The sequence below is a fragment of the Desmodus rotundus genome, chromosome X, assembly GCF_022682495.2.
Source record: "Desmodus rotundus isolate HL8 chromosome X, HLdesRot8A.1, whole genome shotgun sequence".
In the NCBI taxonomy this organism is placed as follows: Eukaryota; Metazoa; Chordata; class Mammalia; order Chiroptera; family Phyllostomidae; genus Desmodus; species Desmodus rotundus.
The window spans coordinates 99,488,241-99,776,598 of record NC_071400.1 but is presented as its reverse complement, the minus strand read 5'-3'; the positions used below and the strand labels follow the sequence as shown (position 1 = coordinate 99,776,598).

Genomic DNA, 288,358 nt, shown 5'->3' with positions numbered 1-288,358 from the left:
GTGTTCTGAGTTAGAGACACGTCAGTCACCCGGGTTCGTGCCTGCACTTCCATCGGAGTGGTTTCTGTTGTTTCGACGAAAGGGAAGGATTAGACGGTGTTGACCGTCTGTTGGGGTTGGATGAGATGTACGGTGTCATGGAGGGAAAATGAAAATATCCTAAATTCAGAGGCGAAAAAGAGGGCTGGTAGTAAACAGAGGAATAGAGCAGCTTGTGTGGGAGAGTTTCTGTGCTCCTGCTGAGCTTCAGCCGCAGTCAGAGAGAGGTTATCATCCGCACACCGGGGCCCCCAGCCGCCTTTCTGCGCAGCCGTGGGGGGGCACCATGGCCGAACGCTGCGTCCGATAATGCTGCCCGAAATGGGCTTTCCGTGGCCTGTGTCACCGCCCACTGTGTTCTGAAAGGTGTAAGAATCATAAAGTGATGTAATTAAATGTAGCGGGGTGACGCTGGTTAATAAAATTATACAGGTTTCAGGTGCACAAGTCCACAACACACCTGCTGTACATTGCATTGTGTGTGCACCGCCCCAAGTCAGGTCCCCTCCCATCCCCATTGACCCCTGTTTACTCTCCTCTGCCTCCTCCTCTTGAAAAAGTAAAACACTACACATATACGCCCCGGGAAAAGGTGGTTAGTGGTTTGATACATCTGTTTCTATTTGTTGAATATACTCAATGACACACACACACAGTTCATCCTGTTACATAATTGGAAGTATCGTGGGCGATATGTATTTTTGAAAAGAACTTTACAGTTTATCTTCCAATTACAGTTGACATTCCACGTGATGTTATATTAATTCCAGCCGTCAGCATACTGGGTGGTCACACAATCGTATATATTTTACAAAGTGTTCCCTTTTGGCGTTTCCAGTCCCAGACACAGTTATCGTGATGTCATTGATTATATTCTCCAAGCCACTGGACATGAGGAGGGTGTTGCCACTATTTAACAAGTACCTGTGGAGAAGCTACAGATTTCCATAAAAGTAGTGTGTGTGTGTGTGTGTGTGTGCGTGTGTCTGTGTGCGCAAGTGGACGCGGACATGGGAACACTCGTCTTCTGAAATTGCCGCGTTGGAGTTGGTGTCCCCATTCAGCTTTGCGGCACGTCAGCAAAGGATTTGCCAGAGCTGCTGAACCATCACCAGTATTTGAACAATCAGTCATTCTAGTTGTCCCCAGAGATGCGCATCTCCTGTCTGTATTTTATTGTAGTCAGTTTAGTTGGGGGTCAGCGTTACCTTACTCTGATTTAATTTTGATTGTGTATGATGTTCACACGCAGTTGTTGGAAATTTGTATATCTTGTTCTGGGAAGTGCCTTTTCAGTCTGTTCTGCAATCATTGTGTTGGAGTATTATATTCCTGCTGCTTTGTAAGAATTCTTCATTCCCCTGAATGCGAATCCTGTATTACATTTAGAGTAGAAGATGTATTTTGAAAAAGTGTAGATATCATAAATGTACCCTTCTATTCTCTGACTTCTATTTTCACTCTTTCAATGGTGGGCTTGCTGGATGATTTTTTGTTACAACACGGTCTAATTTATCTGTCTTTTCTTTATGGTTCTTTTCTGGACACTTTCATAAGCCTTTCCTGTGTGCCCACAAAACTTTATTTATTAAAAAAAAAAAGCGGTGGGCCACTTTTGGGCCAGAATTGATGCGTGGGCCAGAGCTTGCTAACCCTTGCTCTGGTCCAGGAAGAAAACTTTCTGAACATAAGATCGTAAACACCATTTCCTGTCTTAACTCCTAGTCTGATTGTTTTACTTTTGAAATCCGCACGTACAGTCTGTGCAGAGTAGAAGACATCTGTGGTGTAAGGTAGAGACCTTCTCTCCCCCGACACAGTTACCCGATGGAGAAGCACCATACACCCAGAAGACCGCCCAGCAACGGCGCACAGGGAGGGCTGGTATCAAAACGGAGCATCCTTGCTCACGCGGGTACAGGTCGAGTCTCTATTCTGTTCCTTTAATGCATTTATCGAATCTTGTTCTACCACGACTTTTGTCTTAACTATGGTAGCTACACAGTAAATCTTAATATCGGAAAATGTGGGCCACCCCCACGGTGCCCTCTCCCTTCCGCATGTCCAGGCTCACCTGGATTTTTTCATTGCCACATGCCTTTTATTGAATAGTGCCCTTCCACAAACTGATGTCCTAATCACCAACTGCCAATATATTTATATACGATCTATAGTTTTCACATTGATCTCGTATCTAATCGCCTAGCAAAAGGGAAATGTTATGTCCAGTGTCTCACTTTTTCTAGTCATGTAATGATTGACATGAATTTGCCACATTGAACCAATCTCGTATTTGCACACTGGTGCTACACTTTTGGTTTCTGTATGTTTGTATCTCTGAATTGCATTTGTAGTATTTGGTTTAGGATTTCGGATCTGGTTTGGCAAAGGCGATAGACTTGCAACGTGTCTTTCTTGCATTGGCTTTAGTCTTCGGGTCTTGGTGTGAAGGAGCAACCTTAGAGCCTGCATTTCTAGCAAGTTCCAGGGTGACTGTCCTGTTGCTTTTCCACAGGCTGCTTTGAAGACTGCAGAGAAGCTTGGTCCTGCAATTCACCCAAGACGTGGTTCTCCCTGGCGATGGGGCTTTCTCTTCAAGGTGGAAAAGGACGAACTAGCAAGCGCGAGTAGCCTGGTGTTTGGCTCTCCTCACACGGGGACCATGGTTTTCATGGCGAGACAGTGGACACGTATCACGGATCTTCGTGGGTCACAGTGGAGCCGGCCGGTGACCTAGAAGATTGCTGCTCCCCCGCCTGCCCCAGGCCGGCCAGCGCCTAGGTTGGGTCTCTTTGTGCTGCGTTCACTCTTCCATGGACGTCTTATTTATTAGTAAGAGTCGCTTTGGTTTCAAGCAATAGACATGTAGTACGGCTCGCTCGGGTGGACAAAGGAAACCCACAGGAGGCATATGGCTGTCATCTGCCGTGGCCAGAGGAGGCGTTTCACTGAGAAACTCTGACAAAGAGAACCCACCAAGAGAACTCTGACCAAGAGCTGTCAAGGCCAGTCCCCGCCCCCCAACACTCTCCCGGCACTCTTGGCCTCGTCAGCCTGCAGAGGCGCAGGAAGTAAGACGTAGTCAGCGACCCTCGCTTCCGAGGCCCACTCGCGGACGCTGAGGCCATTCCTGGGGGTCTTACTAGAAAAAAAACACAAGTATACATTCTGAACCCCGAAAGGTGAAGGCGGGGAAAGGAGGAGCATTTAAACAATTTCTAAAAGACATGATGTGTAGGGAACCCAACAAAAACGCAGGGGTGCAAAATGCGAGCCAAGTGTTGGGAAAATCACATCTCCTCCTCATTCACGCCAAACGGGGTGGTGAGGACACTGGGGCGGACACAGGTGGCTGAGATTCCGTTCGTGTCCGTTAGTCTTTTGAGCTGTTGAGTTGTACAGACAGCAGGGGTGGCCCCGTGCTGCGTATGAAGAGACAGCGGGCTGTGAAATCGCCTTCACTCCTGGGCATTCCACTGATGGACGCAAATGTGCGCACCGCCCTTCCCTCATGGTTAGAGTCCAGCATCAATCGGGGTGAAGGGTTCCCTGTGCTAAAAACACGCCTCCCTGTTGGAGAGCTTCGCTGTTCACATCTGAAGTACCCATCCCTATGTGCCAATCACGAGTCCAGGCATGCCTGCACCATTGGTCAGTTATCACACTCCCACTCACCCAGGGCCAAAACGCCCCAGTACACACACACCTTCCTATGTTTCTGTCCCCATAAACACCAGCTCGACATTTCAGAACGCATGGAGTTCTGGGTTTGTCTCCCTGGATAAAGTCCCGTAGCCCGGAAACGTAGCTCTTAACGAGAATTTAGGCAAATGTCCAGTCTTTCGGCCCTCACATAATATTATCGTAAGCCAGGTGGTAGAATGCGGGCATCTGAGACACATGTGAAGTACTCTACGCATATGTACGTCTTTGCTAGATGAAATCACTGACCGTTTATTCCAAAAACAACTTTCCATAGTAACGCGATGTTTTTTTTTTTTTTTAATGCAGGGACCCATCTAGTGATAAGTTCTCAGTCATCACTTGGCAGCTGGCCTTGGGGAGCTAAAAATAAAGCTGGTATTTGGGCAAAATATCTCAATCTAAGCCTATTACGTTTTTACAAAAATGTGGTTTGGAAACAGGTGATTTCATGATATCCTTATTACTAAAAATGCTTCAAATCCGTCATATATTCGAGACAGAGTCATTCTGGGTTTTCAAAAAGTACCTACGTCTTGAAGATTCTGTCGTTCTAGCACCACTGTGGACCCCCATAAATTTCCATTTGCTGTGGTTTGCAGGGTCAATTTCAGATGGATTGTGGTGCCACTGGGGGTTGCCAATTTCCTTTCCTGCTTCTTAAGTGTCTTCTTCCATTTTCTCATCTTATTTTCATCATTCCAGCTGACAGTCTGGGGCACGACTTCTGTAGCCCCAAGCCTGGCGAGAACAGCTCCATTTCACTAGAGGGAAATTGGGGAGGGTTTGGATTGCCTGGGATTGCATACTTCCAAAGCACTTGGGGAAGGCATCGTATCGGCTGCTTCTGCTTAAAAAGCTCCATTCTTTAGGATGTGAGGGTACAGATGTGGGTGGCTTCTAGGTTCTTCTGTGGCACTTCCAGTAAGTCTGTTGCTATAACATTCTCGAGTGTAGCTTTTAAACCAATCACTATAGATTTTTGGACTTTTCTATGCCCCTACTCAGCGGCCATCTAGAAGCACATCTATACATGGGTTGGGATACTACCTAATGCTTCGTATGTTTTTAGAAAGTGTCCTTTTTTAGCAAAGTGGCAGTGAAGGTCTTGCATACTCTCTAATGAGAAGAAGATATCTCTCCATACTTTCGATAGGAATATGATTTTAGAAATACAATATACTGTGTGTTTGGAGCTATGAGAAACAAAAATAAGTAAATAAGTTTAAAATTCTTTAACCCAGCTGAAATCTTGGGGAGGGGGTGTGGATCACTGTTGTTTCAACAAAGAAGGAATAGAAACATCAAACTAAGTGAATTTCTCAAATGAGAAGCACAACCTATGAAGATTTCCAATTTAAATGGCTTATCAGCTAGACTTTTTAATAGAGCAGATTAATCACTTTAAAGGTCTGCATGGGTATAACCGTGTAGGGATACTTTCACTGTAAGCATCTGCCGTGTGACGGTCCTTTCACAGCATGGGTGAGTACCGAAAGCCATTTAATAAGGTGAAAACTGCATTAGGTAACTGAATGATCTAGTATCTAAAGGTCCATGAAGGGGGTTCCTTTTCGCCTTGGTCCTGTTCATGCGGGAGGGTGGTCGCAGGTTGCCTGGGGAGGGCACAGGTGAAAATTCACATATCACCATAGCTACAGGTGAGTCAGCTACAAGATCTTTCCTGAAGAACGCCCAGCCCCTGCTACGTACCTCCTGCATCTGTGAACCTCCGCAAGTCTATTTAACACATGATGATTCCCCCTATACGGACGGCAGTTATGTGTTTGCCAAGCGGATCAATGAAAAACTTCCTCCTTCATGGGTCAAGCGGTATCTAATAAACTATTTCATTTTCTGGCCTCCAGCGATCCATAACCACTGTTGGACTCTGCATCTCAAGATTCCTGATGACCCCATTGCGAGGTATAGTTTCTCCGCCATATCAGATGGAGAGGTGGACTTCAGGCTCCGCTCACCAGGAGCCCCTGACTCAGAGACCAAAGACTGGGCGTGTGTCTGGTCGTTGCCAGAGAAAAATCGTAACAGCGAAATCTGCAAAGATCAGAGTGATTTCCGGTCACTTAGCTGGGTCCCAGAACAAATTCCAAGGATATTCATAGAAATGTTGGTTACTGAGACACACACAAGCAAACAAACAAAACAATCAGCCTGGAAATCTACGCCATGCAAACGTATCTTTCCAGAAAAAGGAAATAAAAGAAAATGTTGCAAACGTACACAAATTAGAAACAGGTTATTTTTAGAAGCAAACCCGCAGTGCAAGAAATTTCAGGCAGAAGGAAACTCGACCAGTTGGAAAGATGGTCCTAATGCAAGTAACTAAAAACCACAGTGATGAATGTAGAGGTAAGTGTGTAAGAATTCTTCTCATTACTCAATCTCGTTAAGAGACAACTGAATATTTAAACGAAAATAAAACCATAGTTTGCGGTTTATACAGCACATGTAACCTACAATGCATGAGAACAGAGGATGAAGATGAGGAGGTTACGGAATGTAACCACGGTAAGAGAATCGAAGAACATGATTCCAAGGCCGTTACATTATTTATGAAATAATTCATCATCGCTTGAAGGTAAACTGTGACAAGCTAAACCTGTACACTGTAAACACTAAAGATTAATGTAACAAAGAGAGAATTATAGCTCATCGGATGACTAACGAGACATAATTTTTATCAAAAAAGAGGAAAGAACTGATAAAGAGAATAGAGGAAATTAGCTATTCTTTGCTCGTGGAGTTTTGGCAAAGCATGGAATGAGATGAAGATACATGTAGCAACTGTCTGCTGGCTGGTAATAACTAAGTGGCAGAGTTGAGACAAAATAACTCGCACAATAGTACCACACACAGACTGAAATAGTGATTGCGTTCCAGCTATGAAGTCCTGTCATTCTAACAAACAATAAAAAGGATGAGAGGGATTGGTCCCCCCAAAAGACGGGATAAATAATGTACATTTTGAAAAGCACGAAAGATGGAAAACAGATCATCGAAGCTGACAAGAAATGCAAAAGGAAGGGTTTCTTTGCAACAGTTCACTCCTCTGAGTTTTCAGGTTCTTTTTCTTCACAGACCTCGAAATATACTCCGAGATACAGTGTGTACTTTCCTCACTTCCAAATTAACAAACTTTATCTCCTGTGAAACACTTAGCGTAATCCAGCAACAGAAGGCAGACTTTATTCTGCAGAGCCATTTATAGCTGAAAAGTAATTAAATCGTTTTTTTAAATAACCACATTTGAATTCAGCGCTGGCATCTTCTTCATGGTACTGTCCGCGGAACGACTTGAAATGTGAGCTCGGGAGCAGTGTTTTTCGATTCAGATTTATCCCTTAAAGGCCTGAGAATGTCCACAAAACGATCAATGTCAGCTGGGTATGTGAAGGAGCAAACCAGTGTCTCAAATTATGTAGGGACACATCCCATCTCCGAGTTCACTATTGAGACAGCTTTGTCAGATGCGACCCTCAAAAGCCTGAGAGCTTATGAAGGTGTTTGAAAGACAAAAACTTGGTTCTGCTTTATCCTGTTTGTACTGGTTTTCTGCCGTCCTCTCTAAGTCCTCATTAGTACTGTTTCCTCTAGTTTTTCCTCGTTTACCAACCTGTGTTGTGGTAAAACCACAGCTGACTTTGAGAATCCGGCCTCGTTCGTGGTCTGGGGCAAGCAGAGAGAGTCGGTTCAGGATTGTGAAGCTTTTCATCCGTGACAGGGACAGTCTGGTGGCCCTGCCCACAAATGCATATCTGTCACAAAGAATCTTTGCACCGAGCGCGGTGAGCGTGAAATGCCATACTGCTCACTGGGAGCCAATCTCTGCAGGCGTCCGTCAGAAGTTCAAGTCTATGTGTAAGGACGCGGGTCCGTGCAGGACACTCTCCAACCTCACGCCGCTTATCCAGCCCCACCTTACAGACTGGGCTTCACTGCGCCTTCCGTGTCTGCCTGTGAAAGCTGCGGGTTCAGCGATCACAGTGTACAATAAAAAGAGAGAGAGAGCGAGAGACAGCGAGAGAGAGAGAGAGAGAGAGAGAGAGAGAGAATAACATAAATGAAAAGAAACCAAAAAGAATGCTTAAAAACAACCTGTTCAAATGATGATATTTCCTAGCAACAGTGACATTCACCTTAGTGGAAACAATGTAATTTCAACTTGTATTGTAAACCTAGAAAAAAGAAATAGAATGTAAAACTAAACAAAAAAAGAAAGAAAGAATGCGAAAATAAAAGATCATTATTATGCTCTGTGAAATAAGGCCGTCAGAGAAAGACAAATACCATATGATTTTACTCATACGGGGAACCTGATAAAGAAGATAAAGATACGTGGAAAGCAGAGACAGACTCACAGACACGGAGAACAGACAGACAGCTGTCAGAGGGGAGGGGGTGGGGGCTGGGTGGAAAAAGCGAGGGGATTAAGCAAAACAAAACAAAACTGGTAGACACGCCGTTTAAAATAGGAGTTGAAATGCATGTCCAAGAAGACTGGTGGGAAGGAGACCTCGGGACAGCTGACAACCATTCAGGGCGACGGTCAATAAAAAGCACAAGGACGGGGTGCTGGTGTCTGCTGTTCCCACGGCAGCCTTTGCTACCCGTTTCCACGCACGCGAGCTTGTGCGAGGGCCTTATACTCACAGCCAGTCACGGCATCAATTCCATCGCATGAGGCCATCAGTCTCCGTAGCAGGCTCATCGAACCACAAGTCCATATTATGGTCCAGAATCCCATGGCCTTAGCAAATAATTGATATTTCACCGTTTTTTCTTCATCGCTAGTTTCTATGTATTGGTTACTCGACCTACAAGTTCTTTTTTTTTCTTTTTTCTTTTTTTATTCATGTGTTTTGTTTTTAAGCCAAGGTAACACTCTTATTCTTACCCCTCACGCCTGGACCCCAGAGCCTCTGTGGGATGGAGAAGTTTCCGCTGTCTGGTGAAGGAGTCCCATAGCAACATTCTTTTTTTTCTTGCAAAATCCTGCCTGTGTGCACTTTTCTTATTTGAATCAATTGCTCGTGAACTTAAATAGACTCTATTTTTAGGATGTAAGGAATAGTTCCATGAAACTGTTTCCACGTTCTTTTGTATCGGGAGCCAAGCAATGATAAAAAGGCTTCTGTATTGAAAGGTATTGAAAGATCTGTAACAGGCTAATGACATTCCTTCACGGAACACAGGAGAATCACTTGGTCGTGATACTAACTTTGCTTCTGTTGTCCTCGTTCCGAGGATGCATGAGGCAGAACCTAGACGGGCGCACTTGATTATACGCTGGTGCCAAAATATCGAACCTCCTATTTCTGAAAAATTAAGCCTTTTTTGACTTTTTATTCTTGACAGCAGAATAGACCTTAGGCATGGGACACAGGAAATGACAGTCTATTCAAATAGCCTTAGGAAAATCTCTGAGACTTTCTTCCGACTTGAAGAGAATTATGAATTAATAATAGAATTGTTCACCAAAAGGCAATTATTCTTTTTCTTCAGTCTCATTTTTCCAGACTTAGAAATGTTGCAATTCCTGTAACTTCCTGTTGGTTCATGTAGCCTAATTTTCTCATCTAAACGAATGTTGAAGCTTGTGGTTGACAACTACTGTTTTTATTATTTCTTTAGTAAATTTTTTCTAGCTATAAAAGGTGAGTCCCTTGCCATCAAACCCATAAATGAATCAACCCTATATGATATGAGCTACTTTACAAATATTAAATATTCTATGAAACACAGCCTGCTATTTTTCTGCTGCCAAGTCCAATTCTGTCTGGCTCCCTCTCTGCCCCTGATTTTTCTCTCTTTGGCAAACAGAAAATCATTATTTCCCGTATCTGGCAGCCCTTGTAACTGTTTTGACAGCCACCTGCTGTCCTTACAATGCCCTGACCTTACAGGAAAGAGGAGACTCATTGAAGAGAAACAAAATAACACAGAGTTGCAGAGTGTCCCTGAATATGATTTATCACCTCCTGGTGGAAACTTTGTAGCATATCTGAGCGTATAAAGTTTCCCAAAAGGGTCTCAGAAACATCCCGTGTATGTTGCTAAGTAGGTGCAGGCCACCGACCCAGGGATGCAGCTCAGTTCAGGAAATTCCTACCGTTCAGGAAGGAATCAGAAACCAAGTTGCTTTGGAATGTGTAACCCATGGCTTTGTTCCTGGAATAACATCCTCAGAGCCGATAAGGGTTAAGGGCTTAGCCTTTTCACAGCTCTGAGGGCAGACCTCACTGCATGAACTCCTAGTGTGTTTCTGCTCGCTTTCAACGCTTGGCGATAAATTAGGCCGAACAGGATCCTTCCTGAGCAGCCCTCTAGGTTTTTTTTTTTTTCTTTTTCTTTTTCTTTTTTTTTTCCAGCTTGCTTTGCAAATTTTTTATCACAAGCCAAGCTCACAGCATTCATGGACAAAATCAGACGGCACCATTTTAAGCTCAGCTGGTAACGTCAGGCTTATTCCCTAACCCCAAGACCCCGCCATTCATCACCAATGAAACAATGTTTTCATGTTATTTCTTTCATCAAATGTCACCAAATAGAGGATCACCTTTAAAAGTCACTCATGCCGTAAATGTACAAAATATTTTATTCATAGGAACAGTTGCAACGGTGGAGGGGCGCTTGGTTTTTATTTGACGGCGTGAGAGACCTTCTGAATTTTAAATCGGTTTGGGAAGGCTCCTCTCCGCAGCGAGCAAGCTCTGGAGGGAATAGAAGAGGCGATGCATCAGCTAGAAATGAGAGTCTCTAAATTCGTTGCTGGCGTACATCTGGCATTTATGAAGATGTGGATGAAGACAGGGACAGGGGATAATGCGAAATTCTTCAGAAATGATACTCCCTGCAGCCAGGTACCAGTGGGGCTTACGGACCGGCCACGTGTGAAGCGGAGCTGGAGGGGGAAATGAAATGTAAATATTCACGCCCTGGATTTTGTAGGCACTGACGCTGTTACCGCTCCTGAGGGATCAGGAGCAGGAGAGGGGAACTGGATACTATTTCCAACTGGGAAAAGTAAAGGGAGTGGGAGGGGGAGAGGGGGGTAAAGGTACAGAGAATAAGTAGCATAGATGATAGGTGGAAAATAGACAGGGGGAGGGTAAAAATAGTGTAGGAAATGTAGAAGCCAAAGAACTTATAAGTATGACCCATGGACATGAACTATGGGGGGGGAATGTGGGAGGGAGGGGGTTGGGCAGGATGGAGTGGAGTGGGGGGGGAAATGGGACAACTGTAATAGCATAATCAATAAATATATTAAAAAAAAAAAGATAACCAAAACAAAAAAAAAAAAAAAAAAAAGACAATTACTCAAGCACGTACGCGCTCTCTCCACCCCTGCCAATGTAAGGAATAATTACTGTGCCATCTGATTTGAAACGATATGTTTTCATAATAAGAAAAAAACCTTTTTTTCCTTCATATCCTTGTTGTGGAGGAAATGGACTCTTCATTTTGTGATTGCATGGAATGTGTTCACTATACCACATCTGAAATTTTATACATTTTTTGACAGTCTAATGAATTATCAGAAATATTCATGGCATTTTTTTTGTCATTGATGAATTTCCTACAGAGTTACAGAAATGTTAGTGTAGTGATACATACTTTAAGGAAAATTAAGGTAACTGTAAAAAAGAGTGTTGCACCTGAAGGCATGGAATACATTCAAGAAAAATCACTCAGTTAAATTTAATAATAAGTTACAACCATAGTAGACCCATCCATGTCGTCGAAAATGGCGGTATTTCATCTTTTCCGATGGTTGAGTCACATCCCACTGCGTGTATGCTCCACCCCTTCTCTGTCCACTCATCTATCGAGGGGTTTCCCGTGTCCAGGCTGCGGTGAATAATACTGCAAAAAACCTAGGGTGCAAACTCCTTTGAGAATAGATGTTTCCAGATTTGAGGGGTACACAATGCAGACTCCAAGCCCGTGTCATTGTACTAACCAGTGCCACCCCGATACATTCACAGTCCTTTGCAGGTTAGTGGGTCTTTTATTAAACATACATATTTAATATGAACTCTCAGTAATATTTTCTGCAGTAACATCTTTGGGGTATTGTACATGTATTCTGAAAAACAGACATTTGAGGAAAATAGGTAATGTTTTGTGTAATTCAGACCTTAGATGGCAAACTAGTCAAGTCTCTTTTTTTTAATTTTGACTTTATCTTTTTACCAGAGCAGATAAAGTGATTCGTAAGTTATTTTCTGTTGCTTAAATGTCCTGTCCATATTTATGTGATTTTAATTTGGGGAATAATTTTAAATAATGTTAACTATTTAAATATTCCATCTGTTCATGAAAATATACTGACATGTTAAATAAATATGGACAATGTTTTTAAAATTTGGCAGTGTGTAAATCCATGCTTGTAAAAATGTATCTTCTACAAATGCACATATACGCATGTGTCAATATAAACTACATATTGTATTAATTTGCTAATTGCATAATTACTTCCCTTTAAGAACTATACTTGACCATATGCAATTTACAAGAACGTTTTCGTGAGCAAAAATAACGGGGCTACATGAATAAATAGGTCAACAGAGAATAAGAAGATAAAGCTAATATAACTGCCAGCGTCCCCTTGAAAACACGTATTTGAAAGTGTTCACACAAACTAGGGAGGGTCAAAAACATATTTTTAAAATGTACGCTGCCCAGCACCTCTGAACGGTGTCTCAGATCGAAGAAGCTCTGGAGGTCTCATGAAGCCACCTGCCTGGAAGTGTCAGTTTGCTGCTTTGGGCTCCCTTCCCTAAAGCATCGGTTAAACGGGCATACCCGGGAGGACCCTGATTTTCGGTTCCTGGGTGTTTCTGAGCACAAGGACATCTGTGAATCTACGTGGCCCGTGAATTTTGCTGAGATGACACGCCCAAGTTGCAATTATGCAGCCACCAGAGTGTTCTTTGTTTTTAAATATTTGGGTTTGTCCTTCTTGTGAATGTAATTCAATGCCCCGTTGAGGCTCTCAAAGTATTTCTCAATGAAATGCAACAATTAACACCATAAGCTTCACCGAGTCACTGTACTGGGAAGGATTATAGGCTGTGAAAAAAAAAAAACCTGTGGAAATAAAAAAAAATTAGTACTATTTGACAGACTACCCTCAAGTCCTACCTATGGCTAAGGATGTTTTCACGAGCTCACCTGTTTTAAATGTTCTCTTTCCTCATTTCCTCGAGGCTTCTCCATGTGAAGGCGGTCCAGTGGGGCTGACAGTATTCCATCCCATAGACAAGCCAGCTGAAAGCTGACTATTTTAATTATAGTCACTTGTGCTTTTCTCCTCCCTCCCGCTGCCCCACTTGCCGACAGAGTGGTGGTCAGGCCATCGGGTAGCATTTCAGTAGGTCTCAGGCTGATTAGATTTCGAGGTGTCTGAATTTGTGTCATTCTCCTTAAACCTCTCACATGTTCCCCTGCATAAAAGGCAAGAAATAACTGGAAATTTTTTTTTGTTAGCCCACCGTGGAATCGGAATATTTTCAGTGATGATTCGATGCCCCTGTGTGTACCTGTTTATAGAGCAAGGAATGGATCCTTTGAAAGCTAAACTGTTATCGAGTAAACTGGGTTATCCTAACGTGGATGGAAATAGTTGAAACATAACTTAAATGGGTGAATGAGTACATTAACATACCCAGAGCTATGGAACATGCAGAAAGAACACAATGATGGAATTCACGCGATAGAAACAGACTTGCGGACACAGAGGACAGACTGCCTGTTGCCGGAAGGGAGAGGGCTGGGGGGCTGGGTGAAAAAGGGGAAGGGATTGAGGACTACAGATTGGTAGTTAAAAATTAGTGATGGGGTGTAAAGCTCCCTCAGCACAGGGAATACAGGCAATGATTTTATAACGACTCTGCATGGGGCCAAACGGGTACTGGAAATATCGGGGGGACCACTTTCTAAAGTATGTGATTGTCTGACCTGTGGGCTGCACAGCTGGAACTAATCCAAAATCATGGTCATGCCAACTGTAATTCAAACATAAAATTTTTAAATAAAAAAATAAATCAACGATATTATGCTTCCTTCTATCGTTGGGCTAAAATGCACAATATCAATATGTCGTTTCTGTGTATCGAGACCTTTAGATCTTTCTGCTTCGGTCAATTAATATAATGGCTAGGTTCTTCAGGTTTTCTGTCTTCAGCTGTCGCTGATCGTGGTATATACCTTGACCCAAGTTCTTGGTGGAGATGCTGGAGGGGACAGAGACCAGCACCTCACTCGCCAGGCTAATCCCTCCAATGTGATGTGGTTCCATCAGTCGGTCTGTGCGCCGATGTCTCACACCCTTGCCTTCAGGTCACCGCACAGGCAGGACTGGCCCGTGGCAACGCTTGTCTAGGGGCCAGAGTCCCCGCGCTCGCCCTAGGAATTCAAATCACCTACGGCCCTTTCAAATCCGCAGGTAAATGTGCTACTAGGTGAAGTCACGGCCAGGGATCACACCTGCGCACCTCGGGTTCCTACTCCTCGTTTGTAGCTTTCTGCAAAGCAATAAAAAGTAGTGGCTCTTTTATAGATCCTTAACACAGTGTCTAGGTGTGCGCAGTCAACCAAAGCACAAATGAGGTACACATATCCATGCCTTTGGAATGTGGAGGTCATGGCATTTTTAAGGAATTTGTGTATATTAGAATGAGAAAAAGATCGATTAGCTTTCAGGTAGTGAAAGGAAAGGGATCTTTATATTCTTAATTTGCAAGTGCAATTAGATATTTTTTAAGTTTTTAATTTCTTTAACAGTGACTTGGGGAAGAGTTGAATAAAATGCATATATTTGAGTACGCTTATTTAAGAATACAAATATATACCCTATAATCCTTAACAAAGTTAAATCTCAACGGGCATGAATACATATACCAAACTTCTTCACGCACAAACATTTTTATAGTTATTATAAAATAATCATACACTTAAAAATAAAAGATTCTCTTTCTTCGGAACCACTTTTTTTAAATACAAAAAAAAAAGAGGAATATTCCACCCGTGAAAAGCCTGCTGTTACCTGTCACTTACGGGAAATCAATCCTTGTACAGGTGCTAGGACTATGAAAATATTTCCCGAATCTGTGTCTAATAAGCTAACTGAATCGTCAGATGAAAATTCACAGCTGCTAAACCTGTCACCGTCCTTATGAATTACAGGTATTGAGTCCTGCCATCGTTATTATAATTAAATCCCAGTAATCAGCATGGACTGACTTTCATCGGCCATATGGTCAGCTACCATTTCCTTATATTCCCGAAACCACCCGAAACAGAAGAGAAAAATCCAAAACTTCCCAAACAGAGACTTTTCCACACCTCCTGATGATACATAACATTTCGTAAGAGGGAAGTGCTGGTGTTAAAACGTTTCGTACCATTGTTTAAATAGCGAGAGAGAGGGAAACAGAAAAAAAAAGACTAAGGGAGAGGGTTGAAAAATTCTCCACGTGCAGACCAGCAGAGTCCATTCTGATGTGGACCTCGAAACTGGTCGAGCCCGGGTCTGGGGTGCGTCATCCTGGTTTTCGTCAACCTGGCCCCCTGGTGAAAACTCAGCAATTCTCCTGGACTCAAATGCCTGGAGTTTTGCGTCTGTAGTTTTCGAAGTTAGTCCCTAGGATTCTTGCACAAACATGCTGCTTACCGACAAGCTACCTAGTAGTCAGAGTCGGCCGTTACAGAAACAAGGTCACAAGCAGGGCGGGGTGGGTTCCAGTTCCCCACGGTTCCAATCCCCCCTGCCACACAGGTAACTTATGACAACTGCCCTGTTCTGTAGTCATGTGATCAGATACCTTCATTTCACCTGCAAGCTTAATGCTCCTGCAGCATGTAACATAATTGATGCACAGGTTCCAGGAATTCAGATACTAGTCTCTTCAAGAAACAATATCTTTTCATCTAACATCTAGGCATCTCTTGGTCCCCACAGGAAGCCACTGCCTCTCCTCTACTAAGACGGAATGTCACCCACTGGCCAATGGAAGGACTCGCATCCGACTCCCTGAGTCTCCCCATCAGAGTTCGTTAATGCCAATCACCTCTTCCCACACTGCGTGCTCAGAGTTAAGCTTCTTCCGGGATAGATGCATGGGGAACTCGGGGCTGTGAAATCTTTTAGGGTTTGAAAGGTCGCTTGAACGGACACCTGGTACTTTTGCTAACAAGTCGAACCAGAGTAACATGGGCTTCGAGTTGTCTTAAGCTTTCTGATCTCCCTGTTTGCTAAGAAACGCATAGCGGTTGCTTAACTTGGATGCAGCCATTGATTAGCTTGGAAGGCAGGCTTGCATTCAGCATGGCCCAAGGGGACTAATGTCTCTCAGAGGAAAAGGGAAAGAGAGAAGCACTGGTTTGTTGTTCCACATACTGATGATTCATTGGCTGACGATGCATGTGCCCTGACCGGGAATCAAACTCACAACCTTGGCCTAGTAGGACCACACTCTAGCCAACTGAGCCACTCAGCCAGGGCCGTTCTTAGCTTTTTGAACATCTGCAAGTTAAAATTGAAATACTTATACCAACATGGAAAATGAAACTTTGAGACACAGGTTGATAGTATAATTTTATCTAAACCTCAAAATCATTTGCAAATCAAATGAATGTTCAGAGGCTGGACTTGGTGAATAAACTTCACGTGGCTTAAAACATTGAGAATAAAGCCAGCACTTGGACTTAAAATTCCCCTATTTCGCAGTTCCCAAAATATATGTTGCATTTCAACATTTGCCTCATAAGTGAAGGCAGAGAATTTTATACGTAGCACACACTGCTAAATCGCTTGTCAGTCTTCCACGGAGCTAACGGCATCCCAGGATCACTAGCGGAATAACATAATAACATGCAAAATCCACCATCAGCATTGCAAAGCCCCAGATAAAAACAGGCGATGTCAACACTGCAAAACGTAAGTGAGAATTTGCAAAAAAGCAAGCGAAGATTTGCACAGTGGATGTCTTAGGGGAATGCCGCATTACACAGGGCCAATTAAAATGCGCTAATGTGTGTGTGTATATATACACATATATGCTCTATACGCTGCAAATTAATAAACATTTTAGTTACACCTTGACAGTGTTACTATGTTTAACATTCGAGATGAGTTAGCTATATATGGAGCACCACTAATTTGCATGTTTTTTTTCTCTCAGCCTTCACCTACAAAGCCAACTTTGGCATCTATGAATGTCCCTAAACTTAATCATAAAACCAAGCATCAAATGTTTATTATATTGAATTATAATTATACAAACATATATTTACTATGCATACTACAGTATAACTATATGTAGCATATGTATTACTATGTATACTGTAGTATAATTATACATAGTACGTATATATTATTTTGTGTCTAACTATATTATAAATAATACTCTATGTTATATCATATACATAAATGTATACAGTAATACCAATGGAAAACACATTTTTAGATAAATTAAAACAATTGTCTATTTTTAGATAAAATGATATCTATAGACTCAATTTTCACATTTATTTTTTTATTTTATATATATATTTTTTAATTAATTAATTTATTTTTATTCAGTTACAATTGTCTGCATTTTCTCCCCATCCCTCCACCCCACCCCAGCCAGTCCCACCTCCCTCCCCCACCTCCACCCTCCCCCTTGATTTTGTCCGTGTGTCCTTTATAGTAGCTCCTATAGACCACTCTCCCCCCTGTCCCCTCCCCACTCCCCTCTGGCTATTGTTACATTGTTCTTAATTGCAAGTCTCTGGTTATATTTTGTTTGCTTTTTGCTTTTGTTGATCAATTTTCACATTTAGACAGTATAATCATCAGTGAAATGGAAATGTGATAAACAGATATAGCACACATGATAATTGGACAATCTGAGGAAAAAAGTATTTTGCTCCATTAGTTGCTACATCCTTGAAGTATTTTTAAAAATGCTTAAAACCTTCTCCACAGCTCTCTTACAAAGGTTGTCTTCCGCATCAAATTTTCCTAAAAGAATTGTAAATCTTCTCTGATGTGGGTAACCTTGGGAAATGAGCTACGGGGAGATGGAGACGGATTCGTGCCGAGGCGTGGGGAGGGTGGGATTTGAACACTAGTCACGTGATTGGGAGGGAGGTTTCTGCTGGGTGCCCTGCGGGTGACTGCATGCCCTTCCACGCAGACACGTCCGGGAGGCGGCTTACAAATCCACGTTCGCATGGCATCTGTGCACATCATCTGTCGTGAGAGGAAGAACCACACATCGAGGCCCACCTAGAAGACAAACACAGTAAGGAAGAGAAATCTCACGGGGGAGTGGGTGGTGAGGAACTCTTCCCTGGGTTTTCGGTGGCCCAGGTGAGTAGCCCGGATGGGGAAAGGAGGAACATAGCCTTCTAGGACGGTTCCCCTCTGGACCTCACGCTGGGAAAGAACATACCCTGGAAAATAATACATCCTGGAGGTTAGGGGCAGGTGGTTCACGGTTCAGTAATGGCTCTGTTCATTAGTAACTTTATAATACTGGCGAAAATATCAATTATTTTTTTGCTCCATTACTCCAGGTCTTTATCTCCTGGTCTGTGAATTGGGGGTGTTAGATATGGGGTACTGTTGTGACTTAGAAGCAGTAATACGCGTCAAATTGTGGGTGAAGACACAGTAGACTCCTGCTGATCCATTATGTCCAAATAGCTCTCCATCCACTTCCCCTCGTCGCTCTGGGTAGAGTCGGAGGAGAACGTGAACAGCACAGCATCTGCTGGTGCGGCCTGATCGTTTGGCTTTGTGACTTCACCTGACCTGCTGCAGGAGCCTCGCTATGAGATGTGTGCTCTCTGCCACAAAACAAGGAAGCCACGTGGAGCTGTGCACCTGTGGGCAGAGGAAGACGGTGCCCCTGGGGGAATTCCACGAAAGGCTCCCTCTGACTTCCGAGCTACCCGATTGCCGGTTGCGTGCTGCTGTGGGGATGTCCATGCAGAACAACGCAGCACGGGGTGAAGGCCAAAAACGGCGTCCCGCTGACTCTCCCTCCCCCTGTCCATTCAAATAAATAAATACCGGAGGCAGCTGGAATGAATAACAGTGTGCACGGAGCAAGAGGCCCAAAAACCCAGAGTCCTGATTTTAATGGATGACTTTGGTTTACTCTGTAGCTGCATTGGCTCCGCTCATTTCCTTCCCAGCCTGCCCTGCAAACCTCAGCTCTTGTGTTTATGAATTAATAACCCTCAGCCGGAAACAATAGCCAGGCCCCGAATAAGGGCCACAAGCCGTGGGGCGGATGGCCCCTTAGCTGGTGCCCCATGAACCCTGAAGCGGACCTCAGGCCCCAGAGTCAATATTTGCTGCCTCACTTCCCTTTTTACCAAAATGCAAGCAAGGCCCAGGGGGCGAGGCCCTTACACCTGATGACTTGTCATTGTCACTCTACAGAGTCTCTGGTGTGTGATCCATCAGGAGGGTTGGGGCTTTCAACATTAGCTTCCATGTCTTCTGGGTGGTGCCATTCATACTAAAATACCTGATTTATAGAGATGCTGCTGGACAGGGGCCTGGCCTGGAGCGGCTGTGTCTCAGGCCGGCTTGTAGTGTGTGCGGTGTTGGCTTCTTGCAGGAAAGATGTCACAGCATGAGTCCCGGTGACTATGTGAGGACACATGCAGGAAAGCTGGGGACAGGGAAATAAGGAAGGGCTTAAGGTAGGAGACCACAGGAGAGCCCAGGCTGGGCTGCCTGAGCTCACTGGGAAGGCGGACAACAGGGGGCCTTGGGGACAGGTTCTGGGGGTCGGCTGGGACAAACTGCTGGTGCCCGTGGTCGTAGTTAGAGTTGCAGAAATGCATGCTGTGTGGGAAGAAGCAGGGGGAGAGGAAGGGAAGGGAAGGGTGGGGGCTTCCCCCAGAGGGTGAGCCCATGCTGGGCTCTTTGTCCTGAGCCTTTTTTCTCTGTCGCAGGTGGAATCTTAGGGGAAGTTGAAGGGCAAGGTTTCAGTGGAATATTGATCAGTTCTGCAGGTGAGCTCTCTCAGAGTCTTTGTTGTTCTGTAGCTGAGGAAGCTAAGAAAGGACCGGGGGACAGAAAGTTCCAATTACGGGCTTTTCTTTGAGGCAGGCCACTGAGATGGGGCAGGCTGAGTCCGAGCAGTAGGGTTTTTAAGGGTGTGCAGCAGGCAGCGGGGATGGTGGGTCACCCTGCTGATCTGCCCCAGGTGTCCTCCCTACAAGTGTTTGCAAGACAACGTCCTCTGATCTGGGATGACTGATATGGCGACAGAAAGTCTCGGAGATGTATGGGCCCTTTCTGGGAAAAGCCAGAGGGTGAGGGGAGGGGCAGTGAGGATTCCAGCTGTTTCCATGAGGATGCCGGTGGCTATGCCTCAGTTGCTTCTGCTAACAGGGAATGCCGTGGCCAGGTGTTCAGCTGGTGCCACACACCTCTGGTTTAGGTCTTCCAAGTGCCAGTACATTCTAACACTGGTCTCCACTGATTGGTCAGGGAGGGCAGGGCGTCGTCAGCCAGTGCAGTGGGTTCTGGCCTCGGGCCCCTGGTGTTGCTGCTGTTCTGGGCCTCGGGCTGAAATGCAACCCAGGCCTGGATGTCATCTCCAGGGAGGTGACCTTCTGCCCCTGGCGGTAAATTGCTCGGTCATTTTCTTCAGCTCTCTGTCTCGGTGTCCCTATTCCACTTGCTCAGGAATTTTTCTAGCTTCTTCCTATCTTGTCTCAGACAGTGAGAAAGAGAGACAGAGAGAGAGAGAGAGAGAGACACGCACACACACACAGAGAGAACACAATTACCGCTAACGGAAAGAGGAATGTTACTTAGTAAAGACAGAACACCATGATACACGGGAGTCTTGTGAAGAAAATTATAACAATACATTGTGCAACTTTGATGCAATGCACAAATGCCTTCAAATATACAAACTAGCAGGACTCACTCAGGAAGTAACACATAACCAATATGCCAAGTTAAAGGGGAAAAAAAAAGAAAAAGGACAGACCCAAAACGGTGTTTCTTGGGCTCAAAGGCCAGGATGCCAAACCGAGATCTAACACCTGAACTACTTACCCTTTCAGTCTCTCCCAGAAACGTCATTTTAATCAACCCATTTTTAAGTAATTTCTTCACGATAGAATCCCACAGTGGGTGCCTATCGCTACACGAAGAAATTGAGCTACAGGAATTTTACATTTTGGCCCTAATGAGTCCATACATGTGACCCTACTTTTGTGAGCTCTCTTTCCTTCTTTTTTTCCCCCTTTTTATTACAATTACTGAGGTCTCCCTGGGCAGGCCAGGGGTATGTACAACCCCGGACAGAGGCGGGGAAGCCTTGAGAAGCTTCAACATAACTGGCCCCAGAGGGGAATTGGATTGCTAATTGCTGTCAGACGCCCCGACAGAAAGGCAGACCTCAGCCAAGTACGATGCATTTCCATCCTATCTTCAGTCCACATGGCCGGAGGGATTTCCCCCGTTTCTCAGTTTATATCCGTGGTTCAACTCTGAACACAGAAACACCGAAGAAAAATGGATGCACAGAAGAAACTGTGTCGGAAGCATCCAGTGTCTCCTAAAAACAACAACAACAACAAAAACCAAACAAACAGCGCAACCAAATGTGATACATTGTTACAGAGCATCCTTGACTTGGATTTGAAACAGGAAGTTCAGCAGGAAGCACGCAGCCTGCAGCTGGAGGCAGAGACCCAGACGTGGAAGCGGACACCTTCACTGTGCGCAGCCTCTCCGGTAATTGTTACAACTAGGTTATAAGATGCCGCGTTGACTTCAGCTCAGTGCAGCCTTTTCACTCCGTGTGTTCCCCAGGATTATCTGCGTCTCCCCTCCTTTTTCCACACGGCGCATTCACATATTAGCTCCAATGGTTGTCTGGGGGTACCGTGACCATTTCAAAATACTTTTGGGATTAATAGAAGATAATATTTTTAAGTTGGTTTGCATTTCATTAATGTCATCATGCACCCAAAATGACAAACAATGTCCCCCCTCCCAAATATTTTTCTTGGTGTAACTGAGGATAAGATTTAACTATGTTTCTGACATTCAGAACAGCCTACCAAACATTAAAAAAAAATTGTATACATTAGAAATGTAAAAAGTGCCAAACTCATGTTTCGTTTTCCCTCAAACTATTTATAAAATTCTTTTTATAAAAAATATTTTATTTCTTTTTAGAGAGAGGGATAGGGAGGGAGAAAGAGAGGGAAAGAAACATCAATGTGTGGTTGCCTCTCTGGCTCCCCCTACGGGTCACCTGGCCCGCAACCCAGGCATGTGGCCTGACTGGGAATCGAACCAGCAACTCTTTGGTTCACAGGCCGGTGCTCCATCCATTGAGCCACACCAGCCTGGGCCTCATTCAACCTATTTAAATATCACATGTGTATTTCCTAATAATAAATAATGAATAATTTCCTTACCTATCTAAGAATAGCCAATGTCTTCCTTTGGATATAAAATACTTTAAAGATTTACTGAAATCTATGAAATATAAGCTGATGTTTAAAGGGCTTTACTTGAACAACAATGAAAATGATTCACAAAACAAAAGAAAGAAAAAGGGCTTTGAAAGGGGGAGAATTATTTTAAGTAAAGGAGACACAAGGAGGCATTCACGTCAGGTATTGTCCCACCACACCGCCTGATATTGTGGACACTCTTACTGTCCCGAGTTCAGGGATGAATTGACTAGGTCTTCTCGCACCGGACCTGTAAATTTGCACGTGTGGGTTTCTGGTTGTGTCCCCACGCTGTCATTTTTCTGCTACTCCCACCTGCTCGCTCTGTAGGAGTCCAAAGCCAGCGTCAGATAGGAAACATGAGAGCCTTTCAGGGTCGCTGACCTGCTGTGAGCAGCAGGGGGCAGGTGCCACCTCGGGTCTGTGGGACGGTGCCTGGCCTCACGTGCCACGTAAACCACTCAAAACATGATCGACGACGGCTTGGACGGACCGGCTTGTAGCTGAGTAAAATCGTCTGACACAACAAACAATTTGAGCGATAGGATCAAATTAATGATGCCTATTGTAAGTTCTTTTCAAATGCACACTGAACATCCCAAGCAAAACGTAATTCTCATTGTGAGAAACAGTCGAAAACACACGGTCCGTGTGCGTTTAAGCTCATGAAGCGCTTCCTTGCATGTGATTTTTAAAAATTCACTCAGAATGTGAACATGAGCCTATTTTATGTCCGTCATCTAGGTGGATTTGAACTTCTGGATGTTAATTCTTTGTTTCACCGTTCTGTTTGATTTTCACCGGCTTTGTGGTAGGGACAGGACTCAATGAACCAAACTGCCCAAATTTCCCGAATCTACTTTACAGAAAACGATTGAAAAGATTCTAATGGATCAAAAGCGTTTTCAATGTGCTATTAAATTCATCGCTCAACTAATTTAATTTTCATTGGCCTCATAATGTCAGAGTCCCCTTTAAAAATTGTATTCGTGAACAAGAAAATGCATGAAGAAAGACCGTATACAGTAAAAGGAAGAGTCAGATCTACTGCATAAAGCAAATAGTTAACGGGCCCGTTCAAAACTAGGGTACTGAAAACTGGGGTGTTGAAAATAAAAACCGGTTTATTAACTATTATCATCCATGAAAAAGCTTTTCTTTACTCAGATGCTGAATGCTTTTGGAGACGTCATACTTCCCAGAGATGCTGGTGGCAGAACTAAGGAGTTTTGAAATTACAGACGCTTTCGACTTGGGGAATTTAAGTGAATTCCAAAGGGATTTTTCCATAAAACTGCTTCGTTTTCTCCTTGGTTCTTGGATGGCTGCTTATTCCATGCGTTATCAGCAATATCAAATTTCCTAACTTTAACAAAGTTACTGAGCGCCTAACAGAATTATAAAAATTGTCCTTATATTCATTCAGCCGCGTCTGCATATTGAATAAACTGGGACGCCCTCAGCTAGGGAGTGTTTTGTCCTTTAGAAAAAGTTCCGTCTAGTTCTTGTCCTTCACATCTCTTAGCATATTCTGACTTGAAAGATTTTTAAAAAGATGAGTGACGTGGCCCATATTTTTCCATAATATTCGCTGTTCAAACCCAAATGGTTTAATGGATGCAGACCATTTTCTTGACACGGAAAATTGCTTGCAAAGAAAAATTTGTCCCTCACCACCTGGCTTATTTCACTTAGCATAATGTTCTCCAGTTCCATCCATGCTGTTGCAAAGGGTATAAGCTCCTTCTTTCTCTCTGCTGCGTAGAATTCCGTTGTGTAAATATACCATAGCTTTTGGGTGGGGTGGAGGGATGGGGAGAAAAGGTATACAACTGTAATTGAATAACAATAAAAACTTAAAAAATAAATAAATAAAAGGAAAAAAAGAAAAAAGAAAAAGAGCCGTTTTTGCCAAGCTCAAAATGGGCGTAGATTCCCGGGAAATGTTCGCCTCACTTACAGCCCCGAAAATTATTATCTGCTGGCGTACCAAGAGGTGAGCAAGACAACCCTGTTACACATTGAAGATACAATGTAATACACTTTCATACATGTGTGATACATGTTAAGTGTGTTTTCACAGTGCCACAGGACAGCCCGCATTCAGGGGGAGCTCTGATTTCAATGTTAAAAAGAGATAGCCATCTTTATTCTTCTACCTATTGCTACGAATCCCTTCCTCCTCCACATTTTCCAACACAGGTCCCTGCAAACTGAAACCTCCTCAGAACAGAAAAATAGACAGAGTTTAGAGAATTTTCTGGGGGGGTTGGTTTGCATCATCCATGTGAGCTGATTTATTTTCATTTTGGTTGTATTGATTTGTTTTGGGGTAAAATAAAAATTACTTCCAAGTTATGAAGGGGAAGGGTTTTTTTATTAAAAATATTCTTTTCAGCTATGAGCATTGTTTCTTTTAACTCGAGGTTTTAAATCTAATTCTGTGGTGTTGCTGTTGGTTTTACTTGGCTATTATTACCAATAGGTTCGCACTATGTTTCTGCTTTAATGTTTTTGTGACAGTTCTTTCACCTGTAACACCGAAATACATCATGAATATGCAGTCTTTGTAATTTCATGGATGTGCTGGGAAGTGGGAATTTTAATTACAAGTAAAGGAGTACAAAGCATGAATGGTATTGTCTTTTTTTAGAGCCACACATCTGCATATTTTCACGTGTCAGTGAGAAGCCAATTTCCCACTCAAATACGGCAAATAGCTATTTAACTTCTGCTTGCCAATCTCGCTCACTATTTTGATTTCCATTTAATTAAATGGCAAGATAGCATTGCTTTTGTGAATCGCTATCTCAAAGTTCTAAACAACACAACTGACGAGGGCTTTTAAAGTGAGTGTACCCCTAAAATGCAGGGATGGGGGAATTCATGCTGCATGAAAGTAAAACACATTTGTTTGAACGGAATGACATAAAATCCCAATGATGCCTATGGTGAAGCCACCCAGGTTTTGCAAAACTAACATTGCTTCCAGTTTGGAGAGTCGAATTCAACACAATCCACACGGAGAGGGTTACACAAGTGTGGGTGTTGGGTTAGGCTATGCGCTCTTGAAAGGGAAAATCGTGCACAGGTTTGTACAACTGGGGAGCTCTTCCTGGGCTGCCTGCTTGAGATTCAGCGTCCGAATCGGGTAGATGAATCCTTTGTACCAAATCCTTGACGTATTTGCAGAATCGGATGCCGCTCGGGAGGGAATACCACAGCTCACGGACATTCTGAGCCGCCGTCTTCCTGGCCATGGATTTCTGCCAGCTCCTTGGTCTCCATTCCCCCCATGCCCGAGCCTTTTCTCAACGCTGGAAGTAGGTTATAGCCTTGTTCCTCAATAGTTCCCAGCAGTTCCCCAATTTTCTCAGCATGCTGGCCTTAAATAGGTAGCCCGTCCTTCTACTGAGTCCGTATCTTTTCTTTGTCGTGTCCCGGCCTCCCGCCAGGTACCTGGGAGGGAGCCACACCTGTGTAGCTCGCTCTCTCGCCGCTTCCAAGTGTTGCTTCAAGGACTGGCCGGTTCATGAGATTTTCCTCTCCGACCTCTCGACCTTGGTCCAAACTGCGGCCCACAACCCCCGTTTCCACTCCCTGGTTCTCCTCCTCTACATCAACTGCTTCCTTAACATTCACTCTTCTCGTCTATCTTGGAAATTACTGGTTTGTTTATTTATGACAGTCTTTCTTGCCTCTGTCTTCTACTAAGATAGAGAATCCTCAGGAATAAGACTATTTGTTGGGCTCATCACCAAAGTATCCTCAGCACCCTGCCAGGAAAAGTTGCTCATCGAAAAACAGATATTGAATAAATGAATAAAAATACGGACCCGTGCACACTACTTCTACGGTTTCTCTTAGAACTAAATTAACTCAATAGTGCATAATGTTTATAAGGGAGAACTGCAAACTTCTTTTTGGCGTGCCGCCTGGTGACTACAGAAGCTGTCACCAAGGATGGCAACACGACACGCCCTTTTACGTCCTTGCAAAACTGCCTTGGCAATTACTCTGGTTGAGTCGCAGTAGGTGGTCAGCTTACTGAGGGAAGGGAATGCATTTCAGGAAAGCAAAACATAGTGTGAATGCAAAAAGTAGGCACGTGCTGGAGAAAGACATGAAACCAAGCATCAAAATGTACTACAAATGACTACTTATCGGGGAATGAATTTAAAAAAAAATCAGCTCTGGCTGGTGTGGCTCAGTGGATTGAGCACCAGCCTGCGAACCAAAGGGTCGCCAGTTCGATTCCCAGTCAGGGCACATGCCTGGATTATGGGCCAGGTCCCCAGTAGGGGGCGTGCGAGAGGCAAACACACATGGCTCTTTCTCTCCCTCTCTTTCTCCTTCCCTTCCCTTCTCTAAAAGTAAATAAATAAAATATTTAAAAATATCTGCTTGCAAATAAGTATCACAAATTAAATGATTATTAAGAAAAACAGGTTCACGTGTCAGGAAAGATGCAAAAAAAAAAAAAACCCCATAAGGCTGATTCATAGGTTGAATATTTATTGACCACTAATGCACGATATTCATCCTTCTGCATGCACACTCTCCCTCCCTGGCGGGCTCAGCCTTTGGCAAACCCTTCGTTCATTGCCAAGCCAAACAGTGAATCCCGTTTCAAGAGAAGCACATTCGTTCAATATAGTTTCCTCATTTCTCCTGAGGACTGCACATTCCAAAAACGTCAGAGAGCCCCCCAAACAAGTGTATATTTAAAAAGAACACTATCGCAATCACCTACGGCCCTGAATTTCCACTACAATATGGAATCAGTAATGGACCCTCTTTGTGACATGCTACATACACAAGGGAGAGGGTATTTTTCATTTGACTTCATGTTGCAGAGATATTAAATAGGACCGAAATTCAGCAATGCCAACAATGGGAAAACGGGCCCCATTTTTCATCGTGCCACGGATTATATTCATTTTTTCTGATAAGTGGTTTTATGGAAAGACGTCTGAAGGGTCCAACATATTTAATCAAGAACTTAATAAAAGGAATAATTATAATATCCAGAACTTTACTGTGTAGGTCCTCATGGGAGAAAATTAATTATACTCTAGTTTTTTGTAAGCATAATGATAAATTTATAAGACCCCCCACTGTGTTGTGATAAGTAGCCATTGGTGATCAACAGGGGGTGGGAGAATTCCCTTAGTTCTGAGAAACTGGGAGGCAGCCCTAAATCGTTATTCAGTGAGGTTTATTGGGAAGTTAGAGTTCCCTTAGGGGATGATGGGCTATTCTTAGTGTCAAGAAATCACAGGTGTCAAATATAAAGAGGCATAATTTTGACAAGCCCATTTCACTTTGAAATACTGTCAAGAAGTATTACTTCGGGAACTGTTCAAAACACCAGAATCAGTTCTGAAGCAGACGAGTGTGGGTCTCTATTTCTTTCATCTTGTAAATACACCAAACATCGTAATGTTTCTGTGCTAGATATTCTTTATTTTGCCAGATTTACATACAAATTTAAAGGAGCCGATATATACATATAAAATAACGAAGCAGGACTTTGGATCTTTATTGGTATCAATACTGTACATATTATTTTATTAAATAAAAACATTGTACGGAAGCCGACAGCTACCGTGCAGGAGCAGAGCGAAAGGGGGTGGGGGAGGTAGAGGAGGGTAAAGGGGGACGAATGCTGGTGGAAGCAGACGTGACTTGGGGTGCTGAACACACAGCACAATATACAGATGTTGTGGAATTGTACACCTGAAGCCTATATAATTGTATTAACCAATGTCACTCCGATACAGTCACTAAAAATAAGTAAATCTGTGACATGTAGCTCTAAGCGATGAGTCGGCTTTGCGTTCCCTGAGGTGCCGTGCACGGGGGCCTGGACTGAATGCTGCCTTGCCTAACCAAACACTGGAGCTTATGGGACCTCTTCCAGGTCAGAAGATCAAGATGTGACTTCCTCAGTGGAAGACAACAGGATGTCTCCTGAGTTCAGGGTGGTTTTTAAGTCTCAATTCCACCCCCTTCCTGCCTATCAGGAGATCGCCGAATGTGGAAAAACTCGTGGTGCCTCCAACTCCGCACTAAGTCGCTTTCCGGGATTGGACCCCGCCTTCTCACCGTGCCGGCCAATGTCGTCTTGGTCACCCTCGTCATCCTCAAGCTGTTCCTCTTGAAAACACAGCTCTGTCTACCTTCACATCTAACACACCATATTAATCAAAACTGATTCCTTATTTTAGCTGTTTCAAGAACTTTTTTTCCCACCATTAAATTTACCGGGGTGACATTGATTAATAAGATCACGCAGGCTTTCATTTTCCTGATACATCATCTGTGTATTACATTGTGAGCCCTCCATGCAAAGTCAAATTGCCTTTCCTCCCCACATATTCGGCTCCTTTTTCCCTTCAGCCCCCCCACGCCCTTCCCTCAGCTCTGCCCCTTACTGTTGTCTGCCTGTGTCCATGAGTTTTGGCAGCTCGCCTCTCTCCACCACTAGGCAGGAACTTCTGTAAATGCAGTGTCACATTTTAAATTCATATTTATTCTCTCCGAAGAGTCCGTGTTAGCTGGACCACGGAGGGCGCGGATAAAGTAACCTCAATCCTGAACACACGGAGATATCCAATCTTGCCAATTAGAGAGGTTTAAAATGAAATGCATGGCATCCGAATGTATGAACATTCGGGGAATTAGAGGAAATGAGGAACTCCCTAATGAAGCAGCAGGCATGGAAATGCAGTGTGAAATATCTTCATCTCGGCGCATAGCTTTCTCTGCTCTGCAGTTCACGACAAAATTGTATGCACAGGTGCCGGTACATTTTTTAAACCATGCCTTCTTCCAGAAGGGAATAACCCAGCACGGTGTCCCCGGAGCCTCACACCCACTTCCGTCCGAGGGACTGGAGGGCGAGCCGGTTTTCCACCCTGCCTGTGGCCGTCGCCGGAAATTCTGTGGCGGGGCTCGCACGCTTGTTTCCCAGCCACGAGCACTTTGTTTTTCTGTTCTGCGGATGTGTGTGCAAAGGTTATGCCTGCCGAGAAAACATTCACGAACGCTTTTCGACCGTAAATGCATTTGAAATGTGTTATGGTGACTTGCACGTTTTGATGCCCTCCAGGAAAAATATTAAGGGCTGAATTAGTTATTAGTGTGTGTGTGTAGAACATGGTATACATTAGTATATTTGTACTAAAGAGTATATAGTAGCATATATGTGGTACACAATATCTATTACTGTATACGTGCATACAGTATATATCAGTGGCATGTATATTTAGTATACAGTGTATGTATACATAGTATATACAAATAATATATCAGCATGTATGGATACACACTGCTTAATATATATAAGTATGTATTTTTATGTACTCATACGAATATATTTGTACATATTATATAGTGGCTGTAGAGTAAATATACATGCATACTCGTGTGCATGTAACTACATGTTAGTAATGTGTATTAGTTATGTATAATACAAACAAGTTAGTAATTAGTAACGATGATATCTGACATAGTATACACTTTGTATATGTATACACTGTATCTATTTATAGTGTATATACTATGTGGTTAGCATACAGTGAATGTACCTACATACTCATGTATATAACTACATGTTAGTAATATAATCAGATGCCTGAGATAATGATGTACATGATTATATATAATATGTATTCTGTAAATACAAACTATATAATTATACCTAATACATGTTCGTTATTAATACTCACATAGTTTTCCTGAGAGATTCATCGCAGGCTTGCGTGCCTTCTTCAGGTGTTACATGAATATTCAAGATGAAGGAAAAAAGACATGCATTTCATGTCTTGTCCATTTCTGGGGGACCGGGACAGCCGTCTGTTAACTGTGGGTCGCCTCTGTGGCTTCCCTCGCTGTGGGTTAAAGAGCCACCCCAGGCCAGGTTAGAAACCCCCAGTGCACCTTGCTGGACCCCACATCCCTCGTGCCTGATGCCCCGGGTCTCCGGTGCCACTCAGCAGCACCCTCCCTGTCCAGGAGGGGAAGACGGAGGAGGGATGGCGGAGAGAGCCTGCCCACGTCCTGTGTCCCTCTGCGCCCAGGGCAAGCTGTGCGATCGATCGATGGCTTCGCTCAGGCACGCTGGCCTCCAAGCCCGTGGGAAGCGCAGTTTTGAAAATCTGTGTCCGAGGCAGCATCCTACCAGTTTTATTGTGGAGCTCAGTATTGGCTTTCCTACTCAGAATTGTTTTCCCCCCTCCGGACGGGCTCACGACCCACAGCAGTCAGTCTGCTTGATTAGAATTGTATTGACCTCGGGGCTCCTGGCGTTGGCTCTGAAAGCAGAACCGCTTTGGGAGAGTCGGACCCACCGGCAGCTCCCCGGGACGGGTTTGGGTGAGGAATGGAGCGTCCACACAGGGCTTTTCTGCAAATGCAAACCTTGAAGTGACTCCATAATGTTTCTCAAAGGAATTTCTCTGAACATCGTGGCCACCCCTATCTGCGCTCAAGAAGGAGAAGCAGGTACGTGTCTTGGGGGCCAGGCCCAGGACGCCACGTGACAATGGACGTTCATGATTGTGCAATTTAGCCTGAAAATCTTCCCGTCTTCTCTTGTCCTGCAAAGAGATCTTATAACGTGGGCTTTGGAGAGTTTTAAGGAAAATCTTAAAATGTACACTTTTCAAATAATCTATAATATTTAAACCGTAAGGGACGTAATCACAGTCACGGCGTTTAGGGCTAAGTCACCAGTATTCCGAAAATAGACTATGTGAAGGAGGCAGTCCTGTGGAGGTCAGGTTCCTGGTTTCCTTTCTTGGTACATATTGCGTTCTCTCTGGCCCTGGTGGCCTCACAGAAACGGGTGGTACCCCCAAAGCGCAGGAGGATCTGATGTAATGGTGTCCAAAATGGGTGCCAACGTATTATCATTCCCTGCTGCCTGGCTTCCCCTTTAAAATCTTTATTTAAATACCAACATTAAGCACAGCGTTGACAAATTATGCTGCAAGTATGTACTATACTAGATCTGAGTGTCCCGTGCCATAACAGAGTTCTTATCAGTCTCGACGTTTAGGGCCACACAGTTAAGTAGAACAAGAGGCTGCCTTCATCCGGGCCGTGTTTCCCTCGTGCATTAACGTGGAAAGAGTGACATAGCTCTGCAGCGAGCCGGGCTCAGCCCGTGACACTGACTTACGGATTCTACCGCTCACCTTGGACGTGCGCAAAGCCATTCCTGTTTGCCCAGGACACCTTTAGGCTGAGCAGGAATTTTCGCAGCGGGAGGCCAACAGGAACCCTAGTCCCCAGGTTTCCGCGGACCCAGGCTGACTTCTGTTGTTCAAAATAAGCTTGTGATCGTGGGCTAATCTTTAGAGTTGCAGAGAATTAGGGAGGACAGGGGAAGAGTTGCCAGGCCTGGGTTACCTCCCTCCAGCTCTCCCTACGCACAAATTAGCATCCTGCGTCCTGATAGCGCTTCGGGCAAGGCCGAGGCACACAGGTCGGTACCACCCCATTCCTGGGACTCCGGTTTTATGGTTCAAATGCCACTGTCTTCCCCGATACAGGAGGACGTGTCAGGCCCCCGTAATACGTCAGGATGGCGCTGTGGGCCTGTTTTCTAAATAAACCCTGGAGGTAGCAGGCACCCACGATGAACCAGAGGCTATTAGAAGTGCGCTGGGTGCCTCAAGGTCGGGGGCTTGCAATGGGGGGACAACCTAGCTAAAGAAAGGAGGAGCACGGCATGAGGCTCTCCGGGCCTAATGTCTCCAGTGCGCGGGCTTTTGTTTTCTTCTGCTGCTGAATCGTTACTTTGTCACTGACGTTGCGATTGAAGCCAGTTATAGCTTCCATGGGAACTGTCGCAACCAACCAAGGGCCTCGCCTACCCACACTGCCAAGACGGAACAGCTCAGACTTTAACAGCACGGCGTTTGTCTGTGATGTTTATTCGCTCCAGGGAAGCAAGCGTACGTTCTAGGGCAAGGTTAAGAGACAGGAGAAGTGACTGGATGGATGGCACAATTGAAGGCGTTTCTGGAGAATCTGAATGTGCCTGAAAGTCCCTGGGAGTGGGGCTCTCTGTGAGGTAGATTCTCACGGCTGTGCTGGGTGTTTGTGTGACCATGTGTTCCGCGCGGGTTCTCCAGGGGTCTTCATAACCCGTAAGCGCAGTGTGAAATCCCACTCCCAGACGGCAGAAAGGGCCTACTTCAGTAAGCGGGATCTTCGCAGGTGTTGTTTCTGTCGGACGATAATGTTTTTTCGGTAAATGTTAAGTTTCTCATCGCCAACATGGGCACACAGTTATCCAGACGCAGGAACGGAGTTTTGTAAAGGTCACTCGATACCGTAAGCGTGAAAATTCGTGGTTCAGGGTAAATCCGACGGCCACCTCCTAATACTGACAGTGATGGAATCTCCAAATTCTTTATTAAATCCCACTAACCAATTCTTGGTGTTAAGTGAAAAGTGTATCATTTCTAGAGCGGCAGTTTGGTCTCTGACAAAACACGGCTCTCTAGTTCAGTATGATGCACCCAAACCATAATCGCTTTTCACGATGAGAGACTTCCCTTCTGCTGTGCGTTTTCCAACGATACCGCTGGGTGGGTGAGGAGCCTGAAGAAATACCCGCACAGAAAGCAAAGAAGCAAAGGCTGTGTTTTCAGGGTCCTTTACTGGGTTTTGAGGCAGGTCCTTGAGTTCTGCTGATCTCTCTGTTTTCATATTTATTCTGTTTTTATTACATAATAGCTCCTTACATAATGGCAATAGGATCTCAAACAAACCATACCTATTGTATGTGATTGCAATACCGATTTTTAGGTTGCCTGCAGAAACAGCTGTGGAAAGCACAGTTAAAAATCTGTTTTGAGCCCTGGCTGGCATGGCTCAGTGGATTGAGCGCCAGCCTGCAAACCAAAGGGTCGCTGGTTTGATTCCCAGTCAGGCCATGGGCCTGGGTTGCAGGCCAGGTCCCCAGTGGGGGGTGCACAAGGGGCAACCACACATGGATGTTTCTCTCCTTCTCTCTCTCCTTTCCCTTCTCTCTAAAAATAAATAAATAAAATGTTTTTTTTTAAATCTGTTTTGGCCATTTTTTTTAGAAAGAAAATTCTGATTTTTTTTTTTAGGTAGATGTTTGTGTACTTTCAACTCACAGGAGAGAAGGGTAGTTGCTTTTCAACTCCTAAAGAACCCTAGCGGCGAAATCTTGGGAAGACTCAGAGCCTTTGCTGATGATATCCCTCCCTGCTGGCAGAAGCTGGGTTGGTGCATCTCAGCAAAAGTCCCGCCCAAGCGCGGAATCAGCCCTCATTGTCAAAATGCACCCAAAGTATCTCTCTCTGGAGTCGTCAGCCTGCCTCTGTGGCCCGCTACACACACGGTGACAACCACCTCTTTGATGATTTCGGAATTCACATCGAGTGTGACAGCTGTACTAACAGAATTAGGGCTTCCTGATTCTTGCTTTTTTTTGGCCACGCCCCTTCGACGCAAGTTCATTCCCTGATTCCCGCCCTGAGGCCAGATTATTGGGGACTGGTCTCGGGGACCAGTCCCGAGTCACGGCATAAACGAGTCTCGATAACCGAGCTTGCAAGATTTCGCTCTCCCAATCAATGTGCAAGATTCATGTTTTAACATAAAATTGTTCAGTGTCAGACATTAAATTATACAATAAGAAAATTATCGTGTCCTTGAAAAAAATCAGTTAAAATGTCCCTGTGTTGGTTTTAAAAATGGTAAAACATTACAGAGTTTCACTAATGAGGTAAGTCCTGGGATGTGAGCTACAGTGTGTTGAGTGTAGTTAAATTAACTACAGTGATTATACCTCCACTAATTATACTGCAGTGTGTATTGGAAAGTGGATAAGAGGGTCAACTTTAATAGTCTTCCTCACGAGAAAAAAGTTTTGTAACTGTTGGTGGTGATGCAATAAACCCATATGTTTGCATCATTCCGTTGTACGTTGGAAACAGATACAATGTTACACGTCAATTGTATCTCAATAAAAATAAATAGTAACAACATAAACATAAAAACGATATGGTGTATATTTCTCTCTTTCCACCTAGTTCATCAGTTCGAACATTTTGACGTATGTTAAGATGTGTTTACTTGGCTTATTGAAAATATTCAAGAAAGGTTACAGACTTGAGTTTTAGAAAGTTTACCCCGGTAGGGCACTGGCATATTACAAAATCAAATTTGAGTTTCGAGACAAATAAAATGATTTACAAGTACAGTGTTACTTCAAAGGACAGCTTAAGCAATATAAGCTATTCACATCATTAACAATTAAGTGAGTTTTAACCAGCTGGGGGGTTTCATGTGTGCGTATGAATGTGCAAACGTGGGAACATTCGTACTAATTTCAAATAAATGCCTCTTGAGGGAAGACGAACGGCATCTTCTTGGTCTTTTTCTTAGCTCAAAAAGTGTCACACGCAATACTGAGTCACAAATGCTTACTTTCTCCGCTCCCCTCCCGTACATTGGGGAATTGCATTTTTTGTTAGGGCTGATACTGAAGATTAACAGTAACACGTTATGTAGATTTTCTTTTAAAACTGAACCAAAAAAAGCACTATTTTTAAACCTTCAAAAATGCCATGAAGTTTTCACTTGCTCCAACACTCTCACAGAGTCACCTGCTTTGGGGCCTGTCCTGTTCTGCCTAATCCGCCCCCTTAACGTGGAGAAATGCCTGACCCACTGGCCCTCAACCACCCAAATTAAAAAATGGGTGAAGACCATCAGCCAAAGGGCCTCTACAGCCCTGTTCAGTGCAGGGGACAGTTTCCGGCATGTCAGTTGACATGGAAACAAAGCATTAAGATGCCACGGAAGACAGGTGTGAAACGGGAAATTCCATGTCAGGCTCAGGCCTTTGTTACACTTTCATAGAAAAGTAACTTCAGATACTTCTTAAGTGCACTGTTGGGACAGGGAGCAGCCAGGGCTCCCCCCCAAACAGGGATTTGTAACGGGGTCCAGCACTCAGGGTGTCCAGGAAATATTAAAAATGTACCGGATGTCCTCACCCCCCCACAAGCCTGAGCTGGGGGAAGGGACACAGGGAGCAGGGCCACTGAGTTATTTTGCATAGCAACAGTTTTGCAAATAACTGCAGAAACATTAAATTTAACATATCTACGACTTTCGGCTGGTTTCATAGATATGTTCAGTAGCTGTGGCCATGCTTTGAGCCAGGGGGATGGGAGTGACGTCCACCCAGGATGTAACTGGGAGGCAACTCCCCCTGGTTATAGCACGTGAGTGAGAGCTTGGAGATGGTTGGCTCCACACCACCGTGCCACACCTGCCTGGACTCACTGTGGCAGCCCAGTCAAGCTGGAAGAATACGGAATGCTGGCAGGTGTAACTGATTGTGGGAAGAGTCAGAAATGGGGCTGCAGAGGAAGACTGGCGCTGGGATTTAAACCCAGGCACAGCAGCGATGCTAGGTGGGGACCACGTGGCTTTGGGGTGCTCCCTTTGCCACGCAGCTTCAGAAGCAGGAGAGACCTTGCAGGGAAGGGAAGGGGAGAAAGGACTCTTGCTGGTGGGCCAGGACAAGGTGCCATGTGGGTTTGGATTGAGAACTGGAGATCCCGGGCACATAGCTGATGGTGCTGGGAACCGTGGGAGGCCGGCCAGCCGAGCATGGATTACTGGGAAGAACCAGGGGCTGCCTGAGCCACGGACTTCTATTTCTTTCCCTGAGATACAGTACCCCAGACTGGGCAAAGGGGGGCAGAAAGGAGTGTGTGCCTTTGTGGGTGTTTTGAGGGACTTTGGGATTTTAATGAAGACATTAAGTCGTTATAACTTCCGAATACATAGTTCCTTTCCTTTTCACCAAACTCTGGCATTGAGAGCTATAATTCTCTGGAGGCAGCAAGGCGAACCTAGTAAAGAGGGACCCTGGGAGAGGGGGGTTCCATGCGATAACAGTATCTTGTCATCTCCCCCACCTCTGATGGGTCCTTCTGGAACACTGTAATACTTTCAGGTGCTTATTAACTGTGCCCAGAGATTCTTTTAAGAAGGAAAATGCTTCCTGAATTCTTCTTCAGCAATTTCTCCTTCACAGTACTGCTCATTTTTATCGCCACCAATCCATTGTATGCATAACTTTTGTCGTTTATTATATATAAACATGTATACGATGTCATGATTATTTTTTTAGATAAAAATCTGTGTTCTAGGAGTTTATCTATTTTTTTTTCTTTGATCTGCAACTATGCAGGTTTGTGGGCGCTGTCTCTTCGGAAACCTGACTCCACAGTGAGACGCTGGGTCTTCCCGGAAAGGTTTCCTGGCCTGGGGCGGCCTGTGGAGCCATCTGTTCAGATACAAAGTTACTCCATCATTGTTCCAGTTTACCGGAGTCACGGCAACATTGAGGTTGACTTGGGGTTCAACTGTTTCCAGCGGGCGTTTATCCCAGCTGGGCTCTCACTGATGGTTTCCAGTTCCTTCGAGCTCTGGACGGAGGGGCTCTTCATTGTAAATAATGCTGCAAAAACAAACACAAACACATACACAAAAAACCCGTACAGGTGCAGATATCCATTCAAATCAGTGTTTTGGGTTTTTTCTGATACACACCCAGAAGTGGGTCAAAAGTTCCATGGTTAGTTTTTGAGGAAATTCCACACTGTTTTCCACAGTGGCTGCACCCTCTCTCTAAAACTAAAAATGAATAAAATCTTTAACACAAACTTTAAAACTTAACAAAATATGTATATGTGTGTTTGTTAGCCCTAGCCAGGTAGATTAATTGGGTGGAACAACAGCCCATACACCAAAGGGTCGTGAGTTCGATTGCCACTCAGGGCACACACCTGGGTTGGGGGTTAAATCACACCAGTGAGCATGCGTATGGGAGACCGCCGGTCCCTGTGGCTCTCTCCCATCTCTCCCCCTCCCTCTCTCTAAAATCAGAAAGCACACCCTCGGGCAAGGATAAGAAACGAAAGCTGTCAGCCCTGTACTGCAGACACAGGAGGACAGGAGGTGACCAGCGAGCACGAAGCCTCCACACAATCATTAATCCGGGCATTGGTTTTTTAGAAGTTTACTGCAGATCAAATCCAGTTAAAAAAGGAGGCAACAGCTCAGGGCCTCAAGAAAAAAAAAACGAAAAGAAAAGCTAAATATATTGCCTGCTGAAGAGAGCTCTGGTTATAGGTGGAAGGGCCTTTGAAACAAATACATTGCTGCTATTATCCCATATTTGGGAACTGCCAAGGTCATTTCTGGCAAACTTTCGGAATAGAATTTTTATGGGGTGAGTGAACTTAATGTGGAAGCATAGCTTTTGGTGCTGTTCACCTAAAAATAAAGGGCCTCTTTCAGTGATGGGCAACCGCATTTATTGAGATCCGTAAGAACAGCTACTGGGGAAGGGCCGACACAGGCAGGAGCCCACACAGGGTCCCCTTGATAAGCTGACACAGGGGAGGCACTTAGGAGAAGGGGGAGGGGATAGGGACACCCACAGCAGGGAGGCGTGGCTGTGGGCGCAGATGACATGACGTCGTGATGCTGATTCTCAACAGCGTGTTTCATTCTCAGTCCTGTGCTCAATTCTCCTTTGTACATGTGATACCCCTGTCTTATCATATGCCACACAAAACAGCATTCTGCAAACATCATGTAAACACTCTTCTAACAGGCAGAGCCTTAAATACGCATATATATTCTAATTCAGCCATTTTTACACTCACCTACCTGCTAAGGATTTTGGTGTTCCTACTCAAGATGAATGCAAGAATTGATGTAGAAGAGACTAAACAAAAATATTGTAGTTGCATAAATGAATAGACAACATCAACGGCGGGGAGGGAGTATCATTTTGCTGTCTTCTATGTGGCTTGGATTCTCATGTGTAGCTTCCATGTCCAGGTCTCTCAGAGCAATTGCGAGCTCCCTTAGCAACTGATTTTTTTTTTTATGGTCCCTTGGTGCAGAGAGATGACCTTTACAGCCAGTACACACTCATTGCCGTCATTGTCACCGTCAGTAGTTGGTTAATTATTAATAAGAAAAGGGGCAAAGGAAGATGCACATGGAGGTTCATACATTGGGAAGCATGAGCCTGTTGGCTCCAACAGGAAGCTACAGCTTGAGACAGCAGGAGATCATACAGTTTCTCCACCGAGGGGATGCACACCCCTTCCTCTCCCCTCTGGTGTGGGATTGTGGGGGCACAGGGGGAGGGATGACCAAACAGGCCTGTCTGTCTGACTCAGAGAGGGACCCATCTCAAAGCCCGCAGAAGCTTGGGAAGTTGATTGATTCGTTTGAACCACGGCGGGTCCATCCGAAACCCGGGCTGACACAATCCCAGGGGAACGAACACATGCTCCCTCTCTCTGTCCCTCTCACTGAACCTGTGTCTCTGTCTCACCTGGATCGTGGGACCACGTGACTGTAGTGGCCCTGGCACCCACAGCAGACTGTGTGGGCTCCAAAGGGTATGAAGCAGAAACTCTTTTGCTTTCACCCACTTGAAGGTATGGGCGGACTTTTCCCGTGGCAGGACGGACAGAAGGAGATAGGACAGACCCAGGGGCAGCTCCTATTTGCCCCTGAATAAAGCCCACCAGAATCCCCCATGTGTGGCTCCTTGGAACGTTTTCCTCACGATCCGTGGAAGAGCCGCATTTCCACTGACAGCACTGCGAGGGGCTGCTGTGTACACCTGCCCGTTTCTCCCAGGGCTGCGTTTCTCTCAGGGGTGCTGGGGATTCATTCACCTGTGCTGCAAAGGTTTCCTTCCATTGGCCCATCCGTAACTCACAATACTAGAAGAAGCTCAACCTCTTGCCTCAGGGAGAACGGAGTCTGCACGGCCATCCATACTCCTGAGCTTCCCAGGGGGTGAAGGTGGAGCCCACGGCCACTCACCTGTCTGTTCTGCTGCCGTCTCCCCCTGGCTGACTCTCCTCACACCACACGTTCTGCAGATTGCGGGCTTGTCTATCAAGTCCCATCTCAGCTTCAGCTGCTGGGAGGCCTGGCCAGAATGTCACAAACACTGGGGCGACTCCCCTGTGCTTGTCCAATAGCTCCCTGAGTCACCATGAACGGTCAGCCGTTCACCCTGGCCAGTGTGGCTCAGGTGGTTGGAGCATCACCCCATGAACTGAAAGGTCACAGGTTTAGTTCCCGGTCAGGGCACATACCTAGGCTGTGGGTTCCATCCCTGGTGGGGCTCCTATGGGAAGGCAGCCAATCAATGTTTCTTTCTCACATCACTGTTTCTCTCTCTTTCCCTCCTTCTCTCTCTAGAAGGAATGAAGTTGCCCAGTTCCCATCTCCTATTCTGCAATGTTTGCCTGGAACTAGGCTTGCCCTTGGTCCTCATTGCCCAGTCTCCTGCAACCTTCATACTCACGAGCTAGTGTACGAACCCTTGGGGACCTCTCTTCAGCATTGAGAGACAGAGACGCAACACTCCAGCCCACACGCATGCCCATCGTTCAGGACATCCTTTAATGGCTCGTTAATACACACAAGACCACGTATCGGGACATTTTATAAAGGAAGCATGCTTTAAGAATCTCGAGCAGAACACAAAATATTAGGAAAGAAAGCGTTTGTAATCAAAATGAATCAACCAGGGAGTGTGCTGTTTCCTAGCTGTAGGTAAATCGGGGTCACACACTTCCTGCACGTTTTCCCAAGGGTTTTAAGATACAAGTCAACTGCGGACACAAAGTAACACCCAGATTCCTGACATTGAGCCCCCAAACATGGTGCGTTCTCCTGGAGAGAGTGTAATGCCCTGCGGGGTGTCTGAGAGAGCGAAGCCCCCCCGAGACGAACGGGATTCATTGACGGCTGGCTCTCGGCATGCTCTCCACATGGCCTGACGTCACAGTTCAACAGAACAAGATGAACAAATGAAAGGGCCCAGAAACCAAACTTGGGTGGGACTGCTTTTCTACAGATCCTTCTTTTCCAGGTTATCTTCTAGAATGGTGGGGCCAACAAGGATGTCCACACAGACACACAGACACACACACACACCTGGAAATCCGGAAATGTGCTTTCTGAGAGGGGCCGCGTACGAAACCTGGCGAGCTTCAGGGGACCCCCGCGTGGTGGCCTTACAAACTCAGATACCCAAGTAACCACATGGGTGGCCTGAACTTAAAACTTCCTAGCGAAAAAGGCACGTGGTCCTGCCGTAGGCTAGAACCTTCCCTGACAAACGTCAGTCTTTCCCATAAGTGAGGCTGTCTATTGTCATTGTGTATCTGTGATGATAACACACCTTTGGAAGGTCAGCTAGTGAACCTTTTTGCCAAACCCCTGGGGTACAAGCTGAGACCACAAATACCATAGTCGATTATGTTAACTTTTACCGCTAAGTATCCTGTGCCCACCTGTGTAGAAGAAGTGCGTTTATCATTTTATCTTTCATCCAATCCCAGGGGGTTTCCTGTGCTTTCGTTTCTCTTGCCTCCCTAATCAATCCCCCCATGGATTCCATGGACCCCCACTCCACCTCCTCCTTTGATTCCAATGCATAAAATAAGGTGCTAAACCGTCCATTTCTGCAGCGTTTTCTCAATTTGTTGAGATTCCATATTCTGGCCTGAATGAGCACTGGGAATATGTTATCAACGACACCTGGCGATGCGTGTGAGGTCTCCATCCTCTGAGAAACCTCCCATGTTATCGGTGTCCGCGCTGCAGCTACACTGGGATATTCGCTCTCCTCTGGGAGAAATTAGCGTTTTTCTCGACTGGTGAGAATGCATAGCTCGTTCTAAGCTAAATGAGCTTCCTGATGTCCACCTGCATCACTGGGCGGTCTCACTGAACGCATAGCATTACGTCCTACGCCAAAAAATTATCCAGAGCCCGTGTCTCTGTTCTGCGTATCGGCCATGGGGTATGCATGTGCGGGCTTGTTTTCGCGAAGCTCAACACAAGCCTCAAAGATTATAAACAAACATGTTTCAGAGACGTGGGACCATGGAAGCATGTACATGTGGGGCCTGGCATCACGCGTGATGGAAGATGCCAAGGCTATAGCAAATACATGTTACAAGTACCAGAAAGGTGTGTGAACAGCATATATATGTGTCATTAAAACCACTTCTATGGGGCGTTCTAATTACCCTAAAGAAACCAATGTACTCATTTTATGACTAAGTAAAGAGTGCCTGCCCATTTCCCTACGTAGTCAAGCAAAACTGAGAATTTTAAGTGTTTTATTTTGTCAACATGAGGAACTACAAAATTTCATGTCTGTATTTATTTGCTTTTTCTCCGATTACTAGCATCACTAAGCATTTGTCGTATGTGGTTAAGCCATGTAAGGGTTTCCTGTGAACACATTTTTCATGTTACAATTATTCTGGTGGTCTCCTTATCTTATTAGCATTTATATTTTTTACCAACGTGAAGCACCCTTTCTTTGAAATTTTATTCTTTAATTATATTTATCGGGGTGACATTGGTTAATAATATTATACAGGTTGCAAGTATACTCTTTTTAAAAATACTAGAATTGGTGTATTTCTCCTCCTATGTGTTTTACAATTTTTTTAAGATGATGTAAGACTTTTCAACATCGTTTCGTTCTGCAGGCGGGTACTTCCATTTACACGCCCCCCACGCCACAGTAGCCAAACACCCCCCCATCGTTAATGAACCTGACTCACTAAAGTCTTCTCATATACGACACATGTATATCAATTTGGTTAAACCACATCATGCTTATAAGATGGATGGAGCCCTGGCGGGGTAGCTCACTGTGTTACAGCATTGTCTGGATGCTCCAAAGTTGCGGGTTCGATCCCCGGTCACTGCACATACCAAAATCAACCAATGATGCATCAGTAAGTAGAACAACAAATCAGTGTGTGTGTCTCTCCGTCTCTCTTCCCCCTTACTCTGTCTCTCTAAAAAATCAATAAATAATTTTTTAAAAATGAATAGGCATCTTATTCTCAGCATTCCAAAGTCATAAGAAAGAAAAAAATGTACCACCTTGAAATACTAAAAATCCCCAAAGCGTGTGGTCTGAGCACATTATTCCCTTTTCCTGTAGAAGATTCTCCGGGCTGGGCTGTTTTCCTGAATTATTTGTGAGCCGTGGATGCTTGGAGTATTCTGATCAGTGTGGCCTCCCACGGGACGCTGCTGGTTCCTACCAGACCTAAGCCTGGGAGCGTTAGGAGCTGATCTTGCACGAAGGAGTGCCCTGCATTCATTGACTTCTGGAAACAGCTGGTGAGGCAGGTGGCCAAGGAGAACGTGTGGCACGGTGCAAAGTACAAACTCAGATGCTTCCGAAACAAAACAACTGCTAGTAGCTGCTGCAATCCCTAGCTCTCCTGGTTTAGAGAGACCGCTGAAAAGTATGACCAAGGCATGTTCTGGTGTAACATGCCTTTAAAGCTGATGTTGTCCCGTTATCTGTATCCGCTTCAACACGCACCACGATTCATTTCTCTTCAGCACGCCCAAGATAAACAAAAATAAACAAATGGAAATTTGGGGGCGGAAAGCACAAATTTAAATTTGCATGTGACTGAGAACCAGGTCTCTGGGTGGTTGGTTTTTTTTTCCCCCTTTAATCTAGTGCACTTTGTTACCGGAAACAAAGACGTGATGGGTAAATAATGAAATGAAAGTAGCACATCTCGGCAATAGTTTGCTTTTCATCTACAGAGAAGCTTTCATCCACTTTCAGAAAAATTATTTTGTGAGATGTGAGATGTAATTGCCTCTGATTTCCCTGTAAAAACTGTGTCTGTGCTGTAAACACACGCGCGAGAAGAGACAAAACTCACAATTACGCTGGCACACTTCCAGCATAAATTCTCCCCAGTTGCACATTTCGCTGTTGGGTGTTAATAATACTGTCAATTATTGAGCGTTGATAAAGAGACGGGTAATGAGTAATTTGTGTTTGTTTTATTTGCCACAACGTGTTTTTCTCAATGTCGAATGAAGACGACAAAACCGGGAACTCAGTTTGTGGATAATTTTTAAGTGGCACAGAAATTTAAGCAAAAGCTCCCTTCTATGGATTTCTACAGACCTCGAAACTAGGGAGGGACTCGTATTTTTGTTATTAGATTGCTGACGTCAGAGTGATTCAAAACTCCACACAGCGGGCCTGCTCTAGAATATTCTGTGACCTCTAAGGACACCCTCCTCTCATCTCATGTCGTCACCGGGTCCCTCAGCTGCTTCTCACACACGTTTACCTTCCAGAGCCAATTACTCCAAGGTGCATCGAGGCACAGGAAAGCGCACCACAGCCGTGGGAGGGGCGGGTTAGCTCCGGATGCACCGTGAATGCAGCAATGGCACACGGCCCTTCTGGGTGTACAATGTCCTCACAAATCCCCCGTTCTCTTCCCCGCTCTATTCTTCTCCTCCCACTTTGCCCTGCTCATCAAACGCAGGGTTTTAATAAAGCTGTTCTCCATCTTTGCTTTAGGCCAGTGTCCCCTCCCCACACCTTTTCCCGGGTCAGTGAGGCTACCGTTGGGTGAAGACGAATTTGGAAACAAGAGGAGCTACCATGGTGAGGAGAATACAGAAAGCTGGATTTGCTGTGAAGCCAGAAAAGGGCCACGGGGAATACAACCCCTCCTACTGCACACAGCTGTGCCGTGGGAAACTGGGAAATATGAAATCAATTCATTCCACTGGAAAAATAAGACTTTCCCGTCTTATCCTGAAAGGGGTTTGCGATATGCCCCCTTCATTGTTCTGCCTACGTGTGTCCCACAACATATTCCTTAAACGAACGTGAGATCTTCGTTTTTAGTCTTAATTTTTTGTCTTGTTTTGTTTTGGGGCGAAGAGAAAGATCTCAGATGCAAAACACCCCTCCATGAAGGAGGAGCAAATATAATTGTAGGCCACTTTAATTAAGGGTTCCATAATTTTTACAATAAAAATGTAAACCATATAGTCCCGTGGCTCTCAGTCACATCGAGCACCTGTGGAGAAAATCCAGAATTTGTCTATTGAATCCGTCTCTACAATTCTCATTCTATTTGAGGAGGCCCCCTTGGCATGGAGTAGGACAGGTTTCAGACAAGTTGTGCCCTGGTCTCCAATTCCATCTTCATCTTCTTCAGGCTGTTATTTTCTCCGTGGGGAGGTTTGTTCTTCCTAGAGACACACACACGCGTGAGCGGAGCATGAAGGCAATTAGCATCAATTACACGATTCTTAGCCGTTGAGGGGCGGTGAATTCTTCACTTCACGGAAGCGCCAGGAGTTTGAAGGTTAATAAAACTGACAATACGTGTGAGCAATTGCCCATCAATGAGAATTATAGTGTAGGTCAAGGCAATATTTTTTAAAAAGTATTTTATAATCCTTATCAGATCCTAAATAAATGATATGCTGTCAGGCCTTTGAAGCTTACATTATTCTGCAGAAGAGTGTCTGAGATAATGATTGAGGTGTGCATATATTTGTGGTCCCTACCCCTCAATGCCTCCATCCCTCTCTCTGTTCTCTCTGTCTTTTATGCCAAGGTAGTTGGGGCGCTTTAGGACTAAACAACATTGATGCAAAACATTATACATTTTTTACACGCTATACCCTATGTGGAGACTGTAGAAAAATTACAAAGCAGAAATATACAAATCTGTAACTAGCACAAAACTCGCCTCTGGTCTCATGAGTCAGGACCATCCGTGCTTAGTGAGCTGAGGTGTAGCCTTATACTCCGCACGGCTTTAAATGCTCACAGAAGTTTGTGTTTAGAACTCTGGGTTCTACGGGGCATGTTATTTTGAGGATGTTTTGCTTTCCTTTCAGCCTTTTAGGTTGGACCTTTTGTCACGTGAACATAAATCCACTGATGAGGTCTTTTCCCACAGTTCCAGAGTGTAGTTGTTCACCAGCGTGGCTGTGGCTGGCGCCCAGGACGTTCCCACACACCTCGGTGGCCACACACCTGGAGGCTGTGGGACCCACATGCTGAACTGAGCCCTCCTACCAGGGACACCTTCTTAGCTGATATATCTAGAAATCCTAGGAAGTGAGGGAACGTTCACAGGTACACGGAATCGACAAAATTCCCGGTAGAGAAAACTGAATCAGATTAAAGAAAAAATCAAACTCTAAGAGCATAATCGGAATTCTGTTTGAAAATGTGACAAAATACCGAGTCTCTAAAAAATTAGGTTTCAAGAAGAGTCAAACCCCGACTCCTTGAGGTCTGCCTGGAAAAAGCCCAGCCATAGTTAATATAACGACGACGGTCTGCACGGCATTGATGGGACCTGGCAGCCAAGGGGAGAGGACGGGAATGCACATGTGTGAACAATGACGACTTCACTGTACTAGTCAGTGGGGGCGGTAGACGCCGTTGAGTGAGCATGTGTACTGTGTGGCTGTTGCATTCAAAATGACTGAGTGAGCAGAGCAATGAACTTGCATCTAATTTTGCATGAAGCTTGAACATTCGTCCATGGACACCATTCAGATGACTCAGAAGGCCGCGGCTGTGGGCAACTTCAGCTTCGTCACGACAACGCACCTGCTCCTACATCACGTCTCGTGCAGAGTTTTTGGTGAAACAGCACATCGCCCAGGTGACTCAGCCCCCCTACAGCCCAGATTGGGTGCCCTGCGACTTCTGGCTTTTCCCAAAACAAAAATCACCTTTGAAAGCGAAGAGATTTCAGACCATGAATGAAATTCAGGAAAATACAATGGGGCAGCTGATGGCGATTGAGAGAACTGTGTGAGGTCCCCAGGTGCCTCCTCTGAAAGGGACTGAGGTGTCCTTGTCCTGTGTTCAGTGTTTATTGTAGCTTATATCTTCTTCAAAAGAATGTCTCTATTTTTCATTTTACATGGCTAGATACTTTCTGGACAATATGTTGTCCAGTATATATGTATATATATATATATATATATATATATATATAAAATTTACATACAGGGTGTTACAAAAGTAGGTTAACAGTTGTTTGTATTGAAAAGAATACAATGATAAATAAATAAACAATAAAGAATAAAGTCTGTTCCACATGCTCACAACTGTAAACCTACCTCTCCCCCACTGTGCATGTAGATACCTGTACGTGTACCTCCCCATGCTGTGTGCACACGTACACAGCTGGCCCTCTATCTGCATGTGTACCTGCATCCGTATCCATAATTTAATGTTGCCCAGCCCGAAAAGAAGTCGTGAGGGACGTTATGAGAAAGTAGTTGCTCAACAGCCAAGTTGATAGTAATTAATATCGGTCGCCGGTTTACTGTGTTGGGCATTTTTCATATATTAGAGGCTCTAATACTTCTGAAAAGACAACAAGGCACAGTTATACCCCCGTTCCTTCCCCATAGGGTCAAGGAGACAGAGGTGGGATGGAAGGTGAGTGTGTGCAGGGCTCGGGGCGTGGCCGATTGTAGCTGCGGCTCAGCCTCGCTGCCAAATCCATGCTCAGACCCACGATCTTGTCCACGAGACAAGCCGAGAAGTGGTGATACCACCGGAGCTTCCACTCAGCTCAAGGTGCGCCTGCCCGTATTTTCGTGTTGCACCAGGGCCAAAGATTTGCGAGAGTAACACGTAGTGGAAATGTAATATCAGCCCGATCCCGTATGATGCACAAATACGCACCTCCAGCAGCCTCACTGGACGAAGCGGGTTCCCTACCCGTCCTGAGCATTCTGCACTTTGTGGTACTACAGGTCGTGTTTTGAGATGTAACATGTATTTTCCTCTCTAGACATTTGGTTCTGGCAAACTTGACCTAAATCCAATCTAAAGTGGGGGATTCTCGTAAGTAATGAAGACTGGCACGCTTCTGCTAAGTTTTGTAATGATTTTATAACAGAGGAGGGATCCCTTTGCTAAGGGACTCCATGATCATGTCCAAGCACCTTGGAAATCCGATGACAGGAAGCGATGTGTGCCGAGAGGAAGTGGTGACCCTCCCCAGATTCCTCCAAGAAGCCATCGACATTTTGCTCGGCCATGGCATCTTGTCCGCCTGCCAGGCACCCCCTCCCCTCCTGCCTCTGGACTCCTGCCCACCCTGGGGGGGGGCAAGGCCCTCCCCTCCTTGGCTAGGACAGCTGCAACAGAAAAAGAAACCTCATCTTCATCAAAATAGGCTTTGACGCCCCTCTGTGGATAAACACTCTTCATTTATTAACGACTTAATCCCTGAATCAAAGCTCACTGTGTTCAGCGGCTGCGCTTGCCGAAGCAGATAGCTGCGTGAGTCCACTGGAGACACCGGGCAGCAGGAGACGGCCGAAATGAGTTTCCCAGGCCTCTGCGCCTACCGGGGATGGGAGCAGCCTTACAGAATGCTTTGTCTTGAGTTACCTTGCCTGATACCTGACTCTCCCTTTGCGGCCCCCTCTGAATTTGAGATATGTGTTATGCCATTGTTCGTTCTTGAATAACACATCAACATTAGGGTTCTTTTCTTGCCCTGGGAAGCCGCGGACGAGTGGGAATAGATAAGTGGGACTGGCAGGAAGCGACGCAAACACCCATTGGATGGGGGCCCTCGAATGGGGCTTCGCTGGAAACGGTGCTTCTGGGGGTGAAAGAGAATTCACAATTGATGAGCTGGTTCTTCTCAAGGGCAATTCCAGGAGATGGGGAATAAAGCGGAGGCCGGAGTGCACTCCGAGATGAAGCAAAGCAGCGAAAGTAAGAGAATGAATGACACCATTCAGGGAAGGGGGCAAAGAGGAAGTGACCATCTCGGTGTCGGTGAAACTGATGTGGCACCAGCGAGCAGGTCGAGGGGCACCACACTCAGATGACACACAAATGAAAGTTTCAAGTTGCTTTTTATAAACATAGGTAGACAAATGGAACTCAAAGAGAAAGCTGACGCATTTTAAATTAAAAATGCAGATGAATGTGTTGAATCTAGTGAACAAAATGAACCGACAAGGAAAATAGAAACAGACTCGTAGATACAGAGACAGGCCGACAGCTGTCAGAGGGGAGGGGGGAGGGGGCTGGGGGAGAAAGCTGGAGGATTAAGGAAAACAATACTCGGAGACACAGACAAGAGGATGGTGAGTAGCAGAAGGAAGGGGGTAGGGGAGGTAGAAGGGGATAAAGTGGGATAAATGTTGATGGACGACGGAGACTTGACTTGGGGAGGTGAACACACAATACAACACGCAGGTGATGTGTTATAGAATGTACACCTGAAACCTGTGTAATTTTATTAACCATTGTCACCCCAATAACTTCAAGAAAATGTAAACTAATACCTAAATACATGACAAAGAAAAAATAAGGATTGAAAAGAGGGACGATCCATCAGCTGCCAGCCAAAATGGACTGAGAGGGAGCTACAGACCAGCATTGTTGACGTAGTGAGGAATGGAAGTGCAGAGGAAAAGACAGCTGTGAAGACAGGGACGGAGGACCCAGGTGCAGAGGCGGCTGCTCTTCTCACCAGCTGCCCCGGGAGACCTGGAGGAACATGGGGCGCTGGGTGGGTTGCAGAGGAAGGCTTTGCCTTAGTGACAACACACAGCCGTTGCCTGAGAAACACTCTCGTCCAGTCTAACAAATCATAACAGCAACATGTGAACGAGTCAGAGTGTGGCCGTGTAATTTACACGTGTCACAGAACACATGTCAAGGATATTTATAGGGAGGAAGGAAAGAAGGAAGGGGGGAAAGAAGGGAGGGAGGGAAGGAGGGGGGAGAGAAAGAAAGAAAGAAAGAAAGAGAAAGAAAGAGAGGAAAAGAAGGAAGGAAGGAAGGAAGGAAGGAGGAAAGGAGGAAAGGAGGAAGGAAAGAAGAAAGGAAGGAAGGAAGGAAAGAAAGAAAGAAAGAAAGAAAGAAAGAAAGAAAGAAAGAAAGAAAGACAGAAAGAAAGAGAAAGAAAGAAAAGAAAGAGAGAGAGAAAGAAAGAAAGAAAGAAAGAAAGAAAGACAGAAAGAAAGAAAGAAAGAGAAAGAAAGAAAAGAAAGAGAGAGAGAAAGAAAGAAAGAAAGAAAGAAAGAAAGAAAGAAAGAAGGAAAGGAAAGAAAGAAGGAATGAGAGAAGGAAAGAAAGATTCAACAGCCAACATGGCCAAATTCACAATGCCCATGAAACCTATCCTGGAAAGACATATGCAGGTGTGAAAAATTGCTCCCGTGGCTGTTTCTGTGCAATCCAAAGTTCTTAGGTAGCTGCAAATTTCTGCCTTCCACTTGAAAGAAAGAAAGAGCCAAACAAACACTAATTTTGGTGTTTATTATTTGAGCCTGGGATTCTCAGACTTTGAATTGCGTGGGTCCAGGAATCAAAGGCAGGTGCCATGATTGATGACAGGTGTCTGTTGCTATTTTGGGTGTGAGTGTGTGTGTGTGTGTGTGTGAAGGGATGGGGAGTGTGTGGGGGGAGCACCCAATGAGGGAAGGCATTGGTCGAAATTCTGCATCTGACTTGGAAAGGGTACCCACTATATATATTGACCTGTCTCTCTCTCTCTGTATATATAAAATACATATTAAAAATAAATATATATTAAATATATTTTTAAAATAAATACATATTTAAAATAAATATATATTTATTAAATATATATTATAACGTGTATATTTATATATTTTATGTACTTTAAAGTAAATACATACTTTCATATATGTGTTAAAAAGCAAGACCCTTCTCTTGCCGCTAATATTTTTTTTGTCTCTTCCACTTGGCAGGCAGTCCTCCCAACAGGACGTAGAGACTCAAATGTTTTGGGGATGTTCCTCTCCGTCCCCGAAAACCCCCGCAGCCCATCAGTGAATCCGTAGCAGAGGCACGGAGAAGCGGAGCCCGCCCTCCAGACGGGCCGATCCCATGCCGACCCACGGCCCGCCGCGCTGGGGGCGGGCATCTGGGTGCGCCGCTGTAATGCGCCCCTGGGCCGCACTGCCTTGGAGATTCTGGAAACAGATCACCCATCCGTTGCGTCTCCCACGTGCGCTCTCCTGCTGGCCCACCACGTGGGCTGTGGGCTCGTTGTGCGCCCATGAGGTGTTCGCACAGAGCTGTGCCTTGTGCTGCCTTAGCGCTGCGCCCCCTCTGACGCCCCTGCATAGAAACCATCCCATTGGCGGCACCCGGTCCTCCAGAGGAAGACTTCCTGCGAAGTCTCCATGCATTTCTGCCTCCTCCCCCTCAGCACCCCCAGGGCCTGAACCACGGCACCCTGCTAGTCCTGGGATGGGAATCCTTCCACACCAGGAATGACAGACTCGCCCCTCACTGCAAAGCTCCCCAAGCATTGAAGCCACTCAAAGTGTCTTTGTTTAATTATTATTGTAGCAAGAGAGAGAGAGAATGAGAATCGATTTGTTTGGTTCCACTTGCTGATGCGTCACTGGTTGATTCTTGCACGTGCTGTGGTTGGGATCGAACCCACAACCTTAGTGTATCGGGGATGATGCTCTAAGCAGCTGAGCTTCCTGCATCATTTTTACCATTTTTATACTAGAGGCGACTGTAGGTAATTAACAGAGAGAGATAGTCAGATGGACGGATGAGGGTATTGACCCGCCGTTCTTGTGTGACCCCGCCTGTCTGTTAGTAACCAAGGATTCTGAGGGTGCTACTTTCCCCATACACAGAGCGAGAAGCGGGCCATCAGACTAAGAAGCGAACATGACAAGATAAAAGAAATTAAAAGCAGAGAATGTCGGCTGGGAGTTTGGGAGACGGGCATTGGAACTGGACAGAGCTAGAAGAAAACAAGTCACACAAGAGCTCAAGCCAGAATCTGGGTCTCGCTGGACCTTCTCCTGGAGAAAGAGGGTCTCAGATTTCAGTGTCAAAACAGCTTCCTGGCCGAGGTCTGGGAGAGGCAGTTTGCAGTGGGCGGATAACATCATTTATAACAATCACTCCCGGGGATACCAGCAAGTCACTGGGAGCGTGAATGAGGTTTGTGAACCGCATTTGCATAAAAAACGGAAGGAGAGAGAGGAGGGAAAACCGAAGGAAAGGTCACTTCACATTTCATCACTACTATACAATTACATTTTGGACCAACAGGTTTTTTTTAAAAAAAATGAGCTAAAACGGTACAAAATAAAAATGAGGATGGTTGCTAAGGATTCGCTGGTGCACGGACAGAATGCACCATGGAACACATGTGTTGCGGCATAAACACGGGTTATTCCACATGCTCCCCCCAAAGCTCAGCGTGCCAAATAAAACACGAATTTCAGAATGCTGAGCGTTTTAAGAAGTGGCTTGCTAAAATGGAATGGCAGACCTATTTCAATAAGCTGTGTCCTTCAAAATAAAGGTTTTATGAAGCTTTCTTGAAAACGGTCTTCCTTTTGTTCGAGTAAATAATCATTGGTAGCATTCGGAGAACACAGGCAATTCAATGATTTCACAAAAAGGCACTTCTTAGGGAAATGTGGATGTGTCCCTGGAAATACATCTTCATAATTTTTTCCCCATAACTTTTTGTATCCTTCTTAGTTCCCAAGGGTGTTGATGGAAAAGGCAGTTAAAACGTGTTTCCAAAACTCTACCAAAGGAATAAGTGGGGGGTGGCTCTCTAGGAAAAATAGCAGAGTAAGAGTGAGCAAACAGTATTTTCATTTTATTCCGTTTTCGGGGGCTGGTGACAACCCTTTGGGGACCCGTCCACGGGTCCCCAGCCCTAGATGCTGAAGTAGTTTGTTGATTTGGGGATGGCTAGCCCTTATTAGAAATGCATGAAAAACGGCCACTTATCGCTGAAAGATAGCTCCAATTTTCTGTGTGAAATGTGATCCTTTCCCTTGAAAATCAAGCCCATGGAACCCACAAACTCAGTTAGTTCTGAAATATGAAGTTAGACCCTAGAAACCAATAACCGAGCTATTGACTGCCCTGGCGTACTGCCTGCTAGCGCTTTAATAAATGCCTTCCAGGGCCCCCTTAATGACACGTTATTGAGTTTTAAGGAGAAAAATAACAAGATAGCCATCGCTTTTCACTCTGCATTAAAGTGACGAAGGGAGAAATAATAAAAGGCACAACCTGGTAATGCCCCCCCCCCCCGAACTTCCCCGGCGTGCAAAGGTCATCTTTGGGGCACGTTTGCTAGATCCAAATGAAGTTTCTCCAAATACAGGACGGCTGTTTCAAAATTGACTGGCAAAAAGCAAAGGTACTGCTTCTCAGATAAAAATTATATATATTGATCTTAGTTCAACTCTATTCCCATGGGTATTTTACAAGCTGTTGTCATTCTTTAAACATCAGTAGAGAGTCGAATTTCAAAAGTGCCTTTTAAAATAAGTGTTTTTCTGCTTTCGAAAGTTTGTCGCAGTATTTAATAAGTATCCATGATTTGCCTTCTGGAAACATCATTTCTTCTGTCTGGCTGCGTCCTTTGCGGCAGCGCTTGGGAATAGAACTTTGCAGAAAGATGAAAATGCCCTGTTCCTGAGCTGTATATAACGTAGGACCCACCAGCCACGCTTGGTTATAAACCGTCAGTGTTCACATGTGTAGCCGAGAATAAGTAGTCAAGGACTGGGGTCCACGTGTAAAAGTCTCCATTTCCAATCTCACGAAATACAGTACTTGAAACATCGTTTAAAACCACCTCATTGGGCCCTGGCTGGTGTAGCTCTGTGGATTGAGCGCTGGTCTGTGAACCAAAAGGTTTCCGGTTCGATTCCCAGGCAGGGCACAAGCCTGGGTTGCAGGGCACATCCCCTCATCTCCACTAGGGGGCGCACGAGAGGCAACCTCATGTTGATGTTTCTCTCCCTCCCTTTGCCTCCCTCTAAAAATAAGTACATTAAAAAACAAGAACAAAAAAGACCTCCTTGGATTTCAGTGTTGTGTTGCAAGAATTCTATGTACTTATGGGATCATTCCCAGAATTTTGTGAGCACACTGGACTTCCTCCTTTTTGATCTCTTTCGTCCTCATTTTCAAGGTCACTTGGACGTTGTGCCAAATGTAGCACCTTTGGAAGATGTACTGTCTCATTATGAACTCTGTCTCAGCGATACAATGTAACTTCCCTCGGACATGAGGCCCTTATACTGTTGTCTGAGATGATAGAATACATTGCTACAGTTACCCCGATTATTAGGCTCACTGTGCTTTTTTTCCTGCCCATATGAAGTCGCAGGTGATGGTCTTTAAGTGAAACCTCAGCGTCAGCTGATGTCGTTACTGGCTCACACACACTCTGCATTGTCAGTACTTCCTGTAGAGGTATTTTCTTTACCTTGACCTCTTCAGGGCCCCTCGGTGCATAAGTGTTTGTGAACACATCTATTTCCTTATCTTGGGTGAAATAGAATTTCCCGAGGTCAACGTTCCTCTTTGTGGATTCTCATGGAGTTCAGTGGGCGCGCCAAGATTTTAGCGTGACTCAGAGACCGAAGATCGTAAATCTGAACTAAACTCCGAACAGAAACGGTGTTCTCGTTTTCTCAGGAAAGCCTTCGCCTCCACGTGGTGCTAACACCAGCTGCCCTTGTCATTTTTTAGTGCGCTTTGTGTATTTTACTGAAATTTCTCTTGCCCTTTCTTCCCTATTTCCCCGTAGATTCCCCGATGCCAATGGCATAAGCGTACCCATTTGTCACAAAGTCTGGAAATGGATACGGCTTCTTATAAGCTGGGGAGAAAATGAACCAGCCCCTTGGACGCATGGGTCAAGTCGAGCCTGCGTGGAAAGATCTATATTTTATGCCTAGCTCCTTCTCTCCACCCACGTCAGAGAAACAATATGTTCACGTTTCATCGGGCCAAAGAAATGCCAAGAAAGTCTTCTTCAGGATGTGCGTGGATGGACCTAGTGTTGCGTGGATGGACCTTTGCGTGGCAAACCCCAGGCTCACCGTAGGCACCGTGCCGGGTGGGGTCCCCAGCTGATGGACATAATTCCTTGCCGGTCTGGTAGGCTCTCGGAGTGGGAAGAAAATTATGTTCCCACTTTGCACAACGCGGTGATCTGTGCGTACAGATTTGTCCTGAGGTTTACAGGACGTGAGATGAGGGCAGAAACAGTACAAGACGTCACATTCCCCACTAAGCCAGGAAAGGGAATTTTAAGCCTCCAGGTCAGCGGGCGTGGAACCACAGTAAAAAGCTACTATGTATGTTTGTATAGACAAAATTAAGCTTCTCGATCGGTCTGTAGATGTATATGTTAAAACCAGAAAATATGTACAAAATGTTAAGTTCTCCATGGCAAATTGGGGCAACAGTTTGGGGATTTCACGATGGCCTCGTGTGGTATAAATGAGGATGTTCTTTTGCAGACATTTCCACGTCGTGCCCAACAGCCCAGCGAGGACATGCCAATAGGAGTCAGGGTCACCCCTAGATTATAAGGCAAAGGCGGAACAGCAGCCTCAGTGCCCCACACTCTTGCTCTGTGCCCTCTTTGTAGCTTCACTCCCCGCCTCGACAGGGAGGGGTCAAGAGGGTGAAGCAATCAGACACAGAGAAGAAAAGGGGCCAGGAAGGCAATGAATTGGAGCTGCAAATACAAGATAAAGTTGCAGCCGTCACAGCCAGGCATCAGGCCGCTCTAACAAACGGTCACCAGCCAGGGCTCCCAGCAACGGGGCTGCGTCCGTTGGCCGTCCTGCAGTCTGGGAGTCTGACAGCGAGGTGTTGGCGGGGACAAGCACCCTCGGAAGCCTCTTTCTCTCTCCGGGCTGTCTTCCTCATCCTTCGCCTTGGAACTGCATCACTCCAATCAATGCCTGCCCCGTCACAGGGGCCTCCCTGGGAGTCTCACTTTCTTTTAAGGAGACAGAGGGGAAGGGAGGGAGAAAGGGAGGGAGAGAGACATCCACGTGTGGTTGTGTCTCATGCGCCCCCTACTGGGGACCTGGCTTGCAACACGGGCACGTGTCCTGACTGGGAATGGAACTGGTTACCCTTTGCTTTGCAGTCTGGCGCTCAATCCACCGAGCCACACCAGCCAGGGCTCTTCTTCTCTTCTTAACACACTAGTCGTATTTTATTGGGTCCAACCTGCTCCTGTATGACCTCGTTTTAACTCATGTCTTCATTCCACCTGCCCAGGCTCTATTTCTCAATAATGTTCTAGGTACGAGTGTTGAGCACACCAGCTTTCTAGGTAGGAGAATCTAGAGAAGGATGTAAAAAACAAGTTTTAGAGATAACAAAAGAGAGAGACATGCAGACGTGACATTTTTGCAGAGGGAAGCCAGGCAGAAAGTCGCACCCTGAATGAAGTGTTTGTAAGAAAACTCTGACATCAAGTATAAAAACGTCACACCAAAACAAAATTCCGTGTTGTCTACCTCGATGGTAAAATGTCCTCGTGAAATGACTTTTTAAAAATTTATTCTACAGAAACCACTCAAAATGGCATTGGATTCTCTTCGACACACATCGTTCCTCTTGCAGCTCCTGCTGCTCCCACGAAGGTAGATGCATGGCTAGCTTCCTCCACGACACAGAGGTCCTAACTCTGCTCCTTGCTTTATTCTCCTCAACGTTTCATCGCGGTTCGGGGGCAGTTTATCCAGACAGCTCAGGCATCCTAGTTACACTTGTCAGCAAGTTACGATGAGCACATCGAAGACCGCAGGAACGTTCATGTCACCCCCAGCTCTCACCAGGATAGAAGATGTAGAATTCAGCCCAGTGTGTGCAACACAATTCGTGTGCGCTCCAACAGAATCCGTATGCGCGTGTGTTAGTTTAAAGAATATAAATAAATAAATAAATAAATAAACAAATAAAATAAAAATAAAGAAAACGAGAGGTTGTACAGCTTTATTTTTCTTTGAAGGTCTGAGAAAGCATGTAAAAAACAGAATTCGCCGAATCCGGCCCGGGAAAAGGCTGAAATCCACGCAGACATAGAGAATCCAGAAAATAGGTCCCAACCGGGACAAAGTCCCTTTCTGCCTCCTGAGGCAAGCGTGCCAGAACTCAAATCTTTTTAAGCGGTGGGATTCATGGGGTGTCGGTGGGACAGCTAGAACAAAGGTAGGCAGTCAAGCGAACCCCCACTGTGGCACCCACTCTCATAATCCCATCTCCCATCTCCAAGGACGGTCCACTGACCTTCTGTGTGTTTTTAAAATTTCTGCTTCAGCGCCATCCCCTCCGCTCACAGCACAGATACGCCACCCGAAGTGGACCGAGTTCTGATGACATAGAAACATTCGCTGAGGCCAAACCCTTATCTGCTTCTCTGTGGTCACTTCCAAAAGGGCAAACTTTCCCAGTGCAACACGGCGTGGGTCCGGTTCTGGGACACTGGTCTCAGGTGAGGCCAGCGGTGAGAGCAGCACTATTGTCATCATGCCGCCTGCTGCTGCTGTTGGTGGCAGGTACCTTCCATCCCCACTCTCCCTTCCGTTCCAGGCGTGTGCAGCGCAGGGGAAAAGCAGGAGGAAGCAGCTGACCTGCGGTGCTGAGGATGAGAAATGAGCAGCCGTGGACGAGGAAGACGACGATGGCTTCCCTGAAATGAGTCTCCTTAGAGGGAAAGCAGATCCACAAGCCGCGTGCGATCGGGTTTCATTCCTCTTTGGTTGTGCCGCCCGACTCAGATCTGGGAATAAATACGCACAGTGAACCCCGCTGGTCCCTGGAGGCATTTTGGAAGAACTGAAAGGAAAATTGAAAAACCCTGCTTATTTTCAAACACTCCCTAGGGGGGGAATATGCCCAACGGAAAGGTCCATTGTGATGCTTCTTGTGGCTAATAACGTACGTTTTACCGTAAGAATCGTGTGTACCGTTAGCGGTTGCCTGTTCTAGGAAATGTTTCCATAAAGCAGCCACTATCGGAGAGCGTGCAGCCACCAGTGTATAAGCATCATCAAGAATAAGAGCAATCACTCAAACATTTACATCCCAAAGCCTCGGGAAAGAAAGCTGTTTTTTAAAACAGTTCACATGTGTTGAAAAATCAGTACGTTCTCCCAAATTTGAATCGAGAATAAGCAATTAAATATTCCAAAGATGGTACATGCTTGGTCCCGACACAGGAAAGTTTTTTAAATGCTGTTCTTGCGGAATGAATTTAAAATAGTATATTAACTAACGTGAAAAGGTCAGGTCTCCATAAACGCGTGGTGAGTGGCGGTACGGCTTTGGAAGTTTCATTTTGCGTGGAAATAGTGTGTTAGGAGGGCGATTGTCTACATTGTGAGTCTTAAACACAACAAGATACTCTTTGGCATATACATTTGTGTCATCAAATGATTTCAGGTGCACTTATTCTCAACCGAAGAGCAAGTGCCTCTTTATTTCCACAAAGGTGGTTTAACCTGCACGGGCAGGTGGGCCTCCCCCCAACCCCCGCCCTCAGCGTATGGCTGAGAGCCCCCAAAACAGTGTCCGTTCTCTGATTGCGGGAGAGAAACAATTGTCGAAGATTTGTTTCATTAAAGGTCATTTCTGCAGAAAGCCTTTCCCACCTGAGTAGATCTTGCAGATTTGTATTCAACCCACAGGCCAGAAGGACTACAGGAAACTCGGTCGCTCGTTTCTAATTAAAGGGGAAACAAATTCTATGACTTTTAGGAGCAGCCTGGGTTCTAGGCAGAGGCCAGCTGCCCTTCGTAGAAAGAACTACTGTATCTGAGCTTTCAGGTGAGGCAGGAAAATACCTGCAGAAATGCCGCCTTTCGTCCTCACAATGCTGCAGAACTCACGGAATGCTTGCTATGCACTTTTCTTTTCCTTTTTATTCTCGCAGTGAAAATACATTGAGGGAGGATAAGCATTATTAGCTCAGTTTAGAGAGAAGGAACTACAGGCCCACACTATTAGGTGAATTGGATGGTTCCTATCAGCTAAAAAGCTGTGCATAGAGCTGAGCCCAGGTTTTCTTAAGAAGTTATTTTTCCTGCTAATCTGGCCCCACCAATAAAACAGTCAAGTGTCTTCCCCGTGGTGCAGTCACTTTTAGGCTGAAGTTGGGGATTTAAACCCTGATTTGCCATTTATTACCTGATGTTGGGTGAACATTCCCACTGGCAAAAATGTATAACTTTTAAAAAATTAAATTTATTGGGGTGACGTTGGTTAAGCAGGTGATATAGGTTTCAAGTGTCTACTTCTATGATACGTCATCTGTATGGCCACCACCCACAGTCGAATCCCCTTCTGCCACCATCCCCGTATAGCTGACCCTCTCTACTCTCTTCATGCCCCCCAATACTCTCTTCCTCCCCCAACCCTCTCTTCATTCCCCCAATACTCTCTTCATCCCCCAATACTCTCTTCATCCCCCAATACTCTCTTCACCCCCCAATACTCTCTTCATCTCCATCCCCCGCCCCACCATGCCTCTTCTCATCTGGTAACCAGCAAAGTATTTTCCATGTCTATGAGTTTTTATTTGTTTGTTTTTCTTGTTGGTTCATTTGTCACTTTCAGTTTTATATCCCACGTATGAGTGACATCATGTGGTTCTTGACTTTTTCCATCTGACATTTTGCTCGGCCTGATCTCTCAAGGTCCGTCCACGTTGCCACAAACGGCAGTATTTCAACTCCTCTGGGGACTGAGTAGTCTTCTGTAGTATGAACGGACCACAGCTTGTGTACCCAATCACCTGCGGAAGGACACAGGTGATTCCTGAGGCTTCCGTGTCATGCCGCAAACGGGTACAAGGCTGTATGTATCCTGTGAATCAATGTTTTCACGTGTTTCAGGCAGAAGCGCAGAATAGGGGTTGCTGTATCACACGGTAGCTCCGTTCTTAATTTTCGGAGCAACCTCCCTACCGTTTGCTGCCGTGGCTGCCCCGGTCTGCATTCCCACCAGCAGTGCGTGAGGGTTCCCTCTTCTCAGCATCCTCTCCGACACTTGGTACTTCTTTTCTCGTTGATAATAGCCAGTCTCACAAGTGTTCGCGAGCATGTGTGATGTTGGGACGGCTCCATGGGCCTGCTAGAACACTGCACGTGGAGAGCTAAGCCCGGGGAGGTGAGAACAGAACAGGCGTCCCAGAATGACTGCAGGAGAGGGCAGGCGACCCTGCTTGGTGGATGTAAACACAGGTCAGTCACATCCCTTGGGCTCCCAGGGCCAATGCGGGTGGATTGAAAATAATTGTAGCATGAAAAAATCACAGAAAAAAATCAGAGGGCTTATCACTATAGGACTTTTCAAAGTGCTGAAATAAGGAGTGTAAAGGTTCGAACCCTGAGACATGCATGGGAGAACACAGGAAGTTGTAACTCCTAACGCCCAGCTCTTCATACCACTGACTGGCACTGAGAAGAGCTTTTGCTCAGAGATACATCTAATTTTACAAAAATGGATGAGTTTTTTAATCAACCACGAATTTTTTTTTTAAGACAGAGACACTTTTCCCCAACTAGAGGGTGTGTGAAAAGACAGCATAGAAAGATTACATCGGAAAGGAGAAATTTGAATACTATTTAAAAAAAAAAGCACCAAAGGCAACCAAATTTTCTTTCTTTTCTTTGGGGTGTTTAAAACGACTCTTTGAGGTCAGGATTCCGAAGGTCGAGTGAAACAGAGTCAGGTGAGACGCAGGAGGGTGTGTGAGGCCTCACAGAGGTTGAACGTTGGCTCCCAGTCCCTTCAGCCAGCAATAGCTAGAAGCAGTGGAGAAAACAGAACCTAAAAGGACCAAGCTGCCTGGACAATGGTTATCCCTGTATTTCCCAATGCGGTCCAAGGTCGACGACCAGCGGGATTCCAACCGATGTTTTGCGCCCAAACCATCTAGATTTGAGTTGAAGTGGGTTTAAAGAAATTAAAGGTGTGTCATAGTTTCTACAGGAAAACAAGAACAACGCTTTGTCCCCATTAATGCGACTCAGTGGATATTATGTTAGAAGAGGGGCAATGAGAGTTTTAGACAAACTCATTAAAAAAAAAAAACGGACTGGAAGTAACCTAAATCATGGTAGAGAATGTGGAAATAACGTTATAGTTTATAGATCCTTAACAGAAGCGATATTTTGCACCCTTGAACAACGGATGTTTCCAGGAAGGGATCCCGTGTAGAAAAGGATATGAAGGGGAAGGGAAGGTAGGGACCTCCAAACAATTGATTTTTGAGCCCCTGGAAAAGAAATATTGTATTCACACACACAATCTAACTCCTAGGACTCCGGGCTATTTATAGGGATGGCGATCAGTCCCTGAAATGGGGAGCAAATCGTGTGTTCTCAGACGGCCGCTGGTCCTATCTGAACCCCAAAGAGCTTGTATGAGACCGGAGCTGCAAATTTTCTTGGCTTTACAAGGAAAGGTATTTCCTTTCCCTTCTTTCTTTTGCACGTGTCAGGAATTACTGCTGACCCAAGGCTTCTTTCTCTGTGGGTAACTCTTGTTAATTACCTAGTTATTGGTAATAAATGAAAAATCTTTGATCATAACCGCGGGCAGCCTTGTCCGGGATTCCAAATACTGATCAATGTAAATGAGCCCATTTCCCCGTCTCTCTCTCTCTCTCCTTGTCTCTCTCGCTCTCTCATTAACCAGCAAGATCTATACACATGGATTTATGGTTTGTTTTCAAGCCTGAGACAGAAATAGCTTCCTTGAAACACAGAGATGATAGAACAATGGTAATAAGAGGGTTTCATTCCCTAACTGTTTAAAAATGCAGGCACGCTCCGACAAGCTATTCTTTTTCTATTATTTTTTTTTTTGCATTGACAGTCTCTTGGGCATTTTTCTCCTTATTAGCACTTGCAGCGGAAGGAAGGCAACGGGGGAGGAACTGGAGCGTGTCAACGGGAGGCACAGACTCTTACATTTGGCCCATCACCACCTCAAAGTGCTCCCTCCGCCGGGAGCGTCCTCAGACCCAGCGGCCCTGAAAAGTCTGCGTTTGCACAAAATAGGGGAGCATTCCCGCACGTGTAGCCCAGCCTGCCTACTTTTCTGTGTAATTACTGCATTTCACACTTCCCCCGGATGCAGGCTCGGAGACAGTCATCCCCGCTGGGTTCCAAGGGGAATGTGACAGAGACAATTATTTGCTCGTACAAAAATTGTGTTCCAGACATTAAGAATGGACTGATGTATTTATTTCATATGGCTTGGAACGTAAACAATCGTGCGGGCATTTATGTTTGTCTTTGCTGATGACGGTCGGAGACCGTGAAAGAAACAGTGTAAGTCAGTATGGATTGGTTCCTGCTTGGGATAACTTGTGGGAATATTACACCCATTGCTTTTCTTCACCCAATCAAATGTTTAGTGATTCCCTCCTATGTCAGGACTTGTAGTAAACACAGAAGCATGACCACTTCAAACAGGCATCTAAATACACATTCAGCTGTGGCTGCTGTGGTGCAGTGGATGGAGTGCTGACCTGTGAACCAAAGGGTCGCCGGTTCGATGCCCAGTCAGGGCACATGCCTGGGTTGTGGGCCAGGTCTCCAGTAGGGGGCGTGCGAGAGGCAACCACACTTTGATGTTTCTTTTCCTCTCTTTCTCCCTCCCTTCCCCTCTCTCTAAAAATAAGTAAAATCTTAAAAGACCCAGCAGTTCCAATTCCTCTTCTGAAACACACACATATATATACATATATGATCCAGCCATAGAATTAGAAGGTAACAGCAAGAACATGCGTGGGGCTTCACGACATTGTGGGACAGTGGACGTTGCGCGAACTCCAACACTCTCACCATCTCACACCATCTCATCACGGCACAAGGCGGGCACGTATCCAACCCCAGGTATCCTGCCCCTTCAACTTTCACAGACGTGTGTGGCAATTATAGCTCAAAACACCTGAAAAAGGAAAACAAAATGAAAGATGGGCATCTCAGGTGCCTGGGCTGAATGGTCCTGTTGGAACAGGGTGCAGCGAGGGGGCCCCCAAAGAGGGATTTGTGACAGGGTCCAGAACTCAGGGTGTCCAGGAGATATTAAAATATACAGGATGCCCTCACCGCCCCCCCACCCCAAGTATGAACTGGGGGATGGGACGCAGGGAGCAGGCCCACTGAGAGTTGTTTTGAATAGCAACAGTGTTGCAGATAATGTCTAGGATGGTCATTTAACACATCTGTAACCTTTAACTGGTTTCATAGATATGTTAAACAGCATGCTTTAGGCCAGGGGGATGGGAGCCACTTCCACCCAGGATGGAACTGGGAGGCAACTCCCCCTGGTTACAGCGCCTGTGTGAGAGCTTGGAGAGGATTGGCTCCACACCAAGGGGCCACACCTGCCCCAACTTACTACGGCAGCCCAGAAAGACTGGAAAAATACGGGAAGGCTGCCAGGTGTAGCTGATTGTGGGAGGAGTCCGAAATGGGGGTGCAGAGGAAGACTGGTGTTGGGATTTTTAACCGAGGAGCGGCAGGTATGCAAGGGAGGACCCTATGGCTTTGGGGCTCCCTTTGCCACGCAGCTTAGGAAACCAGAAAGCAAGATGTAGCGGCAATGCAGAGCTCTCTCCTAGCAGTTCGGAAGAATGCAGGAGAGGCACTGCGGGAAGGAAAGGGGAGAAGGGACTCTTGCTGGTGGGCCAGGAGAAGGTGCCAGGTGGGTCTGGATTGAGAAGTAGAGATCCCGGGCACACAGCCGGTTCCTGGGAACCGCGGGAGGCCGGCCAGCTGAGCACGGATTACTGGGAAGAACCGGGGGCCACCTGAGCCACGGACTTTATATGTTTTCCCGAGATACGGTACCCAGGACTGGGCAAAGCGGGGAAGGAAGGACTGTGTGCCTTTGTGGTGTTTCAAAGGACTTTGGGATTTTAACGAAGACATTAAGACCTTACTCTAATTCTATATAACTTCTGAATAAATAGTTCCTTTCCTTTTCACCAATCTCTGGCATTGAGAGCTATAAATTCCTGGCAGTGGGCAAGGCGGACCTAGCACAGGAGGACCCCACGAGACGAGAGGGTCCATTCGATAATAGTATATCGTCCCCCCCACCCTGTCCATTCGCTAACCCTGTGACCCAAATTTGCACGGAGTCGTTTTGTGTATTTAACAAGCAAATGAAGCCAACTCAAAAAAACTCGTTTTGTGAGTGAGAGTTCAATCAGTTCCTTTGACAAGTTTCTGTTAAATACAAACCCAATACTGTGTTCAATTTCCCTAAAGCACCTAAATTCCGTACGGCACCGGTTTAATCTCTATTCCAAGGCTCCCAGTGAGGGGGAGGTTCAGCTCTGAGACATTGTTCACTATTGCTAAGGTGGGTAGTTAGACTTCTTCCCTGGTAAGTATTTCAGACACGCATTTGGGAACCAGCTAGTACGCATCCATCTTCAAGTGGCAAAAGTTAAGTTTGCAGTTGCAAGCAAAGGATAGGGTAACAGCCTTCACGGCAGCACCAAAATTGGACTTGTGTTAGTGGAATGAAGCAGGCCTACCCCAAAATTCAGCAAAAAAGCTATATTTGAAATACTAGGCAGGTCTTACAATTCATTGGGTTAATAGAAGTTCTCTCTCTCTCTCTCTCTCTCTTTCTCTCTCTCTCTCTCTCTCTCTCTGGGTGTGTTTCCATGTAAGTAGAAAGCCCAGCCTCAGTTCCCTATAGAATCATTCAAACCCAGAAGAAGAAGAAGAAGAAAAAAAGCAGCTTTGGTGAACTGATGATGTCATCCTGGGCAAACTCCGAAGAGATAATACGTTAGGATTTTTAATAAAATATCGTTGTGTGGGTACCACTACTGTAAGCGGTGAACAGCGTGTGCGGTTCAACAACCCTGGCTTCCTCACGGTTTTGGAAAACAATACCGTGCTCAAGTTTCTCAAGGAACAGAAATCTTGCCCTGATGCTTGCTGGTAGGACCCTGCGCTATTTCCTCGGAGTCACACTGGATCCACTTTTCAGCGCGGTCCATGCCTAAGTGGGTATGACGTTATACATAGTAACACTTCAGAGTGTTGCGGCCAAGAGTATTGGAGCCATAAAGCCAGTAATTTACTTAGTTATTTAACGCCAGCACACGTGACAGGCCCGTTGCGGACAGGCTCTGAGGGAAGCATTGTAATGATACATTGTATTTTCCAAGCAAAGCCCAAACTTCAGCAGCAGAGACGCAGAGGCCCCTGTGGGCATTGGAGAGGAATTTATACAAATTAAAAGCCGACGGGAGATACAAAAGAATACAAGTTAATGGACATTTCTAGTGTTGGTTCCTTGGTAAACTAAAAACTATACGATGCACTGCTGAACATGGTGAGCATCGTAGGAGAAGAGAAAGCCCAAATGGATAATAAGTAACCAGTCACAGGAGAAAAATCGCAGCTAGAAAGGAAGCGGTGGAATCCAAGGAACTTGTTGGAGCCTTTCCTGGGGAAGGCACTTGAAAACTCAGAGGAAGTGGACGCTGAGTGTAGGGACACCATTGTCCTCCCCCCATCCCCGCCCCCTGCCCCTAAGGAAATGACAACTAGGAAGTGTCTAATTACATAACCCAGAGAGACCCAAATTCACTGCCTGCCTCGGCAGCACCCCTGCGGATACAGCGGTTCCAGGCGGCCCCGCAGTTTTATGTCTCTTTCCAAACAAGGTCAACCCGCTGACTTGTGCCCTGGTTTCCAACGTGGGAAAGGAGAGAGGTTTCCAAATTTTGATGCTGAAGCCACGAGGGCACCGACATGAAATCCAAGACACACAGCAGAAATGACAAGTGAGCAGAAGTATTTTCAATAACAGGCACATAGAATCCAGCTGATGTTTAAAGAAAGAGCTACTGGCATGAAGTGAGGTCTCCTGCAAGAATGGACGTAAATGTTTCTGTTAGTGCATTTACTAAAATGTATCTATAGAATCGCAATATACACTGTGATCAGCATAACAGAAAGAAGGCATTAAATATGACAACTCTCATTGTTAATTTTTTTAAAAAATGAATAGAAATAGATGTATATTATGTTTACATATACATGATGTTAAGCTATGTATCTCACTAACATATGTTATAAGATGTGTTATGAAAACTGTATATCACATAAAGGTATAATATAAATGCATATAATATGAAAGATACTAGTTAACACTGTTGAAAAATGAAACAGGTAACATCCTAAAAGGCATACATTTTGGAAGGAGGGACGGAATTTTTATTAGGATTTGCACAGTTTTGATGGCAGGGGTGGGAAATCCAAGGATGTGAACAACAACAGAAAAAAGAGCAAATTGCAAGGTTAATAAGTTAGAAGAATGAGGAGAATAGATTTTCTAGAAATCAAAAAAAAGGTACAAGATATAATTCAACACAGAAGTTGTAGCAGCCATGAAACCATATCAATTGGGTTAATAATGTTCTTAAACCCGAACAAAGATAATACAAGGCAGGAAATTAGAGTCCCATCTTTCAATAATCTTTCTTATTGATGCCAAACTTATAAAGTTATAGATGGTTATGTACGCAGTACACTGATGTTCCTATCCTGCGGTATAATGAATATTCATGTAGATGTATGTGTATTCCAGTGATAAGTTCAAGAAAATGCATGTAATATACCTTTTTCAAGTAGGATTTATTTTAGGAATGCAAAGTACAAGAGTGGTTAAAATGTGAAAAATCATTTGGAGTGAAATGTGACATTAAGAAAAAAAGACATAGATGATAGGTGGAAAATAGACGGGGGGGGGGGGTAAGAATAGTGTAGGAAATGTAGAAGCCAAAGAACTTATAAGTATGACCCGTGGACATGAACTATAGGGGGGAATGTGGGAGGGAGGGGGTGGGCAGGATGGAGTGGAGTGGGGGGGGAATGGGACAACTGTAATAGCATAATCAATAAATATATTTTTTAAAAAAAAGGAAAACACACCTGTGGCATGCCCATACTTACAGAACAATAGGTTTTGAAAGAACAGTACATTCTAACTATGGTTAATAAACTGTATTCCCAACATGGGACAGAAGGAATTCTACCTTTAAAAAATACAGCGAGAAACATGTTTTGGGGTGAAATTGTCAAAGCAAACACTGGATTTGAACAGAGACCTGCATATAATGAGGGAAATTCTGGGCACTACATTATTTAAAAAAAATAAATAAACATGTCTTAAATATGGAAAATGTGTCCCCATTTCCTCCAGTGCCTCCTGGGGTTCACGCCAGGGGACACGGAAAGGTGGGTTTTCTTTTCTCCCTGAGGTGTTTGTGAGTCGGTGTCCCGGAAAGGCAGCGAGGAAGCAATGGATTAATTAATTAACACTGCGGGGAAGTGTTCTTTCCTGTTCAGTAAACTGTGCCGCTTCCTAAAAAATGCTCCTCGTGTGCCGGGTGGTTCCAAGGTGGATGGCATTTTGTGACACACAAGAAATGGAATAGAAATTATAACGCAAATGTCACTTTTACTTATCGTATACATGGTTTAGTACCTTTTACTCTGGGCCTCTATGAATTTACTGCCACTGGGAAAAATGCTAGTATTTCAAGCTGAAACAGGAAAAACCAAGGAAAGAAATATCGCTTACATTTTTTTTGGTAGGAACCAACGGCCTCCCAGAAATATGAACAGAGACATTCACAATCCCGTGATAGATACATTTCATTATGGTGATACCTATCTCTCTCGTGAAATATGATACATTGTCATATTGATAATGATACATATGATACATTCAAAAGTGGCAAATCCATGTAAAGTGATTCTAAAGGGTAAATAATGTCACTGGTTCAAATTGATCGATGTCACTGTCCTAGAATTTCATTAAGGAAAGATTAAAGCGTTCTCCAGGTCAGGTAGGAAACAAGAAATGACAAGTTGGAAGGATTTCAGGGGAAAAAAAAAATCAAGACTTCCCACAAAGCCATGATGTCTAAGGAACTATATACGGAAGACATGAGTCCTGGTCTTTCCAAATAGTTTGGGAAGGCTAGGGGACTTCAACCATTGACTCGGGAATGAGAAAGCAGCAAACAGGAAAAACCTGAGGTCCAGTCTCCGTGAACTCAGTTCGATGACTCATTTTCTATAGTTTCCCTGAAATAATTGAAAAAATAGAAAAAGGAGGCACTTGGTGAACTTCCTTTTTTTCATAGCGATGCACTTGAAGTGAAGATTTCCCATTTACAAGTAAAAGTAGCAAAGCCTTGTCAGTTCAGATAATTGCTGAATTTTGCCCACGTCTTAGCAAACGTGGGGGAGGGGGGACCAGATCCATTATTAATGGGGTGAACTTCTTTAGATGCCACACAGTTCTGATGAACAGAAGCGAGCTCAACTGGAGCTCGTTTTGACAGGAATAAAGAAGAAAAATAAGCTATGCGCGTTGTCCTTCACATTTTTTTGGTCTAATACTTATTTTGTCTTTGCAGAAATGGAGATGAGAGGAATAGCAAATACAATATACAGAACTGTATCCCTGAAATCTATATAATTGTATTAACCAATGTCACCCCAATAAGTTCAATTAAAGTGCATAAATAAATTCTACTATATTAAAAAAAGAAGGAGTAGAGACAGCTGCAGATGCTGAGATTGATTTTGTTTTTAGAAGAAGAAGAAATTGTAAAAATGTATGATGGAAAGTAGAACACAGTTCATTTTGAACCATCTGCCTCACCAAATATTGTATTTTTTTATAGAGTCTGCCTCTTACCCATGTACCCCGTTATATTTGAGTGTGCCGAATCAACTTTTATCACTCAATTTATGTAACAGGATCCCGGGCTCATAGAACCTTTGGAAAGTTGTTCTCAGAGACCTATCGGGCTGGTGTGGAATCCCAGGACCCAAATGAGGGTCCATAAAATCCCTCCGACTTTGGAGAAGGGCACTCAGAGGTCAAGAAGGCGGGAGGTGGGCTGACTCTGCAGGTTTGGTACAAGAGAGCTGACTTAATTCTAATGAATCCTACTCAAATAAGAATTGGACAGAACCTGTGAACGTGAGGCCTTGAGACAACGGGAAACCCGTAAAACGCGGGCGTCTAGAATTCCCTGCATGCACGTGGTCCTTTGCAAAATAAACTCAGCAACGGGTCTTTGTCCAGCATAAAAAATGCAGTTTTTGAGATAACTAGCTTGAATTTCAGCTCGTGTATTTGCTCATCTGTCGCTGATGTTTATCCTCACGGAGCAGAGGAAAAGGGGTTGGAGATTGTTCGGGGGGTTTTCATGGATCGACAACTGTCCTCTTATAAAAATGCGTAGCAACTGCCGTTTTTCTCCCTTCGCCTTCCTCACTTTTCTCCTCTCCCCCGACACGAAACTTCCACAGAGTAACATCTCAGTGCACAGTGCTGGGGCTCTGCACCGTTGCACAGTGTCCTTTCTGAGGTCAGCACCCGGCTCCTGTTGCAGGGGCCGGCCCGTGCACTTGGGCCGTGGCCAAGACCCAACGCGGACCACAGAGAAAGCACACGGAGGTGTCAGGCGCAGGAAGAACGGTACCTTATCCAGGCGGGGCGATGTCCAAGCCTGGGGGCAGCAGAGTGAGGGACAGAAACGGAAACTCGAACTGAGGAAACACTATAAAGGTATCTGCGTACCCAATTAGGGTATTGTGTCAACTCATTTTGTCCAAGAGAACACAGAGAGTGGGGCTTTCTAAAATATTGTCCGAATGCTGTTGACATAGTCGTCTTGGTATGATAATTATCAGTGTAATAATTGAGGGTGTTTTTTTTTCCAACAAGCAGATGAAAATATAAAATGAAACAGTATAAAATAAACCAGGAGAGCAGACATTTATGGAACTTTGGGGGCTCATTTCCCTCCCTCAATCCTCCCAAGAAAGCTGTGATGGAGGAATTTTGCCTTCCCCTTCATGCCCGGCGGTATCAGCTCTGGAAATTCAGCTCTCGTGATTTATGCACAGAAAGCGTTACAAAACGGAATTCCTTGCTAATTTCAGCTGCGTATAATTACCCGTCTGTGTAGTGCGGAGAAAAAAAAGATAGGTTTCTCCAGCCATGATTGTATCTGAGAACTATAAATCAGAGAACACGGTGTGCGAACTTCCATTTGAAAACGACTCCCCCTTTCTATTCCCTCCAAACAGATGTTCAGAATAAGTCCGTTTACACTTCTTCATGTGGAAAATGATGCAGCAACGAGTTCAGAAGAATGCACGAATAAAGTCCTAGTTTGACATGCGCACAATCGTCAGCCTCCTTTGCCCCGCCCTCTGGGTCTAGGTGCAACTTTGGCTTCGAAAATACGCTGCGTGAAATTTGACGCTTTCACGTCAAATTTGATTGCAAATTTTCATGAAAAAATTCATGAAATTTGATTGCAACCTAACCGTTGCAATCTTTAAAATTAAATAATGCTGTGGCAAAGGCTCCACATTGACTGAGGAGCCCTTGGGCTGTCTGCAGGTCTCAGCTATCGCAAATGGTGCTGCCGCGAACACACAGGTGCGTCTATCATTTCAAATCAGTGTCTCGGGTTCGTGCGGATGAAGCCCCAGAAGTGGAATCGCTGGGGGGTATAAGGCAGTTCCAGGTTTCGCACGATAGAATCACAAACGGAATCGCGGGGCGGTTCCTTTGAGACCGAGTTGGCTTGGGAACTCCTCTCCTGAAGAACCCCAGCAATAATGACCTCGGTTTCCCTGGTAACCAAGGGCAGACAAAGGAGACCGGTCGTGACCCCGTTTTCTGGAGCCTGAGGTCAATATGCACAAGCTTTGATGCACTAGGACGCTGCCCGTTTGGGAAGCAATGCCACAGCCAGGCAGTGGTTTCCAGCCACCTTCTGGCAGCCTGTCCTAGGGAAGCTCGGATGTGGGAAGTCAGAAGCTTCCTGTGCAACAGCCAAGGCCAAAGGACTAGACGCAGAAGCTTCAGTGACCCCTGAAGGTCACATTGCTTTGGGAAGGCAACACACGAGAACGTGCTCACAAGCCCTGATTTGGGGACACGTTGGGGTGAGCCTCAGATCTCTCCCCACCCCGTTTACACAGCAAAAATGGTGAGCTGATACCTGCTCAAAAATCACCTACCCCTCAGGTATTACTTTCTCTAGTTCCAACGGAATGCCATGCGTGGGTCAAACCTGAGGGTCTGACGCGCGGCTAAGGAACAGGGGGTCTCTGAGCAACGATCTGGAAGAGCAAAGATTGTACCTGGGCTGTCTCTGGTCTGACAGAAGCCACCCACGACGGACCGTTCAAACGCTCCTTGTGCCTGACAGAACCGTTCAAACGCACTCACTCCGTCACAAGTCCGTTCCAGGGTCATCCTTAATTTTTGTCAACTCATTATACGGATTTCTTCATATGGAACACCCAATTGTACCAGAAAGGAAAACATTAAAACTCGGTGGTGGGACTTTAAGATAACCTTCCTTCAAAAAGCGTGACTGGAAAACATTAGTCAACACAGGATTTCAGGAAGGACATTGACAACATGTATCCATGTCCATATCAAACATGGAAACATATAAAGAAATCTGTATGTTTGGAAACATAACATACAGATCTATATGGATGTATATGGAAACATATAAAGAAATCTGTATTTCTGTAGCCCGTAAAGCCACATTGCAGCTGCTTTTTGAGACCTTTCTGTGAATTTTTATCTTTTTACGCGCACAGGGTTTCAGGACACCTTGAGTAACTACGCTTCCGCTTTTCACACATTTAAAAGCAGATGGCGACCTTGGGGAGAAGCTCCTTGTGCGTGCCCCCCGCGTGTGTACGGAGGACAGAATTAGAGCCTGATTGGTGAACCACTGCACGGTGTGTCCCATGATGCCTCACTCCGAGATGGCAGGCTTCTTAATCACCCCAGTGCTAAATTAGTGTCGTGTTGGAAGCAAGCCTGCCCATACGGAGGGGAGAAAGCAGCACCGTGTCTCAGCTCAAATGTGTTTACCAGTGAGCTCTCATGCAAGGCGCTCGTTCGTGTCTCGGAGGTGGAGAACGGTGATGCAGGTAGAGGTAGTGGAGACTCTCTCTCAACCTCCATCCCCTTGCAGATCCCACATCGAGGTGTATTCCTGAGAAGGGGAGACCCCGGTTCAAGTGCAAATCAGGAAATGAGCCTTGGACCTGACTGCTTCAGCCTCATCAGCTACATCCATGCAGGAGAGAAGACAGACAAGACCCAACTGCCTAGTCATCACCTCTGACGTTAATTAGGTCAGCCCTGCTGGGGCGTCTCAACCTGCTAACGCACAGGTGGCAAACACAAGGCCCACGGGCCGAATCCGGCCCTCCACCTTGTTTTATCCAGCCCGGCACCTTGTTTCCACCTGGCGGCAGCACCAAGCTCGCCCCTAAAATTACACTCGGCCCTTTGAAGGCAACCGTGAGGTTGACGTGGCCCCCAGTGAAAATGAGTTTGACACCAGTGACTAAAGAATACATACCGACTTCTGTGTGCATGGGAATTTCTGGGCTCTCTTAATCTTGGAGCATAGTGGGGCATAAAAACTGCATAAATTCACACCAAATGCCACATGCTTCCCAACACAACCTACGTCAGATACCTCCTTGGAAAAGAGAAACACGGATTCTCTTATTGACTGGGCCATCCTGGATGAGCTATTTCCGATTCACAGATTAGGTTCTTGTCTTTGGACACTTTAGTTTTCTTGGCGTTTTTGCTTTAGTGTATCCACCGTGACGTACTCAGTTGTGTGTGACTTTCGCGTTCTTTTCCTTTATATTTTATATAAATCTGAGCAACTCTTTGCCGTTCCTGGGCATGGCTGACTTCAAACACCTTCCCGTGCTGGGTTTTTTCAAACTGGCATTTCTCACCATGATGTGTCTAGAAGCCTACATTGGATGCTTAAGTAAAGAAACCAAGTAGAAAAAGCCATTTTTGGACAAAACCGGGGAAATTCAGATGCCAGGAAGCATGCAATGATAACAAGCAACAGTTGCCTTTCTTTAGATGTGTTTACGTTGTTTGAGTTCTCTTGGGAATACCGTACAGGAGGCCGCAACTGGTGGCTTAAAATGACCGTTTTTTAAATAAAGATTTTACTTATTTATTTTTAGAAAGGGAGAAAGGATGGAGAAAGATAGGGAGAGAAACGTCAATTGGTTGCTTCTCACACACAGTCCAACCGGGGATTGAACCCACAACCCAGGCACATGCCCTGACTGGGAATCGAACCGGCGACTCTTCGCTTTGCAGGAAGACACCCGACTGACTGAGCCACACTGGTCAGGGCTCAGGGCCCAGTGTTTAATCCAGGAACATCTGACCTCAAGATCATTAATCACATCTGCAAAGACTTTTATCCCAAATAAGGTCTCATTTCGAGGTTTCAGGTGGACTTATCTTTGGTGGACCCCGTTTGCACAACTGAGAGTAGCATCCTGTTCAGAATGTGTTCAAGCACATTCTGAAACAGTTAATGGTTCAATGTTACGTTGTGTGAACGTGAGCTAACCAAGTACATGTATTTCAACAGGCAACACAACCTAGCATATTTCATTTTCCGTCCTAGCCTAGCCCAAACTGGCTGACGTTTATTCAATTTTTATTGCTTCTGACGGCAGCATGCAAGAATCTTTTAAGCGCTAGGATTTATTCATGTCTACATGCTTTCTCCACTAAGCTGTATAAAAAGAATAGTATAATCGATTTTTTTTTTTTGAAACTGCAACCTACACAGTTCTTCCTCTTCTGCCCGTCCTGACCTTCTCCTAACATTCCCAAGCCTGGCGCTCACCCGCAGCTTTTAACGAGGCAAACAGCGAAAATGTAAGAGAAAATATCCTTAAAATTGGGCGTTCTCTCCTCTTTAAGGCACGAGCCAGGATTTTGTGGCAATAAGCAAGTTTCTTCAGACCTCACGGGCCAGTGGGTACAAATAGAACCCGTACGAAAAGTCGTGAGAAGCTAAGTTGTGTGCGGCTTCGCCTGCACTGTCAGGGGCGCTGGTGGGGGGACAGAGGTACAGAAAATGGGGATGGACAAACGCACGTGTCATCACCAGCAAGGCCTACTTAGCAGGACAGTGTCCCGTCACTAAACAAGGGTCACTAACTAACTTCCCTCTTCAGCTCCTGCTGTCTCTTACGCGAAGGACAGGCTGTCGAAGTTCAAAGACAAAAGAAAATGGTTTGTCCGTGAAAGCCCCCAGAAGGAATGCGGTCCTACTGGGAAGCTTGACTTCCGCCCACGGAATGCCACTCCTGAGTCTGGCCCTCCAGCATGACCACACGTGGCTGTAAAGTTATAATTTGTGTGGGGTGGAGGCACCCGGTTCACGGTAGTTTGTAATAGCAACACGGGAAACAGACACACGTGTAAATACACATCTTTTTAAAATTAGCCCCGGCTGGTGGGGCTCAGTGGATTGAGTGCCGGCCTGCGAACCAAAGGGTCACCGGTTCGATTCGCAGTCAGGGCACATGGCTGGGTTGCAGGGCCAGGTCTCCAGTAGGGGGAGCAGGAGAGGCAGCCACAGATTGATGTTTCTCTCCCTCTCTTTCTCCCTCCCTTCTCCTCTCTCTACAATGAAGTAAATAATGTCTTTAAAATGATCCCAACTTGAGTATCAGCTGGCCTGAATAAACTCACAGATAAAAATAGATGAGGTATTGAATGGGAACCTTTTTTCCCACTACTAGAATGCACGTCCTATGCACTGAGAGTCGTGTCATTCAATGCCTGCTTCTTGTCCCCCGCAGTCAGCAGCCTGCGAGATGACATCGGCCTTCTGACCACCTGTGGTGACATAGTTATTGGTGCATGTCGAGTCGTCCCCAAGGGGGACGCCGAGATGGAGCGTCGTGTGAGGTGTGCGGGGATGTAAGGCAGATGGGCGGAACGGGATGGAGAAGAAGGAAAAGGGAAGCTGGGAGCTGGTTTATTAGAGTGCCTGCCGCCCCAGGGGAGCCCTGCCATGGCTGAGGCCCTGCAGGGGAGGGGGGAGTGGACCCTTCTGAGTGCGTCCCCACCACCGAGCTGACCACGGACTTGCTATCGCTGGCTTGGTGACAAGTCCTTTCCTAAAACGGGCAGGCAAGGGCTCTTGACTGTGTCCTCTTACAAGAGAAAGGGTTCTTCCAAAACGAGGAGATTCACGCAGTGTGATGATGCCGACACCTCCCTTAGAGCCTTTGGAAGAGCTGAGACCTGCAGAGTCCGTGATGTCAGCCTTCTGGTCTCCAAAACGGGGAGACAGTATGTCAGGGTTTAAGACTCCCTGTTCGCAGTTGGGGGTCATGGCAGCTTAACACGGACCATCCTTTCAGAACTGAGCATCCACCCCTGTCTGTGGGGAAGCTGCAGGAAGCTTTCCCTCGACACGCCCCACCTCACCCGCCAGTCCTGGGCGTTGCTTCCAGGAAAGGAACACATTCTAGGGTGTGTTTGCAGAGCGGCCGCTGTGGCCGCCTCTCCCGACACACAGCAAGCAGCATAGCTTCTGTCTGGGTTCTTCCCCATGTCCCCTCTGTGCTGAGCTTCTCAAGGTTGACATGCCTGGTATGGTAGTGTTTTCCTGCACCGTGGGCGCATCCTGGGGGCGGGGCTGGACACTCAGTCGGGGCTGCCTGGGTTGTTCTGAATAAGGGAAACTCGCTCAGCTCGGTAACCAACAGCATCATTCCTACCACCACCAGAGGAGTCCTACCATCATCTCTTTTTGCACAGACACAGTTTTAAAAATCAGGAAATATTGAGTCATAGCCACACGAAATCATTGGAGGTGACAGGGTTTTCAATGTTCAAACTGGGGGCTATTTCATCTCGCTCCACTGAGCACCCCGTTCTTCCCGCAATAATGTGAGACCCGGCCTTCGAGGATGATCGGCGGGGCTCTGCTGTTTCTCGAGTTCACGGAGCAGTCAGGAAAACAAGTGCCCGGCATTGCAGGGCGCTTCCGTAAGTAAGTAACGACCACCCCTTTCCCCACGCCCGGAGCGCTGAAGGACCTGGGTCAGAGCTATGGCCCCGTGAATATTGCTTCTAACCATCCCACCCGCCAGGTGTGCATTGTTCCTCAGCTCATCGATTGCAGTGCAGGTGTGCACCGTTTAAATGCAAATAAAGATCCCCTTCGCAATGTCTATGAACATTAAATCCCACCGCAAATAAAAACTCAAAGCCCAAGCACCGTTTAGTTCCTAAGGCTGTATTTGCAATGCGGTCGAAGTTGAGCAAGGGACTGACAATTGGTGCTCAGATTCCGGCCTGAATGTTTCGTCAGCATGTTCCCTCTGCAGCGTGAGAACCAGTAGGCGCCCGCCCCGTCTGAGCTCCGAGCCGGGAATGCATTTGCGGTGGGCAAAATAACCCCGAAGGAGGCCCACTTGCCGGGCCCTGGGTCCGGTGCGTGCAGGACCTGACCTCGCCAAAAGGGGCTTTGCGGATGGGATCAGGTTACGGAGGTCGAGATGTGGAGACGGCCCCGGGTTATCCAGGGGAGCATGCCGTTACCCAAAGGGCTCGAGGGAGCGTCATTGTCAGGCAAGGACATGTGACTGTGGAAGCCAGGGTCACAGTGCTGATGTACTATCAGGACACAGGAAGGAGTCTTGAGTCAAGAAGCCCAGCTGGATGGATCAATTGGTTGAAATGCTGTCTTTTGCTCCAAAAAGTTGTGGGTTCAATGCCCAGTCGAGGCACGTACGGGAGGCAGCCTATTGACGTTTCTCTCTCACCTCAGTGTTTCTCCCTCTCTTTTCCTTTCTCTCTCTCTCTAAAACCAATAAACATTTCCCCGGGGGAGGGTCTAAAAAAAATACAGGAGCCTCTAGAAGCTGGAAAAGGCCAGGATACGGACTCTATCTGCCCTGGAGGGAACGCAGCCCTGCCAGCAGCTGGATTTCAGCCCCGGGGCGGTGGCGGGGCGGGGGGGGCGGGGTGGGGGGGGGTGGGGAGGGGGGAACGCACTTTGGACCCCTGGCCTCCAGAACAGAAATACGACACATTAGTGTTGTTCCAGGCTGGTACATTGGTGTCAGTTGGTCACAGCAGCCCTAACAACCTCCTCAACCCAACCCCAGAGGGTCTGCGTCTCCGTGCCTCCTTGCCGAGATAACATCACTCCGCAGATGACCCAAGAACACGACCAAGGAGCAAAAGTTCTCACGCCACCTTTCAGCCACAGAGCCACGTCGGTGGGTGGAGGCACAACCTCCCAGTAGGTGGCTAGGACCCTGTGAAGCTCTGTAACTGGGCAAAGAGGAAAACAGAAGCGCAAGGCATGAGAGCAAAGAGACGCCCGTTGCACGGTGTTCTCTGGGTTTGAAGCCTCGCACACAGAGATATCCTCTGTTGCACGTCATCGACTGCCAAGCGCCTTCTGATGACAGGCAGACGGTGGCGGACGGGCACCTGCCGCCCTGGACGTGTGCACAGTGCCCCATTCGCAACAGAAACGTGGGGAGGGATATTTCTTCATTTCTGCACAAGCTGCAGGATCCCAGCCTGACGACTGGTCGGCTCCGGCCAGCCCAAGGCAATTCCGTCCCCGGGCCACCTGCTGCGGTGTCACTGCAGTGCTGATGAAGACAGATTGCGTTCCCGTGTTTGCCAGGGAGCGCGGCGGTGTCGGGCCACGGAAGCTTCTCCTCGCTCGGAAGCCAAAGGCAGGTGTACGTTGTGAGTGCTGGGTCTTGAGGCAGCTGGCTGCAGGCTCCCCGCAAAGACTAAATCCCTGGGACACTTGGCCACTCCCGAGACGGCTCCTAATGGCAAAGGGGTTGTCTTTGAGGTGCGCTGCGGGGGTAGGAAAAGCTCAGAGGCACAGCTGCTGCACCCCGCAATGAGAATCTGCGCCCACAAAACGTATTTGAAATGATGACCAGTGACCGGTTCTTACTGTCTCCCACCTCCAAGGTCTGTTCTTGGAAGGGAAGCGCAGCGTTCACAGTGAAGAGATTAACGCTAAATCCTGGCTGTAAAGGAAAGAACCAACATTCAGGACGTGACGTTTGTTTGTTTGTTTTCTCTCCCTCAAAGGGGAAACCATAGCAAAATAATGCATTTCTACATGTATGAAGCATGCAAAATAAGGCATACGTAGGCTCCTGTATCTTTTCTGGTGGCATTTGTTAAAAGGCTGGGGGTTGGGAGGAAAAATAGGGATTTTATTACAGACTTGGAGCATCATGTCTACATGACCCTGAGCCTGTCAGCTACATATGTCAGCTAAAACAATGCTAAACTCTCACATTCTAGTATTCCTATTTTTAAACCAGGGGGGTGGAAGTTAAAATGGAAAGTTCTGTTGTTTATGCAAACTCGATACAACCCCTCGACTGCACGGAGAAATATATGTATTGTGTGAATATATTACATATACATATTATGTATACTTGCATACATATTTATATAATGATATCATATATTCAATACATGAACATTTATATTATATAATATTTTATGAATATTCATTCACATAAAAAATTTGCATTCATAAGATATAGTGTAATATGTAATAAAATTTTACATTGTATCATGGGTATATAATACATTCTGTTATTTTTTATTTATTTATATATTTTTTATTGTTGTTCAAGTACTGCTGTCTCCCACAATGTGCATGTATTCTTGAATTTCACTGGATTTTCCCATGAACGCAAGGGGCCGGCGTTGTTTATCCCAAGTTTACGGATGACGAAACGGAGGCCCGGAGAGTCAGCGTAACTCTCCAGGCGGATGAACCTGAAAGCCCAGAACTGAGAAATACACGTGAGATGGGGCACAGCGGGGCGCCCTTCCGTCACCTGCCTCCTGGGATCCTCGCTCACCCACAGGTGTCCTGGCCTCGCCCCAGACCCGTAGCATCAGAAGTACCAGGCAGGGACAGGAGCCACAGCTTTAATACATCTCACACGCGATTCCCAAGCGCGCAGACATCCGCAAATCCCTGATTTCCTAATGAAATTGGTTTCAGAACCTTTCTCTGCTTTACATGTGAGCGGCATTGGGTATTCGTGGGCCATTTTGCCATCTTTGCCGACTTGTTTGGCTAATCGTACCCTACATTTTTCGTAGACAGACTGATAAATGTGGATATTAACCCTCTTGAAAACTACCACAGGAAAGGTAAACAATAAGAAAATCATCACAGGTTTGCCTTGATATATTGGTAAAAGGAACACAAAAGCAAAAAGGGACAATAGAAATTCTCTCTCAGTTTCTCTGTACTGAGCAACTTGTATTTCTTTTTTTTTTAAGATTTTATTTATTTATGTTTAGAGAGAAGAGAAGGGAAGAAGAAAGAGATGGAGAGCAATATCGATGTGTGGTTGCCTCTCACTGGCCCCCTACCGGAGGAGACCTGGGTCACAACCCTGGCTTGTGCCCTGACTGGGAATCGAACCAGCAACCCTTTGGTTCACAAGCCCGCACCCAATCCACTGAGCTGCACCAGCCAGGGAACAACTTGTGCTTCTTAATCAGACACTAAATGAGTCATTACTATGCAGGTCCAGTATGCTGTGAATGACTGTGTTAGTCTGCTAAGGCTGCTATATGCGGCAAAAAGAGAATGAAAAAAAGAGGGGGGATAAAAAAGAAAAGAAAGGAGAAAAAAGGAAAAGAAATAATCTCTCACTTCTGGAGATCAGAAGTCTGAAATCCAGGGGTTCGCCAGACCACGCTCTCGGGGGGGAAACCGTCCTGTCTCTGCCAGATTCTCATGTTCTCAGCTGCATCAGCCCAATCCTGCCTCGAGGTTCACACGCCTGTCTCCCGGCGCTGTGCCACCACCCGAATTTCTGTCTTTTCATGACTCCCATCACTGGATGAGGGCCCATCCTGACCCAGGGTGACCTCTTAGCTCCGTGACATTGCACAGGCCCTGTCTCCAAACTGGAGTCCTCGGAAGGCTGTAGGAAGGCACGGGGTTTGAGGGTCACGCCACTCAACCCAGAGTTTTGACCTCCCGGATGAAAAGCAACAGCTGAACGACATGCATGATGGGAGATTTTTGCATAGCAGTAACCACCCTCGAAGACACGCGTCCCTGGTTCTGCAGACGGACCACGCAGCCTAGCTTTGTGGAATGTATGCCCCACGAAAAACATAACGCCACACCTCCGGTTGTGTTCTTTCTCATTGATACGGTTTTTAATTTGAAATCTTTCTCAGTGGCACTTGACGTAAAATACTCCACTCGCTTTGGGTGTCCAACGTAGGGGCTAGACATTTCTAGAACTTACCAAGGGAGTATCCTCCTCACGAGTTGTGTGTTTAACACACACACAACAAAACTAAAAATGGAGGGCAGGAAGGAGACACGTTTGGAGGTCATGGGCACGTCTGTTACCCTGAATAAGGAGGATGGTTTGCGGTCCGTGCGTATGTTCCAAACCAATCTGATGGGGTATGTGGGCTGTGTGTCTTGTTTTTGTATGTTGACGACACCCCAGTTAAGCTGATTCAAAACAGAAGAGCATGCATAGCCCCGTGGGTCAGAGGTAAAGCTTCGAGACGGAATAAGTCGGGAGTAGGGACCGCGTGGGTCTGTGCACACCGGACTCGTGGACGCGGATGGCACGCGGGCTGGTGCTCACTCTAGGGCATCACCTGAAACGTTTCGCCGGCTGCTGCGTGGCCTTTGGATAAACCTGGCGTGCTCACGTTCCCACCCACCCACCCTTCTTTCTACATGGTATTTGTGGACGGAAGGCATGAAATCTATTAGAGCAAGTTCACTGAAACCTTTTACTGAAGGGACATTTCCTCCTTTCCGTGTGCAAGGGGACAGCATCGTCCCTCTGAGCATGAACAGGCCCCATGGCCGAGGCTCCTTCTCGAAGGTTGATGGCGTAACAGGGTCCACTGACGACATGTAATTTTCCAATCCCCATACCTCCCGGAGGTGAGAGTACACAGCTCTGCTTTCCTTTTCATGGAATATTTACTTTCGAATGCATGTGATCCTTTGGTTTAATTGGTTTTATCACGGGAACTAATGTGTTGTTCAATAAGTTAGAGACACACTGCCCTCACCGTCTACCTCAAAAATGGATTCTCCGAGGGTGGCATTAAAATGTCACATGAATGTCAAACTTTTAACAACAGGTTGACATTCTTTGTGGCACCTTCCTCCCAACGCCACACACAGCGTCTTCCCTTATACTGGGGTTAAAACTCATGACGAACTTCTGCGTTGGGCTGACAATATCCTTCTTTGTTTCCCAGGAGAAAAGCAACTCTACACACAGTAAATGAAGCTCGTATGCCAGGTGCTGAAGTGGGTTTTGTTCCCAGAACTAGTGCTTTGGGATCTCGATTTATTTTTGCGATGATGGGAGCAAGGCACGTTCAGGGTGTTCACGGGAGAGCGGTACGTTCCTGAGAGGGTGGGAAGGAAAAAGGTCCCTAAGACCGGGCATCACACAGCTTGATGAAGCCTGATATGAACCATAGGGAGGTCAATGTCACCTGCAAGTGGGCACAGAGGCCAAGATGATCCCCCATCGAGGGTCTCAGTGTTCCCCTTGCTCCAGGCACTGAAGTCTGTCTGGTCCGCTGACTCACCAATGCAGGTCCTGGCTCTTTTATTATTTTTTAACTTTATTTATTTATTTCCAGACAGAGCAGGAGGGAAGGAGAAAGACAGGGAGAGATACATCCATGTGTGGTTGCCTCTTGTACACCCCTGACTGGGGACCTGGCCCCGCAACCCAGGCACGCGCCCTGACTGGGAGCCGAAGCGGTGACCATTTAGTTTGCAAATGGGTGCTCAGTCCACTGAGCCACACCAGCCAGGGCGCAGGTCCTGGCTTTTAAAGGGAATTGGGAGGAGAGAGCAGATAGCCCAATTCCCAAACGCCCATTTTGAAGCATTTCACAGAGAGCTGGAAGGGACCCCTCCTCAAATACTCATTCACGGATGCGGAAGGAAGGTGGAAGATTTGGGGATTCTGAAGGCGTCTTTCACCCAGGAGAGCCAGGTTTTTGGCTTGGAAAAAGTTATCTCATAATTCTGATTTCCAGCGTCTATATCTTGTGCAATCATAGATACAAGGATAGAATGTGTATCCAACACTATTTTATGTAGTTAAATAACTTACGTAGCAATCTAAGAGCAGCGGGAATAGAATACCATCAACTGGGGCTCCATGTTTTTTTATTTTAAAGATTCTTTCACAGTTGCCTTTGAAGTGTCTGCAACATTCTCGTCCTTCTCTCCACAGTGAACAATTATGTCAATTAAAATGGTAACCATTTAGCGGGGTGGGGCGGGGAGAGAACAGGCGACCAAGTGTTAAAATGTGTAATTAGCATTCCTTATGTTTAGGGAGGTAAAGTAATTCTGATTTATTTTTCTTTTTGGACATGCTCAGCATTTTGAAAGTGTTCCCCTTTTAACTTACAAAACAAAAGACGCGTTTTTGCCTCCAACAAGCTCTTTGTCTTCACCCGGTCCATGCAAACATATTGTCACATCATGATCATTTGCAATTGATACAGTTTCCTCTTGAATTCCCTACAGCATTAGCCTGGACGCCCAGAGAAAATGGCAAACCCTTGTTCCGCATGTGTTACAACAAACTGCCTTCTTTTTTTTTTTACATAAATTCTCCTTTGTCGTTAGTTCCAGTACATCTCGCAAAAGGCCATGTCTTCTGCTTCTTTGAGAGTGTGTGTGGGAATATTAACACAGAGAACCAGCCTTCCTGGCATGAAATTACAGTTTTAATTACAATAAAAGTGCTTCTAACGCACACATCCCTGTTTCCGTGCTCCAGACACGAAACATCACGAAGACTTTGTCTTTTCCAAACTTATGCAGTGAAGGCGACAAGGAGAGAGAGAAGTGTGAGTAATATTTACAAATATGACAAAAATTCGGATGCCAACACGTCGCAGAGGGAATTCAGAATAGCAGCAAAACAAGTAGTTTGGTGGTAAAAAAAAAATAATGAGAAAATCCACACAGACTTTTTTTTTTTTTTTTTTTTTTTTTTTGCTTGTAGCAACCTCCAGCTTCATTTCACGACACACAACAGGGATCAGTTTTTCTATAAGGGGACGGAGAGCGAACAGTTTTGGAATTAACACCAGGTGGTGAACTCTGACTTCTTCGCAGACAAGCAGGCTGTGGCGTTCTGCAAATGCCCGGGATGGTCAGGTTCCAAAAGTTTCAGCAGTGTGTCTGCCTGTTCAGCTCGTCAACCTCTGGCATAGCATTTAGCTGAGAAAGGTGAAAATGTTACAGAACAGACCCACAGGGGGCTGGACAAGACACTGTTACCACATGGAACCCCCCTCTCCCGGGGTCCCCCTGTACTGGGTTCACCTTGCCCACCGCCACGGACTCGGGGCTCTCAGTGCTGGAGTTTGGTGAAAAGGAAAGGAACTGTGTATTCAGAAGGTACACAGACTTAGAGTAATCACTTAATGTCTTCATTCAAATCCCAAAGTCCCTCAAAACACCCACAAAGGCACAGAGTCCTTCCTTACCCCTTTGCCCAGTTTGGGGTACTGTATCTCAGGAAAAGAGATAAAGTTCATGGCTCAGGTAGCCCCCGGTTCTTCCCAGTAATCCGTGCTCAGCTGGCCGGCCTCCCGCGGTTCCCAGCACCATCCGCTGTGTGCCTGGGATCTCCAGTTCTCAATCCAGACCCACCTGGCACCTTCTCCTGGCCCACCAGCAAGAGACCTTTCTCCCCTTCCCTTCCCTGCAAGGTCTCTCCTGAATTCTTCTGAACTGCTAAGACAGAGCTCTGCATTGCTGCTACATCTTGCTTTCTGGTTTCCTAAGCTGCATGGCAAAGGGATCCCCCAAATCATGTGGTTCCCCCAAAACCACATGGTTCCACGCCTCACCAAAAACCAGGTGTTTCGCTCAACCTGTAGACTGCTTCCGACCCCCATGGCTGCCGTGCCTGGGTTTTAAATGCCGACAGGAATCTTCCTCTGCACCTCCATTTCCGACTCCTCCCACAATCGGCTACACCTGCCGGCATTCCCGTATTCTTCCAGCTTTTCTGGGATGCCACAATGAGTCCGGGCAGGTGTGGCCCTGTGGTATGCAGCCAGCCCTCTCCAAGCTTTCAGGCAGGGACTGAAATCAGGGGGAGTTGCCTCCCAGTTGCGTCCTGGGTGGAAGTCACTCCCATCCCCCTGGCTCAAAGCATGGCCACAGCTGTTTAACATACCCATGAAACCAGTTAAAAGTTATAGATATGTTAAATACCGTTCTAGAGGTTATTTGCAAAACTGTTGCTATGCCAACTAACTCCCCATGGCCCTGCTCCATGCATCCCATCCCCCGGTTCAGACTTGTGGGGGGTGAGGACATCCTGTATATTTTAAATATTTCCTGGACACCCGAGTTCTGGACCCCATTGCAAATCCCTCTTTGGGAGGAGCCCTGGCTGCTCCCTGTTCCAAAAGTACATGTGTCCTCATTAATGCAATGCCAAGGCTTAAATGAAACACAATAAACAAGAGCAAAAAACTGAAAACTCTAAAATAGGCTGTGCAGAAATTCTGTCCCTCTGCAGAGCAGCACGGGGGGTGACGGTCATCGCCCACCACGTCCCCATGTGAGCTTCTGTTTTCCTGCATTTACGGCGAGGGTGCGCATCCCAGGCGGTCCCGGGCACCAGGGTGCACAGTGGCATCAGCCTCCCCGTCTATCCTGAGATAAACTTTACTCCACATATAACCATGTGCAGGCAGCGAAAAAGACCCCTGGTGTTTCTGCATGCTCTCCATCTGGGAGTAACGTTAACATTTTCAAAATCTATGTCAGTTCAGCTCCGAAAAGCAGGGCAACAGACTGAGGGTGTGGGAGGAAGCGGGAGGCAGGCAGGGCACCCTGGGCCGATGCCGCCTGGTGCAGAGGGGGGTCCGAGACTGTGCCCTCGGCTCCGGCTGGGAGAGGCTGTGCAGCCAGGAGCTCCGGGGCCTGCCTCCCCCCACCTGCAGACAGCTCTCACCTTGTTCACGGCAAGTAAGGGGAACGCTCACGCAAAGAAATACAGAACCAAAATACGGGCACTGCATGCAAGGCTTGCAAACAGGAAAACACACCTACAGCAAATGACAGCCGCACAGGGGTGGGGGGTGGGGGTGGGGAGGGATGGAGCAAAGAGGAAAAAGGACACACGGACATGGACAACAGGTGGTGATTGCTGGGAGGAGGCGGGTATAAGGGGGCTATATGGTAAGGGAACACATACAATAAAGATTAAGTTTTTTTAAAAAAAAAAACGCATTTTGGCCAGGATTCTGCATGTCTAAACTAAATTTAAAATATATGTTCCTTTTTTTTTTTTTAAATCTTCACTGCAGGTTATGCTTTTGTGGGTTTTTAGAGCGAGAAGAAGGGTGGGGAGAGAGAGAATTAAACATCCGTGTGACAGAGAGACACGGGTCGGCTGCCTTCTTCGCGCACTGCAAGCAGGAGTCACACCTGCAGTCTGTTGGTGGATGGGGCCTCCGTCCACGCACCGGAGCCACCTGGTCAGGTCCCCATGTCCTTTCTCATGCCCTTACAGTTCTCAGTAAGTGTGCTGAGCATCCTTATCACCAGCTTCTGAACTCTGCAGGTGATACATTGCTTGCCTGCATTTCATTTCCTTCTTCCTCTGGAGGTTCCTCCTGTTCTCTCATCTGGGGCCTGTTTCTTTGACTCCCCACGTGGGCTGCCTCTTTGTGTCAGTTTCTACCTATCAGACAGAACCGGAAGGAACCGGAAGCGGCAATTCGCAAGCACACACGCACCCCGGTGTTCACTGTGGTGTCATTCACAATCGCCAAGATTCGGAAGCAGCCCAAGTGCCCGCCCATAGACGAGTTGGGTAAGAGAGCTGTGGTACATTCACACAATGGAATACTGCTCAGCCATAAAAAAGAAGGAAATCTTACCTTTTGCAACAACACGGAGGGACGTGGACAGTATTATGCTCAGTGAAATAAGCCAGTCAGAGAGAGACAAATACATATGATTTCCCTCACATGTGGAATCTAATGAACAAACTGAACTGACAAAGAAAATAGAAACAGACTCTGAGATGCAGAGAACACACTGATAGCTGTCAGAGGGGAGGGGCTAGGGGCTGGGTGAAAAAGGTGAAGGGGTTAAGGACAAAAAAATCTTAAAGGCACAGACCACAGAGTGGTGGTTACCAGAGGGAAAGGGGGGGTGGGGAAGGTGGAAGGGGGAAAATGGTGATGGAAGGAGGTGTGACTTTGGGTGGCGAACACACCATATAACACACAGATGCTGTATTATAGACTTGTGCACCCGAAACCACTATAATTTTATTAACCCATGTCACCCCAATAAACTCAACAGTTTTTGCAATGCAGAGAGTAAAATGTGACATGTCATTACACTCTTCAGGAACTCTGGCTGTGTCCGTGGTACTCTTTTCTGTCCAGACAGGTCAGGCATACTGCCGAGGAGAATTCTTCCCACTTTTGAGGGGGATTCCAGTCTAACGGGGTGTGGGGAAGCAGGCAGGTAAAGAAATGACCCCAGGCTGCAAGGGAGCTGCCTGCCGAGGAAGACGGAGGCCAATTTCCCTCGGGGGTCAACCGTCCATGATGGAATCTGGTGGGTGACGTCAGACGCACACAGACCCCGGGCGGCCAAGAGCTTTGTCAGTGCAGAGGCTGTGATGATGGGCAGTGGGGCGTGGGGCCGGGTGCTGGACTTGACCTTCGAATCCAGTCCGAGGTGTGTTATCCTAAGGGAACACATAAGCAAGCAAGTAAAATGAAAGAAATCCTAGCAACAAGGGCAGATTTTAAAAATTAAACTTCATTCCATGGTTCAAGAGGACCTAACCCAGCAGAAAATGAAATCCTAGTCAGAAAAGAAAAAATAATTGGGAAATGAAGTTTTCACCTCAGGGGAAATATCAGAAAATGACTAATATAATGAAAAAAAAACACAAAAAACAAAAAAAAAACAGAGATGAGATTAAGAGTGTGAAAAAAAAAGGGAAAGAAATGGAAATCACTCATCAAAAATGGATGACATGGTCTCGGTAATAAACAGTGTGTAAATAATAAACGCGTGTGACTTGTGTACAGTGCGGTAAAAAAGCATGAACGATACGGAGAAAGAGCGAGGGCCAAAGAAGCGGATGTATGTGTCACGCAGGGAACACTGTGTCTCCGGAGGTGGGAATATTTCTATCCACGGAAGGGGCAGGTGGCCTCCCTGGGCTTCCGATGGATCCTTCTTGTCACTTGCAATGGAAGACGCTTTGTCCCCTAAGACTGCTGGTCTCAAAAAGTTAAAAAAGAATCTCCTGCCCCTTAGACCTGCCTTGTTCTCCTGGGCGAGCCATGTCCAGAAATCTTGCAGCCTGGATGTCCGGAAGATGATTTGGGTAAGAGTAATGGGAACTCAACCAAGTAATGGGTAACTTTGAAGAAAGACCGCTAGAGCGCTCTTCGTCTCGGTGATTCTCCTGGTGGGCGTGTTGAGTGAATGTGTTGAGTGTGGTAGACAACTCGGCGGAAAATGTTTGGGAAAACACTTCCAGCAGGTGAGCTGAAGCTTTTGACAGTCCACAGTAGGTTGGCTGCGAGTTCTAGCCTCGTGGATTTGGGAACCCGCGGCCACAATACAACAATCAAGCACCTGACTCGTCTTCCAGCCCCAATGGGAGGGTCACGCACTCAGATGGACACTCACTAGATGGGTTCCCTGGTATTGAAAGTGTGACCACTATCTGCTCCATAGTTCCCAACAACCACAGACAAAAAGAATATACTGCAGTCAGCCAATGAGTATACATAACAATGCTTTTGTTTGTCTTTGCCTTGTTTCCTTGGAAAGCTTTTTTTTTTAACTATTTGTGGAAGACCTTGGGCCAAGGAATCAACATTACATATAATCGTCCTTTTGACTTAAAGTGAAGCATTTACAATAGAATTTAAATCTGACTGTGATGGATAATTTTACATCATCTGTGTCCAATAGTTTGTAAAACATTATTCTTGGTTTGTCTGTGTTTTTGGAGGACCTGAACATTTAAAAATATTATTTTTTAAATTTTCATTGGCTTGAGAGAGAGAGAAGGAGAGAGACAGAGAGAGGAGAGGGGGCAATAAAAACCTAAAATTTGTTGGTGAAAATTAAAATGGAGATGTTCTTCTAGACACCCTAAAAATGTACTGTTTGATCTACCCGTCCAATAGCAGATTGCTGTCTTGCATTCACTGATGAACAACCAATACAAGCCACCTAGAGTTGCTCTAATCTTGCAACTAGTAAAGGGCTGAGCATCTATTAAAAAAAAAGAAAAAACCCTGACTTTTCCATACATCATTTACCACAGTCATATCAAGGGCTTGCTAAAAGGGTATGTTTGCACCGAGCAACACAGTGCTGTGGAATTCGACCCAGGAGCAAAAAGATATAAAATAATTGGTTTCCATCCACGTTTTCCTTGTTCCCCTGCCTTCCTTCCTGCCTTCCCTCCTTCTTTCCTTGCTTCCACTCTCATTCCCTCCCTTCTTCCCTCCTTACAAATTCCATTGTAATTGTCCATCCACAGAACCTCAGTCCTAGTCAGTAACACAGAATTACTGTGCCAATTATCTTTGTGGTAACGAGTTTTTTTTAACTGGTGGAAAATTCTCTCCTTCAGAACACATAACTGATTCTTAAAACGTTTCTTTAAGAAATAACAGGTGGGGTTTTTTAAGGAAAACCCAGAATAATACTTCTACTAAACACTTCTTTTCTTTCTTTAGTATAAGTATAATTTTGCTTATAGGTACAGAAGTTTGTGTCGATATTTAGTCTAATTTACAGTTATATATACTTATATGTACATATATAAGTGCCACATAGCTATAGCACTTAAATATGTATGTATAACTTTTATATATGTAGGTGGTTTTAGATACAGTTGTATATATTTTGTGTAATTATAGTTTTGTGTATGTATATGGTTTTATATATCTATATGTTACGTATCTGTATATTTTTGTCTGATTTACTTATATAGACACACCTATCTATGTATATGTAACTCCTACGTATGCTACATATTATGTTATAATGTATGTATAATATACACATGATATACATTGTAACTGCTGTTGGCATGAACTGAAAAATAAGGAAACAGAAATTACAGGTACGGAGACTACGGTCCTCCACAGACGGAGCGGCGTTCCCGTAAACACCATCAAATGCATTCTTGGGGGATGTGCAGCATTTCCGGGACGAGCGTGAACGAGCGTTAATAATAGTGACGCTGTTCCTCCTTTATAGCCCCCCCTAATGTCACACCCACGTGTGCTCATCAAGTCAGGTCCCAGCCACCTAATTCCCACCAGATTATTTTCACGCCTCAAGACATAAGTATCTATGACAAATCGAAGTAAGCCCTTCTCGTACAGAAATGTATTGCTTTCTACTGAACCTGAAATATACTTTCCTTTCATTCCCGATGAAAAGACCTTGAATTACAAGGGCATCTAAATGGCCGTTGAGTGAGTCAGGCAGGAAACAGCCCAGAAAAGAGGCTCCTCTGCTATTTGTGTTGGTTTGTGAGATTTAGGGCAAAGGTCATGTAAATGTGTGGTTACAGAATTTGGGGCTCCTGTCGTGTGCGTGGCTGGGGGACAGACACACACGTCCACTAGGGGACCAGACGGACGTCATCAGCTGCCTGCCTTATACATGTATGTACAGGATTGCTTTAAAAAAAATGGTTAGTTATCCCCACCCAAGGACACTTTTGTTTTTCATTGGCTTTAGGGAGAGAGAGACAGACGGACAGACAAAGAGAGAGAGAGACAGAGAGTGACTGGTTGCCTCCCCTATGCTCCCCAACCAAGGATGGAACCCACCACCTGGGCATGTGCCCTGACTGGGGACTGAACCCACAACCCCTCACGCTGCAACCCGCTGAGCCACACTGGCCAGCGTTAGAAGAGCACTTTATAAAAAGTAACCAAGAGCTGATACATGCAGTGCCGTGAGGGGAGACTGATGCTCTTACACAAACCTTCTTTTTAAGCCTCTGTCTCAGGGTCCAGATGCAATCAGTGACGGGTGCGCTCTCTGAAGAATGGACATGCTGTCCACTGTTGGCCCTGCGCTGGCACTTTTGTTAAGTCGCCGTCCAAGGATGAGAGATAAGCGCTGTGGCCTGAGGCCGCCATGGAAGAAATGGAAAGTGTCGATACCCATCTCGGCGGCCTCCCTCCGGAAACTAAGGACTCCCGTTCACAGAGCTCCCCGATACAGATCGCTTCGAGGGCCCTTGGGAATCCAACAGCTTCACTTTCTTACAGGGAAGTAATTACCCTGTCTGACCTTCCTTCCGTGAGGTGGCCGGCCTTGCGAATGTATCATGCGCTGGCTTCTCTTGGGCTCCCTGGAGCTTCCCTTCCCTGCGTCGGCTGGAAAAAACGCCGAGATTTTTACCTCCCACTTCACAAGGCTGCCAGTGTTTGTGATGCAGAGCATCAGGCCCTGCAGGACGGTCTCCATCTTTTATGCGTTTTCCTGATGCAGAAGTAGCAGGAGGGATGGCTTTTGGGGAGGAAAACACATGGGCATGCCTTTTAAAGGGTTTTTGTGCAGCAGTAACTGGTTGACATTGGATTCGCGATTCGATGGCGTGTAAACCTTCCTCCCTGTGGGGCATTGTCACTCGCCGTCCTTTGCTGATGGGCCCAGAGTATTCTGGGGAATGATGGTGGGAAAGTCCCCGCCAAGGGGCGGTTCAGCAAGTCTCCTTAGTGAGCAAGTTTCCCGGCTTCCGTGTCTCCGACGGATTTTGTAGCGACTTGAGAAAAGACACAGAGGTAGATACACACACACCCGAACGTCAGGTGAACACAGGTACAGACACGCACACCTTTCGGGACGGACCCCCCAGCAGGGAGCATTCCAGATAGTTCCCCACGGCTCCCCAACAACAGTCTCAACTCACCCGTTTCCCCGTCCACCCCCAACTGGCAATCTATACTCGAAGTACCCACTGTCCCTCGTCACCTACCAAAGGCCGAAACACCCACAATTCTCCCTCCCTCTCAGCCTGGTTTACGCAGAGCTGGTGGCTAGAGAAGAGACACCTGGGATTTCTCAGCTGACGCCACTCATCCTTCTGTCTTGGAAGAAAGGAAAGAAAATTAGGATAACATTTGCCGGGCCCTTTGCCACGTTCCGGGAATGGAGAGACGATGGAAATGCAAACAGTTTTTGTCCTAAGGGGATGCAGGCAGGCAGAAAGTGAGGAGGATATTCAGCGTGGTCTGAGATCTAGGAGGGTCACCCTGAACACAGAGGCAAATACCGACATCTGTCCTGCCTTGGTGGATAGTTAAAACAAATAATAATTCCTGCCAGCCTCTATGCTCAAAATGGGCTAACGTTGGGTCATGCATATCCACATACCGCCCAGGATAAAATGGGCATCTCATGAAAATTAATTCTTTGTTTCTTTCCTTTTCAATTGATGGTACAAAGTCCATAAACCACGTAATCTGACCCCGGCGGGGATTTCGGTTTGCTTCTCCGGGACCAACGGTATCCGGGGGGCGGGGGGAGGGATCTTATTTTCACACTTGCCCACGCAGCCCCCCGGGGCGAACAGACACCAGGACCACAACCCGTACACCCGCCCTGTGCTCTTCAAGCGTGGATGTCATTACTCACCGCAGAGTAAGGGGGGGCAGACGAATGGAGACACATTTCCCGGTTCCTCTGGGGCGGGAAGTTAGTCTCCAAGTGCCCCGAACTCAAATTCAAACAGGAAAGAGAAAGAAAGAAAAAAAAAAAGGCAACAATAGCATGAGCAAGAATTGGGAGATAAATTCAAAATTTATGACTGACTCATAATGGGAACGCCAGAGGTGAAGAAAGAGAGAAGGGAGCAAAAGAAATATGTGAAATAATAATAACTGGAATTTTCCCCAAATCAATACCACACACTGACCACACAGCACCGAGCAAGAGAGCTGGAAAATCCCGAAATACTGGCGGATTAAAGAACACAATCCTGAAGAACGCATTGGTTCCAGGAGAAATGTCAAAAAAAATTTAACATATTTCCAAAATCCATCAAAATGAAAAGAAAACATTAAAATCAGTGAATCAGTGACAGTAATGCTTAGAGGGAATTTTCTGACCCACTAAGTACATTTATTAAAATACAATAAATATTAATCATCCGTGATCTAAGCTCCCACTGCAAAAACCGAGGAAAAGAAATACAACTGAAGTCGCAATCTAGCAGAAGAAAAAAATAATAAAAATGAAAACAGTCATTAATAAATTAAACAGGAAATCGATACCCAAAAAATCAATGGCAGCCAAAGCTGGCGATTTGAAAAGGTCAGTAAAGTTGACAAGCCTCTAGCCAGGCGGGAGGGCACAAATGTCTCATCCAGATCATGTATACCCACATATGTTGTATATATGCACATACGAATGCACTTCATACACCATACATGTTTCATACATCATCAGATATGATATCGTGTGTCATTGGTACACATGAATATGCATACATGATATTCACTTGAATACACACTGGACAGACCATGGACGCCACACAGAGGGGCGAAGAGGCTGTGGATGATGATGCCAAGTGGCCCGTAGTCCAGTGGGCAGGAAGGACCTCTTCAGTATTCCGTGGATATGAACTTGTAAGGGCTTCATGCGTAGCTGAAAAATAACAATGACAAGGACGTGGGTATGAATGAAGCTAGGGACTGCAGCCAGACACGAGCAGCCACGTTAGAATAAACAGATATGTACTGATGAAGGGCTCGGTGTGAGTGAAGGGCTTGCTTGATAGGGTTTGTCTCACTGGATCGTCTTATTTTAACTCTTGGAGAGAGTATTATGTCAATATTACTGGGAAGGGAACAATAGCAGCGAAGATGGGCCATGTTAGGACTCAAGATGGGTTAGCTGGGGCCAGTATTGACATCCATCTCTCTTTGCCACCACAATCCACGGGCCCTTCTGTGCCAGTGGTTCCCAAGCCCCCCTGGCTGGAGCTGGGGGGTCCCACAGAGTAGGAAGCCACCGGAGTAGAGCCGAATGAGGAAGAGGTGAAGCCTACACCTCGCCGCATCTGTGGTAAGCGTTTGGCTGCTCGGAACATTCCATTCAAAGACAATAACTCAGTTACATTTCAACTTGGCAGCAACAGTACAGCATGATATTCAGGTGGGAGAGATGCCTCAGACACCCGTCTGAAACCCAGATAACCCAGGTGTCCATGGGCTGTCAGAAATTATTCAACCCATGCTACGTATAGAATATCCCATCATACTCTGCATCTTCTCAGAGTGTTTCTAATTATCCATGCCCCACTCGAGGATTGCAATCAGGGCATGTTTGTTTTACAGTCCTTCCTTAGAAAATGGAAGGTCTCTTCCCAACTTCACGATTCCTGGGGGAAGATGCATAAAAATACTTCCCCAGGGACAGACGGACAGCTGTCAGAGGGGAGGGGAGGCGGGGACTCATTGAAAGGAGGGGGAGGGGGAGGGAAAGGATACACAAGGCAGACGCTTGGACGTGGAAAACAGCGTGGGGATTGAGTGTGGGAGTGCGGGTGGGCTGCGGGGAGAGGAGACCGTCAGAAAGACCATAGAGATTTCTCTCTGGGGCGAGGTCTTTAACTCCGACGTCTCAGTCAGCAGCGGGAGGTGGTTCTCTGAATGTTCCTGAGAGCCGAGACATGCTCTGACCCCGCCATCTCTTCAAAGGCTCTGTTTCATGAGGCTCGTGTCTTCACGCCCACAGCAGACGGAAGAACATCCTTGTGTTGTGTGAGGGTCTCGAGCACAGAGCTCTCCTACACCGCAGGACAGAAGACGGCACAATTTTTCTTCCCCAGAGATCTGTTTATTCAGCTTGGTTATAAGAGCAATATTTCAAACGGACTTCTTTGTTTTCCTTGGCTGAGGGGGGTGGCATTAACAAACCACGAGATCCAGTGGGCCCTGCCACCCCGCGGTGGGAATATTAACGAATTAACAGTCTTCTCAAGAAGCTGTCAAAATGCACCGCGGTGGTCAAAATGGGTTCTTCGGGTTCCACTGTCATTACAATAGACCTGTACGCGTTTTCCCCGCCGCCTTACACGGGGAACTTTTCAAACTCGGCATTTCATACCCCTTACTTCTTATGCATCTGCTTAGAAGACTTTGTTGCGTGAAATACAGTTCATTGCCTTCCACCGCCACATGGCAGAAGAACAAGGAATCTCTGAAAACAAAACAAAGAAGAACGGATTTTTTTAAAAAAGCCTTTAACATGAATAACTCACTTTTGCATTTTTCAGTGAATTTATTGTGGAAATTCCCTCCCCTCATCTAGGTTAAATGGATTATGGAAAGTGGGCCGTGCATCTCGGCAGCTTGTCCAAGAGCCCCCTAATTGTTATGTTTTGTTATCATACACAAAGAATTTTGTGGTGTAAGACAATGGCCTCTTTGTTCCAGGAAAATAAGAGGAAACGAGGGGAAAGTAAAAGATGAGGGACAGGAGAACAAAGGGGCACAAAGCAAGGGAAAAACGTCTCTAGCAAAGAAGGAAAGGAAAAAAACAGACTCACCTGCGTGTTTCTGTCCAGATGTGCCACGCATGATTCATTTGCTCTGGCTTTGCAAATGAGCTTTTGAAATGAGTGCAAGCCGTCGCCAATCGGCGGCCGTCACTCCTGACCCAGCTGCCAACTGCGGCGTGGTTTCCTCTGCGTCCTTAGGACGACTCAACGTGGCACAAGGTATCTTCAAAACACCTAAAATCTTGTTTAATGAAAGTTTCCAATCTAACCCCAAATTGTAATTCTAGGAATATCAGTTAGCTCTACGATCTTGATCTTTGCTATCCCAAGAATTATTAAAATATGTAGAAGAATATAAAGTTCGGTCTGACATAGTGAGTTACAAATATGTAACTTTGATGGAAGGTTGTATCTATTATTTATCTACATCTGTCATCCATACACCATATGTACATCCGCTACAGAAAGGATATTGACGTGCAAAGTGATTGTCTATTTCTTCAGCAGGCCAACGTTCCAGGAAAGACTGTGACCCAGTTTCAAGTCTGTCTGAAATCTCCGCGCCCAAAACGACAGAGAACATTGCACTCCCACATGTGTGGCTCCACGGGCGCCTCCCACGGAGACACCTCCAACCACCTTTACAAGGCAGATGGGCACCGACAGAGCGTCCCACCTGCTAGGGAATAATGCGCCTGTTCGAAGGTGCTGTGGGCGGAGAAATGAAGCTGGGGTTCCCATGGGACCTCACATTTCAGGTTTTTACCAGGGAGGGCACTCTTATTTTCGGCTGTGGGGGACTTTGCTTCTGTCTGTGTCCCCTCACTCCAAAGAGTGTTCAGGGGCGGGGAAAAGACCAGCGGTATTTATTTCAGAGGCTCTGGTAAAGGATTCTCCCGGGCCACGCCGGCAAGGCCTGTGATTCACCGAACAAAACAGTTTTTTCTGTTGGCTAGTGTTGCGTGGCAGGCACATGTCCGCCTGGAGGCAAAGAGAGTCCCGTGCAGTGTTTTCCCCTGAGAAATAATGTCCAGGATTCGATGATTTGAATGTGGAACACTATCCCCAAAGTCCTGGCCAGGGTTACTGTGGCTTATGCTTGACATCGATCGATCTCCTGTTATTAAAAAACACTCTGTTTCCCAAAATAAAGACACAGCCGTATCGGATCCAATGAAAAACAGTCACGAATGGACACAGGTGGTCATTTTGAGGTTAAAGTGTAAAGGGCTTCCTCCCTGCAGAAGTTCGGCAAACGAGATGCTCTGTGCATCCCGGCATTTGAAGCACGGGATGAGGCTGTGAGCAGAAACACAGGGGAGGCTGACTTGAGTCTCTGTTTTCTCATTCAAGGGGTGACGACTTTGGCTGTCGAGTTAAATTACAGGCTAGCGCCCCCCGACATGATGGGATGGTGAGTCCCTTGAGACCTGTAGCATACAAGCACAGCAAACAGGAAGTTCAGCTCTGACTGCGGAACTCACCTCTGGGCGGTATCATTGCAAACGAGCGGCCTGGAGCTTTCTGGATGTGAAGAAATGGGCACTGAGTTGGCTGTTAGCGCACAAATTTTCGGGTGTGAGCTCACGTGCCTTGCTGGACTCTTCAGCCCATCTTGTGACTATACACACTCACACTCACACACACACACACACACACACACTCAGAACCAGACACATCCATGCGTATGTAGAATAACAGGTGCCCCATTTACTTCTGCTTCTTTGCCAAAGAGATACTGGCCTGCCGAAATGATCTTTGGGCAACATTCGAGTCTGAACAGGAGGATTTTAAAAGGTATGTGTGTGGGAAGTAGGGTGTGTGGCTCCGTTGGAACTGAACCTTTGCCCTTGTTCGGTGGCCGCATGGATGGGAAGAGCAGTCAGGGAGTGCAAGTGCTTTGGAGAGCTGATGTCCAGAAGGATCGTCGCATATGTGGGACTCACGCCCCTGCGGTTTGTCAGGCATCAGCCATCAGCCTGGGGCGAGCGTCTTTGTTTTCCCCATGTGGCCAGTTCTCATGGACACAGATGCTCGGTAGACGTGAATTCACATAGAAGAGGGTGGCGCGAACGTACGGTTACAGTCGTGAGTATGCAAACCCCACAGTTTATTCTTGTATTAGGGTTTCTTTGCTATTGTATTATTTTCTATACGAACAACTATAGACCTGCGTTCGTCCTGCCCTGTATGCAAAACACATGATGTAATTTTATGTGATACATAGTGCCTGTTATGATGAGCATGGCCAGGAGGTGGTGGAGGAGGAGGAGGATGAAGAAGAAGAGGAGGGAGAGGAGGAAAATAAAGATACCGAAATGTCATACTCTCTCGGGCTGAATTCCCTAGAAGCAACACCTGAGAGGTGATATACTGAGAGAATCGTGTCTTCACGAGTTATCTTGCCTCGAATGTCAACAGGGCCAAAGTTGGCAGCCCCGTAGGGCATTTTTGTCTGGAAAAGAACAAAGCTGCGTGTGATTCACAGCCAACACTGACAGCGGCAGGTCCCACACCTGCCCGGGCCGATGACCAGAGTCTGCAGGGGTGAAAAGAAAGGACCCACCGCTGTCTGCCTGCCTTGGGCAACTGTTCCAAAAGTTCATGTTGGTTTCAAACAAGTCTTGACTGCAATTGTTTCAAAGGAATGAGCTCCTTCTTTTCCTTCTTCTTCTTCTTCCTCCTTCTTCCTTCTTCTTCTTCCTTCTTCTTATTTTTACCCAGTGACTGCGTTCAATAACAGATGACAAGCTGGCCCTCACACAGGCTAGCTGGAAAGTTCATTTTGCCAAGGAATTGGAACCAACTCCCATGTTTATAATTAAATGTATTGGGGTGACCTTGGATGATAACATTATATGAGTTTCAAGTGTCCAATCCTATGATACATCATCAGTAAATTGTATTATGTGCCTACCACGCAAAACCTACTCCCCTCCCATCACCATTTATCCCCCTTAACTCTCTTCTCCCTCCCATGCCCTACCCTCTGCTAACCGCCACGCTGTTTGTTCTCTGTGCTGATGAATTTTTCTCTGTTTGTCTTTCCTGTTGGTCCATTTGTTGCGTTCAGTGTTATATCCCACGCATGACCGAAATCGTAAGCTTTTTGTCCTTTGTGCTTGATTTATTTTTTGAGCGCGATTTTCTCCAGGTCCATCCCTGTCGCTGCCAGTGGCAGCATTTCAGCTTCTGTCATGGCTGGGTGGTGTCCATCGCCAGCGTGCAACACATAGTCATCACTCAAGCATCCACCGGAGGACTCCTGGGCGGTCCCCATGTCTCGTCCACTGGGAATGACGCTGCAGTCAACTGAGTGGGACATGGCTGAGTATCTTGTGAAGGAGCTGACGTGCGTCGAGAAAGCGGTTTCAACACACGGTGAGGAGGTGTTTTTGTCAAGTCCTGCTGTTTGATTCCCAAGTGCCTTCACGAACATAATTGGAGGGAGGGTTTATTTTGTGCTGGTTAAATGGAATTAAAGACACTAATTATAGGCTGCCCTTTTTAGGACATTAATTTAGTTTTGGAATTCTTAAGGGTTGTGCGAGGGCGTGCTCCAACAGTATACACAATGCACTTCTTGGGTGTGTTCGGGCTGGCGCATTTGAATTACTAGTGAATCCAGAGAACATTTCAATGCATTTGAGTAGTGAGAGTGTTTCCTGTTTTCCTTCATGATTGATAACATAGTATAAGTGTGTTATTTTTACATATATTCTGTTAACGTATGATGCATTTTATTACTACAAAAAATTAACAGAAGGCTGCTGCTGTGGAAGATATTTTGACAGCAATTTTCCAGAATGGTGTGATGATTTGTTTTATTTTTCTGTGACTTAAAAAAAATCCACAACAAAATGTAGAATAATACCTCGCTTTTTATTATTAAATGGTGCCCAGCTCAATTACCCCTGATAAATGTGATGTCATTTATTTCTAAGCCAACATGTTAGCTTGCTCCCTACTTCTTACAAGGAAGCATTTTTGCAGAAATATATCAATTCTACTAAACAACCAAAATTGGAACTATTACTCTTGACTCTCGCTCGAGAGTAAAAAATAAGTCAGAGAGCGTGACAAGCAGGAGATGGAGTCTCCTTACCAAAACATTGGTGTAAGCTGAGAAAAAAAATGACTCCAATTTTTGGAAAGTTACTAGAAAACTACCATTTTAAAAATGTACAAGATTCGGGTGACTTGGGTCTCTCCCCGTGTGACCTGGCTTTTCTCAGAAATCTAGTTATAAAATGTTGAATTACAGTGTCATTTGCTACACTGGCCTGGTCCAGAGAAATTTCAAAGAGTCAAGAAGGTACAAAATATGACATTTTTATGGAGAAAAAATAATAATTCAGAGGAACTGAGACAAGAACCATCAGACATAACAGAAACTGAATGATGTATACTGGGCCAGGTGAAATTCTACAAAAAGAAGTGAAAAAGAAAAAAATAAGGCTCAGGAATTAACTGCCAAACGATCCAAGATTTTCTGGAAGACTTAAGGCTTTGATTTTTAACAGGTGGCTTTTAACTACTTAGTAGCTGAGCATAATCTGCCTTCTTGAGTCAAGTCTTGGTGGAATCAAGTTCCTTGATGGACATGGTCGTTAAGATGCGTTAGTGAGGTTGGCAAGACAGGTGATCATCCTACCTTAGGCTTTGAAATCCCTGGAGAGTTAGAGTAGTAATTATTCATGTGATCGAAGAGAACAAAATCAGCTCACAGGGAGTCACACGGGACTGGCTATGGAAAATCCAGGCTATGGAAAATTCTATCCGAATGCGCTACAGTTTGCAACCACAGGTGCTTTTTCCAAGCCAGGTCCCCGCCGATGTGTGGGTGAGCCTCCTGTCCAGCAGAACGCTGACTTCTGAGAGGGCTTCCAGGAAAGAAGAAGGTCGTGCTTTTCATGAGCATAGATGTTTGCCGCACAATTCACAATTGTAAATAAAGTAGATGAGATTTACTAAGACAACAGTGGAACACGACTCCATTTTTATGTGCCGGGTACCAGACGGGTTTTGGTATTACAGAGCAGCCTTCTGTTATTTCGTGAATGCCTGCAAGATTAGCACCACTTCCCACAGGGAGCTGAGGCTTACTTTCCGTGCACTTGTGGTTTGGATCAGACTTTTTCCCACTGAATTACTGCCTCCGCAGCGTTGAGATTCACAAGGAGGACACTTTTTAACTGGCGATGATTCACAGCGCCTATTTCTCGGTCCAGGAGGAAAGCATCGTCATGGGAATTGGACCTTTTCACATGTTCCTCGAAAGTCACGTCATTTTGCAGGGAAGGATGGAAAAGACGGAGAAGGGGGAGCCTCCAGCAATTCGGTCAACATTCACCCAGCATTTACCACGTGTGACATAACTAAGTCGTGGGCCTGAGAGACTAAACGATTCTAATGCTTACGGTACATAATGTGCACTCTTGTGCCCAAGTCTTTGAGGGAGAAATAAGGATGCGCATTACCCACGGGTATAATGGTTGCACACCATGGGTATCATAACTCCGCGTATAATGCTCGCAACAACGTAGGTGCACATTAGACACGGCAAAGCGTACGGTAGCTTCTCGTTCAACCAGAAACAAATTCAACGCTCAGCTCTGATGATCTGATACCCGCTTCCCTGAAACAGATGCGAAGTGTGTGGATCAGTATGGATAGATCCCAGAACACGTTGTACTTACCCTTTTAGTTTTTATTGGAAAATCTCTTATGAGGAAATACACGTACATTGCTTAGAAGAGTTCCTGGTTCTTATTAAGAGCTATAAAGGTGGTGTTGTGATTATGATTATGATTGTGATTATAATCCTGTAGGTTCTGGCAGAAGCTTCTAGGCTCACTTCTATGTTTACGTCCCTGCGGTCCATCCACAAATACTTACTTTTCTGCCATTTCCGTTGGGGACCCTGCAATTTGCTGGAGATAAAATGAGGAGCTGTACCAGCTCTTGCCTGCCTGAAGCAGCACTAGTGATGTGTTTCTCAAAACTAGGATACGGGAAATGTGGGGCTCAATGGGTCTGAGATGAGGTTGCCAGAGACTCTGCATTTTTTTCCTGAGAACGAGCTATGACACCCGTCCTTGGCTGGGTGTCGAGTACACTTTCACCCACTGAGGTGCGCCATCTTGAATTGCTACGTCCATCCAAGTCTGCCGTCTGGCTCACCTGATGCACTGAATTGTTGTGTCTGTGCCTCCCTCCCCGGATGTACTGTCCTACAATGCATGGATTTGGCATATATTTCTACGCTCAGCTAGGGGGCAGTGCTTAAAAGTTGCTCTATAAAGTTGCGAATAAATCAATGAATGGTTAAAACAACACATAGTCATAGAGGGCCCTTTAGAAACCTATGCTGGGGGATGTATTTTTGAAATCTTCGCCAAGCCCATGTCTCGGTCACAGAATAATAGCTACGCTTTATGAAATAGCTAGCTTGGGCCAAGGATTTTAGCTTCATTAGCGCTAATTCTCACAACGGCCCTCAAAATAAGCTGAATTTTGTCAATTGGCCAAGAATACATGGCTAGGAGGTGCCAGCATTTGACACTGAACTCAAGACGGTCTGGCTGGAAACCTGAGAGGCTATAATTCATGCAGGACTCTTTGAAGAGATATAAACATAATCTGTTTAAAAATATGTTCTTACATATGCAAATTACCATCTCGACATTTGACGAGCTAGTAAGGCAACCATTAGGATCCAGTGGGACTTTTCTTTCAACGCCAGGGCCTGCTGTAGCCAACTTTTCGCGACCCCGTTAATACAGGTCATGTTTTGTGTGGTAAAACACAATGGCTCTTTAAACATATAGATGTTTAAAGGTCCAAATCTCTTTCCTCACCAGCAAACAGTAATGCCTTACACGACAACACAGACAAGTAGATTAATTAGCCAGTGTTTGTAAAATACGTGGGTTTTTTTTTTTCCCCCTTCCCTGTGTTTCCAGCAGAAAGCAGAAAAAGAAGAATTCTGGGAACCGTGCCTGGGGCCTTATTAAATTATCCTTGTCCTGTTCTGTGATTTACAACCTGTGGGCTGCAGACTTGTGTTCTGGGGATATTCCCAAAATGCCTGCATTTTATCTGTGGCCTTTTGATGCAAAATGTGCATTCGTGTTAAAGGAGGAGTCCTTTAATATATGGTGCCAATATCATTATGGCTCGCTTTGCTTCTAAGTAAACTTAGGAACTATCTTACTACCTATGAAACGAAGTTGGAAGTTAAAATCGTGATGTCTGAAATCATTGCATTTGTATCTTAGGAGGGTTATTATCATTTATTTCGTATTTATCTAATCCGGTCATAATTCACTTGATCCTTTCATCTCGGCCGTATTTTGTTGGACTTAATTTATCTCATGGATTAAAGACGTTGTAATCGCCAGAAAATGATTCATACCACAGGTAATGACGGGAAGTTAAGAGGCTGCAATAAGTTATCTTTATTTCTTCTGAAGTTCTCTTGAAAGCTACATGCTACATGCCAGGTACGAAGAATAGTTTCCCCAAAGCACGTAAGACACGGCCTTGATGAACCACTAGGGTTCTGTGACAGGAAAGAGCCTCGTGGATGCAGTGCTGTCGGGAAAATCCAGCATGGTTGCTTTGGGGTTATTTGTTTTTGTTTGTGTGGGGTTTTTCCTAATTTGTTATTGTGTTGTGAGCACAGGAAGCAAGCATTAATTATATATGTGGCTTACAGCTTCATGTAGGAAACTGAACATATGTGTTTATACATGTATCCCATGGAATTCAAGAAATTAAATTTCAAATTCAATGAAAAATTGTAACTCCAGTGATTGACCTGACCTAGACTTTTTATAGAAAAAAAATAGGATCTCTGTTTCCTTCCTTTTATTTATTACATTGCAAAGGAATGAGTTGATTCACAAGCATTTTCTAGACATGGTCAGAAGGTGTATTTCAGCATCATGAAGAACGCCAAGGTTCAATGAAATTGGTTCTATTTCAAAACTACTAAATTACTATTTTTGTTAAAGGTCAGAGTGTGGCAGCTGAAGTCAGTGGGCGTCCACTCTGTTGTCCTCTTCAGTGGCCTACAGTCTTGCTTTCCTGTAACCATACCATTGAAGAAAGCAGCCCCTCTTCACCCAAGAATCCCCTGTGAAAAGTTAAGAAAGGTGGGTATGAGTAAATGGTCACTATTCTTCAGCCGCTTATGAAGGAATGGGTTTAGGCAATTCATCACGGTCTTCTCGCTTCCTCCAAAGAGAGACACCCATGCACCCCACAGATTTCGGTGGAAGAACACACCACCACGTATGAAGCAGTCTTGCTAAAAATGCAACTGGAATCTGGTCAGAATTCTAGATCCTGGAATATGGCGGTGACTGAGGCTCGGCCCACCTGCTGGCAGTTGGGATGGCCCATGAGGGTTCTCCCAGTGGATGTAGGTGACCAACTGCTTTATCTTCACATGGACCAGTCGTTGGTCAAGGCCCGCCTCTCAGGGGGTGTAAATTTGAAGGTACATAATGCCCAGCGGTCTAAAGCCATTCAGGAAAAGATGCAGCCGGGAGCAGTGAGGAGCCGAAATTGAGAGCTCTTCTGATGATGGGCTGAGGTAGAGCCACCCCGGTCTCTCCCAGCCACCAATAACTCTTCACACCCACCTTTCCCAAGTCCCAGCTTTTCCTTAAACTCATTGGCCATCCATCACCAGCCACCATGCAGTGCCACCTACAGGGTACTCACAAAGCCACATACACAGGGTTATTTATAAGTCGAATGGAATATTAATAAAAACAAGAAGAAGGGAGCCGGCAAAATGATAGTTCATGTTCATAGGTTTCACAGTCTAGTCTATTATCTCTCAAGTTGGATAGTAATCCTGCTTTCTCTTTTTTTTAAAGATTTTATTTACTTATTTTTAGACAGAGGGGAAGGGAAGGAGAAAGAGAGGGAGAGAAATATCCATGTGTGGTTGCCTCTCACACGCCCCCTACTGGGGACCTGGCCCACAACCTAGGCATGTGCCCTGACTGGGAATGGAACCGGCGACCCTTTGGTTTGCAGCTCATGCTCAATCCACTGAGCCACACCAGCCAGGGCTGCTTTCTCTTTCTTATCATTTTTAACTGCGTGTTGGGTTTTCCCTGCCATCACTCGTCAGACAACGATGCCTGGGAAGGCAGTGCTGATTCTGACACTACTAAAGAAAGAGTGGGCACTGTGGGCGCCATTCATATCTCTGCACCCGTGTCCCTGTGGCTGTGCCCTGGAACTCAGCCCGCAACAGTGGCCGTGCACATTTTTAAGTACTTAGGCTCAACGCCATTTTGCTCTTTTAGCTCATTATACAAACACGCACTGTCGCAACATCTTGGAAGCACCCAAATGCACCCCCAAAATTAACCCTCCTTTACCACCTGGAGTTGACTATACGTCATGTTTTGTGATAGGGCTCTACAGTCATTCTCTCTGGTTAAAAACTCTTATTATGGTGGGGGAGGGAGGTGGGTTCACCTGGGGTGGGGTGGAGGGATGGGGAGAAAAGGCATACAACTGTAATTGAATAACAATTAAAAAAAAACACTTATTATGTGGTTTTTGCCACAAGTTTTACATGTCCCGCACATTTTTGAAGTATGCATTTATTTTTCAACTGACAAGTAATATCAACAATCATCTTTGCTATTAAATATTTTTGTTTTGTCACAGGAATGGATGAAATATTTGCATATACGGGGTCTGGTACAAGGAACACCCCTTTTTATTACAAAATCTTTTATGGCAAGATCATAAGCGTGTCCTTTGGTAACATAGCAATATCACACTCCAGCACGCCCTAGGATGTTTTAGGTGAAAGGCTCAAATTAGAACTGTAAATTATTATACGCACAATATTGCCCGACCCACCACACTGCAGCAGGCCTTACCTCTGCCACACCCTGTATGGTAAAATAACATATCCAGGCATCTAAGGCTACGTATTTAGGAAATTAAAGTATCATTTTTAGAAACTGTGTGTTACTAAATGTCCTCATTGAAAACTGTAAATCCTACCCCCATGTTTTCCTACTGTAAAATCTAAAAACGGAATACATCATCGTACTTCCTTTTCAAATGAAAGAAAATGATGTTGGTGTCTCTTCCAGAAATGGCAAATCAATCAATCAATCAATAAAAATTTCAGTGCAGAAGTCGCACCAACCCTCAATTGATGTAGCTAGGTCACATCTATGAGTCGTAAGAAATTAAGGCATTGAGGCTTCAAATATTGTAATGTGTGAATAAATACACCAGATATGGACCACTTTCAATGAGAGGCAAATACGTAGCAGTTTGTCTTCTCTGATTAGCTCGTGGAAGTCTGCAGAACATTCATACGTGAACACACATGTAAGGCCTTCACACACACATTTCCTACAGACACTGAACATGTTAAAGACCGCCTACTATGTGCGAACTTGCCTGTCACGCGAAATGCAAGGCCTCTGCTTGGAGTTCACAGCCCGACGTGGAGGTGCTAATGAGACAAAATTAGGCAAATCCAAGAAAGAGATTAGGACATGTAAAATGTCAATTAAATTCAGATAACGGGAAAACCAATGTGAAGTGGAAATTAACTGAGGGGATGTTTATAAATATTTACACAGCAGAAAAAAACAGAATCCATTTGAAGGACAGAATTAAAAAAAAAAACAGATAATATCACTCTAAGGGATATTGCCCACTTTTAATAAATCTGATAATGGATTCTGAGACAGTAAATAAACATCCAGTTACAATTTCTGGGCATTTACTTCATGAAAGTCAGGTCCCATAATCATACCAAGTTGAAATGGAAAGTCAACTTGTGACATGTTATTTTGGGGCCTTCTTTGGCTAGAATTTTGTACCTACGGTCATTGAATAACTTCTAAGTGCCTTTCCAAAGATGAGAATTATCATTTTAATTAAATAGAAGCAATATAGGTAATGTCCACAAAATCTGATTCATGATAATATTTCTCTAGATTCTCCAAGCATTTGGAGTTTTTGACAAAAAATTCTAAGAACTAGGGATTTTACCAAAGCGGCGGATTTTAGGAAAATAACCCATATTCAATGTCCCCTGATAATTCCATGGTAGGTCCCCATGGTTTCCTCTTCTAAATCAATTTGTTTTCTGAAGTTTTCATTACATTTATTGGGGTGACATTGGTTCATAAAATTACATAAAATGGGTTTCCATTGTACAATTGTATGTTATATCATCTGTATATTGTACTGTGTACCCACCACCCCAAGTCTATCTCTTTCTATCACCCTCTGTTTCCCCCCTTCCCCCTTCACTACTTCTCCCCACCCCATCAATTACATAAGACTTTAACGTTCAAGGCTGTATTTTTGTTACAAGTGCTTTTAGCACCTTGTGAGTAAGAAGAAAATATGAGGTTTTAGAATCTCTTATCCTTCCCGACGTTGCCAAACATGACTGTCTTGGCTTTTGCCTTTGCTTCCGTTCATGAGAAAGAGAAGTGCTGAGCAGTGAAACAGTCATTCACTCTCGGGGATGTAGGAGACACGCGTGAATTTTTTAAAAAAATGTGAAAGGTGGCAGTTTTCTGTCCTCGTTTATCATGTCTTGTCGTCAACATGCAAGGTCACCTACTTGAAAATAGCTGACCTCAGAGAGGTAAGTCAGCTGTCCCCGCAGTACACAGGGGTGCTCAATGTCAAAGTCATTTCTACGTGAAGGAGGGGATGACGTTGGAAACGCTTTTTACAAATAATGCATAAAACAATTGGTTTTTACCAAGTTCTCTATGTTCTATTGCATGCGACGTTGACTTAGCTTGGTAGCTACAAGAATGGATTCCTATTCCCCCGACTCCCAACAGCCTAACAATTTCAGCGTGCCCGATAGGTTCGGGCAAACGTGGGAGGAAATATCTCACAGGCAGCAATTGGTGGCAAGGCAGTGTTGACGTCACCGCTCTGTAGGCAGGTGCTGGGGTATCTGACCTTGCCAGGTTGATAACCCAATGCCAAAGTGGTAAGAAGGCAGTGGTGTGGCTCCTTCACTTCGGCTTCATGCAGCAGAGCTGAGATGCGAAACCAAGCCAACTGCCCACTGATGGACGAATGGATAACGGGCACAGGAAGGTGAGCAGTTTTCCCCAGGGACTCAGTCCTCTGTGATCACCCTCTGGCTTATCAGCCTCACAGGGCTCCAACTGTGTGTGTTTTATCCTTGTTTATCACTGAATATGTGAGCATCCAAATCACTCAAGAAAGTGCTTGTGAGAGCTTCAGTACTTAGCCTCAACTTTTTGTGCCTTTACCACTGTTGATATACTGAGAGTTTGACCATGAATTTTCGTTGACTTTGGGTTTGTCTGGTCAACAGAACATGAGTGTATAAGCCATGAGGAATAGGCTTCTCCTTGACCTCTAGTGATATGTTACTGCCAACGCCTGCTTGGACTTCAGAAGAACGACAGATGAAACATAGCTGAGCCCTGGCTGGTGTCGCTCAGTGGACTGAGTGAGCGCTGGCCTGTGAACCAAAAGGTCACAGGTTCAATTCCCAGTCACGGCACATGTCTCGTTTGTGGGCCAGCTCCCCAGTAGGGGGCACGTGAAAGGCTACCACACACATTGATCTTTCTCTCCCTCTCTCCCTCTGTCCCCCTCTCTAAAAATAACTAAATAAAATCTCTAAAAAATAAAAGAAACACAACTGAAACAGAGCTACAGGCTGGAACAACTGGACTCACACCAGCCCGTACCAACCATCCTTTTCAAAATTCAAAAGTGCAGTCACGCTGGAGAACTATCAAAACACGGAATTGACACATAGGTGTCAAAACAGAGTTGTCTAAACGTTTTCACATGTAATGGACACATATTTTCAATGGCTGGATTTTTCTCCCCTTCCTTGTATGGGACGTCGACGCCCACTTTGGCACTAATACATGGGACGTCGACGCCCACTTTGGCACTAATACATAGCCCCTTCAGAGCAGGAACACATGTAGGTGACCAGGATTCACAACTGAGTTTTCAGGAGCTCTTATGAATGAACCTATCTGAAGTCTCTCTAACTCTACAACCTGTGGCAACTTTTCCACCTCCAGCCTTTAGAAATATCAGGTCTTCGAGAAGACAAGAGGGCTATGTATTTTGTTCAGGCACAGCCAGCTGGTGTGAGAAGCATACCAAAATCAAAAATGGTTATGATTTCAGAATTGTAGCCAACACCGGGTGCCATATTACTGTCCCTTCCCTTGTATTACTTGGAAACTGTTGGTTTTAGGTTTTTAAATAGATAGTGTACAATTGAGTCTCAACCATTCCCTAAGAAACAATCTCTGACTCAGTTTTGCCTGGACCCAATCCCCTCTTTCCAAGCAACTGTTGATAAGACAAAGGCCAGTTTCTCCCTGTATCCTGCACTCCATGCCTGTCCATGTTCAATTGGGCAGACGGTCCTTGTCAGAGACTGAATCCTTTAACCAATATCAGAAGGAAAGGTCTGTCTCTATGAGGCACCAAAATAGAATTCCTCCAAACAAACACAATTTCTAATTCAAGTCATCGTCCATTTGATTCAAGCAACTCATGCATTTTTGATGGCACGCAAGTGTGTTTTTTAAGAGGACATGAGAAGGGGTATGGAAAAATCTACAAGCAACTCATTGATCTGGTTGCATCCCAGGGAGCTCTCGGTAATAACCCCAAGACTTCAAGAAATAGCCTCATAGAAGAAGGAGGCACCAGTGTCAGGGCAAGCGGGAATAAGTGGCGTGTGATCACAAGTCAACCATCAGCCTGGGGGTACAATGGTTCAACTACCAGCCCGTGAAAAAGAGCCAAAGTGGACCCCACATTAGCTTGATTGTCCTTCTACCTGAGTGCTACCCAACGTCCACTGAAAACTAGAATTCATGGTCAAGGAACTAACGGGGTGAGCAATCAGGGCCTATTCCAGACCAGCCCATGGGTGAGAGGCAGGGGTCATCTTGAAGACCAGCCCTCTGTCCTTTAATAGATTTGTACTAAGCCACAGGGGGAGAGCGGGAAAAGCTACACTGTCACATCTCGTCTTTATATGTGGTGATTCTACTCGACTGGGCAGGCATGAGGCCCTTAGTCAACACTTGTTAATCAGCACGATCCCCCCGAAAGAGAACGCTGCTGTTTTAACAGCCTCGGACACGGAAGGCGTAGCACGGGCTGATGTTTAGACAAACCAGAATAACATCAGGCCATGGTTGCGTTAAAATAGCAATCCAAAGCACCCAGAATTCAGTTAGGGACGTCAGAGAAGAGGCAAATATTACATCAAACAGAAGTCAGTTTGACCGCAGGTCCTGGGGACGAAGATGCCTTTTTCCACTTGGACAGCGTCTGAGCCGGGACGGGATGGTTTCCACGTGCTCTTAAAAAGAGGCGAGCAGAGGCGCCGTGATGTACAAGACAGCCTTCTGCAACCAACATCCCCAACACCCTTTATCTCCATTCTGCATGTGCACCTCTAACGTACCACGTGTCATGTGCCACACGCCACCTTTGTGAAACTACGACGGCGTGACCTTTGTCATATTGGAGGTTACAAAGCAGGGAATGTGTTCCTGAGATAGGAATTTTGAGGAAAACCTATTAAAGTAACTTTACGGTGACGTGACTAAGCTGGGATTACACCGTGGTCTACATAATGGAAGTGTCTCGTGCGGGGAACCTTCGGGAGATCGTTTTGTCCACGTGCCTTCGCCACATAATACTAACAACAAAGCAAAAGATGTTCCTTCTTATTGTCCGTGGTTGGGCCTCACTTCGTGTCGTGCGTACCGAGACCTGTGCGGTTCACAGGTATACATTTATATATAAGTACGTAAGCATATGTGTGAGTGTGTGCATATGACACCCTGTGTATACAGTAAGCATATACTACATACAAGCATATACACCTTTCATGAGTATACATGGACATACATGCTTATATGTGTATATATTTATACATAGAATATGCTACAAAATATTTTAGTTATATACTTATACCAAAAATACCAAAAACATGAGATATGATTTTATATTTACATACATTATCTATATAGTTTACATGTAAAATAGAAATGTATAACTCTATATATACTCATAGAGTATATGCTTATACATGGTTTAATATATTACTGCATACTTATAAATATCCTTATCTGAAATATGAGAAACAGAAAAATCCATATATTTGGAAATTAAGAAATTACAAAACGTTAGTTTAGCTGTTGGCTTGCTTTGCTGTGTTTTACTAGTAATAAACAAAATAGAATAATGCAATCCCAATACAAATTTACTCTTTATGTGGAATAATTATGCACCAAATTTGCAAATTTGTCTGTTGTTTTGATTAATTCTGTGCTAATGGTAACTAAATCCTGAAGAAAAATTAAAAAAAAAAAAAGAAAGAAAATGACGACAGTCTGTGGTTTGGCCACTGCAGAAAAGTGGATGAAGTCAGCAGAAATTGGTGGCAGCCACCTGAGTTCCAGGTTCCACTCCAGTGACATGATCCTCTATTTTTATCCGAGCCACGTCCGCTTCGTCTGCTTCATTGTATTCTAGCATGTGGCTGAGACGAGCCACGGAATTGAAATGGTTTCTCGTTCAGTGTGTGATGATGAATAGGATGTCACGAATCATTTCGGAGCCGACTGGGCGTGTGGCATCCAGGGAGAAGGTGGCCCCGACTTCCTTCCAAGTGTGGGCTGCCGCTGACAGAAACCAGTGGCCTGGTTCCCAGCGGCCAGACTAGTCACACACGTCGGAGGCAAATCTGTGGGTTGGGGGCAGGCGGCGGTGCCGTGTCACTATGTCAAGAGGGGCTGCCACAGTCCTGGTCAGCCAGGGCCGCTCAACACTTACAGCGGAGCGCGTTGGGTCCTTCTGAACGCACTGAAATTTGCACATTTAGTGTGTGCGGAGGACTGAAGGGGGCAAATGCACCTTCCTGAATTTTCAGGAACTGAGTTGGCTTCGAATGAATGACTAGCGATTGAAACTATAACGTCACCGAATTCTCAAAATGAAGACGGAGTGAGGAGATGCACCATAATGTTGCTCTGTTTCTAAACGGTGGGACGCTTCCCCCTTTTTTCCTCCTCAAATAATTATTTAAGATGTGTGCCAAGTGGAAAGATAATTACTTCTAGGCTGTCGTGGTACTTGTTTTTTAGGTAAGACAATCCAATTAGAGGCATTAATAATAGAGGCATCATGTCACAGCTGTTACGTGGATGGCATTACATGACATTGGGTTGCATCCGTCCTACATTTCTAGTGCGTTCATTTACGCAAACACTCAATCTTCTATGCGTGTGCCAAAGGGTGTGATGCTGGCCATGGCTTTTAAGATTGAGAAAAGTAAAAAAAAAAATTTCATAGCATCATTAGCAAAATAAACAATCACATGTCTTACAATGCCAGTCTATTTTCTATGTCTTCAACACAAGGAAATACTATTTTACCATCTTTTCATTAGTTCTATTCACTCAACTGTATATTTTTAGGATGAGTTTGATGGTTCACAGTGAAATTGAAAATCTTTACTCCCTCTGTCTGTGATACTGTGTCATTTGTCTTGAATCCTTAGTGGGCTCTTTCACACTTGCCAGGTGCTCAAAATCTAACCATTTTTGAAGGGAAACGCTTCTTAAAAATTTTGGTTGTAATTTAACGGCTTCTTGGAGTACTGAGCGCCATTTCAATGAGACCTGCCTGGCGTCATAACTGTGGACTAGTCCCACGGGGCATTATTTGCTATATGAAATTTATTGCATAATACCCGTTACCACCGACTATGGGATTTATGCTTGCATAGATTCATTTTAGCAGATTCTAATTTAACTGCTCACCTTACAAAATAATGGCATCTCAGTGTGCATATGGTAGAATGCACACAGCTTAAGTCTGCAGCTTCGTGAACTGGTACTCACAGATGTGGACATGCCCCAGAACAAGATGTAAAGTATTTCCATCATCCCAGGAAGATGCTCCACCCCCAGTTTCCAAAAATTCTGTATCTCAAGACACCGTGCATTTGCCTGGACTGCTCTTGGACTTCTTCTCAGTGGAATCACACAGTAGGTGCTTTTTTCTGTGTGCATACTGGGCTTCTTTCACTAAACAAAATGTTTTTGAGGTTTATCCATGCTGTTGTCAAATCACTATTATGCTTGTTTGACTGAATTCTGAGCGGTATTCCAATGCGTGAATATGACACAGATTTTTGTCTTATGTTGTCTTCCATTGACGAGCATTTATGGTGCATCAGGCAACTGCGTGAGTAATTAAATCCATTAGTGATTTTGAGCCATCACGCTAACCAATCTGGTAGAAATGGAATTGCCTACCGTATTTGATTTTAATTTTGTCACAGATTATAATAAGGGAAGGTTCGAGCAAGCAGATGTGAAGTCCACATGGCGAAAAGTATAGTGGAATCTTCTTAATGTTACTTCCAATGTATATTTTACTTATTGGTTGAACACTTTAAAAGAGAACTGGGTGACAAGTCTACAGTGTAACATCAGCAAGAACAACAGACCACTTGTCACTCCGGTCCCCCCCCAGGAACTGACCGAAGCATTCCTTGGTCTTAGAGCCCACCTAAGACTTGTACCTAGGAACAGGCACTTCAGAGAATCCTGTACAAGTATTCACAGTTGCATATTATTCTTCAAATGGGCCCATGAACACCAAGGCCGTGAAAAATTCTTACTCCTGGAATTTTTTTTTTTTTAACGCACAGGCATTTCAGGGAATACTGGAAACAAATTTTCATTGTGAATCTTTGCTGGTGGTAATCTCTCTAAGTTTCTTGTTCTCCCAGATTAACAGAGGCATCTTAGTCTTCCAAGGACATCTTCCTTCCAGAAGGAGGTTTTCTTAGCCAGTAGTCTGCATATGCGCTGAAAATTCCAGAAAATGTGTTATGTGCAAAGGTGCTTATGTACATTTTCCTGGCCAGGGTCAATGATTTTGATCAGATACTGTCAGGATTTTGCGACTCAGGGACATTACTAATTGCTGCTTCAATGATGACAGCTTGCCTAACCTGGCTGGTGTCTTGAGAAAGAGCAGAAAAAATAATGTCTTCCACTTTGGGGAACCCATCTGTCCATGCCTAAAATAAAGACCGATAATGTCTGTGTTCACACAGCAGCCAAGGTTTCTGGAAGAGCAAAGACTTCACCTGCTGAGAAATCCTTTCAACATTCAGACTGTTCAAACACTTCCAAGAAAACAACACTTCTGCCGGAGGACTAAACTCATGCTCTTGCTCAGCCACGGATTTCGAGTTTCTAACGATGAACGTGTCCAAATGTGACCTTATATTGTGGCAGAGTCGCAAATTCATATTCCTAAACGTCTTTTTAGGAGCGTACAGCTTCATTAATATTTATAATTTTATACTTAGAAGAGGGTTTTAAAATACTTTTCAATTTAATTTCATTTCCAAGCGCTGGTTTGCTCTGCCAGTCCACTGATTTAGAATGAAGATGGTTCGGTTTCAATCTGTTCCTTGCAAAAAATAACAAGTGAGAGCGTTTGGGACTACAAATCTTATTTAGAGAACCGCATCACTGGAAGCTGAAATCAAATATGTAAATGTTAATGATTTATTTTACACAAATCAAACGAGCATAAATAATTTCATAGTAACATGTAGAAGCAATTTCCTCTTATTGGTCCTGATAGGTTTATCAGCTCTCGTAAATCAGAGGAAACACACACATAGATACTTCTTTTTTAAATGTGGAAATGTAAGAAGTCTTTGCTTTAATTCCATCTGGCGTGAAAGAAGCAGCTATAATTTTAATATTAAAATTGCATTTTTGTATTTTTCTGGCAAGAAAAACGATACTCTGAAAACCAATGTGTATCCCTTCATTTTTGGACACAGAAGCCGCAGAGGAAAAATATCGGGGTGATTAGGGATGACCCCTAATCAGGGATCAACTTATCAGGGAGCAACAGGGATGACTTAGCTAACCCTGAGCATCGTAGATACCAAAGCACATACACACAAGGTTTGCTGGTGAAGGGCCGAGTTTCCTTCGTAACCAAAAGTGAGGAAAAAGGAATAAGGCCTCTCATTTTGGAATAACGAGCTCCTTCTGATGTGACCTTATTACGTCTGTAGTCTCAGCTCCTTCCTCAACTAACCAGCAAATGTCTCCACAAGGTATAATGGCGTATGGCCGACATCATTCTGGGAAATGGTATCCTGCCCATGGCTCCCATCTTCTGCTAAATTCACTGTCGTTCCTCCAAACTCCTTTCACGCCCGCTTTCCCCAGACCTTTCACGCCTGCTTTCCCCAGAACTGTGCCCGGATCCCACGCCAAGCCTTGTTAGTTGACATTTCCTTGTGGCCGTGTGACACCGCAGGTACACCTCACGGCACTTTGGGTCTCGGGTTTCAGTGGTTCATTGGTTCTTAACCTTCACACTGGCCCTGTGGTTTTTAGCCTTAAATCCTTTGTGCCCAACACAATGTCTGGGTGGATGCTAAGTGTTGTGCCTATACATTAAAAAAAGAAAGAAAGAAAGAGGGGTAAGACCGCTGAGAAAGGCCCATACCAACGCTTGGAGCACGAGACCACGATCCTTTGAGGCATGCTCACACGTGCCTCATAGCTGAGAAATGCCAGCATCAGGAAAAACACCGTTTACTTGCCTCTTCAGAGCTGTTGAGTATTCTTTCTCTGTCCTTTGACGCTGAAATGTATGGATCCCATCAACGGGCTCTTCTGAAATCTGGAAGCCACGTTGGTAATTCCCACCGAAATCTCTGGCAGGAAAACGAGGCTTCCTGATTTTGTATCGGTGATGTGGCCCTGGCCTGCTTTTCCCCCCGAAGGTCACAGCTCACCTCCACCCTTCCAGCCCCCACACTCACCCAAAGCCTCCTTCTGCAGACACTGATGAGCTCTCTCTCTGTTTCTTTGGCCCTAAGGTGGTGACCACTCCATTGTTGCTGGTCCTGGGTTTTTGCCTGGACAATGGTGGTATTTCTATGCCCTGGGATTTTGCATAAGGAAATCCTTTGAGGTGCTACCTGCTACAAGAGTTCTTCATCACAGAGAAAGGGAAGTCTGTTAGTTGCTAGGGAATCAACAGCTATCCTCTGTCTTAAAATATAGTCTCTTGGTCCTAGGTTTTGTATCTTTCCGACTAGACTGTAAACCAGGAGTTCTCTATCTGAACCCCTGAGAACCTGTTTGCTTTATGGACACACACTGGGGCATTTCCCTACAAGGCCGCCTACTATGAGTTCAGGAATAATCCCTGCGCTACACACAACGGCTAAGCTCTGAATACAGTGACGGAGTTCTCGTATAGCTTCTTGCACGATAGATATTTCAAAGTTATGTGCTTGGGCTATGTACACTTTTTATGTCAATTGGATCGAAGTTAGCTTTAATTAGAAATACTTCTTTGGCAATGCTCTTTACTCGTTACTCTTAAACATAAGTAAGTTTCCTATGTCTGTATTTTGGAATATAATGCAACTTAATCACCTAATTACTTACTACCTAAAAGATGTTTCTGAATTGCTTACACCTAGACCTATAACTTCGATATGGCAGTTTTGGGGGGTATTACGGAAAGAACTGTTGCCCTATATTTATATGAAACATGTTTAAAAATTTGAGTGAATAGCATTACCGTTCAATATAGAATACTCATTAAAACACCAAGTTCAGGGGAAATGTACGTAGAGATAAATAAAGGGTAGTTAATATGCTAGCATAAACTTCCAGTGAAGTAAGTCAACCTGTAATGTTACACTGAGCAAAATGAAGATGCAGACAACTGTCCTGAATGAGTGAGTTAAGATCCGCTTCAGGGATTCCTATAATAACAAAGAGACCAAATGTATACCCTGCAGAATTACAACCCGCAGAACAAAATGTAAACACGATTGTCGAGGGAGATGTGATAAAACATAGCCGAACATTGGACTTTCAGGCTCAAAGCAATATAAACTGATATATTCATGTAACTAAAACAGGATTAGTTTTTGGGATCAAAAGATTTGAGAACATTTATAGAATATCAATGCTGGCTGAGCGTGGTGAGTGATAAATGAGTTGGAAGGGTTTGGGAGAAGTCAGTTATTGATGGGTAAGGGATGAGGAGTGATTTCCAATGATTTCTTGCTCTTTTCTCTATTTTTACAGTATTGTAGAGGAAGAATGTTCCGTGTAGCACCCCCTTCTCTCAGTGCCTGGAATCTGCTGGGTTTTACTTCCGGCATCTCCCAAACGGGCAGGGGCAGTGACTGAGTGGGCCATCGGAAGAACGACAATGATTTTATCCCGGGCAGATGAAGGGGGATGATCGATTCATCAATCACTATCTTTGACAGAAAATGTTTGGGGCTGTGGCGAGGAATGTGGAGATCTCCTCCTTTTGCAGCATTTTCACCGGACTGTGGTCAACGTTCTTCAGATTGTGAATTACGTATGTGGAGTTAGGAATCCGTCATGTTTGCTTGTCCTTTGATTATCTTCTGGGTGTGGAGATATTCCCGTCGGAGATTCCAGGTGAGGAGGCAGAAACAGCAGGGGGCATGAACCATTTCTGGTCACTTCTCAACCTCGTGCCGCCAGGGTCAAGCCGGAAGGTCGACGGGAAGCTGCCAGTGGAAGACCTATGCCGACAATCTCCAAATCCTCGTTGACCCATCTCTACATAATTCTGTGGCATTGACTGTTGGTGGCCCCAGTAAATTCCTTCTGTGCAGTAGGACAGGGCAGAATTGCTGGGCTCACTCTGAGCTCCCTCTTGCTGGCCTGCTCAGGCACCTTCTTGACGTATAGGTTTTGATGAAACAAGAAGCCAGGCACCAGAGGGCCACACGGCAAGGTAACTGGCGTGGCCTTTGGGCAGAGTTAAGGACTGAAAGACTGTGTCCCCCCAGATTCATATGTGGAAGCCCTAACTCCTAATGGGTGGTGTTTGAGGGAGACTCTTGGGAAATAATTAGGTTTAAATAAGGTTGGTGCCACCGTGGTGGGTTACTGTGCTTGTAAGACAATCAGAGACCAGACCTCCCTTTCTCTCTCTCAATATCTTTGTATCAGTCATTCCACCAATCAAACTATCAATCATCTATCTATCCTACCTATCATCTACCCACTTCTCTGTCATCTCTCTCCTTCTTTCTCTTTCTCAATATCTATTTATCTATTGATCATTCCAGCAATCGACCTGTGAATCGTCTGTCTGTCTATTATGTATCTATTTATGTATCTATTATCTCTCTATCTATCTATCATCTATCATCTCTCCCCACACACAGAAACAAGATGTGAGCAAACCAGTGAATGGTGACCGCCAGCCTCTCAAGATCACAGGACTAAGAATGAAACTCTACCTTCATGAGAATACTTTGACCTTGGCCTTTCTAGTCTTCAGGACCATGAAAAATAAAGGTCTATTGTTTAAGGCTTCCTGTCTTTGGAATCCTTTTATAGCAGACCCAAGAGTCTACAACAGCAATGAAGACTCACAATCCAACAACCTAGCCAAACTCAATTCTGCAAACAGCTTTATTGGGCTTGGAAATACATCCTTTCCCGGTCAAGCCTGTGCAGCAGATCTCAGTTACGGCCACCAGCTTGAAGGCAGTCTTTCAGGGCACACTGAGACAGATCCGTGCCCACGAAGCCGTGCCTGGTCTCTTGACCCACAGAAATAAGCGTATACTCTTAAACCACATGTGCGTTGTGATTTGGGCTGTAGCCATAGACAGGAAGTCACAAGGATGCGAGGGAGCAGGTAGAATCATGGATGGTGATTAGAAGGATGAGAAATGGCAGGTTTTTTTCTGGAAAAATAAAGTCTACCAAACAGTGAATCAGTACTAGGAACTGGGTTGCCAGGGTCAAAAACATGTCTTATCGTTTGCTGACAAATCGGAGTCGCTTACATTCCTGATTTCACTTCTGTGTTACGTGGCTCGACTTCCACAGGAGTGTCAAAGGCCGATTCCGCGCATCAGGTGTCTTTTTTGCCAGTTGCAGCCCTATTTCATGGGCGCTCACTTGGTCTTCCCACAGTTCCCATGAATCGCTGGGTCCAGTGCTCTTGCCAAGAAGTCGGCAGGTAACTAAGGCGTTTTGGGGCTGGGTGTGTACCACCTGGTGTGAGAGATGCATCCTCTGTTGGAAGGAGCAAGAGCAAGTTTGCTTGGCACACCCACCAGGATTGCTAGAAAAGAGCTGACCTCGCGTACAAATCAATCGTTCACAATCTTCGTTTGTTAAGATTATCGCTAATCAGGTCTTTCCAGTGATCGAGGGACATCATGCATTCATGGGGCGGTGAATAAATTCTGGAATTGACTGAGGAAAATATGTCATTTTTCTCGTTTAATCACACAGACGCTGTTCGATGGTAACTCTAAATAAAACATTAAGGATCCCCAGTGCCCCCTTTGATGTTTGCAGTCTTGTTCATTATTGCAAGAAGAAGCTCCAAGCAACTAACCACCAGAGAATCATACAGCAGTGAATTATGGGAACAAGCTGAGCTCAGTTTGGCCCATTAAATAGCAAAGGGGGCTCTGTTCTCATTTGCGTTTTAGTGGGCTCTGTCTGGGGGAACCCCAAAGGTTATCCTCGGCATTCCGCATGAGGATGAGAAGAAATGTTCCGGAGGTGCGAGATGGCCGTTTCTTCCAGCTATTGCAATGTACACGGAGAGTTCACCATGTTAATAGATTTGTTAAGCTAGATGCTATTGAGAAGTTTGGTATTGCAGAAGGAAGTGTGGCCAAGCTCTGGGAATCTCCATATGGCAGAAACTACAGTAACCCTTTCCTTTCCAACACCGCGTCCATAAAAATAATAAATGCCAGACTCACGAATGCCATGACTCCTTAATGAAATGGAGGTTGAGAAAAAGAACTTTTCCAGACTGTGGTTTCAGATCACAGAATGTGAACCGAGGAAAGAGAAAGGATAGTTCACCAAGATTAGCAAGAGTGAGTTGAGTAAAATTGGTAAATAGCAGAAGTCCTATCTGGCTCTGACCTCCTTATTTCCTTTTAGTACACACGTCAGAAAGAGGATGAGATGTTAGAAAATAAGGGAAGAAATTTAATTCATAGGAGAAGGCTTTCTGGTAATTTTGCAATGGAAAATAAGTTCATGGAAGGAGGAAGTTGCTAATAAAAGGATAACGTGATAATCGTGTCACGTCAGACATCTGGGTCCTGTTGGTCAGAGCAGGGGACCAGGGCAGTGGTTTTGGGGGGGCTATGTCTTAGTGGCAAACATCGTCATAAAGAAACACAGTCCCAAAGGAGTTACTAAGATAAAGGGCTGAGCCCCTGGCGGTTGGATGCATTCGCTTCTGGCGAGCTTGCCTTGTTCTATGATCAAATGACAGTTTATCTTGCTGTTTTGCTCCAGGTCAAAGCTGCATCAGAACACGACATATATTAATAACTCTGCTTTGTCAGTATATCTCTGATCTGAAAGTCACCGGGTGTCTTTGAAAGAAAAGCACTTCCAGCAAGGAGTGAATATCGTCATTGATGAGGGAGGCATATGCAGCTGTAAGTTACAAGCACCTTTCAGATGCTCAGAGCTCATCACTGTGCGCACTGAGTCATCTGTACTCCCTCTGCTCAGATCAGGTAGTCTCCCCCCCCAAATTAACATGAAAGGTAGACTCACTCAGCAACGGAGAAGACAAATAGCTCAAGTTTAAAAATAATCAACACAAGCTTTGAATAGACTTTTCTCCAGGGAAGATATATAAACAGTTGCTGAAATCATAAAATGATTCGCAACATCATTAGTCATCAGGGAAATGCAAATCAAAACCACAATGAGATAGCCCTTCACACCAAGGTGGTTCTTTTTAGAAAAAAAAAAAGAGAGATGATAGTGTTGATAAGGATATAGAGAAATCGGAGCCCGGATACAGTGCTCATAATAGGTAGGTGAATAGGTACATAGATACTAGCGAGGTGATAAAAAGGTAATAGAAAGAAACATAGACAGATATGGACAGGTGGATGGATAAATAGGTAGGTAGAGAGACAAGGAGATAGATAATACCTAGACGAGAGATTGATGACAGCGATAAGACATAAAATTTACAATAGCTGTATCCCTCATCTTTGTTGATTTTTGTCCACCCCGCACACAAGTCCAATCTGATCCCACACGGACCATTTTCGTAAAGCTGTCCTTTCCAAGACTACGCCACCCTTCATGTTCATCGACCCAGTGGAATCCTTTCTGTCCCCACCTCACCTGCCCTGCCAGCCATGTCCAGTCCTGGCGGCCCCTCTCTCCATCCCTGAAGGCTCTCTTCTTTTGACTTTGACCTCGGGGATGTTATGCTCACCTGCTTTACCTATCACAATTCTAGTAGTTCCGCTGTGGGGTTCTCTGATGAATCCCTCGCCTCTGCATACTGCTCCAACATCGTATTTCCTCAGAAACACTACCAGGTGCCTGCATCTTGGGCGTAACCACTCCATCCACTCGACTGCCTCACGGGATCCCCTTCTAGGTGTGTGCAGAACGGATATTTTGATGTCCTCCTTGCCGTCCATCCCTCCCTTTCTAATGACCTTCAGGTCTGCTCATTGACTGGAGGTTCCTACTCTGTCTTCCATATCTACCCTCCTCTGTCCAAGAGCCACCCCAGGAGGTCCCAGGCCCACAGCACAGAGGGACCCCATCTGGTTCTCTTCTGAACTACTTCTGCAAGCCACCTCCTTGGCTTCAGACTGACCTCCTCGCTGCCCACCTGGCCCTCCCACTCAGCTGCTGGGCTCTGCATAGCTTTGTTGAGCTCTGTGGACACACGCCTGTCACAGAGTGCCCCAGGAACACTGTCCATCTATCCCCAGGATTACAAAGCCATAGATTTGGCTTCCGCTCACACCCAAGTAGGCTACAAGCTCACCTTTGCACCAATGCACTCCTTACACGCTCCAGTCCCCCTACGCTTCCTTCAGGTCTTAGCAAGGTCCTGAATTGCTCAGGAGTCCTGTTCTGTCTACAAGCTTCCCCTCTCCTGCCCCTAAATGCTTGCGAGATGGAGCTCCTTCTCATTTTTTTGGAATTCAGCTCTGACCAAACCACCACTTTTTTTCCTGGAAAGTTCTTGTCCAGTTTTGTACTCCGCACATTTATTTTCAACACCAAATCCTGTATCATTCAAAATACCTGTTTCAAATATGGCTTTCCCCCCCCCCCCCCCCACTCCTGCTGTTTACCTTCTTGGCTAAACTAAATTCTTCTTCTATTTGAAAAAGAGTGCGTCCCTGAAGCTAACAGGAAATCAGGCCCACAAAAATCACCAAATAAATATCCCAGGCCAATTTTAAGAAACAGTGTTCGGTACAAATGATTGGGCATTCTAAGACATTAGTCTCCTCGGCTCCAAAAATAACAATGTCTCATAATGGATCACAACAGTCCACAGAGTCTAATATCACACAGAAGCATTTCACGGTGTTGTGTGATCGATCCCACAGTGAAATAGGATGTCAAAAGAAATCTCCAGTGAAAAATGTAATAAAAACTAGGCAGGCGAGCTTTTACGGGACATCATCTTCCACAGGACTCAAAGGCCCTATGTCTCAGTTGAGGGCCTAACATTATAGAATTGGCTTCTTTAAAGAGCTGTAGGTGAGAATGAAATATTTGTGTAGATTTCACTTCCCATCATTTTGCAACAATAACCTTTTCCTAGAACTGGTTTCATAAGAACTAACTATAATAATTCCTCAATTTGTATTCAAGCAGCACACATTTCTCCAGTTGGAGATGCTGCCAATTCCCAATGTAATATTTTGGGGATTTTTTAAAAGTGTTAATCCAGAGGTATTAACAAAATAGGTGTTCATATACTACTGTCAAATGTTCTACCTCATGGCTAATTAGGAGCAAAATCCAGGTTGGGCTGTTGCTTTAGGTTCCTTTGGCAGACGTAATGAAAAAAGTGACCACTGAGCTAGAAAAAATATACAAAACCATTGAGTCTCCCTCTTTAATGTAAAATCAGCCTTCACAGGGGGGATATAAGATGGACATGAATGCTTCAAGAGAGCTTTCAGAAAGATTGATGGAGAACCTTGCATTGTTTATGTCAACGCATCTCCATGCCCCAGCACCCACTGCCCTCCCCTCTCCTTATTAACACAGTACTGGAAGTTGCGGCCATTGCAATCAGATAACAAGAAGAAATAAAAGGCATCCAAATTGGAAAGAAGGAAGTAAAACTGTCGTTATCTGCAGATGACATGATACTGTATATAGAGAACCCTAAAGAGTCCACCAAAAAACTACTAGAATTCATCAATGAATTCAGTTAAGCTGCAGAATACAAAATAGATATCCAGAAATCAGTTTCATTTTTATACACCGATCAGGAACTATTGGGAAGGGAAAGGAAGAAAATAATCCCATTTGCAATTGCATCCAAAAAAAATTCCTGGGAATAAATTTAACCAAGACAGTAAGAGATCTGTATTTGGAAAACTATACAACACTGAAGAAGGAAAATGAAGAAGATACAAGTAAGTAGAAGCATGTCCCCTGTTCATGGATTGGAAAAATTAACATCATTAAAATGTCTACACTACCCAAAGCAATCCATGGATTCAATGCAATTCCTATGAAGATACAAATGGCATATTTAAGAGAACTAGAAAAAATATTCCAAAAATTTATATGGAACTGTCAAGTCCCCAGATACCCACAGCAGTCTTGCGAAAGAATGATAAAGTTGGAGGAATCACACTGCCTGATATCAAACCACAGTACAAGGCTACAGTAATCCTTCCCCTTCCACCCCAAGTGTCTACCAGCTACGCTGACAGAGGATAGCGCCACCTACTGGGCTACATCCCTTTGCGTTTTTTTTTCTGTGTTAAAATATTTTTTTCTGATTATATTAACACACAGTAAAACAAAAAACCCTCAAATGTTTTATACCATTATCCCTATGACTTTATGACATTATTTACATTATGGCCCTAAAACTGAATGAGGGGAGAAATGAGGAGTGTAAGTGTTGTACGCTAGGTTACCCCGCTAATTAAGTGTGGGCGCTGGAAATTGAAATCGGTCTGGTTTTAAACCAAGTTCCCTGACGTCTCACAAAAGATTGCCTCCTAATGAGGGAAGAAGTGTATGGATGAGAACCATTGCCTAATTGGGTTTTAATGACCCTTCTCCCAGGGCCCGGATCAACTGTACAGAAAGAATTGTTCGTGGCGGAGAAAACATACAGATGCGGTGAAGTTTGTACTGCTGGTGTTCATAATATGTAGCATACATTTCTTATATGTACATGTTTAGACATATAAGACAAACACAATGTGCGCATAATTACCAGTACAGTGTATGTTTTATACACACCACAAACACGTACACCCTTAGACATATACCGTGTGTGTGTTTACATCCTTTGCCACTAAAAGTCTGTTCTGAAAGAGGAAGCAGAATTAGCCTTTGGTCGTCCCCCAAGGCACGATAAAAACATGGGTGCGATTGGATGGTCTCCCCGTTTTACATGTGCGGAAAATGGCTTTTATCTTGCTGGGACTGTGACGTGTGCAAGAGGGGTTTGCCACGTGGGGCGTCCACTGATGTCTGACCGGTCCCTGACCGGTCCCTGCCCTGTCCTTGATGGAGGGGTAGCGGCACTCGGCAGCCTGTGCGTGTGATGGAGATGCTAACGTGAACAGACCGAGCACGCGTCCCAAGGAGCGTCTTTGCTCTTATTAGCGTAGCTTGAAATGGCGATGAAAGGAATGGGCCGCTTGTGCTTGATCTCAAGATCAAATAGTCCGAGGAAATCAAAGACCCGTGTTCACACAGCGTGTGGCATTTAAAAGAGCATATGCTAACAAGGGTGCCATTACGGCGTTTGCAAGGAAGAGCTCATATGCTGTGGGGTAGTTTCTTTGCAATGGTGAGTTACGAGTATGTGTGTGTGTGTGTGTGTGTGTGTATAGAAATACCTGCGATAACCATTCATTCCATACAAGTCTTGCACAATTGCCAAAACCACAAATTTCTCCATGTCCTGCCTTCTATTTGCACCCCCAAGGCCATGCCTGGTGTTGGCAGGTGCTCGGGGGGGGGGTGTGAGTGGTCCCTCTCGGTCACTCACACCTCCTGCTTCAAGATCAGACACGTCAGGCCTGAGACACACCCCCCTGAGCGCTAAACGCATCTTTCTCTCTGTTTTATGTTGTCCCTGGACATAGTTCGATGTTGCTTCCTAAGCTTGCTGGATTCTGTGTTCCCTCTGTGCATGTCTGCACAGCCCCTGAAGCGGTCTCTTTCCTCCCCAGGAGCGTGGACAAATCACACCTGTCTGCTTCTCCTGTATCCCCACAGGGCCCAGTGTGCAGGCTATACAGGTGTGCTAGCCACATAAATAAAGATACCATGGAAAGAAAATTGTCGCCGGGTTGTTATGCTGAGTTCCCAGAAGTCGGCGAGAGTGATGGTACTGGCTATCTTCCAATATTGCCTGGGACACAGCCGTGAAAAAGAAAGACACCTTGCCCTTCACGGCAGTGTGGATGGACCTGGAGAGCACCACGCCGAGTGAAATAAGCCAGCCAGAGAGAGACAAGTACCGTGGGACCTCACTTATATGTGGAAGGCAACGAACAGAATACACTGACAGAGTAGAAACACAGGCATGGACACACGGGGCAGACTGACAGCTGTCAGAGGGGAGGGGGGCTGGCGGGTGGGGGGATTGGATGAAAGCAGGGGAAGGGAGTATGTGTGCCCAGTCCACGGACACAGACAACAGAGTGTTGATGCCAAATTAAAATTCAGGGACCATTTACACAATGAGAGACAGAGGGAGGGAAGCAAAAGTATGTGTTTCAGGCACGCACACAACCATCATCCAATGCCCACTTCCTTTTTGCAGACGGGATGGATGATGCCATTTTCTTGGGTCACCCCAGTAAATAATTCAAAATACAAAGCTGCAACTCTCCACAGTCCATGAGACAGGCATCTCCAAATGCCTGTCTGTGCCTCCCGTCTGCTACCGCACAGCATCCACGTAGCTGTGGCGGGGAACGGACTTGGGACCGAGGCAAAACGTGTTCTGTGATGAGCTGCACTAGGGTTACAATAAAAAGGGGGCTCGCGGATGTCAAAGGCAAGCAGGTGTCCGATGAATGTTTCCTAGGACCATGCCAGCACATAGAAATGTGAGTGTCAGATGGGGAGAGGGACAGAAAGCAAAACATCACCTGTAAACACATGAGAGGTATTAAATGTAGAATTCATCTTCCCAAATAACAACATTCAGCCAATGTGTCCCCCCCACCATCCAAGAACCTGGGACCTTGTCTAGTCACGGTCTAGAGGTTGTCCCCAAGATGGGAGAACACTAGAAGGAACTTCTGAAGCAGCACGTGCAGCCCGATCAGAAAACAAAGATTCTCACTATTGCATGTGTACGTCTTGAGAAATGGGGGCCCTGCTGCACACCTGTAGGGATGAATCCTTGTAGTAGGCACACGGGATTCCACGCACGTGCTGAGGCCGCACGGGTTGGGTGGCCAGCACACGGATCGCGGGCTGTGAACAGATTCCTCTTCCCTTTCATTCACAAGCCCCAAATGCCGTGTCTTTCGCAGGCGGGTTTTAGGACACGTTCATTCCCTACATTGTAAACTGTTGACAACGCTTCCTTGCATAGTAACTCCTTCTTTCTTTTCACCAACCCTAATATACACAGATTCGGGCCAGATGCAGGCACCGCAGCGTCTCAAAATCTTATTTCAGCAAAAGGGAGATTTCGACGTTTAATGACGCAAAAATGAACCTGATCGTGTAACTACACTAGTTACAACAGATTTTGTTTAAAAACCTAATTCTATATGCACCCTGAATCTAATGTTCCTGTGTACATCCGTGTGTGTGTGTAAGCTATCATTTTTCTCAGGCATGAAGAGATGAAGATTTTTTATCTTCTTTTATATCTTGCCAAATTTCCGCAGGAGTCATCTGCGTTTGCCCTAACCAGCTCTAGTAGAGATTAGCTGGTGAGCCTTCGAGAGAGTGCGCTCGCTCCCTGGTTTCAAAGCCTATTTTAACGCCTGACTCTGCCCCTCCGGCCAATTCATCTACCGTCTGTACCTCAGTTTCCTCATCGGTACGTGGAAGAACCTACACCGGGAGAGTGGCCTCGAGATCCAACATCCTGATTTGTCACTAGTTAGAGCCGTATGTTTTCATTACTATTAGAAAGTCCGAAAATTCAAAACAATTGCTGCTTAAATGGCTGGCTCAATCAATACTTAAAAAAAATTATAAGCACTTGTTTTAAGGTTGTTAAGTAATGCATGTCCCCATAAAGTGTTATGTATTTTTGCTCATTATAACTTGAAAAAAAAATTTTTTTAACATTACCTATACCATATCAAAAAGAGCACATAAATAACACCTAAAAATAAGGGCTAATAATGCGTCATCAATAGCTAAAGCCCCATAAGATCAACAGCCTACAGATACTGGTGTCAAAGCTATGTGGATACATAATGTATCCCCGTCTCGCAGAATAAGGCTCACAAAGGGAAGTTTGACAGAGCTCACCACCGGGGCACAGTCAGGCTCCCAACACTTGAAACTGGGCCCCATCTGCTTGTCCGCTCTCCACAGGGCATTGCTGGGCTCGTGTATTGAGGTGCCAGAAATGCCTAAAACCACTTCCTTCTGACATCAACGGAGATACTCAAGCCCAAGGTCTTGCATTTGGAGATTAGAACTTTCATTTAAATGCCTCCCCCAGACCACCCCCCCACCCTGGTCATTTCTCTCCAAGCCCAGAACGGCCAGCCCATTCCTGTAAGGAGGTGATGACCTCAGGAAGCCATCTGGGGATCACACTTACCTCCCCGGGGGATATTCCACCTATTTCTTTCAACGAGCTGTCTTCTCTGTGACCAAATGGGAGATAGCAGCAGGGTATCTCCGCCATTTTCCCTGCAGTCCTTGCTTTGAGAAAGCACAACTGTTTGTAGCGTTTCTACGTATTTGTGCTAATAGTTCCTTTAGGGGAAGAATGGGTTGTAAAATACCTTTTCCTATATACCCATTAAAAATTTCATACACACACACAGTGTTGCTTTACTTCCTTGGCAGAACCCAATTTTTTCTCCTAACACGTGTCTCATAACATATGACGTGGTAAGTTCATTTGAAGGACGTTCTGAGAAAGAAAAAACAGCCTGGCCATCTGACTTCTACTGACCAGCCTAAAAATTCATGCCAACGTCGCAGGGGGTCCAGCCACGTATAAAATACAGTGGAGCCCTGGCTGCTGTGGCTCAGTGGATTGAGCGCCGGCCTGTGAACCAAAGGGTCGCTGGTTCAATTCCCAGTCAGGGCACATGCCTGGGTTGCAGGCCAGGTCCCTAGGAGGGGGCGCAGGGGAGGCAACCACACACTGCTGTTTCTCTCCCTCTCTGTCTCTCTCCCTCCTCCTTTCTCTAAAAATAAATAAATGAAATCTTAAAAAATATATAATACACTGGACCCTTGAACAACAAGGATTTGAACTTCACAGGTCCACTTATAGATGGGTTTTTTTTAATCCTCACCCCAGAATATGCTTATTGACTTGAGAGAGAGAGGAAGCGAGAGAGAGAGAGGAACATCAGCATTGCCTCCTGTATGCACCCCAACTGCGGGCGGAACCCGTCATCTAGGCATGTGTCCTGACTGGGGACTGAACCCGCAACCTTTTGGTGCACAGGATGACATGCCAACCGACCGAGCCACCCAGCCAAGGCTCTCCACGAAGTTTCGGAATTACATTGGACAACTTGTTGACATTCCCTTACCCCCAGGAAGCAATCAGATTGATTCCATCAAGCAGTCATATTGCAGTTCTTCGTTACCAATGCAGAAACCGTTCTACCTGTAAATACACAGGCATCTCCCTGCCACTCTGCCTTCTCATTTTTGTTGTGTTGTTAGCAATACTTACAAAACTTAGGGACTTCTGTATCATAGAAGACAACACTGACGTAGGTACAGACAGACCATTCCTCTTCTGAACAGGTGACGTAAACTTAAGGGTCTCAATAAATACAGTACCGTACTGCCCATATATTTTCTCTTCCTTATGATTTTTAAATGACATTTGCTTTCGCCTAGCTGACTTTATTTTAAGGAAACTCTAAATAATACACATAACATACACGATATTGTTCATTGGCTGTTTACATGATTGGTGAGTCGTCCAGGGAATAGGAGGCAAAGTCTGGGGGAGTCCAAATTTGGGTGTGAATATTTGACCGGGAGAAGGGGGTGGCTGTCCATGTCCCTAACCCCTGCCCTTGCTCCAAGGTCAACTGTAACTGCAGGTAAGGTCCGATGCAGGTCATCCTCAGCCATCCTGGCTTAAGACAAATCAAGGGCCGTCTGCAACCCCTAAAGTGGACTCAACATCCCCTTTTACTGGACTTTCTTTACTGACAATTCTAACCACTCAAAGTTCCTGATCCCAAACTTTTTTCTGCTTAAACAAAAACCCAGGTGCTACCCCTTAGGGTGACCTTGACATAGGACAGAATGAGCGGCCAGGGGTGCGGTAAGCATGTGACAAATTTGCCATCGTTGGCACCGTAGTGCTTTTCCGACTCTCGAACTTTACTCAATAGAATTGTTTGGCTGCCACTGGAAGATTTCCTCAAAAGGACGCCCTGTGCTCCAAAGCTTTAAGGCATCGCGATATCACACACAACTCAAAACCCGCAGACATTCAGAATGGCGGTGTGTGCGCGGTGCACGGTGTTTGGCTGTCCCGCTGCAGGAAGCATCTTACCCAGCAGTCTCTTACCTTTGGCTGCTCTTCCCTGGGGTTTTGGCGCCAACGCCTGGCCGAGGAATTGACCCAACAATAGCGTAGAAAGTGTGGGAACCAACCCCGTGAGCACCTGAGGTTTGCCTTTATAATGTAAGTCAGCTGCAGCACCTAACTTGGCAAATGAGAAAGGGCATGCGGGAAAGAACCACAATAAATCAGTCAACCGCCTACAAAAGAATGGACGCGTAATTAGGTGCACAGAGCATTAGAAAATACTGTGATATTTTATTATTAAAAATGCTTGCTGAAAAGTTTATACATATGTGTCCAGCCATATATATGTTCTATCATTACTTAAGGCAAAATCAAAAATGAAACCGCAAAATAATAACCCAAGAAACCATTAAACCCTGCGTGCCTGTCAAGGTAGAGAAGCCTAGGAAAGTAAAATTATTTTTTTTACACATTTTTTCTCATTTTCCTCTTTTTTCAGTTTTTTTATAGATAGCAAGTATATTGTATTCTCATAGAACTCTATGAAGATTCTAGAACTCCTTCCCATGTAGAAATAAGATATCGTTGAAGGTGTATTAAATTGCTTTTGATCATAATCCTCTGTAAAAGCTAAAGTAGTTATCCACTTAACAAGAACTCTTTTTTTTGTACCCCCCCGTACCCCAATGTGACAAGCCTGTTACAGTACTGGGCATATTGCTAGCTGAAGACAATTGGAAATACTAAACAAATACTGGAACTCGAATTACAGACGTACCCACACCGACGCAAGTGTCTGTCCTCTGTGGTGTGGCGGAGCGTGTTTGCGGTCCTTACACAGAGCCCGAAGGATGGCGTGACGCCAGCTGGCGAGGTTCACGCCCCCGGGGACACAATTCCTTTCCTTCCGCTGCGAGAAAGGCGCGTGGCTTCACCGTGTCCCAATGGGGGATGAGATTGTGACAACATAAACACACCGACACTCGTCCTCCAACGTAAACCAAGAGAAACACGGCTGCCAACCATTTCTCAGAAGTGTCTTTTCCCTGGAGAGCTTTCTCAAGCGCTCGGATTTAAATAGCTACCACCGTTGCGGTTGACGGGTTGTGTATCCGGAGAAAGTGGCGCTGTGTGTGTGTAGGGGGGGCCCGCCCGCCTTTGCAATGGCATTGAAGACTGGGTTTCTACGGGACACCCCATGAAGCCCAGACATGCCCTCTGCATTTATCTTTGGCTACTCTTTCCTGGGGCTGCGGGTGTTTCTGCAAGACAGAACATAACCACAGAAGCCGGCCCCCGTTTGCTTCTTCCCCCTCGCCCTTTACGACACTCAAAATATTCTTCTCGGGAGGTGAAAAGGACAAGGAGAAAATGGCCACGTGTCAGGGGACTCCGGCCCCGAGTTTGTCCACTTCAAACGGGTGAATGACTTGCACGTGTCCCCTCCACAGGGAAGCCCCCCTAACTTGCCGGACAACCCACGCCAAGCGCTGTTGAGGTTCTGCCTTCCTTTCGGTGTGTGTGTTTCTGTCGCCTTTGTGATCACAGATGGATACACAAATCCACATGAAGCAATGCTGAGAGACGAACCTACACATAAGGGAAAAAACAAACAAACAAACAACCAAAACTCTGCCTGCTGATAAATAAGGGACTCCTTGCTTCCGCAGAAAAGGGAAGGCGTGAGCTCTCCTGCCACGGGATGCGCTGAGCTAGGGACACCCAAGCATGGCACAGCCCTTGCTGCAGCTGCTGCGGAGAACAGAGCGGCAGTGACTCGGGGCGCCCGCCTCGCCAAAGGCCTGCTTTCTCTCCTTTCTGGCAGGGCCCTGCACTGGGGAGCAACCCTTCCCCCAACACATTGAGAGAGCCAGAAAGACAGAACTGAAATCTCTCTGTTTTTTTTTTTTTTTTGGCCTGATGGGGCTCTGCCTGTGCCTGGGTCCACGACTTTGTGAAAGTTTCACACGCACACACACACACACACACGCAACAAAATAAATGTTCCGTAAGACAACAGTCTCCTAAGGTTGCTGTCACACGCACTGCTACGACCTGGGAAGGGGAAGGTGTCCCCGGTGAGACAGACGCCGCCCCCTGCTACACAGAAAACACATTTCAAAACCGTCTGTCCTCATTGTCACAAGGAATTAAGAAGAAACACCTCCTATGTCTGCAGGAAACAGAGGTGATATGACTAATGTGTATATATATATATATTTATATACATCCAGACCACAATGGGAATAGTACAATCTTGCGAAAAAGCTCTTTCAAACTAAAAACACCGATAAAAGCCTTGTTTGTTTTGTCGTGTTTTCTTGGGGGTGGGGTGGGGTGGGGTGGGGTAGTGTCTGTGTGTTTCAACTCACAGCTATATACATTTTCTTTTTATTGTTACAAAGTTTCTTAAATAGAGTCCAGGCTGGCAAAACATCCCTTTGCCCACAGGTCTATGTTCGGACTGCGTTCCACTTGAATCATAAAATTCTAGTTCTCCTCCTTCCTGGACTAGACAGAGCTCGTTTGCTGGGTAAACGCCCACAGATTCTTTCTTCCCTTAACTAGAGCCATCTCTCGTATGGCACATAAAGAACTTTTATTTTTATTATTATTATTCTTATTATTATTTTGAAATTGCAATTTAAAAAACAAAACAAAACAAAACACACCACCAGCATGAAGTGTCCCTGGCTAAGTTCCAGAGGAGTCAGCTTGGGTGGCCAGGTGGGGGAATACCCAGGTTCTGGAAAGGCGCGCACGGGGGCGGGGGCCTCGCCCAGAAAGGTTCGCTGCAGCCGTGGCCACGTGAAAGCAGGGTTTCCGCTCGCGACGTCTCCTCTCCACAGGTCGGAGGGCCAGAAGTTGATGTGGTGCCAGTGGGGTGCGTCCCCACGGTCCGTAGCACGGGCTGCCCTTCCGCTGTGGGATTTGTTGGCGTGGTCCTACGTCGGCGGGGTGGAGAGCATTCCTTGGGTGGAGGCGTTGCCTCTCCGATTCTCTGCTCGCCCCGTGGCTGGCGGAGGCGCGCGCGGGAAGGGGTGCGGGGCTGGGTGGGGGGCGGGGCGCGGGGGCAGGCAAGCTATACGCGGGTGGTGGAGTGCCCGTGCGGTAGATTCGTACTGTTCTGCCCCCCGCTGAAGGTGTTGAACGTGTGCAAAGGCTGCATGCCCGTCAGTGTGTTGGGGATCATGGTGATGGTGTTGGGGGTCATGAGCGGGATGTCGTCCGGGGAGCGGCGCAGGGTGAGCGTGTAGTCGGGCGGGCAGGTGAGCCTGAGCGTGTCGTGCGCCTGCAGCGACTCGCACTCGTGGTCCTGCTCCAGCTGCTTCATCTGCAGCGACAGGATCTCCTCGTTCTGGATGTGCGCGATGTCGTTGCTGGCGTTGCGCTGCGGGCTGGGGCGCCGGTGCGTCTCGTGGCGCCGCTTGTCCTTCTTGTAGTACAGGGCGGCGAAAGCCAAGATGTTCAGGAACAGTAAGGAGGCTCCCACGGCGATGGTGACGCTCAGCTCGGTGGAGTAATCCCGCTTGGTTTCGATGAGGACCGTGGTGTCCTCGGGCCCCGTCTTGTGCGGGTCCTTGGCGTGCTTCGGGTGGTTGGCGGGCGTGATGGCCGGGCGCTTGGTGGTGGGCCATATCTTGGCGGGGGAGCGCCGGGTCCCGTAGGGGAAGGACGTCATGTCGGGAGGGGGCACCTTCGTGGTGGTGGACACGTACTGGAAAATCTCATTGAGGTTGTGCAGGTGAGGCACGAGCTCCAGCCAGAAGGCCACCTTGGTGGCGCGGTAGTGGTCCCGCACTCGGGGTTTGAGGCCGATGTGCAGGTACAGCTGGTCCTTCGGGTTGTACTTGGACCAGGCCACCTCCTCGAAGCGGTTGGGTTTGGTGTGGATGAACTTGGTGTCCTGAGGCACGGGCTGATTGGGGTCACTGGGGGGAGAAGGGAGGACAAAACAGAGAGGACGTCACACGCTTCCACAGGACACAAGGACGTGTAATCAGGTACCCCGAGAAATCACCGTCCGCTCATCTCAGGTGTTTAGCGACCCACACAAAATACTGACGTAGCAACAGGTGCATGCATTCTGCAGGGATGTAAGATGGCTACCCTTTTGTCTTTGCCTTAAAACTCCCCTACTGACCTTTTTTCTTTGTATTATTTCTCCATTTATTTTGTTCTTTACATTGCTCACATCCGTGAAATTATACAGTATCTGTCTCTCTCTGCCAGACTCACTCACTCAGCACAAACCCGCTAGGTCTACCAATGCTGTCGGAAATGGGAAGATTTCACTCTTTCTATGGCTGACCAATGTCCCTTGTGAAAATGCACCCCATCTTCTTTATCCAACAGTATTTTTAAAGTAATTCCCGATGGCAGTGTGATGGCATGTTCATAATACTTGGCCTGTGGTTAAAGGGCATCAAATTATCTGCAACAGCAATAAAGGAAAAGCATGTCTGGGTGCATTTTTATGAAGTTCCCTGCCCACTGCAGGCCCCCACGCCAGAAACCAGGTGGACTGGAAGGTCCTACGGGAAGACATGAGGTCTACGGATGCTCCCCGACGTCAGGAAGGACACACATGGTAGACACGGCCAGCAGGCACCACATCTGCCAAAGAAAGGACTTCAGCCCCCGCATCCGAGGCTGTCAAAATCATTTCCGAACTCTTGAGCTTTTCACACCTGAGAAATCGTGAGCAAGTTCTCAGAATTCCTCATCTACAGAGAACTCTGGGTCTGGAAGTAAGAGATGAAGGTGAAGATTCACTCCAACATTGCCGGCGTAGAGTAAGACCTTGATAAACGTTATCCCTTTCTGCCAATACACATATTAGAATACCTAAAATATGTGTCATTTATACTGTACCTAAATATACAGGGTCCAGCACAAATAACGCCCCCTTTTTATTAGAAAATCATAAGCATGTAATTCCGTAACACCAACAGCACACTCAAATGCACCGTAGGACATTTGAGGTGACATGTCCAAATGACAACTATAAATTATGACACCCGTATCATTCTGCTACCAACCGCACTCAAGCAGGCCTTACTTCTGCCGGACCCTGTATAATTCAGAATACCTACAAGTTTCCTTAGGCAGGGCTATAAAGTAGTATACACGCACAGTACAGAGGGGATACTACATACTGTTACAGCGTATGCTGTGTTAAAGCATAGTGTATACAGCCTGTGCTACATTGTATATAGTATACGCTTATAACACTGTGTGTTACAGTATATACTGTGCATTATATAGGGTACATATGTATTCATGCATGCTGTATATCACAGCTTATACAGTATACACATGTAGATATATGGATATGATTATATATGTGTACCAAAGGAAAAGCAGTTTTATCTCATAACTAAATGCACTGCTTTTATTTTACTCATGGGACCAAAAATATAAAATTATAGGTCCTGATGACATGCACTTTGAAACAACGCATTTGAAAATACACTGCTTTTTATTTCTCGGTTTTAGAAATTTTACGTTGTAGAGTAAGTGTTGGATTCAACAGAGCATCTTATGTTTCTTTTAGTTGAGTTTCCTAGAATAACTTTTTGAAAATTTCCTGTGTTTACTGGGAATCGGCCACGGAAGCATTTCTTGATTTCCACTGTCTGGAAGCCCCGGAAGGCCGTGGGGACCCCTGTTAATTCTGCTCAGCCGACCGAAGTGCATTTGTTTCTTAGCTGGGCAGCCTCGCTCATGAAGGAGACGTCACGTGGGAACAAGAGGGTTCTGTTCTTGCTGCATAGCAGGCCGTTTTTCGATGGAAATTAGGGTACATTTGAAAAGGAAAGAAACACATTTATTTCGCTCTCAAAGAACAGAGCCCTGGACTTGGGGGAAAGCAGAAAGGTAAACTTGACCCTGATATAATCTACTAAACTTCTCGGATGCACAGTTGGAAACCTCCACCAAAATGAACCCACGGAGCTTCCGAGAGCCGAGAGCCGACATTACGGTGTCGGACGCCCCGCTCACTGTCGATCTCCAATGGTGTTTACATTTCCCTGTAGCGTTTCCCATGTTTTAACTCCCGGCTGTAAAATTAAAGATTATCATGGTTAACGAGAGAAACAGACACATCTTCTCTCTGCAGGAAGAGCCTCAAAACGGCTTCCTCCAGATACCCCAACCCCTAGCACGAACATCTTCCAGGGTCGTATTTTTGAAAGAAAAGCATGAACATTTTCAAAGGTCGTACTTTTGGAAGATGTCACCTGGGCACTGAACACACAGTTCACGTGTGTTCCTAAGGTTTTGCGGGCACTTTATCGGCTAGAGATAGGTAATAGGAGTTCTTTAAACACAGCAGTGAATCCTGATAAGGTGATATTGCAGGCACCCGGCTCTCCTTTGCCCTCAAATGCAGTGGCAGCTGACTGTGACCTGGCCGCTGGGACAAACAGCAGTCACACACCAAGAATTACGTGTTCAGTGACTCCGATGGAATGGGTAGAGGTGTTTATTTCTTTCGCATAAAGTACTGTTTGGCAATAAAGGTCACTTGTAATGTCAACTCATGCCTCTGGGCTATTCTCCTTAACGGTGTCTTTCCTGCTTTCTGCAAAGACTCCGTAAAAGTGGAATATAGATTAATCATGGGCTTCTGGCAAATTCACAAGGAGAGCTGCACCTGAAGCAAAGCAAAGATCTAAGGCATTGCACCATACCTACCCCGAACTCTGGAAAACAAGGTAAAAATATTGAAATACATGTTGGTCTTATTGTATATTTGGTGCTATAGAACATATTTGGTGTATTAGTCATGAGGAAGTAATGTCACTATTTGAATGCTAATAGCATCTGAAGTCTTCAGGGTACAAGGCAAAATTTGATTGCGGAAAGTCCTCTTCACATGCCCTGGCTGGTGTGGCTCAGTGGATTGAGCGCGGGCTGTGAACCAAAGGGTAGCTGGTTCAATCCCCAGTCAGGGCACATGCCTGGGTTGCGGGGCAGGACCCCAGTAGGGGGCGCATGAGAGGCAACCACACATGGATGTTTCCTTGTTTTCCCCTCTGTCTAAAAATAAATAAATAAAATTGTAAAAAAAAATAAAAGTCATCTTCATGGCCATATTTTCTAGGGAGAGCTTTGTTTTCGCTTTCTATCCACCTCTGTCCATACCGAACGTGGGCTGAACTGGCCCTCCATCAATGAGTGCCTGGGTTGTGTTGACCGGCCAGGACCCACGGCTTCCCTTCTGTTGCCAAAGTGCTTTGACAGGACAAAGATGCGTATTCTTTACCACCGCGGCCAACGTGGGAATCAGCTTTCGTTTTTCCTTGACGTCACTTCTCATTGATCAAAACTCTCCACGTCAGCCCTGTTTCTACACGGCCCCTGAATGCTCTGCCTGCACAGTTCACCTCCCTCCGTGTTTGGGTTTAGGTCTCACGTGGGCCAATGAGACAGTCTCTTAGGGACAAATACATCCTCCTCTGTCTTCTCCCACTCCCTTCCGCATCGCTCTGCCTCCCCTCCACACGCACCTTCCCAACATCATTTCTTGGGTGCTCAGCAAAAACCAAACCAACGAATAAAGCTGGTTTGCTACATGTATGTCCACCGACACGCAGACATAAGGAGGTACCCGTCCGCTTCAGGATGCATAAAACACAGCGGCAGCTGCAGCCCCGCCTTGAACAACTGGGAATGCAGGGCGCCGAGTGTGAGGTGGCAAACTGTTGCTGTCCCAGCAGATGATAATAGCAATTAATGCATGTTCCGGAGCCGTGTGCTCCTTTCTCCACGTGCGTGGTCTGGGGCGTGTGACGAGCTATTCTTTTCCTCAAACTCCTGTCTCCCTCGTGCTCATAAGGAGCGGTGGCTGGTCGTCACCTGCGTTCTAGGCTTTTGTCTGCATCCTTGCTTGCGCCTGTGTGCTGGAGGTCACAGCTAAGCCTCTCACCCAGGACCGTGAGCCCAGACATGGTTTAACCGGTGCCGTTCCCTACCTGGCACCATTTGGGCTCGTTCTCCTCACCTGGACCGCTGAAGCAGCTCCCATGGGGATGAGGTAATTGTCTGCGCAGGGCTGCTGAGGCCACAACCCTAGTTAAACTACGTAACTAACTCGCAACGACCTCAGAAGCCTTTGCCACCTGCTGACAAACACCTCAATCCCTACACCATGCCCATCAGGTCCAGCCCGTTTTCCTGTTAAACCAGCAGCCCGTGCAATACTGCTCTCCACTTGCTTACGTCCAAAGTGCCGTGTTGCTTTGCACAGTAAATGGAGTTCTGAGTACCTCCCTTTAAGGATGCTCTGAGTCCCATCAACCATCTTTGCAAATTAATTAAAAATAAAAACCTCACGGCGTGAATGTGTCTTAAGTATCATTTCAGCTCCACTCCTTGTGGACAGCAGAAGCAAAATGAACTCCTGCTTGGACGGCCTCCGGATGCTTCCGACGGACTTCTGAGGCACCCCCATCATCTCTATCCCGTTACCTTGGGGAGACCCCTATCTCAGAGTCGGGAGGCAGCTATTCTACAAGAGCAAGGCTTCGTTCTTTCCTGTGTGTTCCTGCTCCTTCATCACCGTTAAGAAGGCCAGAAATGTCATAACCAGGTAACAAGCATCGTCCCTTGAGTATGGGCTGTGGTAAATCCCAGGTAATGTTATGTGTCCATGCCCTGCCTGTGCCCCCAGTGAGGGGTGTGCACCTCCACTGCCAAGCCAAGGGGTCGTAGGAACTACAGTTACGACATTAAAAAGCAATCCACGGCAGGACGCTGTGCCATTTTCCATCCTGGTTGCTGGAGGCATCAACTAGGGGTGAGCCTACCACTCATTAGTCCCCTTTCTCATTTGTTCATTTTTAAAAAGATTTTATTGATTTATTTTTAGAGAGGGGAAGGAGGGAGAAAGAGAGGGAGAGAAAGGTTGATGTGTGGTTGCCTGTTGCACACCCCCTACTGGGGACCTGCCCTGCAACCCAGGCATGTGCCCTGACTGGGAATCGAACCGGCGACCCTTTGGTTTGCAGGCCACACTCAATCCACTGAGTCACAGCAGCCAGGGTCCTTTCTTTCATTTTTAAACAAAGAGAAACCTCCCTCACAGGGCCTCTGGGCATCTGTGGTCGTGTCAAACAACATCACTTTCAGTAATTTCTTTCAACAGCCCGAGGAAGCTAACATACCACTGTTACATAAACAAACGTATGGACTTGAATCCTCTCTTTGTGGAAGAAAAAACGGTTTCAGGACGGGCAACCTTCATTCCCAAATCTTTGCATCTCCTCCCTTCTCTGCTGCCCCCAGGGCAGCTTTTCTTACTCCCAACATATCAAATCGGACCGTTCCAAGCGGGCACCCAGGCTACACACTTCCCACTGGGCAGACGCGTCCTACTTGGGCTAAGACCGCAAAGCACTCGGAAGCCCCTTCCCACCAGGAGTATTTGGAGTCCCTGTCAAGAACAATGGCTTGGAAAGCCCTAAGCATCGAGACCCCCCAAATCCCCCATAGCTCCCCCTCTCTCGAGCCTTGTGGGGTGGGCACCAGCAGGGCATCCCCGTGGGCAGCTAGCCTGGCCATCTGGCTTGCCACGGGGAGATTCACCCCCCCTGGCGCCGGGAGCATCTTCATGTTCAATTCAGCCAAGAGGCTCAAGGTCAATGACAGAAGCACAGGCAGGCAGGATAGAATGCTACCTCATTAATTTCCACAACTAGGTTACAGGACAAGAGAAAATGAAGATGCCCGGGTGTATGGGGCTCCTTAGGGTGCTGGGCACGCTTTTCTCGCGTTTGCTGAGAATCTGCTCAGTAGACTTTTGGAGGCAGCTCCTGTACATTTTCTAGACATTTAGCCAGGGAGCCTTGTAAAAAGATATATTTATAGATACACATAAATACCTCTCTCTATATATGGACATGTATAGGAAACATATATTTACTTAGGAAACCAATATGCATAAATATTTATATACACTCCTATATATGTGAAGCACATTTCATAACTATACAGCATTAGAGACACAGCCCTCTGGGTTCTACAGCAGTGCCACGAAGCCAACGTTGCCAGGAAGAGAGGGACTCCAATTGTTTGCTTTCCCAGGGCACACGCAAGTTATGCGGACATTATCCTGTAGTCCAGTGATTTTGAAACTTTTTCTTTTTTAAAAAATTTTTTTTGGTCTTTTTTAAAAAAAGATTTTATTTATTTTAGACAGAGGAGAAGGGAAGGAGAAAGAGAAGGAGAGAAACATCAGTGTGTGGGTGCCTCTTGCAACGCCCCCTACTGGGGACCCGGCCCACAACCCAGGCATGTACCCTGGCTGGGAATCGAACTGGCGACCCTTTGGTTTGCAGGCCGACACTCAATCCACTGAGCCCCACCAACCAGGTGAACCTTTTTTATGACACACCTACACTCATCACTAAAATTCTGCGGCACACCCAAGAATATATGTTTTGCCGACTGGACCCAAACACAGGTATAATTTTGATTTGTCTCCACTGGATGGCTATTGTATTGCTATTTTTTATTTGACCATCTGAGGGAAAAGAGTGTCCCGGACTAAATTGTCGGGGGCTGCCTGTGTTAACAATTCTGGGGTGCACTGGTTACCCATCACTGCTGTGGTCTGTGGGCTATGCAATCATAGCATTACGCTTAAAAACAAGGCGTATACATCAGTGAAAATACGTCACTGCATAAAGAATGGTGACCATCCTCTGACACTTCAGGAAATGGTAATCTTTGCTGGTGGAGGGTATGAACCTTACGTTTGTGAAATGAATGAATAAATAAATAAAGCAACATCGAACAATAAAGCCCATGGTTGTAAAATGAGCTATGCCTTTATGTTTGTGTGTATAAGAGTATACACACAAACACATAGTATCTCTCTATCGTTATTAGATCTATTTCGTTTCCGTGGTTACACAATTAGGATCCTTATCATGTGGCTCACATGTTTTGATAACCCCATTATTTCGCAAATGAGTCGAGGTCTTATTCACATTTGAAACTCCAGAGTCAGCTTTCAATAAGACTGGCAAATGTGTCTGTATCCCGCCGTGGGAAGGAGGACACAGAACTTGTCAGACCCAGCAAGCACTGTGATAAACAGCTGGCTTGCCCTGGTCGGGTGGTGCCGTTGGATGGAGCGTCATCCTATGATACCTTGAAAGGCTGCAGGTTCAGTCCCCAGGTGGGGGGCATATGGAGGACAACCTATCTGTGTTTCTCTCTCACACCAATGGACACCAATGTTTCTGTCTCTCTGTCTTTCTCTTTCCCTTGCCTTCTCTCTAAAATCAGTAAACACATGGCCAGGGAGGGATTAAACAAATGAGTCTCGATGAAATAATTTAGGGGTCAAGAATAAACGTGGTCCTGGTAGAAACTGGGGAGCAGCGACTACCGTGTGGGCACTTGTAAGCCGCGGCGGTACAGCTGTGCAAACACCTGTACAGAGGCAGGAGACAGCTGGGAGCAGGGGAACAACAAGGTGGGGAGAACCTACCCAGTTTTGGCGAAATTCGTCCAGTAGGTCATCACCACCGCACTGAGCATGACGTCGTTCTTGGAGAAGTTACAGCTGAAGAGCTCTGTCGGGCCGATCATGGGGATGCCGAAGACGTAGGGCACCTCGTCGCCGTGGGCCGAGTCCGCCCAGCTGGGCTTCATCTCGCTCTGGCAGTGGTGGTAGAAGGCGTAGAAGTAGGTGGGAGACCCGTACTGGGCGTGCAGATCGGCGGTGGCCACCGCGGGGGCCACCCACTGGTGGTCGGTGAAGAGGGCCACCAGGGTCTTGCGGCGCGTCTCCGGGTTCTCCTTGTCTGCCCAGTCTGTGTACATGAACTTGATGGTCTCCCGCAAGGTGTCCTTGCCCTCCGGGTAGCCGTACAGGTTGTCCACAAAGTTGGACACGGAGAAGTCGAAGTCGTTGGGCGTCACGCCGTCTTCGTTGTCCACGATGCCGTCCACGAACTTGAGGCCCTCGCCCTGGTTGACGCCCAGCATGATGTCGTAGTTCAGGAACTCGCCCTGCTCCATCAGGATCTGGGGGTCGTCAGGGATGACGTCCCCGTCGATGACGGGCCCGAAGGAGATGTGGTACGTGGCGGGGGTGATGGTCTGCTGGATGAGCTCCTTGTAGTTCTTATTCCGAAGGCACTCCACCATGTCCGTGGTGTCCAGCATGTTGCAGCCGACCTTGTCCGCCAAGATGCGCGTGTACTTGGCCGGTTGGTAGTTCACGGCCCAGCTGGACAGCGCGGTCCCGCTCTGGATGATGGCTTTCTGGAACAGGCCTGCAGGTGCAAAATTGGGGGCATGCAAATGAAAATCTGGCAGACAGAAGAGCGGCTTGTACCGAGCAAAGAAGGCTCTGATTGAGTCCCGGACCTGGGAACGTCAGGGCCGGCGGCATTCAGCTCGGGCAGAATCTCTTTCACGCAAGTCCACTCGCTCTCCCCACACCCCCCCGCCTCCCTGCTGGGCGTTGCTTTTATGGGATGTTCTCACACACACACAAACACAGCGCAAGTGGTGTTGGAGAAAATAAAACTACATTTACACTTTCCCTACCCCGGCAGAAATAGGCATCCTCTTTCTCCCTGCGCTCTGCTGTCGTAGCTGCTTCTTATCCCAAATGACACATCAACAAAGCCTGTCTCAGTGACACTCCCCCCACTCCCCGGTCCCTAAAAATACGCTTTGGGCCAGAAGGAAGGTCACAGGCTACTCTGTCTCACTGGAAAAACCGGGTACGGCTTCAGTACAGGAAAGACAAGTTGACGGAAACCAGCCTCAGAGGATACATTCAGCGACGTCGTTCCAGCCGCCTCCTCAACCTATCAGGGGCATTGAAATTTTACAGTTCCATTAACTGAGTTAACTATTGCTGAAGAAAGCCTTACTGGAACCCTCAACAGAAATGCAGATTTAAATAAAGATTATTCATTTCAAAATGGCATCCATTTGAAGCCCAGGCCTTTGTACCATTTATTCTGCCTCGTTTTAAAGCTGTCTGTTTGGTGAGAAACTTGAAAAATCTCGGGCAGTTTGAGGAGTAAAATGTGAACTGCCCAGCGATGAGACACAACCTTGAGACTTGGCATGGACGTGGCTTTGCCCAACACACCATCAGACTCATTTGGGACCAATGCCCCCATGTTTGAAATTGCCGGAAATAAGGAACTACTGAGTCGCGTGTTGGCTTCTGAACAATGGCGCTTGAAAACCCTTCAAAGAAAGGACGTCCATATGTGATCTCTGAAGACATTTATGGGTTCAAACAATCAGAATTAGGAAAATACTGCTAGAAGTTACTTTTTTTTTTCTTTCTCACCACTATTGGCCATGTGTGAGGAAGACGTATGGATGTACCTGTCTGTTAGGGAAGCAATAAAATCCCCCAAAAGTGAGAAAAGTTGAATAAAGAAAAAATATCACCTATAATTCGTACTGTAACACGCAAGTTTCCTTAACATGTTAGGATCATTCTTTGGGGTTATTCTTCCTCCTTAGCCCACTTTGCTGAACTGTGTCTATTTCATGCATATTTTTTACACAGTGTTTCTCAGGCTGTTGAATAACTTAAGCTCAATTATTAAAACTAATTAGTGGTCCTTTGAGTAAATACTAATTAATGTTCCTTATAACTGTCTTGTCTTTTTTTAATCTCGTACCTGTTTCCATCATTCTTTGCTCTGATAATTCTGTGATTCGTGTGTTTGTGAATGCATTTTCCACATGTATGCTCATTTCGTTAGAACATCGTGCTGGAAGTGGAATTCCTAAGGCCAACCCTGTGGGTATCGGTCCCATTCTTGATTCCATCTCTGGGTTGTTTTTGGAAGGGCGCTTTGCCCAAACGAGCCACGCAAGACCCCAATGCACAGTATAATCGTGTCTGTCTGTCGGTTTAAGCCATCAGCACCCTTCTGCCCATTAGTTTGGGCCGACGTGGGTTTGATTCCTACAAACTTTGGTTCCAACACGTTTCTCAGTCGCCAAGTGAGAACCAGGAAAGGGTATTTATGTGATGACTGCCTTTCCCTTTTCAGTGAAGGGTTAATACAAATATAAGCCCGTAACGCCACATCTCCTTATCCACGAGGAAACGGAGCCTCAAAGACCTTCAGCGTCGAGGACGAAAAAGCTGCCACCAATTTTATGTTGCTAATGACGGCACCACGGCGCAGACAGGCTCAGCGACTTGTCTGCGAGGGTGCAGGAAGCGAGGGCAGAACGGGACACCCTGACACGGCGCGACGGTGCCTTCCTTTGTCGGCGTGTTTGTGGGTCGTGGACGTACCTCAAAGGAAGATACTGTGGCACTAGTTAAGTAAAAATAATTCCTTTTGAGTTGTACGTGCTTTTGATGGAAATCGTTCAAAGAGGTACGGGGCTCCCTGTGTCCAATCCCCGCTGATCTCTCTCTCTACAAGTTAAATGTTTATGTTTTTCAACTCCTGTTGACGTTGGCTATTATATTAGTTTCAAGTGTAACACGTAGCAGACAGACATTTCTATACCTTACGAAGTGACCCCCCCCGTAAGTCTAGCACCCACGTGGCCCCATCCATAGTTACTACAGTATCACCGACTATGTTCTCTGTGTTTTTGATGCCTGTCTTAAATCTCCAAAGGGCTTACATCCCCTGTCACCGACAGACGAGAGAGAAGGAGCTCGAGTAAGCTAGGATCTGAAAAGTGACCTGTATTCAGTTACAGCTGACTCTGAACGTCATTTTGCACAGTGCGGCGGAGGGAACAGAGTCGGTGACAGCGGAGAGGCCCCCGGCCTCATCACGTGAGAAGACGTCACTGCAAAGGTGACAAACCCACATCTATGAGGGACGTCCTTTTTCCGTTTCCCATTGCTTCTACCAAGTTGAAATTAGAAGTTAACATCTGAAGTTGAGTGAATAAGGGTAAAAAGGCAAAAGTAAAGGCTTCGCCTTTTGCAAGAAGTCATTTTGCTTTGGTCATTGTACCCTGCACATAATGGTTGTACCTTTAAGTAAGAAAAGAGGTGTATTAGGAAAAACCGTCTTTTGCTGTATATAATCCACACATTTTGCCCAAATTCTTTGGGGGAAAATAAGGAGGTGCATCACACATGGGCGTAATCCCATGTACAAGGCATATATGTGCCTTTTACAAGGGAAAATACAGTAGTTAAGAATACTGTATTGCTCGTCCCAAGAAAAAGACATTTTGTAACAATGCAAGGCAAGAGATGTGAGTTACACTTACCACGATCACTTTGCAACATATACAAAGATGATAGCGTTATGTTGTACACCTGAATCCCACCTAATATTTCGTGTCAGTTCTGTCTCCACTTTTAAAAACGGAAAGAAAGCTGAGTCCCGAGGAGAGAGTGTAGATGCGTGTCATTTGGGGGACGTACTTCAGTTGGCCCCGAGGGTCAGCGGTGCACCATGGGGAGAAGCTTTATTGATTACCTTCTGAGTAGTGGGACAAGGTTAGCAGACTGACGCAGGAGGCTCCCGCGCCTGAGCCGAAGATGGTCACGCGCTTGGGGTCGCCGCCAAAGGCCCCGACGTTCTCCTCGATCCATCGGAGGGCCTGGATCTGGTCCAGGAGCCCGTAGTTGCCTTTGGCCGCCTGGTCACCGGTGCTTAAAAACCCTGCAAGAGAAGACACCACACTTTGATTGGTCAGCTGCAGCAAGCACATCCGCGTGACGCTGATTGGGAAGTTCGGGGTTCTCCTGGCCCGTTCTTTTCTCCCTGTGCAAAGCAACAGTGTAGCCCATTTTTTCACAGCAGAGACACTTAGTGGTTGTAACGGCTCTTGCTGCTATTGACGCTGAGATAAAACGCCTCCTTGGGGGGGGTGTGGGGAGCTAACGGTAAGGCAAAATGAGGCTACAATATTTGTAACAAGTTACAACAGCAGGGACTTCAAATTTGACTGGATTCAGGTTATCGTTCCGGTACAAATGTCTGTTCTCACAAAATGAAAAAGACACCGAAAAGAAGTTTTTCAACGGAAAACACCTGTGTGTGTGTGTGTGTGTGTGTGTGTGTGGTGGGGACTGGTGTGTTTGTGTCTGCCTTTAAGGCTGTGTGTGTGCGTAACAGCACTGAACAACAGCTTTTTCTCATTATGTTTTTATTAATATTTTAATGTAATACCGTTTTTGTGTTTAGCTTTCAAAGTAAATTATAGATGTAACGAGATCCCACACTTCAACGGCTTAGTGAGCACCTCTCGTTTTCCATGTAGAAAAAACTCTCACAGTTACACACACACAGATAATAATTTTTTTAAAGGATTTTATTTATTTTTAGAGAGAGGAAGGGAGGGAGAAAGAAGGGGAGAGAAACATGAATGTGTGGCTGCCTCTCATGCGCCCCCTACTGGGGACCCAGCCGACAACCCAGGCATGTGCCCTGACTGGGAATCAAACCGGTGACCCTTTGGTTCTCAGGCTGGCACGCAATCCACGGAGCCACACCAGCCAGGGCAGGAAGCAGGTGTTTGTTTTCAAATCACCCTAGTCGGAACCCCAACCCCCTTGGACCTACAAGTAGACGCAGGATGACCCCGCAAGGTCGTACATACGTGACATGTTCCTTGAGTCCCACCATCTCTGACACACAGGGACCGCCCTGAGCCGAGAACATGCGGACGTACCAACCCTCCTTCATGGAATTAGCAATCACTAATTACTTTTTCTTGCCAACGAATGTTGTGCAGCTCCAGCATTCACCCCTAAACCTCCACCTTTTTTTTTTTTTCTTTTTTACACAGTTTCTCATGAAATGAGCCGTGCTCGGCTTGGGAGGAAGGCCTCTTTCACGCCATTTGATGAATAAAACAACTCGTCACGGCAGTGTGGGCCCCGCGTAATCACTAAGACAGGCCTCTCTGTCCCCATTAAGGAAAGAGGTGATTAATGCAGAAAGGCTCCAGGAATTTTCTGGCAGAACCGTTCTGTCTCCAGCAGACCCCCTCCCCCACCCGCCTCGCTCCCTCTCTGAATTCTTTGCAGAAATGACCTACTTGCGTATTTTGTGCCTGCAAAGCAATAAGAGAATGTGCACAGGCGGGGATGGCGGCTCTTCATTAAGGCGGGGCCCCTCCCTTTCCCGGCAAGAAGTGACTGTACTGGCCCGTGAAACGACTGGTTAATTAATGTCTCACACCCCGGGAAGTCTTCCCTCTTCCCAGAGCATCCTAGTGAAAAGCTGGAGCTAGCTTTACGAGGTTGAATTCTTTCCAAAAGTCCCGAGGGAAAGAGCCCTCCATGCGCATCTGAAGTTCAGCAAACGAATAGGTTTTACAAAAAAAAAAAAAAAGGAAAAAGCTGGTGTTTCCATAGTTTCTGCTTTGGAATTTTCATTTACTTCCATCAGTGCCCACGGATTTTTTTTTTCCTTCTCTTTTATAGTTTCACCAGCCTGCCAGGCAGAGTTCCAGTTTCGTGTTCTCTATCATCTAGGATGCTGCATCCCTGTCTTGTCCTGATTCTCCAAATATGGTGTTTGATAGAATCCAGAAATACGACGCGTGTGGGTTCACCAGTGTGAGAGGCTACGAAGAGCCCCGTGATAACCGCCAATCCACCTGCACACAGCCGCACACGCTAGCGAAGACGATGGGCATTGTACAAGCGTTTCTGTGAGCCAGGCCCCCGCCGAGCCCGGGGGTCAGGTGTCCATCTATGCTCGGGTGAATTAATAAAACTAACGGCCTCTCTCTCGACGGGCAGTCTCAGCATTTCAGCCAACAGAACATTTACGTGTTTGAGACGTTTCTGTCTCTGAAACGAGGCTTGTCAAGTCAGGTACCCTTCCGCCCTGACCGCTGAACGGGGACAGAGACATACAACCAAGACTGAGTTCAGCCACGTTAGGGACCAGCTGGGCACCGAGTTTCATACCAAGAAGGAACAACAACAACAACAAAAAAACCGTATACGCACCAGAGAATGCTCAGGGGTTGTGTGGTTATTCTAAAGGGTGATTCACGGAAAAATGCCTGAAGACCAGAAACCATGTTTCCCTGCTACATGAAAGCACCAGTGAGGTGTAAAATGAGCATGGGGACTGCACCTCAGTACTGCTGCTGGAGTAGAACGTGTCAGGGGCTTGAGGTAGGTGACTGTAATCCGGAGCTTCCTTCTTTTCTTTTCTCTTCCTTCCCTCTTTCCTTCTTTTCGCGATTGTACCACCGGATGCAGCTCCCATGACTCCCCATGTGCTGTAAGTCAGCAGAGGAAGCCCAGCGGGGTCACATGTGCTGACCCCTTTGTTTATCTGTGATGGGGCATTAAACCCACAATCCTTTTTCTCGTGGGAGATAATTCATCACGTGCACGCAGTAGGCATGTTTCTGATGACCGGTAAGGGGAATGGAAGGTCTACATGAAATACAGGTTCAGCCACTTTCACATTTTTACAGTGTATTCCCCTGTACTTGACAGAAGGACGCTAGGGCCCCGAGTGCATGTCCACGTTGTGTCTGTGTGGGTGTGTGACACTCTCACAGAAGGACGCCTTTGCTTATTGTGTCTGCAGAGGGAGAACCTGCAGCACACGGCAAATCACTAGCCTTTTCCCATCCCAATCCCTCCCTCCCATGTGCTTACACATGCGCCTCTGTGTGGAGCGGCATATACGCACTGATGTTTAATTTGATTCCATAAAAGCAACAAAGAAAAATGTTTAAATGAAAGTCTTCACTGAAAACAGAGAGAATTAACTTCAGGTCACAAAAATGAGCTCAAAAAAGAAACCTATGTGATGAGATGAGGACCCAGGTATAACAGTGAGAATCGGTCACATACACGCCTATTGAGACTGTTTGGTGCTTATAAAAATCATTCCCTGGGTCATTTATCACAGGGTGAATCTCCAAACTTTTAAAAAGATTTTCTTTATTTATTTTAGACAGAGGACAAAGGAGGGGAGAAGAGGGGGAGAGAAACATCCATGTGTGGTTGCCTCTCACGTGGCCCCCACTGGGGACCTGGCCCACAACCCAGGCATGTGCCCTGACTGGGAATTGAACCGACGACCCTTTGGTTCTCAGACCGGCGCTCAATCCACTGAGCCACCCCAGCCAGGGGCAGGATCTTCAGTTTTCATTGGAATCATTTATAAATTAACTTAATAGAGAAGATGGCATGCAAAAGAGGGCAAGGCACATACTCAAATTCTGTAGAACTGATAGGTAAAGCTGATTGAAGTTCCCTGTCTACTTACTTTTATTTTACTTAAAAGTGACACGAGTCGTAACTGACCACCTTTGTACTAGGTTCGATGACCCCTCAGTATTGCACAGGGTCAAATTCTATTTCTAATGTCAGTAAAATAAATGTAAGGCAATTACAGAGGTTCCTTTAGCGTACATTTCCAAACTTAGGATTCACGAAATCATCAATGAGATTTATAAAGTGTGTTCTATCCCCACCCAACTGTTTAGAAAGAGGCTGCTGTTTGCGGTATGAATCGTTTGGTTAAGAAGGACAACGTAGTACGTGGAGAAACATCCGCTCTCATAAAACAGAAAGTCCTTTCTTTGAAATAGCAACCCAGAACACTGAAGTCTACTATATGCTAGAAACAGAACAAAGCATCATAAACAGAGGTTTGTTTGGTACACAATACTACAGATCAAAATGGGAACGTAACTGGCAAAACACTTCAGAGGGATGGAAATCGAAAAATGGCCATTCCGGAACCAAACCGCCTTTGAGCTGATTTGGAATTGTTCCTAACTCTAAACCTCACGCGTGAACATTTTCCCAGTTTCATGGATGACCCCCACTCAATGAGCGGCCAGCTCCTTTTGGTTTTATTTCTTAAATAGTCCACACCCGCTGTGTTAAGAGCTTCAACTCACTTCTTCCAACCCAGTTCTAAAGCATCGCTCGAGCCGTGGTGTTTACCAATGCAGAAAATCGACGAAACCATGAAGCCCAAGCAAAGGGAAAACTTGAAACCCTTTGACCCCAAAGTTCTATTTCTGTGCCAGCTTTCCACTAAAAAAAATCTTTACTTGGATGTACATAAATAGCCATCCACAGACCTACAATCTTCAGGGATAGTCATTTTCAAAACAAGGACGACAGCTATTTCTGTGTCCAAGAATTGCAGATTTATTGCCCAATTCTGTTGGCTGAACCCATATTACAGGGAGCTGTTCGTTTGGGTAAAGAGATAAAATAGTATGTGTGGACACAGCAACACGACTCAGGTCTCTCAGGTGAAAACCGTGAGTTGTGGGATACTATGTTCTGATTCCATTTTTATTGATACAAAACAATGGGTGTGTAAAATACAAAATCTGCCAGAAAATCAAACGTTAATTGTGTTCATCCTGGGAGTGTGGTTACAGGGGATTTTCTCAGTGAATGCTGAATCTATGCTGAGATTCCCTTCGATAGTGAGCAATCACAGACACACAGGTGCGCTTTAAGATCAAGGGCACGAGGAGGACTTTGACCCTTTCCTGTGGTCCCCTCTCCACGCCTTTGGCCACGCCCTGCATTTAACCTCCAGCCTACAAACCCATCACATCCGCTCTTACCAGCTCTTGAAATGTGCTTTGCTTTGTCTTTTTATTTCCATTCATTTTTTAATCCTCACCTGAGGAGATGTTTCTTGATTTTGGAGAGAGAGAAAGGCAGAGAGAGACAGAGAGAGAAACATCGATGGGAGAGAGAAAGAACGATTGGTTGCCTCCTGCATGTGTCCTCACCAGGGACTGAACCCACACCCTAGGTATGTGCCCTGAGCGGGAAGAGAACCCACAACCTTTTGGTGAACAGACAACGCTCCAACCAACTGAGCCACCCAGCCTGGGCTCTTTGCCCTCTGATAATTTCCTTTAAGTGCAATTCGCATACAGTATCACATGATTTACATTGGACTCAGGTGTACAGTATGGTGATCTGTCATTTTTATGCTGTATAATGGGACCGCCCCACTAATTCTAGTAATCGTCTCTCACCGTGCAAACTTAGCACAATAGGTTGACTATATTCCCTTCCACCCCTGCCCCCCTTTGGTTACCATCTCCTTTGGTTTTTATTCCCACGAGTCTGTTTCTGTTTTGTTTTTTCAGACTGCCTTGTATCACCGAGCATTCATACCCCCTCGACCCGTTTATGTTGTCACGAATGGCCACATTTCCTTCTTTTTAATATTGCGTTGTCTATAGGTACCACGGTGGACGTGTCTTATTGAAAAGCTCGCAGATAACATGTGCTGGGCGGTTGTGGAGAAAAGGGAACCCTCGTGCACCGTTGGTGGGATGCAGACTGGGGCAGCCGCTACAGAAAACGGTACGGGGATTCCTCAAGAAATTAAATGCAGAACTATCTTACCACCCGTCAATCCCACTTCTGGGTATTTATATGGGTCACAAAAAGAGCAGTGACTCAAAAAGATGCATGCACCTCTCAGTTCGGTGCAGCATAATCTCCAACAGCCGAGACGCGGAAGCAACCTGGGCATCTACCGACAGATGTGCTATCTGGCTGTACCTTTATCTTTCAGATGCTCTTCACCTTCTCACATGCAATGTCCTACGTCTAGAATACTGTTTGCAGGCTGCTAGCAGCCTGCCAACTGCCTTCTCCACGTGGCCCAAACGCGCCTGCCTCCTGTAGACGCCAGGGAGCACCCCTTGCTCACGGAGCACAGCGCCACCTGCAGGCCACCCCCATCACTGCCTGGTCCCACACCAAGGGTACCAACCACGCACGGTTCATCTCTTCTCGTCGGCCTATCAATGCAAAAGCTCCCTCATGCTGTCAATGTTCTCGGCACAGGAAGTTGTTTTACATAAGTTTGTATGATAGAACTTACCACTTTATATGAGCGGGTAGGATGAGGGATTAGGGTTACGATTAGGGGTATGGTTTGGACTAGTTTAGGGTTAGGTTAAGATTGGGTTAGGGTTGTGGTTAGGGTTGGGGTTCGTGTTAGGTTAGGGTTAGATCTGCTCCTAGATCTCTCAGTGTTAGTGGCCGCACTGGATTCAGAATCGGCCATCACCTACACCTATCACTTCACATTGCAAAGCCCCCTTTTTGTCCCATTGAGGAATTGAAAGGAGAATAGGAGCTGTGCCGTAGCTCCGTTTGGGAGCTCCGTGGAATACGGATACGCGAATCACTGCGCCTCGCGCGCCCTCTGTGTTCACAACGTCGCCAGGTAGCCTGATGGCCTGGATATCAGGAACGCGGTCCTTATGTCTGTCCCTCCTCCACCGGCAGGCTCACAGCGTGGCCCTTTGAGTAAACAGGCCACGGGTCTCCTTAGACCTGATGCTAAGAGTACGCAGATGGAGAAGGAAGCGCAATCGTTGTCTCATCGCCAGGGTTGTTTGTGAACGACTTTGCAGGAAGGTGATGAATAGTGGTTATAATGTGCTTAGAGTCTAAAGGGAAATGCAAGGCAAAGGAAAGACCATCGCAGCTTTTATTCACGCTGTCAAAGTCACGGAGAGGCCTATTCAACCAACGTTTATTTTAAACTCTCGGCGATTCAAGGAATGCGGCCAAAGCTGGGGGACGCATGAGACACAGTTTGGTTGGATTTTCATGCATATCTTCAAAATGGGAAGATCATATTTTCTTTGCATTATAAGCTTAGATTTGATAAATGACTGAAATTGAAAGTCATAATTATTTTATGATTAGCTATTATAATCCCTTTACTTTTTTAAAACTTTAATATATTTTATTGATTAGGCTATTACAGTTGTCCCCTATTTTTCTCCTTTATTCCCCCTGCCCTGTACCCACTCTGACCATGAAAGTCATAATTTTTTACATCAAAGTACACTTATAACACGCACGTAAGTCACATACTTTGTACCTACATGGTGTTCACCGCACTGTACCCCACACATGAGCAGAAAGAACTTATAGAAGACTATGTAACAAATTAATTAAACGTAATTTTCACAATCCCTTCTAAATTGCACTAAATCCGAAGATGCTGCTTTGTGGAGATACTCCCTTCGACCCTCGACTGGAAAACAAGCATGGGGCCGTGGTCAGACAGGTCAGTGGGTTAGAGTGTTGTGCTCACACGCTAAGGCTGCAGGTTTGATCCCCGGTCAGGGCACATACAGGAATCAACCAATGAATGCATCAGTAAGTGGAACAACAAATCAGTCTCTCTCTCTGGCTCTCTGTGTCTTCCTTCTTTTCTCTGTAAAATCAATTCTAAAAGACGAAACAAAACAGGAACTTAAGAAAATGCACAGTGGCTGTGATCGTGACGGTGTTTCTTAGCTCTTACTAGTTAGATGCTGTCGGTGGTCTTTTTCCCTAAAATACGGCAACTGAGTGGGACGAGGTCAATGCATTCCTCTGGAACTCTTACAAAATCTAGTCACATCAACTAGCTCAGATCATCTGTTTTGTCCCCGGAAGTACTCCCAAGGTTTCCAGCACTGGTGTGCTCTGGCTAATAACCTGGGATGCGCTTAAGATTGTTTTAGTAAGGGAGAATTTGAGAAGGTCCTCAATGATGTAACACGCCCGTGCGGAACAAGTAGAGAAGGTGGCGCGCACAGGAGCTGTTTCCCTGCGGAACCTTTCATTTCAGGAACAGGAAGGCTACTGAGCAGGGAAGATGAGGGAGGACAAACCGCACCCCGAAACGGTGAGTGTCTCACACCCAAACTGTCCCTTCGCTTGAAAGCTTGTACCACGTTCTGCACCTTGGTAACGTCTCGATGATTATATATGATGTTCTTTCCTGCCCTGAAATGAGTGTGTTTAGCAGGTCTTTGCTCTTTTTCCTTCTAAAGACGGGGAGCTCAGGCGCCCATGACTTGCAAAACTGCTCGTACCTTCTAACCGCAATGCGCAGTGGGGGCACCTCTTCTGTGAGTCGCTGTTTCTCTTGTGTGCGGGAAAAATGCTTATTAATGTCTGATTACAAAAAAAAAATAAAATAAAAAAAATAGCCAATGGCAAGGTTTGGTTAATTTACCTTTAGCTAAAGGCACTGGCGACAATTTCTAAAGTAGTGAGAATTCACCCAAAGGCTTTTGTACATGAGACGCATTTCAAATTAGACCATATATAGTAAACTAAAAAAAATTTTAGTTTAAAAAAGAATTGTGTGTGTCTATATCTACATGACCGTGTAACTATGTTGGCTCGTCTATCCATCCATCTGTCCACCCATCCATCCACCTATCCATCCACCCCCCATCCATCCCCCCATCCATCCATCCACCCATCCATCCACCCATCCACCATCCATCCATCCAGCCAGCCAGCCATCCATCCATCCACCTATCCATCCACCCCCCATTCATCCATCCATCCACCATCCATCCATCCATCATCTAACTCTGTCTACTGGTCTATCTATCATCCATCTGTCTCTCCCCCATCCATCTGCCTGTATCATTTATTTATCTCATGATTTAAAAAGACAAAACACATCATCACCTCATTCTCCTTATCCGTTACCATCACAACAGGTTCAAGGCTCCAAGCACGGCAGACAGGCGCAGGAAGTGCTAAAACAAGGGACTCAGAAGGAGAGGTGGCCAGTGCCTTCCCCAAAGGCTCTGCCCCGTGCCTCCAAACCGCACTCCAATGCCTGACCTCGAAAGCGATCCAGAGCGACAGCAGGCACTGAGTTCCCCCATCAGCAGAACTCCCTTGGTCCCCTGAACACATGTGCTGAGGGCAGCTCGGCCCCCTGACCTGGGTCTCCTGGGTGGGCTGGACTCAGGCTTTCTCAGCCCCGAGCACAGCAGTCAGCCATACTGTCTTTAGGCTTGGCTTTTGCAGAATACACCTCATGAACCAGCGTGGTATTTTTCTAGCTTTCGGAGGGTGGGCAGTCATTAACTCTGCACTGGGGGGTTGTCCCAGACTTCGGCGTCTCATTCAGAAAGCAGTCGGTAACGGACCACATGAGCCCTGCAGCTAAAAGCGTGTGGAGACCTCCTTGACGGCCCCTTCGTCCCCAGAACTGGTCTTTAAGGAGCAGGGAGCGGGCAAAAGATTTCTCTTTGCAGAAATAAAAATGCCAAACCCATTCATTGTCTCTCTCTCTCTCTCTGTCTCTCTGTCTCTCTCTGTTTCTGTCTCTGAAGTCAGAATATATAAACATATACACACACAAACATAATTTATGTAAGTGTGATGCATACCCTGCATTTTTCTAATGTAATCATTTCTAAGGGTCAAATTCCATAGCATTCATCATCCTCCAAATGGGGAGCGGCCGTGGCCACAATGTTCCCATCAGCGCAGACAGACACTCTGTAACTGTGAAGTGGTCCGTCTCCATTTGGGGAGCACTTTCAATCTCGGTGTCCATAAAAATCATGACTTACACACTGGGCTGAACACACTTGCTTGTGCATGTGTGAGCAAGCGTAACAATGTATGGTAGAGCATGTACACCATAGGCTCTTCCAAAGACAGAAGTCAAAGATGCGGTTTCTTTTCCATGCAAGGCTGGACTCAGCTCAGTCAGAAGGACACAGACCACACAGGAACCGTGACAGAAACAGTAGCTAGTGATAAAGAGAAATCGTCTTCCCTATTACATCTAAAACCCGACAGAAGTATCAACCTTCTTAAACTAATAAAAACATTTAACAAGTGAACCGACACAGAACTGTGTCTACATGCAGGTTGCACATACCAAACACACTATTATATATATTTTTATGTATCAGCTGTGGAGTTTAGGGAAATTTGGGTTTTTTTTTTAAGATGTCATTTATCAAAGATCGTACAGGTAAGCGAGATCGATATGGAGACAATATAAAACTACTTATTAAATTTTTTTGTTAAAAAAAGAAAACGAAACTTTTTTCTGTCCTGGCTGTGCAGCTCAGTTGCTTAGAGTGATTGCTGATACGGCCACGTTGTGGGTTCGATCCCCGGTCACAGCACATACGAAAATGAACCCATGAATGCCTCAGTCGGTGGAACACAAATCAATGTTTCTCTCTCTCAAATCAATAAAGAAAACTTGTAAAAAAAATTTTTTTAAAAACTTTTGTCAAACATAATTTTTCGAAGGCTTTCAAAGATCACAGAATTGTGCATTCAAGGTAAGTGGGGTTTGTCTATAAATTATATATTTAGAAAGGCATACAAGTCACCAGATTAAAAACCAAAAGTGGAATACTGTTACCACCTGGTAAAAATAAAGAGCAATGGAGACTCATTTGTGGTTCTCGGGAGGATAAACGGGCCCAGGCACTGAAAACGCTGCTGACATTCTCGTGTACACGTAAACAAGCACGTAAAAGACGGTACCGGAAACCTACTTCTGGGTAAAGAAACTCGTGCGCTATTTCAGCAGGAGCTTTGCACGGAATGTGCCCGGCGGCCTGATCTGCGAAAGGTCGACCTACAATACACGCCCAGTTTCCCAGAAAGAGCTAAGTATCTGTGTTGTTAGAATGAATGGGTGACCTCTGGCGACCTCCACCTTTACACGTCCCTATGGCTGCAAGCACGCTATTCAGTGAAAGTGGTCCGTGAATAACGGCGATCCCATCTTAAGAGATCGAAAACAGTCTGCACTTAAGCTATGAATAAGGCCGCTGTGCTGGTGACCATATCTATCAGAAACAAAGTTTAGTAAAAGCAGGAAATGAAAATCAGGATTCAGACAGTTAATGGTGGCACTGGAGTGAGGACACAGGGAGCCAATTCGGGGATGAGGCGGGGATGCAAAAGCCGGCCGTGTATCCCAATTTTATTTCAGCTTGTGCATAGAACAATGTTTACTTATTTTTTTTTTTATCCTTGACTGAGGGTATGTTTTTATTGATCTCTGGAGAGAGAAGAAGGGAGGGAGAGAAATAACAAATCGACCTGAGAGGAAAACATGGATTGGTTGTCTTCTGAACTCACCTTGACCAGGGATCGAACCCACAACCTAGCTTTGGGCTTAGATCAGGAATCGAACCCTCAACCGTTTCTTGTACGGGACGATGCTCCAAGCAACTGAGTCACCCAGCCAGGGCGTCACTGATTTACTGATGTCCACCCATAAAATATTCTCTAATGATAAAAAGCCATTTAAATTGTCTTAAGAAGCTAGAACCAGGGCAGCTACATAGCTACAAAGCAGCTAGAGAGATAAAAACAAGAAACCCATTTTGCGCTTCGTATCAAATTCCACAGCACAAAAAGCCAGCACCATCAGAAAACTTAAATGTTCTAAGCCCAAGAGAGCGTCGGTTAAATTTGTTTCCATCCTCATTCCCGATAAACATTAAAGTAACGGTTTATCGGGAATGAACGAAAATGATCCATGTGCTCATTTTCCCTGTCTTGTGCCAAATATTATTTCTCACTCATCAGCACATGGGAATCGAAATGATTAAGTCTCGATTAGTGTTTATGAAGGCACTTATTAAAATGGTTTTTAAAAGGCATGTCCCAGCATTCTCGTGTGGAGAATGTATCACTTGTTCCAACGTTACCAGCGGTTTGCAGACTCCGCTGAACACCTGCAACATGTTTTGCTACAAGGCTCCTGGCTCTGCCTCCCCGAGACGCTGACCTGTTGAGTGGAAAGGGTGCTGGCTTGGACAGGTAGCAATTATTCAAACCACGCGGCTTCTAAGGCCATTCCTCTGTAGTTGGAAATCTACCTGAAGAGGCGCATAGATAAGCCATTACGTTAACAACGGGAAGCACAGCTCATCACAGGGAGAGCACCGCCTTTCATCGCATTCTTTCTGACTTCCTAACCGGCGGAATTCAAAAGAAGAACCAGGCGACCTGCCTGCTTCAGCAGATCAGCAGCTGTGATGAGCTGGGAGTTGGAACATCCAGAAGAAAAGGCCCCAAAGGTGCGTTACCCAGAGGACCAGAAGGTGTTCAATCCGAAAAGCTTGTGTTCCTGTTGGTATACAATGTTTCCAGTCTCTCCATACCAAGTATACAAGGAAGGAGAGAAAAGCGGCTCCAGACGTAAGCGTATTAACTGGAGGCCCCTTCCCTGCTCTGCGAGGAATTTGCAGAAATGCTTCGGGGAGGGGCCGGCTTCCCCCACGGAGAGAAGCTTGCATCCCAGTTGTCGATGACGACACCCACTATGGGAATGCCGGCCGCACGGGGCCAGGCGCCTGGGTCTCCTTTGCTCACGGCTTTGCACCTGTTACACCCACGGGTCCCCGGTAAATGTTTGTTGGGTGACTGGATTTCCAGGGCGTGGAAGTGCACGGTGGTGTCTAGGGAGCACAGTGACGTCACTGGGAACAGCGAGAGTCCCACGCCGTGGATGTCACTTTAACCGTGAACTTCAAACACCTGCTTCCCCAGGCGCAGAGCGTTTTTCCAGGATGACTTGGGAGACCTTGTCCAGGCCCATGCTGTCTGCAGCGCCCTCCCAGCCCCGAGACTCCCCTATGTCCCCGTCGGGGTTAGGGACAGACTCGCTGGATGACATGTGTGGGGCATCCACTCCCTGATGTTTGTGCTGCTCCAAGAACAGAAAACAGCACTTTGTAATAACCTCTGTGCTACCTTGTCACATGAGGATACAGTTAATAGTTCTCTTTGACCTTTTCCGTGGCTTAACAGTTTGCACAGGTGATGAATATTTCCCCACTTCTGTACGTGTTTGTTTGGGTAAAATTAAAATAACACAAGGAAAAAAAAATGTCCGGGAGAATCACCTAAAATAACTTGGTTGACGTAGCAACACTGACCATATGGCTTGAAATGTGCGGGCAAAGGCCCTTGTTTCCGAGCACCTGGAGGCTCTTTCTGCCTGGTTCTTAATTCTTTAAAGTCTCCCCCGGGCACCTCGACTTGCCGCCCAGGTGAGATGTCCCTGAGGTGCAGAGGGGAGCCCAAACTCACTGTAGACTGGAGAAGGACGTTGAGAAAAAGCCGAACTGTCTCTTTGTCACCTGTCTCACCTTGGCTGTGTTAAATGCGCTAAAATGCATCGTCTCTGATATACTTCTTTTCTTAATGACTCCGTCTTACTTCGGGGGAAAAAAACCTCTTCATTTCTAACACTCACCTACGAAAACGAAGCCCCACATTTCAGGGATTCAGGGATGGCCGACAACTTTACATTTATTCTTGTAGCCGTGATGAGTTTAGAAGTCACTTTGGTAGCTCTTGACCACATCTCTGCGAAAACAAACACTGGAGTCTCATTGACAACTGAGCTACAAGTGATGAGAGAATGCTTGCGAGCTAATCGGATGAGTCGAGCCCTACCTGGCCGTTCTCTTTAACAGAACAACTTAGCAGAGGCAAATTCCACTGCCTTTCGTACAATTGCCCAGCTCTTGTGCTCTTGATAAACTGAAATAGTTACAATCATATCCTCGTCAAGATTTGGTGCTGTACAATATTCCATTAATGCTAAATATACTAAGAATATATACCACAGGGACCCTGCTTGCTTCTATTGTCTACAAACGGTATTTTTTAAAGATCCAAATGGAACATACCATCAAAAATTGTTTCAAAATACCTTTCTTCCACTGCTCAATTGTCAAGGCCCTGGAGACGCTGTTAAAATATACGGGAATAACTATTACAATAAGCACCATGTGGAAGCAACCCGCCGTCCACCGATAGATGAGCCGGTAAAGAAGATTTGGCACCTATACTGATGCACGGTTAGGTGACTATAAAAATGAACGAAACGTTCCCATTTGTGACAGCGTGGTTGGACCCAGGAGGTGTTAAGCTAGGTGAAAGAAGCCAGACTCGAAAAGCAGAAGGCGATGCAAAACTTAGCTGGGGAAGGATGAAATGTTGGTCTGGGTGTTGTACTGATAGTTTCAGCTGTCCCTGCAGGAAGGTGTCAGGTTGCACGATCACTTTCAATGATGACAATGGGAGCAATGGCTCCGAATTCCGAGCAGGAAACATTGTAAGTGTTACCCATCCAGGCTTCGAGGACAGAGAAAAAATCACTGTAACTCTTCCTGGGAAGACAACACTTCCGAAGAATCAGGTGATCTCGCAAGCTTTGCCTCGTTCTCTGCTGTGATCACTAGCCGATGGAAAATGCAAAAGTTGCCAAATGACTTATTTCTGAAAATGCACCCTCCTTTTCAGTCTCTTCTGGGAACTGATGAAGGGGCGAGAAAATGTAACCTGTGGCGATCCAAAAAATTTTAAAAAGGGGATGGAGCAAGACGGGAGCTCTCGGGCCCTCAGTTACCAAGTCCCTTCACGGGAAGATGAGAATTGCAGCAGCCGACATAGAAACAGTGAAAGAATAACCACCCAGGGGGCCAGGGTGGGTCCGCTGCAGGGCTCAGAATTTTGAGAGGCAAGAAGTGCTACAGAAAGCAGAGCTGAGGGGGAAATGGGATTTAGTTGGGCTCTTGCTGGGTGACACAGTCTTGGCCAGCAAAGCGGGGACCCAAACCCAGCTGCCCGGGGAGTTTCAACCAACGGGCATGTTTACTGATGTCACAGGACCCAGTAAACAGAATTCTAAAGAGCAGCCCTGGGTAGACAATCGGATTTAAATGTAGGTCCTGTCGGGAAGGGCATCTGCCAATGTCACTTGAGGGAGTGGACAGGGGGTGTGACGTTAAGCAGATGGCCCCAGGGTGTCCACGTGGCTTCTATGGCGTCAGAGGACGACGATTAACAGAGAAAGATGGGGTGGGGCGATGGAGCAGAGATGCAGGGAAGATGGAGGAGCAGGAGACGGGCAGAGGGACGTCAGAGCCGTTCACAGCACCAGAGGCTGCCGTGGTGGGGTGTGGGGGTGGGGCAGGAGCCAAGGGGCCCGGAGGTCTTCCAGAGGCCGAGGACTGAAAAGTGGGCATGCAAACAGCAGCTTTCCCTGCAAATTCAAATCAAATTCAGTAGGACAAACAAACAACAAACAAAAAAAAGCAATGCACGCTCCTAGAGGTGGACGTGCCCCTCAGAGTCTCGAGGAAGCCACAGAGCCCAGCCACACACGGCTTTCGGCTTCCTGTGCCTCCCCGAGGTGAACTTGACTTTGCAGGGGAAGGGACTGCAGGTCGTGAATGCTGAGAAATTCATTTCCATGGAGTCTGACACCCTTAGTACCTGCTAGGGGTGAATGAATTTCACGTCTAAGGTGAAGGGGTAATGTACGTAGATAAGGTGGCCATGTCTTGTTAAGTCCCTTTGCCTTCCCAGTACAGCATAATTTATATATATATAAACGATACTTTATATAAATATATAAGTTATGTAGATATGGTGGCCATGTCTTGTTAAGTCCCTTTGCCCTCCCCAAACGGTACCACCCTGAGTGAGCAGAAGTATCAGGCTTATTGGAAGCTTAAGAACTGTTTCCAGGTTGCATTGTCACATGAGCCACTGAACCTCCCCCCCCCCTTTTTTTTTTTTACTTAATCCCCTTACCTGTCTCACCCAGCCCTCAACGCCCTCCCCTCTGACAGCTGTCCGTCTGTCCAAGTGTCCGTGCCTCTGTTTCTATTTTGTTTGTTAGCTCATTTTGTTCATTAGAGTCCAGCTATAGGTGAGAGCACATGGTACTTGTCTTTCTCTGACCGGCTCATTTCACTCAGCATAAGGCTCTCCAGGTCCATCCACGCTGTCAGAAAAGGCAAGGCTTCCTTCTTCTTTATGGCCCCGTAGTATTCCATGATGCAAGTTCACGAGAGCTTCCTAGTTTATTGTAAATGAAGCGTAACACGCTGTGAGGAACAGGCTGGGATATGGACGGCTCTTCTCTGTCCCTCGTTTGCAGATGGAGAGGGAGCCTCTTGTACGCGGGCAGCAAAGGGCGTTGGAACATTTGGCAGGTGAGCACCCCGCACTGTTACCTCCCGTGAGAAAAACTGGTCTGAGGAAGCCTACAGCAGCTTCCTGGGCTCCTCCTACCGGCCACGCAACGTGAGCTGGGATGAACGTGGAGAGGCCGCCTTGGCCAACAGCCTAGGCCACGGGGAGTCTTCGGTGGAAACCGGCCATATGTGCTCCACCTAATAAAGTGGAAATTTATGTTCGCACCAGGAAACCCGGGGAAGAGGGAAGGGCTGGCGCCTGGCCAGGGAGTCCAGGCGACACACACAGCTGCTGTCAGCACACAAATTCCGAGCTCCATTTTCCCCGCCATCGTTGGGGGAATCTGGAAAGGAAGGCAATTTCTAGGAGATTGTGAGGCATTTAGGGAACAGAAAGGACTGTGCTGGTACTATCGGCAATTTTTAGCTAATGTCCCCATGAACGTGCGTTCCCTCCCTTTCCCTTTCCCTCTGTCTCTCTCATCGTGTTTGATCATCTGAAATGTGCACCACTACAGGGAGGTAGGAAAAACGCTTGAGAAACTGTGAGCAAGCTACGAATCAACTCCCTGGGCGCTGGGGTTTACAGGACGGCAACCTTGCCCGTGAACATTCGGCCCGCTCTGTCGCGCTGTGCTTTTGTCTAACAGAGGGCAGACGAGAAAGCCGCCCCAGACTGAAAAGTTCTCCTGGCTTGTTTGCGAACGTACGATCGGCATTTCCTGTTGGCATTGTGTGTTCAGAAACAAGGAAAGCTGGTGTGTGTGTGCGTGGGGGGGTAGATGGATAAAGAAGAGCAAGGCAACGGGATAGAAAAAGCGTAACAGAGAGACAGAAAGACGGAGGCAGAGACAAAGAATGAAGACAAATCCACAATTTGTAAGGGGCACCTCAAAACTGTTTTCAAATACGTCCACAAGCTTCCTTCTGAAAACCTGTTTGTGTGTGTGTGTGTTTTTAACAAATGCCACTTACTGATAAGAATTCAAAACACTCCATGGACTATGTGCCCTTGGACATGTGAACCACATATCAGTACGGGCTTTACCGCTCCCTCTGTGCGGAGCGCGTCTGGGTTTCAGAGGTGCTTTCACCAGGTGTCTCTACCGCAAGAACCTCAGGGGCGAATCCCAGGGAAGAGAAGGCACCAGACTCCAGATTTATGAGGTTTTCACACAAGTGTGGTCCACTCACGCTCACGTATAACACACATGACATTGAAATGCTGCCTTCGCATCGATATGATGAGTATGAAACCCTCAAGCCAAGTACTTCATCCCCTCCCTCCTCTCTTTCCTTCCTCCTCTCCTTCCTTCCTACTTTCCTCCCTCCCTGCCTCCTTTCCTTCCTTCCTTCCTTCCTCCCTCCCTGCCTTTCCTTCCTTCCTCCCTCCCTCCCTGCCTTTCCTTCCTTCCTTCCTTCCTTCCTTCCTTCCTCCCTCCCTCCCTCCCTCCCTCCCTCCCAACAGTTGCATTGGTTTTCGACAGGTATAGCTATGCCTTTGTAGACATGCTAAATACTTGAATTTCAAATCCCCATGCAAAGAACACTTAGTACAGGCTGGAAGAATATCAAAATCTGTATTTTAACATCATATCCCTTTAAGATCTAAAAACGAGAATGTTAACTGGTTTTATATTAGGTTCCATGACATTTTCTGGAATATTCAAGTCCATAAAAGTCAGCAAAGCCATTTACATGAGACACAGGAGTTTAAAAAAGAAAAAAGCTAATTCTGATTTACCAAAATGTCAACGTAAATTTGAAACCCTATTGCAGCCGGGAAAAGGAGTTAAACTTGGTCACTTCAAACTTTAAACATGCTTGTACGTTTCTGTGACCCTCTGAGGTATCCTGAGGAGGACTTATCAGCTGAAAGCCTGACAACATAAAGGAAAAAGATAGCATGTTGAATGCCTCAAAAGTAGTGTTCAAAATGGGCTTATTTCCACGAATGATGCCTGAATGGAGGTCCCCATCTTCCCAGGCACAGGATCCGCCAGACAAAGACAAACTTGAATGGGCCATTGTCATCTCTTCGTAAACATAAATCAAAAGCTCACTTTGTCTTCAGTGTAGGTGAATTCCTTTTTTTAAAAAAAAATCCTCATCCAAGGACATGTTTATGAGTTTTAAAGAGAGAGGAAGGGACGGAGGAAGTGTGGGAGGAGACAAAGGAAGAGGAAGGAGAGAGAAAAAAATTGGTATGAGAGAGAAACATCCATCACTTGCCTCTTGTATGCTCCCTAATTGGGTATTAAACCCACAACCTAGGCAAGTGCCCTGACTTGGAATCGAACCCACAACCTTTTGGTGTACAGGGTGATGCTCCAACCACCTGAGCCGCCTGGCCAGGATGAGTTTTAAGTGAGTTTCCAAACAATAAGGTGGACAGAAACAGTGCTTATCTACATGAGCTAATAAATAATGCAAGCTACTTTAGATAAGAGTAGTTAAGTATGATTCCGTAGAAATGGGAAGCAGAGAGACAGATGGATTATAATATAACAGTGTGAATAATGCTGGGGTACCAGCACTCTCTATTCCAAGTTCATGTGGACCGAACCGATTCCCTGAGGCAGCAGCTGGTGAGGGAAGGAGGACCAGGGTCCTTGTCTTAGTTAAGTGGCAGAGTATGCCACCCCCAAAATACGCTCCTGGGCTCCTCGACCATTTGGAGAAATGGGAGACACTGAAGCTCCGGAAACAGAGTGGAAATTACTCTTTCTGGAGGGGCAAATATCACGTGTATAAAGGCAATCCTCATTGGTTAAGGGGGTCTCCCTCTCCGTACTAAGAGGATGGTTGTAAATCGCAAGGAACTGTTATCAGGAACTTAAATCCGCACAAGCTCACTCCTGTTTACGTTAATTTTCCTTGCCACTTCCCCATGCGTGTCCTTCCCGATACTCTTCTCGCTTGCGCCTTCAGCCGAAGATGGTGTTTAAGCCTCGATTCTAAGACGTGTCTTACAGAGAGAGAGGTATTCAGTTCTCCCTGGGTATCTCCCGCGAAGTGTACATGCTAATAAACTTCTGGTGGTTTTACTCTTGTTAATCTGTCCTTTTTGTACAAGGGCCCCAGAGAAGAGCTTAGAAGGATAAGAGAGAAATTATTTTCTCCTCACACACATACATCTTAAGACTCAAGAGACCACGTTCTGAGATATTGGGTAACTTTGCCGCGAGCGTTTAAAAGAGATGAGACGCACGGCAATTCTACAGCTACACTTGTGCCAGTATATGAGGGGGAGGTAAATACCCCTCCGTGGACTCGTTTTCTGGGTCAAGAATAGCACTGGAAAAGCAAAAGTTGCAGAAACAAACGCATAGTTGAGTGTATTTCAATCGAAAAAAGTGAGTGAGTTTAGAGATTGTCATAGCGTCCGCCTCACATCTTCTTAGCTCTCTAACAAATTCCTTAAAAATAAAAATAAAGGGGAATTGTCTCTGAAGAGTAATATGAGTAACGTCCTTTAATATTCAAATCGTGGGGTTATTAGAAAAAGTCTAAAAGCCACGTGAGTTCAGCACACAAACAGGAAGGAGACGCAGGTGGGCGGACTTCTCGAATCTTTCAGTACTGGTGTTGAAGCGGTGTTTGTAAAATCCCACATCACCGCCACTTAGCTTCATCTCTATAAAAACCTTTAGCTGCATCTCTATGAAATCAGGGCATTCACTTCCCCTGCTTCAGAATATCATTGCTGCTGTTACTGTTTGTGCATCTTTTATGTATTTTTCACAATAATGGGATGACGGTGAGCGGGCAAACCCTGACTGGTGCCTGGGAGCTTGGAAGGAGGTCACGGATTCCGAGACAGCCTCAGGGGGCTGGGAACTCTGCTCTCAGACCTCGGGGAAGGTGGAGACTGGAGTCGGTCATGAGCCGGGTGATGAGTATACAGGGAATGGTGTCTACAGGGGCAGAGCTGGGTACGCAAAATTGCCGGAGGGGAAATACCTCGCTGGGCAGCATCCTGAATCTCAAGCTTTGAAAGCACTCTTGGCTGACCCAAACGTCCCACGTGCTTAAAGATAAATAGAGGCATATTAAAGACTGTAAGAGTTTGTTTGAGCAAACATTGATTTGAATCCGGTGGCACCCAACAGAGCAGATAGAAAGGAACTATGAGAGAGAGACAAAATCGGCAGAGGCGAGCTGCTGATAGGGGCGCGAGGAAGTTATAAAGGCAAAAAAAAAGCAGGATGCTTATTGCCAAGTGACTTTCCTTTAGGGATTGGCGGTGGTCTGTCTCTCTGGGCTGAACTCACTGGGGGCACGCAGGTGATTCCGACGGACTGCTTCCACTTCTTGCAGAGCTGAAGATATAACTGTGTTACATCCAGTTTGGGAGCTTAGCAGAAAGCAACTTCATTCTCGGCCTCTTGTCTGGTTCTTCAGCAACATAAACCACGCAACGAAGACACGAACTTTCTCAAACGGTCGCCGTTATTCTCTATGCTGAGAATGGCACGATGTATTCTAGGTATTCTAGGTATTCTATAAACACGACAGCAAAAACAAGAGTTGGCTTCCACCTACACAGCGGCAGACAATAAAAGGGGAAGTACGGTTGAGTGGGCAAATTAGTGCCTCCAAAGGAGAAGGTACCATAGTGCGGTCTTGTTATTTTATTTCAGTTGTGGGTCTTTTCTACTCGTATGTAAAATGATGCTAGAGCTCGACTAATGCTACAAACTTGAAAAAGAAGAGAGGATGTTCTACATGAGACATGCAGTCCTAACAGTCAGAATTCATAAAGAATGGGAGGATCTCCCCATTGCCTCCATGACGTTATGTAATGTACATGGAGCAGAAAATAGGTCCCAGGGAATTACATGCCACTGTGTCCTGTGAAGCATGAAGGTAATGAATATATGTGTTGAGTTGAAGGAAGAGCCGGGTGGGGATTGGTTGAAACGCCTCTTTAAAACATCCCGTGTAATTGCTATCAATCAAATATTGGTGTCTCCTCTAAAACTCGTATTGTATACGGAAACCTATTTGTGCAACGTGACGGTATTAAAAATGAGGCAAGCGGAAGGTGCTGAGCTCATGTGGGTGGAGCCCTTATACATGGGATTAGTGTCCTTATTAAAGGCACCCAGAGAGCTCGGTTGCCCCTTCCACCAGGCGGGGACAAAGAGAGAGAAGACAAGAAGAGAGTCCCCGGCAGACAGTGGATCTGCCTCCATCCTGATCTTGGACTGCCAGCATCCAACTTATAGGACTTCAGTCTCTGGTGACTGTAAGACCGTCGGACCGTGGGATTCTGCTGCAGCCGCCCACATGCCCTAAGATTCGAACGGAATGATGTATCTGTGTGAGAAAGAACAACAGCAGTCCCTGCCCTAGGCACATGGTGCGTGCCTACAGCGGTGGTGTGTGGTGCGTGTGAGGATGAGCGTGCCCCATTCGATGAGCATGCATCGGGGGTGCTCAGCGAAATGGGGGGAAAACCCAACGCAGGCAGCACCGATTCCTGACTGTGTCCGCAGTGTGACCGCCTGGAGCTCAGTTCTTCTGCAGAACTTCAAGGGACTCTGCAGGCGGTCCTCTCAGGGCTGTGTCACTGTCCGTCAGGAAGAAGGCTGAGTGGGCGATTCTTCCACCCACGCTTTTGGTTGGGAGCCATGCGTGCACCCGTTAAGAGTTCTTTCTGCCGCTCTTGTGGGCCGTGCCTGCCTCCGGCGTGGCTCTCAACAGCTCCGGGGCACAAAGAGCACTCTGGCCCACATGCATTTTTTTAAATCAGCAGGAGGTGAAACGCGGTGTTCGGAGCTGTCCAGTGGGGAGGTGCTGAATCAGGGCTGTAGGCAGACGCGGGCTATATCACCACGCCCACCTGCCGAGAGCCTCCTCTGAAAGGCGTGCGGGCGTCAGATGCCATGGAAGCTGCGAGAAGGGGAGTCACGGACCCAAATTCAAACATTTAGTATATGAGAAAACCACTTCCAAGGGAGTCTCGTTCAATTCCATGCAGCCCTGACCTCCAGTAGACAGGTGTGTATTTGGTGGCGTGGCATTGCAAATCGTGTCACTCCATGAGAATGACAGGGAAAATTCTCCGCGTGTGGCCCAAGCCCCGTAAACAACCCAAGAAGCGGCTCTTAGTGTCTGCATCACCAGTGCAGTTACAAGATCTTTTCCAGGCAACGAAATGCCTTGCCGGCGGCAAGGAGCCCTGGCAGGGGTGTGTCACACTATAAACAGGCCCCACACCAGCATCCCTTCAAAGGTGCCTGATCATCGATCAAATTCTTCACAAAACCTGACATGTGTGGTCTTCACTGAGCTTAAAAAAATAACAGCCAGCCCCACTTTTTCACTGGAGTTCTCCTAAGAGTAAAACGGGCTGTAGAGTTTCCTTGCTCTTTTTCATAGGCTGTTCCAAAACCATACAGACAGCTGGGGGAGCAAAGAAACAGACGTCAAGTGTAAGGAAGACGCTGAGTCATCCAGCCGCTGAACGGAAATACGAAGACACACTTAGCAAAAGAATCATCTGCATTTGCCCCTCACCCACCTTAGCTTTGCAGGGCGTACATTTCTGCTCCTTTATGAAGCTGTTTTATCCCCATGCCTCACAGCCCGTGAAAATTCATGCAGAGAATATGATTTGTATTATAATGTGTAAATATTATACTTGGCGTGTTAAGCAGAATAGTCAATAAATATGTTATAGTTTAAAACACGGAAAGGGAGTGATTCACCATATACCACATCGGTCTGCTATTATTAATAGATAAATATACTCTAAGCCGAATAAAATGCAAATGCCTACATTCCTTAATGTCACATTTGAATATACCCTTCCAAGACACCTTTGTGTGAGCTCCAAAGAAGCAAATGCATGACAACTCTATATAACATTTTAAATAACCCCTTTAGAATAATTTCAATGGGGAAAGTAGAATACACATCATTTAGTAAAATGTCAAGGTTCAGCTGATTTTCCAGAATGCAAGCTAAGGCTGTTTGCAAAATTGGCCGTGGCACCGACTGGATATTAGGGAAGATTCTCGTAAAACATGATCACTGAAAACTCGGGAGGGGAAAAGACAGCCTTGTGACACAACTCGCACCCGAAAGTGGATGAATAATCTGTAATATCATTTCCATTTTTACTGCTTCCATAAAAGACAGTCTCACTAACTGTATCTCTTCACCCGCTAAATACAGCAGGCTGGTGGCTGTGGATGGCAATAATATCCTTGTCAAAGCAGAGATACATTGCGCCTGTTGTCTGGGGAGAAGCTGGAAAGGACTTCGCAGACAGAATGAGGTCACTTCATGGGGGTGGGGTGGGGGCGGGGAGATGAGACAGCTGTGACGAAGGGCGTGATACGGGCAGTTCTGTGTTCTTTCCTTTCTCAGCGCCCTGACCCAGGACGAAACCCTGATTTTTATAGTGAAATGTACTGAGGACTTACTTTAAAATATTCCAAAATTAGTGACTGTCAGCAAAACGTTCTTTACATCTTAATCATCCAGGTCCTTTTGCAGAAAATCCACCCTCTAAGGGCATGAACACCCTTCATCACAGCAGCCCCAGGTGGGCTGGGTTAGGAGAGAGGTGTTTGTTTTTCGTCTGCCAGCTTCTGTTTTATTCCTATGTTCCCGTGGTGGAATCGAGTAGAACCTTCCTTCTTTCATACGACTTTTCCTCCTTTTCTCGCCCTTGACCCAAACTGGCCCTGAGCAGTCAATTGGCGCAAGGCCTGACTTCCCCGCCTCCTGTTCTCTTCCGCCCACCTTCATCCATCCATTCCATCCAGTTCCTTAATCACTAAGCTTTTAAGACATCTCAGTCTGGTCAGATAAATAAAACAGTCTGATAAATAAAGGGTCTCCCACCTGTGGCCCAGGAAGGCTGTGAATACAGTGCAACACAACACTGTAAATTTACTTAAAACCTTTTTTTTTTGCTTATCAGTTTTTCGTTAGTGTTTAATGTGTGGCCCAGAGACGCCAAAAGGCTGGACTCCTCTGGTAGGGTCTGCTGACGGCAGAAACAGAGTTTTGGTGAAACTATAGGTAACATTTTGATGTCAGCAGCATTTCGGCCCCAGACCCACGAATTCGGACTGACCCTACAGACGATACTCTCACGAAGCTACACAGAACGATGCCCTGGCTGGTACCAGGGCTGGACACAATGACCAGCAACTCCCGACCCTGGCCCAACCCATCGGCAGAGCCCACGAACTCAACCGCCTTACTCGTTGTGATTAATAAATCTCCCACATAAAATCCATCCTCCATGGGGGCCATAGGAGGTCTCACAGTGCTACCTCTTCTCTCGTCTCTTAGCTTGGTGCCATGTCCTTCAATAAAACTTTCCTTCCTTTGGCACAAAATCTCGCTGGCTTTTCATTGGGCTTTGACGTGCACAAGCAAACAAACCCCTCATGTTCTGTAATAGCAGCAGAATCTGAGAGGCTCCAAGAGCAAAAGATAAGGAAGGTGGAAGGAGTTCAGAAGAACCGCTGAGTCACTCCACCCCGCTTCCTTGTGGTCTCAAAGGCTCCTTGCACTCAGTCTTGCTCCGGGGAGCTGGCTCTCCTGGGCTGGGAAGGTGGTTCAGAGAGAAGGTTCCTGTTGAGTCTGCATCAGCAGAGGTGTGCGTGGGTGACTCGTGTGGGACAGAAACAGACACACACAAAGGCTCTCTCTCCTCAAGAGTCAGCCACATGCCCAGAGAATAACACGCAGAGGCCACCGAGCAAAACTATTCCGCTGTGAGCTTTAAACGTTAGCCCTGCGGTGTCGAGCCTGGCTTACCTCTGGCTGCACCCCAGACGCGGAAGGAGGTGTGACTTGCTGCGTGCATCCTGCCTCCATCACTCCACACCCAGGGAGCCTCCTTGTTCTTTACCTACTTAGCTCCTGAAGTCCTTGAATTTGTGGCCTGGAAGTCGGGTTTCCCATCTGGACTGGGCATCAAGGAGTCACCCCATGCTTCCCTCCACACCCCAAAAGTCCATTTACAGGTCTGCCTTCCCGTCAGACTGTGAGCAGAAGGCACTAGCTAAGTGGCTGATCTATTTATATATAGTTTTCAATGTAGGAATCAATAAGTGATCTAAAAGGAAACTAGGGAAAATCCTCATGCGCTATTTTTATGATGACTCTTGGCTGTTCTCTCCAGACCTTTCATTCTTTTCTGAGAAGAGTATGAGTGGGAAGAGATGCTGGAAATGGATATGAGGGCAGGATATAAGCTCAGGGGGAAGTCGATCATCTCCCTACTTCCTTCATCCGTGCGCATGGTGGTAACGGGGCTTTGTGCATTTTCGCTTTGCCTGCATGCCCTCATCCTTTTTTCTCTGTATTTATATCAACTGCATCTTGCTGTGTTATCTTTGATGGTGCTGCGGTTCAGGACAGGCTCCCCCAAGATCTGGCACCTTGGCACGCTGAATATTCTAAGCTGAAGGAGTTTGAAACAACAGGAGAAGCTGGAAATTCACCCTGATGATCTCCCCCGCCCCCTTGGCCCTGGCACATGTCCTAAGACCCTCAGGTGAGAGGCACCCTCCTTGTCCCTGAAGGAAGAGAACATCTTTATCTTTGACACAAGGGGACCCGAGAAGACTCCTAATAGCAGTTGCTCCATGTCCCCCTTTCCACACTTTCTTCACACTCCTTCAGCGGCATATTCCCGCACGATTCTCCGCTCTCCATCAAACCCAGCCGAAAAACACTCAGGTTCAACGGCTCCTTCGGGTCTTCATTTCCTTACGAAGCGTCCCCTGCCACGCCAGACTTAGGCTAAACAAATCTGCATGCTTTTCTCCTGCTAATGCGTCTCTGTCAGTTTGAATTTCACACCCAGACAAGGTCCCTCGCAGGGTCAAGGAAAACTTCTTCCTCCCCCACAGCTGTGGGAGTTTCTGCGCAAGTATGGTTTATCAAGAATGTCGGCACACTTCAAGCCTTGGCCAGGTGGCTCCACTGGTTGGTTGGAGCATCGTCCCATACACCAGAAGGTCACAGGTTCGATTCCCCATTGGAGGCATGTGATCAATGTTTCTCTCTGTTTCTCAAATCAATAAGCATGTGCTCAAGTGAACATTAAAATGAATGAAAGAATACAATTTTAACACATTTCAAAAGAAAATCAACTCCCATGAATGAGCTCATGCATGCGAGTAATCACAGAAGTCTCTGAAGAGTTTATGAAATGAGTAAATATCCAACCCAGAGCATTTTGTGTTTTTTTACAAAGGTGTGTTTCTTTTTTGATTTTCTTTTTTAACAAATTTTTAGTGTTATTCAACCCTCCCCCTTGATTTTGTCCATGTGTCCTTTATAGTAGTTCCTGAAATCCCCTCTCCTCACTCCCCCCTGGCTATTGTTAGATTGTTCTTAACTTCAATGTCTCTGGTTATATTTTGTTTGCTTTTTTTCTTCTGTTGATTATGATCCAGTTAAAGGTGAGATCATATGGTATTTGTCCCTCACCACCTGGCTTATTTCACTTAGCATAATGCTCTCCAGTTCCATCCATGCTGTTGCAAAGGGTATAAGCTCCTTCTTTCTCTCTGCTGCATAGAAATCAAAGGTGCATTTTTAATAACTAAGTTGTTCTGGACCTTTTACGGCCCAGAGCATAAAATTTGGAGGCATTTAGTGGCCACAGAGGAGGAGCTATTTGTCCATTTATCAGCTGTGCCAGAAAACCCCCATCCACTGAACCCCTCGAGATGCCCAAGCTTTTGAGGGTAGCTCTGATCCACCTGTTCCCTCCAGAACCGGCTTGGCCTCTGATGTCAGGCCGATGGTCACATGATTTGAATGATGGAGAAAGAAAATAAATACCTATCTTAAAGTCTTTTCTGTGTAACAGCATCTGAACTCTGGGAGAGTCTTTACCTCCTACTGTTCTCAACAGACACTTCTTCTGGTCTCCGGGAATCAAAGCGTTTTCTATAGAGACTCAAGCACGTAGATTCCTAGCTTTCTGGGCTGTCTTTGACTTAAAATTCACTGAGGAGCATCTTTCTAGGTTATCAATACCCATGTTATTTTTCTCCCTTCAGCAATTTATAAAGCCTTGTTTCTTTTTTAAGGCTTTTCTGTGCATCTAACAGGAAGACTCTTTTAGCTCTACTTGAAGAAATAACTACCGTTACTTTCCCAGTTTCATTTGAACGCCATGTTCTCATGATAACATATGTCTGTTCTATGACTAAGCCTTCACATGTAGCTTTTAACCTTTAGAAGCCATGGCTACACCTTCACTGAATGTTCGATCAATATATTGGTGATAATTAGAACAATGACGATGGAGAAAGATTGGACATGAAAGGCCCAGACTCCAAGAATCTTAGAAAGAAGATGTTCGGGCAGATCTGGTGAATGTCAAAACTGCTCCCGAAACGGGAATGTTGTTCGGACCACCCCGGTGGGTATTTCTCCAACTACTGATGAAACACCTTCAGTGGTCCCGTGAGAAAGCCCACCTGTGAGTGCAGACCTCAACTGCAGACACAATCAATACTTATTATAAATAACGTATTTATTAGAAATGCAACTTATATAATTAGAAATAGTTATGGGAGACCCCCGTAAGCTAGAGAGACTCTTAGTCTAGCTGTCTCCAATAATGAGCAAATCATTCGTAACTCTGCTTCTTGCCTAGTCCCCCCAGAACCCCCCCCCAAAAATCACCTCTGCCTAGACATTTGAATTGTTTGTCTCATTCCGCACATCTGAACACCTCAGCAGGTAATTTAAACCAGGGCTACGCAATGACATCTTCTTGCAAGACCTCCTTTGTGAGACTGACCGCGGAGAAATGAGTCCGCATCTCTGCCTCGCCCTATGCTTTGGAAGCCCCCCCGCTTGGGAGCTCCGAACATTCTAACAAATTCTGTCCCTTCTAACAAATAGGCACATTCTCACAAATAGGAAATTAGTTCCTATTCGGTGGATCACATCACCACGACCCGAGGATAATGTCCCGTGATTTTACGTTCAAGGAACACATTTGGAAGGTCGATGTTCGGGCAGAGAGTAGGAAAGTTACACCAAGTGACGTCACCGTGTGAGTCCTATCGGTCAGCATCTCCTCAACTATACCCTCCTCCGGGCAAGGGTACGGCACATTTCTGCCATCAGTTTTGTCTCAACTGCCCATTTTCTCATCTGGGTGTGATGTGCACAGTTACAGACACAATAGCCTTTGGGGAAATGAGACAAGACGCAGCTTTCACCGTTGTGCCTGGACAAGGCTTTGTGCCAGCTCAGAGGGGTGACAATGTTAATTGAATCACAATGCGTGTTCTGAAAGCCAAGACCTTTCTTGGTCAGTGGAAAAGTCAAGAGAGGCATTCCTTCAAGGGTGAAACTTTAATTGTGTTTTTATTTGAACGCTTTCCCTTCGGTCTTAGGCAACATACCCTGAGCGTAATTAATCAATTTGTGATCTGACAGCCATTAGAAACACCTTTGTTTGCATGTATTTGCATATTTTTTAATAAATGTTTTTCATTGGAAGAAGCAAATCAAACACATGTGTTCTCCAAACTGTGTCATGGAAATAAATAGTCTTATTCAGAAACCCTTTTAGTATTATATTCACTGTAACATGATTTTACCGGCACTAATGAAATTTGGTCTTGCAATGTGGTTTCTACGGGTCCCTGACTAAACAAGGTCTGTCCGGAAAAAGTCCAGCCATGTTACTATAACGAGAACGGTTTGCATGACATGGATGTAACCTGGCAGCCAAGGGGAGAGAGGACTGGAATGCACATGTGTGAACAATGACGACTTCACTGTACTAGTCAGTGGGGGTGGTAGACGCCATTGAGTGAGCATGTGTACTGTGTGGCTGTCACATTCAAAATGACTGAGCGAGCAGAGCAAGGAATCTGCATCCAATTTTGCGTTAAGCTTGAACATTGCTCCATGGAAACTATTTGGATGATTCAGAGTCTGCAGCTGTGCACAGCTGGTGATTGGCAGCTTCATCAGGACAAGGCACCTGCTCATCACGTCTGGGGCAGACTTTTTGCCGCAACATCAAATCACCCAGGTGACTCAGCTCCTCCTCTAGCCCAGATTTGGCACCCTGCGACTTTCAACTTTTCCCCAAACTAAAATCACCTTTGAAAGCAAAGAGATTTTAGAGCATCGATGAGATTCAGGAAAATACAACAGGGCAGCTGATGGCGATTGGGAGAACTGTGTGAGGACCCCAGGCACCTACTTGGAAGGGGACTGAGGCATCACTGTCCTGTGTACAGTGTTTCTTGTATCGTGTATCTTGTTCAGTAAATGTCTCTATTTTTCATATTCCATGGCCGCATACCTGCTGGACATGCCTCCCACGTTAACGAAATGACCTTAAGTCAGGAGGAATCTAACCGAACACTGGGAAGTGGGCAAGGGCACATCAACCAAACATGAGACAAAATTCAAGTTCATTTTCCCACGTAACAAAAATACGGAAAAAACAGATCTCGTCCCATTCCAGGCCGGACAGGTCTCCTGGCAGTTTCCCAGTCCCGTGAGATGAAACCTCGGAGTAAGAAGACGCAGCCTGGAAACTGTCGAGATAAGATTAAATCCTATCTCCCTTCCAGCAGAACAGGCTCCCAAGGTTAGAGAAAGAAGTCAATCCCTACGTTCGAGGAAAAGCACACACTCGAGGGGTCACCCGGGAGCTGTCTCCTTTTAGCTCCGCTCTACAAGGAGATTTTCCCTTAAGAGTGTCGTAGAAGCCATTGAATTGGAGGAAGGGAAAAACGCTTAAAAAGGCAGAAATAGCAAAAACAAAAACAAAGACAGAAACCCTGACTTCTAAATGGAATCCCTAGGAAGGACGCATGCCCACCCGTTAGTCCCTGTCGAAAATACTGTCCTAGGTTGATAGACCTGTTGCACTTGAATTGGGCACGACGACGCTGGAAACCACATCAAGTAGAGATGCATTTGAATGAAATGTTTTCTTTTTCTGAAGCATACAAACATCTGTCTAAATTTTATTGAAGTCGTTGGGGTGACATGGGGTAAAAACACAACACAACAAAACAAACAAAAAACAACTCGCGCACACAGTCGACAGCGTGCAGACGACCGGAGAGAAGGGGGTGGGGAGGCAGAGGAGGGTAGACGGGGGGTGAATGGTCATGGAAGGAGACGGGACTTGGGGTGGTGAGCACACCACACAGCATAGAGATGATGTGTCCTAGACCTGTACACTCAAAAAATCTCTCCATGCGTAACAGCTTACCAAACATCACGTGTGTTAATGCGTCCTTCCCTTGGATTCTCCTAATAGATCATGGGAATCACTTCACGGAGAAAGTGGGATTTTCCTAATTACATTAAAAAACACCTTCATCCTCCTGGCTACTGGCTTTGAAATCAAAAACCATTTTTTAATTAAACTTCTAATCTCAAAATGATATGAACACACATGTAAGATACACATGTGTTAAAGACCTAATACAGAAAGCATGTCCTTCACCCAGTTTTCCTCAGTGTTCACCTGTTGCAAAACTATAGGACAAGATTAGAATACGAATGTTGATATTGATACAGTCAAGATACAGAATATTTCTGTCCTCACAGAGATGCATTTTGTAGCCAGCCCTCGGTGTCCTCTCCTTCCTTAACCCCAGCAGCAACAAGTCTGCTGCTCAATCTATCACTTTGCCACTTCCAGAATGTTCTAGAAATGATATCAAACACTCTGCAACCTATTGGGATTGGCTCTGCTCAGTCGGCGTAGGTCTCTGGTGGGTGGTTCTGTCCTTTGCACTCAACCAGCAGCACAGGAGGGCTGCTGCCCCTCTAATCCCTTGCCAGCACCGGGCGGTGGAAACTGTTTTATGTCTTCATTCTTGTTATTTTAGCCATTTTGACAGGTGCCGTGGTACCTCGCTGTGATTTCAATCTGCATTTTTCCAGAGGCTAATGATATGGAACATCTGTTCGTGGGACAGCATCTGGACACCCTCACCGGGGACTCATCCTATCTTGTGCCTTTTTTTTTTTTTTTTACTGACCTCTTAAGTTTAGATAGTTCTTTATAGATGGATATACACGTCCTTTGTCCGTACGTGGTCTGTCAATCCCTGTTCCAACTTATCAACAGATCTCCAAATCATCTTAAAAATAATTCTGTATCCCCAAACGGCCCACAGCACCTTCCTGATTCCAGGATATAGCCCACATCCCTCAGGCAGAGACAGAGGGCTGTGATATGGAAGACCCTTCAGCCCACGGAGGTGCTGGGAAAGCCTGCGATGGAGGAAGAATGATTCTATTACACTGAAGTTAGACTGTCAATATTTTTCTGTTCTTCAAAACCACGACTCTGATGCACCGACACCTTCGTCCCTCATAACAACTGATCAAACGGGGTGTCACCGGTCCCTTGTTCTTCCGCCGCCGAAAGATCATGACCCATAAGAGCTGCCCACCAACTATTCCAGACACGTCCAAACTCTCCCAAGTGGAAGAAGCATATGCCCCACACTATAAAGAAAAGAACATCTTACAGCTTTTGCTAAAGCATCAATCAAATCGTAACAACACACCGCAGAGGGAATTTTGCTTCAGGAAGCGCTGGCTTCCCTCACGCTCATTCAGACAGCGATGCAAGGATGCGATTTCAGTCTCAGCATGCCGGAACGGCCTCGCGTCCCCACTTAAAGTGTCTACGAGCTGAACATCGTCTCTTTCCCTTCAATCATCTTTTATGTCTCAACAACAGCTGACATACACTGCTATATTCGTTTCGTATGTACACCCCCGTGATTAGACATTACAGGACTTACTAGGTGACACTCCCGATAAATCTCGTACCCAGGGGACACCCCACACAGCCAACGCTCGACGCTCTTTATTAAACCCACAGTGCACATGTCCGTTTTGGGGAGGTCTGTTGGCAGAAGAAAGAAGAACTGGCGATTGAAAACTCCCGCCAACACACAGGAATATCCACGCATTACTTAATTTCAAACCACCTGAGTTTCGTCTCATGGCTATCCCCCTGAGCTTCATAATTACTACATTTTCAACAAACACACCTAGTGTCCTTTATGGCCCTCCATTGTCCACTGCCAGCCCACGAAACTATCCGTTGGGGAGACGCAAAGAGAGTATCCTCCTTAGTGAACAAAAGCCACCACACGCTGCGAAGGGAAGACCAACACCGGAGGGTTAGGGAGGGATCCTCGAAGGAGATGAGTAAGCCCAAAGGAAATATCAAGTTCCACCGCTGCACACTTTCCACTCTGAGAAAACCCGTTGGCTCGCTCATGGAACTTAGTCCCATCTGCCTCTCTCCTGCTGTGAATGAATGCACCTCATTCACTTTGGGAAAGGGACGGCCTAGACGCGGAACATTCTTGCCCCGATGCTGATGTGTGTTCCTGTCTTTCCGCTCTCAAAAAAAAAAGGGTGTTTTTTCATGGCTGGTTGGCTTAGGTGACGCCACTTCAACACGAGAGAGAGCACCCCGCATCTCCACACTGTGTTACACTTCAGACATGACTTTCTTCTGGAAGAGCCTTCATTTGTTTAGGGTCACTCATTCTAAGTCCCCACAGGCTTTCAGAAAGACAGAGAAAAGTGGTGGAAGCTGTGCACGGTGCCCATGTAGAAAGAGGTGGTAGGGTACCGTGTTCTGAGTGTCTGCTTTGCCCCCCGTGATGCTACCACAGAGCCGAACAACCCCGTAACACGTCTGACGTTCTCCCGCTTGCGTACTGAAATACATTTAAAATGTGCCCCGCAGCACGGCCGGACGTCTTTCTCATAGATACGAAGAACAGGAGGCAATAAACATGCGAATCCAGGTCACGTAAAAAGTCTTCAATGAACGCTTATAACTGGACCTCAAAACAAAACTTCATAAACAACTCATGTCAGTAAACAGGATGATGCGCTATTCTACTTTGGCTCAATTTTTTACATGCGAATGAAATAGAACGTGGGATGGGGAAAGTCCCTCACATTTTGCAAGTGCAAACCAGATTTAGTACCGAAGAATGTCTACCTCTAAGGAGGCTGTGTTTGTGTTTCAACAGTTCACATTATGTAATTTCAGGCTAAAAATGACCACTCGTTCCATGGGCTTCTCATCACATAAAACATAATAGTACACATTGTCTCATTGACGCGGTACAGTTTTCCTTCCATCTTCCGTGGGACACCGAGCAACATCTGGAGAGACGTGTGATTGTGACAAATCACGGAAGGACACGTGTGGGGGCTTCTACAGACCTCTTGTGCGTGGAGGCCAGGAATGCTGGCTATGCCCTTACGGTGAATTATGCAGCTCAGAGAACCATCGGTGCCAAAGTTGACGAGCCCTAGCACAGATCTATGTAGACGTGGTTCAAAACTGGGGCACCAGACACAGTTTCTCATCGCAGAGCAAAGAATTTATAGCACATACAGTCAATGCCTGCCCAGAGAGGGGCAGTGTGGGGCGTGTCGGAGAGCCGCGCAGGAACACCACACGCTACCTCGTGCCCGTGAGCATTGCTAGCGGTGGCTCCCGGGGAGTCGCTCTCGCTGCCCGACTGTGTGTCCCAAGCAGCTTGTCCGTGAAGAGCGGTCTCAGGGAAACACAGCTGGAGCCTCAGTCCAGGCAGGCTAATCTAATTAAATACCATAGACTGCGTGGTGTATGAATAACAAGCATTTCTCTCTCACAGTTCTGACGGCTGTCAATCCAAGATCAAGGCCACAGCAGATGTGGCGTCTGCGGGGGGAGGGGGGGGACTCTGTCACGGTGTCACTGCTGGCCATCTTGCCGTGTCCTCACCTGGCGGACGGGGCCAGGAGCTGGCTGGGGTGGGTGCCCTTTAGAAGGGCCCTAATCTTATTCATGGGGGCTCCTCCTTCGTGACCACATCACCTCCCAACAGCCCCACCTCTTCATAGCACTCATTGGGGTTAGGATCTCAGCATAGGAATTTGGGGGGCTAGGGTGCGCCTACATCCCATCTGTAAGACTCGGCAGGTCGTCCCCACGTCTGCCAAACAATGTACACGCAGATCATGAATGACCCTTCAGGAAAAACATGACGGATAGAAAAAGAATCATTGTCAAAAAAAACCAATGCTAGTTAAAAAATGTCGTGTTGTCGGTTTTTCCATTGTTCCCCCCCAATGTTTTTGTTAGTGGAAATTTCATGATGCAACTCACCTTGCTTTTCACCATGATGGAGAATTCTCTCTCTTTTGATCTTTAAAAAAATCCTTTTTCAATTAAAAAAAAAAAGAAACTACTACCAAATAAACAAGAGGCAGGCATAATGAGGGCCCGTGTCTAATTTATATGTGAGACATCTCATAAACTAGATTAATTAACAGGCAAAAATGGACATTTCACCAAATTCTATTAGTTATGACAGACAGACGATAGAGAGATAATGCAGACAGCGATGGACGGACAGGTAGATCCCTTCCCTATGTCCACAGCATCTCATTGACGTCCCTCAGCAATAGCACAGATTTCGATGCACAGACAAGCCGTGTATTCTGTCGTACTCACCAGCACGCGGATTATATATATTCATATATCCAAGTACCTTTCCATGATGGATTGGAAATGCAAGAAAAACCACCCAACAAAGAAACCTAATTACCCATGGCAGGTGGTTAGAACAGGCTGTGCTCTGACATTTTCTTGAGCAAAGAGAACATTTCGAAAAGTTCCCCATTTCTAAAGTATTTCACTTTCTGAGAACATCTTTGTACCGTTCTTTCGGATTTTCCTTGGGGGGCCGGTAGAAGTTCAACTCCTGCTGTGCTGCGCTGCGCTGGTTGACGGGTTTTCTGGGTTTGTGTGCCCGTTTTTTCCTGCGGTTCACTTCTGCTAACGTCAAGTTTACTTCCCTGACAGCATGCCCCAGACCGGAATGTTTAAAGGTTGGTTTGCACTAAGAGTAAGGTGGTCTCCGCCGGTCGGAGAAAGGCAGATGCCGTATGATCTCACATACATGTGGAATCAAATAAACGAAATCAACTGACTGACAAAATAGAAACAGACTCATAGATACAGAGAACAAGCTGACAGTTCTCGGGGTGGGGGGGGGGCGGGAGACTGAATGAAAGAAAATGAAGGGATTAAGCAAAAAACCCCGCATATATGCATAAGCCATAGACACAGAGAACGGTATGGTGAAGGCCGGAGAGAAGGGTGGAGGCGGGCAGAGGCAGTGGTGGGGGGTAAGGGGGAGTAATGGGGACAGAAAGAGACGTTTTCTTGAGTTGGACACTTGAAACCTATATGGTTGTATGAACCAATGTCACCCCAATAAATTCAAGGAAAAAAAAAAAGAATGAGCCAACCAAACTCTGAAAGGATACCAGCCAGAGTCCAACGTTCAAAATGACCACTATAAAAGTCTAATTTGCATGCCTTGAACAATCTATTTATTTTAATACTGCAAGAAATGTTAATTTGGGGGGGAAGATACGCCATCATTCTTTTTCACTGAGCCGAGATTTCACACATAAATTCAGTCTACGGGACTGAGGAGCGCCTCGACAGTTGCGAGGACTACGAGCTTGCTGGGTGATGGAGGTTCGCAGAGAGGCTCACTAGGTCCTGTACAGGTGCCGGGCCACATATTCCTCACAGGAAGCCCGCGAAGTAGCCATCATTACCGCCACAAGATAGATTTAACTCACACATCCCTGCAGAGAGCCGCCGATAACCGTCATTAATCTTTAAGGTCAATGATCTTGCATAACGTTATGCAAATGTAAACGAGCGCATTCTGATGAGAAAAATTTAAATATCTGAATTGAAAATGAAACAGTGGCTGCAGTAATTTCTATTTATAACCCTCAGGAGTTTATTCTAAAATGCCTTGTAATCATGCATTTTAAAGGTCAGGCTCTCTCAAATAAACAAAAATAGCCAACGTCCTATGTCCCAGGAAACACTGCGAGGCTGAGTGAAAAGTTTGAAGAGAGTGAGGAAAAGCCAGAAGTGTGACTCGGTGTGCCAGGGAGAAACGTGAGTGAGAGGATCCTCTCATCCAGAACAGCGGCAGGAACAGGAGTCGTAGTGAAAATTCAGGGGGCTCGGGCTGCCTGCTTGAATGACACACTGTCTGAAACGTCTTTGGCGTGTGGGTTGGTAGGAACGACAGTGCCTATTCAATGCCTCGGGAACAACACAGTGCTTCCCGGGATTCTAAACTGCTCTTATGAGGGTCTACCTCTAATAAAACATTTTGTATTTCCTGTATCAATGTGTATCTCTTACCTTCCCTTGGTGTTACAATTGGAATAAACCCGCAATCTACATCTTGTAGAAACAGACCAGGTAATTCACGCCAACTGCCTTACTGAGAACAAAGAAAAATGTGCATGATTCGAAAAAAATCTTCAAACAAACTCAGTGCTACAGTCACAGAGAGGACACCGCCGAAGCTGAGGAGAGAGCGCTGACTCGTGTAGGGTGACCAGTAGGACCCCCGCTTCTGCCCTGGGGCATCTTCCCATCTGGAAGAAGTTTCTATGGACGGGGTCCCTCGTCAAACCGCAGTCTCCATGGAAGGTATGCAATCTGATCAACTCCCCCTAAACGATGACCCCTTGTGTGCGTTTTGCCTCCAGGACAAGTGAGCCAGAAAAAGGACTTGAGGCCTGCATTCACGAAGGACGAGCCCACGCGGAATGGCTGTGCCCATTTAACCCAAGTGCCAAGTTATTACTGTAAATATTTCCTTTCCAGATTCCAAGAGCAGTTCACAAGGACGACCGGGAACACAAAGGATGAAGCAAGAAGCCCCTGGTAAGCTCCGGCAGAAATAATGGTGACTAGGCAGAGAACCTCCCCCAAATATTTAGGAAATATAGTGCCCATGTACTGGACGAAGAAACCATAAAAATGAGGAACGGATGGGTGAGCTTACGGGCAGATAAGAGGAAATGAGTGAACAAGTGAAGAGGAATTGCTTTGGAAAGATTAAAAAAGAGACGAAGGACAATAGAGAGAAGAGAATTAGACACGGGGAGAATAAAATGAGAATTTCCAAGACACGCCAAAACAGCACACTTGCGGTAAGAAGATCAAGACTCGAGAGAGGAAAAACGATGCAGGGGTGACCGAAAAAACAGCAATACGAGACGCAGGCATTAACACAACAAGGAAGCAATACTGAAGAAAGCGTAAAAAGATGAACTGCAAAACGGAAAATTATAAGGAGAAACAAAACACAACTGTAGAAAAAAATATGGAACAAAACGACATGTTTCCAACACTGGTTTCACCACCCATTAGGTACAGAAAAAAATAGAGAGAATTAATTAAGTAGAATATACGTCTGAAGAAATAAAAAAATTTGGATTGACACCTGAAATTTAAAAAAAAAATAAAAATAAAAATACAAAACAGGGACAGGCCCAGCTGGGGTGGCTCAGTGGATTGAGTGTTGGCCTGCAAACCAAAGGGTCGCCGGTTTGATTCCCAGTCAGGGCACATGCCTGGGTTGTGGGCCAGGTCCCCAGTAGGGGGCGCATGAGAGGCAACCCCACATGGATGTTCCTCTCCCTCTCCCCCTCCCTTCCCTGCTGTCTACAAATAAATAAATAAAATCTTTATAAGAAAAAAAAAGAAACGGATAAATTCTTAGCTACGTGTAAGTAAGATTACTTATTGGAGAAAAGGGAGAAAATACAATTGCAATATTTGACTAAGCATTGTCAGAAGTTAAGTAAAACACCACTGCGAAGCTTCAAAGAGATTAAAGAATTCTAAAAAGATAAACTGAGAGAATACGGTAGCTCTTTGCCTCGCAGCACAACGGCAGAGACTCAAAGGCAAACAGCGTGAAAGCTACCCACGGAAGTGAGGTCTGGAAAAGGCGTTCTTTTCGAAGGAGAACGCCTTCCACAGACAGCTTCATTCTTTCCGGCAACAACAGAATCCAGAGGCCCTCAGAATGATTTGTTTGACGGCTCGGAGGGAGTAATTGCAAATTAAAATTCAGCACGGATACCCTTCAGCAGGGAGGGTGGCATGCAGACAATTTGAGACAAGCTCGCCGAGGTTTTCAGCAGCTCCCACGCTGGGAGGAGGCTCCAAGTCTTTTGTTTCCCTTGTTTCCGTGGCAGCTGATATTTATACGTGGCTGTGCCTCGTCTGTGAATTAAAACTGCATTAGACAATGTCGTGGCTGACCTCATTCACCAGGACCCTGCCTGTTTCCAATAGAACTCCCTTCTTGGGGATGAGGACCTGCCTCAACGCAAGGTATTGAACAAAAAGGGCTGTGAGGTCTGCAGCTATTGAAGGTGGACAGAAAGACAAAGGCATCAAGCAACCTTACTTCCCTGCAATTAGTGCCTTGCCCCCAAAGTGACTCATTTGTACACAACCGTGCTCTTGTGGGGTGAGTCAATTGTGACAGGCTTGCTGAGTTATAGCAGCCTAGTTAGGTAACAGCCGGTGCTGATACACGCTCAGTATTTTATGCCCCTTGTGAACGTATTATTTCACGACTAACATCACCCGTCCGTGGACGGACAGGTCCGGAAACTGGGGTCCAACCAGACAGTGGAATATTACTCAGAACTACAGAGACGGGAGCGCTTCCGTCAGCAAAAGACGGGGAGGACCATGAACACGCATGTTCCTAATTGGGAGGGGGAAAAAAAAGTCAGTCTTAAAATGCCACATATGGAATGATTCTGCATTCTCTATGAAATTCTGCCAAGGGGGGAACTGTGCAGGCAGGAGAAGGATCGGTCAGGGGCCACTGGCGGGTGTTGGGGAGCAGGGAGGGATGAAGAAGCAGAGCCCGGAAGGGGTTCGGGGCAGGGAAACTACGCTGTGGGGTCCCATACGGCTGGGTACACGTCATCACAAAGCTGTCAGACGCACCGAATGGGCAGCAGCAAGAGGGACTTCCAACGGCAACTGTGGGCTGTGGGGGATGACGCCGTGTTAGTGTAGGTTCACCGTTGTAACCGACGTCCCGTCTCGGGGGGGACACTGGTAATCGGGGAGCTGTGCCTATGGGGGGAGGGGGTGCATGGGAATCTCCGCACCTCCCTTGGCATTTTGTTGCAAATCCCAAACTGCTCTAAAAAGATGAAGTCAATGAACGATCAGCTGAGCCCCAGACGTGGACAGAAATAGAGACGAAAAAGAAACAAAATAAATTGCAAAGAATCTGTGAAAAGATACTATTACAGTAATAACACACAACGGTGCAGGTATGATGATACAAACAATGATGCTATGAAAAAGACCCCTAAAACGTTCTCAAAAATTTTTAAATATATAAGAAATAAAATTTGGAAAGTTAAACTATAGCAGCTGGCACCGTACACGGTTTTTTCAGTACTACTGACTATATCCTCTGTGAATGGAGACTTCACATCCCCGTGACTCTTTAGCAACCAATCTGCACTTCCGAACGCTTCGCCGTTTCCCCCTTGTCGGGGGGCATCCCTTCTGAAGTTATGTCAATGTGTAAGCGCCATGCTCTGCACTGAAACTAATGTAACACTGAATGTCACCTGTCACTAAAAATACATGTGAATCCCGGCTGGAGTTGACATTGAACAGAAGATTTCTCAGAAGGAATTAAAAAAAAAAAAAAAAACAAAGAAGATAAAACTATGGGGGAAAGTTGGTAAAATAATTAAGTTTTTTTAAATATCTGACTTCTAGATTTTGGAAGAGTTTTCCAAGACAAGAATATACACAAAAATCAGACGGGAAGTAACTGCCAGATTGAAAAAATAAACCAGAACACGTCCCAAAGTTGCAGGGTTAGTCCGAACGAGACCACAGCATTTTCTGGGCACCAGAAGCCTAATCCCAAGACCATAAATGTCTTGAGAAAGAAAAACTAAACACGAATTACAGTCATCCATTGCGTACGAGAGACAGAATCAGAGTTATACGTAAGAGCAAGACAAGACAATGCACATTCATGCCTCTGGCACTTTAACCGTTTATTCTTCTATTCAAGAAATACGTGTTGAAGGCCTTCAAGGTTCCGAGTACTAACCTCGACACTGAGGCTCGGGCCGGCTACAACCCATCAAGTCGGCGTGACCAGCCAAGTGACACATTAGCAAGGGGACAGATGGGGGCGTTGAGTGTCCTGGGCACAGGGTAAGGGACAGCAGGGCTGGGAGCCTTCTGCCAGTGAGGCGGCTGCTGTTGGGTGCGGTGCAAGAAGGCATAGCTGTGCCCAGGTGCCCTGAGCCTCCCGCCTGTGCCCAGCGCACAAAGCACGCAGCCGCAGGGGCCCTCCGTGGTGTGGAAGCACACATTCTGATTTTGACTTTCAAAAAACAAACGTGACTCGACTTTGGCGGCAGCAGTGTCCCTACCGACGAAGCCACCAGTCGGAGATGGGTGGCACCCCAGAACAAGAAGGCACACAAGTGCGCAGTGGGAGACCCAGACGGAGGGCACAGCCCCGCATTTGGCGGTGAGAAAACTGACCATCTGCTTCTCCCTGTCAGACCGGCATTGCTTTGAGGTTGCGTCTATACTCTGGGGTAGGAAAAAGCAGGAAGAGCGAGCAAGTGGTTTGTTCATTAGTGTAGCATCAGATGAGAGTTAGTTTGTATCGAGGACTGCCTCCTGTCTGGGGACCGCCTCCTGTCTGCGGCCTGCATGGCAAAATTAATATAAACAGGCCAGGACCTTGCACCTCAAAGGTCGGAAAAGCAAGGGAGAGTGGAGGACTCTCTAGGGCATTCTGACTTCCTCTTAGTTGCTGTAAGGAGAGGCAGGCGTGCACCCACGCGGTGCCCTGCCCCCAAAGAGAAGTTTTGTGTGGCAAGAATCATAACCGGGGCCTTCTTCCTGCTCCCTTAGAATCGCCAGAGATAGCAAAGCTAAAAGCAGAATGCTCGTAACAGAGTAACATTTCCAAAGAGCTTACTTGGGGGTCAGGTTTGCCTATTAGCCGTATTTTCCTGGGGTGGGGGGTGGGGCTTCAATAACAGACACTGATTTTCACCACTAGGCCCATTGCAGCATTATCCACCAGAGTCAAGGTGTAGAAGCAGCCGCAGGGCCCACTGGGAGATGAGCGGATAAAAAAGCTGTGGTGGCAATCTTGCATTTTGCGACAGCACGGATGGACCTGGACAGCATTATGCTCGATGAAATAAGCCAGTCAGAGAAAGACAAATACCATATGTTCTTCCTCCGACGTGGAATCGAATGCAGAGAATAAGCTCACACGCAAAACAGAGACAGACTCACAGATAACAGAGGACAGACTGACAGCTGTCAGAGGGGAAGGGGATTGGGGACCGGTGGGGGAAACAGGTGAAGGGATTAAGCAAAGAACAAAGACTTACAGACACAGCCTATAAACTGGGTTGACACCTACAATCTAATCATCTTTAGTGCCAGAGCTTAACAGGCACAGGGAAACAAACACACAGGTCTCAGAGGCTCGGGGAGATTAAGGAGCTCCTGCAAGAGCAGACACAGAGCCAGAATTGCCCACCTCGGGATTCCCTCAAAACGGCTTCAAAACCAATGCCCTCGGCTGCTTTTCCAGGTGGTTCCTGGCGTCAGCTTACTGAGCAATGAGGAAGCCCGTGTTCTGCACCGGTACTAACGCACCGTGGCTCGCATCGTGCTCCACCGTTGAGGGGTGTTCTATCAGTGGGGGGCATTAACAGCATCTTTGGTTTCTACCCTCTCGATACCATCCCTGTTTGACCGTAACTTGTGGCAAGGGAAAGTGTCCCCAGACATAGCCACATGTCCCCCTGGAGGCAAACCCGTCCCCCGTCGAGAGCTCAAGGTGGAGAGGAATCGTGTGGTCAGTACGCAGGACAAGGCGTCGACATGAAGCAGCCGGCGCTGTTGACGTCCGGAGTCAGATCATTCTTTGTGTGTGCGGCTGGCCGTGCGTTTCAGGGTGCTCAGGAGCATCCCTGGCCTCCGCCTTATTTAGGGGAGGCCAGTGCCACTTTCCACTCTCGTGGTGAGAGCCAGAAAGGCCTCCTGATGCTGTCAAGCAATGGGATGGCATGCACAATCCCCTACGGGGAGGAGTCATGAAGAGTCTCTTCATCAAGAGACAAGGGCCTCCTGGAGAGACCTCCAGAGACTTGAGGCGGGAGCTGCTGTCCTAAACCCATGAGCCTGTTTCGATTTGTACCACACTGAGAAGTGGAAGATGCTGGAAGGTCGCTGGACAGGAGGCTACCTATGAGCTGGGACAGTGATAGAGCCAAAGGGGGGCCTGCCAGAAAGAAGCATCGTTTGGCCGTCCAAGAGAGACAACCCTGTTCAAGACAAATGTCTCCACAAAGCCCAGGTGCACGCAAGGCCAGAGACCCAACCACGCCCAGAGACGACACGGGACGCAAGTGAAGTAAAATTGCAGCTGGTGCGCCCAGCACAGCCGTGTCTCCAAAGCAGAACTGAGCTGGACGTAACTGTCGCTCCCAAAGACAGAGGCGGCCGATTTTAACCCTGTGAGCCATGTGAGTTTGCTTCCTGCTCGTGTTCCCAGTCTCCTCGTGAAGAAATAAGCCATCATCACTGTTTATCTCCTACTTTCTTTCTTTCTTTCCTTCCTCCCTCCCTCCCTCCCTCCCTCCCTCCCTCCCTTCCTTCCTTCCTTCCTTCCTTCTGTTCTTATCACCCTCCCTTCTCAGTGAATGTTTGCCCCATCCATGGCTGGCCCAGGAAAAGAGCGTGAAAAAGTTTTACCTGGGAAGACATACTGCAATAGACCAAATTGGACAGCTGTGCTCTATGAGCGGTCAGAGTTGCTTTTAATGCACTTTCAATGCATAAGCATAAAGAACAGCATTAAAAAACATTTACAAAGATACAGAATTAGTATTACCCATGTGTCACGTGCATCCTTACTTTTCCCTCAAAAATATGGACAAAAACGTGTGCATTATACACAGCCAAATATGGGGTTTCTGTGTATACAAGTTTTGTCCACTCTCCTGCAATGACTAAATATTTTTTAATGATCCCTCTCAATGTAGCTGTATTTCTATCAGACGATTTCCACCCTCGCTTGGTAAACTGACGGGAATAGCTGGGTCAATTAAGTGAATTTTCCTGAACAGAGAGGAACACTGCATTGAGGTATCGCCCACTGTTCGCAGGGAAGCTACGCAGGGCACCGGCTGTGTGCACAAAAGCAGCCCGGTACTGTGACAGCCAGCACCCCACAGGGCGGGGGTGCACGGGCACCCACCGGGGAGTCAGGGCGCGACTGGGGAGGTGGAAAGGGTGGACGCCCAGACTCAGCCAGCCAGCAAGAGCTTGTTGGTCAACATCACACCTTTCCTCACTTCGAAGGCAGAAGGCAAAAGCCGTGTGAGCACTCATGCATTCTGCGAAGCAGAGACGGACTTTCCTAGTGACGAGCTGCATCGGTCCGACCTCCTGCAGGCAGAATTGTGACCAGCAGGGAAGCCCTGGCCACAGGTTAGAAACTGAGAGCAAACGGAACTTGCTGGTCACACACAGACCTGGGAAGCAGCTGGCAAATGGGCTGATGCTAAAGGTAAGTCAGGGACATCAATTCTAGGGGCCAAAACGGCAGACTTGTAAAAATCTCCTGTAAGACACAAAAGAGGCTCAACTTGGGAGGTAAAGATTAAGATAAAGCTTCATCAAACAGGTGTGAGCATCGGGTGGGGTAAAATACCCAGGGCTCTAGAATAAAAATAAAACACTGTGTTCTTTTGACCCCCCGAGCACCTCCACAGCTGCACCAGCATCCAACCTCGCGCCTTCCCAAAACCTGTAACCCTTGCTCATCAAAAGGAAGCCAGCAGGTACCTTCTGTCTAGAGAAATCCAAGCGGGCCCTAAGATTGTAAGACTGTCGTAGGAATGAACCCTTTGTCTAATCTGGGAGTTTTACTAATTCCGGACCATGCGTCTTCCTGACTCCTCACATGGGGAGACACGTAAATAGATGTTTTCCACAAGCGAAGAATGCTATGCCACCCAGGCAATGGCAGACGTTGGAAAAACTCCTCAGAAGTGAGACTCATCTTAGTCCTGCGACACAGGATCTTGTTTGACATAAAGAAGAGATCACAGGGAAGCAATGAAGCCCGTCTGACGTCCCGAGGCGTTCCGGAATCCCAGGGCTGCAGGCTGCGGTGGAGGGGAGCCCCCTCCGGATGGGAGTGCGATCTGAGTGCAGGCATTGGAGCCCGTCTTTCATGCTCGCCTCGGGACCATCTTCCCGGCTGCTGAGCGAGATGTCAGGCCTTTTTCTCCCCGCCCCTGTCACTGAAGTACAAAGCATGACAGAGAGTGGACGAGCAGCTTCACAGACCTCAGGAGATCATCAAAAAGCGAGTTTTGAAGCTGTGAGAGATAATTAGAGATTTTCGCACATTTAGGTATAGGGTGCAGGGGCTCGAGGGTGTGTGCCTGCTGCCGGACATACCGGGACGCCTCCCGGCCTTTTGAAAGTCCGCACTGACTCCCCATTGCCTCACCGCCACACCAGACACCCGAAATTAATAATGGTGAGTGTTCGCGGGGATGGGAACCTAAGATTTCAAAAGGTAACTTTGTAAAAAATGCATACAGGGACTACTTGAGGCTAGCAATCCACTCAGATTAAAACATTGTTGCACGGAGTCGGCTAGTTTTTAGGCCAATAGAAAAAGGAAGAGGCCTGAGCCAGAAACGAGGAAGCACACAGGGAATGATCCTAGAGATGATACATAATGTCTTCTCAAATCTACGCCGTCATCCCAATGAGCCTGAAAGAAAATACGGCGCCATACCCAAAGGAGGTTTCTGTTAGTCCATGTCGATGCGCCCGTAGAATTCATGTGGGATTAACTCTTTTGCTTTATTGCTACTTTCTGGGGGTGGGGGAGTGAGTTGGATTAAACAAACACTAGACTTTGAAAATTATATATATAGTTGGATATTTCAATAAAATATGTATTATTTCTGTGTATTATATATGTAAAATATATGTATATATTTTACATATTTATACTATACATTATTCATGTGTTTACATTTTTATGGAATGCATTTTTATATACTATATAGTTTTATATAGTATATAGAATTTATAAAGTATACTGTATATATACTTTATATATAGTATATAAATAATACATACTATATATTGTATATAAAATATACTCTTATTTTTATATTTTATATTAGATACAATATGTATGTATAGATGTATTATATGTGTTTATAATATACGATGTTATATATACATCATACACACACGTATAAGGCATGGGGAAACTTTATCTATACTTCATATACATTTAACATATATATTTACATATATAACTTGGGAAAATATACATGTATTCTGCACGTGTACAAAGACACATATCTATGTAACATGTTTGGTGTGTATGGTGCATGTAAATACATAGCTTGCGTGCACCCGTGAACACATATACACACATAGAATATATGCTCGGAAGTGTGAGTTCCTACAGTACATGTATCCACACATATGCACGTACATGTAATTTTCTGAGTCTTGTGCGCAAGCCGCTGCTTCTCCACAGTCTTCCGAGCTCCCTCAGTGCCTGTGGCCTGTGGCTCATCTCCCACCCAACAGGACCTGCCCGCACGAAGCAGTTCTCTCTCCCCTGCTGTCGGACCTCGGCTGTTGTCCCGAGCAGCACGGAGGTCAGACGTTGCTCTGCGGGGACCAGAGGTGGGAGGCAGGGCTTGGACCAGGAGCGCGGCGGGCAGGGGCGGCCCTGGCCCGCTGGTCCACGAAGAAGAGACACGAGCAAGATGCACTTGGACAACGAAAGAACCCAGTTACGAGGCTGTCAGAATTGCACCAAGTGTGGGAAGAGGGAGAGGGTCCGGCCGGGCAGAGAACAGGAAACACCAGCTGAATACCAAGAAGCTAACACCTGCTCTCGGTGATGTCTCCAGAAGCTGCCCGTGAGTTAAAAAAATTATTACAGTTTTCCAACTACAGAGCATTTTCAAGAAGAATAAAAGCAGTCTTGAGTCTCACCCAGCACCATCCCCTGGGGACGCATGACTAGGAGTTTACAGACTTTTTTCTACATGCGTAATATTTAACTTATAAAACTGTGGCCACGTCATAGGTACTGCTCATGATTTGGACTTTTAAAGCCTACTTTGAAATATGTTCTTTTGCTTTTCAGCATTGGGAGTCTTTCTTCACTGAAGACTTATTGAAATTCCCTTTATCTCATGGGAAAATATAAATAAATAAAACTGGATTAAGGACAACGAAAACACTTGGGGTAAAGCAATAACCAGAAGCAGCGTGGGAGGCGTCACAAGCACCTTGTCATCTCCATCGTACAGGTGAGAAAACGACGCCCCGAGAGGCAAAAATTCAGTCAATCGTTCCAGGTGACATCGCTCACGCAGGTAGAACACAACGCAGTCTCCCCACAGGTAAAGGCGCCCGGTAGGGCGGACACAGTTGCGAGCAGCCTTGAACTACCTTTGCTTCACGCTAGGTACATCTTGCATTCCCTCTGCTATCTCGTGAAACACTGTCTTGTTCAGCAATCTCAACGCACGAAATCTCACCGTGCGTCTTTTAATCACATCCTCTGCGTTGCCGTTTATGCCGCTATCATTCAGACACATTTCCCCATCCCAGCGCCATTTGTGAAGAATACTAGGGGGACGTTATCCCAATACATGAAAATAATTTTACATTGTGTGCAAATAGGTTAAGACGCTCGGAGAATACACTGAGACGTTATTTCCAGAGTGTCTGCTGGCTCACGCCTCCCATTAAGGTAGAGTGGGTGATTTTTTTCTTCAGCAGCCACGATGGCACAGCGATGTGGCAGTTGCATTAAAAAGTAGAACATTTAAAAAAAAATTTAAATGATAATTCTCTTGGCCGACTCCCTGTGAAAACATGGGATTCTTGATTAAAAATAAATACGTACCAAAGTAAATCGGCAGATGTATATGGGTTGGGGTTTTTCAGAAATTGCAAAATTTGCAGCTTAACTTGTGTGGTTCCATTTTCCTAAGATACAAGTGTGTCTATCCATGCTGAGTGAGTTCTTTTGAAAAATCGCCACCATCTGCTGACTCGGTGGGGAAGGAACTGCTGCCCGTTCCTGCTTTCCACCCAGGGGCACTTGCTATTCTTCTCCGTGGACATAAGGAAGGTGCTTTCGAGCCCTGGGCTTTAAAGCAAATAAAATCCCACACAGGCACCAAGGTGGTGGGGCCCACCCCGACTCCTCCCATCCATCTCTCCTGGTTAATCACGGGAAGTTGTTTCTCCAAGAGGAGAAATACACATATTTTTCTTCCTGGGCTTTTTTTACCCACTCATGCCATGTATGACTTGTACATCCATGTGTTTGCACAAGCTTGTGGGATAAAGGTTATAGGATGAATCATCCAGCTCCAGACACCCAAGTATCAACGTCGGTAAGCATCATTTATCTGTCAATCGGGTTCTTTCCTAACACGGTCTTCTTCAAATCTTTAAACCTGTTGTCGCCAACCTAACCCACACTGCTATTTTTTAAATAAGTATGATATGATCGCCTTTCTCAACCACTTGTCCAAATGACCTGTCCTCACACAGCAGGCACAACAGCCGATGGCATTCATTTCTGGGATTGATATAGGAGTTTCTTTGCCTGTTCTTCCTGCTCTCCAACACCAGAATCACACAGTCGGAAACTGACCTAGAAAGACTTGACCTCAGTTACCACAATCCAGGAACAAATCCCGCAGTGTGGACAGGGCTCCAGCAGCCGCAGAAAATGTGACAATAAAATCAAAACTCAGAGATCATCCGTCTTCTTCCAAGCAAGGTCCATGGAAGGGGAGGTCCAGGCGGCCCACCGGAGCCCTCCCATGCCCTCAATGTACTGGCCTCCCTGGAGTGATTCATGTGTATCTATGGTTGATTCTTGAATGTGCCCTGACTGGGCTTGGAACCTGCCACCTCCGCCTTTTTTCCTGAGCAATTTTACCACCTAACAAGCAAGCAAGAGTCATCCCAAAGAAGCTGGTTAATTAGTTCAGCTGTTGTAGAATATACATGATCAAGTTCTGAGGTATTGGCTCGGAATACCTTTAAAATATTTCACCTTGAAAAATCCTCATCAGTTATTCCACCCTGAATGTTGTCATCATTACTGATGAGGGGAAGGGTTTTTGTTTTGTTTTCTTTCTTTTTTTTTTTTTAACTTTTGCTGTCTTTGTTGCCACTTTTTGAAAATTCATTGGTATCTTTCTCCCTAGCAAATTTTACTTTGGAAACTCTATTTTCTAAAGTGTCATGGCCATGGAGTTTTTGGTAAACGATGTTAATAGGAGTATGATTTTTTTCCTTCTCTTCTTTGTGAGCCAACAGCTCCGCGACGCCTGTTTGCTTGTGGCCGACAAACGATGTCGGGAACAAAACACGTTCACACCGGTCTTTCCTTTGGGTCAGACGAGTATCTCCAAGCTGAGACTGCACATCGATCCCTCCCACAGGTGGGGAGTGCTACCCAGTGCGGTGTGAGTTCCGCATGCTTAAATTATAAATCTCGTAACTCCGTGAAGTTAAACAAGACACCCTTGCTAACGCATTAGCGGCTGCAGAGACAAAGTAAAACGTGCACAGCCCTGGAAACAGCATCTTTGCAACAAGTAGTGGCCAAGTGAATGCTTGCAGGGATGGATAGCAACAGAAAATCGGAGACATACAAAAATTCTCGCTTTTCCCCAAGTTCAGTTTTTAGGAAATTTGTTAAAATGAGGTTTTCCCGCCCACTGGACGCATAGAAATTCCGCCAGCAACGCGAGCTCGCTCTGACATCGGATCGAGACATTTCAGCAGTTCAAGGTCAAGTCCACCCTTGCGATACAATACCACCGAGAGGATAGGACAGGCGGGAACAGATCCCCGGGGCCGCGTTTGTGTTGCTTCCTCAGTTCAGCAGGGGGTGTGTGTTCACTGGGTTTGCTTAATGTCTGGTTTCTTCAGAAGTCCCCGGTTAATCACTGGCTTCACACTGGGCTCCTGTGGTTTCACACTTGTTCCTGGGTTGAGGTACAACGTGTCACATCTACATAAAATTAACCGTTTAAAGTGTGCGATTCACTGCAGCCCCCGAGCTCCCTGTTTCAGTCAAATTGAACGCTGCCCTGGTCGGATGGCTCAGTGGATGAGAGCATCAACCCCACACGCCACGGTTGTGAGTTCAATCCCTGGTCAGGGCACAGGCAAGAATCAACGAATGAATACATGAATAAGTGGAACAACACATCAGTGTTTTTCTCTCTCTCTGGAGTCAATGAGTAAGTTAAACATTAAGAAAAAAAGGTTCTGTCAGGCTGGCTAGGTTGGTTGGAGGGTCATACTCCATGCACCAAAAGGCTGCAGGTTCAAATCCCAGTCAGGGCACATACAGGAGGCCACCCGTCGATGTTTCTCTCTCAGGTTGATGTCTTTCTCTCTCTCTCTTTCTCTCTTGCTCTCTCTCTCTCTCTCCATCTCCACCCTGCTTTTCTCTCTAAAATCAGTGAATCATAACCTCACGTGAGGATTAAAAAAAATGGAACCCTGACCTGAACCACATTCACATCTACCGTGTAGGGCCGGAACAGACGCCTCGGAACCCTAAGCGTCCACGTGCACCCCTGTTCCATCACGTCCGTTCTCACCCTTCCAGTTACCCCGTGTTTGGCCGCGTATACGGTGCGCTGTTTTGCCCAAATATTTGAGGGAAAAAAATAAGGAAGTGCACTGTACATGAGTAGTACTAACCCTGTATCTACCCAAATGATTTTAATTATTTCATTTATGCTTATGCATTAAAAGTGTAACTCTAAGACAGCAATAACGATATCCGTATGGTCAAAATAATACCCTGGAAAACGATCACCGGGCTTGTTTCTAAATATAAATGAATTAAAAAAGGAATTAAACAATTAACGTGGAAGATTTCTTTTTTCCTCGAAGTCTGGACCAAGGACGTGGGTCTGACCAATACACGGTGCACATTATACAGGAGACACAGGCTCAGGTAACGAACTGCTAAACCCGGGTGCGAGCCTGCCTTCTGTGACCTGGTGCAGTCAGACCAATGAGCAAGCAGCACACAACGCCAGGCAGGTCTCACCTTCCCCGCATCAGCCAGGTGAGGGAGGACAGGACTGGCATGCACCTGGCTAGCCTCAGTGCTGCCGTGCCGACGGCAGCGTCTGAAAATACCCCACTGACCACAGCAACCTTGCTGCCAGGGGCTCTCTCTGCCCTTCCCCCCCCCAAGACTCTCCGCCCCCCTAGAATTCCCTTCATGAACCATCCACCACAGTGTGAAGCCCTGGCTCTGGCAGCCCCCTGGATTCCACCCCCAGCCCGCCATCGAACAGAAGTGACAGCTGGGTGAGGAAGCCGGGCTTTCGACAGACTTGTGCATTAAATATTTTCGTTACACTCTTTCACGGATGGTTTTTTTTCCCTGCATCACTTCAGCGGTGACTCATATCGAGATGCCATCCTTGCCGTTTCTCAGAGGAGATTCCAAAATGGGACTTCAAAGGGTGGCTTCAAGACAATGGTCCCTAACACCCCGCACCCCTGCTCTCTTTCCGAGTCCCAGCAGAGAGAAATCACACTGGGAATTCAAGGAAGAGGGGATTCCAACCACGAACAACAGTAGCATGTCGGTATCTCAAATTTCTAGCCATCTCTACAGCTACACTTGAGCCAAGACGATGATTTCCCAGTAGCAGATCTGAAACATTTTCCTCCCAAGAAACAAAGTGTCCCGACCTAAGGTGGCGTCTATTAACCACACTTACTGTGCTGAACGTTTCCCAGCACACACACGTGTTACCTTGTGCTGTACACCTAAAACGAATACACGGCTACATGCCGGTTTTGTTTCAATGTAACTGGGAAAAAAATCTCCGACTCAAGAAGCTCTTCATGTAAATTAATGGAAGAAAGATTAACTGGACGAGTAGTATCGGAAATGACTAGCAATCTTGCCCACAGAACCCCTCACATTAAAAGAAATAATTCTGCCAATCCGGGAAAAGGGTGCGTCGGTATTGCCGAAGGGTAGCTCAGGTGGATACGGCATCGTCCTGATACACCAAGGTTGCAGGTTTGATCCCTGGTCAGGGCACGTACAAGCCTCAGCCAAGGATGCATCAATTAGTGGAACAACAAGTTTGAGGTTCTCTCTCTCTCTGTCTTTTTCTCCCCCTCCTCCTCTCTAAACTCAATGAAAAAAAAGAAAAACACTACTGTCCAAAAGGAAAGCAAGTTTATTTCCATTCAAATAACTCTACCAACAATCCCTACCCCATCCTATCTGTGCTCAGGAAGTAGGAGTCTCTGAAATTATTCTAGGAAATACAAAGATATAGTCGAAAGAACTTCTCTACAAGGAACCTTCCCCTTTTCCCCAGCCAGGCACTCATCTGGAAGAACGGCGAGGTGATGTCATCTTACCGGCAAAAAGTCGCCCCTGTGTGCATGTGCGTGGCGGGCTGATTTTCATTAAAAGCCCGGGAGTGGCGTGGAAACTTGAGCTGGATTTGGAAAAGGCCGTTTTTTTTTAAAAAAAACACCCCACATTCATCTTGCCTGTTATTTTTCAGGAGTCTCCATTTGAGTTGGCTGCTGGCTCACCTGCAATTCTCAGCGAGGGCATTAACGAGCATCTATAATTGGGTTTTATAATAGGGGGAGAAGGTGGGAAGAATAGAGCGAACTGACACTTTACGCTTTGTATTTATAGCTTAGTAATGTAAGAAGGAAAGGGGAGCTCCGGCTTTATGTGCTGCTGGAACAAAGGCATACGTCTTGTGGCCAACAGGGAAAAATACGCAGGGTGCTTTCGAAAGGAGTGGGGAAGTTTTCAGCACGCAGAAAGTCAACTTCTGCATGCTTCATTATTGGAAATGCATTATCTGAAGGAAAAGAGGAAGCAAGAAGGTGCGAGGAGGTGATATGAATGTGAACCGGCCGGTAGGGGGCCAGGTTTCATCCTGGACCCAATGATACCCCAAGACCTGGAACACCAGCACCAGACACCCCTCTGTCCGCACAACCGTGTTCCCCGTGTACAACACACACCATCTTTCTGTGGGCATTTACACACAGGAATATGACACCCGTTATTATAGCCATGGTGCGTCACCATTATACCCAGGTATGCCGTGCACCCTTACCTGTGACTCACAAGTTTGGGTGCAACCGCCTGCATTATACGCGGCAACACACGGCACGTGCGGCAGTGCTGACCCGTTTCGGCGAGTGCGGGTTGAGTAGTCATGCCCACATGGCACCTCAGAATGCCACCTTGTCTGCAAGTGACTCTCTGCAGATGCAATGAGTGAGTGCCTCCAGATGAGATCAGGTCCCACTGGCGTGTCCGACGGCCAAAGAGGGGTTTCCTGACAAGAAGGGTGCACAGAGACAGAGGAGAAGCCGCGTGGAGACGGAGGCAGAGACGGGAGGGATGCGGCCACCAGCCCGGGGACACCTGGAGCCCCCGGAGCTGGAAGAGGCGGGAAGGCGCCTCTCTGGAGCCTGTGGAGGGAGCGCGGCCCTGGGACCCCTGGACCTCAGACGTCTGGTCTGCAGGACGGGGAAGGGTGAGTGTCTGTGGTTCAAGCCACACAATTGTGGACATTTGCCACGGCCTCCCTTGGACACGACTACATTGAGATTTCAGTGTCACCTAAGAAACCTGCCACTCATTTGCAAACATGTAGGACAGCTCTTGGAAAATAAAAAGAAAAACACCCACAATTATTGCCACTGTCATAATTGTTGAAATCGCCCATGGAAAAAGGAAAGAAAAAAAGTGCACAGTAAGCCAGCAGGACTGTGTTTGGTTTGTGTTCATCGTTCTCAACATGTAACGGAGTACGGAGACACAGAGGTTGCTCAGTGTTTTGCAGACCTGGGTCTCGGCCGAGATGCACGCTGCAGGCGACCCTGAGCTCTCTGCGTTCGGGCTAACCGAGGCACGCCTCGAAGACCAGACTTGAACTGATGCCACCTGCGTACATAGGTGCTTTGAGGGAAATGGAACCTTCAGGATTTGAGAAGAGGGAGCAGCTGCGCAATGTAAGGAGTGAAAATCAATATATTTTACATAAAATTAGCTATTCACAGATTCCGACAGCCAGGAAATGACACCGCAGTAAAAAAAAAATGATTCAGTAAACACATCCTCTTCTTTGTGAATGAGGTTTCATTTTGCGATTCGGAGTGAAACACATCTGACCGGCCAATCGTCCAGAAGGGGTTCATGACCCGCAGACACGAGGTCGGAGCTCTGCTGTCCAGCTGGGAAGGAGCTCAGACCTGGGTGAGAAGACGTCTCTATTGTCCGACGTCTCTACTGTCCACACCAGCAAACAAAGCAGTTCGCAACTGGGTGTGAATTTTATGGTTCAGAATGAATTCAGGGACAGGGGACCGTACTGCTTTGTAAGCTTCTTCTCAGACAAGCAAGATACACAAAAGGGAGGCGGTTCTCCTACAGATAGGTCCTTCCTTCTGCCCCTGCAGGAGGGGACACGGAGCACCACCTGGAACATAGCTGGCGATCAAGACTGGGGCCAGAGGAAGTCCTGGCATCCAGTGCGTGGAGACGAGGGACGATATGCAAATATACATCAATCTGTAAATATATGTCAACACAGACCGACAGAGCCTGAGAGGCATACACCACGGCACAGACACTATGCTATTATGATTCGTGTCTGGTTTTTCCCCCCTCATTGGGATAAAAATGTTGTATGCTTAGGATTTTTTTTTATTTCACTGTTCTATTTCTAATGGATTGCTCATGTGGCAAACAGGAAGTCTTTGATGTGTATTTCCTTTCTTTAATTTTTATTTATTCATTTGAGAGAGAGGGAAACATTGACTTGTTGTCTCATTTATTATTCTTTGGATGATTCTCATACGTGCCCTGACCAGGGATTGAACTGACAGCCTTGGGGTATCAAGAGAATGCTCCAATCGACTGAGCCCACCAACCAGGGCTAGTATGTATTTCTTGAATGAATGAATGAATGAATGAATGAAATCAACTCTTGTATTTTCCTTGGCAACGGCTATCTTTTTAAGAGTAGGGAAACTCTCACTTACATTATCCAACCCCTCCTCTCTCTCTGTCATTTACGTACTTATTATAATTTATTAGTATAGTTTATAATTCCCTACACAACCTGGAACATTACGCTTGCCAATTCACTGCTGAAGGATGCCTTCACAAAATTCTATCGCCGGCTGTGAGATGTTATGTGCCTGCCGGTCCACAAATAAATCTGCCTCACTGTCTGCTCAGCGCTGGTCTCCTGGCAGACGAGGAGGCATCGGGTATCAGCTCAGAAACGTACGTCCCCGAGCCTGCAATGGGTAAATCCAGCCCCAGTCACGGCGAACTGGTTGAAATGCATGCAGTTTGGAGGCTCTGATGGGACTCCACCCTCCTAGGGACACTTGACTGGTCCTTGCGTCCTTGGGTCAGTGCCGTGGTTATACAGTTCCAAGAGAGGGACACAGCGGGATGGCGGGGGGGTGGCCACAGACCTGTATTTAGGGGCGGGCCACAGTAAATAATATAGCGCAGTGGGCTCAGCATGGATGGGCCGTCATTATAACACTGGGCTGGTGAGAGACATTGGGTGGCCCAGCCTGGTTGGGTGACAACAGCCATCATGGAGGGTCGTAGGTATGGGGAGGACTCCACTTTCAGGGACCTAAATGGTGAGAAGGAGACAAAGGCACTCTGCAGTTGGCCCTTCAGCAGCCAATTTTATGAGCATTCGGGGGCCTTTTCGGGTCAAAGAGCCAGTTGAAATTTCAACTGAAACAGGCTCCAGGTGGGTGGAAGCTGGAGACGTAAGTGGAGCTCAGAGACCCGTATGAGAGGTGGGACGCGAAGGGCGCCACCTCCGAGGCGTGCACCTGATGCCTGACATCCTGCAGGTGCAAAGGACAGACGACAAGAACCTGAGTAGAACCACGCGTGGAGAAAGCAAGTTAGTCACGAAAACGCTCTGCGCAAAGAAAGCCCCAGGCCCAGACGGATTTCCTGGTGAAGCACACCGTTTGTTTTCAAGGCAAAGCGGCTGCAATCCTTCCCAAACTCTTTGGAAAAAGACACGTGGAGAGAACACCTTCCACTCCCACGATACGACTCGTCCCTGCTACCTAAATCAAACACCTTGCAAGAGATCCACAGGCTCACCTTTCTGTGAATGCAGATGTAAAACTGCTCAGCTGACACTGCCAAATCAAGACCTAGAATAAGGTGCACAACTGTAAAACTGCTAGAAAAAAATGTGAGTGCGTGGGTGTGACCCTGGCTTAGGCACAGACTTCTTACCTGCCCCACAGAGAGCAAAACAAGAAGAGAGAGAGTAGATAAATGGACCTGCATCCGAATTTTAAAAATTTGTGCTTCAAGGGCTACCATCAAAAACGTGGGGGGAAATCACAAAATGGGAATATGTATTTATTTACACGTTCTATATCTGGTAAAGAACGTGAATCCAGAATACGTTATTGTAAAAAGAACTCCAAGAACTCGGTAGGAAAAGCATGAATACCCCAATGAAAAACGGGCAAAGGACAGTAGTAGCCATTTCCCCCAGGAAGATACAGAAATTGCCAATGTCCATGTGGAAACACGTTCAATGTTCTCATCAATCAGGAAACGGGAATCCAATCGGACACCACGTTACACCCTGCAAGGTGGGGTATAGAGACAGACAAGGACAAGTGAGTGTTAACATGTAGAGAAATCAGGCCCCTTATGGTGGCAGGAATGTACGAGATAGTTAGAAAAACAGCCACTTTAGAGAAGCGTTTGGAAGTTACCGAAATGGTTAAACGGAGCTGTCACACCGCGCAGCAGCAACTGCGCCCTGGGCGTGCACTGCGGAGAAATGAGAGCGCGTCCCGGCACAAACGGCTGTGCGTGAAGGTTCCTAGCGAGGTTATTCACCACATCCGAAACGTGGGAAACACGCAAACGCCCATCAAAGACGAACAGTTCAAATACGTTCTGTCCATACAATGAAATATTGTTTGCACGTAAAAAATAACAAAATGCTGACAAGTGTGTGAACTGGGAAGACGCGAAGCTGAGTAACGGAAGTCACACGACGATGCACACACATGTGTGATTCCGTTTCTAGGAATTGGCACATCTGCAGAGTGGACCACATCTTTGGGGACAGGGGCGAATACGGATTGGGTTCCTTCTTGGAGGAATAACCTGCACACCTTCAAAACCTTCGAAAACCAGACGGCGCTGAAGTGCAGTCACTCTGCGAACACAGTAAAGGACCCTGAAATGCGCACTGCAGGTGCGCACACGGCACAGAAGGGTTTGCAGGGAAGCTCACGGACAGGGGGCAGCGGCGGGGGTGGGGAGACCCCTGCGGTCACCGAAGAGAACGCCACAGTGCAGAATGCATCTGAAAACCTGGATACTCAGCAAGTATGTAGAGAAAATATTTACACGCGTGGTCCTCGAAGGGACGCTTTGAAGAACACTGATGAAAAGGGAGGATGCGGGCTGGCTAACTCGGGCACAGAGGGAAGACTGGACCTTGGAGGACTAAAACACCAAACAAACAAACAAAAGAAACCCGGGGAAAAAAGGGACGTAGATGTCAGGAGCGGCTGTTGGCTCAAGATTTCTTTTTGCCAACACGTGATTCCTAGGCACGGATTTAATAAAGGAGCACTAGGGCAAAGGGGGGAGGCTGTTTCCGAACGATACTTAGGGGTTCAGAAACGCAGAGGAAAAGGCATTCTGCTGAAGTGTGCTGAAAACACAGGGGAGAGTATACAACCGTGTGTAACAAGGTATCATATATAATGTACACATGATTGTACCATGCATGTGTTACTGTGATACTACGTAGATATGTAATTTTATACACACACTGGCTACATGTCTAAGGGAAAAAACAATCTAAACACTTGTCTAAACACTTACTGGGATATTTTAGTAAGAAAGTAAGAGTCACATCAAAGGACAGAAACATTTCTGCATCCCAACCGGAAAGTCTTCCCCATTCCAAACTTCTCTCCTAAGTGCAGTACAGACTTCAGTGTTTTCTTTTTGGTTTTTAAATTTACTTATTTTATTTTATTTTATTTTATTTTTTTGCAGAGAATGCGCAGTGTTTCCCAGGGAGAGGATGTCATCCTCAGGTCCAGAGTAAAACGTGTCTCTGTCATAGTTCATGCCACCCACCCACCTGTGTGTGACCACACGCACTTCACACACCCAGCCGCCTGTCCGTGACCTCTGAACGTGGAACACAACATGCAGCCGTGGCGCTGAACACTGCGACAACCGGTGTACGTCACCTCCAATAATTTCAGAAGTCCACACAGCCTTTCGATTGGTTTATCTGCACGGAGACCCTCGCCCCGCCACGTCCAGTGGCTGTAACGGCATAAGATTGTTGCATTTCCTGTATTCAATTTTTCTGATTTTTTTTATACTGGGGGTTGCATCCTTCTCTCCAAAACAGCTAGTACTATTTTTAATCGAGGCACAAACTGCCCTGAGCATTCTTCCCGACTCACGCAATGAGTATTCTATGACGGAATGTCATTTGAAAGTACATGTCTTTTGGATTGGTGTTTCAGGATTCTTAGGGTATAATCCCAGCAGCGGAATTGCTGGGTCAAAGGGCAGTTCATGTTTAGTTTTCTGAGGAAATTCCATACTGTTTTCCACAGTGGCCTCACCAGTCTGCATTCCCACCAACAGTGCACTAGGGTTCCCTTTTCTCCGCATCCTCTCCAACATTTGTGCAAATGAGTGGATCCAAAAACTATGGTATATTTACACAATGGAGTTTTATGCAGCAGAGAGAAAGAAGGAGCTTATACCCTCTGCAACAACAGCATGGATGGAACTGGAGAGCATTATGTCAAGTGAAACAAGCCAGACAGTGAGGGACAAATACCATATGATCTCACCTTTAACTGGAACATAATAAATAGAAGAAAAAAGGAAGCGAATTATAACCAGAGACATTGAAGTTAAGAACAATCTAACAATAGCCAGGGGGGAGTGGGGAGGGGGGAGTGGGGAGGGGACAGTGAGGAGAGGGGATTACAGGAACTACTATAAAGGACACAGGGACAAAATCAAGGGGGAGGGTGGAGGTGGGGGAGGGAGGGGGGTCAGTCGGGGTGGGGTAGAGGGATGGGGAGAAAGGGCACACAACTGTAATTGAATAACAATAAAAAATTAAAATTAAAAAAGAGAGAAAGCACACGTCTATTGCCAGCACGCAGCGTGTCTACCCTGTACGGGTTACACTGTGCTGCTTCACAAACTCACTTGGAACCCACACCTTGGGCTACCTGGGGCCCAGCTCCACAAAGCCAGTGAGTAATTACCGGTGATTGGGCAGACAAAGAACAAGAAAGGGTAACAGCGGAACTGAATGGCCCCGGGGGGCAGCGATGCTACGGGGTGTGCGCATTCATGTCGGGTTTCCCACGCAGCGCCCCGCGCCAGGGTTTCAGGCGAATGCCAGAAGGAAAGAAAAATGATGTGTGGGCGGGAATGCGTGTAGTCCTGGGGTGTTTCAGCCTCAGCCGTCTTTAAGCTTCCCACTCAGACCGCCTTTTCCAGATTTTTCCATCGTCTGACGTGACCAAAGTAATTTCTGTGAATTTAGCGAGGGACGGGAGGGAGGGCTCGCACAAGGCAGGCAGCCCCTCATCTCTTAGGGATGGTTCCCAAACCATTTCTCTCACCGAATCATCACCAGAATCTTCATTCCCGGCTCACCCCAATCGAGAGAACCTATCTTGGGGGAGCAGACGTATGTTGGGGGGCTCCATTTCAATGCTTCTCGGTAGGTCTTCCCAGATGCCCCCAAGCTCAAATACCCGTCCCTCTCTCATTTTCCTTCAGAATGATGCTTTGCCGCCGATGCAAAGAAAGACTATCTTATCCAAATAAATTAAAAATGATCGACCCTTCAAACAGTACCTGAGAGAGAGCCCATCTCACCCGAATCCCCCCCAAAGTCATCCACCCTTCAAACGCGCCGGGAGAAGCACAATGAAGAAAAGGCACAGAGGTGAGAAAAGCTACGTGGTTCCTTCAGAATTAGGAATCTTAAGGACACTCAGTTTTGGACATAAATATTTCTGGGAAAGAACGTTTTTGAAGCTGCTACCAAGCCAGGCTGAAAGGACACGGTGGAATCGATTAAGTGGCAATTACTGAATCGAGCCTCTAGTTTATGGAATCAATTCTTCGATCAAGTATGACTGAACACTGTGATTTCCAGCCATGGCTGTGCAGGGTTAGATAAAGTCCCCCCTTGTTTAAAGAAATCCTGAATCTTTTTTTTTTCCTTTTCTTATTTTTTATTGAGTTTATTGGGGTGACACTTCAGAGTAAAATTATGTCGGCTTCGGATGTACAATTTTTCTTGGTCTCCTTGTGAACGATTCAGGATTCCTTAAAAGAAGTTGGAATTTCTGGCTCACGGCTCTGTGCATTCGAAATGGAAAGAGTCCTCTACTTTCTATCCACCCTGACTTTGTTCACGCAAAGTATCCCCTGGTTTGCCATTTCCTGAAGTTTGCTGTCTTCCATGCCCCTCAGTCTCCTGAGAACGAGGGGTCGTGTTGGCTTTATTCAAATGAAACTTCACGGGCCCCTCGCAAGTCCCCCAAACGTGGGCCCCCCACTCAGTAAACCCTCCCCTGTGCTGAATTAAGCACAGGAACGCAATGGGCATTTTTAGCCACGAGGAGGCGGAAGAGCGAAGTTCGTGATTGTTCCAGCACTTTGCTTTATTCCTCTGCGACTAAGAAGACTAGACAATGGAAGCTGTCATTAAAACACAGAAGCTAAAAAGGCAAAATAGGCAAAACCATGATGTTTTGTCACAGCCAGACTTCCAGTTCCTGCCCGCATCAGCCACAGCAAACAGACCGATCGCGGTGTTTCCAAATGAGGATTGAAAGCGTAGACACCCACTGAGAAAGAAGACAGTGAAAATTTTTGTCTTTTGTCAAAAGTTTCTTGGGTTTTCTGCTCTGCACGGCTTTGGCATCTGAGAAGTCATGTCCCTTCTTCCCGGGTGTCTCCGCCCCTTCCCCGTGTCTCCATGGTATTTCTGCATTGCTTGCCGTACATGACCGGCTCTGTCCCTCAGCCCCCTGTCCCCCGACTGCCTGATAACCTCCACCACCTGCCACGAGGTCCGACTCCATCTTGCCCCTGCATTCCGGTTTCTCACCCTTCTCCCAAAGTCCTTTTATTTCCCTCCTGGATTTATGTTTCCCCACGCACAACACTCTACCCAGGCTCACTACCTGGGGTTCACGTTGCCCTGTGTTTTGGGGGCGTTTGTTTCTTGTTTTGTTTTTGCAGCTTAGTCGAACTTAATTTCTCTGTTAAGCTGGAGAAAGGAAACTTTTCCAGTTTCAGAAATGAAATCAGGGGAAATGAGAGAGAAGAGGAGGAAGCAGTTTGGAAGGTAGCATCCGGTCATGAAAATCCTTGAAAGGGAAGATTTTTTCCTTATATGTCCATGTATGAGCATATGACGTCATAAATAAGGTGTGTTCCACATGTCATTTAAAAGAGAATTGCTGGCCTGTGAAGCAAAGGGTCACTGGTTCGATTCCCAGTCAGGGCACATGCCTGGGTGGCAGGCCAGGTCTCCTCTGGGGGGCATGCAAGAGGCAACCACACATTGATGTTTCTCTCCCTCTCTTTCTCTTTCCCTCTGTCTAAAATAAATAAATTAAAAATAAAAAATACATATTAAAAAAAAGAGAATGCTAATAAAACAGAAAAATAAGAGAGAGAAAAAATATCCTTAGGAAAAAAAAAACAGTAAATACCAAAAAAGAATAACCAGCTTGAACTCCCAAATGAAAGAGGATGCTACGTAGCATCTCTACAGCAATGTGACGCTTTTCAGAGGATAGATAGCCAGTGCGTTACGGTGATCCACAAAGGTATCGCTGACGAAAAACGCACCGGGAATCCAGACTGCAGGTGCTGCTGGGAACTTACCGATCCTCTTCTGCAGTGAGTCCCGGCTCCTCCTGTTCAATGGACTCGGGCAGGGACCCCAGCATCTCACGAGGACAAGGGCTCGGGCTGACGCCCCAGACACCGCCCACCCAGCGTGCATGTCCGTCCGATGGAAGCCGCAACGCCCCCCCGGAGTCCAGAGCAACGCAGTTGACCACACACACCACAACGGACACCCGTGCTCTCTTCGTGTGTGTGTACGACGCCTTCACTTCCAACCATTTCTGTCTCACATGCAAAACTATGACGTGGACGGATGTACACGATGAATGACCTTGGAGAAAAGGCGAGCTTCAGAACACAGATGGCTGTCCCCCAGCCTTCCCTGAGAAAGAACCTTTGCAGCCAGTAGCTTACACTGTACCTGGAAAACGAGGCGGCATTTCTGATGCTTTCAATCCTTGAAAAAGTCAATGATATAAACCTCTAGGTAACATTACTTAGGACAACGAGACACCCGTCAGGTGAGAAATCTGCTGAATCATCATTTGGGCCGAAGGTCTGAACTTTATTTATGGGACATCGGGTCCCTGGATGGTGGCAGCAGGAACACACCCAGCTTAGCGACAGAGCGTTAGGTCTTTGATGTGACAATCGCCACTGCCGGCACAGACACCACCATCCCTGGCACTCACCATCGTGGACCAACCGTCGTGGCTGAGCACGAGCGATTCAGCCAGAGAGCACTGCCCCCTGGAGAAACATACAGATACCCTGGAAGTGCCGAGTCACGATTTTGTGTCAGGGCAACCGCCACATCTTTTTGTGCCATTACGGAACCTCCACCCGGGGCTCCAGTGGCATCTGGTTTCCCAACTCACACTGCACTTGAGCTCATTCACACTTGGCACCGACGGCCAGACTGGAGGCCGCAATGGCACAGGAAGGCTGGGGCCTTGGCTTCCGTGACACCTGCTGCCGCTCCCAGGCCTGATGCCGACAGACGGTATCTCGGTGACTCAGTTCCACCACCTGCGCCGGGCCTTCGTGTCCCTGTCAGCAAGGCCAGTGGGTCCCTCCTCAGGGGTTAAGTCTAGTAAAACCTACAGCAACCTGTTGCTGGCCCCCCGCAGGCCCTCGATAGCTGCTAACACAGTATATATGGGGTGGGCCAAAGAGTTCGCTTGGTTCTTTCCATTCGATGGCTCTCTCTGCCAGGGCTTTAGGTGTCTTTCACTTCCTCAGAAACAGTTCTGTGTGGCTGTACTGTGACAGCTGTCATATTGGCATGCATTTTAAGAAACCTTATCAAAATGGGTGAATTTGGGTGCAGCCATTTTAGCATTGAAGGTGGAAGGAAATATGCAACATTTTGGGCACGTTATGCCTTAGAAAGGTAAAAACGCAACTCCAATGCAAAAGGGAGATGTGTGCAGCGTGTGGAGGAGAGAGTGTGCAAAGCTCTGTGCTGGAGCCTTCTCGCCGGACGATGCTGCCAAGGTCAGGTAGACCAGCTGACGTTAATGGCGATGAAATCGAGACGTTAACTGAGAACAATCGATGTTGTATCATGCAGGGGAGAGCCGACATACTCAAAATAGCCAAATCAATAACGTTGCTGGTGGAAATGAAAAACGTGTCTTTTATTTTATGGGGAAAAAAAACCTAAATGGACTTTTTTGGTCCACCCAACAGACAGCACCATTTTGGAGCAAAAATAACATTAAATATACCTGACACATCCAAGCACGGGATAACCAAACATTTACCACACGAGCTACACGAAAATGAAAATGAATGTTTGAATGGAGGGGGACCCAGCCTACTGACAATGCCGGCCGGCCACGTGCAAACTGGACACAAGTCACGAGGGAAAGGAGAGGCGAGAACCGTCGACAAATAATGTTGAGAGGGTTCCGTCAATGAGCATCAGGGAGGAGATCTCTTTTATATCAAAGGTGTTTGAACAACCATTAAAAAAAGAGGCGGATTCCAGGCTACGCGAGTTTTAGATTTCTACGCCTTCCTAATGACAAACACGTACAGCCGGCCGAGTGAGAAACATGCTCGTCAACCAGCATTGTCTTTGCAAAGAATGGAACACTCGTGAAGTCACGAGACCTCGTGTGGGTACGAACGATCACTTCCTGGCTCTGATGATGCAGCCCAGCTGGCCTGGGACAAGCCCAGTGCATGAAGGAGAGACTGGCAGCTCTCGGAGCGTCCTGGACTGCCCGCTCGAGGACATGGTCCACGGCTAACAAGACCGTGACTCGGTTCTCATGAAAGAAAACGCTCGCATTTCAAAAAGCCCATGTGAAGACCTCACCGACTTCACAAGACGATCCTTATTTTTAAAATTCCGGTGGCTTAGTTTAGAGGGTGGCATGTGATGGGTAGGAGCCATTCCATTTGTGGCCATTTGTGGCGATCACTTGTCTGAATCGATAGCGGTATTAATACGATGTCCAGTGAGATTGGTAACAACGGAAATCATACGGTGACTGAGTGTCCTGGTTCCTTAAATAAATAACGTTGAGATGATTCCATCAATAAGCATCGGAGAGATTTCTCTGAGGTTTTTAAAAAAGATTTTTATGCATTTATTAATTTTTAGAGAGGGGAAGGGAGGGAGAAAGAGAGGGAGAGAAACCTCAATGTGTGGTTGCCTCTTGCGCGCCCCCTACTGGGGACCTGGCCCACAACCCAGGCATGTGCCCTGACTGGGAATCAAACCGGCAACTCTTTGGTTTGCAGGCCAGTGCTCAATCCATTGAGCCACACCAGCCAGGGCTGCATGCATGAATTTTTGAAAGGCACCTCAACAGTATTTCAACGTTTGGCTGAACTCCCATCTACTTGCCCCCGCAGCACTCACTGGGATGAACATTTCATTTGATTACGACTTAAATATCTGCAGGCAGACGACTTAAGAATAATTTTGAGACCCATCGTAGTGATTTCCCGAAAGCCAGAAATGACTGGGGGCTACCAGCTTGCAAAGGGACCGTGGCAAATGCTAGATCGGATAAAAAGAGAAACTGAGTCACCTTCGGAAGCCTCTATCACCGCGTCCAATCAGCAGAGTTGGCCCATGTCACTCCATCAGATAAAAGGGGGTCTGTGATCTCCTGAGGCTGCACAGCAGCTCCCCACGGAATGTAAATAGAGGAGCACAGAGATGCTGAATGGCTCCTTTCACGTCTCTGCTTCCCCTCACCCTCCGCACCTCCCCAGAGCTCTTCCTTAAACTCTCCAGAGCAAAAGGTAAACTTCGTATTTTTCCACGAGGCAAGTTCTAAAAGCAAGCTTTCTCTCTCTCTTTAAACAAATAACTAAGGGCTTCAAAACTCCTACATCCCTTTTCACGATAAGCACTTGATTCTCCGGTGAGCCAAATGCGTAAGAGATTACCTTGTAGAGCTGCGTTTGGCAGCAGAGGGGAAAAAAATCAATTTCTTTTGAAATCTCCCCTTTTAAGGCACACCCACCGGTCGTGTGCGCGCAGGAGAAATATGCTGTGATTTCAGCAGAGCAAGACATTGTGCAATGAATGCCCATTTCTTCCGTTCACAGAACAGCTCCGGGGTCCTGGCTTACCCTGGACAGTGGAACATACTGCCCCTTTTGAAAGGCACAGGGGGGGGGGCCCTGGCAGGCTGCTTCCTCCCTCCCCACCTCTCTCTCAGAATGGACCTTTTGTAAAAGATCAGAAAACACGACTTCCTGTTTTCGACAGGAGTGGCCAGAGGCAGCAGCCAGAAGGCTCTGAAAAAACGCTCAGACTGGAAAGTCATCGCTCCGTGAAACTCCCTAAAATTATTCCACAAATATCTGGCTTGCGCAACCCATGAGGAAAAGAAAATAGCTTTGGAAACATCGGGGGAGGCGGTAGAAGGAGTGGTTCGCATTTATTGCTACGTTAGAAATGCATTTCTACCACTCACCCCATTCTGCGGTCTTTCGTGAGTGAATGTTTTCACAGGTGAATGGAAAAAAAAACCCTCAAAATAAAATTAGAACATCAAGTGGAAAATACAGTGTTCTTGGTAATATTTATCTATTTGGAGGGAACAAGTTCAGCCACATTTCTGTTGAACAGAGATGGCTCCATTCATCCGTGGTATGTGACATACACATCTCATGCTCAGAAACCAACACTGCATGTTTGCCTTGGAAACCGACACAGCTCCTTAGGTCAAGGGGCATTTTACGCCCGAGCTGTGCGACCCAACAGGGACAGCCATCGAAGGTACGCCTTCAAATACGCCTCCCAAAATACATACTCCAATACCCAGCTGGAGAAAAATGATCGAAACAGCAAAATAACAACTGAGTTGCTTGAATGCCCACGCACTTAGCCGATGTGCTATCGCTGTTCATCATAAATATAAAATACAACTAAGACTTAACATGCATTATCGGCGGAAAGGATGGTCCTTCCAACACAGACAATCCGCTAAAAAAAAAAGATTAGGCGAAATATTTTTTTTTCCAATGCACAAGAAACAACCCATCTACACAAGTCCCAAAGAAAGCTACCATCCACGGCCACTGTCACATCATCAGCCGTGACCAAGTGTAGGAGCCCACACAGCACATCGCACACTGTGTCCCTGGAGAGTCCAGAAAGGGGCAGACAGATCCTACAGCTTCCCTGGAAAGCAGAACTTCCTAGCAATCGACGGTGGTACCACCACGGCAAACAGTCCCCCAACAGAGAAAGCAGAACTGCTCGGAGACTCACCCAGAATCCCCAGGCGGTAGTTGACGGTGATGACGATGACGTTGCCGTAGCTGGCCAGGATGCTCCCGTCGATGATGTTGCCGGTGCCTTCCATGTACGAGCCTCCGTGGATATAGACCATCACGGGCTTCTTACTGCTCTGATCATGGATGTCTGGGGAAAAACGGGAAGTGGGGGAACGATAAAGAACCACAGCGACTGAACGGGTGCTCCCCCCAGGACACCGGGCACTCCTTACCCTTCCTACCTTTGGCCTGACTCACACCGCTCCCGGTATATTGTAATCACAGATGCCGAGGCAATGCGAGCTAGGCCAAATGGGCGATGTCACTGCATTTCCTACTCACAGAAATGATATTTTGAGAAGCACACCGACATCTGGCGGGGTATGCCTACGTGTGTTTCTGCATCTACCTAAGACGCATTTAAACGACAGAAGGAAAAGAGATGGAATAAAAGTAACGCAGGATTGCAACCTCGAGATAAAATTATTGAAAAGCGTTATGTTTTTCCCAGGCAATGGAAACTCCCGCTGTGATTTCCCACCAATGCGGTGAGGGCTTTGTTAGTTTATTGGACAATGATGCAGGAGCGGCATTTTGCAACGGTCTGTGAGGGTCGAGCCCGCTTTTGGGAAAATTTAGGATGGAAACCTAAACGTTTGGTGTGACGTCTTCCTGTGGCCTTACTTCCACGTTTGAGAAGTGTGACCTGGGTCATAATTATTTCTGGACATGTCTCCGCCATGTACATATCTATATGTCTCCGTGTAAATCATTTCCGTATCTGCCATCAAAAGAAAATCACTTCTTTTTCTGTCTTAATTCATCGAGGCGCCTTTCAAAGACGAGAAAGGAATTTCAAGGACATGAGCCACCCTCCTTTGGAACAAGTGACTTATAAGGATAATCTCAAAATGAGCTCATTAGTGACCACTATATACAAAGAGTCGAGAAGGTTCCAGAAACCCACCGGTCACAGTCAAGTACAGAAACCAGTGTCAAGCTGCCCTCGGCTACTGAATCCACACAGCTGAAGGACAACCTCTTACGTTCTCAAATAAAATTCAAGGAGAAAGGAAAAATGCTTCGTTAATGATTTATTCATCCTACGTGAAGTGGCCTTTTTAAATATACCACGGTCACTCTATGTGGTGTTGGGCACGGCCCTGGCTCTCTCTGGCTCCTGGTTTGCCTTCATTTAGTAAATCTTCACAGGCTCTTGGCTGCTCTACCGTGGAAAAGGGAAAAGGCAAGGTTTTGACAACCTGCTTTCAGGGGTTTCCTCAGAGAGAATGTGAGGTTAACATCTCTTGCCTCCCAAGACACAGAGAACTAGGTTCTCTTGAACTTGAGGATGTTAAGCTCCAGATGCCGTATTAATTCAAAGGCTAACCAAGTTGTCTTAAGAGAGCCGTGAACACGGACTCTAGTGACCCGTGGAAATACACTAAAAAGAGAGAACAGAGCCCAGATGCAAACGAAAGCCCTAGACTCTCTAAGATAACCAGAAGGAGGGGTTTTTTTGTTATTTAACAAACAGGGTCCGGCAGAAGTAATGCCTGCCTGTGTGTGGCTGGTAGGGTATTAACATAGGGGTAATAGTTTACAGTTTTAATTTGAACATTTCCCCTAAAATGGCATAGGGCATGCTTGAGTGTGATATTGCTATGGTGCAGAATTACATGCTTATCATTTTGTAATAAAAAGGGGCACCACCTGTGCCAGACCCCGTAATTTCTGAATACCTATAAAAGCGCGGGCATGCTGGGGCCGTCGCCAAAGGCCAGGCTGGCTGTTGAATCGGATGCAGAATGCGATATTCCAAGGCCCGCAGAAGAGATTTCTTATCTCTTCTCCTCAGGTTCTGCAGATCAGCAGAGCTCAGGGAAATAGTAATAATTTAAATTGTCTTCCAGCCAGAGAGCCACAGGTTGCTGCCGGGCCTTCCTGTGTTTAGGCGAACCAAGTGTGTGTTAGTGCACTGTGTTCCTCAGACCCCGACGGTGGGACGCCTCCGCGGGGACTGTATTTTAGACCTTACGTTTCTGTTCTTTTATACCATTTATTCAGTGTGCTGGTGGGCCGCTTGAGATGTATCTTTCATCCTTTTTTTAACAAAATCAATTTAGGCCTGGGGAATAATCTGTCAAGCATTTAGTTACAGGGATCCTTCAAGAAACTTTCCGTTGGAAACACAGGAAACTTTTTGGTTTTTTTTCCTGACAAAAATGTTTAGAAAACATCCATGGTATAAAAGTAAAATACATAGAACTAGATTTTTTTTTTTTTTTTACTTCCTGGGTATGTCTACTTTTTTTTTTTTTCTTTAAATGATGCGAAAGGCAGTCCTGAAAGAAAAAGTTAATACACGTTTTCATGTATTTCACTGTGAACCAGAGAAGGTTCTTGGAAACCTGGTTTGGAATCCATACTGAATCAGTTCTGTTTGAAAACCAAACAAAGCCGGACACGCCAGCCACCCAGACAGCGCTACAGAGGCATCCCGAGACGCTCTGCAGGTCACGGGCGGAATTAAGACCCGAGGTCCACAATACATGAACGCACAAAATAACAGAAAAGAAATACATGCATATTCTGAAATCCCATTTTCTCTTCTTGTGACCAAGCCAAAAAAAAAAAAAGAAAAAAAAGAAAAAAGGAAAAAAAAAAGGAAAAGTGAACTTGTTTGTAAATCACCTTTGGTTATTCAGTTCATATTTACAAACAACGTCGATGCGGCTTCCTACGGGCACCGTGAGGAGTCTACGCCGCCATCGGGATGAAAAACGACTGTTTCCAAACAAGAAGACAATAAAGAAGCACACCAAAGTGTCCTCACTTCGGGTCAAGGGAGGAAAAACAGGTTGAACGGAAAAAGAAAAAAAAAAAAAACAAGAGATACCAAATCATGCATCAGGGTCGAAGTTGGAAAAACCAAAAAAAAATACCTTCGTCTTCACCTCCGTCATTACTGGTAATCTCCTCTGGGTGCTTCTTTGTGTTGGCTCCTGGGGTCACATTGCGCAGGAAAATAAAGGGGGAAAGAATTCAAAAACAACAGGTTTGCAAAAAAAATCAGGAGAGAGAGAGAGAGAGACCACCCAGTAAAAGAAAAAAAAATGTCATACAAAAAAGTTAAAATCTGTTACAGCTGGATTTCAAAAAACTCAAATTGGGTGATGCAAGATGCGTAGAAACATAAAAGATGTCAAGAAGAACAGATTCAAAATGTCCTTTTCAAAAAATAGTAGCTGTCCTGTGAAAATGTAGTTTGGGGGTTAAAATGAGACTACTGCCAAAAAAAAAGCTAATGTGAGTTTAAGGAAAAAAAAGAAAATTAAGTTGTTAAAAAAGCAATTTCCCACATTGTTAAAAGAAATGCATATAAAGAATTCAATGCATCTCTGATTTTAGCGAGTTAATCATCTAGATACATTTTTGAAATGTCTCATACGCTCTGGTTAGGAAGTTCCACGATATACAAAAAAACACATTTAAACAGTAAACATGAAATAATTTTAATTAAAATATCTGACAATTAGCATTAGTTGCATGCATAAGAACGTAAAAATACATCATTTCCAATAAAAGTCATAAATGTTTCCAGCCAATTCAGATCTTGGCTATAAAACTAATACACACTATTCTCCAACATAAAAAAAAAAAGAAAAACTAAGACTTTCGATAAGCGTTTCTTCAGATAAAATGCTATGAATAATGTTTTTTGTGTTTGAAACACTTATTCAACATGACTTCAAGCTCATCGTTATTTGAATTTTGTAAAGCAAATGAGTAAGTGAAGCCACCTACCTTGATCCCCTCCACCAGAAGCCACAGAGGGGTTTCCATGGAGACAGACGTGGGCGCAGGCCTGAACCACACCCAGGACTCCCCTACTCATTCTGCATACAACACGTCATTTTGGGGTTTTATATTTTCCAGATACAAGAGGCCACGCGTTGACTATCGCTTGAATCGGTTGGTTCATTGGTTCAGCTACGTTTTTATAGACAGACGTAGCCAGGTACGCACATCCCGATACCCCAGTTCCCATCATTTGAACGTCTGCATCCATTAAAGTAGTCACAGCCTTGCTACCGGCTGCTAGGATCTGGGGGGTTAGTGGGGACAGGAAATAGTAACGGTCACCCACAACCCTGGAGTCTGAAAGCATGCCTCAGCTGTGCCTAAGTCAGAGGACCTCAAATGTGCTTTGAAACCAAGATTTTAAGTTGCTGTTTGCCAAGGGTCCCGTAAGGGTTGAGCGGCGTCTATTTCTGGTGAGCGTCTACCTTTGTCACCGGCAGACCCGGGCGTGTGGGTAGTGGGTTGGTAGGAATCCTGCTTCTGTGTATTTGCTGGTTTCTGGAGGTTTCCCTATGCTCACTATAGAGAACAGCAAACCACCACCCTGAGATTACGGGAGACAAGCCGGGACACTACTGAGTTCGTCTAGTGACCTCACGCGCTTGCTGTCAAAACCTAGCATGTCCAAGAATTCTCCTGCGTTAAATATCTCACACTTAAAAACTGATCCACATAAAAGGAGCTTTGTCAAGCTTCTTTGGGTTCTTTGCTCAGGGTTCATCGGTATGAAATCTATTTCAAAGCCATTGTGTAGACCGAATTTATGGCTACATTGTGTTAAAAAAAACCCAAAAACCTAAAAAGATCACATGCTTAGAGAAACAGGCAACATGGATAATGCAACTAAACCATCTGTATTGGAAAGAAGTCCTCATTTCTCAAAAAAAAAAAAAAAACCATTCAATGCATTCAGAGAGGAAGATGCTTTTTAAGTTTCTCTAGAAACAGGTCACCTCTTACATCCTAAACCAAGAGACAGTCGAGGAATCAAAGATGGGGTCAAAACACATCGATGACGAGACAAGAACGCGTTTCCCAAATAAAGCCAGTTCTCCCGAAGAAAAGTGTGCTTTTGAACTGGGAACCCCTCTCTGGGAAAAGGAGCGGTCGGAAAACCGATACACCCAAAGAACACTCGGACCCGGGGCTTGGAATTCCGCTTTCCCAAGGATGCTGCCCTGATATCCCGGCCTTCCTACCTTCTCCCTTCACAAACAGTTCTGTCCCTTCCACGCCACCGCCGGAAGCACAAAAGCGTGACCGCCGGCCCGGCTCACACCGAACAAAGGCCGCTCTGCCAGGCCCAGGGTGAATCCAATGTCATGGTCTTTCCCACAACCCCAGTCGCCATCAGTGCCCCAAAGGTGAGTAATCTGAAGTATGTCTGGGGGAAGGATGGGAGGTGGTGCCAAGGGAGACCTCCCCAGCAAAGGGAGGAAAATGTTCTGAAGATGGCAATGTATTTATAATGTTCATGACATCACTGAGTATCAGTCCAGGCTAATCATTACCGAATTCCTTGGTGATTTGGAACGACTTCACAGCTGTGGCTGGGTAGCCCGATGTGCCAAGGTTGCAGGTTAGAACCCCGGGCAGGGCAACAGACAAGTCTCAACCAAACAATGCATCGGTAAATGGAACAACAAATTGATGTTTCCCTCTCTCTCGAATCAATAAAATTTTTAAAAAATTCAAATGCCTTTACAGACGTATAATTTACATGATCACAAAATCAACTCCCCAAGGCACATGATTGCGGGTCTCACTCATATACTTTCTGTGTCTTCACAGATTGGCCATTTCTGAGCATTTCATGTAAATAAATTCACACAGCTGGGGTGGGGTGGAGGGATAGGGAGAAAAGGCACACAACTGTAATTGAATAACAATAAAATTTTTTAAAGTGAAAAATAAATAAATAAATAAATAAATTCGCACCATATGCGGTAGTTCGTGTCTGACCCCTCTTTCAGTCAGCAGAATGTTTTCGAAGTCCGCCCGTGTTCTGGCGTGTACCAGGACCTCATCGCTCCGTGTATGCGTAAATAACACGCCACTGGACTCACTACATTGTGCTCATCCACTCATCTGCTGATGGCCACTGTCTTTTCCGGCTTCGTACTTTTTGTATGGTTTCCAAGGGGTGGCTAGTATCAACGATTCCATGATAAACATTTGCATACAATCCTTTTCAATGGATATATATTTTCATTTCCCCTTGGATTGAAATCGGGGAGTGCAATGCCTATTTTGTATGGCTAATTTCTGTTTAATGTTTGACAAAACTGCTGGAACTGTTTCCCAATCCAGTCACATCCGCAGGCATTTCCCACCAGCCCTGCATAAGGGTTCCAATTTCTCCCCCTTCCAGCCAAGACTTGTTATTATCTGTGTGATGATACTCTTCCTAATGCGTGTGAAACGGTCTCTCCCCACGGTTTTAATTTGCACTTGGCTAATGAATAATGATATGGAGCATTTTCTCATGTGTCATCCGCTTTGTCTCCTCCAATGTTTGGCCCATTTTGTAAATCTTCCCCTCAGGATATGCTTATCGGCTTTAGAGAGAAAGAAGGAGGTGGGGGGGAAGAGAGAGAGAGAGGGAGAGAGAGAGAGAAACATCCATCATTTGAAAAGGCTGCACAGGACAACATCCAACCCACTGAGCCACCTGGCCAGGGCCATGGTGCCCATTTTAAAAACTGTGTTCTTTGTTTCTTATTATTGAATTATAAAAGTTTCTTGTATTTTTTCGATACAAGCCTTTCAGCACCAATGTAAGGCGTGAGTCCTTCCTCCTCAGCCTGAGGCTTGTCTTTGGTTTTCTTGAGGCCGTCTTCTGAAAGGCACACATTTTTACATTTTCGATGACGTCTGACTTACCCATCGTTTGCCTTAAGAGCTTGTGTTGTGAAGTCCTATCTCAGCAATCCCAAGACCCCAGAGAGTTTCTCTTACATTTTTCTTCCTACATGTGGGAGATTTCCGTTTTTCTATGTGCCGCTTTCGTTTATTTTGAGTTAATTTTAATAAACTACCGCGTTAATCTTACACACCTACCATGGGGTGCGGCAGGTAAGGTTTGACATGAGCGTTCTGACTATGAACATCCGGCAGACTCAGGCTCAATGAGGGAAACACTCTCTGTTCCTCGATGGATTATTTTAACACTCGGTGGAAACCAAGGCCCCGTAAGTCTCCGAGCTGGGTTTTGTTTGTCTGTTCGTTTAGCTTGTTCTTTAGGTTCCGCACATGCGCGAAGTCACACGGCGTTTGTCCTTCTCTGCCTGCCTGACGTCGCTGAGCATAAACCGTCCAGGGCCACCCTTTCCGCTGCACCCAGGAAGCTTTCCTTCTTTGCCGTCACTGACTCCGACTACATGTGTGTGAATTCGTTTGTGTCCTTTGGATGGTCGCCAGCGAGGAGGGCTGGGCAGGTGGGTGTAGAAGCTGAAGGAGCTCAACAGTATAGCCTGGCAGGTAGCAAGCAGTCGCAGGGGTACGAAGTGCAGCACCGGGAATGTACACGATAATGTTCGGTAAGTGCGTAGGGGGACCATGTCACAAGGTACATACATGTCTAGCCACTCGGCTGAACCTCTGAAACTAACATAATATTGTACGTCAACTGTACTTGAAAAACTAAAAATATTTTTTGTTTAAAAAAGGAAGCCCATTAACTGTGAATGTGTGGGTTTATTTATTTATTTTAGCTATACTCCTTTACTCTGTCCTTCTACCCACCTAAGAACCCCGCTGTCTGGGCTACAGAAGCTCTACGGAACCTTTTAAAACAGCAAAGGTAAAAGCGTTCCCACCTTCCTCTGCTTTTTTGAGAGACTCTGCTATTTCTGGAACCTCTGCCTCTCCAGGCAAATTTTCCGACGCGCGTGTTGACAGAGGCAGAACCACCTGCTGGGATTTGTATAGAAATTATCTGTCAAACCCCAATTTTAAATTAATTTTCTACAGCAGAGCCTGACCCAGAAACGTAATTAGACAGGGCCTTTGATGTTGTACGTATATTTAATCTGTCGCCCGTTGGTTCTGGTTTAATAAGCCGCGGCCGTATTCGTCCTTGCAAACAGAACTATTTAAGTGGCCTGAAAACCAGCCGGCGTATGGTATCTAATCTAGCGGCCGTCACGAACCGGGTAAACACAGGAATTGTATAGTGCGCGGGGGGACCCCTAAAAGCACCTCACAGACCAGAGAGGCCGTCTGCCTCCTCCTTCTTCCTCAGGTGGACACTTTCCCCGCAAATGCCGGAAAAAAATATTCTTTTACATCCAACACTTAGCATCTCCATTGAAACTCCATGAGGAAGGGGCTTTAAATATTAAAGGGAATATTTGAGTAACTTCAAACAAAAGTACAGGCATGCCGTTATTAACATCTCAATGGGACTTATCGATAAAATGTCTCCAGGCTCCAAATCTGGAAAAATGTCGATCATGTATGTTTATACTTTTTCTTCTGATATTTCCTCTTGGTGCTTCGGTTCCATCGTTTTTCAAAAGTCACAGTCGAGAAAGCCCTACTCTGTCTACTAAACGTCACAGGACACCGCCTGTAGGACATTCGGACGGCAATTGTGTATCTGTTGCTATTGATATATATTGTTTGTTGCTTGTTAAGTCTACCGGGTGGGGCAAAGCAGGTGTACAGCTGTGAGTATGAGAAACACACAGTTTATTCTTGTTATTATTTATTAATTATTGTGTGATTTTCCACACGAACAACTATAAAGTCACCTTTTCCCCACCCTGTACAGAAGGAAATCATGAATTAAAGCCCTTGGATAGCAGAATGTGGGCACACTATCCACGCGAGAACAAAAAGAAATGATAGAACACCAAAAACTTCACGATTATTGCTCTTAATATGAGATATCGTATTCAGTATGTACTTAGTAATTCGCATTTATTTGGACTCTTAATGGGGCAAAGTTCCAAGTTCAGTGTAGCCTCCTGTCTTCATTTCAAGAAGGGCGAGCCTAAGGTGAAGAGATTATTTTCAACACAGAGGATGCTGCATACTGGCTTGGTGGGAAAAAAATGTTTCCTTAACCATCACAGATGCCTGTGTGACTGACTCGTTTGTCACTGAGCTCCCGAAGAAGAGTTCCTTCACCTTCTAATCCATACTGGGAGGACACCAGCGAGCATCCACGGTACCTGGGGTTTATTCCAGCAACGAGACCAATGGAATCCCCCCATCCAACTGCCCGCGCATCACTGGTTTATTCCCGGAAACATGCATTTCATCTCCAAATACGCAGGGACACGTTCAGTGAATGATCTGGTCCTCGCTCGGAGCGCACAGGAGCGTGAGCCCGCACACCCGCCCTGGAGGGGGTGAGTCACAAGCTGACAGAATTGAGCGGGATGACTGATTTCAAACAGGGGACAGATATCGTTCATTCACAATCCTCTCCGGGGCCTGGGGGTGGAGACTGTGACGTCATACAGCTTGTGAGGTGGGTGGAAGGAAGCAAAGCCCGGGAAGCCTTCGGTGAGGGCTCAGTTCTTATAAGCAACAGAGGCAGGTGGCGCTGGTGAAGACAGGGAGTAAGGGGGCCCCCAGGAGAGAGTGGTAGAGCGGGGACCCCACTTTCCCACTCTTCCAGAGGATGATCCAGAGGAAGCCTCACCTGTTATCCCTCCACCTAGACAACTCGCTGTAACTGGGATAAACATCCACACACGTACACACACTTTAGCCTGAGTTCGAACTTCCTCTTGCATCTGACTGCCCCACGTGGACCCTGACATGGGGCGCTCCTTCTGCGGGTTCCATCCCTGCAGGTGCACCAGGCGAACTTGGCCTGTCGGAAGGTCAAGGTCTGCACTGGAAGGCACCAGGAGAGCGGACCCACTGCTTCACTGGGACAGGCTCGGCTGCGCTCTGAGTGGAAATGGGGAAGATTGGGAAACCTTTCTATTCAACGACGAGGCTGTAGCAAAACCAGCACGTGGATGGAGACCTGTTTTATTCCAACCTCAGGTGACGCAGGGCACTAAGAATTGCTGGACGTGCTGAAGGGCATGTTTCATTTTTCACTTAATACTTTCACTTATTTTTAAAATACCAGTCGTTAAGTGTTCAACTACAGATGTACCACACAGGCGGAACCGACGTGTCATTCTTGGTCTCGGGAGAGAGCAGCTCCGTGGATGCACGCTGCTTCCTCTAACGTTATCCCCAGAATTCTGCTTCGAAAACGTTTCAGAAAGTTATCCCTGCGCTTAAAGGCTTGGAATTGCTGACAGAGTCGTATTTTGCTGTGTAGAATGCGCACCGTTTTTGCCCAAATGTTTGAGGGAACAGTAAGAGTGTACAATATGAATGGGAATAAGGATTACATACCACGGGTATAATAACCCCACACCTAAGGCGCTCAGAAAGATGGGTGCCAATTATACATGGCAAAAAACACAGCCTAAGGGGTGGTGGTCTTGGGATCAGAAGGCCAGGACTCCTCTGAGATGAACCCTGGATTTGTGAACCCCCCAAACCCACCTCCTACAAGGCAGAGGTACTTCTCGCACCATCCATGAAAAATCAGAAATACACGATACACACAGACTCTTGTGCGCACTGTCCTCTCCGGGAGGGGGATCAAATGCTGCATTCTCTCGTTTCGCTTTCAGAATGGACAGCAGATTGGAATTTGTCCTCACTTCATTTCCCTGGGGCTGGCGTTTCGGGAAAATTACGGGCATGTATGTGTGATTGTACAGGGAAACGAAGGTGTGGGTCTTTCCAATTTTCCCCTCAGTCAAAAACGTTTCATGGTGATAATGCAAATAACAGGGTTTTGTTTGTTTGTTTGTTTATTTTGGTAGGGGTTATATTTTCTTGTTTTTCTCTGACTGGCTTTGGAAGGCAAACTTGAGAGAAAACGGGAATGATAGTTTTCTTGTTCTGCTGGAATTAGGAAGCACTGATTTCATATTTTGCCAGGAGTCAAATAAATGTGAAATTTTATAGGTTTCTAATATGGGGCTGTGATTCTTATTAAAAGCGCAGGGCACTGCATAGGTTGACATAAGCGTCTCTCTTTGTTGTGGATTTTGTTATTGAAATATTTCTGTTCTCAGGAATAAAAGACAAATTGTATTAGACTTACATGGGTTTCTCCCGTTTTTATTAGGACTTTCAGCTGACGGACGGTATCGCCTCCCTGAAGCATCTCTGACGCCGGAGATTAAATCGCAATGTATTTAAAAGCTGGAACTAATTTCATCTGGAGTTAGAGGAGACATTCTCCGTGCATCTCTCTATAGAAAACTGATGTTGAAAATGAAACTGGCTTTCATTTGTCCTGAGATACGGCTTCTGAAGTGTTGCATTCACACACACACACACACACACACACACACACACACACACACACACGTTCTCTAAATGAACCTCTGTAGCTATACGTCCTTAAGCTATTCTGGAACACTTTGAATTCTCTTGCACAGTGTGAAGTGAAGACAAAAGCGTTCTCAGGAGTCAGAGTGTGGAATGCGGAATAACGGGAAAAATCTTCATGCTGTGTAATTTGGGGGACGTGGGGCAGGAAGTGGGGGGCACTAAGACTGCACTTACTCCCCAAGCAGGGGTGTCTAACCCACAGCCCGCGGCCGTACGCACCTCAGGAGGTCTGTGAATGTGGCCCAACACAAAATCGAAAATTTACTTAAAACACGATGAGATTTTTTTCTGTGCGTGATTATGCGTCGCTGTGTATTTGACGGGTGGCCCAAGACAACTCCTCTTCTTCCTGTGCGGCCCAGAGACGTCGAAAGGTTGGACGCCCCTGAACCTGTCCACGTGTCAGAGTGGGGCCTCGTTCTCTGCCCGTCGCCACTCAGGTTGCCTCTGGCTTTTCTGTCTGAGGGTCTCACCTGGGGGCCCAGCACACACCGTCCTCCAAAAAAAGGGAAATTACTCTATGTTTATACTTTTCAACTGCTCCATCCGTCACGCCAAAGATATAAATCACGTGGCCTCCATACAGGGCCCTAAAAATATGTATTTTTTAAAAAGTCAGAATGTCCCTCCAATCTTTGGAATGCTGGGTCCTTTTCTGAGCAGATGGGGACGTGGGCCTGACATCCACATTGAACCCGGCTGACTGGCGGTCACAGCACTGTTTCTGGCTGTGCTCAGGTAGCAACGAGATGCGGTGACGTAGGCAGTAGACATGTCAACCATGACACGCAGTTAAGGAAAATACTTCTCACCCCTCGTTCGCTGTGGGAAGATTCCGTTTCGCTCAACACGAGCTGCACAAAGGGCTCTCTTACGTATTCCGAATACCCCATGTCCTTCCCCGGGGACGTATGACGCATTCCAGGTCTGCTGACTTCAGGCTTTGGCAACCAAATGCATGTCGCTCCAACATAAACCATCGTAAGCCTTCAGTTTCTGCCCGTTCTTCCCTCCCCCAGCAGATAACGCTGTCCCAGGTCCACTGCTGGCACCTGCTTCAGGGGGAAGCCACCTCTTTAGCGATGGTTCCAGTGGCATTGGACTTGCCTGTCAATTATGTACTTGGGCTGGCCCATCAGGCCCCACAGTGGCCGAGAGCAGAGATGTATACAGACTCCGAACCTTGGCCAACATGAATGCTCGCTGGGTGGGCATTAAGCTAATCATAAGCTCTCCTTTCCTAGATGAGTCAACATTAAGACCAAAACAGACCAAAACAGGAGAGGGTTTGTTTGTTTTTTTAAAAGAAAATCAAAACCCCATTTCGATTTTAAAATCGAGACCGTTTTCAAAGCACTTGCATGGATGTTTTATGTGGAGATGGCCAAAGCCGCTCTAGAAATTTGAGAAAAAGATTCGGCACCCTGCATTGTTTTTTAATAAAGTCCAATTTTAGGGGAGTTCTCGATTCAGAGAAAAGTGAAGAGACAATACAGACTTGCCAAACCCCTCCTCCCATCCGGTTTCTTCACCGTTGTCACCTAACATTAGTCTGGCACTTTTGTCACAATTCCTGGGTCAATACTGAAATATGGTAAGTAACCAAAGTCCATATTCTGTTCAGATTTCCGCAGTTTATACCTAATGTCCTGTCTTCTCCGTCCCCTACACCACGGTCCACGTTCCTCATCATGCCTCTTTAGGCTGTCGTTGGCTGTGACAACCTCTCCGACTGGCCTTGTTTCTCCTGACCCGGATGGGCTGAGAGCGCGCTCCCCGGGTATTGGGGAGAGTACCCCACAATCTGGTCTTTCTGATGCGCTTCCGTGACGAGCCCGGGGTCTGCATTTTGGGCAGTGAGGTCAGAGAGGGAACGTGCTTCCCCAGGACACCATCGGAAGGGTGCATGATTTCCACATGACACACGCCTGCTGACGTTCACCTTGCACACCTGCTTGGGTGTGCTTGTCCGATTTCTCCACCGAGAAGTCGCTCTTTGTCTTCCTCACCCCCTTCCATATTACACCTTCTGGAAGAAAGCTGGCGTGCACCGCCAAACCCGGCGCGTGAGCCTTCACGTGGCATGACCGTGGAGGGCAAGATGAGCACAAATTACTCAGAGCGCTCGTGAGTGCTAGATTTGTGTCCTCTTCCCCACGGTACCGGGACAACCACGTCACCCCCTTTCCCAAGAGACGCACAGCTCCACGCCCGCATCCAGCAACACGGTAACATACACGGCAACTGGAATCCAATGTTCAGATGCAGTGAAGGATGACACTCCGCTGACCTTAAAATAAGGAAATTACCCTGGATAATGCAGGTGGCATGAAATACAGTATTTTCTTGTGTATACTGCACACCCATGTTTGTGCCCCAAACTTTCAGGGAAAAAATGTTCCGTTTTAATGTTTTAATTCAGTTTTATATTTATATGGAAAACCAACTGTGGTATTCCAGGGTATTATTTTGTATACGACTATCAGTATTGCTTCCTAGACTTATACTTTCAATGCATAAGCATCAATGAAAGAATTAAAAACGTATATGCATGCAGCATTAATACTACCCATGTAAAAGGCACATGCTTATTTTTCCCTCAAAAATTTGGGCAAACAAGCGCCCATTACACACAGCAAAATACGGCAATGCCAGAGTCTTTCAGAGGGAAAAAAGGTGTCAGAAAAACACCATCAGCCTCAAAGCAAGAATGGAAGGTAAGACCCAGCTGGATATGTTTGTGGATGGGGGAGGGGGCCTTGACCCCAGGGATGCAGGCGCCTCTATAAACAGAAAAAAGCCAGGAGCTTTTTCTCAAGTCAGTCCGCCCCCAACACCCACCCCAGACTCAAAACCCTGCTATATGCTGAAATCAGAAAATACGGCCGAGCTTTGCCAAACCCATCCTCATAGTCTCCAATCTGCCTTGAGGTCTTATCTATTGCCATTAGCACTGTATTGCTTCAGAAAACAATTCGACGCGCTGATTGTAGGATGGGACTTCCTTCCATACGAAGGTTTAATCCGGTCCGGTAGGCTTAATGACTCCAAGCCAATCAATCCATTCTATTCTAAGTCCATAAAAGCATTTGCTTCAGGCCAAGAAGGAAGCTTAATACCTCTCTAGGTGCTGGCAGACTTATGCTAAACAAGTGCCATTTGTAAAGCCCGTTGTCTTTGCCAGCTTCCTGATTTCTCTGCATCGGTAATTATACGCAATTTCAGGTATTTATAACAATCTCTCCTGGTTATGGATTTTGGCTTTTATTGTTATTACTTTCTGTTGAATAAATAGGGAATGACTAAATACAGACGAGAAGAGTTCACAGCACAAAGAAGCGTTCCCAACAAAGTGGTACATGGGGTTAATATTTGTTCAAACACCAGCCCTTTTCCAGGAAAACCCACTGTTCCTCCCTCGGTCAAACCTGCCTGCTGGTCAGTATCTGAACCGCCTTTTGAGATTCTCATAAAACCTCTTCTGTGCAAGGTGCTCTCTTGCTCCTCTCTCTCTCTCTTTCTCTCTCCCTCTCTCTCTCTCTCCCTCCCTTCCTCCCCCCACCCTGCCCCCATTTTGTCTTGCTTGATTTCATTTTTGAAAATTTTTATTGAATGTACTGGGGTGACATGGGTGAATAAAACCACACAGGTTTCAGGTGTACACTTCTGCACCACGTCATCCATATATGGCATTGGGTGCTCGCACCCAAGTCAACTCTCCTTCCGACAGCCAACATTTGACCCCGTTCACCCTCTTCTACCCCCTGCCCTCCCTCTGGTGACCGCCACACTGTGGTCTGTGCCTCTGAGGCTGTTCTTTGCCTAAGCCCTTCACCTTTTATCAGCCCGCCCCGCCCCTCCGACAGCTGTGGGTCCTTCCCTGAATAACCACTTCTGAACCCTTCTGCCCAACTTCTGCTCGGGCAGCCTCCTCTGCCGCAAATTTCCCGACTAAAGGACTCCTGATGACAACAAAGAACAGGAAGCCAAGGTCACCATGAAGCAGGAAGGGCGGCACACCCAAGGCAGGAGCAGGTGCGGTGGTACGAACCCTGTCAACAAGGACGAAGAGGGAACAGTCTACTCAGGATCACGCGGATGGTGTCACCACACTGGGGCTGGCTTTGTAAACGTGATAAATAAATGAGAGAAGCCCTGGCTGGTGTGGCTCAGGGGATTGAGTGCGGCCTGCGAACCAAAGGGTCGCCGGTTCCATTCCCAGTCAGGGCACATGCCTGAGTTGCGGGCCAGGTCCCCAGTAGGGGGCTCATGAGACACAACCACACATGGATGTTTCTCTCCCTGTCTTTCTCCTTCGCTTCCCCTCTCTCTAGAAATAAATAAATTAAAATCTTTAAAAAATACAGAAATTAGGGAGAAGTCAGGGTTCTCCCACTCCCTGCATTCAGCCACCTGTCACAGAGAATCAGTATCACTCTGTTGAAAGCAAAAAGCCTGGGCAATACTGCTCCTGTTTCAGAAACATTCCTGAGTCCTACAGCTCTGTGGATACATTCAACTCCAACAAAATTCAAACCCGCCAACACCGACAGGAAGAGGGAGGGAGCGAGGGGTGGTGGACAGAGCTGGCCGGTGGCATATCGCTGCACAGGTGTAGGAAAAGTCCAGGACGCTCCATGTCATTTTTACACACTGGGCTCATACAGAGTACCTGAACTTGACCTAATACTAAGATCGTCTGAGTAACAGACAGCCTTGGCCGGGGAAGAGTATCTTGTGAGAAACTGATTTTCAGCAAGAGTTGAACAGATGAAGTGCCACGAAGACTCTGCGTTGCTCCGGAGCCCCCGCTATGTGGGCTGCTGGGGGGACCGGCCCTCGAGTAATGAGGGCTTGCTGGACCATTCGGAAAGGAATAAACAGCCCCCTACACCCCTCCGCCCAGCACACACCTTATCTGGGTCAATCTCGACTTGTTCAAAGACGAGGAAAGAAAATACGAGAAAACCAGCATCCGTGTTATGGGGAATAAAATCTGCACACGGAGTTGGGAAGAGTCCACAAAAACAGTGGGATAAACGTTTGCCATTTTTCATGGAGCAAGATAAGATGCAGCGGTAGGACACGGGACCCGTCCAAGACAGAAGGAAGAGGATGGAGTGATGTAGCTCCATGCCAGAAACAGCAAGCGCAGCGGAACAACGAACATGCACCCTCACGGGGCGAGAAAAGGCACAAACAAATACGTATCTTCCAACGGAATCCAGGGACAGAGCCACTTACATATAACATACCACAGAAAGTCCGTCTGTACGGGGAGTGCATGAAGACTGTCAACTGCCCTTAGAAAATGGGAACGTCAACAGAAAAAAAAAACAACAAAAACGATAGGATCAAGTTCTGATCTTCAGGCAACAAACACAGAAAACTCCGCGGGTCCCCCTCCACCCAGGATAGCGTTCTGACAGCAAGGCTGTAACCTGTAAAAGTTGGTGTAAGGAATCCTAACACACTCACGCGTCTCTTTCGGAGACCACTTTGATAGGTAACATGAAATATTAATTTTTTGCCCTGGCTGGTGGGGCTCAGTGGATGGAGCGCTGGCCTGAGAACCAAAGGGTCACCAGTTCGATTCCCAGTCAGGGCACATGGCTGGGTTTCGGGCCAGGTCCCCAGTAGGGGGCGCACGAGAGGCAACCACACACGGATGTTTCTCTCCCTCTCTTTCTCCCTCCCTTCCCCTCTCTCTAAAAATAAATAAATTAAATCTTAAAAAATAAGCACATTTCACAACAGGAAATCTATGGTCATGACCCAACAAAGAATCAGGCTTACTCCACGAAGTGCTGGCAAGAGCTCAACACTTCGAAAAGACGTGTAGGATGCTTGTTTCGTCCAGTGAACAATGGAGGGAGAAGACTCAACTGATAACCGAAGGAAGATGAAAGGAGACAAAGTAATTTGGAAGATGGCAGATGGCATGTGATTCAATTCACGCATTTAATGGGACGAGGAGAGGGTTAGGGATACTTAAAGGGAACCCTTTCGTACCCCGGCCCGAGGACGCCTGGCACACCACTCACTGCGGGATGCACAGTCCGGGAAAGGGCGACCTCCGAGAATGTTCATGAGAAGTAGACCCCGGGAGATAATGTCATTGACACCGTTTTTCAGGATGTTTCTGCACATTCCAGTGGATTTTTTTTGTAAAGGACTGAGAACTGAAAATATTTCAAAGGAGACAGACTAAGCCATTGCTGCGTCTGGCTCTCTAACCAGGAGGCACAAATTTAGATCAGAACCCGAGAGGGACACATGAAAGACTTCCTTCTACCAAAGCCCCACAAGGACCACCCAGGGTTGACTTTGACACTGGCCTCCTGGCTTCTTGAAAGGAAATATTTCTATGGGTTTCAGGCGCCACACTTGCCGTAATTGGTTATGGAAGTTGGGGAAATTAATACACTGGGGACTTACCGGTGGGGTAGTGAACACAGCCAAAGGCAACCCACGCTGAGCCACACTCAGCGAGAGTCCCAACGGCTGGATGTGAGCTGGCCATGCCCACGAATACACAGCCAGAGTCCCCTGGTCAAGGGACACAGGTGGGCTGCCTGCCGTTCACTGGATGAGCCATCCTGTATGACATTCTTCCTCCGGCAAATACATAGAGCGAGTGATTCCCCCGCTATCCTTGAAGACAGAAGCAGTCATGTGGCCAAGGAGCAGCGGGCAGGCACCAGAAACAAAGCAACCCTGCTGGACAGCCAGTGAGATAAAGGGACCCCCACGTCCCAACGACAAGGGACTGAATCCCACAAACACCTGAGTGAGCTTGGAAAGCCGTGAGCTGCCAGCCGACACCGTGATTGTGTCTCTGTGGGACGCTGAGCCGAGAAAGCTGCCTGGATGTGCCCAGATTCGAGGCCCACTCCAACGGAGGGGCGATGAATGGGTGTTGTTTATGAAGCCCTGCCTCAGGGAAATTTCTTACGCTGCTCATCCCCAGTTAGGTCAGGGATGTGTTCAGCCAACTCCACGAATTCCGACAAATCCCAGGTACTCTGGATTCTGTTCAGACCCGAGGAAGGGGCACCCGTGAGTGCCAGCAGGCCTCCCCAGAGTCCGCCAGGGGGCACAGGCATCGAAACCATCCCTGTCTGTTCAAAACAGGCTCCGTAGGCCACCTCCAGCTCTGCGTGCCACGGCGAGCACCGGTGTGCTCTTTATTGGCTTTATTAATCCTCATCCGATGGTATGTTTATATTGATCTCAGAGGTGGGGGGGGAAGAGAGAGAGAGACAGAGAGGTGGGGGGAGACAGAGAGAGAAAGAGAGAGAGAGAGAGAGAGAGAGAGAAAGAGAAAGAGAAAGATCGATTGCTTGCCTCCCATACATGCCTCGAACAGGAATGGAACCCGCAACCGAAGCATGTGCCCTAACTGGGAATCGAACCTACAACCTGATGGAGCACAGGACAACGCTCCAACCCACTGAGCCACCCGGCCAGGGCCTGCGCGGGTCCATCACTGGCATCAAAGTACACTACGTATGCTACGATGTAGCAATGGTTTCAGAGGCAGAACAGAGAAGGCATGGCTGCTGCTGAGTTCCTCCTGAGCCTCTGCGTGCATTCCACATTCATTCCACATGCGCTGTCGACACGTCGACATGTATGATTAATTACACTGTCACTGATCAAATACCATCTTAGCGTTAGATGTCCGATTACGTCCCGAGAAGTGAACTCGGTCAGTGACTGTGTCCGAGCCTTCCTCGCTGTCTGCACACCTTCGGTCGGGATTCCTTCCTGTGCCTCCTTCCCTTTTCCATTTGATGGCTTTGGGAAGCATGAGTCCATGGAAGCACCTCACTCACCAGGGTGGGCACAGGCCCTACTACATGGGACACGGTCACACAGGCTGCAGAGCCCAGCACGGCGGGCACCAGAGCAAAGACATTCCTGCCAGGACTGGAGGCTGCCTGTCTGCCAAGCCCGCCGGTGGCCTTCTGGTCTGTGCACACAGGGGTCTGGGCCGAGACCGCAGGGCCCTGTCACGAAGCAGCAGCTACGTCCCTCCTCCAACGGCCTGTGCAGAGAGGGGCAACTCGGGGAAGAGCAGCCTTCCCGCTTCCAGCAGGAGCACAAATCACGCCATGAGCAGCTGGCGAGCCATTTGCGAGGATCGTGTGTTCCTCCCCCGGTTCTGCAGCAGACTGGAACTCAACCAGCCTGCTGGCCCCGGGCAGAGCGGCCAGGGCCGGGCTCCGAGGGAACTCAGCCAGTGGCTTCCTTGCCGGGGACACAGCTCACGGGCAAACGTGGAGGAAAGGTTTTTGTTTTTTTTTTTTCTTAACAGGTTGAATCCCTGCGTTTTCCAGGCTTGTGGCTCACCATTTCTGCCTAGAGAGATGGCAGCATCCCCGAGGCAGAGGATTTGGGAAACGCCAGCACGTTTTCGAACAGCGGTCCCCCGATGCAATCCAAATGAACTCTGGCTCCACAAGACAGGAATCGTCCAGGGCCGGGCTGCACATTCCACTTAGGAAGCTTTCGAAGAGGCTATTCGCAGAGGGAATATTCCATGCCCGCTGGGGGCTCCCATTGCTTTTAGAAGGGACCAGAAGGAAGGAATCGCTCTCGCTGCCAAGCTTTATCATGTAATTCCACCTGTCATTTCTCTACCATTAACCTGCAACAGGGTTACCTTAGCATTGTGACGTAATCTGCAAGGAGAGGAGTCATCTCTATTAATCAGAGCACTGAGCTATTAGAAATCAGTAGGACCCGGGTGCCACGCCATTAGTTAGAAAGTAGTGACTCTTTCCTCCCCCGCCCCCAAAATCTTTATGGCAGCCACTTCGTAAAGAGAGAGCTAACACACAGGACAATATTTATTTTTGTCCCCAAATTAGAACCTCCTGTGTTCTCTGCGGGACTAAAAGGTTGGTTTCCATGACACACTTTGCCACGTTTAACCGTAGACCCAAACGCACGGGTTCCAATTGCCCCTGTTCTTCCAACAATAGTTTTCGGAACCTTGACTTGAGAATAAAGGTATGCATCTGAAAACAGCTGCTTAAAAGGAGCTGAATTTTGACTCTGGATCTGTGAAGGAATTCTACGCCAGATGAACCCGCCAAGCCTGCTTTCCTCTGCAGGTGGCCGCCGTGGCCGCGTGGGATTCACCGAAAATCTCCCGCTTTCCAATGGCCATCAGCCCACATCATTCACATCTGAAGAGGATCAGCAACTCCGCCGTTTAAGGCAAACACACCGCGCAGCGATGCAAAGCAGGTGGCCGCCGGCGAAACTCCTCGAGCATCGGAGTAACTCTCCAGCCACCCCAAGCTCTGAAGGATCTCTCCTGTCTCCTTTCCCCGCCAGCATTAATTTGCCCTAGACACAGTTTCCGTCCTTTCTGCCCCAGGCTGGATTCTGTCCAGGCCAGCGGCCCGCCGACGATGGTAAGCCCCTGGCACGCCAACGTGCTACAGCACCGTGTGACGGATGGTGTCATTGTGTTGTGCAAACCCTATCCCTGTTTCGAGGAATCCCGATGCCTTCCACCGTGAGCTGCAGTTTCGTCTGCAGCCGCCCACGCTGTGAGAAGACGGGTAACTGAAACCGGGTGGTTCTCGGTGACCGAAGAGATTTAAACCCAAGGCAGGCTCAAAATCAAGGTCGTGCAAGGGGCCACGTGTTTTGTTTTGATTGTGGTGAATGCACAAGAGGGAAGCTCGCTACCCCAACTGCATGGAGACGCGTTAATTGGACGGCTGCAGGAATCGTGTGGCGGGCACTGGGGCTCTGAAAGCAAACCACGGGGGTGGGGGGAGAGGACAGGAGGGAAGCCAACGGCGCATTAGCCGCTTCTAGCCAGATGTCACGCGTTGAAAGGCTCACAACAATGAGGCAGACTGGGACCGGTCCAGTGAGAAGATAAATTCTGTTTATGCATCGCACATGGCCAGCCTCAGACACAAAATTGCAGGAGATGCTTATGAGCCAGCAGGAAAAGGACGGGGAGGAAAACCAGCAGATAAAAAAGGCTGGCTTCTGCCATCAGCACACCTCACTGGAAATGAGCTCCGCCGAGGAGCAGCAAATCCCTCAGCTAGTGGGGCAGAGGCTTTGGGGGTGCTATGAATATTTTTTGTAATTGTTTCATTGATTTTTAGAGAGCGCGGGGAGAGAGAGAGAGAGAGGGCAGAAGGGAGACAGAGAGAGAGAGAAACATCCATTTGCTGTTCTACATATTGATGGGTTCATTGCTTGCTTCTTGCATGTGCCCTGACCGGGGATGGAACCTGCAGCCTCGCTGCATTAAGCACAATGTTCCAACCAACTGAGCCACGGTGCTCTGAATATTTTGAATGACACAGATTTAATGATGGAAAGCTGAAAGTGAAACAAAGAAACACGTACGGCAGTTGACACCTCACAGGTACAATAGGTAAGTCACCAACGGCGGTGAGGTAAAGCGTTAGGGGAATAAACGTCGCTGCAGTAAACAGATCGTGTCGCCCACGGCATCGTCCGGAAAACATAATGTCCACAGAAAGGATCCTCTGTGGACCGAGCAACGTGTTAGGTCATTGGTCTCTGCCTGCACAGCAGCCCTGGGGGAAGGGTTCTGCAGCCTGGCCGCCGGGCAAGGGGTTTGGTTTGCTGTGCACAGGTGACGAGATTCTGCAGAATCAGGATTGCAGCTGAAACTTCAGTGCCAATACAGCTTCCCCAGCACTTCTCGGGCACTGCCGCGGAGATGAAAAGCCAGACACGCCAGTGGGGAAAAGCCGAGTTGGGACGAAAACCAGGAAGAGGATCCAAAAATGTGCAAGAGCTGGTGAGTCCGAATCGTGCATCATGCAGCATGTCACACAGTGCCTTTAGCTCTCTTTTTCCTATTTAGCATCCTTAAAATGCACATGATACATATATAGACATATGTATATACATATATATATAAAGATCACCGATTTTAGGAATATCTGATCATTGATAGAGACCACTGGGCTGGTGCATCTCCACTGGAATTCAAACTTCTTATTTTAATAGAGTCTGGCTGCTTCGGATTCTCGATGGCCTGGTATGAGAAGAATATTCTTCTCTAGAGGAATTTATGTCAACTGAACCACGACAACTAACACAATTGAAGAACCGCAAGCCTTTATTTCAAAACCAGCAGAATGAATACTACCAGTCAGTAATAAAATGTCTCCAAGAGAAGCCCAAACCGTACGATTTTAGGGACCGTCTCAAGTTCCTACCTAAAAAGTTTCAGTGGAACGGACCTGATCGACTCAGCTTTATGATGGGGGAAGTCAAGAGTTGGAAAATTTGAGTTTTAGGTGACAGTTAATGAGCTCAGCCACAAATGCACATAACAAGCTATTGTTTCAGGAACTGAAGGCATGACCCACCCGCACTCCAGGAGACCAGCGGCCACTGGGCTTCTGTGCCCCAGTCGGGGCTGGGAGCAGTGGAGGCGGTCGCCGAGCCAGTGTGGTCCAGGGAGAGAGACCCAGAACATGGACAAAGAATCGCCCAGGACACAGGTAAAGAACCATCGGTCACCCGGTGAGAGGCTGCTAGGGAAAGTGGCGGGCTGCAGCTGTCCTCTGAGTAACCTTTTTCCTGAGTTGCAAATCCCTCACCTACACTTTTCCCTCCTTATAAAAAAGGCTGGCTCCCAAGGAAACCTAGGACAGTCTGTCAGGGTGCAAACCCGCTGTCTTCTCCGATCACAGGCATCTGAAAAAGGCTCCCACAGAGATTCGATCTGCTGCAGTGTCTCTGCTTCGTGCTGATAGGCAGTACAAACACACGCTTTTCCGGTTTCATTTACACGATAAAACTCGCATGTAACGAAACGATGTTATAAACACCTCAACCCCTGGCCGGGGAGCTCAGCTGGTTACAGCGTCTTCCCTGTGCACCAAGGTTGCAGGTTCAATCCCCAGTCAGGGCACGAACAAGAATCAGTACAATGCATGCATCAATCAGTGGAACAACAAGTCAATGTTTCTCTCTCTGTCTGTCAAATCAATCAAAAATTTTTAAAAAATTTAAATCCTTAAAAAAAAGATGTTAGAAACACATTGAGACTAATCAGCAAAACTTTGGGCAGAATTTTAAATGTCATAATCACGCTGAACGAGGAAAAAAAGGCCTTCCAGGGAATAATTTCGTTAAAATGCGTGTTTGCGTACACAAGTATACATACGTACGTACGTACAGGCAATTATTAGAGCAGCAAGAGTTTGGATATCAAATAAATTACTGCGTTCACCGCTGACGAAATTTTTCATCGTCACCATCCGAGAGGCAGACGACGTCTTCAAGATCTTCAAGTCTTAGCAGAGGAACAGACATTCACCAAATGGGCAACATGTAAATCATTAAAACCCCATGAGAGTAAATTATCTCATCCAAAACGATGGCTCCATCCTGCTTTTGCTTCTCAATGCCTTCGTGCATATTTTGCAGGGGTACAAAAACGTGTTTGCGTCCCCTAGGGGAGGAGTCGCGGCAGAGTTACCCCCGGGGAGTCCCCAAACACCTGACCTTGGGCTTCCTGGAAGAGTAATCTCGCTGCTAGTTTACAGCGAAGACAGCACAAGCAATGCATATGAGACGACGGATCGCAGCGAATGCGAGTTTGGAATTCGCTCGAGAAGCTGCTCTGCACAGCAAAGGGTACTTAGCCACGGGGGCTGGGGTCACCACTGTGTATGTGGGCAAGTGCCAGAAAGGGAATGGCTAGGATTCGATCTTGTCGGTGGCTATCCTTCAGCTACCCGGGGAACGGAAACGCATCTCCGATCCAATCTCCTTGTGGATGGGGCGCAATAAATTCTCTGGCGAAGTCAGACAAAGTGAAAGCACCGTTCCGGGGAGGAATATCAGACTCCATTCACCCCGAGCTAGGATTGACAGAGCAAAGCGCCCCCTGCAACTCCGGCTCACAGAGTGCTGTTTTCTTCACTTTTTTGTTGTTGTCTAAAACCTGCAATCAGCACCTTAAAACATCTGTTGCCGTAGCCTCTCCCTGTCTACCCCCCACACGCAGGCAGTTAATCACACGTTCTGTCATTCCCTACTTGCGGTCTCGCTGGAAGACTTTCCGAACCTAACGAGTGGCATTGAAACCCGGCCCACTGTCATCGGCTGGGCCTTGTGTGCACAGCCCAGCGCCCTTTCAATAAATACTTTCCGCATGGCCGTGATCAAACATCACAGCCCTCCACAGGCCGGGGAGGGGCATCTGATGAAACACTCGCCGAGACACGAAAATAACATCTTGACCAAAAATGATGAGAACTGAAGGCAGCCCCTAATTTACTGAGAAAACACATTTTCCGCCGTTTTCGGTTTCCAGAATGTATGGTCTTGCTGTCATATCTCATTTACCCTTTCTTCCAACGATGTAATTTTTTTTTTTTCCAACGGGGCAGGAGGATTCTTTCCTGAGCCAAGGAATTTCATGAAAACATCTGCTAGTGGTCCAGGCCCTTAACTGATTAGGCAGATGCCTTGGCCTCACTGGTTCTGGGCAGAGACGGGCAGAATGATAAATGTCTTTCCGTTGTGTGGGTAACCAGCCGGGTCAGCAGCACGGGATGCAGGGAGAACACTGCATCCTGATTTCTTTCTCTCAGTCACTGCTCTACGTTCAAGAGCCGTACGATGCACATTGTTTTCTTCCTTTTCTCCAGTTAGACTTGTCATTCGCTATGATTTTATATCTGTTTCACATGTACACCACCGGGATTAGACATTTATGTAATGCATGAAGTCATCCCCCCAATGAGTCCGGTACCCTCAGCTCTACACACAAGTTATTCCAATACTACTGACTACATTCCCTCCGCTGGACTTTACATCCCTGGGACTATTTCGTAACTGCCGATCCATACGTCTTAATTTCTTCCCCTTTTCCAGCCACTTGCCCGGCCAATTCCACTTCTGGATATTTACCCGAAAACGATGCAAATCACTAGTTTGAAAAGATAGGTGCATCATTATGTACAATTCATGACTCGAATTTGGGGCAAAACCGAAGGCTGGTAGGTAACCCATCCACTCGGTGAGCTGCGTGAAAACACAGCGAAACCGTCCTTCCGCGTCCCCAAAGCGTAACTCAGTTGGCCACGTACAGGGCTGCAGGTGGCTCTGTCTTAACGGGCTCATTTGGCTCTTTGTTTTTGCCGCAGGTGAAATGATTCCCCGTTCTCTTTCAATTCTTCCATAATTCTGTGCTATTTTTAGACGCAAAACGTAGAACTGAATATGTAAGTGAAGGGCCATCCTTTTTTTTTAAATCCCCTGAAAAGGTGTAATAATCCAGTTGCTCATTCAGAAACAGTGCATATAAATCATCTTTTATCCCATTAGGGAGGACGACGTCAGTTGCACTAGGGTTATTTGTGACCACAACAAGGCATGCCCTTCAGTGACGTGAGACACTTGCCCGTGAAAATGTAGAATAACTTTATTCACACCGAAATGCACGATGAAGGAAAAGTTCTGGAATTCTGCTGTAGAAATACCTCGTGCTTATACGTCAGTGAGATAATTGAGCAACGGTGTGACTTCACGGGTGGAATGACTGATGGATGAATGTGTTGTGACAAAAAGCCACTCCAGTCACCCACGCAAGCTGTGTTCACTAACGTGTCCCCCTACGTGTGTGACACACTACTTGTACAACAAAGACGATGCCCCGTTCTTGAGAGGCGTCCGAATTAGCAGGGCGGGTAAGTAACGAACCCACGACCTCCGACGAGCAAACAAAAATGCACGTCATCCTAAAAAGAACCACGTAACGGATTTTACAAACAAAAGTTATCTATGGTGGCCGCCAGAAAGCTAAGGAGCTTGTATTGCAATTTGGGCGATTTCCCAAATGTTACTACGATATAAGGGAATAGTACTGTTTCTTCCACTCAATACAAATTGCCCATAAGCTTGGGCAGAGAAGCTGTATCGTTGATAGAAAACTTCAAGATATAGTCACCAGAAGCACAGCATTCAATAATCCTGATAAAAAAAAGAAGGATACAACTTTTCATTAGTGAGTAAGAAACCATTAGGGACCAAAGGCTGCATGCTTTCATTATAATTAAAAAGGCAGTAATTGTAGCCAAGAGACGGTATCTACGGTCTATTTGACTTGTTTCTATGTTCTGGACCATTGGTGGCGGTGGGTGGGAGGAAATAAGTCAGTTTAAGAGAAAGTTAAAAAGAAAGTGTTCACAGCAATACCAAACGCACTGAAGCAAAAAAGTGAGCAATGCAGCCGAGGCTCTCATCACGAGGATGGAGCGAGCTGAGACCCAGCCACATTCCATCTGCTGCCAGTTTTGTACACGGTGGTGAGTGGGGTTGGGGGGGTATGGGGGAGCCCTCACCCGATTGATACCGTGATAATTGTGGGCACAGCCAGCTGCTGGCCCCCATGCCGTGACATCCCCTGAATGCATCCCGTGGTTCGTGTGGCCGGAGAAATCTCTGCCTGTCAGTGGAAACCCTGCCCTCCCTCATCACGAGTGAGATCTGAATTTGAAGGGTCCCCCGCAGGGACCCTTGGCCAAATCATTCATGAAGACACTATTATAGACAATAGTCAGGTTTCTGGAACGCAGTCCAAGGAGGTGGCTGGTCAGGGTGACGCGTTATTAATTCAGGACCATGGAGAGCTGGTGACTAACTTAAGAGACTGCGAACAGAACCATCCTCGTTCAAGTCAAATTCTATTCCTTTTTTTTTTCCCCTTGAGCAAAGGTAAGCACTGGTCCAAGTCAGGGTGTAGAGAGTACAGGTTTCTTCCCACTTTCGAGGACTTGGAGAAAAAAGCTGGTGACGGATTTCCCCGGTGTGGGCAGGAGGTCGTGCTGTTTGGACAAGCACATGTGAGGGATATTTGATTTCTGCTTCTCCCACCCCACCCGCCCCCGCCACTGTGAAGCCAACTGAATTACTTAAAACCACCCATTCTGGCCCCTGGGTGTGGGGTTCTGAACTAGGACTCACAGACCACCGGCTGTTCTTTTTCTAGGGAACGGCCCCATTTCTCCAGCCTCGGGTCCCCCGCACAATTGACGAGGCTGGGAGGCACCTGCCGGTCCGGACCCTCCCGCGGACTCTGCACGAGACTTCGCTTCCTCTCGCCGTCTGTCCTGCCCCTCCCTCTCGGCACTCACAGGGCTTGCGTGGGGTCCGCTGTCTGGGATAATCCTTGCGTCTGCCCTCCCGTTCACGGAAGCTACCTCGCTGGTTAATCTCACCTCACCCAGCAGCGAACTCCCGCCCTTAAGCTCCACAACGGGAGTCTTCAACGCCCTCCTCCACATTCACCCACGTGCGCCTGTGATGATAAACCCATCGCTCTATTAACTAGAGTTGCTCACACCTATAGCTCTAATGAAGCCCTGGCTGTTCAGGCTCACCCTCACTGTAGTCTGGGTCGCTCCCAAATATGACCCCAACGTCCTAGTCCACTCCCCTGCAGAAACATACTCTTGTTTCAATAACAGGGGCCCTCTGTTCTTCCCTAATGGAGCCTCCCTTTTCTTATTGGGGCACCTTGCTTAGAATAGCCCCTCAGGTGCAAGGCCCCATGGGCTCATTCCCTCTTGGCCATCAGGACCCAGTGACCACGGCACCTCGTTATGATCCTTTCCGTACATTACAATCTCAACTGCATCACGCCCCCTCTGTACCCCCGCCGGACACATCCAGAACCACCCCCTCCTTTGTCCAGAAAATCATGTTACCCACCTTGCATTTCCCTTACAGCAGGAATGACTTTTCACAGTTTTGCTCCGTGGCACCTAAGGCCATGCTTGGCACAGATTCGGAACTCAATACATTGGGAGGAATCAATGGAATCATAGAGAATTACAGTCCTGGCAGGAACCTCACGGGTATTTAAAATCAGGATAGAGAGGATGGAGATTTGGTGTGGATTTCAGCCCTGTTCTCCGCGGTGAAAATGGGTCTAGAGGACCTATGCCACCTTTTCCAAATTACTGTCGCTGTGTCAGAAGAACATGAGGAGAAAGGTCAGAAGAGAGCGTGTTTTGCTCTAGCAGAATAGGTTGCGCTCTGACGAAGGGAGACAAGTAGGGAATGGTCTACGCCCTCCCGGGGCACACAGTAGGGCAGCGCAACAGAACACTCAGGAGGGAGGTGCCTGGGGAAAGTGATTTAATAGTATACGTGAGGCACGGAGTCGTAAATTAGGACAGAGGGAAATGAAGAGAAAGGGTGAGAAATGTGTGGTGAGGGGAGATACAAAGATACGGGACGTGGCGGAGACTCAGTCCGTGTTCCGGTGTATTTACAGAGGAAGAGACGAAACGCGGCAGGTACACAATGAAGCACAGGGACAATGTGCCCTGCACTCGTGCGCCTGAAAGCCGTGTGATTTTGTGCGCCGGTGCCACCGCGGTACCGTCAACGAAAAAGCAAGTTCCCCAAGCAGGAAGGATCAGCAGAGAGGAAACGAGTTGTTTGGCCGGGATTCGGTGACGAGGGCCCTGACCGTTGCTCTGCAAGTCCAGTGGGGGTCTTCTTACGTTTGAGTGAATACGCAAGATCGCACAACTACTGGAAGTCACCACGCTGCCACCCAACGCAGCAGGACACAGGACAGGAAGCCAGGCTTGGCATTAGACCAGCAGCAGCCATCCGGGGGATGTTTGCTCCACAGGTGACAGTTCCAATGCACAGCAACCAGAACTCTACGAGGCCAGTGCCCTTGGGCTTAGCTTCTCCATGGTCTGGAATCCCCAGCCTCACAGAGCCTGTCTCTCTTAGGAACACCCCATAAGCAGAGCTCCCAAAGTCTCTACGGGCAGTGTACCTGCTTCAGAAGCTCCTTCCTGACAGAGATGCAATGGACCAAAACAGCAACCACCTTCAGAGCAAGTCTGGAGGCCAAGGTCATTGTGGCCAGGCCCTTGATCTGGTGGGAAGGCTAACTAACAGAGCTGGACAAATGAAGGGAAGGTTCTCAGGTAGCGGGGTTAAGGTCTCAGGTACCGGAGATACATGGCATGTCGGAGCCCATTGCATCGCAGAGAAACGGGAGACAGCAGGAGCCACTGCCAGACTACACAGATGAAGAAACAGAGAACGAGAGGGAGGAGGATGATAGTATGGACTGTGCAGAAGAAATCCAATGAGCTCAGGAGTGCAGAGTACAGGTTAGCTGTGTGTCCGTATAAAGCTCACACTCACACTGATTGCAGGAGAACCAACAGTCACGGAGCAGAGGGAAGATGCCCGGAGAGAGGCGTGATAAGGGACAGGTGTACAAACAGGAGCTCCGGTTGCTAAATAGTCATTTCCTGAGAGCTCGCTAGGTGCTGGGCACGGGGCTGGTCCACACCGCAGCCCGGTCTTTACAGAAAAGACGGTCGGAGCAGCAAGAAACCCGAGGCCAATCGGAGCCTTGGCAAGGTCGTGGGAACGATGCACTTGAGCTGGCACGGCGGCCCCCGGCCAGCGTGCAGACAGAAAGCCTCACAGAGAAGGTAGCTCTAGTACACACTCTTGAAGGAGGAGTTATGACATCGTAAGTCCATCTCCAGGGATGCAGACTCGATTCTATCCAGAAAGACCAGGGGACCACCGCCATGTTTCAAGCGGGAAAGGACGGTGACCACACCTGCATTTTCTAAAGAGAACGCTAGGCGAGTCACCCAAAGACTGAGGCTCCGGGGAGAGAGACTGGCCAACGTACAGTACAAACCTGACGGGAACTTGAACTCGGGCCGGGAGGAGAAAAGGTAAGACTGGGGTGCACTCAGAAGCAATCTGGAATTCCTTGTCAGCTGGGCCCTCAAGCCAGAAATGTGAACTCTTCCTGGGCTTGGCCCCTCCGTTTATTCCCCACCGCCAACGCACGCATGCCAGTCTCACCCGCAAAATATCCATCTACTTATCTCTAAATCCAACGTAACAGGAAGTGCGTACTACCGCTTGAAATGATGGCTCAGCATTTGGCTGTCTACAGGAGGATGAAAGGCGTGTAAGGCTACCCTTTGTAAAAAATATTTGGAATTAATGTTTAGCACGGAGACCCCTTAAAATGTAAGCAACAGAGCCAGGAACGCGGCTTCCTAAATTGCCCCGTAAGCTGTTGGTACATCAGTCCTATTAAAATTAGTGAGGACGGGCATAACTGCCCGCTGACTCGTGAGCACGGAATAGACTAAAAGGATTTCACGTGTTATCATTGGGGAAAAAGAGCTTTTTTGGTTGGCAGGCTGGTGCTCACCCCACTGAGCCACACCAGCCAGGGCTGAATAAAGAGCACCGAAATCAAATGCCAATTCATGGGGCTGCCCTACGGTCTTTCTTATGTCAGCGCGGGGAAATGAGGAGGCAGAAAGTTGATGGGGCCAACATTCGGGGCTCCGTTGTTCTGCTGCTGCTTCTGTGGAGCAGGGAATCGCCAATGGCCGCCCATCGACCTCGAGGAGCCGCATTCGCCATCCTGTGTGATCACCCCGTAAAAGCACAGAGTCCTAAATAATGTTTTCACATCTCCAGTATGTTCTTTCATTAAAATGCTAAGGTTAACATTTTTTCCCACCTTCTTCATCACACTCCCACATACACATTAAATATGAGAAGTGATACGCCACCTGCCAGTCTTGACATTTGCACAGGTGTGTATTTGAAAATGTTTGTGCTCAGAACAAGAACGCGGAGAGAGCAATTTGTATGCTGTGGTTCAAATATATTTCGTATGCTCTTTTCTCATAACTCACTTTATGATAATGCAACATGATTGCACTCCGAAATGTTATAGCTTCGTACCCGAAATTACCTCATCTCTCCTTCTGACGCTGTGTCACGGACCTGTTGCCTAGCATCAAACAGCAATTGCGTTTTTCGTGTCTCAGCTACCTTCCTATTTCGGAAACATCTCGCTAATTATCCGACCACCCACCAACTGCATCGAAATGGAAATTAATACAGAAGCTTGGCTTCCATAAAGACAAGAAGACATCATAGGGAAGACGCCTCTCCTTTGTAAGGTCCAGTGCCGTTTTCTTGGCTTACAAAATGGTAAGAGATGGGGAATTTTAGCCCAGTGCCAGCTTGAGAAACTGCAAATGGGATCTCTGGCTATGCACCCCTTCAAGTGCCACCAGCCCCAAAGGACGCTGGGTTCCCCGAAGCACGGTCCTGAACTCCTACCAGTAATCGTATTAAATTCTAGCAAACGTACAGAGTCCTTTCACACGCGGAAGGGCGAAGGCTTACACCAGTGTCTCCGTCCGGGATGTAACTGGCTTGCTCCCTGAGCTGACGCTCTCCTGCCCTTCACCTCTGTCCTTAAAAATTCATCATCCTCATGGAGACCTGCCCCGGTGACACCACCGAAAGTGCCCCCGTCACCAACACCAGCGACACCCACAGTTCGTAGTACCCTCCCAGCTCTTTTCAGGGCCCGACAGTCGGTCCTTAGGCCATGGGCTCTCTACTTCCTCTCCAACTGAGGTGACAAGAGAAGAAACATCTGTGAATACTGTTTATTATCATGTCCTCAGTGTCGAGAGAAATGGCCCGTCCCAGCTACCGAATGAATTCATCAATTAATGAACCAGTACGTGGAGGCACCTGTAAAAGCTTGATTTAACTTACGCCCGAGTATCCACCCTGTCTCCAAACTGCAGGGGTCTCCTCCCACACAAAGGGTCCTGCCCCTCTCACTGGTCATCTCTCGGGACATCTAGCATCTCACTCCAGGAAATGTCCCTTCTTGCCAAGTGGGAGGCAGTGGGGAACGAAGGGTGGGGTTGTTTCCGTGATGACGCAGAATCCCGGCACTAGCGCGGTTGTTTCCATGACTACTGAGATTCCCCACACTAACGACAGGCTCACAGCCTCGCCTCTGCTTCCACTTCCAAAGACCCCAGGCCGGACACAAGGCTCCCCCTTTTCCAACGGATACGAAAGTACAAGAGAATGTTGAGAATTTTACAATGGGCCTGAAAGCACTTCTCAGTGGTGCCGTGGTTCCCTTAGCAATGGTGCAGGGGCATCTGCAGGACGTAATCAAAGGGAGGACGCACCGTTGTGCTCGGGGCTGAAAGGAGCCCGTTCGATCACGGCCGACGGTGTGATGTTAACAGCCCTCACCCGACCACGGCTGAGCTGTGCACGAGCCCCAGTCCTCACTGTCCACATTTGCAAAGTGGCCTTAATGACCACCGCTACCACCTGGCGGCCCCACCGTGAAGATCGAATGAGAGCAGGCTTCCTTGGGTTGTCCACTCCAAGGCCATCTCGGCGGACATCTGTCCTGCCCCTTCGTGTACGCCAGCTGCTCCTCAGTCCCTGCGCCCCTCCCCATGCTGGTCCCGTGATGGTGGGGTTCCCGATCCCATCACCTGCTGACCCATTTCACACTCCTGAACCTACCTTTCTGAGTTCATTCTCCCACCTCACAACAGGGCCCAGGGCAGGGACAAAATAAACACCTAAATACACCACGTGATTTACCCGGCACATAGGAAATGCTCAATAAATAGGACCCGCCATTTATGTGCCTTGAATACCAAGGAGACCTCCGGCACCATCTTCTGGGCCACGTCTGTCACCCACGGGGAAAGGGAGCATGAACACATTCACGGTGAAACTCCTAACTCCTAGGACACTAGGAGGTCTCAGCATCCCAGTTTTCCAGAGAGTTCCACGAACTCACTCTGGATCCCACAGGTGAGACGCAAACGAGATGTGTCGGCCTCAAATACAGTCCTTCCTCCAGGTGAGAAAGACTCTGCGTTCGGGGCCACCTTTCCTGCAGACCTGGGGGAAGGTGGGAAGCAGACACGCCCCTCCTTTAGAGATGCTTTTCATTCAGGGGGCGGAGATCATGTAAATGTAGGTAACACACGGCATGAGCCATATGCAAATGGCGATAGTTGATGTGAGGTGCAAGCAATGGCGACCGCAAATGGTCCCATCTCAGCCACACTAAGAAGCTCTCCTTACACTCCAGTGAGAGTTCCTAATATTCACAGTCCAAACGGCAGCATTCTTCCCATTCTCAGGACCCCAGGCTCCTAGGAGGAGACCGTCTGCTCAATGGAACACAGTGTCACCCACTAACAAAAGCGCCACGTGGCTTAGGGGGGATGCTCACAGCCCCCGGGCCATCACTGGCTCTTGGATGAAGAACATGCCGTTCCAAGAATGCAAACTTAAGACGTCAGCTCGACCTCGGAGTGAGACACACAACGGTCGTGGCCCCAGACTTGTAGGACGGAAGGGAAGCTGGAAATTGAAACAAAAGTGGCACCTGCCCCTTGTCGAATCTCAATGCATTCTCCAGGGGCGGGCGGGCTCACGCACAGCCACGCAGACAATGCTGCCAAAGGCCAGCTCTCTGTTATTCGGGACGAATATATTTAGCCTGGAAACTCTCCCTCGGAAAATAGCAATAGTGTCTCTGTTTGGAAAACAAATCGATCCAGGGAACAGAAGGAGGAGGGTTTAATGTGATAGGAACACCTTGATGAACGATTCCCGGGGTGGCTCACAGGTTGGGGAGATGGAACGGGGCTGTGGAGTGGACGGTATGGCGGGAGGGCCCCGGGTGAGGATTCCAGGCTTCACACCAGAGCGTAGTCCCCAGTTCTGCACCTGCCGGCCGCCACTACCAACCACGCGTGTAAGATGACGTGTAGACTACGTGACCTCTCAGGGCAGTTAGAGATGAACACGCTACCCATCCACGCCCACAATTCTGCATCGCTTTGAGCTTCCCACAGATATTGTGCGTGCACACGCCACACCTGATGTTTCTCCTCCCCGTGTCCAAAAAATGCATCCTGCTGTCCACCCTCGCAGGGTCCCTGGAAGGACGCCCTGGCTGCCACAAGTCCCAGTAGTGTACCGTGGTCCACTTACACACGCAGGTGACCATGATGTGCATGCTGGACAGGCCGGAAGGCAGCAGAAAGTGAGGAACACACGAGGGAGAAATGCCCTGAGCAGTGTGGCCCAGTGGGTTGGGCATCATCCCACAAAGCAGAAGGTCGCCGGTTCACTTCCCAGTCAGGGCACGTACAAGAGGCAACCAATCGATGTTTCTCTCTCGCACTGATGTTTCTCTCCCTCTCTCTGTCCCTCCCTTCCCCTCTCTCTAAAAATAAATCAAATCTTTAAAAAAAGAAACAGGGCGATAAGAATGCTCTCATACCTCAGATGTTGTTGCTCATGGGGAGAGGCGCAGGCCGGGTGATTTATTTATGTCCATGTGTGTAATTACCCAGGTACACAAAGCTACATGTGTGTTCACGGGTGACTCCTCATAAACTGAACCTAACTGGCATCTTCAGTCCACGGAAGGCAACTCACAGAGTGGTGGACGCTGACCAGATTTATGGAGCTAACCGTTCCCATACTTGTCTGCCAGACCAATGCACTATTACAGCCTACACTGTCACAGAGATGGACGTCGGCTATAGCTGAGTAAGAAGGGGGAAATCAACCCGTAAGAACGCATGCATACATCGAACCCAAAGCCGAATTTCTCATTCCAGTATGGAATAGCAAAGAACTGTGACAGTAATTCTCTGTCCAAATGGAAAACTCAATGTTTTTAGTAATGCGTTGAAGAATGTTGCAGTAGAACATTTTAAAAAGACTCCCCCCCTTTTCGGGGCCCCTGAGTCCCCCCCAAGTCCATCCTCTGGTTCTAAGATCGTGTTCCTTGGCCAAGAGGCACCCCCTTCATGCATGTGTGAAACGAGAAATCATTTGCTACCTAATTATTTGAGAAACTGAGCTGAGAGAGGAGCACAAAGGCACGTCAAACCATTCATACATGAATGTATGATGCGTGTGTGTATTCTCCAAAAAATCAGGGCAGAAAACAACACTGGCCCCGGGTCCCGTTCTCCGCCAGTCCCGGCCTCTCCCGAACGCACGGCTCCCGAGTGCCTGGGGGTGAGCACTGGTCATTCGCTCATTGCCGGACGTTTTTCTATGCAACAATACACACACGTGTGCGTGCATGTATGGAGCACTTGCACATGTGTGGGGCATTTTGTCTGCTTTTTATTCATTGTTTTTTTAATCCTCACCCAAGGATATTTGTATTGAGTTGGGGGAGAAAGGACGGGACAGAAGGAGGTGGGGGGAGAGAGGGAGAGAGAGAGAGAGAGAGAGAGAGAGAGAGAGAGAGAGAGAGGACTACCTATCTTGATATCTTCCTTGCTTTCTTCCCTTTCAATGAAAATTTTGTACTGTAGGCACAGACAATAGTTCATTCAATCGTTCCCTCTAGTGAGACAAAGTTTCATAGCAACGCCCACCCACGCCTTCCACTGGATGTTTCCGTCCTCTCTAAATTCAACACACTAACACCCAACAGCAAGGGTGTTAGGAGGTGGGGAACTGGGAAAATCATGATGTCCGGAGGGTGGAGCCCCTCGAAGGGGGTCAGTACCCCTACAAAGGGACCCCAGAGAGCTCCCTCCCCGCCCCGTACACCCTGTGAAGCCGCAGTGAGAAGACAGCTGTCTTTCACGCAGAAACAGGTGTGGAATCATTCAGCTCCTTCCTTGGTCTCAGAGTCCAATGCTCTAGAACGGGGAGAAGTAAGTTTCTGTTTCTCCGAGCAGCTCACACGGACCGAGACACTGAGTCTTTGTGCAAACGAGTGTAGGCACCATCCATGCTGGGAAAGGATGGTGGGAGGCCAAAGGGAGTGTGCTTCTACACTTCGACACGTAACTGCCTGATTTCTTCCAAAATACTCTGGCAGTCCGTCCACCCACGAGCAACATGAGAAAATGCTCACTGGGCCGTGCCCACGGGTAACTGCACTTGGCCATGAAGCTAAGCAAGAGTATAACAAAGTGAACAGCAAAATGAAATAACGTGGACTCGACTTGCCTGCTTTTAAATATGAGTTTACATATTTCTATTGACGAGCTTGAGACACTAGATGTCTTCCACTGCGAGGTTCCTTAACCGTTTTCACAGAGTCGTTTGCAACTTATCTCTCTGGTTTTTTGGTGTCTTTCATTAACGCTCTGTTATTGGCGGTGTACTATTCTCAGCTACCCACAATTCCCGCAGCTGAGGCAAAGCACCGCCCTGCCTCCAATGCACAGTGCGGCAGGCATTGGGCACCAGCCAGCACTTGCACACAAAAAGGAGAAATACGGCGTCCTTCGGAAACGGGCCAGAAAAACGCCCGGGAAGGCCACTGCATTTCCTACGTGGCGTTTGTCATGGAACATTTAAACGTGCATACCTGACCTTTTGAGCAAATGCCACGAGGTAAGGCAAACCTGTTCATTTCCTCTCTGCGGCCCCTGTGGGCGGGGAGCCTGGAGCCTGAGAGATGCACACCCGTAGGAGCAGCGTCCCGGTCGGCCTGCTGGTCCCAGTCCTCTGCTCTTTTCACAGTCTGCCCCGCAATGCCACGTGAGCCTCAGGCCAAAATCGGCTCATCATAAGGCATTATGCAGCCCAAGCCGAGCAAATCCTTCGCCACTGGAAGCACAGAATCATTTTCCAGGACGAGATGACTGAAGGAGAAGGAGGCGTGAACGACTTTTTATCAATGACCCCTGGGGATTACAACTAGCGAGGAAAACAGAAACTTCCACGTTCTCCACCCCAGCCCCATGCCTGGTTTTATATATATATAGCTTTACAAGCAAAGTCACCGTACAGGCTGCTGGGTTCTGAACGTGCTCAGCGATAATATTTAAAACGATATAATCCTGCCAAATTCACATAGATGATTATTTTAAGTGAATGAACACACACCCCTTCACAGATTGAAGGGCGAGAATTCACAACATATAAGAAAAACTGAGTAACGGCCGTTATTCAAATCTGGGTACACTTCATTCAAGTAACATCGTTCCTCCGTCTAGGTAAGAAACGATGTCACCGGACTGAGAAATGCCCCGGAGAATGGCAGTTTAGCAGCTTATTTTACAGCGTAGCATCGAAGGAGGAGGCGTGAGGGGTTTCCAAGAAGTGCACGGGTGATCGATTAGGGAGGCGGGAGAGAGCAAAGGGGGGGGAACCTCTGGGATTGGGTAAAAGGTAAAATGATGGACACGAACTTCTCTTCTTTTGCACAGGTGCACACAGGAGAGTTCACAGCCGACAATTCACGATAACAGTAACAACGAGCTTTGGGTAACGATGAGAGCTAGTGCCCGAGGGGGTTGGGAGAATAGGAAGTTATCTGCCATTCCAAAGGTCACAGATGCAGAAAGACAACAGACAGGTGAAGACTGACCTTTGTTAGGGAAAAATGCTGGCTAGGACTTGAGTGCCCGCCAGGAACTGCTTTTCCTTAGGAAGTCTTAATTTCAGACCCTCCTCTGCTGTTTCTTTAAGTCTCTGTGTTCCAAATCCACCTCCCAGGCTCCCCTGAGCTTCCCAGATTAGTACGTGGCCCCGTTTCTTCCACGTTTCTTGAAAAATTGTTGCGATTTAAGGATTAATGAATTAAAAGTTGCGTCTCAGTTATTTGAACTTCCTTTTTTGGCACAATACATTTTTGGTTATATGTACGAGTGTTAAAGGGATTGAACTTTTTTTTTCCCAAAAGGTTGACAAAATAGCACGGGCATGAGATCTCAAATGTGAATTTTCGTGTGAAATTAAGGAGACACACCTCTTTTGAAAATTCTTAGGTTTCTCTGATTGGTGTTGAGTTTTGTAAGTGCTTTATCAATTGTAGACATTAGGCCCTTGTCAGAGGTATCACTGGCGAATGTGTCCCCCGCCCTGAGGGCTGTCTTCTCATTTTGTTGACGGTTTCCTCTGCTGTGCAAAAAGGACCATAAATGGCAATGATTTCAACCACTGAAGCAGTTATATAATCCATGCATTTGCGTTCTTGTCCGTGCAGGTGATTTCTCAGTAAAATTTGGGGAGGAAAAAAAACAATCCCAGAGATGAAAATTCTGAAAGATAACCATTACTGATCGTAAAGAAATGAGCTATTCTCTTGAAAACTGGCCTAACCTTCATGCCCCGGGGTCTTTTGATGCTTCATAATAATTAGTCAAATTAAAGGTGTCGATTATTTTTTCCATGATTAATATACCACTTGTGGTACATTAATAAATCACTTCGCAGCTCCTTCAAATACACAGAAGCATTGGATAGGATAGTAACTGACCACTTGTAAGCCCACCAAACATTGATTTTAAATCTAAAATGATCCCACCGCCCTGACTTCCTCGTTTTGGTGCGGAAGGCGGAGTATGTTGAAGGGGGTGCACGGTGCCCTGACCAGGTGGCTCAGGTGGCTCAGGTGGTTGGAGCATCTTCCTCCCCTGCACTAGAAGGTTGTGGGTTCGATCCCCAGTTGAGGAACGTATAGGAGAGGCAATGGATGGATGTTTCTCTCTCACATCGATGTTTCAACCTCTCTCTCCCTCTCTCTCTCAAATTAATAAACATATACTCAGGTGAGGATAAAGGGGTGTGCGCTATCTTCCCCCACTAAGTACCCCACCTCTCTCCCCTTTCTCCACATTTCTCCACACACGGCCCATTACCACCCACTGTGCACGACCCCTTCTTGCTCAGGCCCCACGTGGTGACTGCCCCTGTTCGATCTGCTCGCCCTCCGTCCTTCCACTGAACTCATTTGTCCGGTGTTCCTGCAAACGTGAATCATTCCGCCGTCAGGTCTCAGAAGGCAGGTAGGGCGTCTCCCGTCTGGCGCCCCAGCTCGGAGGCCAGACTCGCGGGCGCTGTCAGCTCAGCATCGCGTTGCTCTGCCTGCTGCCCCACGCGGTGTCTGGTCCCGACAATGTGCCACACACAGGTCTGCTGTGTTGGCTCCTGTCCTCTCAAGGACCCAGCACGGGATTGGGTGAAAATAAAATTACTAAGCCGTCATTTGGCGGTGATCACAGTGCTTTGCTTACACAGGTGGAAAGGAAATAAACGATTTCGTCCAAGAGGGAGGTCGGAGGAGGGGCTGCTTCCTGAGCGACCATGCTTGCATCCCACGGCACCGCGGTCCACCCCGCCAGGGACCCTGGTGTAACCCGGGGCAACGCCATGTACAGGTCACAGGCTGTAGTGATGGCGCGGGCGGCGGCCCGGCTTTGCCGCTTGGCCAGGTCCTTCCATCGCTCCCAACTCAATGAGAAATTTGATTTATCTCCTTCATCTAATCTCCGATTTCGTAATTTCAAAGCTCACCTGGACATGTTTTTGTTGCAACCTCAAAAATATAGAAGCATGTAAGTAAAATGTAGATAAGCAAAAACACGCATGCTCAGGAACATGGCTTATAATTTTCCATTATGTTACCCCTATATAATGTTACAGTTTAAATTATTATCACCCTGGCCGGGTATGTCAGTTAGTTAGAGCATCACCATTATACACCGAGGACGCGGGTTCGATCCCCGGTCACAGCACATACAAGAATAAATCGAATGCATCAATAAAAGTAGAACAACAAATCAATGTTTTTCCCTCTCCCTCTTCTCTCTCTCAAATCAATAACTAACAATTTAAAAAATATTTATTCATATTATAACTTACTGGTAAGATGTATACATCACATATTTATATTATTTATTGTAGGCGTGTGGCTCACTGTTGCTTGTATCATATTTAAATTATTATCATCGGAGTAATGTGTATCAGCCGTTGCCGTGGAGAAAGTAGTACTCAACCCCTTACAATCATGAGGCAGCATTTATCGCGTGCGATCGTGTGCTTTGCGTTGGCGTTATTATTCATCACACTGCCGTTCATCGTCATGGATGGTGCCCTGTTATTCCTGGAGCAGTATTTTGCCACGAGCATCACTCTCACAAGACACTTGACAGGCACAGAATAGCTTCCAGAGTCGTAAACTGGAAGGTTGCATGGAGGAGCAGATAAATGTCTTCATAACCTCAGTCCAGGTGGGCGTTCAGAAGAGAAACACCTCTTGCTGTGGCCCAGGTGGTTGGAGCATCGTCCGATGCACCAAAAGGTGGCGGGTTCCATTCCTGGTCCGGGCACGTACTTAGGTTGTGGGTTCGATGCCCAGCCACGGCAGGTAAGGGAGGCAACTGATTAATACATTCCTCTCACATCAATGTTTTCCGGACTCTCTCTCTCTCTCCTTTCCTCCCTCCCTCTCCGTCTCTCTCTAAAATCACTAAACCATATCCTTGGCTCAGAATTAACAAAATAAAACAGAAAGAAACAGCTCCTTCTGTGAATCTCTCCTCCCACGACGCACCCTCCACCCCCTGCCCCAGAATCTACCAGCATCACGACACCGTCCTTGACACACCTGCTTAAATGACCTGGACACTCTCATGTTCCATGCTCCTCCCATGCCCTTCTTCCTGTTGGCATTCCCGCCCTTCTTCCTGTTGGCATTCCAACAAACGGGCCACCCCAAGATCCAAGAAGAGGAGGTTCTCAGGTACCATCCTTCACCTGCCTGACTGTGGGGTGTGCTTGGCCCCCTCAGCTCAAGCTCCACCCACTCTGTCCACCCAGCGATGCGTTCAATGGGCTTGTTCAACATTAACCTTCCTCCGTGCTGTGCACCGTGGCTTCTAGCTACACACTTAGTTGGTTGTTTCTTTGACTATCGTTTGTCCCCGTAGTGCTCCTGGAAGCTCCCTGAAGGCAAACTGGAGATGGCTGCCTTGACCATTTTCGCCCCAGAGCCTAGCACAGCGCCTCACGCAAAGCAGGTGGTGAGCACATCTGCTCAGTACGCGAATCCGAACATTATAAAGGGGAAATTCCAGGATGCTAATTTAATGTAGAATGACGATCAGTGAACTCCTTTTTAAAAGAACTTACAATTTGGCCAGAATTTAATTTCAACCACTAGATATATTTTCCCATGATAATCCAATTTTATTACGGGAGTAAATTACAGTCAGCGGCGTGTAGGCAATATCCAATAAAGGTAGGTAGTTAGGGATGAGAAAATGTTAGTGCTTATTGAACAAAACAAAATCGAATGAACACCTTACCCTCCACACTCTGTATTTTTCCTTTCCATCATCCTGTATTACCCTTTAGAAGTTTTATGCATGCTACCCTGTCTGGGTAAAAGATCTCTACAAGCCCTAATTATGATCATAAATGATGATCATCATCCAGCACCTCGGATTTTCCCAAGAACACAACAGGTGTTCGATAAATAACAACTAAGTGGAAAGATCCAGGAATTGAGAGCTATTCTTTGGTCAAATGAAGTCGAACATTGATGGGAACAGATTTCAAATATCCACAAGTAGCATGTTATTAATGTTCACGTTTTCTTGCCCATTTGCCCACCCCAAAAGTACAAAGAAGAGAGGGGTAACTAAAGTCAGTGTAAGGAAAGCCTCCCCTCTCCAATCCAAAAAACAGGGGTGAGGGGGGGCTGGAGGAAGGTTAAAAAGGTCGGAAACCTTCATCCCATTAAGCAGAAGGGTTTCAAAGCTAGAGCAACACATCAAAGAGAATCTTCTAGAAAGAGAATGTTCTAAGAAGAGAGAGAGAGAGAGCCCAGTATGGCGAACTCAAAGATGCTTCCTGTGAGCGAGCCCAGACACCAAGAGGTGGTGTGGGGACAGGCCTCGGCTGCCGACTTGGACAAGCAAAGGGCCAATGTCACTTGGCCACCAGTAACTACGCACAACTGACAAAGTGTTTCACCGAAGAGTGCGTCGATCCCCCTTTCTGTAGAAGGAGGACGATTAATGAGATTGTGGTTATTATATCAGGAACTACGGGCTTGCCAGCTGGTGGCCCACGCTGAGAAGAGATCTGACAAAAACCATCCCCACTCACGTCTCCTGTCTTCCCTCGTATGCCCCAGAAAACGGAACCCTCAGAAAGGGAGGATAAATGTTCACGTGCAGACTCAATATGTACGTTTTCCAACTGCCGGCTCCTTGCACAGTATATTAACAGTCTGTTAGTGGCTGAGTGGCTGCTCCCAGAACTTCGACATCCTGAGAAATCAATACTGGCTGACGTTCATTCACACACACACACACACACACACACAAGTGGCACTATCATTTTAATACAGTTTCTCTCGGCGTCTTTGTAGTTTCGATTAGCATTCATCATCACAATACGTAGCTGAATTCTTGCCAACTGTGTAATATTGTAAAATCCCTTTTCGTGAAACGTATTTCCTCACGGACGTACATTACACAGAGTGAGAGATAGCCCAGCCCTCTCGGAAAAAATAAATTAGCTGGTAGGATAAGCACGTATGAGAACTGGCTTTCTAATTGGGTAATGGGTTTCTCAGCCCTTCCTTCCTTCCCTTCCCCTTCTTCCCTTGTTTCCTTCCTCCTTTCTTCCCTTCCTTCTTTCCGTTTTTGCCATTTGTTCTCCCCCCCTCTCTCTCTCTGTCTCTCTCATCCTTTCTGTCTTGTATCATCGGCAGATAAAACAACACTGTTGACAGACCATCCTTGTAAAGAACAGTTAGATAAGAACAGTTGAGATAAGACACTCTCAGCGAATTTCGGGGCGCCCTCACATAGGGGAAATAAACTGGGTTGACGTCCCTCACACTGTGTCCCCTCAGCAGTGTGGGCGGAAGAGTACTCGGGTGTCCCGAGCAAGGGGAAACTGGACACAACCGTGTTTCCCTGGAGAAACACGTCTGTTGTAGCAGGGGGCTAGTCAGTCTGGCGGGGGAGCTCTAGCCAGGAGAAGCTGGACCCCAAAATGGGCTCAAGTCTCCTCACCCAGGTCCTGTTTGAAACAGCTCACTGCCTGGGAAAGAATCCTCAACATAGACCGAAGGTTCCCACAGATGAGATCAACCAAATAGGAGCTGACAGCAAGGTTTTACAAAAATCACGAGGGCCTGCGTATAAAATATAAACAACTGTGTCTGAAATCTCTGAAGAAATACAAGAGGAAATATGAAAAGAAGAGCCAGATATAACAGACTATTGTGAAGGTCACAGAAGGTTGGAAAAATGCCCACGTAACAATGACGCAACTTGAACCTGTGTAATGACTGAAATAAATACAAAGTGACGGACCAAAGAGAAGATCAGAGACGGCAGAGAAGGGAATAAATGGGAGGTGGATCAGGAAATGTTATAAAATACAGCAGATTTAAAATAACGACATGAAAGGGAATTTAGGAAACATGTGTGCGAAAGTAAGAATATCTAATCGAAGTTCCAGAAGAAGAGAAGTGTTGGTTTAAAAAATTTTTACACACACACACACACACACGTGTCTGTATGTACTTCCAATAACTTGAAATCTTGAACTGTATTTCCCAACATAGATACTTCATATTATTTATGAAGCCTAACACTAAATAGGATCATGTCAATGTATTTTCTTGAATAACCAAAAATGCCCTGTTAAGGAACCAAAGCCAATAGTGAATAAAGCAGTCTCTACGATCCCTCCCCATTTTTTGTAATAAAGACCAAACACATTCCAACGCGCTTATCTGAAAGTTACCAAAGCTGACCGTTCAAAGTGTTAATCAACATTCTAATAAATGGGCCAAGTACTTTAAGGCATGTTCTCATTGTCACCATCGCCCGGGGAGAAGGTACAATTTTGTTTTCTGTTTTTACAATGATCACGACTGAGAGCCAAAAGGTGTGGTTTTTCTCGCATTGCATTGCCCACGAGTTTTATCAGCATCCTCCCCCTCAGTGTTAGAAATGAAGCGGGCACTCAGGGAAGGCATTTGAAAGATGTTGCTTAACTTCAGAACATTTATCTCAGGGCTACAGGGGCCCACACCTAACAGAGGGGTGACCAAAGGTGCCCCTTGGCTTGGAAGGAGCTATTTCCCCGCGTTTCCAGTGCTGATGCTGAGAAGTTCGTGCAGAAACCGAGATAACGGGGTCGTGCTACTGGAGAGTCCACTGTGGGGGGTGGGGGGATGCTGCAGATAATATGTGTTCTCGCGAATGTGCTTGATAACGGCCAGGCAGGTGTCCTGAAGGAAGTTTACAAAGAATGTCTAAGAGGCTCTACCTCAGGTTATAAATTAGTGCAAGGAATTTATCTCTCTGGCCAGGAGACTTGAGCGACAGGGAACGCAACCTTGAACTACCGAATCCTGGAGACTCCGCAGCACGGGAAGCATACATGTGGTGAAGTGAGGATGCACACCGTACACAGGGTGCCCCTGGGCTGGACCACACATGGAGGCAGACAGCATTAATAGGAAAAGTTACATCCAATTAAGAAAAAGAGCCCTGGCAGGTGGGGCTCAGTGGACTGAGCACGGGCCTGCAAACCAGAAGGGTCGCCGGTTCAATTCCCAGTCACACTACATGCCTGGGTTGCAGGCCACGTCCCCAGTAGGAGGCACAAGAGGCAACCACACACTGATGTTTCTCTCCCTCTCTTTCTCCCTCCCTTCCTCTCTCTAAAAATAAATATTTTAAGAAAAAGAACAGGCAATTGCATTCACTTTGCACTAGAAAGTTATTTTCTAGAATAGATTTGTTCTAGTAGAACCTTTAACAGTGTGGCCTGAATAGGGTCCCATGTTTATGGGGTTTAGATGTTCAATTCTGTTAGAAGTGGGTAAGGATGGGAGAGAGAGAGAGAGAAAGAGAATGGTTGTTTGAATAGCAGGATGGATGGATGGATGGATGAACATGTGGAGTAATAAACTGATGGATGAATGGAGACATATATATATATATATATATATATATATATATATATATATATGGAGAGAGAGAGAGAGAGAATGGTTTTTGAATAGTTGGATGGATGGATGAATGGATGGACGGAGGGACGGACATCTCGGTGTCAGCAACATTACCATGTGCTCAGGATGGACACGTGTGAGTGACCGTGCCGTGGCATGGAGAACACACGGGACCGTACACCCGTGTTCCAGCAGCCTCTTAGGTGAGAATAAGGGTAACGATACCGTAGAAGAGTAATCCTTCCCACACAGCACGGCCTCGGCACTGCGCACAGATCCGCGCTCGTTAAACTCATAAAATCGCCTTTCTCTTTCAAGCCGCCGCTGCCTTCAGCAAAGGAGCCTTCCCACGATACTCTTTGATGAATCCGAAAAGAGATTGGTTTTAAAATGGGAAGAGTTCGTTCCAGGTCTCTAAAAAGGGGGATTTCACCTTTCCTGCCTATGCCACAGAATTGCAACGGCAAGAACTAATGATCGGAAGACACTCACTCTCAAGCGGCATTGGAGGCAACGTCTAGCCATGCACGCTCAGGAGCGATGACAGACCGCAATGGGTTATAGCCCTGGGGCTCCGCGGGGGGCATGCGGTCCACTCCACCGGCATTTTGCACCATCTTGGGGATTTCCTGCTTGTCATTACTAGCGGTGAATGAAGGGTGCCTGTCGGTAGAGGACCGCTGCTGACTCTCCCACAATGCACAGGACAGCTTGTAAACCCTGGGTTTGGGAAAGAAGGAGGTAGGACAACCAAAACGGCTCTCGCCCTGGCTTCAGGCCAGGTGTCTGGCATCTCCATCTGAACCTAGCGTCTGCAGTGCCCGATGGCTTGGCCTTCGGTAGGACGTCGAAAACTCGTCTGCAACGTGAAGCTACTTAATGATCCCTGGAGAGATGGACGACACAGACCCGTTAAGAAAGAACCAACTGTCTGGGCAGACAACGGCGAGAACTGTTTCTGTCAGCCCCACGGGAAGAAGCTGATCCCACGGGGCAGGTGGGTTCTAGTCCTACGGCTCCCAGAATTGTCCCAGGGCTGCTCCGGACAGCACACCAAGCCCGAGTGTGACCCACGCAAACCCTGCCCGAGGGCAACATCTTGCAGCCACCTCTACAGGGTCACTCACGTTGGCTCTTCCCGTCTGATCCAGCCACCCTTCTCTGTCCTTTTTTCCGTAATTGTTTTTTTTTAATTTTGAAAAAGGATTCACATGAGTATTTAACAGATGATTTCGAAGTTGGTATCAGTTATCTTTGGAGGATCTGTACCCTGCTTCTATCGCTTCTTTTTTTAAACACCTTTATTACAAGTATTTGTTTTTTATTGGAGTATGTATGACCTATGACGTTATGGAAGTTTGAGGTACACGACGCGTCGATTTTTAAATGTTTTTAAATTACAGACGACACAGTATTATTTTGCATTAGTTTTAAGGTAGAGCTTGGTGGCTACACTATCTGTTACCCCGTCTTAATGGCGGTGGAAGCGTTTGGAACTTTGCTCTGGCAGCCGAACAGCGAGCTGTTCTGTTTCCAATACGAAGCATTTTTCAGAAAAACGGGAAACAGTGCATCCAAGTGCAATCAACAAGTTAGCAGCATTTTTGCCTAACAGAAAAAATGGCTAAGGAAAGAAATAGTACAAAATCACCTCCGCAAGTCTACGTCCACGAAGAAGTATCAACAGATGTCGGACGAGACGCCGCATTTAGGAGACATTAATAGGAGAAAAGAATATTGAGAAGACTGTGTCTGTTTCTGACCTTTTCACAAAACTTTTAGACACTTTTCTTCACGTACGAGCCAGCCTCTTCTCCTGTTGAGAGGCCAACAGGAGAAGAAAATAGTAATCTAATCATTTGAAGTCAGCGGGACCCCAAGTCCTCTGTCCATAGCCTCTTGCCAAAATGTTAACCTTCAAACGTGTCATCCTCGGAATTAACCTTTAGAACACGCACCCTGTGACACAGAAAATCATGGCACGACATGTCTCTACAAAACAATGGAATTGATGTTGTTTGTGGCATTCAGATCGGGACTGCGGGGCTCACAAATGTCACCGGTGCGGGCGTAGACAGGTCTGTGCCACCATGCCACAGACTGAAGGTCAACAATGTCACCTCAGTGACTGCCTCTGGCTGGCTGCCGGGAAAATCTCACAGACAAGGGCACGCACATGTGGACAGGAAGAGTGTCCTCTTAGCACAGAAACCACCAGGAAAACATTTCAAGGACGCGCTTGCCCAGAACCAACCATTTCTGCTGCGGGCAAACAGTGGTGTCAGAATGGAGGCATAAATAAAACCATCATGGAAATCACAGACCCGGGGAGTTACGTGAGGGCACCTGAAGGACTCTTCATCATCTCCGGGTGGGGGCGAAACATTCTGTCTCGGCGCCAGGGTCAGAGCTCAAAGTGCATTAATTAGACCTCGAATAGCTCATCCGGCACACACAGTGTTAGCTCATCTGTTCGAGGCAGGTTAAAGCCGCTCATCTCATGTGAAGGGGTCAATGCCATCGGGCCGTGTGCGGGGCCCAGGGGACAGTGAAAGGTGAGCAAGCCCTGGCCGGGTAGCTCAGTTGCTAGCAGCAGCATCCCAATGCACCAAGGTTGCAGGTTGGATCCCTGGGTCAGGGCACATACAAGAATCAACCAACAATGCATCAATTAGTGGAACTACAAATCTCTCTCTCTCTCTTTCTCTCTCTCTCTCTCTTTCCCACAAAAAAATCAATATATAACAAAAATGTTTAACGTGAGCACAGATGAAAGAGCGAAATAAATTCATCAAATGCTGCCTTCAAAGACATTTCCCCTGTTACTCCATGGAGCTGCCTAATGATGGAAGCTGTCAAAATTGTTCCGATTGGTGCAGGAAACAACTGCTGGTTATCATCGTGGACCCTTTACACACAGACCACTGAACAGCAAACGCTGGCACAGACGTCAAGATATTTTCGTTTTCTTCAAGAACGATGACTGTGTTGCCTCTACTCTCCCTGGCTCCTGAAGGTGTTGCTAATAAGCTAAAGCTACGGCATTGAGTAAGTAGAAGTAGTGAACAGACTCTTAACCAATACACGGGCTCCACAGAGAAAGAAAAAGAAAAGTACTAAAAGAGACAAAAAGACGATGGAAGGACTTGGTCCTGGTCCCACGGGTATGTGTTAGGGTGCCCACTAATTCTGCTATGTCCCCGTGTCCCTGCTACATTGTCACCTTTGAAAATGTTTCTTTTGAAATTATCGGTCAAATTGTAGAAGGAAAGACAAAATCATAGGATAGAAGTGTTAACCAGGACATCGGTGGGAAAACCACAAAAATAGTCAATAAATCCATAGAAAGCGTGGTCTGTATGGTAGGAGGTTCGGAAAATACAGAAAATGTTCAACATTATAAACAAGAAAATCCCCACAAACAGGAGAATATTCAATTTGGTCATTTTCCTATGAAAACCAAAATAAGATTAATAAGACAAGATTAAGTAACAATTGTTAAATATTAAATGTTAATTGGGTAAATATTTCAGAAAAGACAAAGGCAGTAATAAGAGAAGTACATTGGTTTTTCAAATTTTATATAATTTCCAGATATTAAAAAGTTTAAGATACATTATTTGTTTAACTTTGTGTCGTAAGCAAGAATATAATGACTAATTATTTATAAATGTCTCAAGAGTTGCAACCCTATTGTGTGGACACATTTTCATTTAGGAATAAACTGAACAAAAATGGCCAAGATTTCTACACTAAAAATTCTAATTGTTGCCAAAAATATAAAAGAAGGTTCAAATAAATAGAAAGCTAAGTTGTGTTAATGGGTTGGAAGGTTCAATCATCTTAAATTGTTAATTTTTTCTCAAATTGCTTATAGACCCAGTATTATTTTAGTATGAGTCCCCAAGTCCCATGCCCGTGTTAAAAACAAACACTATATCCCTGGTTGGTGTGGCTGAGGGGATTGAGTGCCAGTCTGTGAACCAAAATATCACCGGTTTGATTCTCAGCCAGGGCAGGTAGCTGAGCTACAGGCTAGGTCCCCCGTTGGGGGCGCTCGAGAGGCAACCAATAGATGTGTCTCTTCCTCTCTGTCTCCCTCCCTTCCTCTCTCTGAAAATGAGTCAGTAAAATCTTTTTTAAAAAGTGTGCTACAAGTCTGTAAGATACTACACAATTTCTGCTAGGTTATTCTCACATAATCTATGCTTTTGGTTGCTACTGTGAACAGTAGAATTTAAATTCCATTTTCCAACAGTTTTCTTGTTCAGTATCAAAATAAAAACTCGGGTGTCTCTTATGTCCTGAGATCCGACTAAAATTCATTTATGAGTCCAAGGAATTTTAAAGGCTTTCTCAGTGTCTACCTGAGCAAGCAGGCCATGGGCTCATAAACATACCTCTTCCTTTGCAAACCCATATACTTAAACCTGTGTTTCCCTCGCTATCCTGGGAAGGCCTCCGATTTGTTGTTAGATGGAGTTGGGCGGAGCATCCTTGTCTTGGTCCAGATAGTAACAGGAAAATAATTAATAGTCTATGAGTACGGTTCTGTGGGTTATTTTTTTGTAAATGATTACAGAACTGGTCCAAAAGTAACCCATTTAACCAGTAAAATCATAGAAGGCAGTGTCCATGGTATCCGTCTGGCTGGAGAAGAACGGGATTCCAGAGAGCCCCTCCGCCTAAACCCCAGCCAGCTAGCCTCTCTCTGTGGCCCCAGAGCAAATCTGCAGAACCCCTAACAAGATGGGGTGAAGCAGTGATAAACCAAAAAGGAAGAGACACAGAGTGAACTCTCAGCTCTTGCCACACTTAGGTACCATGACCTTGACGTCTTCTAACACAATGCCTCCATCACACGTCTGTGCCCACCCATAAAAAACAATCCGCGCGAACTCATTAAGTCAGGAACTCACCCCCACACAGCAGCTAATCAGTTGCATGCACCTGAAATCCATTCAGACTCGGCCTTCCAAACAAATCAGAACTGTTCTCGCGTGGAACTTGAAGAACCAACATCCAGCGTTTACAATTGGTGAGGGACAAGGTTCGGCTGTTTCCCACCTAACGTTACTACAGAGAAAACAAACAGGAGAAGAAAAAACTTCCCACACTTTAACCTATAATGTGGGAAGGAGATAAACCAGTGCAGAACTAGAAAAGGACAATGTATTGAAAGAAAATTGAGCCCTGGGTGTGGCTCAGTGGACTGAGTGCAGGCCTGCGAACCAAAGGGTCGCTGGTTCGATTCCCAGTCAGGGCCCAGGCCTGGGTTGCGGGCCAGGTCCCCAGTAGGGGGTGTGTGAGAGGCAACCGCACACTGATGTTTCTCTCCCTCTCTTTCTCCTTCCACTCCTATCTTTAAAATTAAAAGGAAAATTGGCATGCAGGGCTGAATCATTAATCTAGCCCAGCAAATGGGTGTTGACTGAAGGGGACCTCCCTGGGGTAGGGACCACTGTTCGGTTTCATTTGCATCCACCGAGGTCTACCAGCATTGGGTTGGACTGGACAAGAACAGACCACAAAACTTGCTGAGGCTGTGGTGGAGTGTTCTTACACAATCAGTGTGTGCCCCTGCTGATCACACACTTCCAAGCAAGATGTCGCCTCCCCCTGCAATCCCACGCCGCCTCCTGTCTACCCCCACCCAGCTTTGCCTTCACGCTACACCTGTGCCCTCAGACCCCGGATTGCTCCAGGCTCCCGCTGATTCCCCGGTCCCTCTACCCACACACCTTCCTACCCTCAGGACCCATCACATACTTTAAACTCCGCCTTGTGTTATCGTGAAGTTAGTCCTGCCAGCACCAGCCACGGACCTTTTCAAGCTCAGCACTCTTGGCATTTGGGGTCTGATAGCCTTGGTGCGGGGGCTGTCCGGTGTGATGAGGGAACTGTCTCCAGACCTTGCTGAAGGCCCCGTTAGAGCAAAACCGGCCCTGGGTGAGGCCCCCCGCCCCAGACTCCAAGCCCCATTCCGTCGGAAACCAGGGCTCTCAGGTTCCTCTTCCATCTAGTCCCAGGGTCTGGCACCATGGACAGCACCCAGGGGCCCCGCGTCACAGTTTGGTGGCTACACCAGCAAGAACTGGGTTGATTTTACACCTGGTGACAGCTGGGAGAGTATTCTGGGATAGCCAGTTCAGATCGGCGCTTCTCACTGACCCATGCCTGTCCACCTCTGGGCCCTGAAATGCCCCGGAGGAAAAACGCCACCAAAGCCTAATCCTAACTAACTAACCCTCCTCCCATGAGCTCTGTGGTTCCCCCCCGTTTTCTGTTCTCCCCTGGTCTGCGGCTGGAACCACCTCCAAACCAGATGGCCGAACATATTTATTCCTTCCCTCAAGTGCTTCCTCTGTGTGTATCACTGGGCCGTCGCCTCTCCCGGTGGAATGGAATGGAAAGTTCCACAGCTCACTGTTACATCATCGAGAACTACTCACGTCATAATAACTTGAGCCAAAGGTTCTTTATTTCATTTATTTAGTTCTTAAATATTTCTATGGATTTTTAGAGAGAGAGGGAGGAAGGGAAAGAGAGAAAAGAGAAACATTGAGTTGTTGTTCCAAACTGATGCATTCATTCAGGGATAGTAGCTTCTCGCATGTGCCCCGACCAGAGATCGAACCCATGACCTTGGCACATCGGGACGAAGCTCTAACCAGCCGAGCTACCTGGCTCAACTACCGGGCAAACTACTGAAGGCTTCTCACTGAAAGGTAGTTCCCGACAGAACTCAAGTTTTCTTTGTATTGAGCTTGCATGGTATTGGGAGTTATTTTTCTCACAAAATAATGACTTGTGCATGTATGAAAAGTAAGTGTGGACACATAATGCTTCATTAGATAAATCCAATATCCATCCAATCAAAGCGGTGGGCTACAGAATTTAGGAAGTGGGTTTTCACTGGGTGGCCAATCCCTGCCTTCTCAGAGCTCGGGCTCTGGCCAAAATTATACTTCCTCCAGGAAGCCCTCCGGATTGTCCCCAAGACCAGGTCAGACGTTCGTACGTGCTGCTTCCAAGGATGTTGCTGTTTTATGCATCGTGACGCTAACCTTATTGTAAACACGTCCTTAACTATTGCCTCTCTGTCCTTTCACAAAACCTGGAATACCGTCCTAACATCATAAACCTCCCGACATCTGGGCTCACACCACAAGCGTGGAGAAACCACTGAGTGATGTAAAACACGGGACTGCGTGAGGCGGAGGCCAAGGGCGAGACAACAGAATCACATGCAGTGTGGCCGCTAACCGCACCGTGACCCGGTTTTCACCGTTACAGGCGATCGTGACGGGCTTTACTGTGTGAGCTGACTCATGCCAGGGAACAAAAGAATGGATGGGTTCGGTTGTTCCACTGATTCACTTTTTTCTGATTTCTAACTTTTTGCTCTCTCCATTGTAAGCCCAGACTTTCAAGAGCAGCCGATATCGGACACGTACTAAGGTTTACAGGCACTAGGGGTCTACGCGTTGAGTGGTTTGGGTAAAAAACACCACCACAAACAAACAAAAAAAGCAAACAGCAGAATGGGCAAACACCGTGGCTGACTCTCCTGCATGGCTCTCTTTCCCGGTTCCTGCTCTCTTTTGTGGCCGCTACCGTGTTCCAAACCCTTGCCTAAACACCCCAAAGAAGGGACTTCAGGACAGCGGGCGCAAACTCCAGTACCTCCTGGTGGGTAAAAGTGTCCTGCGGCTGGTGGGTGAAGCAGCATAAAGCCACTTTTCTGATGCAAAAAGGGGAAACTAGAGGGCGTCACCCCCTTGGATGGGGCACTCATTGTTCGTTGCCCTTTCTGCCCGCCACGCGGGAAGGTACGACCCCAGCCAGGGAAGGGATGGAGAAGCTTCGGGGATGACGGTGACCTCTCTATTTGCAAACAGAAGGCTTCCGCCAAAGCATGCTACTATCAGGGCTTTGCTCACAGGTGCAGAAATCTCTGGGGAGAGGGCAGATGTGGTCTGGGGGCAGGTGCCCAGAGGCCCGCCCTGAATGCCACAGCCCTGCGGCCCCCCCCAACTCTGTGTGAGAGCCTCCTGCCCGTGAGCAGAGGAGCCACACATGGAAGCAGGATTCTGGGTTCAGGGAAAGGACTGCCTCCCGAGTCAGAGCGAGGTGTCCAGGTCCCACTCATTAGTAGGTAGGAGGCTGGGGCTGGGAGCCGGACAGGTAGACTGTACATGGTCACAGGCAAGGAAAAGGCAGCCAGGCTCTTGCAAAGACAGGGCGTCACCTGTGTCCTTTGCAGAACAAGCTGAAAAGGAAATTCGTGTTCACTGTACCCCCTCACCCTCAGTTCAACCGGACATGGGATCGGTCAGGTGACCCATAGAGCCAGGCGCTACGCTAGGAATTTACATAAACTACCTCACGAACTTTTCCACCAGGTCTGCAAGGCAGGTACTATGATCCTCTCCACTTTCCCCACCAGGCAACTTGGAGGTTTGCAGGAGGTGAGAAACCTGCCCGATATCACAGCTTTGCCCAAGAGTTGAACTGTATGCAAAGTCTCTCTCTCTCACACAGGCCTCGGAGTGAGCTTATTAACCATATTTTGTAGCCTACACCGCATTAGGAAGAGAAAGGAGCAATAAGCACTTTTAGGGAAGCGGGGCAGCACGCAAGATGAAAGAAAATGCTTTACAAAGCAGGAAGAAGGATGAAAAATCCACAGTCCCTCGGTGCTACTGGATAGAAGCCCAAGAAACTTTAGAGAGCACCGTGGTTTCTGCAAGCGTGTTCAACAGAAACTATATCCACGAGAAAACCCTGAGTCAACCCGTGCGGCTCCCGTACCCTTCGTGAAGTTGGTCTGAAAATGCCTAAGTCTATTTTCAAATGATTTACATGGCCTCACCCAAACTTTTTCCACTAGAGAGAAAATGCTGCTTTTACGGCTCAGGCCGCTGAAAAACATCTAATTGCCCTAAAAGGCCATTTATGCGAAAGGATTTCGGGGCGGAGAAATCCGACTGCATTTGAATCCAGAGCCTGGATTCGAACACGTACTAATATTGTAGAGTACTCAAAAATTCCTTCTGTTGGGATTGTCCCACGAGGAAAACCCGCTGTGATGATGTCTCCGGACACAGGAGCCTCCCCAGCTCAGTTCAGGTCTTGGAGATCGTCACTGTATCGTTTAATGTAGGGTACGTGGAAGGCCACGAGAAAACCGTACGCTGCCGTAGGAGACACAAGCCAGCTGCTCACGCAACACAAGCCGCTGGCAGTCGAAACGCCGCCGATGGTTGTGGAATTGTGGACCCGCAAGTTAACCATCCCAGACGGAGACACAGCAAGATGTTAAGAGCAAATATTCTTGGAGCCAGAAGTAAATCCTTTTTTTTTTTTTTTTTTGCTTTATGACATTTGGAAAGAGTCTGTTATTATTTATAGAAATAGCAGTGCTTCCAAGCCAATGCAGGCACAGAATTTTCCACTCCGTTTTCTGAACGGCCGCCTGCATTCCTTTCCCTGCTCCTTTGATCCAAGTGTATTTACCTTCCCTGAAATCACCGCAAAAATCGAGGACTTCGGGGAGAGAGGAAAAGCAGCTGTGGTCGCGTGTTCGGGGAGGCGGGCCTAGGCGCTCAGCCACGCGGGTTCCCGGGGGTGGGATTGCCCCCTCGCCCTGTGCTCTCATCGGGCTTCCTCTTCACCAGGATTGTCCGTCAGAAATCTCCTGCAGATGTGGCAAAGCCGAAGGGCCTCAGATTCCTGGATACTCACTCAGTTGACATCTGGTTTCCCACTCGAGTGGGAGTTTTATGGCAATTAAAAAAAATGTCGGGATGGCCAAACACCTGAGGTTTAGCAGCTGAGCTTGTGCCTGCTGATGGGAGAGGTGGTTGGCGGGGAGTGTAGGTAAAACGTCCTTGGTTCAGCGATGACAAATGCGGTCCCGAGACACTGAGGAACCCCACGCTCCCTCCTCTATAGCCAGAGGCAGGAAACCGAGAGCCAGGTTCACCAGAAGCCATTAAACACAAATCACCTGTCAAGATATCTGCTGACTCCCGGGAAATACATGATAAACTAATAGGAACCACTTAGGAGCCAGCCAGGAGCACAGAGCTTGGAAAGAGATAGAATAATCTGTTTATTAGAAAGATGAATGGCCCAAACAAATACAAGCATACGCGATCTCCCCCACTGCATTCAGAGAGTATGACCGCAATAAGGGATGCGAGGGCCATTGCAACGGGGGAAAGAGAGGCAGGAGGGACGGAAAAGTAAATGGTTTCTCAGAGGAGCTCACAGGATGGGCTAAGAGCAAAGAATGCGGCCAAAAACTGTGTCTGTGAGCCAAAAGGCGGTCATTTTCCCAACAGGTATCCGGCAGACACGTGCGAAAAATTCCCCACGAGCCAAAATGCAGAAGACACAAAGATGAGTATCATGATTCATGGATGAAAATGTTCATAAAGAGGGACTGACAAAGATGAGATGCTGAGAGGAACTTTACCCAAATTCGTGGAAGAGAATTTCCAAGGAGCAAAGAGAAAAGGAAGGCTTACAATGGAAAGAACTCGCTAATAAAAGAACAGAATTATTTTTTTTAAAGAAAGAAACGTATGGACCAATTATCATGATTTTTAAGAACTTTAGGTACACTAAAATATGCTTCAATTTTGCAGGAAGAAGAAACCAGACAGTGGGTGGAGAAAACTTAGATGAACCGGCTTTTCCGCTCGAACCCAGGACGGGAAAGGCAGTAGAGGCGACAAGAGGCGTGTTCCTTCCCAGTTAAAGGAAGGCGAAGCTTGCCTGGAATTTCCTCTCCGGTGAAACTATCTTCCAAATGAACAGGAAAAGGAAGAACTAAAGATATTTTCAAGTATTTAAAGTCTTACCACATCTACCAAGTTAAATCCCCTTTCAAAGACTCTTGGACTGGTAGTATTGAAAAACAAAAAGAAGGAGAGTGGGAGGGAGGGATGAGAAGAAGAAAAAAAAGAAAAGAATCTAGAACTGTGAAACATGAAGAAGGTCAGCATAAAACATGAGTAATAGCGAAAAATTATAATGTAAAAATATTTCGAAAGTTACCCAGAGCCATTGGAAAGCAGGTGGGTAGGGATGGATAGGGAGCGGGAGAGAAAAACAGCTAAGCGTGGGCTAAACTCATATATACTGTCTTGGGGAAAATTATGGATATTAAAAAGTATGATAGGTAATAATAACGGCAGGTATGAGCCTTTCACAAAAATATAACTTTCAAATGAGTAGAGGACATTTTGGATTTTCCAACCTATGAGAAAGAATAAAAAACAAAACAGAAAAAATACTGTAGGGGGCGTGAGAGGTAGAAGAGGGTGGAGGGGGATAAATGGAGACGGAAAGAGACCTGACTTGGGGCGGTGAACACACACACACACGCACACAGAGAATGTGTTATAAAATTGTATCCCTGAAACCTATTTTATTAACCAATGTCGCCCCAATAAAGTCAATAGAAAGGAAAAAAGAGGAAAGAACAGTGGAACAATGAACCTGGCAACAGAAACAAAGGCACACAGTGGAAGTTCCAAAAAGCCAGGAAAATAAATAAGACCTCAGCGTGCGCGGAAAACCGAAAACACAGAATACATTGCAGCCGTGAACTGCGTCATAACAGTATTTGTTAAAATACCAGTAGAATAAGCCAATAAAATAGCGTTATAAACAGCTTTATTTATGCCTCGGGGGCAATAGATTCATTTAAAACAGAAGGCCACCCGGACGTAAAGTGAGGTGAGAATATGAAATGTAAAATGGGGCGGAAGGCATGTCTGGGATGCAAATTAATGTCAGACGCAAACCCACAGATGTCACAACTGGGCATTAAATACTGAGGAGGAACAGGCGATTTAAAAGCTAGAACAGACGCAATGATGTAAGTCCCCAGGGTGAACTCTCACAGTCTCTAAAAAGTTACTAATACATTAGTACCATCAATATTACTTGTTACATTATTAACTTTTAAATATCACTACTCAGTAGCAAATATTATACGTACTTTGCACATATATATTACTTACTATATTTACATATACTATTTAATATATGTATATACTTTCCATGCATACGTATTACTATTTAATATACATTATAGTTTCTATGCATGTATAACATATATCCAATAGCAACATATTTACAGTTTATAATTGTATACTATTTATAATCATTTGCCATGCGAACTATTTATATAATACATAATGTACACGTTTATATCAAGTATGTACTGTTTAATACTTAATATAGTTTATATAATATAATCATAGATGTGTTTATAAATGTTGTATTTGTATATCATAATACATATGATATTCACGCAATGTTTAAGATAAAGGAAATGCAAGAAAAACGATTACCAGAGATTAAATACCACGTTCTTGGAACTGGCAGGCATGAGACCAAAACACAGAAAGTAGTCAAGAAGCCGAATGTTAGCGCGACCCCGCAAGTGTGACTTGAGAGGGATATGTGCACATTGCTGGCCCCCAAATGTGCACACACATCAGTAACATGTGTCTGTGTGTGGACATGTGTGTACATAGTTCAGGCACGTGCCACGTGCTTGTGACATGTGCCGCTCATGTGTGGCTCTTTACAGAAGTTCCATCAAAACAGCTACATATTCTTGACCACCATTCCATAGGATTAGAAATTTATCGTCGAAAACATGCTGCAAAAAATGTGTGAATGTGTGTGTGTGTTTATATGTGTACACATGTGTGTGTGTGCGTATTTGTCTGGGTGTATACATACACCTTTACACTACAGGGAACACCACCAAGTACGTGGATTCCGGTGGTGATGTCGGTGCCACGTGTGAGAAGCTGACGGTTGAAGAACTCCTTACGGAGACAATGAAACCTTCAAAGGCGTTTACAAGATAACAAGAAAGATGGCAAATCAATAAGCAGTGGAGGCAAATCAAACAGCCAGAGTAACAGAAACAAATTAGATCCAAGTAAATGAGAAACTAGCGTATGATTAAGATAAGAGCAGAAAGCTGTGAAACACGGGACAAAGAACGGAGCGGAGCTAATGAGGAAAGCTTGTTTATTGAAAAGCTTAATAATCTAAGCGAACTCTGGCGAGGCTGATCAAGCAAAGTGGAGGAACAATGAAAATAAATGAAAAGAGCTGGAAATAATTTAAATGATCCCAAATAACATAAAAATATAAAACTGTGTAATGATAAAAGCACTGATGTTAAAAAACCTAAATAAATATTTCAGAGCAATAATAAGAATGGGACACAAATAAATGGATTTAAATCAATTGGCTAACAAGTACCGGTAATAGGTAAGAGGCATAAAATGTCTCCCACATAAGAACTCACCGGTCCACACAATTTTCAGGCAACCTTTACTAATCATTCTTATTCATATTTTGTTCAGATATATATAAAATTTTTATTTGTTTATTTTTAAAGACTTTTATTTATTCATTTTTAGAGAGAGGGGAAGGGAAGGAGAAAGAAAGGGAGAGAAACATGAATGAGTGGTTGCCTCTCGCCACGCCCCCTACTGGGGATCTGGAACACAACCCAGGCATGTGCCCTGACCGGGAATCGAACCAGCAACCCTTTGGTTGGCAGGCCTGCACCCAATCCACTGAGCTACACCAACCAGGGCCAGATAAATATAAAATTTTTATGAAAAAGCAGCATACATGTTTTCTGTAAGATTAACTTAAATAGCAAAAGCAACTGAAGATGGTACAAGATAATGAGACCCAAATTTAGAAATGAAGTCAAATTCTAATTCAAATCAAAACTAGAAATCAAACTCACTTTTGAATGTAGCTGGAGACATCGTAAGTGAAATACTAACAAACCAAACCTAAGAAAGTACTGGCTTTTTTTTTGGAAAGGTTACATTATGATCAAATCAGGCTTTGTTTCCCAAAATGCCCTAAATAGAGAAAAAGTCCATCATGATATTAAACCAAGTGAATTGGGGGGGGAGGAGGGGAGTCCTGTGACCAAGCACAGAAATGCCAAAAATGATTTACACAACAGTCAATGGCTATTTATAGTTTTTAAAAACGATTCAAGCCTTAAACAACTGGCCATTAAAGGTAATATTTCTTATCCGATTATGGCCCTTGGCCCAAATTCTGTAGCCAACATCACATTTATTCAAGAGTATTAGAGCTCGTTTGTATAAAATCAAACACACGGATGTCGCTTCGGTCCGCACGGTTCCGTAGGACATCACCAGACGTCCGGGGTCACAGGATGAGACAAGACTTTAAGGCATTGCAAAGTGTAAATATTCAAAAGAAAGAAAGGAAACGGTCACTATTTGTAGAAACTACAGTCATGTTTACGGAATCCACGCAGCTTAATCGATGAGCCACGAGAAATAACAACCCAAAGAGACTGCTGAACACGTAATGAATGGACGAAAAATCAACACAGAATATTTATACCAGGAGCAGCACATAACATGGAAAATAAGATACTATTTACAACAAAAATGAATGGACACAAGTCTCTCAAAGTCAAAATTAGAGCTACCGGACTCCAGCGTAGAGAACGCCAACGTGAATTTGGAAAGATAGCTGCTCCTCCTTAACGCGCCTTCCAGGGGCACGCAGCTCCCAGCAAAGACGGCAGGATTTCGCAGATCTGACGCATTGATTCCGAATTACATACGGAAGGACAGATATCCACAAAGAGCAAGGATAAAGTCGAAGGAGAAGAACACAGGGATTGACTCCATCTGATTCCCCGACTTCAGGAATGAACCGAGGAGCAAGCGGTACCCAGTAAAAAAAAACGTTAGGTTCCTGGAGGTGATGTTAGAAGATTGTACGCGGTGATTTCTCTGCGTCCCTTTCAGCTGGTCCCTTGCCGATGTCCTCTCCTGCCCCAAAACCCACAGGGACGCACCCTTGCCTCTGGCTTTACCTCGGCTTCACCCAAGCAATCCTCAAACAAAGCAAAGGAGAAAATGGCCCATATATGACATCGGTGGGCAAATGTGACTTCCCGTGAGGATTCCCTAATGTTACTACCCGAGGGGGTGGTCCTAACCGTGCTCCTTCCTATAGCCTGGTCTTATGTTTTTAAAATATTTTACTTATTTACTTTTAGAGAGAGGGAAAGGGAAGGAGAAAGAGAAGGAGGAAAACATCCAGGTGCGGTTGCCCATCAAGCGCCCCCTACTGGGGACCGGGTCTGCAACCCAGGCATGTGCCGTGACTGGGCATCGAACCTGTGACCCCTTAGTTTGCAGGACAACGCCCAGCCCACTGAGCCCCACCAGCCAGGGCCTGGTCCCATCTTTTAATATGCTTGTTTGCACGTCCTGCCTTGCCCTATCTGGACCCCGGCTCCCGCCACCAATGATGACTGTTTACCGAAAGCCAACACTGGATCCCGGCCTCATGCCCTCTGTGAATATAAACTCCTCATGGACAGAAAATGCGTTCACGAACTCTAACACTCAGAGACCAATACAAAGGAGACCATTTTTGCCACCTTTGAGATGGAGAGGATTTCTTCAGTATGTCCTACCGTAGAAAAAGGGGTAAGGCAGAAAAAAGCCTGAGGGATATTTTGCTACATCAAGACAACAAGAAAGGGCATCAGAACAGGCCAGGGGACAGCTGAGAGAAGGCATGTGTAATGAATAAGGAGAAAGAGAACTGACTGTTTAGACCAAAGTCCGCTTATCTGTGTGCCCGGCCCTCGAGGAGCCTTCGGTGGGTTAGAAATAAGACATAAGTTTCCGAGGAGGCTGGTGTGCTGTGAGGGGCACAGAGCGCCCGCCCCCGGCACGCTCCTGGTGTAGCGATCTCGCAAGAAAAAGCCGGCCAGTGCAATGTAAGATGGTACAATTGCAATGTTTTCATACACACTCCGCATATTCCCCACATCACTGGATATGGTACAATTTTAATAGCTGGTACTCCACGCTTGTATTATGCCTTTAATAATGTAACAAGTTCTGGGCTGTTAAAAACTGCTGCATCCTTTTTCTTCTTGTTGCTCCCATAAGTGGCCGAAGATACATATCCATAGACACGCATCCTTCTGCACGTGCACAGTTACCTCCCGAGGATAGAACGCCTTCAAGCCTGGTGTATTCCGGGCACACGTACAAGGCATTTGCTACCCGGGCCATATTGCTGCCCATAAAGATGATGGCCAATCGCGAAGCCACCAGGAATGTATGCGTTGGCATTTCCCCCCACCCACGGCGAATGGAGCTTTAGATACCAGCGACTTTATACAAGGGAAGACAGAATGCTTCGGTAAAGTGCAACAGTTGCGGAGAAAATAGAAGCCCTCCTTGCAAAGAGCCACAGAAACCGCAAAGTGCAACAGTTGCGGAGAAAACAGAAGCCCTCCCTGCAAAGAGCCACAGAAACCGCAAAGTGCAACAGTTGCGGAGAAAACGGAAGCCCTCCCTGCAAAGAGCCACAGAAACCGCGGGTCCAAGACTTCTGCTGAGATGCCTGTACATTTCCCACACAGTTATCATCAGCTACAGTTTGCATGCCCCTGTGGTTAGCGATTTGGAGACTCATGGGGACGGATACAGGCCTTGTCTCTCTGTAGAAAAGTACATCTGGTGGATTTAAACGGTAAGCTTGTCACGTAATGGGGGAGGAAAGGACGAAGGGACATATAATCTAGAAAGCAGACAGGTTTCTGTGCACTCTGAGAGGCAGAGAGGCATCTGCAAACAAGCTTAGTTGAAGCCACGTGTTGATGGTTGGTTTTCTCTGGGTACGTTTACCAGCTAAGCAAAGACATATCCCTAATTGTTGTTTTCCCTGCAAACCATGAAATTCACAGCCGCCTGACTGCACAGGAGCAAGATCTTTCCCTTACCCTGATACCTTGCGACACTGTTTCTTTCTTTGTTTCTTTCCTTCCAGGAAAGGAGAGCTAATAGCATGCGGAGGAGTTTCATCTGCGCCCCAGGAAGCCCTGCTGACTTCCTGGGTCTCCAACAAGGGCAGGTGATGAGTGAGGATTTCTAACGCCACGGTGAACAAAAAGTATGTTAACCTTCCAGCACCCAGTGAGGCTTTCAAAACCAGCGAAATGCAAAACAAAATCATATACAAACTTGCAAGCCTGACAATTTTTAAATATTGAGATGTTAAAAAAAAAAACCTCTTACTATTTTGCTATCAAATGCATGGTTTTCAATTTCTACGCCAATTGTGAAAAAGGAAAAAAAAAAGACCTACTCTTTAAAATATTTCCTATGGCCCATGTTTTTCTTAAAATATTGATCTTAAATTTCCCCACAGTTTGTCATATAACTATGTTAGGATATTTTCCCCACTGAAACCTGAAATGGAGAAAAGTCCCCAACGTGAATACAATGTTTTGGCTGCTGGAAATTTTTTTTTTTTTTAAAGGGCATCCATTAGCCCCGGCCTGGTGGCTCAGTTGGTTGAAGCATTGTCTGGTATACCAAAAGGTTGCAGGTTCGATCTCCAGTCAGGGCATAGATGAGAGGCAAGCAATGCATGAATGTTTCTCTCTTACATCAATGGCTGTCTGTCTCTCTCCCTCCCTCCCCTTACTGTCTCTCTCTCAAATCAATCTATCTATATATATGTGTACACACACACACACACACACACATTTTTTTAAGGCATCCATTAAAGGCAGAACCTTGCCCAAGTCACCTGGCCCTGCACAGCCATCTCTCTCTGCATTTGCGGGACTGTGCATCCCCCCCCCCCCCACCCCGTGAAAGCCTGCTGCTGGTGGAATTAATTCTGTTCCACGCGCTCCCGATAAATCACCACAGCTGCACTGCCCAGGCTCCTCTCGAAGTCTGGCAACAAGGATGTTAATTGTGCATGAAAAATATATTAAAACTGTAAATCATCTCTAGTTGCGAGCAGGACGGGAGAAACAAATTTAAAGTAACAAATCAAATGGTCTTTCTTTTGTCCGCTTTTGGCCAGAGGCCGTTACATTAAAAGCACAAAATTACAGCCTGTTTGCATCAATTAGGGCTGATTCTTTGCTTTCTGAATCTAATCAAGAACATATAAAATGTATCACAAACCCCACGTTAACGACCACGGACTAATTTTGTTAAGGGTGGTGGGAGATTCTGTTTTGAGGGTGCATTCTTTACTGCATTTTCATCTGTGGACGTTTCTTTACCAACTGTATACAAAAGGGCCCAGATACTTGTTTTTGGTGGGGGTATTTTTCTTGCTGTATCACAGCACGGAGGACAAAGAGCAGAAGGAATGGCCTGTCACTTGGTCATGCCGTCCCCAGCGTACTTCAGAGTCGATGCCACAGTAAACAGATTATTTTCCCTGCAAAGGCTACGAGATTGATCTTTAAATTTTTAATGTTTTTATCATCCCCTTTAGATATATGTTTATTGATTTTTTTTTTTATTTAGAGAGAGAGAGAGGAAGCTGGGGTAGGGAGCACGTGGGCAGAGAGAGAAAGCGACATCCATGTGAGAGAGGAACATCGATCAGTTGCCTCCTGTACGTGCCCAGAGCAGGGATCGAACCTGCAACCCAGGCATGTGCCCTGACTGGGGATCAAACCAGCGACCCTTTGGTTCACAGGCCAGCGCTCCATCCTCTGAGCCACACCAGCCAAGCAGGCTGGCCTTTTCATTCAGGTGTACCTATGGATACACCTTTGCAATATTGCTACAGCACTCAGGTTCTGATACCAATAAAACTGCTTTCACCACCTAACTAAGGAGACATAATAAACCACTCACTCTCTTTAGCAAACAGACTTATTCATACCAGAATTAAAAATAAGTAATTGAGTCTTCGCTTGAGTCAGAGACTGGCAGCCTGTGTGACGACTCTCCAAACCAGAGCTTGTCACTTTCCTGCTCAAAAACGGTCCTTCCTGGGTTGCCACAGCGCTCACACGTCAGCCTTCCCTGTCCCCTCGGGGTTGTTTCACTTTGTGCTGCAGGAACACGCCCCGAAACGTGCATCCTCGCTTTTCTGTACCTGGAGTGGCTGGAGACCAGGGGGTGTCAGAGCACATTGGACAGCCCCTTGCAACAGACAACTGTCCCCAGCGCTGAGGGTGACAGAAGGATGTCCCACAAACATCGCCAATGCTTTGCCTTCACTAACGTTGCAGGGAGGTCTGCGTATATTCATCCAAATAAAAATATTAGACCTAGGTATATGTATACTCCATATACTTACTTCGTTGCTGTTGTTCATTGTCTTGCCACAGAGTTGCATTAAGAATTCTTGCAAAGCCCTGACTGGTGTGACTCAGTGGGTTGGGCGTCAGCCCACAGAGCGAAAGGTCGCAGGTTCGACTCCCGATCGGGGACACTTGCCTGGGTTGTGGGATTGGGTCCTTGTCGGGAAACGTACAAGAAGCAACCGATCGACGTCTCTCTCTCACATCAGTGTTTCTCTCCTTCGCGTTCTGCCTCCCTTCCCCTCTCTCTAAAAATAAGTCAATAAAATCTTAGAAAAAAAAAAGAAAAGAAAAGAAAACAGAACAAATCCCCGCCAAGATGACTACTGGGAAGACGTCGTTCCAGGCAGAGCCGAGACTGACGTCATGCTGCTATTGTAGGCTCAGCTTTGCAGACGGCTGTGGAAAGGAGGTGCCCGGATACACACAGTTCCAGGTTCTGCACAGCACACGCTGACCCAGGTACGAGGCACGCAGAGATCGGCCCTGAGTGTCGCAGAGATCGGCCCTGAGTGTCCGACGGTCCTCACGGCACCACTGTGCTCACACGCCAGCCCGCCACACACGTTTCAATATAATTCCCTACAGATACACTTTATGACGAGTTGATCTTGGAGGTCTAGCCAATAGCGATATGAGTTTCTTGCCTGGGTTTCCTGATTTTTTTTTTTGCTCCTTTTTTCTAATGGCAGGAAAAAAGTACTGGCTTATATGTGGTCTCAAATGTTTTAGATCTGATTTTCTGAAGCTCTGGTTGTGACAGTTATTCATACGCTAAACCCTATATGTTTATATCCCTCATATAAATAGTCCTATAAATAAAACTATCGTTATTATTAGACAAATGTATATCTTGTTTACAGCTATCATATTATATAAAAAAATCTCTTGTCCCCCTGGCCGGTGGGGCTCAGTTTGTTGGAGTATATTCCTTACACCAAAAGGTTGGGGGTTCGATTCCCAGTCAGGGCACGTACCTAGGTTGTGGGTTTAGTCCTAGGTCGGGGCGCATATGGGAGGCAACCAGTCTCTCTCTGTCGCCTTCCTCCTCCTCCTCCTCTCTCAAATCAATCAACATATTTAAATTTTTAAAAACATCGGTCAGCATCAGCTTTACGCTCATTTAAATGCAGACTCTTGGGGACGAGCCCTAGCTCAGGGGAGTCAGGCAGGGCGTGCATGGAGGCTGGAAAAGTTCCCCATTACTCTGAGAACATGTACCGCATGCCCTGAAAAAGCTCTGGACGAGCTGCCGTTGGTGTGTGTGTGTCAAAGAGAAGACCCCGATGCCTTTGTGAATGCATTTGTGTAAATGCCTTTACGCCCAGGGCCAGCCGAGGTCTCCCGTACTGTGTCCTTTTCTGTACAGGACAAGGAAACAGACGTTTGAGACGCTGGGACCCACAGTCTCTTCCGCAGCTGTCGAAGTTTATCGTGCGAAGGCAGCCGCAGAAATGGGTACATAAATGTGACTGAGTTCTTTTCATCTCTGTTGCCAAAAGAGGCAGCAGCCCCATGAATCCGGCCCATGACTCACATCGTCCATTCCCGTGGAACATCCCTATCAGGAGGCAAGTCCCCCCGTGAGCTGGGCGCTTGTCCCAATTTTTGCAAGACCAAGTCCATCAGTGTTCTCTGGCGCTCAGAGGACGGTGGCAGCATGTGGCTGTGGGGCTCGGTGACTGTAAACAGTGCCCACACTTTGGACGCTTGGCTGAGCAAAGATGGCAAATCCCCTCACTCGGTCTCTTACGTGGCACTCGGCTGAGAAAATCAATATTCACGTCAGCCTCTGGGCTCCATCGCTGAGCCTGTCACATTCCGTCCTCCTGGAATGCCCCTCACCGCCCAGGCAATTCCGTCGGCTCCTGTCCTTCGCGTGGCACGGGGCTGCAGCCCTTCTGAGTGTGGACCGTGTGTCCGTGGGAAACGTGCCCAGATTTCTGCAACCTGCCACCTCATAGCACAGCTTACGCTCCACGCTGACTCTGGGCAACTGTGAATCCTACCCTGTGTGGTTTGCAAAGGGACAGATGGGTCCACTTTCCGCCAAGGTCCTGACCTTCAGCCCATGCTCGCTAAGTATTCGATGCAGGAGGGAATAAATGTATAAACCACGCTTTGGCTAAAGCCAGAGAATCTCAAAGATGGAAGGGCGTGGGTGACGCTTACTTGCACGTACGCAAGAATGCAAGAGATTTGCACCAGCAGCCTGGAAGTGCACCCATCGCCACCCCTCACAAAGAAGCCACGTGAGCAGAAGGCAGCTGAGTGTGAGTTCCCATTTCTTGGAGAATTCCCGGAGGGACGACAGCATGTCACCTGGCCAGCCATCTGCTCGTGCCCCACAATGCAACTCTCCCCAAGCCTGGTCCCCTACGAACGGCTCAGGGTGGAACCGACTCAAATTCCGTTTCACCTGTCCCAGATCAACTCCATCGGCGGACCACGCCTTCGGCACACCTAGCGCCTTGGCTGGAACTCTTCAAAGACACAGAGGCCTCAGCAGGCTTCACCCTGTTCACCGCAGCCTCACCCACTCCTGCTCGAGGGTGCCACCTGCAGGCACCCTACCCGTGAGGTGCCAAGAGCGAACGTATTCCGGTCTCATGCGTCTCTCCGACTGTCCAAATACAAAATTCCAGATCTGCTAAATTCCTGTCACTTTATCACACTATGTCACTCACATAATACGCCATGATGCTCAGAACACCAGCACAGTAACCACCTGTAAGCAAGTTCCCCTTCTTCCCGTTCCCAGGCATTTCCGTTTGGCTGAAAGGCAAGAAATAGCGTAGGGTATGGCTTTGCCTTCCGGGCTCATTTCTCTCTCCATGAAGCCACACCTTTCTTTCCGGCTAAATTACTCTCCCTAATACGAGAGATGAGAACAGATGGGTTTTGCTTGCCGAACGTTCCATTTTGCTTTGCCCAACTGCCTTTTCTGCATCTCTCCTCCGCTACTTCCTGTTCGACTCACCCCGCCTTGTCTGCATGCACAAGTGTGGAGCTCACCCCAGCCCACGCCAATCCACACGTCCCTTTATCTTAGATACAGACATGGGTTCACTGCCGGCCTGTGACCTCACTGGCCCCAAATCGCCATTCCCACCCCAACATGTTTCTCTGAGCTTAAATAGTGTCACTTGAGCAACAATAAAAATAGGAATAAAAACAGTAACCGATGTCTCTAGGATGCTACCACAGGGACATGCTGGGGACCGCTTTGTGTCACTATGTGGAGTCAGCCTCGTTGAGAAGAAAGCCAAGTCACCAGTGGACAGAAGGACCCAAAACAAGCCATGGTCCTTGGGACAATGCATTAGATATGAGAATATCGTTTCGGAAGTGGTAGCTCCTGCTGGCATTCTCGCGACACGGACCCAGCAGGTCCCTCTTCTCCCCCTTAAGTGAACTCAACGTGAGTTTCTTTCACTCGCTGTCAACTCTTTCCTACATAAAAACAGCTTGAAGAATCTCAGCATGTCTAGTTTTGCAACCAGAGACACGCTACCTGGGTGGTAGGCGAGTGATGACTTGGCCAGCTTTGGAAACGCATTCTCTACACGGCCACGTGGCTTTGCCTCCCGAGTGCTGTGTAGCGAACGGCCGCAAAGCTTATGGCTTTGAACAACCCAGTTCACAGCGGCTTGTGTGGATGAGCAGCCCAGGCCCAGGCTTCCGGGTTGTGGACCAGCATCTGCAACCAGGTGTCAGGGAAGGTGTCTACGGTATGAGCGACGGGGCAAGATCGCCTTCCAAGCTCCCGTGCTTCTTGGCAGAATTCACTTCCTTATGGTCCGTTGGGACTTTATGCCCCCATTCTACTGGAGAGGGCCCGCCCTCGGTTTCTGGTTTCAGGGGCGTCTGCAACGTGGCAGCTGGCTCCGTCAAAGCGTGGAAAGCAAGAAGGCCACACAAACACTGCGCTTGTACCAGGCCACTTCACCCCTTAAGGAATGTGGCTGTGGAAGTGATGGCCCATCACGACTGTCACAGTCCACTGATGGGGAGCAAGGGCCGCAAGCCCGCGAACAGCAGGAAGCGGCGATGTTCCAAGGCAGAGCCAGGCTACTATGTGTCCCTCCAGGAAAAGTCACGGTGCAGGTGCCTGGAACTTGCCCGAGGAAGATGCCGAGCATCCTTAGGCCCTAGCAGACGTGGATTCGGGTGTCTTAGAGAGAACAGGTCAGCCTAACGTCGATTCTCAAAGAAGGGACAGAAGTGAGACTGTGGCCCATTGAGGAACAAAGGTTCTGTAGAAGAAGGTGGACTTCACCTGCAGCTCCTGAATGCGTGGAGGGTTTCTGTGGGAAACCCCAAGGCTTGGGGGATGAGAAGCCAAGAAGTCCTCCTCTGCTGAGCAGACGGAGAAGAGAGCCGGCAGACCTCAAGGTGTCGGGAAGGCTTCCCCGAGGACAGAGCAGCGGGTGCTGACAGAGGACTTCAGGAATTAAGAACAGAAACCAGGTAGTTTGGCTTCTTCTGGCCAAGACAACAGGAATTCACTGTTCTGCTGGTCGCACACCCGGAAAGAAGGAGTCACAGGGCTGTTCCCGGAAAGAAGGAGTCACAGGGCTGTTCCCTTTGTAGGCTTGGAGGGGGGACCTGTTTCATGTCTCCCCTTCAGCTGTTAGTTTCTGGAGGGTGCCCACCCTCCTTGTTGTCCCTCGGTTTGTAGATGTGTCACTCCCGTCTTCACACAGTGTCCTCCTGTCTGTCTCTGTGTCTGTTCTTATGAGGACACCAGTCATCCTGGATTTTGGGTCCTTGCTAACACAGTAGGGACCTCCGCTTTCCTTAAGTGCATCTGCAGAAAACCTATTTCCAAGTAAGGGGATGCTCAAAGGGACCAAGGCTTAGGACTCTGACGTACGATTTGGGGGCACACGATTCATCCAGTAACGCAGGTGAGTCAAAGCTCTTGACCAGAGAAGAAGGTGGAAGGATTAAGAACCATCCCATAGTCTGCGAAAGTTTTTAAGAGATGCTAACAGATGGTCTGCCATCTTAGAATTACAATTTCAAACCTCAGAGACTCTCAGTTCTTTTTGGGATGAGACCTCATGGTTCCTCCTCATATGTGATTTAAACAGTGTCACTTAAGCAACAATGGAAACAGGAATAAAAACAGTAACCGACAACTACAGAACCTTAAGTTGAAGAAAATGCTCGGGGAAGCCTGGTTCCCTAGGTCTAGAGAAAAGCCTCTAAGACAATGAGCTCAAGGCTTTCCCCATCTGGGAACTTCCATTAATGGCTTGGAAATGACTCCACCTCCATTAAGTCAAATTATAGTCCATTGCACTTAGGAGCAGGCAACCCCCTGCTTTCGCAAAAGTACAAACTAATTATGCAGCTTATTCGCTGCTCCACGGCAACCGTACGCTGCTTTCCCGTGTCATCGCTCAGGGGACTGGCGTCGCAGGAAAACACACAGCGCACAGGCTGAAGTGCGTCCTGTGGGGACACCTGAGCCACAGCGGCGAACCGCTGCGTCCGGGTGTGTGCGAACAGCTTCCCACGAGAAACGGAGGGATCCTGTGTTCTTTGGCGTTCTAAATCATATTGTAACGTAGAATATTACTTTTTAAAAAACATGGAAACACCTGTCTTCAGGTTCAATATGAATGAGCCAAGAGCTTAATGCATCTGGCAAAAATAGTAACGGAAACCAGGATTGCTCCGGATGCCATCCCAGTACATGCTGTGACCCAGGAGGACCAATGCATGCCCATCACCCATCGGGAGACACCAGCAATGGACCGACACATCCGTGTAAGAATGTGGGACTGCGGAACGGGGCAGCCACTGTTGAAAAACATAGTGGGGTTCCTCACAAAACTACAAGGGGAACCGCCATATGGTCCAGCATGCCCACTGGGTGGTATTTATCCACAGGAAATGAAAGTGCTCATTCAAAAAGACATACCCAGTCCGTGCTCACTGCAGCCTTACGTAGCAAGCTGGGTGCCCAGTGAGGAATGCAGGGATCGCGCAAATGTGGCACACATACCGAACGGGAGTGTCGCTCGGCCACGGAAAAGAATCATTATGCCACGTGCAACAGCGTGGGTGGACCTGGAGGGTACTGTGCTCAGTGACATAAGTCACACAGAAAAAGGCAAATGCCGTATGATTTCACGGATACGTGGGGTGTAAAAAAAATAAAATGAAGGAAACAGAAAACAGACTCACAGGTACAAAAACAAACTGAAGATTGCTAGACAGGAGGAGGTGGGCAGGCTGGTGAAAGAGGGGAAGGGATTGAGCAGCACAGACTGGCAATGACGGAATACTCACGGGATGCAAAGTCCAGCAGAGGGAATACAGTGAGTAATATTGCAATTAACTTATGCGGTGACAGATGATTACTGGAATTAGCAGGGTACCCAGACTGGAAGGTATAAAATCTCAGATCTCTATACTGTGCACCTGAAACTAATATATCCAACAGAAGATTGTACACCAAGTATACGTCAACTAAACAAGAAGAATAAGAGAATCAACTTACAGCCTACCCACCGCAGGCCAGGAAGCAAGGTCAGAAGGTTTTAAATCCACGTGCCCGAGGAAAGTAAGCCCGCAGAATACGCTTGGAAAAGACCACAGGGCAGGAACATAGGTTACATTCAAAGATTTTCAAACCAATCGAGCAGGAGAAGAAGGAAACCCCCAGAACTGCTTCAGCTCCCTTGGGGCAGATGTCACATGACTACCTGGCCGGCAGTCTCCATCCAACAAGGAAATGAAGCCCCGACAACCTCACAAAGGTCTTTGCTGACCCAGTTCACGTCCAAGGACGGGGACTATCCCCTCACTCAGGTGCTCTGCATTCAAGGAAATGATTCACGTGTCAAGTTTCCCCAAGGCCGCCTGCCTTGATTGAGTCGACAGCCTACCATTATGAGGTGTACACTTGTAAAAGAACCATCACACCGAGACAGACGGCAGTTGCTTCCTGTCCGCTAGTGCTCAGGGGGTTCGGAACCGGGAAACGCTGCAACTGTGAGAAATCTGGGGAAGTGACCCCGGAAACGCTTTCCACAAGAAAAATGTTACAACTCCGAGATCGAGGTCCAAGTTGGCTCCATCACTAACCGTAGTTTGCTGTGTATGACGCACAAGCACGTTTTTGGCCCAAACTTTCAGGAGAAAAAAATCTTCTGTTTTACGTGTACACAGATATAGAATTAGTGCTACTCATGTATAATGCGCATCCTTATTTTTCCCTCAAAAGTTTAGGCAAAAAAGGGCGCATTATACACGGCAAAATACAGTACTTTCAAGTAACTCTGAGTATGATATGTAATAGACCGGACCCCCCTGTGAAATGCAAATACGCTTCTAAAGCATGCTATGGTGGGATTTGATCTCATCAGTATCTGATTTTCGCTCGAAAAGGCACTATCTAATCTAAGTTTATAGATTTTTAACATGTTAATGGTTTCACCAAAAGTGCAGTTTTCTCACGTTTCTTCTCTTCTTAAGCATTTTTGGAACGTGCAAAATTAATAGTATAACTTGATTTCGTATTTATTATCTGGAAGGACCCATGACGAAATGCAGTGTGAAAGTATTTTAGTGGGTAAAAACTTGTGGGCAGCCGGGCAGATTTTGATGAATGATGTGCTTCTCAAAGTTCCTGGGGATAGAAAGTACGAATTTGGGAACAACGGTACATTCTTTGATGGAGCCTGTATTGCACGGCCTGCTGACAAGGAAAGCATGCATTAGAACGCCCTTGCACGAAGGCACATTTGTGAATCGTGTGACGTCAAAGAGGTAACAATGCAGAAATACCCAAGCGAGTCCTTCGCATGTTAGATAACACGATCCAAACTCCTTCCTAGACGTCTGCCGTAGTTTTATCTTTCCCTTCTGCCCCACTGTGTACGTGTTATGTCCCGGGCCCTCTAGACAAGCACAAACGTGGAACTTGGTTGTAGGGAATCGCGAAATCATTTCCTCGTTGCTCCAAGGATGAAGGTCTCTCGAGTGCGGGGCACCTTCTCTATGTGGGATCTCCCCGGAAAACATCAACTTTCCGGTTCTCCTGCCTTTTTCTTCCTGAAGCCCTAAAACACCTCGGATTCTTGCACCCACAAATCAGTTGGCTCGTTGGCTTTCCCAGCCAAGGGCTTATATTTCTTTCTATCACCACGTGGAAACGCCCGGAGCTCTGTGCATATGGTGTGTGTACATAACGGTCTGTTGACCCGTAATTCTGAAATGAATCAACCTGTTCAAAGATCTCTAATGAGACTAAGGAATGGAAGCGAGAAGAAAATACACGAAGAATCCAAGCTGGGATGAGAACATCAATAAACTAACTGGCGTGAGCTGGGACGGTAGGCAATACGTCGTTAGCGAAACTGGATGCGCAACTTTTGAAGAGTTACGTTCCAAAGGAGATGGTCGGGATCTTATCTCGAAGCATCGATTAGTAGCTGAGGTCACTAAATATGAAGAAGGTCCAATGGCTTGGCTAACACCACGGGACAAATAAACGACAGACTCCAAACTAATGGTGCCACTCGGCAACAGATAAAAACACGGCATCTCCTGGTGGTAAGACTTTAATAATGAACTGGAGACCTATGTGATCTCATTAACCAAATGTCACCCCATTCAATTTGTTTTTAAAAAAGTAAATAATGACCAACGGGTGAACAGTCCAGCAGACTAATTGCACCTAAAATTTCTGTCCGAACCGGTTTGTATTACACGGCTTACGATCTGTGCCGTGTTTCACAGATGGGGTTTTTAATACATTCCAGGTGATTTGGACTCATCCTAATTGTGAAAGGAATTCTAAATTGCAAATGGAGTGGAGTGGAATTTTATGTAATGAAAAAATATAAGAAAAAATCCCTTTTTTAGGGAAAGTTTTTTTTCTAAATTTTCCAAACAAGTATAATTCATACTAATGAAATAGTTTTCTTCTAAACATACAGTTGCTAGATTATTATTAAGATTATTATTCTTCCAATAGGATCATTATTCTATGTTCAAATCGGTGAGATCTTTTACACCATGTTATCAGAAATTAACTCTGGTTTAACCATACACACGAAATTCTAAGTTATTTTCAGTTAATTGTTGTCAGGGAGAGATTTATTTAATAATCGGTCATAATTATCTTCACTTAAAACCTACGATCTACATGTCCAACCTCCAAATGACAGACAAAAATATGAATCATTCAATTATTTTCACATACATAGTGGTGTTTTTGGTTAAAACACCCTTCTTGCTGTGTTAACTTAGTCGACGTTTAGCTTTTCAGGTAGATTTTGCGACTATCCGCATACAATTTATTTGTGACTTCACGGGAAGAGAAAGAAAATTAATTTTCTCTTTATCTCAGGTAAAACAGAGTAGGCACCACTGTTTTCAGAGGTTCTACGGCATTCTTCCAAGAAACAAATGTTAATGCTTTCTTAACGATGATTTCTGTACGTCACATTCTACGCTAAAAATGCACAACAACTCAGTGCAAAAGATGACAAAGCCCCAAAAGGAAGCAGGGCCGATTGGTTCTTTGCTCTTTTCAAAGACGCTACTGGCTTTAAACACCCTTCAGCTAAAGCCACGCTCGGAACAGTAGGAAGTGAGGATCCGTTTATCTCTTCTACAGGAAATAATTGTGTTCCAAACAATACACATTCATTACGGGCTGGATTAATATATTCAACCCAATGCACACGAGCGAGCTAGCCCGAATGTCCTGTTGTTTCCTGTTCTACCATTAACTGTGTTCTGCCAACACCAGATTACAGCAGCCGTAAGCGCACCTTGCTGGCCTCAGAACTTGCCCTGGATGAATGCCTTAACCCTGCCACTGCAGCTTCGAGTTACACACAGGGAAACTGAGGCACGCCCCAGTCCAGGAGCTTGCCCATAACCACTCACCTGGGAGGGGGACAAGCGGGAATTTGGACCCAGGCTGCCAAGTTCTTGATCGTTTCTCTGAGCTTAGCCGGACCAGTGAACCAGAGTTACATTAAAAGGGTAGAGGGAAGATACCTGCCGCCATGGAGAGATAGATAGATATTCAATAGCAAGATAAAGACAGAGATACAATGGGGTATTCTTCAGCCACAGGCGAGGAGAAAATCTTGCTATTCCTGACCACATCGATAGCCCTTGAGGATATTTATGCTAAGAGAAATTAAGTCAGACAGAGAGAGACAAATGCCGTATGTTCTCTCTCATACGGGGACTCTTTAAAACATAAAGGCAAAAATCACCAAACCCCAGTAAAAACCAAACTCAGAGAAAAAGACCGAAACTCTTGTTGTCCGAGCAGGCGTGGGGGAAGGGGAGGAGGGAACTGGGCAACGGTGCTCAGGCGTCCACTTTGCAGCGGCGGGAAGACTCCATACTTGGGATCGATGGACAACATGATGGATGTGCTTAATTAACACTGACGGGCGAGATGCACGAAAGGTGCTAGCAGAACAAACCCTGAATGTGCCTCGCAAGCGGAAACAATGTTTGCTCATTGGATCTGCATGAGGACGAAAGCTAACTACACCTATCACGGTAACCGTTGGACAATACATGCAAGTCAGCCCATGATGCTGGGAATCTTCGACTCACACCGTGGTGGGACTCAGTTACATCTCAATAAAACGGGAAAAGAGAAAGACTTCACGGACGTTCTGTCAAGAAATCAACTCATCAAGAATTTTTGGACACGACAGAGAACCCCTTTGGGCAGAACAGATCAGAGCTTCAGGTCTACAGGGAAGAAGCCGGGCGCCCAGAAGATGGTGCTTAGCCGGTGTTCAGGAGGGCCAGAAAGGCATTTAGAGATATGACTCCCACCATCCATGAAATTTTGCGGACAGAGGACAATTTGGATGTTTTGCTCTATGTCATTCAATGACATCTACTCTGGAAACCTGCCCGGGGAAATGGAAATGCCCAATTCTTGCGTGTGCAAAATTGGGGTCTCCCTGTGAATACGACATTTAGGAGGATGAGTTCTGAGGCTATTGTTAGCACGGGGGCCAACAGGCTGGGTGTTTACCCCACAGAGGGGAAGCCTCAGCTACGCCTCCCGTCTGCCCGCCCGTGGGAACCGGTTTTTCTGTTCTTGATAAGAATGACGGGACTCAGCCCACTTTAACCACACGGTGCTGAGATGAGTGCTTCCTACCAGGAATCCTTGAGACAGAAAAGGAAGCAAATGCGTGAGAATCCCAGAATGGGGGTGGCTTCCCAATGCTCAAAACAAGTCTTCAGCACTGACTTTGCTCCCCAGGAGGAGATTCATGTTACTAGGAAATTCAAACACTGAATGGATGGCAAAACGCTGTAGGAGCTTTCTCTCGGCACAAAAGCCGTGGGGTCAGCATGGCTGGCTGACGCTGTCATACGGTTCAAAGGTCCGTGTTCCGCTGGGCTGAAGTTAAGGGGTCAGGTCAGCTGTGCTCTTCTGGGGGGAGGGAGCGCAAAGCAATCCATTTCCTTGGCTTCTCTAGCCCCTGAAGACTACCAGACTCCGTGACTCCTAGCTGCCTCCTGTCCTTGAAGCCAGCCATGGCCACCTCTGTCTTCCCACAGTGCTTCACTCCAGCCTGGTTCTCCTCCTCTGCTCTCTTCCACAGCTAAGAAGCTTTGTTATGATTTGTTATTATTAAGCCCACCCCGATAATCCAGGATATACTCCTCCCAGGTTAAGGCCAAGGGATCGGCAAATGTTAATTCATCTCCGGCTGTAATTCTGTGTCCTTCGCCATGAAAGATAATATTCACAGGCCCGGGGGTTTGGACGTGCGTATCTCTGGAAAGTCCCTATGGTGCCTGCCACCGGCGTCTTTCAAAATTAGGCACCCGTGTCCCTTGTGTGCCCCCCCACGCAGAGCACAGGACTGCCACACCCCAAGTGCTGGGAGTTATTTTTGGTAGTGAAGTCGTACCTGCCAGGACCCGCCCCCTCCAATCCACGCACAAACACCAATCTAGAGCAAAACGAGTCTCACCGTGGAATTCTGAACTTCAATCGTGCACCCATGCTGTCTCCTCTGTTAACTAAAGGCAACGATTTGAATTACGATACGCCCTAAGAGACGGCCTTTGGAGAAATCAGTACGATGCCATATGCTCGATGTTTATTGTTAGAACTGGGGCTGATCACTTAGTGGATAAGCAATAACTAACTATCTCCACTTCCACATTGATTCTCAAACTGGTGTCACAGGACAAAAGACAAACAAACAAACAAACAAACAAACTCGTGACCCAAAAGATTGCCTTGTGCTGTTAAGCAATAGGTAACGTCAAACCGTCACCAGGAAAATTCTAATATTTGCCTAAGATAGGGAGATTGGTTCTACCTTTTCAGTGACTCGCTCCCTTTCAAGACCCAGCGAGATCCCTGTGTGCAAAACTTGTTTAAAAAAGCAAAGAAGTAAACAAGTTGTGCTGGCTTCAGGCTTTCCCCATTTTTCTATTCTCGAATTCCTCTTCCACAGCAAGCCAGCCGCAGGAAAACGGCCACATGGCTCCTGGTTTCCACGCACCCACACGATTGCCCATCTACAGCCTTGTAATCAAGGAAAGTATTGATTTTCCTGCGTGGGGGGCCTCATCGGGTCCAACCTCCCTGGCAGGGGGAAGTCTATCTCACGGGCAGACATTGTCCGTGGGGTCAGCTGTGAAATGTCACTGGCTCGCAGCCTGAAAGCCGTTTTCACCGTTTATCCCACGCGGTGTCTCTCTTCCGTCTTTACGTCTTCCCTTCTTTGTCATTATTTTTTTATTGGAATAGCTCGTTAGGAGAAAGACCGCCCGCCAGGTGGCTTGCAAAATGGCAGCTCAAACAGCGTGTGGGGGCCGCTATTCATCTTTCCCCGCAAAGTCACCTGAGCCCCAGGCTGGAAGCACCGAGTGCAAATGTCACTTGCATTCCGTGAATCACACTGAGACCCAGGGGTCTACAGGATAATTGTGTGTTCTGTCGTCATGACGACACGGGACACTTGCCAGAAGCTACCAATATACAAGGAAGCGCGGCCGGTTCCTTCCTTTCTGGGGCTGGTGTTCTCTGTGAAGCCCAGAACAGGCGGCCCTGGCCCAGCTTTCCCAACACTCCACCCATGACGCCACCTTCGAGCCCCCACATGCAGAACGGGCGATGTGGCCGCCCAGGTCTGCTTTTGGAGATCACAGAACAATGCCATTGTTTCTTTCCTACTCAATCGCACTGAAAATCATTTTCCAAGGATTAAAGGAGACAAAAAAAAAAAAAAAGACACCCATCCATTACAGTCACAATGGACGCACGCTAGTGTCTCCCGAAGGTGAGGTCTGTCGTTCTTGTGAACTATTTCTCCGAATTTCAGTAAGATTCCGTCTACGCCTTCCCATCTCCGTGTCTAAAAACAGCATCTGCAAACGGTGAATGGGAAATGGGATGGCGTCGGCGGAGCATGACCGCTCCGATTCGACATCATAAAAATCGCTAATCTGAAGTCTGCGTGGAGAGGAGAGAGCCCGACGCCACCCGCATTGGGTTGCAGAGAAATACAGTGAACACAGTTTTCAGACAAGCTTTTCACTGGTGTGGCACTGAAAACAAAGGGGACATTTCGCTCCGACGAGCGCATTCTTTTCTCACGTAGCTACTGTGATCTCCCGACACACACTGGCCATCGGATAGCGCTGGATGTTGGAAGAAAAGAAAAAGCAAATTTGTGCTAAAACCATGGAGCCCCAACAACGAAGCTTGACCACTTTATGAAACACCCTTTGCTTGGCTGCTGCATACAGCCAGGGGCCCCTTTCAAGACTGAAACACACCCCAAAAGGGTGCTAGACTCCTACAAGAGCAAGGCAACTGGAACCAGTCCTGAAAATTTTCAGGTCACGGCCTTCAGCATCACGACGCTCTCCATTCTACTATTTTCGGTGGACTCGCCCGTTTACACAGGAGTCAGGTGTAGGAGGAAACACTATGTACTCACGCCTGTTACCGCCTGCCAGTCGACCCGTATCGGAGCTAAAAAGGCAAGATATAACCGTGAGGAAGCACTGACCCTCTTGCAGAGGCTCAGAAAACCCAGTGGAACGGACGCCAAGTGGCTCCAGAACTGTGTTCCAAGTATGAGGAGAAATGCACGGGTTAGAGAGGAGAGGAGGCACAGGGAGGGCGAGCCGAAGCCACACGAGACAGCGGGGCGGGCGTGTTTCCTGTGTGCGCCCGGTACTTACCGTCCTCGGTGGGCACGTAGATGTTGAGATAGAGGCAGTCCTCGTTTTGGTCTTGAACGTAGGTCATTAAAGTATCCAGGTTGGCAGTGAACCAAATGGGGAGCATGTCGTGCAAGAGCGACCTCTCGTCCAGGTGCTGGGGACACACAGCGGCGAACTGGGTGGCATTGCGAACCCCAGTCCACGAGGAGGGTGGCTCTGGGGGCTGAAACCGCCTCTCGCCCGTGGGGGGCGAGGCGTACGGGACCCCCAGGTACTGCTCCACTGGGCCCAAAATCTCATTGGGCAAGGGTGTTCTTAGGCCACGGATTTTGCCGTAATTGGTGTTGACGACAGGGTGCTGGGCCTGACCGTCAACGAGCGTGACCTTGAGGGCCAGGGCCGCGAGCCCCAGCAGGACGCTGGGGTTCAGCAGGAGGCAGACCGGGGGGAAGCACAGAGGAAGCCATGACCGTCCCGTGGGTCTCGACATTGTTCACTGCGACATCCGCCGGCGCCTGGGAGACACAACTCCGAGCAAGCGATGCTGAGACGCCAGCCGCAGGCAGAAAGGCCGGACCTGGGGGGCCGACGACCCGGCAGAGGCGAAGGGCTGGCCAGGGAGCCCCGCTGATGGCTCATAGACGGAGGTCAGTGTCCAGCGTGGGCCGAGCAGGTTTCCGAGCAGCCCATGGCCAGATGGTGGCCTTCCCTCGATGCTGCAGGTGAATCCCAGCAAGTGTGAGGCTCTGAGGAGGCGGTGACCCCAGACGTCTGCCAAGGGTGCCAGTTTCTTACAACAACACCAGGGCTGAGCCGTCAGCCTGTGGGAAGAGAAAGCAAACAAAGATGAGGAAGGGCAGGCGACAGCCACGTGTACTGTCTCTTCCACGCAGCCTTCGACCCCACGCTATGCAATTCTCCTCCACGGCTGAAGCTGTGCCTCGGTACAGCTGAGCAGGAAGATCTCCATGGAGTGCGACAAGTGACTCCGAATTCCTGCCGTGCCCTATGCCCTCAAACAACGCCTGGCATTGGGGAGATACACCCACCAAGGCTCTGTTGAATGAGCAAACA

The 288,358-nt window shown here is 46.7% G+C and overlaps 1 protein-coding gene across 1 annotated transcript; it reads right to left on the bottom strand.

Moving 5' to 3' along the window:
- Positions 1-128,107: 128,107 nt before the first annotated feature.
- LOC112313310 (neuroligin 4 X-linked) lies at positions 128,108-288,003 on the bottom strand. Its single transcript, XM_024569846.4, has 5 exons — positions 287,303-288,003; positions 208,933-209,085; positions 142,890-143,075; positions 138,935-139,724; positions 128,108-131,360 (listed from the first exon to the last, which is right to left on the bottom strand). The coding sequence occupies exons 1-5, from the start codon at positions 287,772-287,774 to the stop codon at positions 130,511-130,513; spliced, it is 2,451 nt and encodes an 816-aa protein (XP_024425614.2). The 5' UTR covers positions 287,775-288,003; the 3' UTR covers positions 128,108-130,510.
- Between the last annotated feature and the right edge of the window lie 355 nt (positions 288,004-288,358).

Excerpts from the sequence above, each read along its gene's own strand:
- LOC112313310 (XM_024569846.4), bottom strand. The coding sequence starts at position 287,774 with ATGTCGAGACCCACGGGACGGTCATGGCTTCCTCTGTGCTTCCCCCCG. Across the intron at positions 143,076-208,932 it reads CTACCGCCTGGGGATTCTGG|GGTTTTTAAGCACCGGTGAC; the intron begins GTGAGTCTCCGA and ends CTTCTCTTGCAG. Across the intron at positions 131,361-138,934 it reads ACGAATTTCGCCAAAACTGG|TGACCCCAATCAGCCCGTGC; the intron begins GTAGGTTCTCCC and ends TTCTCCCCCCAG.